Here is a 241,783-nt window from a genome sequence, read left to right on the forward strand (position 1 = left end):
CCCTGCTCTTCCCAGGGCAGTTAGCATCTAAGGTTTGCCCCTCACACGGCCGGGGCACGGGGCAGGCGGCAGCGGCTGCCCACGCGCCGGCCTCGCCGCGGGCTTTGCCGTCCGCAGCCTCCCGCAGCACGGCTGAGCCCAGCCCAGGCTGCTGCACCGGGGCACCCGTGGGTGCTGGCTCCTTGGGTGGCACCGCCGCGCTGCAGGGACCTGCTGGGAGCCCAGGAGCCAGGTGGGCCCAGCACCACGGCCGGGGGGGGGGGGGGGGGGGGGGCGCAAGCCTCCCCATGCCTGCAGCGGGTTTATTTATTTAGTGCCTTTATTTATACACCGTCACCTTCCTCCCCTGCCAAGATGCCTGCGGAGGGGCCGCCAAAGCAATTAAGAGACAATTGCGGTGATAAATAAGTAATGGGAATTAAAGCGTCAGCACCAGCGTGCGATGGCAGCGCAGCGGCAAGGCAGCCGGGGGGGGGGGGGGGGGGCGCTGGATTTAACCCCAGCTGGATGGATGGCTAAAGGGACGGATGGATGGACAGATGGGGATTTTTTTTTTTTTTTTTGGTCCCCCCCGCCATGCGTTGCCAGGCCCTTGCAGTGCTGTGCGGCGGTCCCCTCCCCAGCTGGTGGAGCAGCACGAACGGGGAGGACCCCAGGGTGGATAGGGCCGGGGGGGGGTTTGTGCACGAAGGCACCCCAAAAAGGCTGCTTTTAAATTGGGGGGGGGGGGGGGGAATAGGTGCTTTGGAACAGCTCCTTGGCGAGACACTGAGCCGTGCCAGCCCCGGCCCCGGCCCCGGCCCCGGTCACGGCCCCGGTCACGGCCTCGCCAGCCCCACAGCTGCCCCTGTTCCTGCAGCCGTCCCCTTTCCCCAGCGGGCGCCGCGGCGGGGGGCACCCAGACCGGCGCCGGGAGGAATCGCTCCGCCACCTCGGCTTGTTTCTTGTCACAGGTCGCTAGCATCCAAGGCGTTATCCCCGAGCGGCTTAATTAGGTGCCATTTGCATTTCCTCCGGAGTCAGGAAAGACGCGGACTGCCCGGTAACGAGATGAAGCAAACGGGGCTGGAACGGGCAGCTTGGAAGCAAATTAAATCATTTTTCCCCAAATGGTGTGAGCTGGCTGCACCCCGCCGCCCCCCCCCCATCGTGTCGGGGTCCGGGGCAGCCTCGGGCTCGTCAGGCGGGCGGCTCGACGCCACGACCGAGGGCACCGAGCCCAGGGCAGACGGAAGCAGGGCCCCCGAACCGCTTCAAACGTCTCTTTAATGAGCCGGACGCGGCCTCTCGAGTCCCTCGGAAACGCGGCGGCGGCGAGCGCGCCGGCCCCGGCGGCCCCCGCGCTGGGCCGAGAGCGCGGCCAGGCGCACCCCCCCCGGCCCCCCGGCCCCCAACGGGCCCCGGCCGCCCCGCGCCCGGCCAAAGGGCACTTGTTCACTTGGGTTTTTTTTTTTTTCCTCTTTTTTCCCCCCTCTCCCGCGCCGGGGGCGGACGCGCCCTCACACCTCCGACTCGAGGCTGGAGAGCCGCCGCCAGGGCCGGCCGCCGTAGGCCCCCGCCGCCGCTCGGCCCCCGCAGTCCCGGTAGCCGCTGTCGGCCCGCCCGGCGCTCCGGCCGCCCTCCCGGCCCGGCGGGGAGCCGCGCCGAAGGCGGCCCAGGTGGAGGGGCGGGGGGCCGCCGGCGGCGCTCTGCCGGCACGCCTCCCCGTACGAGGGCAGCCTGGTCCCCGGCGAGCGCGGCGGCGCCGGGCTGGCCGGCCCCTGGGCCGGGGGGCGGCAGCCGGCGGCGCCCGCGGGGAAGAGGTCGGGCACGTCGGCACGAGCGGGCGAGGAGCCGCCGCCACAGCGCCGCAGCCCCGGCCCGCGCCGCCTCTCGCCCCGCTGCTCCCGGGCCGAGGCGGTGCGCCGGTTGGGCCTGTGCCGCTCCGCCGCCGCCCCGGCCCCCGGCCCCCAGGCTCCGCAAGTCCTCTCGCCTCGGGGGAAGGAGCCGTGGGTGCAGGAGGGCGGCCGGAAAGGGCTTCCCCCCTCCTGCTCGGAAGCGGAGAGCAGCCGGGGCAGCGGCGCCGAGCCCCCGTCTCCGCCGTCCCCGTAGAGCAGGGCCGTGCCTTGCAGCCCATCGCCCCGCGCCGGCGGCCGCTTGTGCTCCCGGTAGATGTCCGGCAGGGGAAGCTCCCTCGGCGGCGGCGGCGGCCGGGGCGAGAGGGCAGCGCCGACGTGGTTCCCCGTCAGCGCGTGCTCTCGGCCGTCCCCCTCCGGCGTGGTCTTCACCAAGAGGTGGGGGAAACCGCCCGCCGCAGAGCCCGGCAGCGATTTATCCCCCAAACAGTCGCCCCGAAACTTCAGCGGGTGAAGGACGTGGGGCTGCCCGTTGGCCCCTCTCCACTTCTCGTCCCCGGGCAGCCTGGAGTCCACCAGGACGGGCTGGGGCAGGCCCGGGGGAGCACCCTTAGGTGCGTAGACCCTGCCGAATCTGTCCGGCGGGCCGGCGGCAGGGGGCCGGTGGGTGCCGGTGCTGTTCTGCACCACGAGCTGGGGTGTCCTCAGCGAGAAGGTGGTCTGGAGGCGCTCGCTGCGGCTGCTCCAGTCCTCGATGGTGCGCGTGGCGGTCTCCAGCGAGCCGCCGACGCTGGCCGTCGATACCATGTCCTTGGCGGCCTGCAGCATCTTCAGCACGTTGGCTTGGGCTGAACCAGCCGTGACGTCAGGGGTGGGTGCCCGCACGGGGCTCGCCAGGGTCTGGACCCCACTGAAGCAGCTGTAGATGCCCTGCGGAGAGAGGGGGACGCCCCCCAGCCCCATCAGCAGAGCAACTGGAGCGCCATGTCCTGTACCCACCAGCCCGGCCCGTCCTTCTGCACGTGATCCACAGATGCCACCAGCACTGATGGCTGGTTCAGATGGGCTGAGAAAGCTGGCCTGAGATCACACCACTCAAGGCAAGATCTCCAGCTATTAGGAAAGTCAAGCCAAGATCTCTGCACGTGCCACAGCCTCCATCTTAATGGCTCTACACACCAGGGACCCTACGAACACCAGCTACATGGCCTGGCCAGGGAAAAACCCATACCCCTGCTCCCATCGCGGAGCAACTCCTGTCCTGCTGCCCTCCCCCATCCCACAGACCAGCCTCCTCATACGAACAAAGGAAGACCAAGGCTCTGTCCCAGCACCTGCTTGCTGGCAGCCCCAGCAACGCCATCCCCTGATCAAACATCTGCACCAGCAAGCCCTGCGCTGGTCCAAGAGGTGTACATAAAGCCTTGCCCAACTCCACGGCCCAGCGGGAGGAAATTTGGGCACCCCAAGAGTCCCTGGTGGCCACACACTCACCCTGCTGATGGCCAGGAGGAAGTCAAGCTTGTGGGACTTGGGGACGGAGTGCCGCAGCTTCCAGTAGACGAGATGCTCCCAGGCGAAGACCAGCAGGCTCAGCCCCATGGCCACCAGCAGCATGTAGAAAACCCCGGCCATGTTGTCAATGTCAAGCTTGCTGCTCATCACCTCGTTCTTCTCGTTCTGGCAGATGCCCGAAAGCCACACTGTCTCCAGCTTTTGCGTCTCACCTGGGACCGCACACGCACAGAAGCATGGGGTGAAAGAGTCCCACCCAGGCCCTGTCTCACCGAGTACAGTCCCTGCCCATCACCATTGCTGGAGGAGGAGGACAAAATCACCCCCTGGAACTGGTGTCAACTCAGCCCTTGCCATTGTCCAGGGCCTGAGCATCCCACGAGAAGCTCATCCTTCTCCTGGGCCCTCTCCCTTCTCTTTTCTCCCCTTTGCTCCTTCGTCTCCCTCCTCCCTCGTGCCGGCTGGCCATACTCCCTGTCCCATGCTGTTCCTTCTCCTTCCCCAGCTATATTTTGTGCATGGCAGTCTCCAAGCCAACAGCAGGGTCTGAGCCCCTCCAAGGGTGCCAGAGACCAAAATGGCCCGTGCCAGGGGCAGACAGATGGCAAAGCCTCATCCTCTGCTGTCCCTGGGTTAATTTGCTGTGCCAGAATGGGTTTCCATGGGCTGGAAGACCCTCACGTTGTCCTTTACAAGACTGAAATAAATACACTTTAAAATAAAACCATCAGCTTCTCTCTGCCAGCCAGAGCGCTGGGGAGGGGATGAGCAAACAGCTCACTGGAAGAGGCTAACGAGAAGCTGGTCGGGCTCGGCTCGGCGCGCGCACCCACCGTCTCCCAGGAACTGCAGCAGGGCCAGGTCGATGGCCCGCTTCCAGCGGGAGTCCTTCTGCAGGGCGATGCCGTAGCCCGTGGTGGCAAAGACCTTCCCGCTGCCAATGGTCACCAGCTTGCAGCCCTCGTCCTTGCCGGCCATGTAGTTGAGCACCGCTGCGTCGTAGATGAAGGCGTCCAGCTTCCTGCGGCACCCGGAGAGGGCAGGGTGAGGAGGGGGCCTCCACGAGGCTGTACGCCCATTGGGGACCGTAGCCCATCTGAGGGGGCTGCATCCCATTTGGGGGGGGGGGCCATGACCTATCTGGGGGGGACCATACAGAGCTGTCCCATCTGGGAGAGCTGTACTGCATTTGGGTGCACTGTACCCCATCTCATCTGGGAGAGCCATACAGGGCCATCCCTCATGGTGGGGGGGGGTGCCCCATTTGGAGGAGACATTCCCCATTTGGGGGAGCCATACCCATCTCGGGGGGCCATTCGAAGCCGCACCTCATACAGGGCAGCCTGGGAGCTGCACCCCATTTGGGAGAGCCTTACCCCGTGGTGGTGGTGGGGGGGGGGAGCCGTACCCCATTTTGAGGCTGGTGAGCGCGTCCTCCACCGAGCGCTGGTTGTACTTCACCATGTGGGTGTGCATGTCGGGGTAGTTGCTGCGGATGTTCCTCTCGGTGCTGCCGTTGGGGACGGTGCCGAAGCGGAAGGGGGGGTACTGCTCCTGCGGCCTCTGAAACTGCGGGGGGAGCCCCGGGCAGAGGCGTCACGCGGGGCCTGAGGCCACCCCCGCGCTCCTCGCGGGGTCCCTCCGTCTGGCTGCCCGTGCGCGGCCAGACTGGGCACAACGCGCACCCTCCGGGGAGCTCCCACCCCCCCATAACCTTTTGAGGGAGAACAGTCTAATTTGCAAATTGTGCCACAGCCCTGCACCCAAACACCCTTCTCCATCCCCACCTGTGCCCACAAGTGAAGCTCCTTGGGCTTCTCTCTGCTCTGGCCCTGCACCTCCCCGGCCTCCCTGCTCTCGTCCCTCGTGGAGGGGAAACCGAGGCACGGGGCACAACAAAGACTCAGGGCACAGCGGAGCTGGAGCCCTGCCGCGTCCCGCCTGCCCGCACCTTCCTGTCGCTCAGCCCCGACACCGTGTCGATGTACTGCTCCTGGATCATGAAGGCAGCCAGGTTGGCCGTGTAGCTGGCGAGGAAGATGACGGCGAAGAAGGCCCAGACGAGCACCATGATCTTGCTGGTGGTGCCCTTGGGGTTCTCGATGGGCACCGAGTTGTTGAAGACCAGGGCCCAGAGCAGCCACACGGACTTGCCGATGGTGAAGGAGGGACCGCCGGGCCCTGGCGGGGAGAGGGGACGGGAGCGGGGAGCCGTCAGCCCGGCCAGGGCGGCCCCCGCGCCCGCCGCCCCGCGCTCACTCACTTTTGCCGCTGCTCAGGTTCTGGTTGTAGCCCACGGGGCTGAAATACTCGAAGACGAAGACGGTGACGGCCACCACCGTGAGGCACATCACGAACATCATCACCCACACGGCCGGGCTGTAGGGCTCTGCAAGGCATCGGGGAGCCGCTGGGACCCACGTCGCCGTCCGTCCCCCCCCCGGCAGCAGGGACCCCGCGGTGGCCACCGCCGCCGCCCCCGCCGTCGCGCAGCCCCCTGCCACGAAGCCGAGGCGGGTTTCTTTGCAAAATTATTCAGCCAATAATCCCAGGCAATAACTCTGCTCCGGAGGAATTACAGCCTTGCCGCAGAGACGTTATTAAGAGGAAGCGAGGCAAAATGTACTTATGAAATCGAAATTACTCAGCAGGCAAGCCGGGCTCCCGTGGGAGGGGGGCCGGCCCCGGCCGGGAACGTGAACCCAGGTATTTCTGGGACAGCCGAGCCGCGGCCGGGATAAGCCCCGGCAGAGCCGTTTGGAGCCGGCGAGGACAGGGCAGAGGCGAGACGCCGAGCGGGAGCTGCGGGGCGGCACCGCGGACGCGGGGGGCTCCGGCGTCCGGGCAGCCTGAAGGACGGGATTAATCCAGGCCCTCCGCGTGCAGCCGCCAACGCCCCTCTCAGACGCGTCTCGACGCAGGAGCCCGACTCCGCGCGTGCAAACCCTTGCCCAGCCGATGCTGGGGTTTTGCTGTTTTACTCTTGCTGGAAAGCCCCAAGAAATTGCCTAACTTTTAATTCCGATTTTACAAGGACCTTGGCCAGGCTCCTTGTCTCCCCAGGCTTTTTGCCCAGTAGTTTTTTAAAACTCATTCAAACGCTGAGCACCCACAATCTCCCGCACCAGGAAGTTCCCCTGCTTAACCACAGGATTTTGGTGAAGGCTTCAGCAAAGACAACAGATCCCCTCGAGCAGGTTTCAGCACCAGCAAATCTCCAGCTTCCCTCTAAACCTCCGGCACCTCCATCCTTCCTCCTCTACGCAAGGAGCGGAGAGGAAGAACCACGCTGGTCCCAGCCTCGGTTTCCATAATAAAAGGATTACTTATGGCAGGGGGAGGAGAAAGCCCCAAAGCTGCCGGCCCAATCTCACTCCCTCCTGACCTACAGACAGGCTCTTGTTTTTTAAACGATGACAACTGAACGATATTTCTAACTCCCATTTGTCAAAAGCCCGGGAGGAAGCTGCACGCGGCCGCCCCGGGCAGCCCTGCTCACCGAGGAAGGCGGAGGGGGAGACGGTGCCGTTGCTCCTGGCCACCATGACGCTGATGCCCGTCTCCACGAAGGGCACGGAGAAGTCCACGATCTCGGAGCGCTCCTCGTTGATGGTGAGCGACCCGATGGCCATGTCCGCTCGCTTGTAGTACACCTGGGAAGGGGCAGCTCACCCTCAGGGCGGGCGGCTCGGCAGCGCCCGCCGCCCGCGCGCGGCGGGGCCGTGCCGCCGGAGGAAGAGGAGGCAGGCTGAAGGCACCCAGAGCGGGGTTTCAGGAGCGGCAGGATTTGCGATCGGCTGGGGCAGCACCCGTGCAAACCGCCTGCGCTTGCAGCACCAGCCCTGCACCCCTCGGGCAGCAATCCCGGCGCTGGCGGTTCAAGGGAAAAACGACATTTTGTTGCATACCGCGGCAGAGCATCGGACCGGAGCGAACGGAGCCTGGGGTCCCGCGCGGACAAGGACGTGTCTGAAGGGCTCCCTGGACCGCGCAGGGATCCCAGGGAGGAAGCGGGGCATGAGCTGGCCCTTAAAAACCCCGCAGGAACGCAAACACACAGCAGGCAGGGCTAAGGGACCCAGACGACCTTCTCCAGGCATTTCCTCATCTCCCAAGCGCTTCATTTTGCAACCTTAACTTTTTTTTAATATTGACTGATTAAGTTAGCAGTGAGACAAACACAGCCAGCCGTGGGATGATAAACTTTCAGCTCTCCGACTAGCCCATACATTTTCCTCTGCCTCCACCATAACCCCTGGGATTTACAATTACGCCTTCACTCTTCTCATGCTGAATTATCCCCTATGCAGGGGCCAGCTAACACCAAACAAGAGTCCAAATGCAGAAACTCTAACCCGTCTCAAGAGGAAAATCCCAGGCCTGGACAGGCCCCCAAGCAAGGCTGGAGAATGACATCCTGGGACACCCCGGGGGGGGGGGGTGAATTTTGGGGACGAGCCCTGCCCACCCCTACCTCACCAATCATCCCGTTCCAGACCCCGCGGACGATCTTGCCGTGTTTGCCGTTGGTCACCAGGTAGAGGTCATAGGAGAACTTCACCGTCTTGGCCAGCTTCTTCAGGATGTCGATGCAGAAACCCTTGCAGCACAGCTTGGTGTAGGGGTCCGCGGGACCATCGCCACTGAAACTGTGCCAGGAAAAGCAGGTCAGGCCATCCCCAGGCCCTCCTGGAGGTGCCCTGAGCACCCCAGGGGTCACACAGCACCCTGACCGGCCCCATCCCTCCTTCCCTTGGTGTCTCCAGGGTACCAGCTGCCCCAGGGAGCTGGGCCAAAGGTGCTGAGCTTCACCCCTGCTGCTGAACAGCGAATGGGGTTTGGGGGCTTTACCCAAAACGAGGAAGGAAGAGAAGCCATCAATTAGCTCCCAAAATCCTCGGGGAAGCGGTGAGCTGGAGCCCTGGAGCGCTGCCCCGGGCAGGGGGGGGCTTCAAGCCATATCATGGCTACAGCCCCAGATTGCAAGAAAGGAGCAGCTTGAAGCTCGGTTCAGTGCAGCATCTCTTCATGAGGACAGCCAGAAACCCGTAAAAACTTCACCCAGGCTCAGCCAGACAGGGTCGGTCTGTGCCAGCCGTGTCCCTCTTTGCCAGCATGGGACGGTCCCGTGCGGCACAGGGGGGTCCATCCGAGGCCCCGGGACCCTGCGCCGCCCCGTCCCCGCGCACCTCTGGGAGGAGTTGGTCTGCTTGCGGCAGGGCACGGTGTTGCGCACGCAGACCCCCGTGCTGGGGTCCGTGTTCTCCACGATCACGAAGGGCCTCTCCTCCAGCGTGGCCACCGTCAGGTGCCGGTTGTCGGCCACGGGTTGCAGGAAGGAGCCGTAGCGGGGCCACACCGGGTACTTCATGTGGATGATGCCTTTCTCCCACCTGCCCACCTGCGGAGAGCGGGGACAGCCCCGTCACCGCCGGGCGAGGCGGTGGCGGCGCTCGGGCACGGGGAGCCGAGGAGGCACGCCGCGTCCTGCGTTTCGCCCAGCAGGTCTTCGAGGCCTCGTTTCCACCCCCGTATGTCGCTAGGCTGGAGCTTGTGTGAGCCAGCTTTCCGCACTGCCGCGGGCACACGCGCGCTCCGCGCCAGAGACTTTCCACCTGGGCCCTGAAGAGCGGGGTTTGCGCCAGCACCGTGAGCAAAAACATGGCCGAATTTCAATGGAAATGCTTTTAAAGGGCAAAAAGAGCTCCACGTGGCTCGCTGCAGATCTAAACGCTTGCTCTTCCCCGGAGGTGGACACCTGGCCCAGCTTCGGTGCCCGTCAGAGCCGTGCAAACTCGCGGCCCGGCTGCGGGAGCTCGGCGCCGTGCCCCAGCCGAGCAGGCACGCTGCAGCCTGCAAGGCGAGCCAGGACGCGGACGTCGCGGCGAGGCCCCGCCGCAGCCCGTGGGCGAGAACCCACCCGACCCCCTTCCCCGCCGCCAGCGCGTGGCCAGACACGCCAGGCGCTGCCTGGAGTGGGGCATGGAAACTCCACCACGAAGCTGCAGGAGGAAAGTGCTGCAGGCAAATACCCGCCCAGGCTGCTCTGTGCACCCAGGCTGGGGCAGTTTGCACCGTCCCAAATCAGCAGGGGCACCACCAAAGCAGCCTTCGATATTTGCAATGGGTTTTGCAAGGGGTAACCTGCCCCGGGGCAAGATCGCAGCCCACGCACGGCTCTACCCAGCCCAAGCACCCTCCCGCAGCCCGGCCCCCCGGGTCCCGCGGGTCCCTACCATCTCCCAGAGCCGGTGCTGGTTGAGCGAGATCACCACCATGGTGGGCCGCACCAGGTAGCCGCCCTCGTTGAAGGAGAAGTCCCTGTGCTCCCACGTCACGTTGAGGAGGTGCCTGGCGGGGTGACAGCAGCGCCGTGAGCCTGCGGCCGCGTGGCCCCCGCTCACCCCCCGGCACGTCTCCGTCCTCCCCCGGCACCAGCCAGGGCGTCACGGCCACCGGTCCCGGAGGTGGACATGGTGAGACGTGCAGGTGGGAGCAATGGGGTCAAAGAAAGGAAAAGCCTTGGTGGCACCAGGCTCGGCCGCGAGCAGACCAGCACCACCCCGCTCCCAGCCAGCGCCGCGGCCCTGCCGCCGACTCTCCCCTCCCCTCTTCCCTTCGCCCGTCGCAAGCGAGGAGCGACGATGCTCCAGGGTGCCCCAGCGTCCCGCGCGGTGACTTTGCTCCCCAGGACTCACCGGTAGAAGCTGCTGTTGGTGGTGGCGCTGGCGGGCGCCCGGCAGTCGCGCCCCACGTCCGGGAGGTAGCCGTGGGCCCGGAAGAAGCCGGCCGCCCCCATGGCCACAATGGCCACGCCGTCCCGCACCTTCTGGCGCAGGCTCAGCTTCCAGCTCTCCGTCACCACGCTGATGAGGCCCACGGGGAAGGAGGTGGGCGGCCGCTCCATGTTGCCCACCGTCAGGCTGGGCACGATCCACACGTAGCCTGGCCCCACCAGGCCGGCCTGCTCCGCCATCTCAAAGAGGTACTCGGCCTCCTGGCGCGAGCAGTATACGAGGAGCACCTGGGCGTCCAGCTGCCGCAGGAGCCGCTGCGTCCTCGAGCTGCTCTGCTCCTGGCTCATCTCAAAGGTCAGCACGTCCTGCAGCTCCCAGCCGAAGTAGCTGGCGTCCGTGAAGGAGCGGATGACGTCCAGGAAGATGTTGTAGCCCGGGTACAGGCTGGTGATGACGGCGAAGGAGCCCCAGTCGTATTCCTCCAAGACCTTGAAGATCACCTGGATTTGCTGCTCGATGGAGACACCCAGCTGAAGGAAAGCCGAGCCGGGCTCCTGTAGGACATGATGAGCCCGGTGGGAAGAAGAAGGGGTGAGGGACTGGTTTGGCACTCAGGGCCCTGTGGCCCTTCATATCCCTGCAAACCTTGAATTCACCACTGAGAGGAGTTTGGGGGGCTGAGAGCCGGTGCAGCCCAAGGGCTGGAAACACCAAAAAATGAGACCAATGCGTCCCTGTGCTCTGTCACCTCTTCTCTACCCCTTTCCAGGATTACTTCTCCCTTCGACCAAAATTCATCCAGCAGTTTCCAAAGCAGACCAATAATTTCCCTTTAAACCATGAGAGCAAGGGGGGGCAAATACTCTGCCGGCTGAGTAAACCCCGTTCCAGCCTCCGGACCGCGACCTGCTCCCGGAGCCCCTCGGCTGCGCCTTCCCTCCCACCCCACCTCCCCAGCCATCTGGCCTCTCATTAGCAAATCTTAATTGATCTGATTCCGTCTTAAATGATTCAGTGAACGGCATTTGCAGAAGGTCGCGAAAAGGCAGCAGCGTTTTGCCGTGCAGACCGCCTCCATCGCCAGCAAAGTGTTGTTCCTCCGGAGGTGTTGGTCCGCGGGTGAATCCCCGGGGGAATTCATCGCAGGGGAAGGGGATCTGAGATGCGGGTGAGGAAGAGGAAGGTAGGCCTTCGAAAGGGTCCCCCCCCCACCACCCCCGGAAACATGCACCCTAGAGCAGGCTGCAGAAAACCACCTAGCCTGCAGCAAAGTGACGGCTCTCTTACAGCCCCTTGGGGCTAGGTCTGAGCCCGCTGCACCCGCCGCCATCCACCCACGGCTGAGCGCAGGCTCGGGCGCTCGGGGCGCTTGCCTGGGGCAGGTCTGGCTGCCAGCCGGGCAGCCGGTCCCCTTCCAGCCTCCCCGATCAGCCTGGGCAGACCTGCAGAGCTGAGATCCAGGGGTTATACCCCCCCAAAAAGCTCTGGGAAACCAAAATATTTTAAAAACCCCACCCAAACAGCAGGGGCGATGGGCCGGATATTTGCACGCTGCCTAGCCAAAATGCAAACTCCCCGAGCAGAGAGTCACTGCTGACGCCAGGGGAAGGCCGGCGGGCGCAGGACTCCTCCGGGCACCAAAGCTGGGCAGAGGCGGAGGAGCAACCGTGGAGGAGATGAGACAAAATCTCCCGCAGGAGGGAAGCCCGTCGGCGATGGCCCGCCAAGCTCGCTCGGTGCCCCGGAGCAGCTCTCCCTGCCCGCCCACCGCCAGCACGCCGATAACAGTGCCGGGGCTGGATCCGGCCCCCGGCTGAGCCCCGCGGGGCTGGGAGGGAGCAGAGGGCTGCCGTCCTTGCGGACCCCGAGGCTAAGCCTGTGCCGACGGCGGGCCATTGATGGCGGCAGCAGCAGGTAGAAACCCCCAGGCACATCTGAGGGCAGAAACCAGCAGCCGCTCTGATGTCCAGCTCTACATCCCTTAAATGGCCCCAGTAAGCCCCTTTCCCTCCATCCCCCTGGCAGGAGCCACCAAGGAGAAGTCTCACCTTCGGGGTCAGGACCACAGCAGAGCCCCCGCTGATGCTGATGACGGGGACCTGCGTCTGGGAGGAGATGAAGTCCAGGATCTGGGCCACGGCCTCCGTCCCCACGTTGTCCTCGAAGATGATGCCGTGGATCTTGTGGCTGGCGAGGATGTTGCAGATCTGGGTGAGCAGGGTGCTGGGGTTGGTGTTGTTCACCACGACTGTGATGGGCTGGATCTCCAGGGGCATGTCCAGGAAGCTCTGGGGACTCAGGCGGGAGCGGATGTGCAGCGGGTAGGACGTGCCCCCAAACACCACGGCCACGTTGACCACCGGCTCCTCCGGGCCGGGCAGCAGGATATCGGTGAAGACGGCCGAGCAGCCCAGCACCATCGACAGTAGCAGGGCGTGCGCCGGCGCTCTGCCCATGTCCGCCGCCGCGTCCCTGCGAGGAGGGCACAGAGCCCATCGCACCCGGCCGCCCAGCTCCGCGCCTCGGCCGCGCGGTCCCCAGCGCCCTCGCACCAGCCCCAAAACCCACTGCCCCTTCCCAGCCGGAGCCCCCCGAGGAGCATCCCAGGAAGGACGAGCGCCCCGGGAAGGAGACTGCGTCGGCTCCCTGGCCCCGGTGCCTCCCCGAGCCCCTGCCGGCACCCGGGCTGATAAAGCCATATATAAAACGTGGGGAAGGGAGGAAAAACCCTCACGTCTAACTGCTCCCAGGTGGCCACGGGTCAGCCCGTAAGCCGGGCCGAAGCACCGGCGCGGCAGAGCCCAGGGAAGGGTCGGTCCTCGACCGCGAAGCCCCGAGCGGCGGAGACGCGCGGCCCCCTCCAGCCCCGCCGGCGGGCCGCGGCTCTCGCCGGACCTTCCTTAAGGGAACAACTCGTTCTCGGCTTCCGGGGCGGGTGGCCCGTTCGCGCCGGCCCGTAGCCACGTCTCCAACAGCCGCTGGCACCACTGCTTTTTTTTGGGGGGGGGACCCTCCTCCGCCAGCTGTGGTTTATTCTGGCTGAACGTTGCCTTTTTACCGCCTTTGCCTCAGGCTGGCCGAGCCGCCGGTTTTTGGGCAAGGAGAGGTGCCGATGACGCTGCCAGAAGGCAGGTTTAAAGCTGAGTAAAAGGTGCCCTTGAGCTGGGTACAGTTAAGCTGTGCAACTCCCTGCCCGGGGATTTTGCACGTCACGCCGCCGCCGGAGCGGCGGCGTCCCCCCGCCGCGGCGCCCCTGCGTGCGCCCCGCTTCGCCCGGCCCCTTCGTCTCCCCCAGTTTCTCTGCCAGGAGCCATCCTCCAGCTCCAGCAGCTTCAGCCCCTTCTCCTCTTCGCTCCGCGGCGGCGGCACCGGCCGCACGCGGTTACAAGTCGTCTCTGCTCGGTGCATCCTCGCAGCTGCCCTCCCGGCCGCCGGCAGGGCTGAGTCCCGGCCCGCTCAGTGCACCCCACAGCCCCGCTCCCCCGGAGGCAGCCGGGCTCGGGGCGCGCCGAGCCCCCCTCCCCGGCCCCGCACGCTCCCACGGACCCGCGCGCAAGCCGCGCCGGCACCACCGGCGTTTCCAGCCGGCGGGGTAGGACACGAAGGCCGCGGCCGCGTCTCGGGGCAGGCGGCAGCCCGGGCTGAGCGGCGCGTGGCGCCTACTCGAGCCGCCCAGCGCCCCGGGCCGCAGCGCCCCGCGGACACGGCAGACGCCAGCCGCCGCGTCCACCCCCTGCCCTGCGTTCGGCTCACGTGCCCGACGACGGCATCCGACGCTCGCTCGGCTTTCCGCAGGGCGTAACCCATCCCCGGGCTCCCTTTCAAATGGCCGCGCAAAAGGAGGGGCACCGCGCCGGACCGGGCTGCCTGCCTCCCGCGGCCCCGGCGAGATGCCGCCGCGGGGCGGCCGGGCCGCCGGGGCGAGCGCGAAGCCGCCGCCGGGGCTCCTTGGCCGGAGAGGGCGGCCGGTGAGTCATGCTGGCAGCGTCCCACGCTACGGCACGGCAAAGCCAGCGTCAGGCCGGCTCGAGCCGCTCGCTCCTCGCTGCGAATTTCCAAGTATTTTTAGGCCCATGATAAATAATTCATCGGGAACCCGGCATCAACTACCCGAGCAGAGAGGAAGGGGAACAACGCGCCACCCAAAACAAACGCAGCGCCTCTCTCCGAGCCCCGTGCCGCCTCAAGGACGTTTAAATATACTCCGGGCAGCGCTGAGCCCTCGCGGCCGCTCATCGGGATTCGCTCGCGCCAGCCCGGATACGTCACCCGCCCGCTCGGGCCCCGCGGCCGCCCACGGGACGGACGGACAGACGGACACCCTTCCTCCCGAGCGGCCTCTTCCCCAGGGCTCACAAGCCTCCCGGCCCGAAAAACCCTCCGGCAAAGCTAGCTGCTGGCCCGTGCCTTCGGCGCCAGTCCAGGCTACGCGCCAGGTTAAATTCGGGCAAATTCGTTGCTCGCTGGCCTGAGCCTCGACCAAGCCCTCTTCCTCGCATGCGGAGCCGTGGTGGTAACTGCAGGGCCAAGAGATGGGCACGGGCACAACAAACGCCTCCGTTACCCAACTAAGCGCGGGAGCGAGCTGCCGAGGAGGCTCCCAGCGCCCCGAGGAAAGCTCGGCCGGAAATCGGCACCGGGAGCCCGGCCGCCCCGGCGGCGCCGTGCCCCCGGCTGCCGCGACGGAGGAGCACGCGGGGCGCTCGGGTCCTGTCGAGCCGGGCGAAGCCGGGCTCCCCCCCGCCGCCCGCCTTCGCAAGGGAATAAAGATCGCGGGAAGGGGGGGAATAGGGAGAGCCAGGAAAGAGGAGAGACGGGCGCAGGCTCCGACCGCCCTTGGCCCCCGGTGCCTCCGTTTCCCCCTTGGCCGGCAGCAAACGCGAACGGCGGGCTGGACGCCGGCGTCCGGGCGGCTGCTCCCCGACGCGCGGAGCCACACGGACGCGGGTCGGAGCCAGCCCCGCTGCCACGCGCCGGCACGGCTGGCCCCAGGAGGCCCAGCGCAACAAGAGCCTCCGACGGAGCTAATCAAATGCAACTCATGGCCCTTTTTTCCTTATACAGGAGCGAGCCAGACATCTATTGGGTGTGGGAAAATGTGATTTTTTGGGAAAGGGGAGAGGAAAGGCAAACTGCAGAAAGAGCAATGGAGACAGAGGAGGAAAAATAGCCACCAAAGGCATCCCCTGCGTTCCCGCACCAGCCAGGCTGCGGCACAGCTACGCAGGGCCCCGGGCAGCCGTAGGCAACGTGCAGGGTCTGCTCCCAGCCCAGGCGCTTGCCGGGACGTTTGCGTTTACCCCACGGAGGGGGAGCGGGAGCCTGGCGCTTCCCCACGCCGGCTTGGCCCTGGGCTGCTCTACGGCCCATCCGCAGCTCGGCAAAGGGCCACCTTTGCCCGCCAGCCAGTCTGTGCCCAGGGCACAGCTTGCTAGAGCAAGCTGGCATATCTATAGGGGCTGAAAAAAACAAAATAAAATCCCTCTCGGCTTTTTAATCCACATTTTCCAACCCCTTTAAGCAAGCACCGCAGAAGTACTTCCTGGGAAAATTATCGAAAAGGCAGATCGATCTTCAGCTCTGGACGCTGCTGCGGGAAGGGACGGCTGCTCCGGCAGGAGCAGGGGTTTATGCACAGGGCCTCGTTGGGGCCGGGGGCTAACGAGTACGTCCCCGGCCAGGAGCCAGGGCTCAGCCATGCCTCCTCCCCAGGCTGGCACGGAGCTGCCCTGTTGCTTTGGCACTCTTTTTTATTTGTTGCTTTGGGATATTTTTAAGCAGGTTCAACCCTTTTCTAAACGCAGTTCCACCTGATAAACAAACACCCAGAGACACCAGCTTTTAAAGGCACCAGTTGAGTCCTTACGTTCCTACACCCCCCAAAACACTATTTTAAGGCGACAGGGAAAGTTTGCTCCCGATTTTAAGCTTCCTTTTTGTCCTCCATCCCTCCCTCCCTGGATCGGAGACCGAGCGCAGCTCGGGGAGAGATCATGCAGATATTTTGACCTTAGGGACGGAAGAAACGAAATCCTGAAACGCAAAATATCTCTCGAGAAAGGGAAACCTTATCTCAAAAACCCTCCAAGCCTGAAGCCACAGGGAACACTCGGCACGCGGGGAGGGGACGGGGACGGCGCCGCCAAGGGATGCAGAGGACAAACGGAACCCGAACCTCCCGGGAAGCGCGACAGGAGCCCTGCCGGGGGCACCAGGCAGGGCACAGGTTTGCGCGACGGTTCCTCATCGCCCGGATGAGCGACACCCCCGCAGCGCAAGGACACCCCGGCAGAGCCCCCCCCCCCCCAAAGGCAGGAAAGCGGCGAAATCTCCCCAAAGCGCCCCTCGGCCGACAACTCGGCAGCCCCTTCCCGCTCTCCTTGTCCCCGCGTGGAGGGGGGGAGGCTCCGGCTGGCCAAGCGCTGGCAGCCCCCGGGCCCCTCCGGCGAGCGCCGTCTCCTTTCAACCTTCATCTGCCACCAGCCGCCGTCACCCCGCAGCCCTCCTCTTCCTCGCCGGCGCCTCCGGCAGCAACAGTTGCGGGGCGCCCGGCCGCCGCCACGCGCGGAGCGGACACGCGCGCACCGCGGCCGCCTTCGGAAGGTCGAATGTGCATTAACCCCCAAAAAACGCCCCGGCTCCCGCCGCCGCCTGCTGCGTTACGCAAGGCGGCGGGGGGACGGCGGGGCTGGCGGGTGTCTCCTCTCCTTTTGCCCCCCCGCCGGAAAAGAGAGACGAAAGCCCTGAATTTAGAGCTAATCCCCCCCCCCACCCCCGGCCTTCGCCGCTCCTCCGCGGGGACGAGCCGGCCGCCCCCCCGAGCCGAGCCCCCGGCGGCACTTGGGGGCCGCCCGCGGCGCTCGCTGCCTACCTGCCCCGCTCGGCCGGCGGCCCGGCGCCGCGCAGCCCCCGCCGCGCACCCCCCGGGCCGGGCCGGGCCGGGCCGGGCCCCGCCGCCGCCGGGGAAGTTGGCGGAGCCGGCGGTCCGGCAGGCGCCGTCGGTCCGGACTCGTCCTTGGAGGAGGAGGAGGAGGAAGAGGAGGAGGAGGCGGCTCTGCAGCTGCGGCGGGAGGCAGGGACGGGAGGGGAGGAAGGAGGGAGAGGAGCGGGTGTGCACCGGGGGGCCCCCCCCGAGCGCGCCCGGTGCCGGCAGGTGTCTCGGCGGCCGCCGGTGCCCGCTTCAGGGTGGCCCAGCGCCGGCGGCCATCCCCGTGCCGCGCGGCGGGAGCCGGCCAGGGCGCTGGGAAGGCGGGCTCGCCACGGGGACGCGACAGAGGCGCCGGCCGCCCCGTCGGCGCTGGCCGCCAGCCGCGGGGAGCGCGGGGGCGAGGGCCCTTCTCCTTCCCCAAGAGGCAAAAACCAAAATAACCGCGAACTGGCACAGCCTGCCTAAAGCGATCCCCCCCCCGCGCCAGGCATCGCCTCCCCTTACAGCCCACCCCAGGGACGGGCAGAGGGGTGTGAAAGGCTCTGGTGGCACTCACAGCCCCCCCCCCCCCCCCAATCCTCTCCAGTCCTTTGCTGGCTTTGCAGAAGGCCGCTGACCCCCAGGTCCCCCTCGAGCCGGCCCAGGGCAGCCCCGGCCCTGCGCTTCGGGGGGGGCAATACAGAGAGCAAAGCCCTTGCGGGCAGCAGCATCCTCCAGCTGTCGCCAGGCCCAGTATTAAAGCGTCAGCTGATCCCGCAGCACTGGTTTAGAGCAATGCGGACTGGGGGAGCCGGGGGGGGCAGTGAAGGAAGGAGGGAGAGGGGCTGGGGGCCCCAGAGGGGTATGCCCACACCGAGTCTGGGGCCGAGCAGGCCCTTGCAGGGTCCTACAGCAAGGGGCTGTACCCCAGCCGGGCAGAGGCAATGCCGAGGCCGTCACCAGCCACCCTGCTGGCTCCAGGGCCAGAGGGAGTCACACTTGGGCTCACGGCCCCAAAAACAGCCCATGCCCTGCTGCAGCTGAGACCTGGCAGGGTGAGCACAGCTCCCTGCACAGCCTGGCCAGGGCAAGATCCTAATGCAGGTGCCTCCAGCAAGGCCAGCTGCTCCAAAATTGCAATGCGCCCAAACTCAGAGCCACCAAAACGCCCCGCTTCACCTCGAGTGTGCCTGCCCAGCCAGCGTCCCGTGCCCCGGCGCTCCCTGCCACCATTGCCTCCCCAAGACAGGCGGCAAAAGCACAGAAGCGCTCGCTCGAAGCTGTGGTGTCCGGAGCAGCCACCCAAGAGCAAGGTGCTTGGAGCGTTTCGGCAGCTGCCAGACCGAGCCAGCATCGCAGCCACCTGTGACAGCATCGACGATGCTTTTAAGGGCTCCACTGCTGCTCGCTTGCAGGCACGAGGACCAGAGAGGCAGCATGAGCGCATCCGCAATCTCAGCGCCCCACTTGCGTTTCTCACCATCGCACCCCAGTACTACCATCGCCCTCCTGGTCTGGCTAAACACAGCGCTGCTGGGGCCTGGAAAGACCATTTCCAGATAGGTTTTTACCCTACATAAAAACCTGCTGCTCTCAGTTAATCATGAGCTGCCCAACTGTGCAGCCTTCTCCCTGCCTTTCCCCAAGGTGGCTGCACCCTTGCAAGCTCCCCGCGGCCCCGGAGGGGCTGCAAAAGCCCTCAAGACTCCTCTGGGTTGCGGGACTTATCACAAGAGGAGAAAGAGGGGGACTTGCATTTCACTGGACTGAGGCAGAGCCCCCAGAGTGCTGGCAAACGCCTGGCTGGCTTGCTTTGCTCAAATGCTTGGGCTTTCCCCAGCCGGATCCCGGCGGGGCGAGTAGGAGAGGGATGAGAGCGGGTCCTGAGCACCCCTGTGCTGAGCTGCCTTTTGGGCACTGAGGGGTTGAAGATGCTCCCCCAGCTCAACAGGCGGCCAGGAGGACTGGCCCAGGCGCGGTGCTTATAAGAAATGCTGACACCTATGTTGGAGGGCACCAAAAAAACCCACATTTTCCTCATGGACGTCCTTAGAATTGCTTTACAGGCAACACCTCCTCCCTCTCCGGCAGAGCTCGGACAAACTGCCGCCGTGTAAGGGCTTTGCAAGCAGCACCCCGCACCTCGGAGGGGCCTGGGCCAGCAGTGCGGGGCCTTGCAGCCCCTCGCTCGACTACCTGCCACCTCGTCCCGCTCGCCCGGATTTCGGGCAGCCCCTGCCACCCTGGCTGCCTGGTACTCGGGATGCTTCTCTCCTGCCTGGGGAATGAGAGGTAAGGGCTAGCAACAGGTCCTTGCTGCCTCAGGCCTTTTTCCCCTTAAAAACAAAAGGGTCATTCCTGGTTTAACACTGAAAAGGAGAAAGCTGGCTTCTCGGCTGCGTTTAACCCTTTCTGCTCCCTTCATGTTCTCGATTGAAACCAGAACCTCTGGGAAGAGCTTTTTGGAGACTCGGTCCTTTAGGCATAGCAGAGCAAGGGCTGCAAATCCGCCCATCTCTCCCTTTGTCCTTCCGGCCTCCCTCTGCCAAGTCAGAGCCCCGACATACCAGTGCCAGGACGGCTGCCCCCGAGCTGGACCCCTCGGACCATCTCAGATCAGAGCTATCGTGTCCCGGCGATGCCCGTCGGGAAAAAACGCCTCCCAGCAGCACTGCCCCGCTGCCAGGCAGGGTGAGGGGGGCGACAGCCAGAGCCTGGGGCAATGCCCACCTCCGCCGGGGCAATACCCCTCTCCCCGGCTCTCACCCGGCAGCCCCATCCCGCGGGACGTTTAACCCGCTTGGGCGCTGCAGCAGCCCGCGCGTGGGACAGATGTGGGAAGCGGGGTCTGGCGCACAGCTGGACGCACAGCTGGAAGGTGCCTGGAGTGGGGAGAAGCAGCACGGCGCGGGGGCCGGGGCTGACACGCGCCGGCCCCCGACCGCCGCGTTTCCTTTCCCTTGGGAGTCAAGCACAGCTAAAAGAAGAGCCAAATTATCTACTTTAGCTGAGAGGAAATAAAGCACTTGTTAGGAGGAGGCAGACAGCGCGGCTTGGGTTGGCTGCAGCTCGAGTTTCTGCAGGGACCGGTGCTAAAAGCTCCCTTGCTTGTTTTCGGTTCTCTTGTCGAGGTCCCTCAGGGTCTTAAGGAAAAAAAAACACCAAAGTTTTTTCTATGGGAAAACGCAGAGATTGCCTGAACCCAGCCTGCTGCCAGGGGGTCCATGCCACCAGGTTTTTAACTCAGAACCAGCTTTTGGAAGCTGTTTCGCAATTGTCAAAATACTAAGGTATTTGGGCATTTTCTAAATGGGGGGAAAAAAGGCCTTTTTATGTTAAAAAAACAATCGTTGTGAGTGCGATGGTTAAAAAGGTCAGTGCAGCAACAAAAACATGGATTGAAACCCAGAATAAACCCACAGCTCAGAGACTGAGATTGACTTTTCCTCCCATTCGAAAAATCCTCTGATTTTCCCAGGACGGCAGAGCCCGGCTCTCCCAGCCCCTCGGGACCGCCGTCTCCAGGGACGTCGCACCGCCTGTTCCTGCTCTCCCTTTTGCACAGCCCTCCGGGCGGCGTGGGAGACAACATGAGCCCGAAGCTGCCTCATCCCCCAGCCTGCTGCCTGTGCCCGGCGTGCCTTCCTCCCCGCTTCATCCTCCTCTCTCGCACCACCCAGAGCAGCACCCTGAGCATCGCGGGAGGAAGCCCCCGGCACCCCAGCGGGTCTCCCAGCACCCTGACGGGACCCCTCAGACGTCAGCTTTTGGAGAGATTGAGCTGAAGCCCTTGCGGTCAATGAGCCAAGCCGACCCGAGCAGAGAGCAGCAGCCAGTGTTTCCATCGCTCCCGTTATCCTTCCCCGGCCTCTTTCATGCAGGAGGCGCTGAAAGCAGCTTGATAAATGCGCGGCAACGCGCTCTGACAGCTCCTGGTGCACAGCCACGTCCTGCAGGGAAAATCCTGCTGCCGGCCAGGCCTGGAGACAGCGAGCCGGGACGCCATCGCTCACGGCAAACGCGGGAGGCGGACACGATTCCAGCTTTGCCTTAACCCAGCTCAGTTAACGCTGGGGTCCAAAATGTGCTTTGGGATCCCCGCAGGCTCCTCGTACCCCGGTGCAAACCCACGTTTCTGCCAGCCCTGGGGTCGCCCAGCCCCGGCTGGGTGAGCACCTCGGCACGGCACCTCCCATCCCAGCCCTGTCCTTCCCGGTCCCCCCGGAGAACCAGCGCCTCGTCGTTATCGGGGGCTGATTAACTCCCAGCACAGCCGCCGCGACCGCCAGCATCTGCCCGCCGCGCACCTACGCCCAGGCCTTAGCGGCGTCGCACGGATCAAACCAGCGATTGCTTTACACCCTGCATAAAGTTTACAGCTGTGCACGAAGCGGGCAAGCCCCCGCTGAAAGCCACACACCTTGCGGCAGGGCGATTGCGTTATCTCCTCGCTGCACGGCCCCCGAAGCAGGAAACCTTGACAGGGGAGAGGCTGCAAAAGCGCGCTGGGCTCAGGCACGCTGCCCGCGCCGGCCGGGCCTGCGGCAGCTGCGGCGACGGCACGCTGCCTTCCTCCTCCTGCGAGGGACACGCTCGCATTTTAAGTCGAGGGGGGGGCCGAGATGCTCAGCTCAGCTCCAGAGATGCAACTCTTCAGCTCAGCTGATCGTGTATCTATAGGAGGGAACGAGCCCTCAGAAACGTGGCCAAAGATCTTTCAACCTAAGCGCGTCCTAAAAAAGGAATTTGGGAAGACGAGGACGCGGGGCTCCATCCAGGGCAGACCCTAACCCGTCCCAGTAAGGGCAGAGCGGCCACCACGGCCGCCCGCGTCCCGCGTCGCTGCCGACACCACCCCACGTTTGACAGCGCGAACGCATCAGCGAGCTCACCAACCTTTCCAGGCCTAGTTTAACACCTCATCGCCGACGTGACCTGCTCGAGCCTCGCGGGAGGCCACGCGCTCAGCTGAACCCGCCAGGCAGCACCGTCCAGGTCCCAGCTGCCAGGGCCAGCCCCGCACACAGAAGGTTGGCCAAGATGTAAGAAGGTTTGGTTGCAAACCAAACGGGTTGCAACCACCCGTTCCTAAACCTGGGGACCCACCACATCCCATCCATCTGCTTTTCCTTCAACACGTGAGCACGAGGGAAGCACGAGGATCACCTTCCCCCACGCTGGCTTCCCAGCGGAGGCTCCCAGAGCCAAAGTTGCCCTGGCCCTGGCAAGCTCCCCATCGCCCATGGGATCGCTGGTAGCCCTGGCACTTTGCTGGCTCCCATAAAGGTATTGAGGGCTTGGCCAGCTAAATACCTTCACAGCTGGCTGGTATCTTGGATCCCAGCAGCCACGGAAGCAATCGAGGCAGAAAGCAGAGCAAAGCACGGAGGAAAGCGTGAGCAAGGGCCGCGCTGATCGCCGCTGGGCACGCGCGGCACGGCTCCGCTTGCGCTGGCAGCGTGTCCTACCCTTACGGTAATTAAAGGAGCTAAAATAAATAGGGAACGTTTCATCCCTGTGGGGATAATTCCTCCTCCCGGGGTGGTGCTTGCCTGCAGGGTCGCCCCGGCGGTGGGAGATGAGGCAGCTGGAAATGGAAATTTCCCAGGAAGGGAGGAAATCGCTTCTTTCTGGGGCGTAACCAGCCGCCCCCCCTCCAACTTTAGCTGCCGCTTTATCGCATCCCTAAATAGCTCCTTGAAGCAGCTGCTGCAAGTTTACTTAGGCGCTGCTGCCCCCCCCCCCCCTTTTGCAGCCTCAGGAAACCTGCTCACAAAACCCCGTTTTCCAAAGCAACTAACATGAGATGGAGAAAAAAAAACCCTCCCGGCCTGCTCAGGCAGCCTGCAGCAGCACGGGGCACCCTCCGACTCGGGCTCGGGTGCACGCAACAGCCCGACACCCGCGGGAGCCAGGCATCTCAGCGTCTTTACGGCTTTGGGCCCCCAAATGCTTTGGGGAGCGCAGAGCACTGGAAAGCTCGTGTCTTTAAGACCACGGACAGAAACCCTGAGCTGCCGAAGGGTCTGCAGGCGAGGACGTCCTCGGGGTCCTGGCAGAGAGGGGATGGGGAAGAAGTGCCGGCAAGTTCCTTCTGCGCTGTCGGGAAAGGTTGGAAACCCGCTAGCCTGAGCCGCCGGCCCCGTCCCGGGCTGGTCGCCGTCTCTGCCCGGGCTGGGACGGGTGCGAGGAGCAGCGGAGCGGAGCGAGGCGCGAGGAGACGTGCGCGGGCAGAGCGAGCGGCGAGCGCTCCCAGGCGCGCAGGGGATGAGTGGCGGGTGCGCGGCGTCCGCGGCCTTCGCTCAGCCAAAGCGCTGAAGTCAGCGCTCTGCAGAGCCATCTGTTCGCCAGCGAGGCCCCGTTACAGACAGGCTCGCCGCGGCTCCCGGCAGCGGATGCCGCAGCTCGGTGATTCATGCAGCGAGAGGCTGGGGAGCGTGGAAAGCCGGACACCGCCTCTGCAGAGGTGCTAACTCTGGAAACGGGTCTGGAAAATTATATGTTAGCCATGCTGCTGTGATAAGCTTTTTCAACTATTTTTCTGGTCGCGTGAGCTGGCTTTTAAATGGCAACATACTTCTTCCCTGCTGGACCGGAAACCTGGCTCAAGCTGGCTTTTCCCTTGTACCAGAACACAGGTAACCTGGTAGCTCACTCGCTTTAAATACTCATTTTAGAAGGCCAGCTTCAGCAAGTAGCTTATCACCAAGGCCAGCAAGAGACTCTGCGTGCATCTCTCTCGGGTGTATTTGCAAAGCTCCGCAACAACGGGAGCTTTCGGGGATGTCTTAGACCTGTTTATTCCCTGGATCACTACGAGCTGCCCAGGAGCCCATGCAAGGCAAGAGCCCTGTTTTAGCTACACCCTGCCTGAGGGTAGAGGAAAGTTAGACCGTGCCGCTTTGCACACTGGGGAAACTGAGGCAGAACAAGGTTAAAGCAGCAGCTGGAGTTTGCAAACATTCAACATTTATTCTATCTGCTCACCCCACGCTGCGACAACCCTCCCTGCTTCGTACCCTGCCTGGCTGCCTTCGGGAACGGTGCCACGAAACACGCGGCACAGGAACCGCGCAGGGCGCTGGGAGCAGGAGGCGCCGACGGGCTCCGGCGGGCGCAGAGCTGCATTTGGGGCCCCAGGGTGCCGCACGGCCTTGCCCAGCCCAGCCGGCCTTGAGGCCCTCCCTCACCAGATGCTAACCTCCACCGGCCTCCACGGCTTTGCACAGTTTCATTAAAGCTAAGCTGCGACGTAACTCAGTGGAGCAGGGAAGCCCACATGAAGAGTTGGCAGCGACGACTCTAGCTTTTCAGGCCTCCTTCCAAGAGCAGACAGGTGTCACTCACAGCATCGCCTTCCCGGCTCCTTAACCACCGCGCAAAATTGCTTGATAGTTGCTTCTCCTCCCCTCCGGCTGCTCAAGAAAGCAGCGGCTAGCTGGGCAGCTGCCCAACGCCAGCAGATCGCTGGATGCCTTGCTGCTGGGACGAAGCACGTGCAGGCGTTGCAGGGGGAAGATACCTGGAGCAAACACCCACAAGGTTAATTCTGCCTAAAAGCAGCACCCCAAGGGGAACAGGAACCAGCAAGGGCTTCCAGTCTGCTCAGAGCAGCAGACAGACAGCTGTAGCTTTGCAAACAGCAAGACAGCGGGGTCACTCTCCGTCCCTGGGGGGCCCCGGCCACCCCTCCGTCCTCACTCAGCCCCTCTGCTCCCTGTCATCGGCCTCCCAGCGCCACCTAACGACACGCTGACCGGCAATAAGGACCTTCACGGGGAAGCTGGATACATCCCAGTCCCAGGAGAGAGGGACGGAGAGTGCCAGATAGAGAAGGGGAGACAAGAGGGAGCAGGACACAGAGCTGGCGCTTGGCATGCAGGCAGCGGAGGAAGGGGGAGCTGAAGGTATCCGAAAAGGATTTACATAATCATAATGATCCTTCTCCTTTGCCCATGAGGCTTAGTCCTCCATACTTGCCTTTTCATGACCTTGATGGTCCTATGGCTTTCCCAGAGCAGGACGTTAACCCCAGGGCTTCAGCCAAGCTCTAGGCTGAGCAAGGATATTGGACTCAGCAAAGAAAAATGCTCCCTTCCATCTGTTGTCACATCCCAAAAACTACCCTGAAGCACCACCGGTTCGGGAACAGCTACTTGCCATCCTTGGAGCAAGCGCCGTGACCTGTATCACAGCTACAAAAGCACCTCGACACCGACGTTCAAGGCGGTGCGGAAGAAAACCCTGCGGAAGAGCTGGCCCATCACTTCCCGTTACCTGCAGATTTGAGGCCGCCTCAACAAACCCTTTGGCAGGCATCACGTTTCTGGCTGAGCTATCCACCAAAACACCTGCTCCCTGCCCTGCACCGACCACAACCCCCTCACCTCCACACCCTGTTTCCCCAGTGCTTATTTGCCTCCAAATCCAGAGCTGATGTAATCTCCTGCTCGAGAGTTCAGCATTAGGGCTGCATCAGCCCTGAGACGTAATGAGAGCCACATCACACAAGCAGCTGTTCGACAAAAGCTTTATTGCTCGTTTGCGTATGAGTTCCCAGTATCACATTTCCTGAGTTTCTTAATGAGCTTGCAAATGAGATTTAAATAGAAAAGGAAGGGTGGGGGGGAGGAAAAAAAAATGAGAGAGGGAGAAGCCACTGATCTCCCCTGCCCAAGCTTGGACTAGAGACAGCGTGTAATCCAGTCTGGAAGTGCCTGGCAGCCTGCGCCCCATGGGTGAGCACTCCACTGCAGGAAGGGGCTGGGCAGAGATCACAGGTTAGCAGGGAATCAGAGACAACCCCCCTCCAGTCCCTTGGCTTGGTTTACCCTCAGCCTCCATCACCAGGCCTAAACACAGCCACAAGCAACACCCATCATCACCATTTACACAGGTCAGAGACGGGAGCCATTCCACGGAGCCGTTCCAATCCTGCGGTGCTCGCTGAGCTCCCGAAGCGATTGCTGCGGGTCTGGGAGAACGCGGGTGGCAGGACTGCAAGGGGAGGGTCCATGCCCATGGATAAAGAGGAGATTACAGCTCATGGTTTGTAATCTGGCTTAAAACCTGACACCGTCACCACGGTCAATTTGGGCTAAGAGGAGTATTTAATAAGCTTCAAAACAAACAGACCAAAAAAAAGTGAAGGAAGTGAAAGGAACTGAGGCATTACGTGCACGAGTCAGGGCTGGCAGGTAGCAGCATACACAGGATCCTTCATGATCCAGAATAAGGCAATTACATGCTTTTTATCCCAGGGCACCCTGCCAGCTAGGACCCAAGCTCTCCTTGGGTTTTGACTGTGGGAGGCAGAAAGCAAATTAATGCCCTTGTCTGTTTGTTTGGAGCTCGCAACGGGCAGAAAGCAAACACTCCCTCCCTGCACAAGAGGAGCTGGCTTGCCTTGGGACACACTACACAAGACACACAGCACTCAGCTGGCTGCTTCAAAGATTAAGACAGTCACGACAAAGAAGCCAAACTCAAGTGGCAGCTCCAGTTGAGCTTTTCTGGAAGGGTTTATTTAAAAACAATTATTATTTTAAAACGTTTGCTCAGAGCCCAGGCACGAACAACAAGGCAAGGAAGCCACTTGGCTTGAGGCTTAAAGGGGAGGTAGCACAAGACACAAGAACGTTTTGCTATGCTGCTTGTCATGGGGAATGTCTCCGGCCAAGACTCCTGTGACGTGTGAATCTCCCTTCACCTGCTCCAGCTAATAAGCTAATGCCCAAAGGGCTCAAATGACAACAAGAATCACCTCCAGGAGCTGGCTGCAGAGGCATGGGGCCAGCCAGCAGCCTCAGATGTTTTTACACGCTCACTTTGGGAATCCAGAGTCCATTACAGCTTGTTACTAGAGAGCCTCAAACGTCATGCACCTTCCCGAACTGGCCATCAGTTCCAGGTGCCGGCCCCGCTCTCCCGAGCCCTGCCCGTACCTGCTGATGTTGCCCCAGGAGGGTACCGGGTGGATCAGTGCCACATTCACATCACTGGTGCTTTAGTGACCGATGAGCTGCAGCATCTCCTCAGGATCCACTATCTTCTCCCGGGGTTTGCCAGCAGCTTTTCCTCTCGTCACTTCAGCAGCATCTATCTTCTCCCAGTCCGAGAAGGAAACAGGACGGACTCCTGGGGTGACGGTGAGAGATGGAAGGGAGACGTTAACCAAGTAAGAACGAGTTCAGCCTCACCTTCCCGTTAGCAGGGACCTCGTGTGCAAAGCAAACCCTGGCCTTTTCCGACACAGTGTCAGATTTCAGCATCACATAGGAATAATCATTTCTACCACCGCGAGGAGAGAGATTGCGGGTTCCAGTCAAATCTGATTAGTCAGACCTTTGCAAGCCATAACAACAGCGAGTATAGCACCACCTTAGGGGACAAAACGCTTCCAGTTCACTGTTAAATCTCGGACAGTTAAGAGGCAAACACACACTTTAATTGAATATCTTTAAGCACAGCAACAGCAAATGACTCTCTTGGGCATTTTAATCTTTCCCTAAATTTGCCTGGAAGGATTGCTAAGAAAACTATTCAAGAGCAATAGCTTGCTGTCTACACAGCTGACAGTGACATTTTATCCAAGGTTTGCGCTGCTTTTAACAGCCTTTCCCAGAAAGTGGTCATTAACCTTAGCAATGACACCGATTTTGAGCAAATTCAAGTCCCATTGCTCCCTGTGCTTTGGAGCGGTGACACAGCTGCACAACACACCTTCTTGGTTCAGACTGCACTCCCAAAAGCAGCGCACGGGACTTGCTGCTCCACGATACCAAGATCCACGAGGAGTTTGGCTGCATCATACCTTTACGCTGGCTGCTATGGAGGCTCACACACACCCACACTGACCTCGGCTGCGTAGGATGCTCCCCACGGTCCCAAAGCCATCTCTGGAGGCAGACACATCCAGCACGCCTGCCTGGAGATCCTCTAGCACAGACTGGGCAGTGTCAAAGCTGTCATTCATGGTGGTGATAATGACTCCTGTGGGTCCTCTCTTCACCCACCCGCTGCAGTATAGACCTGCACGGGCACATTGAACAGCCAGGCTCAGCCCAACATGGGGCCACAAACCCTCCTGGCTCCAGGCTCCTGCCCTCTCCTAACCCTGGGTGTCACATGAAGCCATGGGCGGTAGAATCCACCCCTGTGATGGGGCAGAGCGTGGTCCTCTGACAGTGCTGACACAGGAATTTGTGTAACTTCAGACTGCATTACACAGCTGCTCGGGCTGTATCGTTTTAGTTACAGACTTCAAGGCCTAGTAAAACAACCATGTCCTTCAGCGCTGTCTGCTGCAAAAACAGAAGTCACTGATGTGAGCTGGGAACGGGACAGGTCTTATGAAGTCTGACAGATGCAGCTCAGTTCCTCAGTTTCCACTGCCTGACACACACGACTGCCCTGTATCTGTGTCCTTGGTGAACATGGTTTTCTACCTCAAACCTCCCAAACCGCCAGCTGTGCTCGACATCCACCCCACGCACACTCCTGTGGATACAAACCTGGGACACCCTCCACTCTGCCTGAGCTGTTGGGGATAACGCCGTGCTGAGAGTCAAAGGGTACGGCCGGATCCAGGGGCAGGCTGCGGTAGCCAATGCTGCTGAGGACCAGGCCACACTCAAGCTCCTCCACCTCTCCAGTGGGGACGGCTTTGGCAGAGTCACCCAAGCCCTGAAAGAGGGAAGAAGAGGCTGCCGATCACCAGACAGCCACTGGATGTAGAGCAGCACATCCTCTGCTCCTCTTTGGCAGCCTTTATTAAAGGTCTTTCTGCAGCAGCAATGCAGAAGGGCTTCCTTTAGAAAGGGAAAGGCTCTTGCAGGTGGTACCAGCTTCCCCAGGAGCCTGCAATCGGCCCTTCCAATCACCCACGCAACATAAACCTGCTTTTGGATCAGTGCAGAGACTCCCAAAGGCTGCAGGGATGCAACAGTTTCCTGCCCAATCCCCTAGCTCTGCTTGGGCCAGGCCAGCGCTGCAGAAGGGTCCCCCCCCTCAAGCTCATACCTGCAGCCGGGTCAGGGCCATGCGGATGCCCCTCGCCCGCATCCCGTCAGCGGTGGCCAGCACCTCCTGGGGGCTGCGCTGAAACCTCAAGCCCCACTCCCGGGGGGCTGCTGCCACCATCTTCTCCCCTGGTTTCTCCAAGGCTGTTTTGATCATCAGCTCAGTCAGCCGCTTCCTGGGCCTGGGAGCATCTAGGAGCAAAGAGAGACTTTTCAGAACAGGAACCCCAGCAAAAGTCCCATGGGGAACAGTGCGGAGCTGAGGCCATGTCAAGACAGTTTTCACTCCTATGTGAGGGTCCATCTAGAGTTTGTCACACAGGCGGCAGTCCAATGCCTTTGAGATGACAAACAGTAAGTCAAAGTGATCAGGTGAGCTCCTGAGACTTGAGGCCAGTGGGACACACAAATCAAAGCCTACAACTTTGCTGTCTCACTAGTGCTCAGAGGCAGCAGCTCGTGGAGGAGAGCAAGTCTCCGGACACCCCTGAATTCAGCCTTCTCTTTTCAGCTCTGCAGAGCATTCTTAAATCAACAGCCCTGGGATGTCCCCTGATAGGTTCCCCCATCCTTCCCCAGTCTCCTGCCCTCATCACTCAGAGAGCAATTACAATCCCAAACAGCAAGGCAGAGCACAAACAGGGAAAAAGGGGCTGTCCTCTCGCCTTGCTGGTCTCCCTCCTATCGTCCTGAGGACGAGCCACACCATGGATAGCTGGCTCTCATGTGTCACACATTAAGGCCACACAAGGCAAGAGTCTCTCTGATCTAGGAAATAAGCACTTAGGAATCAAAACCTCAGTTCATGGAGGAAAGGGAAGTCATGCACTGGGTCTGTTGTTCTTCAGGGACTGGGTGGGGAAGGAAAGAAAGTCTCCAGGTTCATCCTGCACTTTCCAAGCATCTCCAGAACTCTCCTGGGTGCCTGTCTGTCAAGGTGAGTCCCTGTTCGGAGGAACACGGCATGTTTCCCTCACCTTTAACAGCATTTCCAAGGCCTGTGAAATCAGCAGGGTCCAAGATAGGTCTGGTACCAGGCAAGTTTATCATCTCCCGCAGCTCCTGGGAATCATGGGCAGGAAGACATTACCTCCAGCACAGAGAGCCCATCCAACAGCACCGGGCTCCCTTCCCCTGGCAGTCCAGGCTAGGAGCCTGCAAATGGGTACAGGAACTAGGACACCCAGGTTCACCCACCCATTGACAGACCTCCTCTCCCCACAGCAGAAGGGAAGCCTGGGGTTCAACGTCAGGAATAGCTGCCTCCAGCACCCCCAGCTCAAACACCAGCCTTACCTTGATGGTGAAAGCAACTTGGAGAGGTCCCCTCCTCCCGACCAGCCACACGCGCTTCACCTTGCTGCAGGCAAGAGCTGCCAAGGAGCTGTCAGTGATGTCAGTCTTCTGCAAGACACAGACGCGCGACAGGAGAGTGGGACCAGGGCAGATCTGAAGGAAGCTGGGGAAAGGTGCAGCCTCTGAAGGAGAAAATCAGCAGAAAAGCAGGCTGTACATGCAGAGAGACTGGGTAGGGGGGAAAGCAAGTCATCTTGCTTTGCGCAGAGCTATTTGCGCAGCTACGCCATCAACACTGAAAGTACTTTCTGAAGCCATAACACGGAAGAGGAAACAAGCCAACACCCCACAAGATTGCCTCAAGGGGATCTTCCCCAGGCGGGTTTAACCTTGGGGCTAAAAGAGCAAAGACTTCCCCAGTGACCTGGGTTATGGGGTGCCTGCAGTGGCTCTTGGGTGACTTCCAGTCTCAGGATACACATGCACTCGGGTGAAACCCACTACAGACCTCAGCTCAAATCACTGTCTGTCCACCCCAGACAGCTCCAAGCACAAACACAAGCATCACCAGCACTCGACTGATGGTTCATATCTTGCATCAACCCCACATTCCATTTCAATCGTGTGCCTGTATCTAGATCGTCTGAGGATCTTTCCCAGCCAAGATAGGATGGGAGGGACACCAGGTAACCAGGATAAACCATCCCAGACCAAAATCTTTAGCAGGAAACTACCCTCATGCTTTGACACTCATTTCCAGCACTACATCCTTCACAGCACTGCTCCCCAGCTGGGTTTAACCATTTACACCTCTAAGAGGTTGACAAAGTTGCCCTGCTACAGCAGAAAAAAATCCCAACAGGAGAAGCTCTTAGTCTGGTGATAGAAGAGGCTTCTTCTCCTTTGTTTCTCACAGGTAAGGAAGGGATAAAGCTCAGTTGCAACCCATTTGGGATACCAGAACCCCAGTTTGGGTACCAGCACCCTAGAAGCCAGTGATTCACAGCGCTCTGCAGTGTTAACACTGGCCGGTCAGGCCACACACAGCCTCAGTTCATACCCTAAAGACTGGGGGGCATTGTCTTTCCCTAGTGAGGGAGCTCAAAGACAAGGAAGGTCCAGAAAGTCCATGCTCAGTAGAGGTAGCTCTCTCAGAGACTTCGCTGAGATCAGGGAAAAGCAGGACCCACCTGGCGGGGAGCAAATCTGGGCCACACTATGCCTTCACAGCCTGGAATATCCCCCCGTGACTCACCCTGAGGAGATCCACCGGGGACAGGAGAATCCGGGCAACATCCAGTGCCACATTGCCATGGCCCAGAATCAGCGCTGTCTCACAGCTCAGGTCAGGCTTCAGCTGTGGGGAGAAAAAGGCCCAGTCATGAGCGAATTCACCAGCCTTCCACGATGTCTGTGCCCTCAGACATGCTCCCACCACCCAAATTCCCTTCTGCCTCCCTTTTCACCAAATGGAGGTGAGGCAGACAGGGTAACTCCACGCTGGCCTCCTCCCAGCACGGACACAGCAGCACAGCTGCACACGGGCACCCCCTGCCATTCCCTTGTCCCCCTCCCTCCGAGATGACGTCTCTGGGAGCAGCGGCTATCTTGGCAGGGCCAGCCAAAAAACCTCTTCGGGCAAAGCAGAACATCCCCCTGGGTTCCCATCTGGCCTGGCCAAAAGGTGCTGGCAACCTACAGAGCGAGCTAATCCGCTCTCACTGATGTGCAAATTGTTCACATTTCTATCATATAAGAAGGATTTAACGTGGTGCCTGCTAATCTTTTCCAATTGCAGGCCTTTCAGGCAGGACTTAATCTGGAGCTGGATATCTGCATCTGGATGCAGGTCGGGAGGAAAAGGCAGGGAAACAAACTGCTGTACTCACATCTCGGTTCTCAGGCAGCCCGTTGTACCAGCCCACAAACGCTCGAGCTGAATAAACCCCAGAGAGATTTTCCCCTGGGATCCCCAGGATCCGGTTATCTTCAGCACCATAACTCTGAGGAGAAAGCAGGCACAGTCAGAGGGGTCACTGTGTGCAGGGTTTCACCCCACAGCACAAATGTCTCCCTCCACAGCTGCCAATCCTTGCCCAATGGCCTGGATGCTCAACTGAGTGTATAAACACAGCCTGAGCACAGGGGCTTCACCCATGCCCTCAGACACTGCTCCAGGTACTGAGCCCAGTGCCAAACCCAGCCTCCCAAAGCCTAGGCAGAACATGACAAGCCCAGGACAGCATTCAGGACTCAAGAGATGGCAACAAACTCACGTCAGGCAGATATCGGCCATCACAGGGAACAGGTTCCTCAACAACTGCCCCTTACTCCGGGATTTGATAGACCCACATTTGCGCTAATATGTGCTCCCTGAGAGGCTTTGGATATGTCTCCTAGCACTTCAGGGCTGCGAAGCTGTCCCAAAGCTGGGGAGAGGCCAAGTTTACCACAGTAACAGGGCACCCAGAAACACCTCATTCTGTTGGGGAATAACCCAACAGATCTTGCCCTCAACTTCTGCGAAACCAGGGCAGCCCCGCTTCAACACCTCCCAGCGAGGCGTCGCTACCCACCAGTACCACGGCGTGATAGGCCTGCCGCAGCTCTCCCACCGTGACGTCCCTGCCCACTGCGACATTCCCGTAGTAGGCACAGCGGTCCGAGCGTGCCGTGTGCGTGAACGTGTTGATTACATTCTGCCAAGATCAAACAAGCACCAGAAGGTTACATTCAAACGCAGCCAGGAGCCAAGGTCTGCTAGTGACAGGAAGTCCCCATTCCCTTTCCTCCCCAGCCTTGAAACTGTTTCTCCCCCTCTCTCAGTTATTCTGAGACTCTTATCTAACAGTGGCCACAGATAATTCACTGTGAGATAAACACAGCTGTGACTTGGCACACTTTTCCCCACCCTTGTGGAAAGGAGGATCCATTTTTTGCACCCCCTTGGAGAGGATGGGAAGCTTTAATATTTTCAGCCCTTCCGGGCAAACACTGCTGTGGGAGAAAATTCCTTCCCAAAGGTGAAGCTTGCAACACAGCCCTGCCAAACAACCCTTTCCATCAAGGCTGCTGCCTGCCAGAATCCCCCACCAGCCTCTTGTGCCAAGCCTTCCTAGAAACCCTCTTCATCAAGAGAAGACATGAGGCAGGACAGCATCCAAAACCTTTTCTTCTGAGCAAATGAGGCTATTCAGCAAAACCCCCACTTCTTCCCCTGAAGGTCCAATGATGCTCTGTCTGGTAACAGGACAGGTATCATCATATTGCGGGAAATTGCCCAAAAGCCACATATCTCCCATATGTCCACACCACTACTCCTTGCCTTTCAGATCTGGATGCAGGCATTTTGCTCTGATTATCTCAGGAGATTATATGAGGAAATTGTCACAGAATATTGCCGTTTCTGGGTCTCCTGTATCCTCCCACTGCGACCACCACCACCCCAGCTCAGATACAGCAGCTTCTGCTGTGCACAACTCATGCCCACTGCAATGCAAAGGAAAACGAGTTGACTTCAATATCTCTTTGGTTTAACTTCTCCTTGCCCAGGCATGCACACACAGCCCAGCTGCATCACCCCTAAGAGCAGATCTGCATATTCCCAAACCAGATCTGGACTGAGCTCTGGCAGACAACTGCACTGCCGGACTAGGGCACAGCACAAGATGCAGAGTCTGTCCCGGTGCCAGGACAGCAGGAGAGCAGACAACATCCTGTCAGCTTAAAGTTTCCTGGTACAAAGAAAACCCATCAGCGTTTCTTGTTCTAAACCAGTCTGAACAGTGCAGCGGGTTTATCCCAGAGCAGCATTCCCCATCACACAGCCCCTGTGTTTTGACCTGGTGTTCAGAGCCCTAAAGCCAGATGTCCCATATCACCAAGCCACGGCCTTGCTGGGTCTCAGCAGGTAGCAAGGAGGAGACTGGAACATCGTAGCACCACTCCTGTGTGATAGCCTCAGACCAAAACTAGCTGTGAGGCACCATGAAGGACACTGACTGCCTGGCCTGCACCTTCAGCCATCATTATGGTAAATGCCATGGGTGAGGGAAGGAAGCCAGCACTAACCTTCACTTCGGGGTGGTCTGGTGCCACGCCAAAACGGACGAGCCCAAAGGGAACAGGCAGCTTCTCGTAAATGTCCACTCGCGCCAGGTCATGGTGCTAAAGAAGAAAGAAGTCACAGGTAAGGAACAAGGACAGAAAGGCCACACAAGCCCAGCAGCTTTCCGGAGGGACAAGCATCGCCCGCCTGCTGCCGGGGCAGGAGGGAAGGAAGCACCAAGAGCCTCTAGCCAGAAACAGGGGAAGGCAAGGCAAAACACAGCCTGTTCCAGACTCTTCACAGCTCTTTGATGCATGAGATGATGCTGTACCCACTTCTGCCACTTCAGATCCATCGCTTCACAAGGTGTGACAGAACAGACGTGATCCCAACCGCTGCCAAGGATGCCTTGTGGGGGGCTCTATCCTCTTAGCAGTCCCACGGCCCCTCTTCCAAACTAACCCTCTTCAACACTACCCTCCGGGCTAGATACAGCCAGCAGCAAATTGCCAGTCTGCCCAGCTGGCTGCATCTGGTCCCGGGGTCATGGGAGGCCCCTTGCGCTGGATGTCAAGTACCAGACGAAGCACCCTCGGTGCTGGGAGGACCCACCGGGCTGTTTGCCAGCCCCCGGCAGCTGTTTCTCCAGCCCAGAGCCTGAGGTCCCCTTGAGTTGAGTCACCTCAGGGTTGGAGCCAGTGGGGATTTTAGACAGATGTTTTGCTGCAAGGGTTTTGTTATCTTGTATTTTGAGTCAGCCTCATCCCAGAGATTAAGTAGCCCTGAAATTTGTCCCTGAGGCTTAGTAACAGCTATTTTCCAACACATTCCAGAGACAATACAGCACAGTTTAATAACTGGTTTAAGCTGCTGCATCTCTGGTCAGCACCAGTAGCTCAGTTCTTTGATCCAGTCTCATTTTCAGTCAGAGCTCTGATCACCCAAAGCACCAACATGTACAGTAACTAGGCAGAGGATCACCCATGTGCCCTAGTGCAACTGGAGAAGGAGTTAGGAAAGCAATTCCTCCCATTCCCTCTAACAAGCAGGTAATGTCACCTGCGCTAGGGAACAACAGGCCCAAGCAACACAGACTTCTGCAGTTTTATTTGACTCCAGAAAAACAAGTCTTAACTCACAGCCACGCAGCCAGGTCAGGTTCTGGCCTGGATGACCCAGAAGCAGGGCAGGGTAGGGGAAAGGAGGGTACCTCCCCCAGGCCCTACAGCTGAAGTGGCCAGACAACTCTGCAGGGGCCAGGGTTGTTCCAAGCAGCCTCCCCAGCAACACAGACCTAGCTGGAGCAGGGACAGGAGCACACAAAACCACTCCCCAAACTGGTGCCGCTTATAGCCACGCAGCATCAGGATGCCTCCCTCATCCCACAGCAGGAAGGTCCCAGCCCGCACCCAAAGCCTCCCGTGCATCAAGTCAAAGCCCCAGTACCTTGAGGATGTGCTGAGCCGTGTAAAACCCTGCAGGTCCGCTGCCCACCACGCAGACACGAGGAGCCAGGCCCTGTGAGGACAGCCACCGCTTCAAACCTGGACATGCAAAGGACAGAGACGACGTGATGCTGCACAAACTGCTAACTCCCACATCAGGCTGTCCCAGCAACAGCGCTTCCCTTAGACCCCTGTGGGAATACCGACCCGGACTGGCACGTCCTCCCACACCAGCCATCGTACGCTCAGTCACGCTGCAGCCGCTCGGGATGGAGACGACGGCCTGTTTGTCCGTTCAGACTAGGCACAGTCCAGCCCATCAATGCAGCACCACTTTTCCTCGAAATATATCTGAGGCAAAACACCTCGAGGTCAAAGCCGACAACTCCAGCTCTCTGCCAAGCCCACGGCCTTGGCATTTACAGCTTAAAGGAGCAGACACCTCCCCGCTCTGCTTCTTTTGGCAAGAACAAGGCTTTTCTACCAGAACACGCCTAGGGCGAAGCCCCCGATGGCTTCCTAGGCTCTCCCAGGCTCTGCCTCCTCAGGCTGGATCCAGGCAGCCTGGGACACAGCCATTCGCCTACCTGTAGAGGCTGTGCTTAAAGGGCTTTTAAGCTCATTAACTCTATGGCAAGGAGGGGTGCAAAAAAACATCCCTTGAGAAAGGGATTAAGGGAATATCCCTTAAAGAGAGGGTGGGTTTTGTTCAGGGCGGTTCTCACACAGCCAGCTTTCCAGAGGGGCTTCAGACAGATGCCTGTGAAGGCTGAGTCTCTTCCTGCGAAACAAACATCCCCACGCCAACCTAAGAAGCAGATTCACCCCTCTGCTCGTGGAGGAATGTGGGTGGGAGGGTCCTTCAGGCCACAGACGTGCCACCTCGATAGCTGAGCAGCAGCACCTTGAGCTACCTACCACCCGTCAGCTGCTCTGCAGTAACCTGCCACCTGCACCTTCCTAATCCACACAAACACACAGAAATAGCGAGAAACCCCGTTATTTGCATCAGACCGGGATTCCCACGCGGCCCATTGCTGAGTCCCAGGGCAGGTGGCAGTTTCTTGCGCTGAGCCTGCTCTGGTCTCCCAGCTCCCGGCAGGCCACAGGGGCAAAGGCAGGGCTGTGGCAGCAGCCCCCGGCCCCCAGCCACAACGGCAGCCCACGCGCGGACACCACGTGCTTCCCAGCCTCGAAAGCGCTCCTCTCTCCCCACGCCACACCAGCCCCTCGCATTCATCCCAGGCCCCACAGCTTAGCCCCCCCATGCCCTGTCCTGAAGCCTTGACCCACAGCTCCCAGAGCTGGGCTGCCAGGGGTGCCCAGGGCCACCGTCCCCCCATGGGGCTAGTGCTGGGCAGTGCCTGGCACCCCACACAAGGCCAGCCCCACATCCCATGCAGGGCCAGCCCACTCACGCAGGGCCAGCCCCACATCCCCCGAGGAGTAAACCCCCATCCCCCGTGGGGCCAGCCCTCCCACGCAGGGCCTGCCCTCTCATGCAGCTCCAGGCCCCCTGTGAAGTCAGCCCCTCATCCCCTGTGGGATGCCCCTGTGGGGCAAACTCCTCATCCTCCATGGGGCCAGCCCTCCCACGCAGGGCCAGCCCCACGTCCCCCGTGGAGCAAGCCCCCATCCCCCGTGGGGCCAGCCCTCCCACGCAGAGCTAGCCCCGCGTCCCCGTGGGGCCAGCCCTCCCCGCCCCGAACCGCCAGGGAGCCCCAGACATCCCCCAGCCCTTCTCCCCCCCGAACCCCGGGTCCCCTCCGCTGCCCGAGCGCCCCCCCGAGCCCTGTCCCCACAGCACGGGCGGCTCCCGGGCCCGGGCCGGGGGCAGCGGGACCCCCAGCGCCCGGCCCACGACGCAGGGCACCGCGCTCCCCCCCGGCCCGGAGCACGGTCCCCTCCAGGCCTGGCTCCGGCTCCGGCTCCGGCTCCCTCCGTCCCCAGCCCCCGAACACGCCTCCCGCCGCCGCGCTCCCCGCGCCCGGCTCCGCCGCCCCTCACCGCCCGGCCCCATCCCGGCCGCCGCCGCCGCCGCACTCGCCCCGCCCCCGTCCCGCCAGCCAATCGCGGAGCCGGAGAGAGCGGTCTTTTAGTGGAACCCCGCCCACGCCGCGCCACGCTGCCCCACCCTCGGGCCGGCAGCCAATGGCAGCGTGCGACGTCCTTCGCGGTCACACGGAAGTCGGCCGTATCATAGAGAGAGAGGGAGGGAGAGCTTGTCTTGCGGCCGCTCGCGCTGACCATCTCTATGGTGAGGCCTCCGTGGTACCCTACTCGGCGCCAGGGCTCTACCTCAGCCGGGCGGGACATGGGGTGGGGGGGGATGTGGGGTGCGGGATGGGGGTGGCGGAGTGTGGGGATGCGCGATGCAGAGATGCGGGCTGCGGAGATGTTTGGTTCAGGGATGCAGGGCGCAGACATGCAAGGTGCAGGGTGTGGAGATGCGGGATGCAGGGAGCAGGGATGCTGGGACACTTGGTACAGGGATGTGAGTGGCAGGGTGTAGGGGTGCAGGGATATTTGGATCAGAGATGCATGGTGTGTAGATGTGCGATGCAGGGATGGGAGGATTTGAGGAGTGGGAGTTCGGGTGCTGAGTGTGGGTGCTGGGTGTGAGGGGACCAGGCCTGCTGGCCCCACCTGGCCCACATGGGCAGGGCCAGTGACCTCCTACTGCTCCAGGGTGAGGTTTCAGCCTTGAAACAAGTGCAGTGCCAGAGGCAGGAGAAAAGGCCCCAGCCAGGGTTTGGCCACCCGCACAGTCCCTGGAGCTGGCCCAAAACTGGCCAAAGGTCTGGGAGAGATCAGCCTTGTCCCGGCCAGCACCCTCCTCCCCCAGTGTCAACCTCCTGCCTTCCCTGATGCCTCTCCTTCCAGCATCCCCCTTCCAGCATGCGCAGGGTGGGTTTGCATCTCGTACCCCGCAGATGCACAAGTCCGTCCTCAGGCTCAGCTCATGACAAGTGCCTTAAGGGTGGCCTGAAGGTACCATAGATGAGGGCTCCCTCCTCCAGACAGGAGAGACCTCAGGGCAAGACACACAGCTGGACTACGGGGGTATCGGCTGCAGCTGGGGACTGCATTTGGAATTTAAACATTTCACTGCAGGGAAATGCCAGAGAAATGTGGCTGTTTTAAGGGTCTTGCACGAATACCAAGGAGCCCCTGATCCCCCCTCTCACTGCCCGGAGTCCAGGAGGCATCACTGGGCTGGGCTGGTCCTGGTGCACTGCACGAGGGGTGCAGGAGCAGTCTGCCCTCCACTGCTCCCATTCAGCAGGGAGAGGGTCACCAAAGCAGCACACTTGCTTCAGCTTTTAGTTGCATTTGCTTATTTAACTGCAAAGGTCTTCCAGAGGTAACAGAAAGCAGTTCAGCACAAATCTGAAGCTCAGATGCCCCCGAGAGGAGAGAAGGAGATGCTGACTTTAACCATCCTCCTGTGCAGTGAGGCCCTTCACCCCCACCGTGAGCCAGCTACAACAAACCTGCAGCTTCCTCCCAATAAAGGATAAAACATTAGTGCTGCAGAATAAATTCCCCTGCCAAGCTCCTGCTCCAGCCTCTGTGATGGTTCCATGCAACATAAAGTTTTGCCTTCTACTATTTTATTTTTTTTATTCCCCCATCACTTGGCTCATTTAAAATTCAACTACACAAACTCCCAAGCGTGTGCGGTAGGAGCAGCCCATCCTATTTTAGCCCCTGTGCAACACACCAGGCAGGGAAATCGTCTGACAGGGCCCAAGAGACATTTAAAGATTGTACGGATGCCAAAACATGCAGACGAGCACTAAAGGGGCTTTTTAAAAGCAATTAAGGCCGAGAGGAGTTTACAGCTAGAAGCTGATTTTAATAAGGGTCATAAAACCCACACGCTTTCGCTCGTGGTCTTAAAAATTGGTTCACGGCTTTCTGCAGAGGCGTGCTGAGAACATTAGCTGGCCATATGCCTCCGTCTGCTCAGCTCCTTTCGGGTGTTTGCAGCAAGGGCCAGGATTTCCGAGGGCTCTACCGTCCGTGTTCCTGCTCTGAACCCCCAGCCCGGGTGCAACACAGGGATTTCCAACCCATTGCCCAGAGACGCCAGACTGGAACGGTCATTTCAACATATCTGCATTAATATCACCCACAAAAGGAGCCTGGTTTGGATTTGGGGTGGTAGAAATTGCTCAAGGCAGAAATTTGGGAGTTTCTGACCATGAGTTGGTGGAAGTCCTCTTTTACTGGGGAAAACCCATTGCCTCCACTTAACCTCTGCTGCAACTGCCATTTCCAACAGTGAATAATGCAGATGTGTCCCAGATCACAAGTCATCTCCCACTGACCAAACTGGCTGCAAATATTTGCCTTTAGATGGCACTACATGAAACGGTATCTGCTGAACTGCAGCCGTGGAGAGGGCTGTTGCTGCCACCAGCGCTTAGAAACACTTTGGGGCTGATCTCCTTGCGACACAAGAGGAGAAATAGCATTTTGGGCTCCTTTCGGAGCAGGGCTAGAAAAACTGGAGTGACACGTGCTGCCGAGATTACCCCCGCTGAGCTGAGCCCGCTGCTAATGTGCACTTAAAACCCCTCTTGCTGGAGCCAGGAGCACCATTAATTTGGTGCGTTTAGCGTAATTCGCTTCTGACGCTCAATTAGGAGCGCAATTACGGCATCCGCACCGCCCCTCGCGCCCCGGCTCACCTCTCGGTGAGCATTTGGGCTGTTCGGCCCCGATACTGCCCCTAAATTTCCTTGCCACCTACGGAGCTGGCGTAACCCAAGCGCAAAGGGTGAGAATTTGCCCTTTGGATATTTCTCAACATCCCGGGTCAATAAACCCGCACGTGGGGCCAGCGGGAGCGCAAACACCGCAGGCTCCCCGGCATGACCCTCTCCCTGTCAGCCGTCCCGGGGTAACTGCTGCTTTGTGCCCGGGAGGCAAATCCCAGCAAATCCCTGCTGCCGAAGCACCCTCCTGGAGCTGGGCAGAGCTCGGCCGAGGCGGTGGGGGTACCTTAGCAGCTCCTCCTACCTGGCGACCTTTCCTCCACGCAAAATGTTAATCCGCCAACACCAATGAATGCCCAGAGATTGCTCACTGAGAAAAGGGCTTAAAAAAAAAAGGCACTTTGCTTCCTGTCCCTCTGAGGCCGGTGCTGGGGTCCTGCATCCCCAGGGTGCCTTTGCGCCACAGAGTCCGGCTGGCCTCCGGGGCATCCCAGCAGCAACGTATTGCCCAGAGCCTTCCTCCTCCTCCTCCTCACCAGCAGGACCTCTGGGAAAAGCCCAGCTTGCTTTGGGAGGAGGCTCGAGCGATGGGCTGGGGGGACAGTGGAGCCCCAGAGGGGACAGCACAGAGCGGGAGGTTAAGCAAAGCCTTGCAAGCACCAGACCTGGTGCTGACTCCCTCGCGAGTCCCACCTGGGCCCATGAACTTCTCTGCCTTCATTTCCCCACACTGGACTTCGCTATTGGCCTTGCAGGTCCATGATAACGAACCACCTGGGGGAAAACCTGGGCACATCATCCCAGAGGGGTGTTTGAAACACAGCAGCATCGGGCACCCTGGCCCCTGCCAGCACCGGGAGCCTTGTCCATTGGTCCAGCAGACCCAGACTTCATCCCCTCTCTCTCTAGGAAAAGTCTCCCACACGCATGCAGACAGCGAACCTGCCTGCCTCCCGCTAGACTCTCGCGATAGCGATTACAAGGCGCCGCGGGATCCCGGCCACAGCCGGGGCTGGGTAGCACCCGCCGCCGCAGCGGGGATGTCCCAAGGGACCGGGCTGGCCACCGAGCCCTGCCATGGGCACCGCGGGGTGTCAGCACAGCCTGCTGCCGCAGCAAAAACCATAGTAAGGAAGATCCACTTTTACATGTTGAGGCTGAATTTGCCAAATTGGTGTTGTCAGAAGAGACTCGCTTACCCAAAAATCAGGAAACATGCAGGCAGCAGTGACACGGCCACCCTTCCCGCCATGGGCCTCTCCACCGAGCCCCCGGCCCCGGGGCTGCATCACGCTTTCCCGCAGCCCCTGGCCTGGCCACCCGGCGCCTCGGGGCTCCCCGTGGCGGCTGCTGGCCGGGAACGGGCTCCGGGAGCCCGGCAGCGCCTACGACAGGGACATCGCGCACTGCCTGGCACGCGCCCGCTGTCCCCTCCTGCCGCAGGGACGCGGCAGGCGGAGAACAGCCGCCGGGAGGGATTTCCCTCTCCGCAAGCTTCCGCCAGTGGATAAAACCAAGTCCTGGCTGTGAATAACCGCGGCGATGCCCTTCGGGTTGAGGGCACCGGTGCTGCGCAGCTCCTCTCCCGCAGTGCCCCTGCGAGGCCCTGGCGTCACCCGCGCGAGTCTCTAGCTGTGCAAAAGCAAGACATTCGGGAGAAACGTGTTTCCTATGCGATTGCTTTATGGAGGCAAGCGTCTGTGCTGTCCCGATGCTGCCGAAACCACCATCCCAGCCGTAACACCCCATGGAAAACGGCCCCCCGATAGTCCGGGGGCGCCTGTGCTCACTGGATGCCCACCAGCTCCGTTATGGGGGGAGCGTGGACCATCAGCTCCTCATATTTCTGCAGGAAGAGCCGGAACCGGGAGGCATAGGAGTCCTCGTTGTACGGCAGCTGCTTCTTCCTCAGGTACTGGGAGACGATGGGTTTGATCTGCAAAGGCAGAATTACCCCGGGGCGGGATGTCCTGGCGGCAGCGCTGGGTCTCCAGCCGGCAGCATCGCCGAGCACCCTGCAAAGCCGCCCCGAAGCCCCCGGCACGCGTGGCTGGACCGGGGCTGAGCACGGCGGCGTCAGCCACAACTGCTTGGATGTGCAAATTAGGAGGAAGGCGGTGTGCAGTTGCAACACAGGGAGCTGACACCGGCAAAACACCCCGGCAGGGCTTGGAAGGAGAGCAGACGCCGGCTTTTAATGCGGGCCATGCCTGCTCCCCGCTTCGGGCCTGCGTTTATCTCTCTGCGTCCTGGCGTCTGCGCGCTCCCCGCCACGGCCGGGATGGACGGACGCCGCCGGCTGAGTCACCTCTGCCTCGCAGGGCGCTTTGCGAAAGGCACCTCTTACGCCACCCGCCTCCTCGGCTGGAGCGCCGGGCGCAACCTGAAAAGCAGCTCTGCTCGCGCGCTCTTTCTGCTGCTACTCAGTTTGGGGGAAGGGAAAACCAGTGACAGGCGTTACAGGAACCGAGCCCCCCGTGCTGAGCAGGGCAGCGCTTGGATCCGAGGTTTTCGATGCGTCCCGCACCCCAGAGCGGCAAGCAGAGGCACGAACAAGATCGCAGGGGAGGGCTGCAGTTAAAGCCAGACGGCACGGCGCTCGGGACGCTTGGCCAAGCGGGGAGGCAGGAGGAGCCCGGCGGCTGCGCCGGGGATGCAGGTGGGAGCGGGGAAGCCGCGGGAGGAAGCCGCGCGGAGCGGGGAGCGGAAAGCCAGGCGGCAGCGGGTCTGGCACTCCGGCAAGGCGGTGAGAGGTCCCTGGCGCAGGGGACGGCAGCGCCGGGCCGGGTCCGCAGGGCGAGGAGGGAGCGAGCCGCGGCGGGTGCCGGTTGCACGGGTGTGCGCACACCTCTGCCCTCACCTTCAGGCACATGTTGTCGGAGAGGCCGGGGAAGAGGTGGTGCTCCACGTGGCAGCTGATGAGCGAGTGGCCGAAGGACCAGTCGAGCAGAGCGTTGCGGGGCAGGTTCAGCACGCCGAGGCTCATGAGCTGAATCCGCTTGGGCTTCCTGTCGGCCGCGAACATGGGGAGGCCGATGTGCTGCAGGGGAGGCCAGGCAAGGGTCGGGTCCCCGCAGCAGTCGGGGCGAGGGATCGCGCCCGCCTGCCCTGTCCCTCGTCCTCCTCTGCCGGCGACGTGGCAGCTCCCTCCTTGCTGGCTGTGCCCTCACCTCCATCGCCACCCAGGCCTTGCCACCCCTCCACGGCACGCGGAGAAGCAGCCAGGCGAACACGAGCGCACTGGCCAGGCCGACCTGGAGCATTTCAGAGCGTGGTTGCCCACCCAAGAGCTGGATCTGCCCCAGTGCCGCTCCACCGCAGACCCCCAGACCCTTCTGTCTGCGAGCGTGCAACAGGCGTGGAGCATCCCTTGGCTCTGTCCCCACAAATACACTAGCACTTTACACAAACACCCTCTCTCCAATTCAGGAATTTCAACACCAGCTTCTCCTACAACAGTGTAAATGCAATAACTCCCTCCAAACCTGTAAGCCGCCACAGTTCCCTCCAGCAGGGAGGAGATCCCAGTCCAGCCCTTTTGCATTCACTCTCCCTTGACTTTCTCCCAACAGCTCCAGGAGCCAACAATTTACTCCTCAACATTTCAGGCCTGAACCTCCTCTGCTCCAAAATCAACACAAGGGAGATAAAAACAAAGGCTGCCTGTCTTAAGCTCACCATCCAGCAATGTCAGGACCATTTTAGGGGGCGGTGGTTGACCTATTTCCAAGCCCATTAAGACATCTCGGAGCTTTAAGTTTCTACCTGGAAGATATTCACGTGGATATAGGGATGTGCCAGGAGGGAACGGGTGACCAGCATGCAGAGCAGAGCAGACCAGACAGACTGGAAGCCCGAGACGTGGAGCAGAATCCAGTAATGGGAATAAAGACCCAGAAGCATGAAGCAAATGGTCCGGAGAGCTGTTTTCAACTTGACGTTCCTCAGCAAATCTGTGAAAGGAAGAGATGGCACATGGGAGAGAGGTCCAGGCTTATGCACAGACACAAACAGCCCCGCACTCTTCCTCCCCCTTTTCCTGGCCTCTGGGCTGGCTTGAAAGCCCCAAGCCCTGCTGAGCTGCTCGAGGGCTCACTTAATGGGCTGGGGCACGGAGATGTCTCCAGCCCTGTCCCTCAGAGGCACCTGGAGCATGTCTGGGCAAGGACAGAGCAAGGACAGCACAAAATCCAGCTTCATTTTTCCTGCCCTGCCCCCACTGTAGAGGAGTTGGCAGGATCAGTCAAGGATGTGGATGTATCTTCATTTCTTTTAATTTGCCCAGTCATTCTCTGTTTTTTTTGGCATTGCCCAGAGCTGTACATTCAGCCCCCAAAGCCCAGAAGGGCTGTGCTTCCTTATATTAGCATTTTCTGGGCTTTTCTCCCATGATCATCTCTTGGCACAGTTATTTCCTCCAAGTCGCCATTTGGTCTGCCCGAGTTTCTGTCAAGCACCAGCCGGGCATATCCCCCACAAACCCTGTCCCTGCACAGTCATCGATACCACTGCAACGCTCTGAACGGCTAGAGACCTGCACGCAAACCTGAACCCTGCTAAAGCCAAAGGTCTGAATTACAGGAGAGCAAGTCTGAGGCACTTGGGGCTCCTGAAGGCTTTTGCCAGGACCTTCAATGCTTGACCAGCGTAGGGAGGTCTGAAGCATTTCTGAGCATCAGCAGAAAGGAGAGATGGAGCAAACGCCTTCACTGGAGCAGATCCTGATGAATGAACAAGTGGCGTCGCCTCCTTTCTCTGCATCACACCACGGCCCACCTTAACTACTCTGACACGTCCAGATGCGGCAGGACTCTTTGGCAGGGTGAAACCTGGCTAACAACAAGCTCAGCAGACCCAGGGCCCCTTCCCAGCATGGTTCAGGCACATACCCAGTGCAACAAGAGGGGTTATGACAGGCACTGCAAGAGGCGCGATGAACATGTAGACGTAGCGGTTCAAGAAAGGAAGCTTCCAGGTGCTGGAGTCTCCCAGGCCAATGACGTTGGTGTAGCCGTGGTGGATCTTCACGTGGTTGTAGGTAGCCTGCTCGGCCGTGAAAGCTGAACAGAGCTGGGAGGAAAGAGAAGAGAGAGGCAATGCCCCATGGCCACGGCACGAGGGTTGCACTGGCCCAGGGGTGCACCACTGGGACACCCTGCTCGGCACCCACATGCTCCAAAGCGGCCTGGAAATGGACTTCTTGGAGATAAGCATTGGACACCCCAAATGCAGCTGACCCTTACATCACAGGGAGGAAAACCACAGGCAGACACCAAATTTGGCCACGGGGAACAGGCGACCACGTGCTGTGTCTCCATGCTCTCCAGAGCTTTCCCAAGCCACAGTGGGTTTGCTGGCTACTTCCCAGCTGCTCCTACATCATGCGTCATTGCACCGCCACATCAGCGTTCACAACATCCTGCTCCATGGCACCGCGGCCAAGGGGACCTAAACGCACACCCTGTCACAGTACCGTCTCTGACTGCGCGTTCGCGTCGGGTGCCCGGCGGCAACGGCTAGCCCTGGCGCAGCGCCTGCTCACCTCGATGAAGAAGATGGCCCACACTTTGCCCCAGGACTTGGACTCCGTCAAGGCATTGTGGCTGGCCAGGTGGCTGCCCTTCACGGTCAGCGTGTGGTGCACCACGCCGAGGATGACGACGCCGGCCAGGAAGGGGACGGCGCGGACTGACCGCAGGCACAGGAACCCTGCGGAGCGAATGCCGAAGGGAGGGGATCAGCCTCCAGCGTGCCAGGAAACGCAAGGAAAACCTCAATTCCTGCGTTCCCTCCCATTTTGCCATGCAGGCTCCCCACCGCTCTGTCACCCTCACTGCCCAACACCAGGGTTACAGCCTCTTCCGCCCGCACGGACACCGATTGCTGCTTCCCGCTCGCCAGCCCTGAGCATCCCTGAACCTCTCCTCCTCTCCCTTCTTCTTGTTCCCTCTTCTCCCCTTCCCTTTTTCCCCTGCCCCTTCCCCGCATCCCCTTCGCTCCAGCCCAGTCTCTCTCCTCCTCCTCCTCTCCCCAGCTGCCAAGCTGGCGCCTGTGCTCGGACAGAGACCAGGGCTCAGCAGTCCCCTCTCACCAGAGCACAATAATGGTTGCCCTCAGCCTGGTTTTTGGACAGTTGCACGTGTTCAGAGCTCCCAGGTAAGCGGACACCCAAGCCTCCCCGTGTCCCCCGTCGTCTTCTTTTTGTCTCCAGGGGTCAAACACACTCCTGCCCTTCAGCGCCCGCAGCAGCTGCGCACGCCGGGGCTCAGCTAGACGCGCCAGCGTTGCCACATTTCCACCCAGCGCAAGCCCGGGCGCAGACGCGCTGCCCCGCCAGGAGCCGGCCGCTTGCACACAGCCACGAAAAAGCGCCACGAGTTGAGCAAGCCTCTCCCCGCAGGTGATCTCCTCCTCCTCCTCCGCCACAACCCTCCCTCGCTCCGAGGGCACCCCGCGGCGCCCCGGGGGACCCGCCGCCTCCGCCCCGCGCTTCTCCCCAAATGCCACCCCGCGCCAGGCTCGCGGGCACGCTGAAGGCTCGGCCGTTTCCGGAGCCTGCTGCGCCAGCGCTCGACCTCGGCCGGGTCCCGTCCGGGCCGGTTCCAGGTGGGAATTTGCATCGCTCCGTGTCGGCCCGGCTGCTGGAGGAAAGCAGGCCAAACCCCAGGACGGGCGCACGAGGAAAATCGAGCACCTCGGGAGAGCCGCAGGGCTTCGGCAAGAGCCTGGCCCTGGCCCAGCGGCGGTTTCGCCGCCGGAAGAATTTCCAGACTCAGCCAGGAGAGGAAGGACAGGGACGTCTGTCCTGCGAGTCTGGCAGCCCCGGGGTGTTTAAAAGCAAAAGTAGGTGTGAAAGCTGGTGAGAGCATGGGGCTGGCCGGGAGCATGCGGTCTCATCCATCGCCGCGCGTCCCCGCGAGCCCCCTTCCCCGGCGCCGGATCCCAGCAGGGCGAGGGCACCCCGCAGCCCGGCACGCGGCAGCGCCAGCGGGTTAACAGGCTGCCGCGCTCCCCAGGGCACAGACGTCCCTGTCCCTCGGCGCAGCCCGCGCCAAGGCCGCGAGGTGGCACAGGGAGCCCGGCCGCGCTCACCTGCAGGGAGCAGGAGGAAGCTGAGGGCGAGGATGCAGACGTCCACGCCGTGCCTCTCCCACCAGCTGCTGCTCTTCACCACCTCCCGCACCAGCTCCGAGAGCTCGGCCATGAGGGCTTCCTCGTGCCGCCCCTGTCCCGACTCCTCCGAGGACTCGTCCTCATCCTTCCGGGCTGGCTCGGGCTCCTGGTCCTTCACCGTCGCCTCCGTCCTGCTGCCGCCGCCGGGCAGGGGCTGCCCCGGGGCCGGGGTGCCCCGCTGCGCCACGCTCCTCGGAGGCTGCTGCAGCCCGTTGGGGGCATTGGGCCGCTTGTCCTCCCGCTGGGCCCCGTCCTCCGCCAGCATCGCCCTGCTGATCGCAGGCGATGCCAAACGGCGCCCAGGCAGAGCCCGGCCCCAGGCAGCGGTCGTCGCACGACGCCGTCGGCGCTGCTGGCCTCAGCCCCGCATGGCCCCCGGCCCGCCACCTCGGCCCCCTCCGAGCGCTGCCCCCGGCCAACGGGCTCTGCCGCGCTCACCACCGCCACCGAAGGACACAGCAAGGGCAGCGAGGTTTAAAAAAAAATAGAAGCCGGAGGAGCAGTGCTGCAAGGGGGACCGAGAGCCGGCAGGGATGCAGAGACAGGCAGGAGAGCCGCCGGGGACCCAGAGCTCCCGGACCCCAGAAACCCGGCAGCCCCCAGCCACGACTCACCCCAGTCCTGGGCCGCCGGCCACCCCCGGGGCTCTTGCCGCGCTATCCATTTCGAGACAGCCCGCCGGCCTCCGGCTCCGCACCGCGCCGCGCGCGAGTCCCCAGCGGGAGCGATTTGGAGAAGGGAGGAGCAGGGCAGGCCGGGGAGGAGAGCGAATGCAGATTAGCAATTGCACTAATCCACCTTCGCAGCCCGTTTCTAAAAGCAGCCTTCATCCTCGGCGCCGAGCGGAGTCACGCCAGCGCGCTCGGCTGCAGGACCGGCCAAGGGCAAGGACACAGGGAGGAGAGAGAAATGAAGGAGGGGGGAAAAAAAGAGATGGAAAGAGGCAGCAAAAATGCTTAGGGAGATGGAGCCCCGTGCCAGAAACAGCCCCTAGAAACACAAGCAGAGTATCTAGGGCAGAGGATAGGATTTCATTTCTTCCGGAGAGGAGAGCAAGAGCAAACACAGCCTGTCCTGCGAGGGACCGTCTCCTTGGCCCCAGTAGCTTTTTTAATGCAGAGCTTAAAAGTAATCAAGCCGTGGGGAAAGAGCGGGGCTAGCGCGGGGCCGCGGGGCTGTCCGTGCACTGACTGCATTGATTTTCCTGCCAAATTAGCTCCCTGCCACCCCCACAAGCACAAACATGCAGCAGACATGCAGCATCCTGTCCCGCGTTGGGGGGGCTGCAGCAAGGCGCCTGCAGCACCCGCGGGAACCAGCTCCCCCAAACCTGCGGCTCCTCCCCGTGGCCGGGGCTCTCAGCTGGGCGAGGGTTGTGCATTTTGTAGGAATTTCCTCTCTTTCCCATCTCTGCCTCCTGATGGATCTCCCCGAAACTGCAGAGGGAGTCCGAAAGCTGTGGGGACACACACGCCCCGACGGGGAAGCGCCTGAGCCTCCTTTCTTTGCAGCAGCAGGCTAAAGAGCCAGTGACGGCTAGCAGGGAGACAGGGCACTGGATTTGTTACTTCTATTTTCTAAAAGAAACTCAACCAAGAAGTAGTGATGGCTGCAGTGCAGAAGAAAGCGCTGCTGGATGCACGAGGTGCTCCGGCAGGTCCTTTGGCAGCAGAGGACCTTTCCTTGGCTGGAGAAGCAGCATCCACCTGCCCCTCGGTCCGGGCCACCCAGGCTGGGACCGGGCAGAGGGGTCGGGATGGAGGCGTGGGAGCCCTCTGCTTCGCCCCACCGCCCCAAAGCAGTCCTCATGCAGGACCACGTTGCCTCTCCCACTTTCCCCACTTGGGCATTTTCATCAGCAAAGCTGGGAGGAGAAACACTACGCCGTGCCTTTCTATCCCCCTCTCTAAGTTAGTCTCTATCAGATGCAAACACGCTACTTGGGGTAATCAGCAGGCTGAAAATGATCCACCAAAACCTGACTGAGCACTGACATCTAGCAAATACACGAACAAGGCTGGTTTGCTCCATCCACCGCTGCCCCTGCTGCGGTACCCCAGCCCCAAACCTCGCCAGGAGCGGAGCCTTCGAGGCCACGGTGACAACAAATCACTGCAGCGGCTCCCGGGAAAGCTAACCTCACGCTGAAGGTTCACCGCTCTCCCCAAGCTCCACGTTTTCTGCCATCAAGCTCTGAGAAAAAAACAGTCACACCTGCTGCAACAGGGGCAGAGCTGAGGGCGCACTGGGGAGCAGCCAGGCTTTTGCTTAAGTTACAGAGGCTCGGATTAGGAAAGGTCGCTTGCAGCGCCACGGGCCACAGCAAAGAAAAGCAGCGTCTGGAGCTGCAGCGAGTCGAGAGCCGGCTGCAGCGGGGAAGCTGGCTGGGTCGTTTTAATACGCAGCTCGTTTGTCATCACCCTCTCATTAGGCAGTGGGGAAGCACGGGGCTGAGGAAACCACCGCGGGGTGGTGCCGAGCGGGCGCCGAGCTCGGCCGGGGAGGAGGCGGCAGCAGAGCCGCATGGCGCCGACGGCTGCGCTGGACGGGACGGCGGGGTCTGCTCCAGCTCCGTCCCCTCATTACTGGGATGGAGATCAGGCTCGTCCCACCTCCGAGGTGCCCCCCGGGTAGGCGGGGGACGGTCGGCAGGGCCAGAGGGGAGGCACGGCGGGTGCCGGCGTTGCCCAAGCGCCCAGTGGGGCGGAGCGGGTTGTGCGGTGACGGCAGCGAGGAGGAGGTGGGGATGAGCCCGACTTCCAACATCAACGTGAGTCAACGGGATCATGCGGCGGCAGGAGGCAGCCGGGCTGGACGGACAAGCAGGGGCGCGCACGCAAGGCGCATCGCTTAATCCTGCCGCTCGGCAGCGCAGCTGGGACCGGAGGCCACCTTCATGTGGGAGCAGAGAAGAAATAATGGGCTGAAAGATGTGCAGGAAAGGCTAAGTTGATGCTTTTGGGAAAACTTTCTAAGTCATAAAGAGCACCTGGCTTTGAGCTGCAGCAGAGACGCCTGGCGGAGAGCAGGACCGGCAGGGAGAGCCTCTGTGGTCAAGCAGGACCAGGGAGATGATTTTCCCAGTGTAAACATGGGGCAAACAAGAAGAGCAGCTTCTCTCATCCTGCCCCCTCCTGGACCTCCCAGAGAAGGGGAAGGAGCCATATGATGCTCTGGTGCCTAAGCTTTTAGATGGCCAAATAAAGAATCAGGAGACCAACAAGAAAAATATCAAGAGCTGAGACACAGCCGGACCCAGCAGTCCCCTCCTTGCCGGGGCTGCCCGCCTTCCCCTTCCTCCTGCCCAGGGTGCACAGAAGGAGCCCGTTCTGCTTTCTCTCATTTTCGCAGGGTCTCCCAGTCCATCCCTCACGGTAGCAAGTTTTAAGCATGGCCCCAGGGCGTCCCCACCACTGCGGGGCTGGTAGCCGAGTGGAGCAGCTCCGTCCCGACCACACTGCACCGAGGAGCTGAGCTTCCCGGGTGCTGCTCGGGCGCCCATCGAGGGCTGCAGCCGTGGCCCTACCACCCAGCCGGGAGCTCGTCGGCCCCAAACGAAGGTGCTGGTTTTTGGCTAAGGGCCCGCAGACTTCGGGGTTGCGGCCCCAACTCTGCCCCCTTGCTGCCGCCCCCTGTTTTTACCCACCGACTCGGGTAAGACTTACTGGGTGAAAGGAAAAGCTGATTTTGCCCCTTCTTCTCAGCATCAAACACCTCCAGTTTTGGAGGAAAAACATAGCAAAAGCTCACAAATCCGTGCGCTTGCCAGGCAGGGATCAGCATAACCCCCAGCGCAGATGCGAGCCGGGCTGCAGAAAAGCCAAGCCGGGCTCACAGGGATGACACCTGGCTTTGGGTGGGTTCCTTGTCCCTTTCAGGTTCAACACATGTTTGAGTAATTCATTTAATGAGGAATTAATTACTGCCATCCCCTTCCTAGCAAGGAGAGATTAAACTTGCGACTTGCCCTTTCGTGGGGCAAAGGAGTAATTAATTACCCGTGAGATTAAGGAGCTGGTGGGAGAGGCCTGGGAAAGCTGGAGCGAGGTGCACTTCGGGGTCAGCAGCGTGTGACCATCCCATCCCATCCCATCCCGAGCATCCCTCGTATCCCTCGCGGCCCGGCCATCCCCGCGGGGGGCACAGGAGGCGACGGGGGCTCCGCTGGCTCTCGCGGCAGGTTTCACCGGCCGCCCGGGGCTCACGCGGGGGCTTAAAGAAGAGAAAGTTGCCCAGTTCACTATCTCACCCCCAAACCTCTGCATCGACCGAAATCCAGCGCGAGGAAGCAAAGCCGAGCCAGGAGCTCCATCTGCAGGTGGAGCCCAGCCCTGCCGCCGTGACCCCCGAGGGGCACCGGCCCCCCAAATTCAGGCCCGGGGGCACGGGCCCAAGGGGCGTTTGCAAGCCGCGGGCTCGACGGCCGCGCGGCTCCCGAGCTCGCTGCCAAGCTGGCGGCTGGCGCCCCTCGGCACCCGCGGGGGGCCGGCCGGGACCCCCAAACCCTCCAAGGCCGGAGCCCCGCAGGGCAGGAGGGTCGTGGAGGGCGAAGAAACAGCTCCAAAGCGCCGAGCCCGGCGCAAGAGGGAGTCGCTGCTCCGTGCTCGCTCGCTCGCGCGGGCGGCAGGGTGCCCAAAGCTCGGGGACGCGCTCCCAAAAAGGGGATCCGGCTGGCCCGAGCCCCGTGTGCGAGGGAAAGGACCCCTCCGAGCACCGCGGGCTGCCCGGGGTGGCGCCCCCAGCCCTCGGGCACCGCGTCCCCCCCACAGAGCCGAGCCCCGGGTGCAGGAGGACGTCCCCGGTGCCCGGGAGCCACCGGACAGGGGCGAGACGCCGCGGCTGGGGGTGGCCCGGCAGGAGGAGGCAGAACGGCCGGAGCCGGCCGCCGGCCAGCGCCGCTCGATAACCCCCGGCAGAGGCGTGACGGGGCTCCGTGACTAACCCGAACAAACACCCCCGACGCCCCAGTTCCAGGGAACCCTCTCCCTTCGCAAAGAGTCCCCGGGGCAGCGCTGGGCGCTAACGGCCGTCGCAGGTGACGATAAAGAAGAAACCGGATCCCGCCGCCTGCTGAGCTCCCGCGTGGGTTTTTGCGCCAGCCGGCGCAGCACAAACCGGTCGGCATCGGCAGGAAAAATTAAAGCATGCCCTGGCCCCTCCCAGGCATTGCGCAGCCTGAACCGCTGCCGCGCCGGGCCGGCCCGCTCCCGGCTGAGCCGGCCGCTCTCGCCGGCCTGCGGCTGCTCGCCGGGCGCCAAGCGGGGCCGGTTCCCCGCGCTGAGCGGCACGGCCAGGCGCCGGCGCACGCAGCCACCGCCTGCGCCCCGAGACGCTGCCAGCGAAGCGGAGGCCGAGGGCGGCGCTGGCGCGGGTCCCCGGTGGCCCTGGGCTGCTGCACGTCGCCTTGGGGAAGGGCGGTCGGGATCCCCGGGGGGACGAGCGGGCGACGCTGCATGCACCGTGGCGGCTTCGGCAGAGCTGGGCAGCGTCCCCGGCTCAGCAAAGCGCCCCGGGGAGGCGGCCAACGCCTGTGCCTGCAGCAGGGGCCCGGGGTGCGTTTCAGCTGCGTTTGCAGGAAGACATCGGCCAACGGAGAAGTCCAGCGTCCGAGGCCTCTACAGCTTACGGCGAAGCCGGTTTGCTCCCGCCGCCTCGGCCAGGCTCCCGCCCCAGGGTGCCCAGCCCGTCCTTGTCCCCTGTCGGCAGCTGGACGCGATTCCTGGTGCAATGGGGCAGAAACATCTCCGGGAAGCACCGCTGGGCAACAGGGGCCCCATCCCGAGAGCTCCCCCGGCCACATCCCGCGCCCCTGCTCACGTCACCAGCTTGCCACCACCTTGTGCTGCCCCAGCAGCCTGCGAGGAAACCAGGCGAATGACGAAGCCCCGTGAACCACGTTACCTGGCCGGAAATACAGCGCCAGCTCCAATTTATGCCTCAAGCATCATTTACACCGTCCTTTGCATCACTGCTAGATTTTCCTCATCGCTATTTGACCCCAGGACAGATGCTGATGCAGGTGCCAATGGGGAACTGCGCTGCTAAACCGCAATGAAATTCACCCCGAGGCAGGGGGGGAGTAGAGCTGGGGATTTACCTGCCAGCAGCAGCCTGTCGCAGAGATTTTGGCTTCAATCCTCCAAAACACGCGGGGCGGCCGGCTCGGGACGTGGTCCCCCAGGTCCCGGCCAGGCCGGTGCTTCGCCGCGCTGCAGGGACGGACCGGGAGCCTCCACGGCTTGCAGAGCATCGCCGGCGGCACATCTGCACCACAGGGCGACGGGGGCTGGCGGCTGTTCCCCGCGCCGGCTCGGACACGGCCTGGTGTCAGCTATGCCACAGAGGAGAATAAAACCCACTTTGTTCTCTCTTTTGCAGCAGCCATCCCCAAACACAGGGACTGTCGAAAGTTGGGAGGCAAACGGTGGGTGTAAATCACTGCCACTTCCAAGGGTGAGATCAGTGGAGGCAGCTGATCCGCAAGGTTTATTGAAAGCCAAGTGCGAGCTGGAGCCCAACCCCACGGCCCTGCCCCGAGCCTCCTCCTCTGCAAAAATCACAGCAAAAGTGTAATTCAGCCCTCTCTACCAGGTACCAAAAGCCGTCCCTGTCCCACGTGCACCCCTTGCTCCATCCTGCCACCCCAAATCCCTCGGGGCGGCCTCCCACGTGTTTGCTGCCAGCCCTGTTGGCCACCACTGCCAAAATATCCCGATACCCTATCTGGAGCCTGTTTTCGATTTTATATATCAGCCATGAATAAAGCAGGTGTCATCCACCCTCTGCTCCATCCCGGCTTAATTTCAAAAGCCTGGCTGGAGGTGTCAACTAATCACAGACTTCCTCCACTTAGCAGCTCAGGGCCAAGGTAATCATTAATTTGTGTGCATCTGCTCTAGCCCCGACCGAAACTGCTTGCCCCCACCCGTCGGGTGCCTGGCGTCACCGCCTGGCGAGCGTTACCCAACGCCGGGCGCTGCGCGGGGACGGAGGGATTGGGGGGGGGGGGTGCACCCCGCTCTGCTGCCGGCAACCGCTCCCGAACAGCGGAGAGGCCGCGCTTCCTAGGCGTGAGCCCGGCGGCGGGCCGGCCTCGCCGCTCGCCCGCCCGGGCAGGGTTGCTCCGTAACGGGCTGGGGGGAGCAGGGCTGCCGCGGGGGCCGGCGCACCCACCGGCTGGCCATCTCGCCCCGTGGCCTCTGCTCCGCCGCCCCGTCTGACCCTCCACCGCGGCTCAGCAAGGAGTTTTCCTGATAAATACGGTCCTGCTCAACCCCGGCCCCCGCGTCCGTCCCCCCCACCACCACCACTGCCCCCGGCAGGAGGACGCGGCCGGCGCCCCGCGGCCCCGCGCTGCCGCCCACGCGAAGCCTTTCCCGCTCGGCGCCCGCCGGGGCGCCCCAGGCTTTCACCCCCTCTCTAGGAAAGAGAGGTGCGGGGGCCCGGGGGGTGCGCGGAGCCTCCCGACGCGGCGCCGTCCCTCCCGGCTGGTTTTCGAGGCCGGCCGGCCCTGTCGGCTCCCCGCCGCCCGCCCCGCGGAGGCTAAGAGGGCCCGTGCCAGGATCCCGGCGCCTTTTCCCCCCTTCGCCCGGGCTCCCGCGTTTGCCCCGCGGGCAGCTCTGCTCTGAGTCCGTCGCTGCTCTTTGCGGGTAAGTGCCACGTTGAAGGCGATGCCCGTAAAACACCAGAAGTGCCGGCGAGAGGAAAGGAAAAAGCTCCCGCCTCACTGAAAAGGAGCCTATCGCGCAGCTTTTAGCCGCGGGACGAGGCCAGGAGCAGCCACGTCGCCCGCGTCCCCCCGAGCCGTGGCATCGCCCCCCGGGACGGCGCCCGCGGCCCTGGCGCCTCTGTCCCTGCCCTGGCCGTGGGAGCGCCGGCCACGGGCCCCCTCTCTGCCGCGGCAGTCCGGCGGCGGGTGCGAGCGGCGCCCGGCTGAAGGGCCGCGCCGAAAAGCCATCTTTCCGTCTTAGGCGACGGGCGGGCTGCGATGCACCTCGCCCGCCGCGGGGATAACGCGCGCGCCGCCTGGCAGCTGTTTCGTCAGCGTGGCCAGACCCATACAACCTGTCAGCTTGGAAAAACAGGCACGCCTCTAATGACACCTTTGGAGCCGAGGCGCTCCGCATCCCCGTCCCCAGGATTCGTCCCGACCGGCCCCGGCGAGCTGCTGCTTTGCAGGTTCCCGGGAAGATTCAAATGCCTTCAACCTGCTGCGGCCGCGCGAGGGTTTGCCGCTAGCAAAGCTCCGCCGCCAAGTCTTCCCAGCCCCGTTTCTGCAGCTTTCTCCCTCTCCCGTCCCAGGTGAACCTGGGTCCCGCTCCGCAGCCCCGGCCCGAGGCGGCGGGAGCCGCCGTGGCCCACGCCACGTGGCCGGCCGGTGGGTTTTTTTGTTTTTGTTCTTGAACCACCTTCGGCCGGGCCCGGAGGAGGCCTCGGCCGCACAGATCGGGGTCAGCGGCAGGCGGCCGCGCGCCGCAGCTCGCCTGCGGGAGGGAAAGTGGGGCAAAGTCAAGGAGGGAGGAGGCCAGCTGGAAAAAATGGGGCTTATAATAGAAACCAAGTTACGGCAAAACTGTGGGTGGTAGGAGCTGTCACGGTAGGTTGGGCTGGCTGCCGCCAGGCGCTTTTCAAGCCATCTTTACCAGCCCAGCAGGCGCTGCCTGGCTGGGGCTTGGCGGGCAAGGCCAACGCAGCGGGCGTGCGGCGGTGCACCGAGTTTGCGGGGCTGCCGGTCCTCCCCGGCCGGGAGCCCTGGGCACAGGCGGAGGGGGAGGCAGGCACCTGGGCGCAAAGACGTGCAAAAGCACAACCTCAAACAGGCCCTTCGTTCGTCACGGCCCGTTTCGGCCCTCCGGCCGGCGCGGGGACAGGGCTGCCCGGCCGGGGGTCTGGGCCGAGGGGCAACGTCTGTCACCGAGCCAAAGCCGCCAGGACGCGGTGTGCAGCCCGGCAGCCGTGCAGCGCGGCAAGCGCGGGCCGGCGAGGGCAGAGCGCGGCCCCTCGGGCAGCCGGCCGGAGGTTCGGAGGAAACCGAGAGCGAAACAGCAGCTCGGCAGAAAAAAGCAAGTTTCCCCCCCCCTTCCTTCCCGAATGGGAAAAGAACAATCGACAATGAGCCGAGGCTGGCGCGACGCGAGATAAGCCGGACCTCCCCGGGCTCAGCGACGGGACGAGCGTCACCGGCCCATTTGCCCGAAGCGGATAACTCGTCCAAACTGCGCAGAGGGCTCACGAGGAGCTGAGCCGGCCCGGGGGCCCCGCGGGTGGCCGGGGCTGCTCCTTGCGCCGGAGCTGCTGGCGAGTGAAGGAGCCGTCCCGTGGCCACATCCCCAGCTGGGCCGAGGCCAGCTGGAGCCGGGCAGGGCCATGCCAGCGAGCTGATATTGGGGATTTACTGCGCCAGGCAGGAGCTGGTTCTCAGAAGAGCCCGCTGCCCCTTGCCAGTCCTGTTCCTGAGCAGGATGTGGCCTTACGGTGCAGGCGATGCCCCCGGAAATCAGGGCATCGGGGCTCTTTGTTGGCAGAGGAGTGACTGAGACGCGTGTTTTGTTGGCACAAAAGGCTGAAACGGAAAAGCTCCTTCCAGCATCCTGGATCCAGCCTGCGCGAGGACGGCCGCCTCCGCTGAGCCCGCGGGCCGCGCTGGGCACCTCCGCGTGGGACTTAACTCTGTCTGCTCCAGGCTGGGTGAAAACTCGCCAAGGAAAACCCCAAAGGTTCAATGCCACCTACGATGTCAAAAAATATCCCTTCACAACCCAGATACTAAGCCTTGCTGTCTAGCAAATTCAGCACGGCCCGGCGGAGCCGCGCACGGGGCAGCATCCCGCGGGCTCGGCGGGGAAAGGCCGGTTGAGCACGCTGCCTTCCCGCCCGGTGGGGCCGAGCCGGGCTCCGTGCCAGCTGAGTAATGCCCTCGGACGGCCGCGTCGAATACCAGGCGATGGTTATATCACCTGCACGTGGTCGCCAAGACCTTCTCGCCCCTCTGTGGCTCAGCCGTCGCCCGCATAGGGGTGCTGCAAAATGCACCCCGCTTCTGCCCCTCCAAAACCTCCGCGTCCCTCCATGGGTGCTGCCTTGCCTTGTCCCAACTCGGCAAACCTCGAGCTCGTCCCGTGTCCCCAGCACCGCTTGGGCAGGTGCCCGGCTTTCCCGGGGATGCCGGCGCGGGGCTCTGGGCTGTACCCCCTTTCCAGCGTGATGCCAGAGCGGGAGCCGGGCTCGGGGCGAGAAGCAGATGCCGCCGCCGGCACCCTGCCCGCGCGGGCTCCTACGACCCTCTTGCGTCAGACAGCACCGGGCTGCAGCCGAGCGCCCAGCTCCCTCCCGCGCTTCCCTCCCGGCCGCTTCGCTCCGGAGCTCGGCAACCTGCCCGTGGCAGAAAGCACCACGCTGCCCGGGGAGACGTGGCCCAGCAGCAAGGAGGGAGGGTGGGCAGATGCTGGCACGGGCAGGGGACGAGGGGCGCCGGGCCACCAGCCCTTCGCCGGGGTTGCCTGCACCCCCCGATCCCGCTGGCTGCCCCTGGGCCCCTTTGCTCAGCGGGGCCAGGAGCCGGCCTTGCAGCAGGGATGCTGGCACGTGCGGTCACTGGGGGCCGCACTGCGCTGCGAGGATGCTCGTGCATGGGACATGGGCGCCGTGCTGCTTTGCACGCGTTGGCCTTGCTGACAGCAATCGAAGGGGCTGGTTTGGGGGCCCGGCTGAGCGCGGCGCTGAGCGGAGGGAGAGCTGGAAGGGGAACGCGAGGGCAGCGAGGCAGGACACGGCTGGGGCTGCTCCCCAAGGTCAGGGCAGGCGAGCTCGGCAGAGCCCGGCGGGAGGCAGAGCAGCCGCCGCCACCATCCCTGCCCTCCTTCCCCAACTCGCCCCGGCGGGTTTCGGGGTGCCGCAGGCGGCCGGGCAGCAGGGTGAAGGCTTTCGCTGTGCAACCCATGGCCAGGTGCGCTCACCTGCGGGCACCGGCCGCTGCAAAGCGCCGCCGGCCTTGCTCCAGCACCCGGCCACCTTATGCAACAGCGAGGAGTAACCTTGTTTTATAGGTCAGAAAACGGAGGCACGGGGCAGTTTGGGGATTGGGCTAGGTCAGCCGATGAGTCAGTGGCAAAGGAGGGCCGGGAGCGCGGCGAAGGCTTTATTAGCTGGGGAGGGGTGGAGCGAGGCTGTGGAGGCAGGTGCAGAGTGGAGCCGGGTGGCAGCCTCTGCCCCGCGGTGCCCGCTCACCCCAGCGCCCGGCCCGCCGGCGATGACGGCCTCCTTGCGGCTACCGCGCCACCCCTGAAGGCCGCCGCAGCGCAGCCGTCCCCGCAGCAGCCCCGTGCGCTCGCAAGCCCGGCCGCAGCGCAGCTGGCCAGGCGGCGATGGAGCAAGGTCAGTGGAACAGGTTTCTCCTCCTCGGTGCCTTGATCGCGGTGCTTTGATTCGTCCTCGCCTAGCCCCGGCTGGGAAGTGGCAGACGTGTTGACAGCGGCTCTCGTTTGCTCGGTTATTGAAGCAGGTTTGGGGAGAGGGTTGGACTCGGCTCTGGACGTAGCGGCTCGGAGCGGAGCGGGCAGAGGGTGACCGGCCGCTGCGTCGGTTCATCAGCGCTGGAGGAGATTTCTCCAAGGAAATCGTTCCAGCATCAGGGCTTAAGTCCTCCTACAGGGCTTGCTGCAGGGGTTCAGGTGGTTTCCTGGCTGCGTCCCCCCCTCGCAGCCCTGTTCTGGCCCCTGGTGCCCCCCTGCCCGTTGCATCACTGCAGCGGGGTCCGGTCGCTGAGCCTTCGCCCACCTGCCAGCTTGCGTGGGGGTCTCCGTGGGGGGACAACGCTCCGGCCCCCACCGGGACCTCCTGGGCTGAGGCCGGCTCCGTCCGCCGCCGCAGAGAGCTGCGGCTGGGAGCTCCGGGTCCTGCAGCAGGAAAACTTGTCCTCGGTATGTAGCAGGATGCTGAAGCACCTCTAAAAAAGGCACAAACATCAGAGGAGCAGCGGGAAGGCTCTCGCCCTCCCTCCAAAAAAAGCTGGAGGTTGGAAGACCACAAGCGAAGCCGGGATGGCGGCCCTGGGGCCGTGCCAGCGTTTCGGGGCTGCGCGGCGGCCCGGCGGCCCTCGCCGCTGCAGGCGGCCGGCTCGGCGGGGCAGGCAGCGCCGCGGTGAGTCAGGCGGCACGTGCGCCGGTCCCCGCGACCCGTCGCCCCTCGGGGAGGGACAGCCCCGATTTTGGCACCGGCAGCAGGAACGCGGCGGGGATGGCCGGCCCGGCGGCGGGCTGGTCCCCCCGCGCCGAAGCGCTGGCGGCAGGAGCCGGGAGCCGTCGCGGGTGCCAGGGCTGCAGCGCCGGCGGTGGCCCCGCCGGCCCGGCTGCAGGGCCCCGAGGAAGCGGGCTCGGCGGCGCGCCGGGCTGGGGCTCGAGGTTTCTCACCGCCGCCGCCACCCCGGGGCCCGGGCGCGCCGCCGCGGAGCCGCCGCGCCCCTTCGTGCAGCCCCTGCCCTCTTGCCGGGGGTTGGGGGGGGGGGGGCGTGCGAGGGTGCTCGGGTACCCTCGCCCTGCCGCGAGCCCCCGAATCCCAGCCCAGGGCAGCCAGCCGGCGCCAGGACCACCGCTCCGGGTGGGTCTGAGTCGCCCTGAACCGCGGGGTCCCCCCGCGGCAGCCGGCACGACCCCATCCGCGCCGCCACCTGCAGCCGGCGCAGAGCGGCGGGCGGGCGAGCGCCCCCCGCGCCCCCCCCCCCCCCGAGGCTGCAAGCCGGGCACGGCCGCCTCCGACCGGCGCTGCCGCTGCCGCCTGCGGGAGGGGGGAAGCCGTAGCAAAGAGTTGGGATTTCGGCTTTCTGACCTCGTAGCTCCTGTCCGTGGGGCGCTGGAGGGGAGGGGGGGTGCTGTGCCGGGGCTCTCGGCGCTGGCTCGGCCGGGCGCCCCCGCCGCTCCTCACCCGCCTTCACAGCGCTTGCAGGCGTTTTTAGCCTAATGCCCCAGGGGCGAGTCTCTGCCCCATCCCCACACCCTGGACGAAACCGCTCCGTGCTGGCGGGGGCGATGCCCCAGCGCCTCGCTCTGCCCGGCCCCGCCGCGCCGCGGGGGATGCTCGGCGCCGCCTCCGCGTTTCTGCCGTTCTGGCCAGTTTTGGGACTAAGCCGCGGAGGGGCTCAAAAGCTGGTGCCAAAGCTCCCTGCAAGGTGCTGCACCCGGTCGGACCCTCCGCTGATGCCGTCAGCTCTGTGCCCCCCGCCAGCTCGGAGCCCAAACCCAGCGCTACCGGCCGCGGCCAGGCTGGCACTCCGGGCAGGGGGGCGGCTGCCGCCCATGGTCCCCGGGGCGCAGTGGGAAGGCAAAGCCTCCGGGCGAGACGGGCGCCCAGCATCCCTCCTTTCCGCTGCCCCGCGCTCGCTGCCGTCCCCCTCGGTGGGCACCGCCGGACAGCACCCGGCTCCACGCAACGCAGGAGGAGAGGAGCAGCAGGCAGGGCCGAGCAGCGGGGGCGCTTCACCCCCCGCGTGCTCCCCCAGCCACGGGAACCGCCTCGGCACCCCTCGCCTCTCCCCCGAAACCTCATCTGCCTCTCCCTCTCCAAGGCCGCAGCCCCCCGCCGTCCCCACTGAAGATAGGGGTAGGGAAAGCACGGGAGCGACAGCACACGCCAGCACATCAGCTGGGCAAGGACGTGGCTCGCTGCCCTCACGCGAGCAATGCTGCTGCAGCTTGGGAGGGTCAGCGCCAGGCCAGAGACAGCTGCCACTTGGCACAGTTTCTGTTTGGGAGGGTATTTTGGGGTGTGCCAGGCCCAGCCTCCACCCCACTTTCACAAGAGCCCGCTCCAGTGGGAGCGTGTTGCTCTCGGCCACAGCCGAGGCGCGACCGGCACCAGCGAGATGCCCGGGCAGAGCGCGCCAGGAGGCTGCGCTGCCTCGGGGCCGGAGCAGGGTGGGTGTCACGATGCGGGGGCCAGCCCCGTCGGCCGCCCCCTCCACTGCAAACCCCCTGGCATGCAGCCGGGGGGACTGGTGCCCGCGGGGCGTCGAGCAGCCTGCTCCCCTCCGCAGGGCTCCCGGGAGATGCCCCGGTTGAAAGCTGGGAGACGTGGTGCCTCTGGAGCCGGGCGCTGGTGGGGAGCACCAGCTCACCTTCCTCGCCCTGCCTGTGGGCAGTTCTTGGCCCCAGCCCTCGGGTTGGGCTCTGCAACGCCGTGGCGGCCCCATGGCTTGCTTGTGGTCTCTCCCGGCGGTGGTGGAGATGATGGTGGTGGTCCCCAGGAGCCTGGGGCTTTGGCAAGAAGCGTTTTGGGCTCATTCTTAGCTTTGCGGGGACTTGTCCCGTGGCTCTCGGGTATCATCGCATCCCTTTTCAAGCAAACCTTTTCACCAGCTCTTTAGAGGAAAGATAGCTTGGAAGAAGAGGTGTTTCTGTCTCCCTCAGCATCAGCCAGACATCATTGGCTTGGATGATCCTAAGCAGAAAGTTACCGAGTTTGCAACCGCCACCTGCCCCACAGCCCCTAGGTGGGAAACCTTTCCCTGCTCGTGGCCTGCAAAGGCCCCTGTGGGCACCAAGCTGATAGCTCTGCTTCTCCTTTTCCATCGCTGGGGTAAACCGGTGCCTGTCGCGCTGGAGCAACGGCAATGCAAACCAGGGCCAATCGCTCCCCTCCCACGTCCATCACCAGCCCCAAGGGCCCAATTGACTCCTGCCCGTGAATTAAAGCCGGGCTGGCAGCGTTCAGCAAGGGTTTGTTTAAGCATCAGCAAACGCCCTCGCAAGCAGACACACGTGGGCTTAGCATGAGCATGAGCATGACCTGAGGCAGAGCTTGGCCCAAGGCCCCTGCAGCCCCTCTCCGGCCTCTGAAGAGGTTGGTGTTGTACCAGCAGCCACCGTCCGAGCCAGGCACCCAAATCACCCGGTCTGGGCCCGAGCCAGACATGTGGGCGGCTGAGCTCATGCAGGGTCGGGACGCGGTGGCAACAAAGAGGGCAGTCAAGGACTGTGCCCCAGCAAAGTCACGGGGGAGCATGGCAAGCTCAGGAGCGTTTTGGTCACCCGAGGCTGCCCTGGGTCCCCGGCGGTGAAGAACAGACTCCCCGCAGCCGGTCCCAGGGTGGGCTCGGCCCAGAGGTAAAAGGCAGAGGACTTGAATGCGATCGCACAAGCAAGCGGGGAAGGGGATGGATTCAGCCACCACCATCTCACCTGCAAACCGGCCTTCGGTCACGCGTCCTGCTCGCAGCCGGCAGCTGGCGGCCGTCCCTGTGCCTCGCCATGTCCCTGCACCTCACGCCTCAGCCAGGCAGCAGGTCCAATCCTGCTCCCAGGGGCCAGGTCCCAGCAGAGGGAGCTGTGACATTAGGACACCGAGTGGCCAGCCTTGGCTTTGGAGCGGGGCCAAAGAAAACAGGGCTTTGAAGTCGGCGCTTGGCCGGCTTTTCCTGAGAACTGACCAACTCGGCGTGTTCAATTTCTAGCACTTTTGTCTGGATATCAAGCCCAGAGTTAGGCAAATCAAGCCAAAAGTCATTCCAAATACGAAAGCATTTTTATCTCCAAAAGTTACTTTAAAAAGCTAGGAGCAGCTTTTGTCTGAGGTGCTTTTACAAAACTGCCTGATCAAAGCTCCGCTCTGCGCTGCTCCTGCGGTACAAACGGGGCAAGGCCGAGTTTTCCAGGCAAGCCCCTGGTTGCAAGGCAGTTCGGTAGCACCGTGGCCCCAACCCTGGGGTCCTGAGCTGTGAGCATTTGCGCTCCCTCCTGCGTTTCTGGCTAACTGGGATCCTCGGGAGGCCCCAGCAGCCCTCCGCGTGCAGTTGCACACCCGCTGCCAGGGCTGGATGTGTCAATGTGTGCAGCCAGCACTGCTTCTCGGAGCCAGGAGCAACCAGGAGCAGCAATATTTTCAGGTGCCCTGAGAAAGGAGGCAAAAGGCACTTTGGTACAAGCCATTTCCAAATGCCAAAATGTGCAGAAAGATCTTAAACCTTCAGTGCAGCGTTGGTAGCCAGCTGATGCTGCAGCATCTCTCCGTGCAGTGGTGTGAGGCTGTAAAACCAGTGGGGACTCGAGGACCCATGCTGCCGGGTCCCACGCATCGGGAGATGGGGCTCCATCCGCTCGGAGGGTAGCTGGACAGAGAGCCACTGGTCCCCTGTTTCTCATAGGCACCAAGCCCAACTGCTTGCCAAGAGCACAGCTTCACACCAAGCTAATACACATTCTGCAACCAGAGAAAACAGAACCTGCACCACTAAAGCCTTTCTACTGTAAAATACTCTGCATATGTTCATATGCCCTTGTGCTTCTCTGAACAACCGTCAGGAAAGCTGGTCCAGAGCTTGCTGGATCATTCCCACCACGCGTCGCCTCGATGAGCTGAACGCTAGGCGAGATGTCACGTCTGGCTGTGCGGGTGCTCAGAGGCAGGGTTCAAGCTCAACTGCTTAAAGACATATTTGTGCAACCGTGGCTACGCTGCCTTGCAGGGGGCCTCTTGGGAGCGGATATGCAGGCTGTAGGCTTGACTCGAGAGCTGGGCTTTGGCTCATCTCAGGATGGGGACCTGTTTCAGCCGCTCTCATAACAAATGGATGAAGAAGCCAGAGACGGTGCAGGAGACATCCAGTGCAAGGACGAAACAGCTGGCCTAACTTAAACCTTCTCCAATTAGTCTCAAGAGAGGTGCTGGGGCAGAGACAGCCCAGCACAGAGAAAGTAAATTGGAGGCCGTGCATGGAGGAAAGTGTCTTCATGTCTCAAGGACAAGCGTGGTCCAGATTCCAGGCAGACCTGGAATAACATGCACATCTGCCAGAAGTCGCCACGCTCAGGTTATTCCTTATAGTTTGCACTATTGAGATGAGGCTAGATAAACAGCTAGATAAACCCAGGCATAACTGAGCGTGTTCCTCCAGCTCCATGTGAAATGACAAAGCAACCTTCCGCTTACAGTCAGGATTTACACCCATGGAAGCTCCCGTGCCTCACTAGAGAGGCCAGCATTTCTTGAAAGGCTAGGCCTGACTTACCTCCCTCTGCTAGAGCCAGGGCTCAAACCTGCCTGCAAGGAACCAGCAGGAGCCCAGGTCCCACTCTGCAAACACAAGCATGCTGTGAGACTAGTGCTCTCAGCTGCAGCCGCCGTAACGAGAAAGCCAGGACAGGATGCAAGTTGCACCAGAGCAAAATTAAACCTCACCCTGGATTTGTTAAGATTCAAAAGACCTTTCAGTGCTAAGATTGGATCCCCTGCTCTATGGGGTCATTTGAGCCGTTGTTGCATTCCTGCTCTGGTCCAGTTTTTCAGCTACCTCCACTGCAGTCTCGGTACCCCTGTAAGTAACCTATGGGCTGTCTAGTGGCAGTCACCCTGTTTGTGGCTTTACGAGCTCACCTGAAGCAGCCCCAGCAACAGGGTAATCCAGGTGGCACTTCTCTAAACCGGTAGTTTGCATCACAGCCTAAAGAGGCACGTTGCCAGCACAGGGCTGTCAACTCTCTCCCATTAGGCTATGTCACTGCCAAACTGTGGGATCAGGCGAGGATGCAGGTCCACAGCCCTCCGCTGCACCCAGGAACGCGCCTTCCACCCGTGACCCGTCCATGCACCATGCGTGTATTACGCTACGGCAGGGGGGCTGGGAGCTGAGGGCCTGGAAAATGAGTGTAACAGTCGGTGAGAGAGCTGATGGGTCTGTGTGAAACACCTAACCTCTACGGTTCAGAGCTGGGCTGCATTTTGAGCATCAATGTATCGGGGCTACCTAGAATAGCCTCTTTGCTGCCGCCCAGCCGTGTTATCCTCTGGTGCTGTGCTCTGTCGCGGGAAACTCCCGGAGGGGAACGTCCAGGCCCTTTACACATAAATTGCTTACACAGCTTAGTGCTCTGGAGAGACAGGACAGAAATATTACCTCTGCAGGACAGCCTATTTGACTGGGGCACTGAAAGGCTTTTACCGACACATTCAAAACACCATCTTCATTTCAGATCATCTCATTCAAGATAGCATAGACCTGACTCACAGATGTGCTGAGAACCTGCTGGGAAAAATCAGAGCTGGGCTATCTCAAGCCAAACACCCCAAAACCAAGCGAATCAAAGCTCACCCCCAACAACACAGTACCAAACAACCTTCCCAAAGCAACCAAGAACCAGGAGAGGGGCCAGAATGCCCCGTTCCCCTGCTCCTCCATCCCAAACCCCAAATCAAACACTTTGCCCAGGAAAGTCTGAGTGTAATTATTTATTTTGGGTCCCTTTGAAACTATCATCATGTAACTCCTTCCTCTCATGGCTTTGCATGGTTTCTCAACCTGTGACTACACAGTTTCCTAGCCAGCTGCATAGTACATTCATGTTCCTCCAGCGAGCAGGCGACTGTTGTCCCATCAGGCAGGCAGGATGAAGCTGCCTGGTCTGAGCTCAGCAACTGCCCCTCAGTATCAGGTACTGCCTGGGAGCATTGCACAGCCAGGGAGCAGAGTGAGGGAGCAGGAGGGCAGTTCAGAGGGACTGAAGGGGACGGCTGTAGCATCCAGCTGCCCCAGGAAGAGAGTCTCTGGCTTGTGTTTTCTGGCAAATTAGAACTGGTTTTGTTTCTTGTTCATGGGAAAACAAAGGCTGCTGCTATCTGCAAAGGGAAGGAGAAAAATCTATCAACACCCTGGGGATCCAGGAGTGATCAGTCCTGAAAACCAGTAAAACCAGACATTTAGAGGCTGGGAAGCCCAAATAACACAGTGGATTGGGGTGTCAGCAGATGTGACAGTGGGGAGACCCAAATTAATGCCTTCCATTCACCTCAACGGCAGGCACGTGGTCCTTTCAGACCAAACCAACCAAACCCTGGAAATGCCAAAACACAGCAAGAACAGCTCCAACCCAGATATGCAGTCTCCAAAGGTTTGAGTAAGAACTCGAGCATTTGGGGAAGGATTCTGAAAGCCACTGGACTCTGGCCTCAGTCTGCTCCCACTGGGGAACTGTGGTTGATTTCCTAACACCTTCAACAGGTGAAGAGTCAAGACAAATGAGAGTGTGGTTGAAAATCCCAGCTAAAAGGACTTAGAAGAATCAGACCACAGAGCAGTCTGCATTCACGTAGGTTATGAAACAAAACTTTGCATCCTGCTCAGCCGCATTAGGGCGATTGAGTAATGACCTAACACTAATGCCACCTTTCCAAACTCTCATCGTTTCCACACAAGAAGGAATTTTCCCACACACAGAAGCCCTGCAGTTACCTGGGCTCCCACTCTTCCAAGTGGGTTGAAAACAAGCCCATACGTTAACCACATCTCCACCTGCTGAAGAGTTTAATTGCTCAGTAGCCCCATCTCCTACTTACAGTTCAGTGTCTACAATGACATCTGGCCTCTCCAAAGTCTGACGTCTCCTCTGGATGGCATCCACAATCTTTTTCCTGGGGCCCAAGGGGATATTGATGCTCTTCAGGTCATTGTCTGAACATAGCATGAGGGCCTCCAAGTCGATCTTTTCCTTCTTCAAGATGGAGATGAACTCAAACATGTGCAGGGAAGCCAGGAAAGTCTCCAAGGGGCTGGTGTCTGGTTCATCGTCATCATCTAAGCCCAGCTCCACCTCATCCCAGGGTAGCTCCTCTGCGTTCCTCTCCTGCAGGCTGTTGGCACTGCCAATGCTATCGTTGAGACTTGGCGAGCGCTGCAGGCGGCTCCGCAGTTTGACACCTACCCCATCAGCATTGCCTTCTCCCAGTGTGCCAGTGTCCTCCCGGCCGATCCCAAAGAGCCCGCTGCTGACGTAGTTGCGCCGGAACACCATAGTGCCCAGCCCGGGGCGGTTGAACAAGGAGTCGTGGCCAGAGTCGGTGCTGACTTCCGAGTGGGCTGAGTCCATGTGCAAACCCGGATCACTTATGGCACGGGAGACAGTATCTTCGTCTGTGAGGAACATGTCTCTGATATTACGTCGAGTCCACTCCTTGGGGCTGGCGTATGTGCCCTGTTTCACAAACATGACATCATTCCCTAGCTGCAGGCCGGACAGAGACCGTACGCTTTTCCTCCCATCCTCATATATTTTGAACGTCCCATCCACCTGCTTCTTCTTCTCTAGCTTCTTCTGTATTTTTGTCTTTCCCTTGGCTGTACCATGCAGAGTGGCTTGTGAATATGGCAGGGAAGTCACCATAGACATGTGTTGGAACTTCTTGCTTAAAGTGCTACTCGAATAGCTAGAGAAGCTCATGGTGTCTGAATTATCTGACATTTCCTTTTTGTACCGTTTCTCCATCCTTTCGTGGTGCTTCTTCTGCAGCTTCACACAGTCCTTAATCCTCCGCTCTGCGTCCCGGAAGGCTTTGTCCTTCAGTTTGCTCACCAGCTTGGGGTTGAGGCTGCTCTGCTTGGCAGCAATGGAGTCCAGGTAACGCACGCACTCCATGTGTCCTTTCATGGCTGCCATGTCTAGCGGGGTGTGGTAGTCGTTGTCCAGGCACCAGATGTTGGCCCCAAAAGAGATGAGGAAGGAAAGGCAGTTCAGGTGACCATTGGCTGCTGCCAGGTGGAGAGGGGTGTTTCCCCAGATGTCACATTTGTCTGGATCCCCCCTAGACAACAAGGAAAAGAACTGGTTAGCACACAGGCCTGGTTGACAGACTCCGCTGAGATATTTCCTAAGGAACAAGCTATTACAGTTGTGCAGGGGCAAATCAATAGTATCGAATCATTTTCTCTTCAAAATACAAAACCATATGCCTCCAGCCCCCACAACTTCACTTTTAAGTCTTCTGGAGGGGTGTACCAATGACATGGAATCATGTGCCTGACATGCAAGCCTGTGGCAATTCCCATAATTGAATTTAAATCTCAAGAGACATGTTCCGGCATCCAACTAGTCTTTGGAGAGAGACAGGCCAGATTCTGAATAGCCCAAAATTGAGATGTGGGGCAGATTCCAGCTCAGGTTTTTAACTTATTATAAAATTTTAAATCTCAAACATCCCATTACATGCTATGCAGGTTCCAGCTTCAAATCTTGGTTTCATTCCCATTCTGTGGAGAGAGATATCCCAAAATCCCCCTGCATGCACCAGGTCCTCATGGAGGGTCCCACCATGATGGTAACACCACCAAGAAATGGCCATCCTAAGCGCTGGTTCTGAAAACCACCATCTGCTGCACTTTTCTAACTTCACGTGAGCTAAATCTTCCACTCTTCTTTCATGTGTGGGGAAGTTCAGGACACAAGGGGACATGATTTCAACAGAGAATAAGAGCAGAGTTGTTGGCATAGGCCTAGGGCTTGGGTTTTTGTGGGGGTTCTTTGCCGTACCATGCTTGGTTTCGATTGCATGCCTCGAAGTGAGTTGGTATTAGCACATCCTGAGAATCCAGTTTCAGAGAAAGTGGAGATTAGGTTTCTGCGCTCCTCCAGGGCTGGACACTCGACTAATGCAATTAGCAGCTCTTCTCACTTTGTGTCAGCCCCTACCCTAGCAATCTGCTGATGGGACACAACCGCTTGTCCACATCTCCCGTCTCCTGTGATGTGGTGGGTCCATGGAGCAGGATAGACATGAACTCAGGGCTCAAGGGAACTCTGCACTCCTGACATTCCTCTGTATTTATGATCTGCTGAAACGAGAGATAGTTCACACCCCTGCAGGCACCAGGCTTTCGCTTGAGTGTGCGTGCTAATGATATGCAGCCAGCAGCAGTAACTGTCAACAGTGCTCTCTCCCTTCACGTACATGCATAAGGCAGAGCCTTTTATTAAGGCTGTGCAGCTCCACCATTCTCAAGAGCAATTGCCCACGGTGGAGCGCAGCTCTTCCAGAGTTGCAACTCAGAACAGCTCCTGCTCTTTTCCTTGCCACCTTTTCTCATGAGCTCTAGTGGAGCCAAGCGCTGTGCCTCAGCCATGAGGACCCCAAATACAAACCCTAGCTTCCAGGAAAGCGTCTGGAAGAGGGTTCAGCCAGCTCAGGCATCAGGATGCTCACTCTAGGCCTTCAAAAGAAAGAGAGTAAACGCACTGGTAGAACCAGGAGTCTGGAAGGGGAAACACACCCTTGAGACAGTCACCCTGTGCTGTTTTATTCCTCACTGCTTTAGGCCTGTGTTGGTAAGAGATGGGATCAGCAGAGCCCAGAAGCCTCTCCCATACCCCACGCATCCTCTGTGCTACAGCCCATCTCACTTGAAAGAGGTTAACAGACAGTTCAGTGAAGGAGAACCAAAACTGCTAGAGCTAGGGACTTCTTCCCCCTGCCAGCTACGTTGCTTTACACCTTCATCACCAGCGTTCATACGTGAGACCCTGTAACACCCCCTTCGAGCACATTAACATTAGCCCTCACATACTTACAAGCACACTCCAAGCTCCCTATATCCCATTCCAAACACTGGTGTTCAGGGAACAACAGAGCCTGAGCAGAGCTCTCCAGCCTCTGTAATAACTAGTTCCCCATTTTCAGGCTTCACCAAAACATCTTAACTATTTAATATGGAAAGGAAATGATTCTGCAAAAGGTAGAAGGAATAAAGCCAGCGTCCAGAGGTTAAACTGGAGACTACTTGCCTCTGGAGCATGAGTTTCCTACCAGGAGTCCCCAATAGCCACTGCGAGGTGCATTCAGCTTTTCCCTTACCGGGAGCATCAGCAGTTGCTCTGCAGCAGCCACATATTTTCACAAAACCTGTAGAAACTTGGTAACTCTATGATCTTGAGCCTTCTAGCAAATTCAGCAAGGGCTGGTCAAAAGGTTCAAATATATGTAAGGGAACTAAGTCAAAAAGAAAAAAAAAGCCCACAAAGCTCTGCAGGACTTCCATATCCAGAGCCTTTGATATCTTTCACTGAAGCTGAGAAAGGCTTCAAAGATGAGGCCTGGAAGAGCACTAGGGAGAAGAGGGGCAGGGAGACCGCAGGAATTAAGGAGCTGTGAAGCCAGCTGAAGGAGAGGAGGGGAGCTGCCAGTACTGTGGCAATGCCAAGTTGCCAGAAGAGGTAACTCCCTGTCCATCCCCCTACCCTCATAGTGACATGTCCCGGCCGGGAAATTCATGGATAAATATTTTATGAATTGCAAGAGAGGAGTAAATTATTGATGGAGCTGGATTAAAGAGCCAGTGAAACTAGAATTGCTGGGGCTGGCAGTGGGACTCCAGCACGTGAATGGTCATTTGTTTACGTGCACTCTGAATCGGCACATGCGTGTCAGCTCAGACATGTACGGGCAGACGAGCCAGGGCACCATGAGGGACCCAACACCTATATGGACTTCCTACTCGGATAGTGATTTAGCAATGGACGCACTGGAAATAACCTCACTCCCCAAACCAATCGCTTCTCTTGCGGGATGCTTGATCCACACACTGCATCTCAGAGGCCATCCTCACGTTCGTCTGGTTTGGGTGGCAAAGAGCAAAGCCAGAAGGATCTTTGGGGATTCATATGTGAAACTCTACTCTTTTCTCATGCTTTTTATTGCCTCAGAGAACAAGTAAGGGGAAAGAACATCAAAACTAGCTTTCCCTGGATATTTCCACTGTCTAGAATCCAAGATATTAGAGCAAAATTAGATCTCTGGGTCCCTTTGCCCCATGAATATCTGACAGAGGCACTAAAAATGCATCAGAAGGGAAAAAGAATGGCGACTTGCAAAGCAGATGCATTTGGTCTGACGCTGATAATAAACATGAGGCCATCCCTCCGGCAGGTCTCAGACCAAGCAAAACTTCACCTCGAGGCAAGGAGATGTTGACTGCAGGGTCCACTAAGTGGCAACGTATTTTAATAACAAGTATGAAGCACAGTACTTCTCAACTTCAAAGCGTTTTCAAGATCTGAGTCAACATCTGTAATAATTATTAAAAACACTGTTAATTGAGCCCCTTGGGTGGATGTGTGCATCTCCTGAGTCATTGTGTTCTCACTGTGACGCGCACGCTCACTCCCTTCCTGCCGTTTTCCCCCCCCACTTCTCCCATGGGATCTCAATTAGCCTGGGAATCCACTGACACTTCCACATCTCCTTCCACGGATGCATGTGTGAAGTTCCTCTGATAGCAATGGGCTGGCTCACCCCCTGGCAGGCATGCTCATGTGCGTGCAGGAAGGATCAGGCCCTCACACTGTGAGCTGGCCGGGCGTAAAATAGCTCTGGCTCCTGTAAAACACTCAGAATGTTTTTGGCTATAGGAAGAGGAAAAGTCATTTATGGCCTTGAGAGAAACAACCAGTTTCAGCATAGCCATTTGGGGCAATGACTCAAGCAAAGCCTAGAGATGAGCAGAAAAAGATGAGTTTGGGACCCAGAACAGAGTTTCAGGTCTTATATCCCAAGCTTTGTCCAAGATAGAGCTGGTGGTAAGTCAAGGATTAAGCTCTTTCCAGCAAGAGAAGAGCTCAAAATCTAGCTCCAGATGCTGTAGGTTAGGCTCATCTCAGGGCTTTCCACTTCTATTCCAGCAACAAGCTGGGTTAGCAGATATTGTGGGAACTGATGTTACTAGTGATTATTAATGCTATTTGTATGGCAGCAGTGCCTAGGGGTATGTCTACTGGCCCAGTACGTCACCATGACCAGATCTCACACTGTCTTGAAGCCAGCTCAGGTACCGGAAGTAACCAAGCCATGATAGCACTCCACCCAGCTCCTTCACCTCCCCGGCAGGTCATCACTCTGGGGAAGCTCCCCATCAACATGGCCACGCTGCTGCTTCTGGCACCCAGGTGACTGTTTGCCAGGAAGGAGATCCATCACCTTCACATGTCCTACCCACTGCCTTATTCCACCCTGCTCCACAACCCTTCCCTCAAGCGGCCTGGTTGACATCAGGAGCTTTCTTCTCTTCCAACCCACTGCTTCGGCATGGGTGCACGATCTGCACTGCCTTGCATCCCTCTGCCCTTAAAATCCAAAGTGCTTCTTAAAAGGAGGTATCCATGACCTCTGTTTTGTAGCGTGGGAAACCGAGGCACACCTCAGAGAAGGAACGCTAGGTCAAAAAGCTGACCGTGGCCCTGTCTAGCAGGAAGACGCATCCCAATCCCTCTCATGGTCCACTCCAGGGCAAGAAAGCCCTGGCTCTTCTCAGCTAAAACCCTCAGATCTGTGGTTAACAGGACCTGAGCTGATGCCTGTCACTGCCACTGCACTTCATAACGAACCGCGCTGAAGAATTACTGCCTCTGAAAAGCTCCAATACCAAATGCCAATTAGCCTGTCTTTTCCCAGCCATCACGTTAATTGAGTTTGTTTCCCTCAGTGGAGCCCAGCCAGGAGGAAGAAAAGGCTTTCTGTGTTGCTAACAAGAAGGATGAGCCACCACTGACCCCTTCATCCTGTCCCCTCTCTCTGTCCCCATCCAAAGACGGCACCGAGGCACAGACAAATCACTGGCTATTATGAAGCCTCTCCCGCTCCGACCTGGACATAGCAATAAATCAGCTTCATTACCCCATCTGTGTGGGCTGAGATGATGAACTTTCCTCACACATCTGCCAAAAGCAGGGTCGTACCTTATTCCCCCTCCCCATTTCAGCCCTCCACCAGAACTTGCCGAACGTGTAGACGTGTGAACAAGGCTCCTTCGCTCACGACAGCTGGACAGAGCTCTGCTAACCCTAAATATCCATCAGCCAGGCCTGCAACAGGGTGTGAAAATCAGCAGCATTGATTTTCTCCCCCTCTCCGTCCACTCCTGGTCTCCCTCGCACAGCCCTGCTTTCCCAGGGCCTCTCCCGGCCGGCCTCCCTCGCTGTGCCAGGATGTTTCGTAACAGCCTGGCCCCAGTGCCTGCTTTGCAGGGCACAGAGACCAAAGGAACCATCTCCCAGCTTGTCCAGGCACAAGACCTCCGCAAACTGCTGGCAAATAGGAATTGGCGTTTTAAGAGCCCATCTGCCCCCAAGACCTACCCCAACACCGCTCACCCAGGCGCTGCTACGCGCACCCATCATGCACGCTCTCGCCTCGAGGTGCGGGTCTTTCCTTGCCTAAGAGGAATATTTTGACAGCCGAGACCAGAGATAACCACATTGCCGTTTTGGCACAGCGACGAGTCCTCCACCTTGCCTGCTGATGGTTAGATCCCAGGCGTAATAGTAACACTGCCAAAAGCCCTTGAGCAGCACAGAGCAAGCTTCGTTTCTGAACGAGACTTGGGTGCCTTTGCATATGTCATCCGAGGCATTAACAGAAAACTAAGGGTCTGCCTGGAGCAGGGCCGGGGCGACTTCCCCTCTCTGACACCAACAGCCCCTATCCTCTGGCTCAGAGGCTTTTCTGTGTTTCACATACTTTGGCTGGCCAACGCTGACCCAAAGGTGGCTCCCAGGAGCAGAGCACCCTGCACCAACCCGACTGGAGCGGTGAGGAAGCTTTGCTGATCTCTGCACAGTCCTGGATGAGGATCTGACAACGGGAGATGAATGCTCAGATGCAAATTCATCCTGCAGCCCCCAGCTGAACGCTTTGCTCCACCATTCATCACTTAAAGGGCACCAGGCCTCTGCCAGGCTATTTTCCCTGTCAGTAGCAACCATATATTAGCCCATTAATTAAACGGTAGCCAAGATGCACCCGGACACGTCCACTAGAACCTTTTTATAATGAATTTATAAAAGGGGCCCCTCTGCTAAAAAGCAGCCCTTGGGCTTTCTGGAGAGGCGGTGACTCAGCTGTGGGGCCTGAGCAGGGTGGCAGCCATGCGTGGAGGGGAGCGCAAGCTACTGAGGATGCTGCAGGGAGGAGCGTGACAGCGGCACGCGACTATCCAAGGCTGCGAGCACGAGAGCTATGCGAGGAGTATGCCCCGGAGGATGAGCCCAATGTATACAGCCAGTCTGAAAGGCCTGTGCTTTGGATGAAAGCTGTGTTTTGCCCTCTCCTTGCTGGACTCCAAAAAATATACCTCCCTGAGTATGCTTGTATTGCACCAGACGCTCAAGGGCTTCTCAAAGTGACGCTACACACAGCCTTTCCGAACCCAGGATCTGAAAGCACCTTACAACAGGCGGACAGCAACGTGCAACAGAGCTTTGCCTAAAAATACAGCTGGTCAGGGCCAGGCGAGCCAGCTGGAGGCTTTACCCAAGCAGATGGGAGTATAACCGTCTCCCATAAGGATACGCTGTGATCCTGGGAACAGGCACCGTGGACACATGGCTGATTGGGCATGAGAGCTGCCAACGCAGCCCCAGGTGCCTGAAGGCAGGGAAATCTCTGCTCAGGAGCTGAGGGCCCAGCTGAGCCCCGACCCAAAGCAGAGCAGCAAAGCCCTCCCAGGGAGGCGGGATGTGCATCCGGGCTTCTAACCCCAGGGCTATTCCTTGATATTGGGGGGGGGGGGAGGGGAGAGATAAAATCTGTGCCATTGCCAATCTCTCAGCACAAGGCTGAAAACATCCTTTGGATGAGGTGTTCAGAGAAGCTACCTGGACTGGGAAAGAAGTGCTGGCATGTGCTCCTTAGGGAGGCTGGTAGGAACAGGCGAGCCAAGAACTGCTCAGGAAGGAATTAGGAACAGCAGATCTCACCTTAGCACAGACCTTCCCACTAGTTTCCCCACCACCACCAAAATTTAAAGCCCTCCACTCTGACAAGCCCTCTCAGTCTCACTCCCTTCTCCCCACCACATCCATGTTTATGGCCCCAGAGACCTTCAGATTTGACACTTTCAGCCCAGATGAGGGACCAAGAGAGACCTGGCCACATCAAGCAACCCCCAGTGGGAGACTGGCCTTAAAACAAATCTGCTCTCAGGAGGCACAGGCTCCTGAATTTCCTGGGCTGAAGGTGCATGACAGGCTGCCCTTGGGTCACATATTCAGATCTCACTTTAGATAAAACAGACAAGTATCACCTACCACCAGCTGGCACTGCCCCCATTTCTCCTCTCTGTGAGCATTTCTTGCAACAGAAGGAGCTCTTATTCTCTCTGTCCCCTTATTTAAAAGGACAATGTTAGGGTCTGGCAGTGACCTGACATGCTAGCATTTTGGACCTGCCTGTCTACAGGACCTGAGTCAGGACTGCAAAGCACTTGCAGAGGGTGCAGTGGGTGCAGGCAGGGTGTGGGGCAAGGACAGACCCACAGGGCAGCTACAAGATCAGAGTTGCTGGGATAACCCTGAGTGATCAACAGATGCATCAGGGACTTTGGATCGAACTTGAAGCATGAGGAGAGAAAATAACAGAGGGGAGGACAGGAGAGGGACCCGTCAGGGACAGGAGGCATCAGCTCCTGGAGCACCTGCATCCACACTGACCTGTGAGCGCCGAAGGGGAGAAACGGGGTCCCAGCTACTCTACCCCACAGGGAACAGCACCACGCAGATGCCAATGCTCACCCTCTGCTGACAATCAGGCGCAGGGCGTCCAGGTTGCCGTGGTAAGCGGCCCATAGGGTTGGGGTCATGCCATCCTCATCCGGTGAGTTCAGGTCCTTCTTGGTGGCTTCCTTCAGGAGATCCAGGTAGCCATCCCGGGCTGCTCGGTGGTACTGGTCGTTCATGGTGCAAAGCTGTCCCCGGGCGAGCGCATGGGGGAGTGGGTGCCCAGGGGGGCTCAGAGGATGGGCATGGACATGGGGCAGGGGGAGCTGCCAGGAGGGCTGAGCTTACCTCGCAACAGCACCGCCCCGCACCAGGACACCTGAGAAGTCCTGCGGGAGGCAGAAACTCCTTCAAGCCCAGCCAGCCAAGCTCTCTGATGCTTCCCCTGGGTCCTAAGTGTCCTCCGGCCCTGCCTGGTCCTCACAATGAACCCCTTCACACACCAGCTCTGCAGCACGTTAAAAGCTCCAATTAAGCAGCCTCGCTGCATCAGACCAGCAGTGTCTCAGTCAAGCGATACAGACACGGTGTCAGTCAGCAACAGCTCATCAGGGCTAAAACATCTCCTAAATGGCGCATGCTGCCAGTAAGCCTCATGGGCTGAATCCTTCCCAATACCTCAGGCATCCTTCGCTGTAGCTACCCCATCACAAGTGATGATTAGCAGGGTCCCGCGGCAGAGCTGCAACAACCACAGGAAAAAACGTGGGTTGATGGAGCACAAGCCTCCACGTCCCTTGCCTGCAGCCCCATCAAAGCGGGGCAACATCAAGGACATGGAGGGACCCTCCTCCTTCTGCAGAGACAGCTGAGAGCAGTTTGGTGACTGTCCCTAATTTCAGAGCAGCTCAGAGGGGGTTCATTGCCCAGTTTTTTGTAGAAAAAAACTGCAATGTGTAGATACCCCTAGGTCTCTACACAGCAGCAAACCCAGCAGCCTCCTCTGCCCCTACACTACCCTGGCTGTGCCCACTGGACTCTGCTCTCCAGAGAATCACAACAAACCATGCAACAGGAACCTGCTATAACCCAGGGTAACTCTTACAGGCTGGGAAACCCCCTTCCTTGCCCCCCACCCCCACCCCGCTGCAGATTCTTGTCCATGTCTCAGGATCTCTGCTGCGACATATAAGAGTGCGTGGCGTCCAGTTTCTTTTACGTCGGTACAAAATTTCTGGTGGTGATGCCTTCGGCCAGTCCCTCATGGACTGCCAGGAGAGCTGGATGCTCCCAGGGCCAGCTCTCACGAGATTCCTGAGCCCGGGGCACCCTCTACTGTCGGGATAGGCCAAGCCAAGCCCAGACATTGACCAAAGCACGTGGCTGTCACAGCACAGTGAACCACAACCCCTGGGACAGGCTGTCACAAAGGAGGAATTTCCTGTTCCTCGCTGCGCACAGTCTCAGCCATGCCCTGTAGGACCTGCATGTTTTACCTCGTGTGCCTGGCTCCGGGAAAGGGATCTCTAGGGCTGAACCCTGCATCTTCCACCAAGGCCCTGTGACAGCACACAGCTCACTGTACAATTTGGGTTTGGAGAGGGAAAAGACAGACTGAGCAGATAGGTGAAAAAGGGAGGAAAGAAAGGGTGGCAAAAAAGGGAAAAGACTGAAAGGTGGCAGCAGAGAGAAGCTGAAAGGTGATGGGACAGAAAGGAAGGAGAGAGAGTCAAAAACAGAGCCAGAGGAAAAAGGGGGGGGGGGTGGAACACCACTTATGTTTCAAGCAAGTAAATGCCCTAAGATAGCAGAGGGGTGGCCCAAAAGCAGTCCCAGGTGCAACCATACAAGCTGCCATAATTAACCCCTGGGTGACTGACACCGACTGAGTCACCATCCTGACTGCCTGGGGACACCCATAAGCACACCAGAAGGAAAGCCCGTGCCCCACACAGGGATGCTCACAGCAACAGACTTGTGCTCATCTGCTCAGCCTCCCTGGGTGAGTTCTGATGGGATGTACTAGATGGAGTTATTTGCCCTTGGGATCCTTCCAGATAAATAGCAGCGTAGTAATGCTTGCAATTCATTATTGTGGTTATTTAATTATTCTTGTATTCTTGCTAATTAAGCTTGTTATTGTTACCATGCCCATATAGTGGCTCCCAGGGGGATTGGGAGTGTTGCCCAAGGCAGTAAATGTTGTTTCCCCTATTGCTGTTAAGGACAAAGGAAGATAAATGAGTGCATTTTAGCCCAGGGATCTCTGGCTTCTGCAGACTGTTCCTAAGAGGATCTGCAAAAAGATAACCATTATCAGCTCAGATTCACTGCTCCGGACTCTGGGGTTCCCTTGGGAAAGGCCGAGATAGCTACAGACTGAGAAAAGATAAACCACTCACCCGAAAGAATAACCCATAAGGATTACCAGAGCCCAGGCAGAGCAGTCCCAGCAGCACTTGTGGCAGCCAGCTGGTGGCAGCACAGGAAAGACGCACAAAAGTCTCCCTGGACCGTATGGTAGATCCAGGCGCTCCATGCCCCAGTCCCACGCTGGCTGGTTTGACGCTGGGTCATCCGAGTCTCTGCTGAGCAGGTCCTGCAGCGCTGCAAGAAGAAGTACTGGGGTTAACAGGCAGGAACAGGACAGAGAAAACACACAGCAAGCAGCCCTCCCTCTGTAACTTGCCGCAGAAGAGACAAAGAGCAGGAAAATCTCCAAAAAAGGCATGCTCATAAAATAACAATACTTATTCTCATCCACTCTGAACTGCCCTGGCCCCGGCCCCCCCCCCCATGCCTCCCACTATAATATAACAGCTAGGATAAAAGAGATTTTGAGCAAAAGCCTGCCCCCAGCCTGGCAAACATTTGAATCCCACATGCTTTGTGTTTTGTAACATCACTAGCTTCCCCTTGAAATAAGGGCACAGGGCAATCTGCTCCAGGTGACCCTGCTTGAGCATTGAGACTAGCTTGAGACTAGACGATCTCCAGAGGTCCCTGCCAGCCTCAACCATTCTGAGATTATGTCAGGGCCAGGGAAACATCATCTCAGCCCAAAAGGTCAAAGGCAATGCGTCAGCAAAGGGGAACAGGCCCCAAATCCTGCTTGGTTCTAGTACTATACCTCCCTTTTTTCTGGCAGCGTGGGAAAAGACTGAGCCGCTCTTGGTGCTGAATACGGACAGAAGCAAATTTCTTCCTCTTCATCATAAACGTTCTTATATGGGGAAGGCTCAGAGCATACTGATGAAATAGTACAGGGTGAGGCTTAATATTTACCATACTCAGTTAACCAGAAAGTCAAGCCCTAAAACAACAGAAAAAGAAAAAAAAAAAAAGAAAAAAAAAAGAATGAATCACCTAAACAATCTTCTCTCAGGAGAGGAGACCTTGTCCCTGCAGGGAGATGGATTGGTCAGGGGTGGGTTTACTCTATTTGTGAAGACTGCGACCCTGCAGCAGGGTGGTCCAGGCTGTGCTTAGCTCACATTAGACGTGCTTAGCTCACCTCATGCTCGTCCTGGGTAAATAACCCTGATTTCCTCTTCTCTCTTCTGTTTCACTAAAATCAGCTGTTGCACAAAATGGATCATGTGAGTTTCTCTGAGAAGCCCATGAAGCGCCAATGTCAGCTCCAGAGATGGTATAAATCACGGAGACATCCCAAAGGGTATAAATTCTTTGGCTGACCAAGGTGCAGCAAAGGGAAACTTCTCAGACAGCCTGGCAAGAGCAGAGATTTGGATTCCAGGCAGCAAAACAGGTAGGTGGAATGACTTGGTTCAAACAGTTACTTTGCTTTTTTTCAGGCTTTTGCACTTCATAGTGCACCAATGAAGTATCAACTTTGGCACAGACAATAGGCTTTAGAGGAAGCAGAGGTAGCTCATGTCCTTCTTGCAGGAACTGGTATGACGTGCTGTTCCAAACGTTCCCAGGGCTTTCTTACCTTTCAGCTGCCTGCTCCTTAGCAAGGAAGCATGATGTTTGCTCTGAATGTTTTGTGTTTGACATTTGGAAATCAAACCACATTGGCCATTTGCCCCAAGATATTTGATCATGTGAGTATTTTTCTGGTGCTTTTCCAACATCTTACATCAATAAAACACCTAAACGTTGTGTGACAAATTAGACACGCATTGTTAAACTGACCTGGGGTCTCCCCAGATGAGAACATCATAAGCAAGAAAAATAGCCTTCAGGGAAATGGAAAGAGAAAGGCTGAAAGTGAGCTCATACCTCTTACTGCACTTGCTGTCTCAGCCTTCCCCGTTCTTCTGACATACCCTCTCTTTCTCATCCCATGTCCTGCTTTGGTCCAGCCCTGGGCTATTTAAAATGAAGTGACTCCTTTCATTCATGGGGTTTTCCTCCCAACAGTGCTAACCCGCAGCTACAGCATTAGCTGGACCATGACCGAAGAGCCTGTGCAGAAGGATAGCGAGATCAGATGCCCAAACTCCAGCATGGGCTGCGGACACAAGGATGACAAAGCCAGCCTGGCTTCGAGCCAGATAGCCGCTTTCAGCCACCGGCCTCATCAACCCCCTTCCCCCCCTGCCTCCAAGGAAGTATGGAAAAAGGGTGGCCGCATGTTCTCCATCCTGCTAGCTGTGCACCTAGCCCTGCTGGCCTGCACACTGGTGAGCAGTGGGGCTTTCGAGAAGATTGCCGTGCATGACTACGACGTGTTCTTCCTGCTGACTGTCATGATGCTGATAGTCATCATATGGATCATCTTCTATCTCGTGAGCACTTCCCGGTGCCCAGATGCCATCCTCTGCAAAGACTCCCACGCAGGGCCTGTCTGGCTGAGAGGTAGGAGCCCTCAGTGGGGCTGGGGCTGGAGATGAGATGCAGGATGAACAGTTCACATGCACATTAGTTGTTATAAAATGGAAAATGGCATCTATCTAGGGCCCACATAACGTCCTTCCTTCCCTAAACATCACGCACTACCTCAGAAGGTTTGTTCCTAGTCCCTCCACTGGCATCACTGCAAGATCCATAAAGGCTCTTAGTTCTTTACAACACCAGGTTCCTCCCCTACCTTGCCATTTTCCCTTCCAAAAAACCATTAGCCCTGTTCAGAGCAGACAGTTGAGCTAGACGACTTTCAAAAGTTCCTTCCAGCCTAAATTATAGTACGATTCTACTAGAACCAAGAAAATTTGGGTGTTGGGAGAGGAAGAACTAGCGTAGAAACAAAGCCTCTCTATGGCAATAGTTCTTTTTCCTGTCATCTGTCTGTACTAGCCTACATGTGCATACCTCTAACTGCAGATATTTTGTTTCCTCAACAGGAGGCCTAATTCTATTTGCCGTTTTCAGCCTTGTCATGGATGTGTTCAAAATAGGATATTACTCCAGCTTCTACAGCTGCCTGTCTGCTATCAAAATCATCTACCCCATTGTGCAAGCAATATTCGTGATCGTTCAGGTGAGATGGCTGCGCTCTGTCTTGGGGAGGGGCAGAGAGACAGGGGAAGAAGCTCTGGTCTCATGGACCACTCAACTCACCCTGCAACAAATGCAAGTGGAAAAAACATTCCTCCGGCTGATCACAACGTCCAGCTGTGCAAACCTGCCTTAAGACATGAGTTCAAACTTGTTCCCATCCTACGACATTTTAATTTATACCAGAATGGCCTGCCCCAAACTCTGATCCAGCCAGCCAGGTCTCCTTTCCCATGAGAAAAGGAGCCAGGGAAGGGGACAGGCAGGGCAAGGCAGGTGACCTTCTGTGTAGGCAGTCCCTATACAGGGAGCCACCAGCTCTGGGCCGCTATCAAAGAGGTCAGATAGGGACAGGTTAAATAGGAACAAGGACCTGGCATGGGTGGAGCAATGCCAGCAGGACTGGGCAGAAGGAGCACAGAACAGAACACGCCTGGCAGACCAAATGGCCAGGGTTATGGGCTAACAGGCTAGACCCTAGTGAAAGACTCCAGCTTGCTCTCTGCTGAGCAAGGAGATCCCTGCCTCAGAGTGGCGGGCTTTGCTTTCTTCTTTGCTTGAAATAACAATTTCTTATCTTGTTCCTGCCAGACGTACTTCCTGTGGGTCTCTGCCAAAGATTGCATCCACGTACACCTGAACATTACCAGGTGAGTACTGCACTTTGAATCCCACTGGCCTGGAAGGACTGGGCCACTGCAAACCTGCTGCACTCTTTCAGACAACTGAGATGCAATAGGGGCATAATCTCATCTCTCTTAGTACCGGCCAAAACTGAAGACTGCTGAGTCTCCAGCTAGTCTTAGATCTCAGCTCAAGCACCTGAGGATCTAGCAAGGCTGGGATCCAACTCAAGAACACAAACGTTGTTCAAGTAGGCTTGTATTAAATAAAATGATTCATAGATGACCTCCTTTCATGGGAAAGACAGGGATGCAGCAGGCAAGTATCAGGCTAAATGAACAAGAAATAAGATCTCAGCCACTTTTGCGAGACTGGATCCACCGGAGACTGACTGGGACCTATTACTCTATTCCCTTTGAGAGACTCGTTGAAAAACAACAAGAGGGTTCAGGCCTAATTCTCATTATGTAATGTAATGTAATTCTCTTAAGGTGGACAAAGAGTAGGAAGAGAGTAAGAGAGGCCAGAGAGAGCAGCAAAACCAGAGTCAGGATTTCTAGCCTTAACCACTACACAGTCCTCACACCACTTCAGGCAGCTCCGACAGTCTCTCTGAATACGTGCACATCTATAACATGGATGGAAGCAACATGGCTGAGAGCCATTGCCTTGATCTTACGACCTTCCCCTTTTTCTGCAGGTGCGGCTTGATGCTGACACTGACCACAAACTTAGCAGTGTGGATGTCGGCAGTGACGGACGAGTCTGTTCACAAAGCGCATTCAAAGCTGAAGAAAAATGTGACAGAAGAAATCTTTAAATGGCTCATGAAAGGTAATCTGTCCATTTGCGAAGCCATCTGATCCTGGAATGGAGACCACGGGGTAAAAGTTTTTCTGCAAGACAGGTTTTATCCCTTTTCAGAAGGCTTATCTAGAATAGAAGGGCCTTTTAACACAGCTGATACATTAAAAGCCAGATTTTAATGCTCACTTCCTAACCTGCATCACAGAGGAGTCAGGAAGGGGAACGGACCTATTAAAAGGGGACAAGAATGAAGAAAGGAAAGGAAAAGAGAGCTTCACCTGCCATCTATCTAACAGAGACAAGCCTTCTTTAGAAGGAACATGAGCGCCAGAAAGCTGAGGTTGAAGTGTCCTGGTTCTCAAAGTGCTCCTGTATCCTTCCTACTGAGTCTTGTTTTTCATTGATCTTAACTATCTAGTTCTTCAGGGCTGCTAACAAATGCTGATTCCTTGCTTTAATACTACTGCAAATATATTTTTCCCCTGTTCCAGCGGGAATGAGAAGTGGCTCAACTGAAGAATGTAACTGCAACAGCCAGATCTGCCAGATCTTCAAGAACGGCTATTTTTGGCTGTACCCCTTTAATATTGAGTACAGTCTCTTTGCCTCTGCCATGGTTTATGTCATGTGGAAGAATGTTGGACGCTTTATAGACCACCACTCTCACCACATTCACCACCTGAAGTTCAAGCTCTTTCGAAGGACCTTCTTTGTAGGCATCGTGTTGGGCCTCATCATCTTGGTGAGTGGTTTGGGAGTCCTTATTGTTTATGAGGTGTGGGTAAATTCCAGCAATGAATCCAGCAAGAAGAATGAAGCACTTACCATGTATTACATCTTCAACATTGTTTGTCTGGGCCTCATGTCTCTTGTCTGCGTTGGTGGCTCTGTCATCTACCGCTTTGATAAGAGAGACATGGATCGCCACAAGAACCCAACCAGGACCCTGGACGTGGCCCTGCTGATGGGTGCTGCCTTGGGGCAGTATGCTATTTCTTACTACTCCATTGTGGCCATTGTGGCCAGCACACCGAGGGACGCTATCAGTGCGCTCAACCTCACCTACGCCCTCCTGATGATTGCCCAGCACACCTTCCAAAATATTTTCATTATTGAAGGCCTTCATCGGCAGCCCCCCAAGGAAGGCCACAAACATGATCCGCACCAAAAGGATCCCTATGGACTCACCTTTGTTAACATCAATGCAGTGTCCCTCCGCGTACCTGACAGTGGCAGCACCTTGGCACCCAACACTGTCTCCAGCATTGAAGGCATCCACCCTTCTGAGCTTGTGCAGTCCCTCACAGGCCCCAAGAAGATGAACTGGAGGAGGAAGTTCTTAAGGGAGATCTCCATGTTCCTCCTGCTGAGCAATATCATAGTGAGTAGATGTGGAGAGAAAAGTTTCTTAGGGTGGGGGCAGAAGGAAGCAAACTCAAGGGAGAAGTATCTGTGAAGGAAAGGATGTGGCCCATGCAAAAACAGTCCTTTTTCTGGCTCTGCTATACAGGGTGCAGACTTATTTATACTGTATGTGCAGACAGGCCCGATTCCCTTATCACTTACAAGCAAGAGAGACTGCCCTGGAGCTAAAGATATTTTAGGCTGTGCTCACAGGGGCTGTCAGTTATCACTGGAATATCAGACAATAAAATTGGCAGGTAAAAAATAGAATCAGTTTCAGCATTTTTATTGGGTATTACCAGAAACGTAGAATAGCTTATTAAAAGGAATAAAATACATAAAGTCCTCCTCTTACATTCCCAAAAAAGGCTGTCAAGCGACAGACAAATACCTAGAGTGAAATCTGTGTTTTCTTGAAAAACGACAGCACGATTCCTCTCAAGTCCCACAGCCTAGGAGCCCAAAACCAGGTTGCAGAGTCTCCCCTCTTCTCAGTTGCTGCAAGGAGAAACTGGTCACTGCCAGCTTCAGTGGGAGTTTCTATTTCATGAGCAGCCAGGGGACCACCAGAGGGAGGATGCAGTTCCCTACCCTACGCGTCTCTCGGTAGCTGTGATTACAGGTGCTCACTAAGCCACACACACCTTTCTCATTGCAATGTTATTTTCACTTATCCTAAAACAGCTCTGGATCATGCCAGCTTTTGGTGCCCGGCCCCAGTTCGACAACGATAAAGAACTAAACTTCTATGGTGATTCCATGTGGCCGGCCATTGTGGACATATGCCTGCCCTTTGGGATCTTCTACCGAATGCATGCAGTGGCCAGCTTGCTGGAGGTCTACATCATGTCCTAAAGAACTCTACCGCAAGGAAGACGGAATCCTCCTCAGCCAACCCACCTCCTTCCTACCCCCGGGCTGGGAGACTGCCCAGATCTCCCCAGGGGTCTCTAGTACTGCTTGAATCACGTCCCCTTGCAGTGTTGGGACATTTCTCCACTGTTAGTGAAGATCATCCAAACATAGTCCAGATTTTATTTTTGTTACTTGTGCGTGGATGTGCATGTGTGTGTTTCAAGTTCTTAAAGCTTAAAAGAAAAAAGGGAAAAAGAGGAAGGTTTCCAGAGCAGAATCATGGTAATTACCCATAGTTCATGCCAAGAGACTCTTCCTTCCTTCCTGCAACCCTGATCCAGCCTGTCCACTCCATGCCACTGATTTACTCTCCAGTGGGTGCTCAGCACCTTTGGAGGGTCAATGCCTGCCTGCAAACAGGCCCAATCCTGCCTGCACTCAGAGACCCAATAGGTACAATGGGCTAACTCAGGCGTGGAAGGCAAAGAAAGGGAAACCACTCCAACTTCCGCTATGGCCAGTCAGAAACCAGTCCCCTGTAGAGATGTGAAAAATAAACTGGTGAGTACCAAAGGCTTTGGGAAACGTTTTATACCTGTTCACTGTACTGCCCATTTATGTTGGCCCTCCTGACCCTTCCCTGTATCAGCCCCTGCTGTTTTTCTTCCTCTTCAGTGAGGCATTACTGCTGATGAGCAGGTTTGTGTGCTGCAGCCTCCTCTCTCAGAAGGACACATAGTCCCTAGGGAAGGGCTGTCCATGCGGTCATGGGCTGGCCCTGACAAGGGATCATTTTAAGCACACTTTTTCCCCAATTTTCCTGAATCAAGGCTCAAGAGCCATAAAGACCATATAGGCAATACGGTCTGGGGAACGATCAGGAGATCTGTTTTTCTTTTTTTAATAGATTGTGATTTTTTTTTTAATATATGAACATTTTTGTACACAAAATTATTTATTGATTTTTCACTGTAACACTGAACGCATGCAGGGGCCTTCAGTGCCATATGATACAGACATCAGTACAATGCTACAACCTCTCATTTGATCTCCCATGCCCTTAAAGTACATTTGCACTGCACCCTCAAGACCGTGCAAGCTTCAAGGCTGTGAGTACAGCCTCAGCATCCAGGCAGTCACGACACATATAGCGCAGAAGAGGGTCCCAGCACAAGTTTCTGGGTGCTTGCAACTCTCCATAAACTGCTATATGGCTATAAGGGCTTTCAGAGCAGGACTCCTGGGCTGCCGGTGGCAGAAACGGGCCCTCTGCTGTATTCAGAGTCAAATCGGAGCCTCAGAAAGCCCATGCTGCCTAATGACACTAGGCCGGGAGGGTGCGTGCCAAAATGGCACAACTCGCCTTCGTCTGTACCCCGAGACATCAATGGTTATTGTTCAAATAAAGAACACTGCAGATGTGTCAAAAATCAACAAGCCTTTTTGCATGGACGTGTGTGTATCTGCCTAAGAAAAGAATAAACGGAAATCACAATACTTGCAATTGAGTGAGATGATTTTTCTTTCAAGAGCCCAGATTATACACACTGCGCTTGGTCTGCCAACCCAGGCTCACACATTTCAAACCACTTTCCCCTTCAAACCTAGCGCTCTAATCCAGAAAGGAATGGTATCTCTGGCTTGTGTGACACCAGCCTGACAACTTCACCCGTTACACCTGCCTGCCTGCAGCCTTTCTCTGAGGCTGGTAGATGGGGCACACCCTGGTTTCCCCTGCTCCTGGGCAAGGCACTGATCCAGCACCTCTGAGGTGGTCAGTCCTTCCCTTTGCGAGCCTGGGAACAGCCAGGCAGCCTCTCCCAGCCTCATCAACCTGCCAAAGGCCTGCCTCTTTTTTTTTTTTTTAATGTATTAATCTAATAGAGATACAATCTTTCTCTAGGAACTTCACCTTTCAGAAAACAAAAGTGTTATTATTTTAACTGCAGGAACCACAGGTTATGTCAGAGAAGAGACGTAAATGGTGCACAGACGTCAGTCTTGCGTACATCCCTACATTCTTTTACTCCAAGCCATTGAGCTCTGAGGGGGGAGCAGAAAATATTTCATCACCTGCTTTATTCCAGGGGGGCACACTGGGTTTCCCCCTTTACACCCTTTCCAGTGCCTGGACCTAGGTTCCCAGGCCTGGACACACCAAGCTAGCCGGGGCTGAGTTGGAACTGCTCTCATGTTCTACCCCAGAGACCAGGAAGGGTAGGGGCGTTTCTGGGGTTAAATGCACTCAGGACAGATGTGAGGACAACCCCAAGCTGCTCCGATGCCAATCATAATCCCAAAACAACCACTCCAGGCTGCTCATTCAGCAGGAACTCAAACATCCCACCATGAGTCATCACATTTGGTATAAAACAAGACTGTCTAGGGTCACCGTGATCTCTGCAATCGCCCCTTGCTGACCTGAGATGTCTCCCAGCTGCAACCGCAGGGAGCGCAGGGGTTTACAAGCGAGGCCCTGTCTCATTCTGCCTCCCAGCCATCTACTAGTGTCTTGGGAGAGGCGGCAAATAAGGAGATGGCCAATGAACCCTATTTATATACCCAAGAAGGCAGATAGAGGGAAAGTCAGTCCATGCAAGTCCAATCAGCAAAAAAACAAACCCTAAGAAAACCCCCCTGGAAGCATGGGCCCTGCTGTGTGCTTGAGGATTGTCTTCCCAGAATGTATTGGCTCACGGTCAGCTAGCACGTGAAGGGATTATCTCTGAGGCTGATGGAGATCAGCCAGACCTCCCTGCGCAACTCCTCGGGCCCAGCCAACTTCCCAGGCTTGTTACTCAAAGCCACATGCACCCCAGAAGCAGGTGCTGCCACGTCTCCGTTGCACCAAGGCGGGCCCTTCCCTGGGAGCCAGCAGTGCAAGGTGACGCAGCCAACCTGCTGCTGGCTCCTCTATCGTTACCTCCTCAACTACTGACTTGCAGTACACCTCCTTGCAGCGCAATTAAAGAGGTGATGTCTTTCTCTGATGGAGGGTTTTATAGGAGGAGAAAATACAGCCCAAATGCAGAGTACCTGAGTAAAATGAAGGGGTCCTGTTACCCCTAAGGGCCGCTCTGCTCTTCGTACACAGGTCTTTGTAGCAGATGTCTGCGGAATAGTACTGCTGTTATCGCCATCTTCCACATTTGGAAGCAGGGAAACTGAGGCACAGGAGTCAGGAGAACAGAAAGCCTATGTCAGAGCAGAGAACAAGGTGAGCCCCAAGGCCTTAGACAGCATCTGACTGACTGGTCCTGCTGCGACTACATCAGTTCTAGAGCCGAGCTCAGACCTGCATTAGGGGACGGGGGCACAAATGTGTCTTGCAGCGACTGAGCGGCAGCAGCTGCTGCAAACGAAGAGCTATGAGAAACCACAGGACCACTGGGGCTCCAGTGTCTTCTGAGGGACTCCCAGACTTGCTCACTTTGGTGTAAAAGCCACCTTGGCCTTCCGAGCTGAGCACCTGCTGCGTGGCAGGGGTTTGCTGGGAGTGCTAAACCCATGAGGGAGCCTGGAGTTAGGGATCCAGCTCTGGCCAAGCCCCCAGGTGCCACAGTCACCATAGGAGCATGGAAAAGGTCCCAGTCCAGGCCTCGACCCAAGCCACGTGGTGCCGGCGCCAAGGCCTTCGCAGAGAGAGCAGCGAGGAGGGCGTGAGTCAAAGAGTAGATCAGAAATCACCGCTCAGAAAAGAAGCGGGGAAGACCATATCCAAGGCCAGAACTGAGTCACCATCCCATCCCTGCCAGGGTTTTGCATCCCTTCCTCTGCTTCTTAATCATGTTATTTGAGGGTGAGTTTTGTTTTATTAAAGAAAAAAGTAATAATAATAAGCCTTTTATCTGAGTGATTTGCTCTGAGGTGTGTCAGAGACAGGGGAGGGATCGGAGTTAATTATTACCTGTCAATGCAGCAGCTGGAAAGTGGATGTGTCGAGAAGGTCATGGGGCTGGGGAGAGGGCAGGCTTCACCGCACGAGGCAAAGGGCAGTCCATGACGCTCTTCAGTTTGCTGGGAGCCTGGGCAGAAGTTGATGGAGGGGCACTTCCCAGGGAACAATGGCAGGCCCAGATGGTGAGGAGCAACTCAACGCCACCAAGAGGTCGAAGCGACCTCCACAGAGGGCCAACGGGGAGAACGCAGAGCCGTGCTTCGCACGGGGAGCTACCACACGCTGGCTGCCTGCGCTCGGCCCCACTGAGCCCATCCGCTCCCCTCCGTGTGTGGACGGAGACAGGGCGGTAGGAACAGCTCACATCGGATGAGGCTGCCCTTCACCATCACCGTGCAGCCCCCACAGGGCGCCCGCTCCCTGGCCCCGCGGGAGACGTCATCAGCTGGTTATCGGCAGCAGGGAAGGAAGGGCGTGGGCTGGCCGGGGAGCCTCGTGGCAGACAGCATTCCTCAGAAGGCCTTTGGGCAAACACGGCAGCTGGGCACAAACCACCTTCCGCCTCAGCTCCTGTTTACAGATCCGCTTAGCCCAGCCTGGGTGTTATTACTGCTAAGTGCACAGATAATGCCATTAATGAGCACACTGCCGATAGCGGAGGGGCAAACAGCCTTCCTGCCATGGAGCAGCTTTCCATCAGCCTCAGAGCAAAGGCAGCTTCTCCAGACCAGAACAGGGCAGTGATTTGCACTACCTGGATTGACGTAGTTGATCTAGTTAGTTCAACCCATCCTCTCCTTTTCTGCCCCTCTCCTGGGGCTTGCTGTGTGTCTTTTGCTTAACGATTACTTCTCTTGGATAAACTTATGTCAATATGTTCCAAGTTAAGCAGCGCACTTCTCCAACGTGAAGGCCACGCGGGAGCCTTCACGTGCGGGAGTAGCTAGCGTCCTGGGGCTTTACAGCTCCTCTGGGTTAATCTCAGCTTCAAAATCAGAAGACAGCAAGTCAGGCTAAGAAGGATGCCTAGACTTTGCAGCCAATATGCACAGGGCCACTGGCAAAACCACTGAGGCACACAGTTTTATTTCAGGCCCGTCTTTAAAGGAAGGACCTCAGATTTCACCCAAACTTCTTTCCCCCAGGATATATTCAGACTCCTGGCCTCCCTTTCCCAGCTTTACACAGTCATCTCAATTTTGGGCCAAGTACCCTGAAAACAGCCAGTTTTGTTAACATCTCACATGTAAATCGTTGGTTTTGTTCAACAAAGAGGCCACTAAATAGCACCTGAGGATCCCAGTTCCCTGCTAAGCTCTAAAACTGGGTCATGAGAAGAGCCAGGCACCCAAAGAAGAGCCCAACTGCACACAGAAGATCCCAGAGCGGTAAAGCAAGGCACAAGGACACGAGTCTCCGAGCAGGCTACTGGGCAGCTGCTGATGCTTTAGGGAAGGCAGAACAAATCTAACTGTGGGTAGTCATGAAACAACCTGCCCAGACCAAAATAGCTTGGCTTCACCATGTCGGTGCAAGGCCTCAGTCAGACATTAAGTGTGACGGGTTTGCTGATTAGACATTAAACGTGACGGCTGCACCAGCACGCACCGGGAGCTCGCACCCCAGGAGCAAAGGGCTTCCTGCTCTTTGTTGTCCGTCCCTTTCGTCACATCCCGCCGCATGATAACCTCTGACCCCCGCCTTCGCACTCCTCCAGTCCTTCCTCTCCCTATCAGTTTCTTGTGAAGTGTTTCGTGGCTCTGAACTCCTAACTCACATCTTTGCCAGCTACAAGAAGCCCAGAGCCCAGGGCTTCATCCCAGGGAACGCAAACAGCTTCTCCCCAGCACCTTCTGGGCTTACCAGCTCAGCTAAAACTGTCAAACTCTTGATTCCCAGCCACAAAACGAGAGATCAGCTCACCACACTGTCCCAGGCAGAAGTCAGCTCACCCTGCAGCAGGAACAGGGACAGCACAGCTCAGCCCCAGAGCGCCCCAGACCCCATGCAGCCACAAGGTTTGCACATCAGTATCTGGCTCCAAAAAGTCATCATTAACAGGTCATAGCTCCCAACCTCAAGAGGAGCAGCCTCTCTCCAAGACGACTGATGTGGTCCCTGTGCCCAAGGCTGGACTGGGAGTCTGGGCTTTCACATCAGTTTGGGCATCTCTCACTAGCGCCTGCGGGGATCCACGTTTCCACCTTCTCCTTCACTCAGTGCCGGGCACTTTGGGGACCCGATTTCTGGCTGTCTCATTGCCCAGAAACCTTCAGCACGGGAGCTCCCACCACACTGCCCTGTCCCCAAGACCAAACACAAATGGGACTGCTCTTCCCCGTTTCCAGGTCACAATCCCACTGCCAACAGCTAGCAGCCCCCCTGGCCTTAACGTGGGGACAAAGGGTGATCACAATCATCCTGCAACCCATCCCATTTCACTGGCACAGAAAAACTGGCTCTGAATGCAGACGCTCATTTCAGGCTCCAGATAAGACGTCTCCTCCAGGCCAGGCCAGGCCAGGCAAAAGAAAATCAAAAACGCACGATGTAGGGGCTCATATTGAGAAAAACATCGTAGGGAACTACCTAAAATCAGGGCAGTGGCAAACTCAAGTGGATTGTAGCCAAAGTAGCTGGGCTGAGCACCCCCAGCTCTGCTCCCCAGAACAAGCCCACACCAGATTAGTCTTCAACTTGCTCGAGCCACGGCACAAATTAGTCACCAAGGCTTGTGGTTTTACCAGTTGGCACATCCTGTGCCAAGGCCATTGACATGGGGCAACCCAGCAGGTGTATAAAGGAGTCATTTCCCATTGGCTGTCCTTAGTGGAGCTAAGAGCGTCTCACTGACTAATTAATATAATGACAATAATAGACCCAAAGTAAACAGGGTGGGAAAAAAAAAAATCAATGGACTCAGAGCAGAGGCCACATTCAGGAGGGAGCAGTCCTTCTGCCAGCGCCCCGGTCCTGCAGAGAGACTCGCACACATCCCAGTGGCCTCTGAGCAGGTAATTTTAGCCCTGGCTGCAAACGAGGCTGCACCGGCAGCTGCTCCCACTTGGCAGGCAGCGGCACAGAGGTAAGGGCTGGGACTTGGCTGCTCTCAGCAGCTCCCGACTCCGGGGTCGAGGGGTTGGGTCCAAAGCAGGTGGCTGCTGCACGCGACTTTGTCTGGGCATTTGGGGGACCTCCTGCTGCAGCTCGGACGCGATTCAGTCTGGTCCTTCTGATTTCATGGCCTCTCTCTTCCCAGGGCAGGGTGGTTACAGCCCTAAGAGAGGGGTGGGCATTTGCTCCTGTCCTGCCACAGCAGGAGAGTTTTGGAGCTGAAAGAGGAAGAGTTTAGGATCACCTCTACTGATAAAAGCGCAGTTTGAATCTCCACAGATCAAAGGGAAGAGGAAAGCGCTGAGATTTGACCCCTCTCAGATAGTCTGTTTCACCCCCAAATCCTTAAGACAACTACATACCATTCCCCCCCCACCAACGCATCTCTCCTGCAAAGGGGTCTGCTTTCACTCCAGCTACTCCCCGCCACAGCCAGACTCACGTTGCTCCCTGGAGAGAAACAGCCTTTACCATATACTGAACCTGTAGCAAAGCCAGTCTTGCCTAATCACTATATGCAAGCAAGGAGATGTCCCTGTCCTGGGGAACATGGTCCTACCATGATTTTTCAAAAAGTTGGAATAGAAAAGTTCCCAGGATCTGTATGTTTTATCCGCGCCAAACTCTAAACTTCTGTGCCAGGACACTCATGGCTCTGTGCTTTTCTGAACACCATACTACAAGTAGAAAAAGAAAGCAAGCCAGGCATAAACTCTGCCCCGTTCTCAGCCCTCATGGGTGGGAAGCTGGGCCTTTTCCTATAATCTTGGATCAACATTTACAGACCTTTTTTTTCCTCTCCCCAGCTCTGTCACAATCTGTGTGACCGTACCCAGGAGAGCAGCATAAAATCACACAGCCTAGAAACACAAGGAAGAAGTCAGATCCATCTCCCAAAACCAAACAGCTCTGAGTTTTAGTGCAGGTCTGAGCTTGTTCTGCTTTTCCAGCTAATCCTTACAGCAACAAAAGAAAAGGGCAAAATCTGAATCTAGGGCTGTAAGCAGAGGAGGCACGAAAGGTTCAAATGGGAACAGTTTGGGTACCTCTGCTGCCAACAGCTCCGAGTACTGACAGGGCAAGGCAGAGAGATCAAATATCCATTTTCATGTAGGCTTCTCAGGACAGATTTAGGCAAAAGGGTTTTTCCTCAGCGCCCTGCAGTGACCCTGTCCAGAGGGACATTTTTAATACCTAACCTGGGCCCAACACCAACCTCTTTTCCCCCTCATCCAGCTTCTGGAGAGGGAAGAAGCTGCACAGCAGCCAAGAGAGGCTCTAAACAAGCAAAGCCTTCAAAGGACCATTTTTGTCTTGTGCTCAAGGCAAGCCCTGAAAAAGTCCAAGATGCAGGAGGCCAAGGCCTCCAAACTCACCACACAAGTGGCTTTTATAACAGAGCACAAAACTTCCCAGCATGTTCCCCACCATCCTCATACATATTAACCCCCTCTTTGTTCAATGTGGCAGGTGAGCCCCAGGCAGACGAGCCATGTTGGCCAACAAAGTCTCAAGGCAAAAGCCCTGCCATCACTGCAACCACAGGCCAGCCTCAGCTGCACCAGACAACTCCACAATCCACTATGAAAAGTCCTGGCTGTACCGTCACTGCTCTTCACTGGTGCAGAGGGACAGGCAGGCTCAGAAAGCTGGGCAGCTCTTCTCGGGGTTGCTGGCCATGAACGTGGTGTTTCTGGGCAGCGCCTTCCTCAGCAGCATGATTTTCAACCACGTGGCCATCACGCTGGCAGATGTCTGGATCCTACTCTCCATCCTCAAGGTCTTGTGCCTGTGCTGGATTATCTACTACTTGCTGGGCACCAGCCGGCAACCACATGCAGTGCTGCAACGGGACTCCCACGCCGGGTCGATCTGGCTTAGGGGTAAGTCCTGCTTTTGATATATCATTTCATGCCTTCTCCCTTTCTCCCAGTGCTTGGAAGATAAGGAAATCCTTCCCCCACTACTGAAAGAGCTAGTACTCATGGAAGATGTAAGTAGGGCACTGGGAATCTCCCAGGGTCCCTGCAAGCTTGTGGTATGAGGTTGGGGGGAAGACAGGGGCATAGCTGATGCTACAGAGAGGGACCAGAGCAGCCAGCAAGGCCTCGAGCTTGGTTTCCCTTCAGGCTCCTGGGCAAATCTTTCCCTGTGATCTCTCCCCAAAGCACAATGGAGACATCTCCCACCTGCAGCACAGCAACTGAGCGTGGTGGGAGAGATGTAGGGAAGGTTTTACGAATGACCCACTCCACACCTCAGTCAGTCAGTTGGAGAGCTGGGGCAGTACCAGGAGTGTTGTTTTGCTAAGGTTCCCCAATACTTAAACCCACGGGGGAAATAAAAAGGGAGAAAAACAAGAGCTATGATGTGCCGGTGAGAAGCCCTGGACTCCTGCATCCCGCAAGAGCAGAGGGTGGATTCAAGGCAGCCAGAGTGACCCCAAATCCCACATTCAGCCCACCACTTTGCAAAGCAAGCAGAGAACCACCTCATTTACCCTCCCATTATGTCAGCAGCCCTGTGCTGCCCTCGCCCTTGTTTAATATCACAGCAGTCCCATTTCTAGGGGAAGATCCCTGCCCAGTCCAGTGACAGCCAGGCTTTCCTTGGAGATCTTCCATCAGGTGTTCACCACAGCTGCCCCGCTTTGTGAAATGATGTTTCTCTAAACTGCCCGGCCTCTGGTCTATTAGGGAGTTTCTAATTAGCACCTAGTCTTATTACAGTCTCCATTAAGCATAGAGAACTAAGGGGAAGACAACTGCAAGATACTTCACTACCTAAGCTGCAGAATGGTGTCAAAACAGAAACAAAGAAACAGCAAGAAGGGCCTCATCTTCCCCAGAGTGGTGCTGCTGAGACCTTCAGCCAGGCCTGCATACATTTCTGACCTCCTCCAGTAAGGCAGAAACCACCATCTGCTGTTAGCTTTCCTGCATCACCCCAGACTGTGCAGAAAGGACTGAAAACCATCTTCCAACGTTGTATCCGAGCACAGGAAAATGCCTTGCATTGTCTCAACACCTTAAACAAACCAGTCAAAGTATCTAACCAAATTCAGGAATCAGGCTCTCCTTTCTCCCCTTCTCTCAAAATTGTGAGACTTCCAAACTGGAAGGCCTTCAGCTCCACCCAAATCTAAGAGGCACAAGGTCTCAAAACCCAAGCTAGGATCAGATGCTCCACAGACATGTCTTATTTACTGGCGCTTTTGTTGTTGTCCAGGATCACTACTGCTGTTCGGTGCTTTCAGCGTCCTCCTGAACGTCTTTGAGATTGGCTACAGCGTAGTTCACATCCAGTGCAAATCCCAGGTGCAGCTTGTGTTTCCCTGCATCGAAATCATTTTTGTTAGCACCCAGGTACTGCACGTTACTCTTCTGGGAATCCGCTTGTTCCTTCTGTCCCATCACTGGGAGGCCACGGGGTGGGAGCAAGTGGGGAAGTGCGTACACATAAGGCAGTCTCACAAAGACATATCATGCACCATTTCAAGTATCAAAGAAATAAGATTTTGAAATAAACAGCTCTAGCGATACAAGACGTACTGTTGGCTCTAGAGGAGTTTGTTCTGCAACACTGAAGTAGGGGGAGAGAGAGAGAGGAGAGGACGTTCATAAATTTGGCCAAAGAGATATCTTTGCACTAGTCTCCCTACATAGATCCAGCCTTTCTCTACCTGTAATTACACCCCTGCACAAAACCATGACATAAATATCTCACACACTTTGCAACTTGTTACTCTCTGACAGTAACGCTCTTCCTCCTTCCTGCCCTGGCCCAAAGCCTTATTTGAAAAGCAAGCTAGCTCGCATCTCAGCGGTAAATGCTCATGTATAACAAGACAGAGAAAAGCAGGTCCCCTAGACCTCCTTTGGCATCAGGTACAGGCATACACATGCTAGAGTCACCTAGGGATGCCAGCACGTGTGCCAGAACTGAAATGCAGGTACACACGTGTCTCTGCACAGCTCACAGAGGCAGGTTTGCTCCCACTCAGACACGTGCCTTCTTGCTGCCAGTCCCTTTCAGGCAGGGAGCACGGAAGGCTGCCAGCTTCGCCCTGCTCACGTCATTATTGCTACTGATTTGCAGGCTCTTTTCCTGTGGTATCACTCTAAGGACTGCATTCAAGTCCAGCACAACCTCACCAGGTATGAGGAGCAAAGAAAAACTTTCTACTCTTCTCTAAAGAGAAACTTTTCCTTTCTTCTTATTTATGAACCTCTTGCTAGACCTGTCTTCACCTGATCTTACGCAAGCTCTTTATATTCTGCATCACAAAAGAGTAGACTATGACTTGACCAGACCTGTCCTCCTTCCATCTACCTGGGCTCACCAGCTCCTCCTGGTCTTCACTTGCACCTTCAACAGCTATAAAGCCTGTTACTTCCTCCCAACCCCAAATACCTTCAGATTGCATGGTTCAGAGATTGATTCACTGACTGGGGAAAAGGCAGGGGGGGGGGGGGGGGGGGGGAGTTCCCGATTCCTGATTCCCATTCCTATTGCTGAGACCCACCATCAGGCACTGGAAGATATCTCAAGCCTTCCCTGCTGTAAGTGCACCCAGGCTTAGGCCAGTTTTGCAATAGCTAGCAAGCCGGGCATTTCCTGCCCTGCTCCTTTGCAAACGGCCACATGGGAACATACACAGCTGAATTGGCGTGTGCAAAGCTGTGCACCAATGCCCATATGCTGAATGGGCTCAAAGCACTGTGTTTGCATGCATCTGTGCACGTACAAGCAAGAAGCAGAGGGAAGCACTACATGGCAAGTGAACACAGGGTCAGGTCGTAAGCAATCTCCGCAGTGAAAGTGCTCTTCTCTCCTCCCAGATGCGGGCTGATGCTGACTATAGCCACTAACCTCCTTCTCTGGCTCTTGGCGGTGACCAATGACTCCATTCACGAGGAGATTGAGTCTCAGCTGCGTGATGTGGAGCAGCGATTTGCAGGCAAGGCTCCTCTTTCACATATCCCTATTCATGCTAGGCTGAAACAGATGACCTCTGGGGAGGCAACAGTTTGGGGTCTCAGTGATGATCTCAACCAGCTCCCCCAATGTCGCAACTTCCCTGTTGATAGAGGTTGTCCTCAAGAGATGGGCTGCAGGGGGAGGACTTGCTACAGAACCATAGAACTAGGGGCTAGGAAAGGAAAAGCCTTTTTTGCTTGCATAATGGCAATTCCATTCACCTATCAACTGCAAGCGAAAGACTGCCAGATTTAGGAGAAACTCATATAGCTGCTGTGCTCTATTTTTAAGAGCAAGGGAAAAGATAAAGGGAAACTAATATTCCAAGCACAGAGGAGGCTTTGCTGGGAAAGAAGCGATATCTCTCTCATCCACTATCTATGGTGTTGACCAGGAGGAGTACTTAGTATTTTGGGCAAGCCATGTGCTAAACCCTGTTAGTTTGAATCCTTACAGCCTCAAAAGACTGAGGGCTGATCACTTAACTTCCTACCAGTCACTGTTTCTAAGATACATAAAGACAGATGCCATTTCTGCACACAGAACTCCTGAAGACAGCCATGATTCAGGCCATCTCCCTTCTAATTGTTGCTTTCCTCTTCTCTCATTCCAGGCAACAAGACCATCTCATGCACGTGCCCAAACACAACTGCCTGCGAGGTCTTCCAGAAGGGCTACATCCTGCTCTACCCCTTCAACACCGAGTTCTGCCTCGTCTGCTGCTCCATGCTGTATGTCATGTGGAAGAACGTGGGGAGACGCATCAGCCACCACCACGCCTCCCACATTAAGCCCAAATTCAAGCTCCAGGGTGTGGTCTTTGGACCACTGCTGGGTGCTGCTGCTGTGATCATTGGGATCTGTGTCTTCATGATGTACCAGATCCAGGCCACTGGCTCAGCACCCAACCGCCAGATCTTTGTGATGTATTACTCCTACTACATTGTGCTCCTGCCGCTGATGAGTGTTGCCGCAGTAATTGGGACACTCATCCATGCCATGGAAAAAAGGGACTTGGACACGCTGAAGAACCCAACCCGTAGCCTGGACGTGATCTTGCTGATGGGGGCAGCCCTTGGCCAAATTGGCATGTCCTACTTCTCCATTGTCGCCATTGTGGCCACCGACCCCAGGGACCTGTTGAACAGCTTCATCCTGTCCTATTCGGTCCTCCTCATCTTTCAGCACATCACCCAAAACGTCTTCATTATTGACGGGCTCCACAGGCAACCCTTCTTAGAGGCAATTGAGGCCAGACACGCTGGACAGCATGTAGTGAGTTCACAGCCCCCCTGTGAAGAGACAGCCATGTCAAACAGCAAACAGGAGCTCACACACCCCCCTCTCAGCAAAGAGGAAGAGTTGAAAGAAGAACAGAATCATGAAGCCCACGACCAGAGACGAGTGAGCGTGCTGGAGCTGGGACAGGAGATCCGGAGAGTTTCTCTGTCCTACATCCATACCTACTCTCACCTGAGCTGGAAGAGGAAAGCATTAAGGGAGATCTCATTCTTCTTGGTTTTGTGCAACATCATAGTAAGTATTGTTCTCTCTGCCACATCAAAGTCTGACTGAGCTCTATACAGAGGTGTTCTCTTCTTTTCTTTGGGTCATCATTCCAGAGAAGCAATCTTTTCCCACCAAGTTTTAACCTACTAGTGAGGCCACCATTAAAAGTCAAGAACAGTTTTTCTGTTAACGCCCCACTCCCGTGATTCTAAATGCTCTCTTTTAAACTAAGAGTCAAACATGGCTAGGCTTTCTGGGTGCAGGAAAGGAGACAGCTCACAAATTCTTACGTGCCATGATTTTAACCTCTGAAGAAATTATCGCACCTATTAAGTGTTTCAGTAAAAATGTTTCATGAGGTAACTGAGAAACACGGGGAACTAGTAGTGAGTCTTTGTAATCAATAGTCTCCAGGATCAAAACTCACCCATAAACACACTGGGACCTTAAAGCTACACAGATCTTCATCATGGCCTTAAACCAGTGAAAGCAAATTGGCCAAGGCAACAGTGAAAATCTGGACAACTCCAGTCTGCAAAAGAAAGAGGAAGCTGGCTGGGGCAGAATGAGGCTGTCATGAGGTTTTCTGGAGTTCAGACAGAATTTGACTTCTCAAGGAGCAAGCAGTATAACTAGCGGACTTGCATTTTCTCCTCTAGCAGAGACCCCTCTGATACTCCTGAAACATTCCTACAACCACTTGAGCCCACAATGAGATTGGAGTGCAGGTAAGAGACAGTTTGCCAACCTCTGACTTCTGCTCTTTTTTCTTATACCTCTTCAGCTGTGGATCATGCCCACGTTTGGGGCCCACCCAGCGTTCGAGAATGGACTGGAGAAGTCATTTTACGGCTATTCTACCTGGTTTGCCATCGTGAACTTCGGCCTCCCACTGGGCGTGTTCTACCGGATGCACTCCATTGGGGGACTCCTGGAGGTCTACATCTCAGCCTGAAATGGGTTGACGGCTCACTCCGGATACTGGGGTGCAAGGACGAGGCTGAACAAAGATGTGGCAAGCAACAGACACGCACACAGAAGTTTTTCAGCTTTTTCCCTCCGGCTTCTGCTTTGACTTCTTCTTACACAACATCACAATGAGTTTCAGAAGAAAAGGAGGTTGTTTTATAGTATTATTTTTCTCCACAGACAACAGAATCGAAACCTATACACAAACTGTCTTACTGAGCTACAGAACCACACTAGTATTTTGTGGTGGTCCGCCAGTGCATGCTGTATGGTAGCAAGTAAGACTTTACCAGCTCCTATTGACAAAAGGATGCAAGAGCAGCCTTCAGCAAGAGCAGGAGAGACTGACCTACACTCCACTGAACCTCCAGATCCACAGTCACAGACATCTGCCCCTCCACCGCTCACCAACTCGCCATCCTGCAGCACAGGAGAGACTTATCAGTACCAGGCACACTAGAATCACATACACCCACAGTCATTCAGAAATGAACCAAACATACACCTTTTTACATGCAATTTCCAAAAAGATCAGTATATTGGGTAGCGTGCAGCGACGGTCAGAACAAGGTTTATTTCTGCTTGTTCCTGGGGCTAACACTTGGGGTACCAACTTGGATGAGTCTCAGGACCCAAGACCACTGAAGTGTCAAAAGCTTGCAGCTCTCAATGTCAAGAAGCAGAACAGGCCTTCAGACTTTCACTAGTTCAGTGCACCTTTTCCTGTTCTCTAAAATGGAAGCAATACCTTTACTTCACCTTAAGGGGACTAAACAGTATTTCTCCTTACAGGCACTCAGAAAGCCTCAAGTAAGAAGCCCTAGAGAAGTATTGTGGCTGATCTTCACTTCATGCTACTCGTGCATGATGTTATCACCAGCGTGTATCAGCAAAGGTCCTACCATCACACATAGCAAGCTAGCTCAAGAAGGAGCTACTGCCAAATCTACTGTGAATCCCTCCCACACCGACACGTCTCCCCACCGCTGCTTTGCACACAATGTAGCACATCCACAAACACTTCCCAAGGCACGCTGCACATAAAGAAATAAAAATGCACAGCATAGTGCCTGATCAAAGATCCATTACTACTTGTTCCATTGGAGATGCTTGCTTTGGAAACACAGGGGAGAGCAAGGGGGCTTGTGACTATGGGTCTCAAATACAGAGCATGATGAACGGAAATAAAGACAGATTGAACGCTCACATGTATCTGGTGAAATCTCTGGGTCTGGTCTGCACTCAAAGACCAGACTCAATGTCTGCTGACTTTGACTCGCACCACTCACACTTTATGAGAGATCTAAGGGCAGGCCTTGTTTTACAATCAATCCATTTCTTGCTATCAAAACCCTTCACGACTCTTAACCAAGGCCAGAGGAGTAAGGTACAAAGAGCATCTATGTTACTGCTTCTGTTCCTCCATAAATCAATCCCAGGAGGGGTGTGGATCAGAGCCTACCAGTGGCTTCTCCCCGCTCTAATCTTATATAGAGAAGCAAACTCCCCCAAACAGGAACAGTGATGAGAGCTGGAAACTTCTGACCACGCACATCCCACTGTCCTTGCGATTCTGCATTCAGGTTAGGACACCCTCCTCTGAGGCTGAAAGGGAGAACGATAGCATGAGTATGAACTTTGCCCAATAAATGCTTTCACTTAGGCCTGTGTCAACAGACATATGTCATGAGAAATAATAGCTGGATAAATTAGGCTCCAATAAAGTTAATTATTATTCTCATTTTACAGTTTGTACCAAGGGATCCACAGCAGATACATGCCAAGGTCTGGCCCTTTCAAATGATAAATAGGAACTCAAACCTTTTCCCTAGTTTTTGACAGCCTGGGGACAAGGAATGACGTACTTCATGGTCGAACCCATGACCCGGCTTTTATCTGTGGTATAAACCTGCTTAAAGCTACTGAGCCTCCACTGAACAGATGATTGTGGAGGTCTCCCATTGAGGTATAAATACAAAGTCCCATAAGTACTACACACAAGTATGTTTCGAGAGAAACTGGCTTGTGATCTCTGTAGGAACAGGATGCACTACCTGAATATCTGACTAGCATGAACAGGAATGACGCCCACTAGCTCCAACTCTCACAAATAGCCACTGAAAATCAAATAAGCGGTCACAACCCTCTATGCCCTTTCCCAACAATGCCCAGTTTAACACTGCAGGTGAAGGTAAGAAATCCCACAGTGGGAAACAAGAGACGCGCTCCTCCACCCCAAAGAGGAACATGGGGTCCTGATGCAGCAGGGTTTCAGCTCTTTCCCTGAGCAGGGTGCCAGGGCTACATGAGTCAAGCTCTGGGCTGGGTCTGCTTTCTGTGAACACCCAGCAGGGGTAAAACTATCAACATACAGTTGGCATGCAATTAAAATTGCCCTGCCACAGCTATTCCATGTAATCAACAGCAGGGCTGAGCATGGGTATTCGAATGCCCAGAGAAAAGTGAGCTAGTAGATACAGCCATGTCACCCCAAGGGCCCACTTGTTCTCAATATTTTTTGCCATCTGCGAACCACTCTCAGAGCTCACCCCAGGCCAGGGTGCCTATCTTATGGGTCTCAGCTGCACAGAGTTTTTAGCACGCAGCTCATAAGGTCAGGAGATTTGCTCCTGTTTCACCTCGTTTATCTTCCGTTTCCTTTGAGGCATGCGGTTTTGATGATGCCTCGTATCCACATCACAGAAACAGCCAAAAACACATAGTTCAGACTCAGAGTTCAGTGTTCATTTTTGGTAAAGAAAAAAGAAAAGAAAATCCCACACACTGCAAAGGAAGTCAGCACGTGTTCCCCTAGTAGCACAAATCACCCAGGCACAACACAAACAAGATTATAAACCTCTCTGGGTGGGGGAAAAAAAAGCAACCAACTGCATGTGTCAGATAACTTTTATCTTTCTCTCTGTAAATAAGCAAATAGTTTACAGTGCAAGTTGATTTCCACAGAACAAAGATCAGACTCCAAATACCAAGAAACAAAAAGAAAATTCCAGAGAAACTCGCAAAGAAACAAAGCAGAAAAGTGAGGACAGAAGATCATGAAAACCAGCAGATCCATGGGAGGGAAGAGGTAAGCACATGGGACACAGCATGCCCCTTTCCAGCTGCAAGGCGTGAGTGCCATACAATCAGAGGCTGGCCCCACTAAATCACATTCTTAAATACAAGAGTGATTCCAAGCAAAACAGAGACCTCGCCCTGTCCACATCTGAGCAGAGAGGGAGTCAGGGTGGAAGTAGTGGTAGACGGCAAAGTGAACCGGAGATTGGGGAGGGGGGTGGGAAATAACCTCTGTCTACTTCACATTTCATGTCCTTCAGAAAAACAATTCAAGCTATATTTCAGCTGTCAACTGGCTTGGGAACTCCAGTCTACTCTCAGCGCCAAAAGGAGGAAACCACTTGACTACAAGCTATCAGGAGCCACCAGTACACTACAGTAGCATTCTCTCTAGGAGAGGAAAGACAGCCGTGTCACTATAGCTCTAGCTCCAAAACTTAGGCAAAGGTCAGAAGACACAAAAGGGTGTGCCACACCTGTCCCCTTACTTAAGGGCGTGAGAACAGTTCCCATGGAGTGATCTCACTGCTTCTAAGCTATGGAAAACATCCCATGACCAGTGAGCCTCCTGAGAGCCTGAAGCCCAGAGCACCAAGCACTAAGCTTTGGCAGAGAGGGAAAGGTCTCAGTGCACGACAGGACCCCTCACACTTTATTGCCCATAGACCACGCAGGTCTAAGACAGTAGCCCTCCCAGGAGAATATAAAATTTGACTCAAACCCCAGGTTATCTCCACCTACCAATGTGCAATCCTGTGCTGCTGAACCAAGCCAGGAACAGCCAGTCTCCCACCAGCCCTCGCTCTGGCTTCTCAGACTTTGCATGCTTGGGATCCAATACGTTCAGGATCTGATAGCTTGGGCGCTAGCAAAATGTCCTGAAGAATCCAATGTCGCCTCAGCAGTCTCCACTCCCTAGTGACGTGGAGATGCTTTTCCCCCTGCAACTTTCAAATTCCTCCTACAACTTCCCTGAGTGCTTCCTTCACTGCCTTAGACAGTAGTGTGCAAAAAGACCCTCCCACTCCCCACACTGCACCAACCTGCCAGGCAAAGATGGCAGATTATTGCTCCTCCCAAACCCAAATGCCATTGTCCTTTCAGTGAACTGGAGAAGCCTAATAGAGTTTAGCAGACTTGTCCTTCCTTCTTGCTCCCACCAAGCCAGCCCATTCCTCTCTGCATGCTCACATGGATCAGAGAGCGCTTTCCCGAGTGACACATGCTCTACTGGAATAGCCCACCACAAAGGACAGGCTGGTGGGCGGTCTGGAAGCCAAGGAAGAGCTTCTCATACCATATCAAAGCACTGGTTACTGCAAAACCCCTTAAGCAGCTTTCCAAGAAAGGAGTAGAGGGATTCAGAACCGAGACAAGAACAAAAAGATAACTCCTCCTTTCATTTGACTGGGAAAGATTTCACTACCAACGTGCAACTGAGACACCAGGGAGACACCTGCAGGCAGAAGGGATGCCCCGGAAACTGTATGGAGCTACACGGAAGTAACAACAGGTTTCCAAAATCCCATCTCCTGCAGGAATAGCAGCTTCTCCCTTGCACTCAATTTACAGCCAGTCTTTTTCAATTAAATGTTGACTCTGATCATAGCAAGGACAGGGTCAGATTGGTTTCCAAACCAAACCGAGGAGCAAAAGAGTAACAGAAGAGCTAAGAACAGTCTGATTTCTAGTGCAACCATAAAAGTGGACGATCCCTTAGACATCTTTCACTCAAGGTTCATGGTGAAGGGCAAGGGAAGAGAAGTGAGCTGGGGGGAGGGATGTCCAAGCAGATCCCAATTAAAGCTTAAAATGACAGGGAGGTAATGAAGCGATTGTCCTTTTGGTCTCTCAGCTGGACGTAAAATGCAGGAATAGCTGTGATGAAGCAGCACACAGCAAAGTCCTTAGATCCAGTGTATTTCTCTTAGCAGAGGTAAGTGCTCTCTTAGACCCGCTGAATTTCAAACAGCTTCACATCTGTGTCATACCAGATAGGGGGATCCACATTCCTGGGAGAGAAAGACAAGACCCACTTTACTCTGTGGCCAGGTACATGGAATTCAAATCTCACCACCAGGGTTGCAGGATTGGCTACAATGAATGCCTTCACCTTTGCAAAAGAGGACATCACCGGTTGAGACACAATGGGCTTTAAAGGGATGACAATTTCTACAGCATCCCACAAAGCCAAAGCTTTGCATCAAATCTCTGCACCATCCCCTTTAGGTAACAACAGGCAAGAGAAGAGCTGCCAGTTCCCAAACAAGCAGTGCTCCCAAGACCAGCTCCCTTCATATCTCCAGCTCAAACAAAGTTTCAGAGCAACTGATTCACCCTAGTCTTTTCCAACGGAAGCATGTCTTTCTGTCCTCTAAACATGAGGCAGCCTAGAGCTGGCCAAGTGCATGCAACTCTCTGTGTGCCCTCAAATGGTTGTAAAAAGATTAGATTAGACTGCACCCAGCTGGTTTACCTCAAATAAATAACTCCCCACATGTAGGTCCGGAACCACATGGCAGTGCCTGAGTTAGCCTGGTACTTGCGAATGAGGATGGGGTGAGGGACAGGTAACAGCCCCACCAGTGTACCATGCTGCAAGAACTTGAGGATCTCAGATTCATCTGTGAGACCCCTGCAAAGAGACAGAACAGGAGCATCCTTGGCATGTCCCACAGACACCCCCTATTGCAACAAAAGGTATCTGTTTAAGCAAATTCACACATGCGCACAGACAGAGCCAATGACCTTGACCACCAGGAACACACATTCCCTCCACTGAAAGAGGAGTTGAGAAAGGACCACGCAAACAGCCAGCGTGGCAAGTAATATAACATCTCTTCTGCTGAAGTTGTAAAATATAATTGAAAGCATCACAAGAAAACAGAAACAAATAAGTCAGACTTGCTGGCCTGATTTCCCCTTGAGGCCCTCCAAACCCATCAAACTACCAACCTTACAGAGCTCTTTACACTGCACAGCCCTTCCTCTCCCAAAACGTACTTACTTGTCAATGCAGATCTTCTCCACCTGAGGGACCAGCACCTGTAAGAGCCGCATGATTGTCTGCAAGGGCAGCTTTGACTTCCAAGACATCACCTGTGAGTGGAGAAGCCCACAGGGAAATCAACACGCAGGCTGCAATAGTAGTTTTTCTGCGTTTATCACCACTATCTCACATCAAATGAGGTCGGCAAAAATCACAACAGTGGTGGATAAGCTAAATGCACCACAGCTATTCACCAAATCAGGCAGCACTAGAATTACGAGACACTCAATGCGGGCCATTGGCTTAAAACAGAAACAAAATACTTCTTTACAGGTAGTAGCGAACTTCTAGAGTTTTGACCACAAGTCAAAGGTATTCCCATGACAAAATCTGCATCTGGGGAAGCCTCTGCTTTGGAAAAAAGCGTTTCTGCCACAACTCTTTTCCTTGTTATTTACTTCCTTTGTCCAGCTTCCCTTACCCAGTCAGGAGTTGGGGTCCACTGCCCACTGGAGGATGCACTAGAGAGACGCCTTCGATCCCGTCGGGGCTGTGATGCCTCCTAGCAATACCAAAAAAAAAAACAAAAAATCACAGTTAAGATCAAGAAATACAACCCATTCTTTGCTCAAGCTCAGCCTGTACCTAGAACACATCAGACCCACCAGCCTATCACTCCCCAAAGCCACCTGCCTTGACCCAGTGAGTGGCAATCTTTGATGGGGTTAAGTTGTGTAACCTTGCAGCAAGGTTACAACTCCAGCAACCACTGCTGACACTTCTGCTGGAACAATCTGCAGTGGGAAAGTTAAACGGGACTGATAAAAAGAGGGTGCAGGCATGATTCTTTCTTCCAGTGCAGAGATTAAGCTACTTCTGTAGATAAAGACCACAGCTTTTGAGACCTACAGAGATACTGAGTACTCTGGGGTTCTTGGTGCTCATCTTAAAAACAACAACAACAACAAAAAAAAAAACAAAAAAACAAACCTTCTGTTAATTCCATTTTTTTTCAAAGCCTAAATTAACAATACCATTTTGCAACATTTGCAGTTACAACCTTATCATTCAGCCAGTTCAGCTTCAGTAACATGTCCCCATCAAGCTTCTAAAAATAAAATTCATAAAAACATAAAAAAAAGAAACTTCCTTCAGGTGACCCCACCCTCTTCCTCTTTACTTCTCTCTCTCCCACAGCCTGCACCCCTTCCCAGCTGCCATCCAAATGCTGGCAGCCAGCTGACACCTTTAGGAGACATGAGATAGAATTATGCTGAAATGTGAGGGCTGTTGAGCATTTCACGATGCTTTTGAAATGGTTATGACTGATAAGTGGAGAACGTTGCAACAGATAAAGGAAGGAACTTAAATCAGTCATAAGGGTGGGGGTCCTCAAATATACACAGCAAGTTCTTAACTCAGTAGGTTGGAGATAGGATGGAGCACGGAAAGCTCACGTTCAGAACGTCTAAAACACCACGATCCGGGAGATAGGGGTGCGCTACCTGAAGCGCCATGCCATTGCAGTGATGAGTTTCCCCAGAACCTATCCCACAGCCAGTGCTTTGCTACTCTTCCCGTCCTGTCTGCTTTTTGACCCCAGTCCCACAAACATTCAGACATGTAAAAAGTACTGCTAGAGCCAGGTGGGGCAACTGTCTGTCTGCCTGACAGGGACCAAAGACTTATGTGCAGACATGCAGACGCATACACACACACACACACAAGCAGAACCAACAAAAAGCATCAGAACATAAGGGTAGAACATAAGAGTCTTCAGCTTGCTCTACTAGCTGATGATGCCTTTGCTAACATCCCCAAGTAGCTCATGTGTAGGCAGGCAGCTGGCAAGCATAAGGAAGACTACAGCAGGCTATGTGCAGCCTCACTGACAGTGCCAGTCCCCAGCCAGAGAGCCACTAGGGCAAGGGCTATGACCAGCCCACAAACTTCACAGGAAAGCAATGAGGAGACTGGCAAGCCAGACAGTTTGTCTTTCCAGAACCATCTGCAAAAAGGGAAAAAAGGAGGAAGAAACTTTTAAAGAAGAGCTGAGATCGTTTTATACACTTCCCAAACAACATGCTCCACAGCCTCATCAGTGTTCCAGGATATTTGCATTTCCACCCCAGTTCTGCAGTGCTGGCTCAGCCAAAAACATTTCCAGAGCAAAACAGATTGAAATGTTCTTGTAGCACCACCACAGTCCATAGGAGCTGTGGTAAAACCCATCCCAACCCGTTATCTCCTGCTCAGTTTGCTCCACACTTGACAAAGAGCAGGTGTGTCAATGTGGCCATTCCACAGAAAACTAAGAAAGGAGAAGCTAGGGAAAAGATGTGTCTTTTACCATAGGGCAATCATGGCTTCTTGTGGGAAGGGATGCAATGTTTTCCATCCAATGAAACAGCTCAGCAGACTGCAAATGCTTAGGTAGAACCATGAGGCAGCATTGTGTGCATAAATGTGGCCCCACTGAAGGAGGAGAGCACACACAGAACAGCCCTCAGGAGAGCTTCCTAGGAGACAGCCTGGGGGTTTGTGATACCGGACAGGAAAAGACACCGACTGAGGAGTTAACAGAGAGCAATAAAAGACAACTGCTCCTCTGAAATTGGAAGATAGCTGTTTTATGGCTCATGCCAGGAGGCTAACACCACTGCCACAGTGTGGGAGACCAGTGCAGCCTCGACGCACAGAGGCTCTGTCTCATCTAGATGGCCAAGCAGCAGCCACTCTGAGGGCAGCACCTCAGCAAAGCCCTCGTGGCAACTTGTTCCTCACAACACCAGCAAACCAAAGACGCTGGCCAAGTTCTCCATCCCAGAAGGCAGGAGAGGGGGGGAAAAAAAGGAAGCAGTCAGGAGCTGAGTTGTGAACCTCCGGATCAGGAACACAAACCTTTGCACCTGTGCACCTACTGCTCCATCAGTGACTTCAAGGCAGAGAAAGGCCATCTTGTGTCCTAGCTCTTGTGTCACTAGCACAGGCATGACATACCCCTAATGATGCAACACTACTCCCAAACTACAGTGTTTTCCAACACAGCTTGGGTGCGCACATTGCCTCTAATATGGTGCCTTCCTCCGTGGACCCACCAGACCTCTCCTTCCAGAGTCTTCCATTTTAGTCCATTTTACACCAACCCCAGATGTTCCCTACATGCTAGTGTTTAGCCTTACCCCACTCCAGAGCTCCCCATCATTCACAGCTGAGGGTGGGTTACCCTCTGGTAGAGGCTGCAAAGACTCAGGCTCCAGAGAACGCATGGTCCCATCCTCGGATACCTGTGACTTCTCCGTGAGCTTGTCAATTCCTGTGTTCAAGGGGGAAAAAGCTCAGAAGCACAAGTGAATTAAATATGCTTAAAAGCGGGGTATTCTTCTCTGCCCTACAATACACACACACACGGTGCATCTGCTGACACCTGAAACACTCTCCTGTCACCAGGAGAAGCAAGGACTAGCCTTGCTCCCACCACCCCAAAGGAGCTGGTTTGTCTCTGGGAAAACACTCCCTAATGTAACAGGAACACAAGTTCACATGGATATACTTAAACTGAGGCAACAGGTCAAAACTGGGACAAAAGGCCACGTGAACACTCTTAGTCTGAAAGGAGAGAAACTCACTGCGCTTTACTTAGACCTGATTGTGATCAGCTTGGGCAAGCTCCATCTGAAACTGAGACTGAAGAGTAATAAGTCATCCACAGTTGAAAGCCCTTAATCTCTCCCACACCCAATGAAAGGGCGAGTCCCTGCTGTATATCACAAACAACCCTCTCTCATGTTAAAAAGATGAGCCAAGACCGACCTGGAGTAGCCACCAAACTTGTCTTCAATGTCCCTGGTTCAGCAGGGGCAGCAGGCCGTGACCCCTCCATGGAGACCCCATCCTGGGAGTTGGTGCGAGAAATAGGCTCAGGAGTTTTCTTCTTGCGCTGCAGACCTTTCTGGATGGACTGCGAGTCCGTGGGCAAGTTGGCCAGCTGGTGAAATACATTCCGCTTGCGGATAACAGCATAGACCAAATTTGAGTTCCCTGGGGATCATAGCAACAAAATGAGCAAAGAAGGAAGACTCAAAGAGCCTTGCCAATGCAATCTAGGTCAGTGGGAACATGGTAACGCTAAGCATGATGGTGCAGACTCTGCAAGCTCACAGAAACATGCTTCCACCCATAAAGGTAACGGCGCAAGGAAGAAAGAGCGGAGTTGTGTATCCTCTTATCCACTACAAAGCAGTACAGGAAATTCTGTGAAATCCTTCCTAGGCTGGAAGGTTTATGACCGGAGAAAAGGCTGAGAGTGACATTCAAACTTCCGAGAAGAAAAAGTACAGTTTAAGCTGCACTAGCACACATTTTGGAGGAAGGGCTGCCAGTCAAGACTCAACATTCCTCCATCTTCAAAAGAGCTCAAAAAAAATATATCAGGGCATTCCCTTTGGGGAGAAACAGGCCTCAAAAGGCCAACATTCTTACTGTCTGTAAGGTGGCAGGGAACAGAACGAAACCGTACTCTAAAATAAAACACGAGACACAGCCACAAAGGCTCTCTTAGGATCTGACAATCACCACTTGCTAGTTTCCTTTACGGAAACAGAACGCCCACTCCTCACTTGCAGTTTTAAAGCACAACATTAAATTTTGAGCAAAGAGAAATCAGAGCTTCCAGCAGGCTAAGGGACCTCACTCTCTATTTCAAGAGGTCCAAGGCTGTCATGCTTTGAAGGGAGAAAGGGTAAGGCGTTTCCAGGAAAGGTGACAGGTGCTGATACTTTGTTTGGATAGGGCTGTTCAATCTTCATCTCCAGAGACCACTACAGCAGAGCTGAGAGGCACTTTTAAATGTTTAACGAGATGGAAGTTGTTTTGTTCCCTAACCTGCAAAGCCTAGCAATGTGCCTGCAAGTTTTACAGCAGCATCCAGACAGGTACAACTCCAGCACTAGAAAGCAGTCACCTTCCCCACCACTTCCCCTCTACCCACCTCAAGTCTCATTTTCAGGTCTGCAGGAGGCAGAGGCTATGCTGATAACTAGCTGCCATTTCACTTTGCTCTAATCCAGCCTGTCTGGGACAGAACCCAATACCAATTTCTTCTTAACCAACTTCTCAATGCTAGACAAGTCTCCATACAGCTGGTTTCTGCACTTCTCCCTCTCTTCCATCACTTTGGATTTTTGCTGAACTTCAGTTTCACGCTCGGTTGGACGAAACTAGTGCAAAGCCACTAAATACAACAGTCAGTCTCTTACCATCAAACTGGTACTGGATGATGTTGTTGAAAACTTCTAGCAAGAAGAAAACAAGATGGTGGTTCTGGACAGCAGAGAACAGGAACCACGTGGTGGAAAAAGCCTCCAAGAGGTGCAGCAACTTGTTAGCAGCCACCATGGAGAGAGACTTCAGGTATGGGGACACTAATGAAGACAAAGAAAAGAAAATCAGGGAAAGAACCGAAGGACAACATAAATACATCACTAAAAACACCCCTCTTACTGCCTGCCCACCCTCTACTTTCAGGAAAACCTCATGGAATAGCTGAGCTCGATGGGGTTCCACAGAAACCTTTTCCAATATACGAGAGCTTAAACAGGGATACCACCTAGCAAAAGCAGGCTTTTCTGTTTTTCAAGTCTTACTGTGCAATTTTAGACTAGGAACATTATGTCTGATGCATTCCCTGAAAAGCCTGCACAACCTGAGTCACCTAGACACTCACTAAACCCAGGGGAGGCCACTGGCACTGCAGGGAGGTGGCACTCCCTGCTGGAGAGGGACAGCACTGCTGCTGCCCTCATCAGGCTGCCTGGGTGATGGCCACCCTAGAGGGGCTCCAGTGATCCCTCTGTCCCCCTCACTGTCCCATCTATCTGAGCCCAGGCACCACTCCTGCAGGCAGAGCTGATCTTCAGCAGGCTCCTCCAGCCCCGAGGGACAAGGGTCACCATTTCCAGCAGCAGTCACTGCCACTGGTAAATGCTAAGGGGCAGAGGTAGGAGCGTGCATGGGGAGGGGAGTGAAAGCAGCCAGAGCTGTCCCCTCTACAGGTTGTTTCATACTGCACAGCCAGGCACTTACCATTCACAACGATGGTGAGCAGGCAGTCGAAGAGAGGCTGCAGCCGCTGGTGCCCGCTGGTTATGATCTTGTGAAAGACCTACAGCAAGGAAGAAATTCTTGAGAAAGAGGAGTGCCAGTACCTTGCTGAAAGCACCCTCTCGACCAAAACTGGTGCCACCCTCATGCTAATCGCTTCCTGACACCATTCCTTCCTAGGCAGGGCCATGCATACTGCACAATTACACAGGTGGAGGAGGGTGCTCTCGCTGCAGACTTGCACTCCAGGAGCACAAGCTTGCATTTCCCAGGAATTCTTTGGGGACGTGATTAGGACTCTAACATCACAAACAGAAACCAACTGTGAGCTGTTCTAGAGCGCAAAGACAATCTGAGAAAAAAAAAAAATCATCAGGAAGTAAGAACCATCCTCTTCATCGCCAGTGGGTGTTGACTCTGAACCCTAATGACAGCTGCTTGAAATACCAAGGAGCTAATGATTTCGTATTTGATTTTAATGCAAACATCCAACTCAAATACTTGTCCCACATTTCTGAACTATACCCTCAGACAAGGAAAGACTCAACTGCCCCACAACCAGTTCAGACACTTCCCATCTTGCCCTTCCCACCTCTGGCAGGCATTCCCATAGAGGAAGCCTGCGGCATAATGAGAACACAGGGATGATCTACAATTATTGGAAAGTAATAGCAAAACAGATAGCACCAAGAACAGTCCTCGTGGGTGGATTTCTTCCTACTCCTTCTAATGGGAAATCTCCTTTTGGAGAGGTTTATCAGAAGCTGCTGAAAAGTTCTACTCTGACAAACAAGCACTGACGTGCCAGGAAGGTTATTACCTGTAGCAGGTATTGCCAAATGCGGGGGTCCCTTTGCTGACAGTGCTGTGACGCTCAGCACTACAGACCAAGAACGAATGAAATCTTGCAGCAACTCAAAGCTGTGGGGCAGAGCTTAGCATCACTGCTAAGAGACACACTCCACACAACTCTGCTTGCTTGGGACAGAGCCAGCAACGCAGCCAGATCTCTTGCCTTCCCCACCTGCAATCAGGTCCAGCAGACACCAGCCACCCATGCCAGACCCTCCTTTAGATATCAGTCCAGCTCCATCTCAAATCCTGTTCTTTGGGATCATTTGTGTGACATATCTCCTGCCAGACGCATCATCTCAGGTTAACAGGGGGCAAAGGTCCCACTGGTACTTAGATGTATCCCACATACTTCCGAGCTACTCAGTGGACTGGCAATCTAGGCAGGACCAGTATACTGAAGGAAGAAGCAAAACAGTTGTTGTGGGGGTATGAAAGAGGAGCTACAAAGGACAGAAAAAGACTGCTAGTGCTGTACTCACTATGATGAGCAGATCCGCATGTGTCCCTGTGAAGACAGGGATGTCCATAGGCACTCGCACAGAATACGGCTTGTTCAGTCGAACCCCAAAGTTACGCTCCCCACTGAGAAGCAGGAGGATAAAGACCCCGATATGCATTAAGCCCACTCGTGCTGCAGAAACAAAGACACCATGGTGAGGTCTGTGGGCTCCTGGAAATAGGAGAATGGTGCAGAGGAGAGAAGAGAAATAAGAAACAAGAGGACTGAAAGAGGAAATTGCATAGAGCAGAACGTCCCTAAAAATGGACACTCCCACACAGAACTCTCCATCTCCAGCACCAGCACCTGTCCCGAGCACTGTCTCAAGCCAGTACAACATAAGTCTCACACGGATCATGCATTTCTTCATTAACTTCTGGATGTAAAAGCAATATCCTAACAGGAAAGATTTGACTTCTCCTTCCTACCACCCAGCAACGGAGTTATGCCTGATTCACACCTAAGTGAGAGCAGGTCACTCATTTCTCCCTCTTCACAGGATCAGAGACACTGTTTTAGAAGTAAGGACTCAAATGGATTAGTATATGCTAAGGATCTTCCTTTCCCTCTGCTGTAGTACACATCATGTCCTGCTTCCAGCCTATTACAAAAATTAACACCTAGCTTATTGAAACACTCCACTTCATGCCTACAGATGAGTAGGAACACGCATTCAAACCACAATTACAACTCAGCAGTAGAGAGGAAGCATCTTAAAAACATCCTACCTCAACTACTAAGCACAGACAGCCTCAGCTTTTGAGATTAACCAACTTACACTGGTCTGCTCTGGCATCGTTGAGGAAATACAAGATTGGGACAAGGATGTCAAGAACATCACTGCTCTTCAGCACAAAGAAGAGGAATTTCTGGAAGAAAAGGAAGGATTTCAGACAACAACAAGCATATTTGGTTTTCTCCACCATCCACAGGCCTCAAGGCAAGGAAGCCTCAAGCTAATTAGTCTCTTAAGGTTGTTAGAAAGGCTAGTACAGATACCAGCCCTTTATTTCCATGTTGCTTGAAGAGTCATTTTAATACCTACTCCTGCATCTGCCTCAGGCACTGACCTTTGGGAGCTACAGCCCCTGTCACAAGCTCTCCCTGGGGCCAGATCCCACAGCCCACCCAGGAAAGAATAGCGCAGCTGACCCAAATACCACTGATCTACTGCTGACTACCTGCCTTGGATCCCACAAACCTTTACCAGGGCTCGGTCTAGCTAGAGCCACACCAGGAGAGGAGAGCAAGGAGAGGCAAACCTCGACAATAAGCAGATCCTCACCTTATTGAAGTCACAGAGTTTCCAGAAGAGGACGAGGAGCTCCTGATGGAATTGGATCTTCTTGGCAGAGTTTGGCAGGTAAGTCTGGACCAGCGGGTTTGATAACAAGCGGGCCACTCCTTTCAGGATGAACTGGAAATCCTGTCGACAGATCAGGAAAAACCCTGTGGTGGGCCCAAGGCTAGTGCAATCGGTATGAAATCAGACGGGAAGTAGTTCATGACACAAGCACTTTACCTCCTCTCGGTGTATTCTTGAGAGATAATTCACAAATAGATTGTCTGGTCCTGGAGGCTGCATTCAAAGAAAATGAATAAAGTGCTTATTGGCAACAGGATTTACTCAGGGAGTCAAGTGTAACCACTGGCTTTGGGGGCTAACATCTCTCACTTCCACTTTCCTCTCTGAATAATCCTGTTTTAAACTGGAAATAATCCAGGAAACAGGGTACCTCGGGGGAACAGTAAAGTCAGAGGCTTTTCCCTTGCACGCTACTGATTCAAATCAGTGATCGAGACCTAGTGGTTTGGTCACCTGTGGCTGTTTAGCATCCTACAGAAAAGGAGAAGGACTGGGCCACAGCACTCGCCAGCAGAGAAGCACACATAAGGGTAGGTTCTGCCACCAAGCAGGCAAGAGACTTCAGACTCCAAGGAGAGGAGTGTGGCTGGGCCCTACAGGTCAACGTTCAATGCAAGATAACCTAAGAGGGCCACAGAGAGAGGGCGTTCAGAGAGCTGCACAGAAAGGTTCTGGTGTCACTCACATCCACATCATCCATGGCCGTGCCAGTGGTGGTGCCATCCACAGTGGGACTTGAATTGGTGGAGCTGTCATAGTCCAAGGTGACAATCAGCACCTGAGCCGCCTCCTCCACTAGGGGCTCACGGTAGTCGGAGAAGAGCAGATGATTGTAAGGAATCCCATACCCCACCGGGTCATAGGCGCAGACGATGTTCAGGAGCGAGGTGAAGAGCGGGAGCGCATGCCTGGGGAGGAGGAAATGTTCTCAGGAGGCAGGAGCAGTGAGAAAAAGGCACTGCCTTGGGGAGGGAGAGGAAGGGCCAAGCTCTCATTTCAAATACAGCAGGATGGAGGGAGAGAGGCAGACCACAGTCACAGCTACACAGCAGGTTCAGACAGACCCCAGCTGGCTCAAGTCTTCAGAGAGCCCAGCACATAACACACGGACAGCAAAGCTGCTGAGCTGAGTGGAAGCAAAGTCTGTGCAGCACCCTACCAGAAATGCAGCGGTACAGACTGCCTCTCCACTGCTCCAGCCCTGCAGACTTCCCAGCTCAGCTCACCTCCCCACTCCACATTGCCTGCTTGGCAATTGCAACAGTTTGGCCCTGCTCTATTATGCCTTCACCTGCGCAGCAGGTCTTACATTCGAACATGGGTCAAGTCTGTAAGGATTACTTGCTGTTTGGGGTTGTGAGCTAACCCTTCTAGCAACAACCATCTTCATGGCAAAACACCAGTATCTTCTCTAATCCTATGACAGAAGCCCACAACTGATCAGCCCAGAGACAAGAGCTGACACCGCAGCTCCTCGCTGCACTCCTGGCCTGAAACTGAGAAAGAAGGGGAGGTGAAAAAGGTGGTGCTGCCTCTCCCTGAGGGATCCTGTCCAGCAATCTGAAAAAGGGGACAGGACCTCAGAGCTCTCCAGTCTCCAAAAAGACTAAATTGCGTGCCTCTAGCCAGGACCATGTTGCCCTAGATGGATGAATGTCACTTGAGGAGCTGACAGTCCCAGAGAGGACAGTGTCACTAGAGGGCAGCATTCGCCTGCTACCGAGAACCACAAGACTACCTACTCTGCAGTATTACACTAGCGTCTGCACCAGAGACTACAACAAGGGAAAGGATTTGCCGTTTCCTGCAGGACAGGGACCAGTTCTGCATCAGACTCCACTGAGCACCGCGCTCACATCCCTCCCTTTGCTGCAGAGGAATAGTTTTTAACTAAGCAGAGATGCTAATGGCGATGTAGGTAAACCAGGGCCAAAGAAAAAGTGCAAGAAAAGCCAACGTGCATTGACAAGGGCCCCTGGATGTTGGAGGGAGCGAGTCGTAAGGTCCCCAATTGCCAACACTCTTCTTGAGAGGCATCTGGAGATACTTCTCCCTCTGGCACTCAGCCCCTCACCCTCTACTCTCACCTGTTTTCAGTAGAGCAGAAGAACTGCACCCAGGGGTTGGCACTGCTGCTGTCCGAGGAGGGAGGCAAATACATGGCCTCAGAGAAACAGGTCAACAGGAGCTTAAGCAGCTCCGTCCTGAAAGAGGGGAAGAAAAGGCCAAGTCTTGGAGTCATCCAGGAGCAGGGATAGGGCACAGGCGGCACAGTCATTTACCACAACAACCCTTAAGGAAGGCTCAGTCCCAGCTATGCAGTCCTTCCCATAGGCACCTGGGCACCCAGTTTTCTTTCTTAAGCAATGCTGCAGTCTCTGGCCCAAAGCACTCAGTAGAACTGCTGCTTTATGAAAGAGAAATAGAGCGTAGAGCTCCTGGCCCATTTTAAAGCAGCAACGTTTTACTAGCTCCCACTGCAGAGACTCCAGCTCCCAGATCCCACTGCAAGAAGCAATCCAAAAGGAGGATTGCGGTTTCTGTGCTGCCAGCCCTGCTAGCTCAGAAAGGAGCAAATAGAAGGACCCTCGGAAATCACAGATATCCTGAGAAGCAAAGGGAGCCCATTTCCCTCAGATCCCCCTCTTCTAAACCCAGCTTATTTCCACTCTGCCCTTGCAGACCCTCTTACCTGTTCAAGTCATGAATGTAGTTGGGCTGTGGAGAGTGCGCAAAGCCCACACCTGCCTCCCAAATGTACTCACAGCTGTCAATGGAGTGGATATCCTCTGCTGTGTCCTGTGGGGAGAAGGAGGAGGTCAGAGCCCAGGAGGCAGGAGCCCTAGTGGTAACCAGGGTAGCTCAGCCCCTTTCTTTAACAACAGCACAGAAACCAGCAAGGAGCATCCAGACATCAGGCTGTACACATCAGGGCCAGCCAGCGAGCAGCACTGAGAGAGAGGGCCTCTCTCATTTTCAATGTACGCTGAGCACCTTTGCAGGATGAAGCCCTTTCTCTAGCATGCCAAGGAGCAACGCTAGGCATCTCGGCTGGGAAGGGTCACCTGACACCAACAGGTCCAGCTCCTGCCATGAGCTACTCCCAACTGCTTCTTAGCCTGAGGAGATGAAGCCCAGCAGCCTGCCCTTCTCCTTTGTCATGGCCAGTCAGGTCAGGGTTGAAGCAGCTTAGGTGATACAAGCAGGCATTGAAAACTACCTGTTTCCCCTCCAGGAAAAGCTGGGAGCAAGGGCCTACATGAATGTACTCACATCAAGGACACTTGGCACACGTTGGCCATCTTTTTTCAGAGGTTTAATTAAGTGAATTTTTTTTCCCCTCCCTGCACTCAGGGAGAGCAGCTCAGAGGGACTGTGTTCCTAATTGCTTTGGCTTCCCATTGCATAACCTTTTTCCCTCCCACAAAGGTGCTGACCTCAAGACAGTGGGGCTCAAGAGCAGCCAAAACACCCTTAGCGCCCCAATCATGACTCCCATAACACCAGCATGTTGACAGCAGCTACTGCTGAGACAGGAGCAACTGCAACTTCCTCCACAGTCCAGGCTTTTCCTGCCTTCCAACTCACCTCCTACAGATAGGTCAGTGCTTGCCTGCTATGAGGTTTCTCACCCAGCCCCTCCTAACAACTCTCTCTGAGATCAGAGTGCCCGAGATCTCCCTCACAATTAAGTCTTGAACATCTCCCTTCAGGCACAGATTTCATGGAAAGAAATGCAATTACAGCCACATACCTGTTTCTACCATGTGCAACGGAGCACAAACACTAGGAGGAGATAGCATGTTACTAGCCATCATTATAGCTCCTATTCAGGCCTAAAGAAGCAGGTGTTGATGCCTTCAAAGAGCTTGGTCTTTGCAGGTAAACGATACAATACACAGGCACAGACTTCCCATGACAGAGGGATACCCAATTTCTAGCCACAATTCCAGAGCTGACTTCAGGAGGAGAACAAACAGCAAAAGAGTACCAGCCACTGCCAGGTGTCTCTTCTGTGCATTCGTCCCAGCACTCACTCTTCCTCCTTCCTCAGTTGCTGAGGCAGAGCTATCAACCACGGTCTGTGGCTCTGGGGCTATACACAGTTCTGCCATGAGCATGAGGTGGTTCTACCCATCTCTCTCCTCTTAACCAGGAGTCAAACCCAAGAGCACAGGTCAGACCAGGAGAGGGAAGACATCTAGACGCAGGCCACAGATGCCACAGGCAGCAGACAGCAAGGATCACAGAGCACCCACCATCCCACTGCAAAATTCAACTTGCCCAAAGCCCCAGAAAGTCAGGCTGGTTGCTGCCAAGAAAGAAATCACAGGTGCAGTGGGGAGACTTTCCCATCTGTTTCAGCCACACTCCCACCTACCCCTAGCACATGCGTAGCTCTGATCCCACCTTGCTCCTTCATCCCCAGGTGACGGATTTCAACTCTGTTTCCACCATCCAGAAAATTAGAGCCAGCTATTTAATGCTCAGGTGTGTCAATAAATTTTGCAGTCAAAGTACACAGTGGTTTAGCCTCTCTCTCTCTCTTTTTTTAATCTTTACCTCACAGCTATATCAAATAGAAGGGCTGCCCACTTTTGTTTATAGACTGGACCTACAATAAATACCCACAGCAGGAGGTCACAAGGTGGGGGGAGAGAAAGCGAGAGATGGGGAGATACCCCAGAATCAGTCCTCAGCACATCTGATATCCCTGCTTCAGAGAACTCCTCTGAAGTAAAGACACAGGCCATGGAGATCCGGACACATTTGTCTTTGCTGCAGTAACATGAAGAAGGAGAGAAGACACAGCAGAGACTGTTTACTCATTTATGTCACAGCACCTGCAATCAGGCAAACAGAACTACTTCCATCCCCAGGCTGCGCCAGATGCCAGTGAAAACAGCAAGGCGTTAAAGGTCTCTGCTCTCCAGGGAACAAAAAAAGAGTGGTGGTTTGCCAGCACGATCACGTTTTCCCCAAGAGGTGCACTGTAATGCCAGGTTAAGTGACAGCCACTCCAGTTAGGACTCACTTAGCTGTCCCAGAACTCCCTGCTCCTGTGGCTCTCCCCAGCCTGTACCACGCTCACAGCAATATCACGAGCCAGGCAAGGCACAGAGAAGCTTCCTGTATCAACACACACTTGTGTCTTTGCTCACTTTGCCCCAGGCTCCCTTTGTTTCCCCAAGAGAGACGTTTCTAAGAGTGGTTTCTTTGCTCTAGGAATCCCCTAGACCGACCTCCGAAGAACTCAAGAGCTTACTTCTGATAGTCCCCAACCAGACAAGACAAAAGCTCTGAACACAAAGCATAAAGACATAATAATGCTTTCATTTCCACAGCTTTTTCCTTTTGCAGGTTCTCAATAGATTTTACAAGCAGAGGTTATCCTGCTGCTTTGATGTCCTATCCTATCACTCACCTTTAGCACAAGGGCCCTGGCTTTAGTCATAGATTTGGTTAAAAAGATGATGGATTGCTTCAAATCAAAAATCTGTTTTAGAAGGCACAAACGCCACAAAGTCAACCCAAAATGTCCAAGAGCGTTAGTCACTGTGTGTTCAAGCTCAGTGACACAGTATTTTCCTGCCTTCCGTTTTGCAGGAAGCTGCTTGGATAATCTTGTGATCCGACTTACCACTGTGCTCTTCCGATGGCTCTGCACAGTGAAGTCAGGACAGAAGAGCAGATCTGCGACAGCAAGAAGCAACGATTCAGCCAGTGGTCGGGCATTTTCATCGTCTTCATCCCCCTAAAAGTGAGAAATTTGGAAGAGTATTGTCAATCCAGGATTAGAGAAGAACATACAGTAGCAGTAGTATAACACAGCAAGAGAAGGCACATCGCCCATGAACACAAAGGGAGGCCAGAGCTCTCAAAGGAACAGGCAGGAGAAACACACAAAATCCACCCAGTAGAGGCAAGAAACGCCCCTGGGAGGTGATGACTACGTGGGGAACAAGCTCTTTAATGAGATCAGTCAAACTGAGTAGGTGAAGGATTCCAGGCCTAGAGACGCTGGGAAGACAGAAGAGTTGCACTGGACCTTGCCACATGGAGATGCTTGGTTATTGAGGACAAAAGGAAAGGAAGCCATTTACAGAGAGGAGGGCGTGGAAGGTGATTGAAATAGTGCACAGGAGCTGGGGATAGGAACAAGCCAGCCAGCAGTGGGAAGAAGCGTAAAACCTCTCCAAGGCCAGTGTGGGCTGCCTAGAACTGGAGGGGACAGAACAGGAGAGGCAGCGGGCGCCCTGCTCAGCAAAGGCCGCCTCAGCCTGCCACGGCAGCGCCAGCATGGCAGCAGAGGGGATCTTGCTCTCTCCAGCATTCAAAGTCGTACCGCACGATCGTGCTCGGATCATGCACGGTGTTACTCCTCTGCAGCTGTTGCCAAGGGAAACCTCTTCTGGCCCTGCCTGTCAAAGAGCAGCCTGGATGCGCGGCCTTCCCCAGCACACGCTGCTGTGGGAGGGAAAGGCAGGGACCAGAATGGCAGGGGCTTATCTATCTCAGCCAGGCCTCTGTCAGCCGGCCCATGACACACGGCTCTTAAACCACAGCAGGCAGCTAAGGAGATAATAGCCTGTGTGGCTCTGACATCTGTTGGGAAAAGCACCGTCAAACAGATCCTGGATGTAAAGGAGAGGCCCCAGAGAGGATGGATGGAGCCGGCAGGTAGCAAGGATGCTTCTACTTGGGCTGGCAATCAGAGATGAAAGAAAAAGCATTAGGGTCCCAGGGAACTTCTTTTTTTAAGAACAGTCTATGCTAACATAGCCTCAGCTTCCAGGAAAAGTCCCTGCAGGCTCTGGGTATCAATACATCCAAGATGGGTGGCACACAAGAAGCCAACAGATCTGTACAAAACAGGGAGGGCACCCCATTCCCCAGAGATCTCTTGAAGGGTTTTTCTGTCTTTCAAGAACTGTCATCCTTTCTCTTCCTAAAAACAGCAACACGTGTACAAATACAGTCCCTGTCTAAGCCCAGTATCCCTGCTTCAGGGCCAGCATCCAGCCACACTCATGCTCCCTTCAGCCCTTACAGGGGGGAGCAACCAGCCTTGCAGCTGCTTCTGCACCTTGAACCGCAACAGCCCCGCTAACATCCAGGAGGCACAACGCACTGGGAGAGCTCCCACCCCAGCACGATGCTGCTGAGCTGGATCGCCTCGGGGTGACCCCACCACCCTAAGGCTAAGAAACTCTCTCCTCCAGCTGCTGCACAAAGTAGAAACACTGGTAACAGAGCCTGGCTGGCTCTGAAAACCAAGCACCCTGCTGTCATCCTCCCCAAAACAAGCTGGATTCAGCTCCTCCACTGTTTAGCCTCTGAGGCACTCCCCAGCCCCTGTGGGGATGAAAGGGTGGCCAAACACCCTCCCCATTGCAAAGGTCACATAACAGAGAGAGCAGCCAGCAAAGACTTCCTTTTCCACCACTCAGAACTTCCCCTTGAAGCAGCCTCAGGCAAAACAGATTAGAGGTGACAGGCAGAGACAGCGCAAGGTTCATGCTGTACCTGCCACTGTCGATCCCTGTTAGCCCTCCTCCAAAACAGTGCTGTCCACGTAACACCCAGGCAAAACCACTCCTTCAGCACAGAGCTCAGCCACGCTGGCCTGCACGCTCAAACTCATAGCACAGTGCTCTCCATGTAGGACGAGCCAGCTGCTGGGGGAACAAGCAGACAAACGCGTATTTCTGGCCTAACTCAACTACGCTTGCAACACACGCTCCCATTTGCAGAAGATCCCAAAGCACTTTTACCACGACACACTGCGACTCAGCAAAGCACTATTGTGCCCACTCTCCAGATAGAGAAAAGCAGGGAGGTTTAGAGATTCCTCTGAGGTTATACACGTCAGTGACAGAGCCAGAAATAGCCCCCACTTCTTTAATTCTTTAATCACTCTTGGTCTTCACCTACCAGGCTAGGCCCGTAGTTAAAACTGTATCACTCTGCTCATAAACAGGGCACTGGGTCACGATGTGATGCCGACAGCCTCTCCAGCACTATTTGCACTGTTCACTGCTAGCTCTCTCTTATGGTTGCATCCACGTGAAAACTTCAGGAGATGCAGCAGCCTGAGCTAGACAAGGTAGCTGAGGCAGAGGAGAACAGCAGCCAGAATCAAAGGGAAGAAATCAGCTTAGAAGGTGCCACCTAGTTTCTGACTACATAGATACTATTGGAATAAGGTGCCCCCAGAAGCATATGGAGTCTCCCTCCACAACCTCCCCCCCCACACACACACTCTCCAGAAGGAAGAATAAGTGCCAAGAGACAGACCCCTCCTCGGCCAGCCCCAGGGACAGTTGACCAGAAGAAACCTCTCCAGTCTGGGTCCTCAAAGATGTAGGGCAGGATACGTGTGAGGAGCCGGCAGCAGTTCAAGACAATTTGCCTCTCCTTCTCCGTGTGGCAGCCGCTCTCTGCTCCCTGCACCAGCTTCTCCACGGCCTGAGGGAAACAAAACCAGAGCAGGTAGCTTTAGCCTGGAGACACATGAGCAAGAGCTGGGCAAGCCTGCTCTACTGGTGACACCCTGACATAGAGTTATAAGCGGCGTTAGAGCCTGTTTTCCTTGAGTTCAACAGTAAAGTGTCTGTGTTGCTGTTTGGAAAAATGTAGAAATAGGGTTAATAATCTTAAACGGACCCTCATGAATTTCTACTCTCCCACTGCAAGAGAGCTCGCATGCCACGGTATGCCATGTGGCACAGGTGTTAGGTCACGGGAGACAAAGGGCCACGGGGCATATCCTTTCTCATGGATGCCCTGCTCCACAACACCACATACCACAAAGAATAGATCAGGTTAAGCAGCCGCATGTCATGCATGAAATGGGCCAGGACTGAGGCAGCAGCCTTGCGCTGCGTGATGCGAGGCATGAGCAGGGGACAATTACATGGAAACACAAAGCTTGACGCATCTGTATGTACCACTGTGATTATAGCAGGCACCTCTCCTGACTCGGGAGGTGGGAGCAAAGATGCTGCCTATGCTTATGGATAAGGGCTCCAGAAGAGTCTGTCAAGGCCCAGCTCCCTGCTGCACCGCAGCACAGGAGGGTGGCGGCCCAAGTTTCCCCAGCTTATCCTGTGACTAGGACTGTTGCCCTGGAAAGAGCTTCTGGGTTGAGTCTCTACAGTCCATTTGATCCCTGTTGAAACTGCCAAAGGAGGCAATCGCACTGTGTTTTTCATAACAGTGATGGAAGTCTCACCAGATGGCAACCACAGCCCCAGGAGGCAGGGGCAGAAGCGTTTAACCAGACAGGAAAACAACTCCTTTCCCCCTGTACCTGCACCGCTTCCTCTCAATCCCTGATCCTGAGGGAATAGGGAGGGGGGGGAATGAAAGCTGAAACATTTACCAAGGATTTACCTTGCAGATTTTTAATTCATGAGGCCATGTGTCCCTGCTTATTTTCATAGCAGACTGTCTGGGTCACTGACTCTGCTAGTTTACGTCACTGCCTAATGGGTATTTAAGTGCTGTTTGTGTATTCTCAGCCTGTCCACGCACTGCTCTGTGACTGAGCTTTAATATTTTTTTGGGCATGCTTATGACTGTACAGTGGAGGTCGAGTCTCCAGACATGACTGCAAACAACATTTTAGCCATGTTGTTAGGCTTTTCACAAACATGCAGCGCTGCTAAGTCCAGCGCCACGCTGCACCTGGCGCGAGTCAGCGCCCTCAGCCTGGCAACAGCGCTGCAGGAACCCACGCACTTTTCTGCCCCGATATACCTAGACCTAGGGCTCCTGGATGAACAACCCTGCCATGACAAGTTTCCCAACACATCTGTTTCCAACAGGGAGAACAGTCCAGATTTTAGTCTTGTTTTTTGGGAAAAGAGGACACAGGGGTTTTTTTTGTTTGTTTGTTTTTTTTAAAAAACACTCGATACAGGTCTCCAAGCCCTTCTCAGTTCCCAAGCTGCTGATTGCCAGAACCCAGCACCAGGAAATGACCGCTTCATATTTCTTCATTTTTGTATTCTCCTTGAGGCATCCACTACAGGCATCTGTCTGAGGCAAAGATACCTAGTTAGAGCAACCTACAGTATGATTCAGCAGGGCTCTTTTGCATTTTGTAGAGCAGGAAAGAAAAACACTAAAGCAACAGCCATTTGAAAATTGCCAAATACCATTCTGCATATTTCCAACACTCCAAATTCAAGGTTGATCTTTGTATGATTCAAATCAAGAGTGTTATTAACACCTGCACTTTCCCAGGCAGAGTAAATCTCACCAGACTGTCCCCTCAGCAGCCTCAGCCGTTGCACACCAGCTTGACAGTTTGCCAGTTCTGGCAGAGCAGGAAACGCGAGTCAGCGTCCCTTGTGCTCCATGAGGACGTGGCAATACCAGAAGCAGCTGATGTAACAGCAGAAGGAAGACAAGGCTTAGGACTTCCCCCAGTTTCATCCAGGGACTTTTACAGTGACAAAATCCACATCCCTCTGGGGTTTATGAGCTTGGAGGCAAACTTATACACAGTGAGGAGCAGTTAGATACAGACAGGGAAACAGATGCACCAGTCACACCACATATATGCAGCCTTGCTATAAAGTTCCCTAAGCTGGAAGCAATCAACATTTCAGGCACGATTTGGGGCTGGGGGGGGCCGCACATGAGGAAAAAGGCTCTGAACTGAGCAAATGCCAGCTGCGGTCTGTGGTAAACCAAGAGAGGAAGGGCTGAGAGTTAGCATGAGGAGGAGACAGGGACAAGCCCGCACAGCACGGGGTGAAAGGAAATAAGTTGGTACCTGCCACCATACTCAGCACCAATGTGCCGCTATCACCTGGTGGGCATGACTGGTAGCCAAGCAAGCAGCCAGAGCTTGGCAAATGCCGGGAGTGCCAGTAGCCACCACAACACCTCTAGCCTAACTTTGCTTAGCTGAACATCTTAAAATTTCCAGTCCTCACATAAGAGGGCCTTGGGAGCCACAGGACTCTTAGTCCAGGGAGTCCAGGGACAGCCCCCCTCCTCGAGCACAGTACCAGGGAAGAAGAGGATGCCCTCCTTACCTTGTAACACAGAGTAGCCAAATTTGAAGGCGATTCTTCTCTCACTGCTCGGATCTCCGCAGCTGGTACAAGGGCAAATACATCCTGCACTGAAGTGGCTGTGTCTGCCCAGAACTGGTCCCAAAAGGCATCATCCGTTGCCTCCACAGGCTGCGGAAAGACAAACAGCAGTTACAGATGCAGAGCTGCTGTTCTGTGAGATCCCAACATCAGTGATTATGACTGGCTCAGGGCCTGGGTCACCCCAGCACTGGCAGTACCTAAAGGAAGGTAAATGAGAACACATACTGGCACTGGTTTTATAGTTCGACCTCTTTGTTACCGGAGCCTTGGCTGATTCGACCTCCCAAATCAAGCGATCCCTCCACAATAGGGGTGATCAGAAAGACATTTACGTGACGAATTGCATCAGATTGGAACCCTCCGCGTCTTTCACAAAGTCAGGACATACACAAGGCCTCCTGCTTGTCTGCAACCTAGGACATGCACAACAAGGTATTTTTGAATGAGCATGGGCCAGGCTCCTGTCATGCATCCTGTGACCTTCAAAGCATGCCAAGGATGGCCTGAGCAGGAGCTGGAGTTGCATCTGTTGTAACCAAAGCCTCAGGGAAGCAATCAGGAATATCTCACATTTGGGCACAAACAGACACCCGGAACTGACAGACCCACCCCAGAGCACTTACAGCTGCAAGAGAATTGATCTTCCTGAATCAAATATTTATAGGGAACTGGATTCAGTGCAGCTGGTCCCTGCCAACACTTTGCTCTTAAAAAATAAAAAAATAAAAAAAAAAAAAAATCACTAAGCGTGCAAGCCAAAGGGAGAGATGGAAAGAGAAGGCTGCGATACCAAAAAAGCAATCTAACTCCTTTCAGGCCCACTGCCCAAGAAGCCCATCCCCCTGTGACTGGGAACGCACCTCTCTGCTACTCTTGCTGGCTCTGCAGGTGCAGACATCTTCCTCCTACCTGCACTACTGTCTCCTTCCCACAGTGTGAGAATAAGTATTCTGTCACTCCCCCAGAAGTAAAAAAAAAGCCAGTTCTGTTTCTTTTAGCATCTCTGGAAGGCATCTCTATTACACAACATCTCAGGCATCCAAAGCCAGGGAGCTCTGAACTGTCAGAAACAACTCAACTTTTCAGCCAGCCTATAACTGAGCATGGTTCTTCCCATCTAAAAACTGATACTTGCCAAGAAATAGGCAGTGCCCAAACACAGGCTGGGAGTGCTCATCCAGCCCAAGGATCCTCCTATAAGGAGGACATGAGCCTTCCCATGTATTTATACGATGCAGTGTGAAAAAGGTGGGTCCACAAGTTCACTCAGAAGAGGAAAACAGAAGTGGTTTCAAAGGGATTTCCCTGGCCCTGCTGAGGCATGCTCAGCGGGACAAAACACCAGCCCGGCTGAACACCCCCAACTGCCAGGTCGAGACAAGAGGGAACCTCCTGCCGCTGATGTGCAGCGGCTCGAAAGCAAACAGCAGCTCTTGCTAACCGCGATAATCAGCACTGCGGGCAGGTCTATCACGTCAGATGGGAAGGGAGCAAAAAAATGAACATATGTTTAATTTAAACTGTTCCTGCCCACTCCCAGCTCTGCTGTGGCAGGCAAGAAGCTCGTCCAGCTCTGCGATACGTCCCTAAGTGCAGCCAAGACTCGGCTCCAGAGAGAAGAGCTCACTCAAAGCTGGATTTCCCCCTCAGGAAGAGGAAACACCTGCTGAATTAACAGCCATAAGCAGCAAGCAGGTGATGTGTCACTATCACCCCAAAGGCCAGAAAGTGAGAGGAGCAGGCAGGCTGCCCCCAAACTGGTAGAGCTGGTTATTGTCCTACAGCTCTGTTCCTTAACGCTCCAATGCCATAGGACTGCGTGTCACTTGTCCTCTTCCTTCCTGCCATGCAATTAATCAGCCTAAGCTACTCCCCAGTTCTTAAAGGGAGGGGAAAAAAAAAATAGAAAACACAGTGTTTAAGTATCTCCTCAAACACTGCTCTAGTGCCAAAACACTCTTCATTTTAGCACCCAGCCTAGGAAGCAAGCTCACACCAGACCCCTTTCAAGGGAAGAGAAACTTTTTCCAAAGGATCCAAGAGCACAGCTCCACAGAGGGGATCCGTAGGAACAGCCAGGCACTTAGAGCCTGATTTTCAGGGGAATTTAGCTCCCGACACACGAGAGAGCTGCGCTCTTCCAGAACCTGAGCCAGAAGCAAAACTTTCTTGCAAATCTAATCTTCAATTACACTCCTCCAAAAGATCCAAGTATTTGGAAAGCCAATCTATGTAATGCACTAAACATCCTACACTTCCTATACCACCTTTCAAATCGTATACCACAACCGCATGGATAATTGCCACATGTACCTCCCGGCTACCTTCCACAGCCGCTCCCACTGACAACAGTGAGCAGCAATTGCTGCTAATTGGAGATCATACATAAATAATGGTTTGCCCTCATCTGGAGGGGAAGGAGAAAACCAGTTCCCTCCAGCATACACAGATCCCTTTGCCTACCATTACCATGTAGCCTCTTTAGAGGTTGAACACTATTTTACACGAGGTAACACAGCAGTTAAAGATGGAGTGAAGAGCACTGTGTCCAACTAAAATTACATGGAGAGAGAGAGAGAGAGAGAGAGACACGCAACAGCAATTACCCAAGCTGCAGCATTGGATCCTGCAGTTACATTAACATCGTAGCTGCCATCTTAGCAAGCAGATTACACTGAAACGCCATTTCTTCCATTTCTAAAAGCTGCAGCAAGTCAGTTCCTCATCCAACAGACGGTAGGTATCCCTCATACAATCCCCGGACATGGATTCAGCACTGACTGATTCACTCACACCCCTGCAGCCCCTGGGCTTTAATTAATAATCTGTCATCATGACGCTACTTGAGCTACATAATATTCATCTCCTTGATAGAACACTACTGGATTTTTTTATGCTGATCCTACTTTGCACACCAAGTCTTTGGGGAATCTAAATATCCATTTGCTCATGCTGAGCTCACCAACACCCTGTACCTAGCTCACAGAGAAGGGAAGTGATCTAGAACAGTTTTGTTCACCTGTCATAGATCTCTTCACTATGAAACTTTACCAAGTGTTATCTACAAGCGCTGGTACTGTACATGCTGCAGTAACAAATCCCACAGCACCGCAGCTAACCTCAGCCACGCGCACAGTGCTTTAGCAATAAGTGTTTCACAAGGAGCTGAATCCTCATCAGCAATACTGTGAGCTAGAGCCACTTCAGATCCTCTGGGTTAGCACAGATGTGCTAGCACACAGACAAGAGCAAGCCAGATGCACCTCCAAAACACTGCACAAGAGCAGATCTGCACCAGGAATGCAATGAGAACAAAGACTTCACTGTTGCAGCAAGAAGTGAGGGACCAGTAGCTCAGTTCTCCTCTGGAGACACAACTGGGACATCTGGAGAGCAATGGGAAGCTCCTGAGCCCCCATATACCCAGCTGGGGAAGCTGCTGAAGTTAGACACTAACTGGCAGAGACAGACATGCTACTGCCCAAACCAATGTCTCCACACAGAAGGGAGGAGACGACTAGCACAGCACGATTGCTGAGACCACAGCGGACAGACTTGTGATGTGACACCTCAGAGTGGGCAACGAAGCTGATTGTTTCTTGCCCACAGTTCACCTGGGCAAGGTGTAAAGACCTCTGATTGTATGCTGACCACACAGAGGCAAGACTGGACCGTTGAGCACCTGCAGTCATTATGTCTCCAAGGTTGCAAACTCCAGGTTTGGGGTTCTTTGAAACGCACCATACACACACGCTGCAGGAATCAGAAAAGGAAGCCAGTTAGATTTCAAGCATCTCGCCAGTTACTGAACGGAGAATCACAGCCCTGAACACGCAAACTCTAGACAGGATACGTCAAAGGAAACGGGAAAAGAGTTGAGCTGACAATGTCCTGTAAACAGGAAAAGGTCGCAAGGCACAGCCTGCCCGCCCCCCCCCCCCCCCGATTTTTTACTTTCCTCAGCCAGAAGCTAGTATCACCTTTGCTTTCTCCTTCAGACACAGTCCCTCACAAACTTGGGCAGGGTGCATATTTGCACCGTCCTTCCAACCAAGGACTCTCTGCACTTGCACTGAATGCCTATTCCCAACAATCCCTCTAACGGGTCCTTACCCCAGGGCTGATCTTAAACCACCCCTAAGGTGGTTGCAAAGCGTCCACAAAGAACCAAGGATGCAAGCAGTTACTAGTCTTGCTCACTGCGTTCACCCTTGGCTTCCAGCTAACACCCCAAACAAGCATCCTGTCAGTCCAGATTGCATTTCGGGGCAAGGACTCTCCTTGTTCTGTCACCAGACAGCAGAGCAGTGCCTTAGTCTCCAACCTCGGTTTACTGGCCACACTACCATAGAAATTCAGATAATATGTAACAGCAGCGCGCTCCTTTCTACCCAAATGAGGCAGAACTACGGAGTGTAATGACCACGGAGTCATTCATGCAGCACTTAATTGAGTTCTAAGAAATCTGGCAACCCTGTCCGGCCAGCTGATTAGTTTGAGGCAATTCATGCACCTTTAACAACCTGTTTTGGAGTCACTGCGCACAAGGAAAGTCTGAGGACAGATTTATTCAAAATGTTAATAAGTAACAACATTTGATCCTCTCTGCCAAGGCCAGCAGCTCCACATGACTTTCAGAGTAGAAGTGGGCTTTTCTGTAGGATCCTTGCAGTCAGCAAAGGAGAACCAAGGCAAGACTCCAAATAAGCCTTTCACCAGTTTTCTGCTCCCACAGCAGGGGGTAGCATCGCATAGCGTTGAAAGGAGAACTGGAAAACGGGTTTTGTTGAAGTCCGGCAGGAAAAGGCTAGGATAAAAGTCAGCTGTGTAAAGCGTTGTCTTAAAAGCAAAGCTGTAACGAACAAGTTTGCTTTTGACCAAGCCAACAGACTTAAATCAAGTTTGAATACTTCCAAGAATAGGCTACTAAGAAATTGGTCTCTGTCTAGTCATAAGATACACTTTCAGCACGCTCAAATTAACAACCTGTTGTGATACTGCAGCCGCATACCAGGGAGTAAGCAAGGGCTGGAGTTTATATCCCTACTGTTTGATCCTCTCCGCCTCTTTAAAAACAGAGGCGCAGCTAGCACTGAAATGTAACAAGCTGGTTCACAAGATCAGGTATTTCATATCTTCCAATCAGTTGCTTGCTGAAATTGTTTAATCGCCAACTGCCTGCGAAAAGAAAGCATATGTTTCCCTAGCAATTAATAGGCTCCCAGCTTCAGTTTCCTGCTCTGCTGCTGACTTGGTGCCATACTCACAGCCCATGTTTCCCTTCACCCTTTAGATAGGCAGCATTTTCGTGGGTACTTTGGGTGGGTGAACGCATTCACAGCGGAAAAGCACACAAGGATCCTCAGAAAAAAAAGGATGAGATTATTAAAAGGCCTTATAAATTTGTGTAAAGTAATATACATATCATATAAAAATCTTCAACTCCATTTCTCCAAGTGTGGAGGTACAGTGGTATTCACTATACCTCTGTAGCATAAGCAAATACCTTCTGTCAGCTCCTACCACCATCTTTTATCACTGAAGTCATTTTGAAGTGATTTCCCATTTGTAATGCTGTTACATCTTCAGAGTTTCTCTCTTGCAACTAAAAATCAGTGAAGCCAGTTTCATTCTTGTCCACACTTGGTTTGACTTTGCAGTTCTGGGCTCCACATATGCTGCAACTACTAAAGCGCTATGTTCCTTACACATCTTTTTTTAATGTTCACATGGGAAAACTTGTACTTTTTAAATTGAAAGAAGTCTAGAGAGTTAAGATCATATTTTTAAGAAAACCTATCAGTGCTAACTCTGGACTTTCATCCGTGAGTGAACACTGCTTTCTGCTAGACCACTTCCTTCCATCAAAGCCTTTGGAAACACTGCACAGCACATTACTAAGCTCAGGGTTTCATGTTACCAATGATTTGATGAAAATCTATTTGTCCTGCAAGCTGATGTCAGAGGAGAAGGCTGTAAAAAAAGGAGATATGCTGCTGAGAAAGCAATGTATATTTTGAGCACATCGCTTTGGAGCGGTGATCTGACTCTGCCCATTATTTCAGCTTGGTGCAAATCCAGGGACTCGTGGGCTGGGAGGTTACGTGGAGGGGGCTGCTGGTAGGAGCTCAGAAGGTTTCAGGGGAGTCCAGTCACACATCCTGCACAAGCAAACACCGGTGCCCTTCTAAGGTATGTAAATATGGGAGCGCCAACACCCCACCCTTTTTCCACGTGGCGGTTAGTCTCACCTGGACCACAAAGACCAGTCAAGAACAACGATTTTTCTCCTTCCTTTACTCAGGGCCCCAGCACGTTCCCTCACTGCATATGTCAATAAACCAGTTGCGGACAGGAGGGGGGCACTCTCTTTTCCTGCCTGGCAGTATGAAGGACTGCCCCATACTGAATTTGCTTTATGACCAGCAAACTTGAAGGATCCCATTAGCTAACAGAGGACCCGAGAAATAGAGGCATGATTCCCCCTTCCCATCTCATTTTTTTTTTTAAATGATATTTGCTAGTGGAGGAAGGAGAGTCCAAAGTTGAAGGCACTCTGAACTATTCCAGCATCCAAAAGAGACTTTGGAAAAATCCCCTCTAACGCTAATTTGTCTACTTCTCTTCTCGTCTAGGGACGCTGAGGAACATCCATAAACAGAAGGTTTTTAAGAAGTTCACAAAAGACATTTCTGAGGGATGCAGATAGAATTGATACTGCTTTATAAAGTATAAACATGATTTCTCAAAGGCTCTTCCAGCCCTACTTTCTACGATCCATTTCTCAGTCCAAGTCTTTGCCTCATGAGATTTCACAGATTTTTCTCATCATCCCTTACCCCTTTGCATTCATCCCTTTTCCTTCTGACCTCATTCGCCTGCCATTACATCGCCTTCTGTCGTCATCCCTAGGTTGTCGTAGTTGCCGTTGCTCCCACACCACCGGAGGTGGCTCCGAACACAAGGTCTCCATTGCAGCTCTGAAGAACTTGAGACCTGGTTTCTCAGCAGAGCACAGCCCCTCAGACAAACAGCAGTCCACACCACTTTGCTGCCAGCATGCTGCTCTTACTGGGCTCCCAGCTTCAGGGAAGAACTGGGCTGGCTCCCAGTATAAGAGCAAAACCTGTTAGACCTCCAGGCAAACACTCTCGCTGTCCAAAACCCTGCCTTCCTCTCGTTTAACTCCTTCTGTTCAGCCTGCAGAAATACAGCAACCCTTTTGCAGGTCACAGACGGGAACTGCTTCTGCTGCACAAAGCTCTCTCCGCAGCACGGTTGGCCAACAGCCCTTTCAGGCAACCCTCACCCAAGCACAGGGCAAGACCCTGCCCCAAGTTATTTAAAAAAAAAAAAAATACAGAAAGGAGGGGAGACATTCCCAAACTTGGCACCGATTTAAACCTCCGCGTGAACACATCAGGAGCCGAGGACCTCCCCTCGCCGAAGCCGGGCCTCGGTCTGCGAAACGCGGCCCCCCGCAGCAGCCAGCGGCGGGCTACGGACCAGCCGTCCTCACACCGCGGCCGGCATCGCGGGCAGCCGGCGGGCGCCCCCGGCCTCGTCCGGCCAGCGCCGCCTTCGCGCCCCCGTCCCTCAACGGGGATGCCGGGGCCTCCGGGGACGAGGCGCAGGTGGCCTGAGCGCCGCGGGGAAAGCCAGACCGCCACCGGCCGCGGCCGAGCCCCGGAGCGCGCACGGCGCCCGCTGCTCCCGCTCGTCGCCGGGGCGAGGCGGCCGCCCCACGCGCCCACGGCCTCCGCGCTCACCTGTGCCCACGGCGCCGCGGAGGGTGGGGTGGGAGAGCAGGGAAACAACAAAGATAAGATAAAAATACAGCCAAGGCGTCGCGGCCAGGGGTCGGGCAGCCGCGGGCTGAGGGGAGGCCGCGCCTCAGGGCGGCTCCCGACATGGCGGGTCCCCCCGCACCACCACCGCCACCACCACCAACCCCCCCCGACATGGCGGCCCTCACCTGGGTCTTGGTGGTGAGCTGGATCACGGCCTTTCGGAAGTTGAGCTTGGAGTCGGCGCTGCCCATGGTGCGGCCCGGCCCCTGGCGGCGCTTTATGCCGCCGCCGCCATCGCCCCTTCCCCGCGCCGGCGGCGCTCCCTCCCCCGCCGCCTGTCAAACCCGGCCTCGCAGATGCCGCCCCGGCCCTCCCTCATCCCTTCCCTCCTCCTCCTCCTCCTCCGCCGGCTCCTCCTCTCGCAGCCCGGCTGCCAGCCCTCCTTCCCCGGCCACCGCCCGCTCCGCTCCCCCCCCTCCTCCTCCTCCCTCCGTCCCCGCCTGCCCGCAGCCTCCCTCCATCGCGCCCTTCCACCTTGGCCTCCTGCCCCTTCGCCTTTGCCCCGGGGTCCCCCCGGCCCACGCTCCCCACTCCCGCCAGGGCCCGCGGCGGACGGCGGATTTCACCCCTTGGCCCTCTTGCTCCAGCCCTTCCTCCCCGGCCGGCGGCGGCCTCAGGCCTCTTCTCCCCCCCGCCGCCAGCCCCTTTTCTTCCCCCTTGTCCCCCCGCCGCCAGCCTTTGTCTGGCGTCTCCTCAGACCCCCTCGGTTAGCTGGTCTCGGGCACAGGCCCCCCGACAGCACCACCTCGGCGGCCTCGCGCCGAGCCCCGCCGGAGAGGAGGGCCGGCGCCGACCTCGGCCCCGTGCTGCTCTCGGAGGGTCCGTCAGCCAGGCGGCTTCCATCGAGCACCCTCCACGAGCACCCCGTAACGAGCTCGTTGCACGCGGCAGCCCGTTAACCCTAGTGCAATTCCTCCCACCTGGGTTGCACAGCCCCAGGGACCACGGACGCAGAGCTTGGCCCATCCTAAACCCCTCAAAGCAGCGGTTTGAGGCGGCTGGGTGTTGCCTTGAAAGAGCTCCTGTCCGTGTTTCCTGCGCTGAGCAGCTCTGTGAGCTACAGACCGGTCTCTTCGCTGGCTCTGAACTACGTCTCACACGCTCAGTTCTCCAAACTGCGTTTCTTGGGCGGAAACGAGGCAATTCCAGTCATTCTGCAAAGAAATCAATGTGTTGGCTCCCCAGCTGGGGCACGTTGTGGGAATCCTCATCTGACAGCACATAGCCTGTACAGTAATCACCGGTGTTTGACTGTCTCAAGGTGACAGGTCAGATCTGAGACATTCTTGTAGAACCTACAGGAAAAGTTATTTTTGCAAAGTCCTCTATCATTTGACCTTTGCTGCCAAACAGCTAGGACTTTGCACCTGAGACTTCACGCATTTGGTAATGGCTATGCTGTACAGATGAATGATGATAACCTATAGCTAGGAAGAGAGCACTTTTTGCAGACAGCTATATTTCACAGTTAAGATTTTCCCATTTCTATATTAAAAATGCTCAGAAAAAGACCTTAGAGTCATATAGAGATGGCTCTCTCCCAGACATGCTAAAAGTGCTTCATTAACTCTGCCGAGTTACAAATGCAAGATTAAAAGAGACTTCTCGATGCTGGTCTGCAGCTCCATCAAGGCAGAAGACTTCCAAGGTGGTCACTGAATTTTGGGAGTACATGGATACGGATAGAGAGGTCTAAGAGGACACCAGAGGAATGACCGAAAATTCCTCTGTTTTTCCCTGCGTTATTTCCCTCCTGTGTCACTGTACACAAGGGCTGACTCCTAGCATTTGCTTTAATCATTCATGGGCTCTTTGCTGCCTGTCGTTGCCGGATTGGCCAGAGTTTTCTGACACAGATCACTTCTTTTCTGGATGTACAGTCTGCTGCTCTTGCGTAAACATCTTATATTGCCTTTTCTGTAGGCACCAATACAGGGTAATGCAATCAAATATAGATCTAGGGAGTTTCATCACTCAGCCAGCAAAAAATGTTCTAAATCCACTTTCGCATGAGTTACTTTGTACCTTAGAGTCTCTCATGGATTCCAGGGTTATCAAGGACAAATATACTCCTTTGAACAAAATTCTGCACTAGCAAACAGGAGCAAATCCACTTTCACTAATCCTTATTCCCTTAGACTGAGAAGCAACTACCAAAATTCCAAGCCTTTTCTGAACCTACCTGTATAACTGACATAACTCCTCCAATTCCTCCTCCAAACTCTACAAATTGTCCTTTCTCTTAGTTTTAAGCTCCTTCAGGAAAAAAAAAAAAAAAAAAAAAAAGCTTGTATTCAAGGCTAAGAGAGAAGCTAGTATCAGAAGCTGTGATTTCTCATTAGGGTGCAAAGAGACAAAGACCACGTTACGGTGATGCCGTGGGGTGGTTTATATGGGGTTCCACTTTTACACTTATACCCAGACAGGTTAGGAGAAAACTCAACTTGAAGAGCAATGCATCCAAACAGGCCAAGGCAGGGAAGCAACAACCTCCCCACTGAAGGATCCCAAGAAGAGGAGGCTGGTGGTTGCCCAAAGTCACCGAGAAGGCCACAGCAAGGCCAGGACACCCTCTGTGTCCCAGTGGGCGCTGGCACGAGCCCCTTTCCCGGCTGCCTTCCCTGGGGGGCAGAAATGCAGCCAGACCCCTGGGACAGCAAGGGATTATAAGGGCGGGGGGGGGGGGGTTGCAAAGCAGCTCCCCTTCTCCTCGCAGCCCAGAGGCAGGGTCGCCCCTGCCGCCCCTCCCCTGCGGCAGCCCAAACCCCCGGCCCCATCGCCCGCAGCCGGGGGGAGCCGGTGCCGGCCCCGGGCGGCCCCTGCCCGCCCTGCTGGCAGCGGCGGGGCTGGGCGGAGAGGAGCAGGAGGCCGGTCTCGCCTCCCCCTTCCCTCTCGCCGGGTTTCCTTGCAGCATTTCCATGCTAGAGGTCTCCACCGAGCTGCGGAGAGAGGATCTGCCTGGCTGCGCCGGGCCCTCTTCCTTTGTGCATCCCGCCGGCCCCGGGCGAGCCGTGGCCCGCGCCGCCGCCGCCCCGCTCCGTCCCCCGCGGAGCCCGCCCGGCCCGGCAGGCAGCCGGCCGCCACGTCCCGCACCGGCCCGGCCCGGCCCGGGCAGCGGGGGGGCGGCGGGGCCCGGCGGGGCCGCCCCGCCCGCAGCGCCGCTCCGCTCCGCTCCGCGCCCGCCCGGCACTCGCGGATGCTGCGCGTCTCCCCCGGCCGCTGCTGCTAAATGCTGAGCGCCGGCAGGATGGAGGAGTTTCAGAGCGAGGAAGAGGAGCCCTGGTACGACCAGCAGGACCTGGAGCAGGGTAAGGACTGAGGGGCTGGGGCGGGGAGGGGGGGCAGCACCGCGCAGGGGGGCCGGCCCCAGGCAAGGGGCAAATCCCGGCGGCAGGATGCCCCCTGCCCAGCCGCCCCTTCGGCTTGCAAGCCCCGCGCCTCGTCCTGCGCTGGCACCGCCGCAAAAAACCCCGGCTGCTCCCAACCGCTGCCCCTGGCCATGCGAAGTTTAAACCTGGCAGGTCCAGGGTCTGGCCTGAGCTCCAGGTTGGGGGGATTTGGGTGCGTGACATGCACAAGGAAGCTGGTTCCCCAGAAAACTTGCTGCGGGCGGAATCGCACCCGGAGAGTTATGATAGACTGCTTTAATCTCCGAGCAGTTGCAGGTGGAGTTATCAGACACACTGGTTAGCAATGAATACCTCAGAAATGATTTATCGCGAAGCTGAGGATGCTGAAAGTGTTTCCCAAAAGCTCCTGGTGTACAAGCCTAAATCCAAAAGGATATTAAGCTTCTAAATCACAGAGTTACTTTTGGAGATTCTACCAGGCAGCCATAAAAGCAGGAAAAATGGGGAAGGAGAGAAAAATCAATGTCATTTCAAACAGCAAAAATAGGTTGGCTGGAGAAAGATAAATATTCACTTGTGTAGTTTGCTTTAAAGTAAATGTACTTACATTTGCATTAGTTCTGTACAGTCTTTATCTTAAGGCTGGACAGTTGGTGTCTGTGTGTATTTGTTTTGTTTTGGTTTTTTTTTTGCTTATCTTAACATTTTGAGTCAACACACAGTAAGTAAACAACTGGAAAAAGTCCTGTTTCAGATGAGCGGCCCTCCAAGGAACCAGACTTGTCAATGTATAGGGAAAATCATTTGTACCTAAATAGTTGCCCCTCTAAGACATTGCACTATAGGTACGTTACAGTTACATATTTATTTTAGCTGGCTGACTGTCAGTAAGGATGTGCAGTCCCGCTGCAGCTGTAGTGCCTCGGCCCACCATCGCTCCGGTACATTATGTCATGATTTAAAGTTTACACAACTTCAGCTGCAGGGCAGAGGCTCAGGAGGGAATGATAACCAGCCCTCAGTGATTTTACCGCTCGTTTTTAACCCCAACTTCTCAGTTAACAACAGTACCCATAGCTGGATATCAGGCCCTGTTCTGCAAAACACAACGCTTGAATTAAACCAGGGCAGAGAACAGAGCTGGAGCTATCAGCTGAAGAAACAGTGCAGCCTTTGAATGCTCAGAAATTCACATTTCTGGGTGACGTCTTTGCATGGCTCACAAGGGGACCAGGCGCTGGGCCAAGGGCAGGATGCAGGCTGAGGAACAGCGGGACTAAGAATGAATACAGGGAGAGTCAAACGACGCGGGACCGATTGATTTTTAGCCTAACGCTGTCACTGGTCTCAAGTTCATGAGTCAGCACTCACTCAGGTGCCACTAAGAGCACCTTACCGCTGCGGGCCACCTTCCCAGCTCTGTCCCAGCGGCGTAAATGCAGAATAACTGACTTCAAATGCTGGATTGACGCTGCAGATAGACGCCACCTTCAAGTATATATAGAAAACAGACCCGAAACAAAGCCCAGCTGTGGGGTTTGCAACCTCCTGTAAGAGCGAGGGCGGTATAGACTTAGGCAAACCCAGAAGGAGAGCTGGGGAAGGCTTTAACTGAAATCAGTGAACTGGAAAGGTCCTACGGGGTAATTACAACTACCATTAATTCGCGTGATGCACAAAGCGCCAGTAAGGCCAGCGCTAGTCTCTTCGCAGGGTCGCGAAGCCGCTGGTTGGGAAACGGGGGGCGGGCGGGCGGGCGGGCGGCGCGAGACGTTGGCTCGGCGCAGCGTGATTACGGGGCGGGCGGCGCGGCCGCGAGGACGGGAACGCCAGCGGCCCGGGGTCGCGCACCAGCGGCACGCTTGGCAGCAGCGCGGGAAGACGGATGACAAAAGCATAGGCTGAAAGACTCGCCGTTAGGAGCAAGGGGTGGGAGAAACAAAAGCAGCCTAAGCTGGGAGCGAGGAGAAGGTTTTACGTGAATCGCGTGGTTGCTGGGCCTTTTTTCATGATTTCACAGTATCATCAAATATTTATTACATTTACACCCCAAACTGTTTGCTAAGCAACGGACGGCTTAACTGGGAGCTCTGTGATGATTATGTTGATTAACCATTTTAGCAGCACAGAGTAAGTCATGCCTCCAGCTCCGCTCCAAGCACCTGTTACTTCCCTCCCCCATCCTCCATCTCCGGCTTCCTGAAATGAGACTTTTTTTTGGAGGAAACAACCCCCAATCCCTCTGCTTTTCTGAAGCACCCGCAGTGACTGATTGCAGCCGCCACGAGCCTCCGAGGTGGCGAGATCTGGTCTCCAGCCTCAAGCCCTTACAGCCTCGCTCGAACGAAGCCAACGCCGCTCCGCTCCCTGTACCGGTTTCCCAGTGGTCGCCTGCCCGGTCGAAGGGGTTGTACTGAGATGCTTCAGCACTTAAAATCCCAGGAGACTGGAGAGCAACGAGGGGACAAAGCGCTGGTGCCCTCTGAGGTGTTTCGTTCCCGTGGTGTTCCTTCGAGGCAGGCTCTCCGATTTACAGCGAGCCATAAAAAAAAAACGGAGGCGCCGATTGCTTGCTAGCCTGGCTTTGCTCGTTTGCCAGGCTTCCCGCAGGCATCAGCGCTGCTTTGGTTCGGCTGCAGCCCCACCTCGCGCGGGCTGGCGAAAAGGCCTGCGGGATCGGCGGCTGTAAGCGCTCAAAGAGGAGCACGCCAGCGGTCGGCACTCGCCGAGGACAGCTCCAGGGAGCCGTTCTCCAGCTGCTGGGAGCTGATGATGTGGCTACGGTTGCATCATGCTCTGAGCACAGGGCGTACGTGCAGCCAGGCCCCGAGTGAACGAATATGAGCTAAAATTAGAGAAGCTGAGCTGGGGAAGAGCGGGGACACCTTTCCCAGGCATTAGACGCGTTTGTGTTCACAATGGCTGCGTGCCAAGTCAATCATGTGGATCCAAATAGAGCGGAAACCGGGACCCAGCAGCTACCTGCCACCGCTTCTAGCCTCCCCGTCCCTCATTCCAGGCTCCTAAAGCAAGCCCTTCTCTCATTCACCCTGCTGAACGCCCTGATCTCCCCAGCCTCCCCATCCCCGTGCCAGAGTTCAGGTCTAAACCAAAAAGCACAAGAGCGAGGCCTAAGAGAAGGTCCCCAAAAGCCACCCCTGCTGCCCCAGAGCCTGGACCCAGTGCAAGCGTTGAGGCAATTCCTCCTGCGTAAATTGAACCGCCTAGCACTGCTCCGAGTTAGCCAGCAGGACCGGAGGTACTCCAGGAGCCAGCACATCATCTCACTGCCGCTGCGAGACTGATAGTCCTCTCCTCCCGGGAAGCCACACAAACTTCTGGGCCAACCTGTCTGCAATGCAGAATTAGGACTTTATGGCTGTAACCTCTAAAGGTCTCTAGATCTAAGCATCTTATTTTAATTCCTCCCCCTGACAAGTATGCGACTGCTTGCATGCTAAGAAGGAAAATGATACAAGGTGCTGAGCTTGCACCACTCCCAACTCATCCGTGTAAAGACGTGGGGTCACGAGTGCTCCGGTGATCAGCTCCGCTGTCGCTGGGGAGCGCAGGGGATCGGTGCTAACATGCGGCTGGCAGCCGCAACTGCCCGTTTTCTGCCACCACCCAACCTCGACGGGGTGGTCCATAAAGCCACAACACACAGCCAGCTTGCCCAAACCATTCACTGCGTTGGGGAGCAGGCGGTACCCCAAGTTGTCCCTCGCGATGCAGTTTTCCCAGCTGCCCAGCTTTGGGAATAAACTACACAGTTTTGGGAATAAGCCAGGAGCGCAGCAGTTAACCTGCTGTCATTCCTCCCCAGCTGCCAGTCGGAGGGACCGAGCTGTCTCTGCGGTGGCTGAGCCACTTATTTAGCAGTGCGGTACTGCAGGTAGCTAGCTCTCGGTAGTGGGAAGTTTTCGGTGGCTCATTGCTGAGCTGCTGAGGAATCTTAGGCTTGGAAATAAGAGGGACTAGAAAGCCCCAGCAGACAAGGAAATAAAATGACATTTAGGTCAGTCTTTCAGATGAGGAAGCAGTGAGAGCCTCCAGATCTGGAAAAATATATATTCCTAGAACACAGATTCCCCTGGTACATGAGGAAGGCAAAAAAACAGGGCATAAGAGAGCCCCGCACAGAGCGGCTCTCAGGACCTCCCTGCCAGACTCACAGAAACTCCTTTCTCCAGCTGCTGAAACCAGGCACATACTTCCAGCTGTGGGAGGGAGCGGAATTAGAGGAACTACTGGAAAGAGGGAGAGGAGAAGAGAAGGAAGAAACCAGAGGATTTTTCTCCATCTCTCTGCTAAGCAGAGGCGTTGCTCCTTGGCAAGGCTGCGTGCGAAGGATTTATGGCGCATCCACAGCTCCATCCGCAGCAACCCCGAGCCGCAGGAGCTTGGAGCCTAGGAACAGCCCACCGCTGTCGCCCTGCAAGCGGAGCCTGTCCCCACCATGGATGCATTTTCCAATCCTCATTCATTTCTTCAGTACCAGCCAGCGCCGGCTCGTGACAGGGAGGGTGCGCTGGGTCCATGTGACAGGTGGAGCAATGACAACATAAGGGCCCGATCCTGCTGCTCCAAAAAGCAGCGCCAGTGCCCAGGCTAATGCACAACTTCTCACTTTCAGACAGTTATCGCCTCTGCTAAAAGGCCTTTTGCAAAGACGCAGAGTGATATATCCCAGCCCCATCTGACTCTAAAAGATCTCCACATCCTCTGACCAGATGCATCTTTAAGATCTCCAAAGCTACTACTTAACATGCTCAAAAGCACATACGCAGGCCAAGAATTTAGGAAAATATGCCTCTCAGAAAATATCTTGGAGGAATGAGACCAGATGTTCCACAACTGCTGGTCTTCATGCAGCTGGGAATTTTAAATTGATTTTCTGTCTGTTTTAGTTTGTTTTTTTCCACAAGTACAAGACAGACAGTTATAAACCTTCTCTCCAAAAGGTGACTGTTTGCAGGTTTATACAGCGGTTCTTTTGCACTCTTTTGGCAAGTTACTCTAGTTTATCTTGGTCCAGTATGTGGTACAGCCGCCTTGGTACTTCTCAGTTAACTTGTCTCCTCCCTGCAAATGTCAGTAGTTAGAGCATGCAGTATCTGGGTCAGCTCTGACCTCTTCCAGTTACGGAGCTGCAGCAGTGGCCGTCGTAACTAGGATGTTATCATGCTGTCTTCCAAGTTTTCTTGGCACGCAAGCAAGGGCTCAGTCCTGGGAAGACGCACAGGATCGCGAGCCGGTGGCTGAGCACCGCTCTCTGTTGTGGGAGGCAGAGCAAGGAGAAGTGAGCATACCCCCTTAGCATCCGTCCTGGAGGCTGAGCTGCCTCCTGGAAACCAGTCCTGGCGCTGGGGCTGAACACCTAAAGAAGCATCGCCCTGCAGTAGGTCCACTAAATGCAGTCAAAACTAGTGCTGCGTGTAAATAAACCAGCAAGAGAATTCACCAAGTGTGGGATGACCCCTTTTCCTTGCAAGCTCAAACGGGAAGGCTGCAGCGCTATGCTCCCACCCAGCAAACGGCACCGGTAACACCTGAGGCCAGGGCCTCCTTCCGCAGGGGCCAGAGCTGGCTGGCACCAGCTGGCAGGAGTTAAGCGGAGGGGCCGTTTGAGCTGGGCACTTAGACAAATGAGACTTCAAAGCCTTTCCTCGTGCAGGTGGAAGGGAGCAGCAGCAGGCTAGATCACGCGAGATGAGCACGCTGTTCTTTAAAGCCAAGCTAGAGAAGCCAGGCAGGTTTCCAGAGTTACTGCCCAGGGTCAGGCCGTTTTCTATATTTGACTGTAACATGCCCGTGACAGAAGGATCCTCTCCGTCCCTGCACAGCCCCGATACACGAGAAGCAGTGCACGGGCGTAAGCAGCAGCCTCAGCCCTGGCAGGCGGCCCTGGGGGCCGCTCCAGCTGCAGGACAGCTGTGGGGCCGGAGCGGACACCGCTGGGGGTGCCCAGCGACCGACCAAACTGCTGGGGACCCGCGGTGCCACCTGCACCGCAAGGGCGGCCGCGTCGGCCTGCGAGAGCCGGGAGCGGGAGAGCGGGCGGCGGGAGCGCGGCTGGGACTGCAGAGCTGACGTGGTGGTGGCAGCCCGTCGCTGGGGGGGCCGATCCCTTCTGCACGGACCGGCCGCCCTGGCCTCTGCCGGCTGCCGCCTTTGCTGGGAGCTCCACGCGTGCACGAGCATGCAAATTCTCCCTTGCGCTAATCCTCATCGTCCGTCCCAGGTCAGTCACAACCTCCTGCCCCCCCCCCAACCGCTGGGGAGATTCCCACGTGGCATCAATCCATGCATCTCTGTGTCTTTAGCTTTAACAGAGCACAAGCCTCTATTCACGTGGTTCTCTGCATCCCACCATAATTAATTAGCTGGCGCTCTCTCCGCTGCCTGGAGGAGGGATGTGTGCAGGAAAGCGCTGGCTTCCTTTCTCCCTCCATCTCTTTCCACTCTTCTCCTCCCCAGCAACTCCACCTGTATTTATTTAGGATGCTTTCTGATCCAGGTGCAGCATCGGAGCCTCTGAGCCGCCACTCACCGAGCACTTTGAAACCACTTTAGCCGACAAGGCAAACACAGCCTCGGAGGCTGTTTAGATAAGAGAGCATCAGGGAAAGGTGCAGACAGGGCCCAACTGTGCTTTAATAACATACTCTGTGTTATCATGCTCCGACAACATGGCAAAACGCATGTTGACTGCTACAGGCCCGGGGATGGGGCTGCTGTATACATGTTTGTATAGACACCTACATCTTATAAGCAGGGGAAACCATCCTAGGTCTCAACCTGATATCCACCCATCTAGAGAGACCTGGGGGCACAGAATGGTAGAGAGCAGAAGAAAAGAATGGGAGCATAAAACTAAACAACAGAGAAGCCGGAAGTTCATCTGAGAGGGAAAAGGATTTAAAAAAAAAAAAAAAGAGCTGATAGAAAGTAAATACTGAATAGGACTGAAAAATACAGAAGGCAAAGTAGTGAGCCAGCAGGGTCCAAGGAGGCTGGAGGGCCTGTGTCCAGCCCAGCATGGTATAGCCGGTCCATCCCTGAACCCCTGTCACCTGCCAGGGAAGGGGGTTCGCGCGGAGAGAGCGGGCACGCTTGCTGCCCTCATCCCTGTTGGCGTTTCCCACTCCCTGGTGGGGACGCTTTTGCTCAAGGACTTAGCTTCTGCAAGGCATCTCAGAGGGACCTACTCTCGGTACGTCATGCTCATCTCAACTCCTCGCAAACCAGCCCCGAGCTTCTCCCATGACCAGGGAAGCTGGCATAGGCGTAGGCAGCCCAGGGGTACGGGATGGATTACACAAAAGAAAGAAAAGGGAAGGAAAAGGAAGAACAAAAGCAAGCAGGAAATCCAGCAAATCTCATTAGGCTACTGGAGTACCAGCAACGTCCGTGTGCCCAACACCAGCTCAGTCTAGACAGAGCCACAGGCTGAAACGAAGAAGGGGAGAAGGAGGATGCGTCTGTGCCGCTGGGGATTTCCCCACACGTGCCCACCTCTGCCGGCGGCATCTCTCCCCCTTGCTGCATTGGGCTGCTCTGCAAAGCAAACGCTGCCTTTGCGGTGCACCAGATTGCACCAAAATGGCAGATTCCCACTGAACACACACACAACATCCAGTGCAAAGCTGATTTTGGTAGGACCGTCTGATTTATACCAACACAAAGAGAGATGGAGAATCCATCCCTTGGCAGAAACACTGGTGGTCCTCTCCAAAAGCTCTGCCTGGCCATGGGAAATCCTATCAGCCGTGGAGTGGGCATGACGACAAGGCTTTTGCACATCCACACGTGCCTGTAGGCTGTTTGTGAGATGCTGTCAGATGGCACTTGCTTTCTCAGTACCCAGTAAGTTCCACTGCAAAGTTTATAAGCACTAAATACGCAGAGTCCCTCCATCACCTGCCGTGGAGCGGCAGGCAGTAAGAGTGATATGCAAAGGCTGATCTTCACTCTAATGGACCCAGACTGCACAATCCCTTGCAACTAAAAAAATAAATAAATGAGCTGCAAGTACACCCTACCCTGGGGTAAATCAGCATAGCATCATTTATTTAGATTTTGAAAGGAATAATTGTACCTACCCTTGACTCTAAGTACCCACGTGTAACGGCGCAGACAACAAACGCAATTAAATTCAACATCAACAGCATTAAACATCAGCTCTTAACTCTCAGCCTCATCCATCAGCTACCAAGCACCCTGAACCGCCTGTGGAGACCCCCCGCACCAGGGCTCTGCCAGCTGTTCCCAAGCTGTGGGTCACACTTGGCCCATCCCAGCCACCAGCTAAAGCTCAGCGGTGTGGGCAATTATTTAAAGATAAGGGGCAAAGTGCAGCAGCCTTTGCCTTCTTTTGGCACCACAGATGTTGAGCCCCTCCGAGCAGCGGGCATGTTTCCTCGCAGCCTAAATGGTTGAGTTGTTCAAGGTAAGAGAGACGAGGCAGGGAAGCCAGAAGTGCCTGCTCCAGGTGGCACCTTCCTCTGGACAGCTGTATTTGTGAGGCTGGTTTGAACAGCAAATGGACACAGTTCTGCCAGGAGCAGCCACAACATCCCCCACCAGGCTTGCAAACCCCCGGAGCAACAACCAACAGACACAGGCCAGCACCAGGAGCGCAGAAATGCCTCCAAATCCTCTTTGGGCTGCATTGCAAGCTGCTGGGAAGCCCGGGGCAGCCGGGAAGCGCTCGGCTCCACGGCAGACCCTTGCAGCGCACACCCGGCACTCCCACGAGATGCTGCAGCGTGTGAATACCTGGCAGCGTGCTCCTCAGCCCATTTCAGTCAAACGTGACCGTCAGCAGGTTTTGGGTCAGGATCTTCTGAAGTTTGTCCAGAGATGCAGACCCAGCAGATTTCCCACGGGACTCCCCGGACAGAGGCGCTCCGGGCCAGCAGCCGCCCCGCTGGAAAGGAAGGAGCCTCCAAGGCAGCAGCACCCAGCACCATGCTCCACTTGGACCCAAAGCCCTTCTCTCTTCCCCTTCTCTTTTCGCCCTCTCTTTTCTCTTCCCCTCCCTCCTTGCCAAGGCGCCTTCCCCACCGAAGCTCGTGGGGGAATACGGCCTCGCTGCCCTGTTGAGCTCCCGGCCTGGCTCCCTGTTTGGAGACGCAGGACGTCTCGTTGGCTGGTGTCCATCAGCAGGGTCACAGCAGCACTCGCGGCAGTACCGAGGACCAGAGGGCAAAGAGCTGGTTATGCCCAGGACACTTTGCAGCCACGCTCTGCGGTCCTTATTGCCCCAAAAGGATTCGGGCGACATCGGGGCCCCCAGTACGGTGATGTTTAAGTTGAACATTGGCCGTTTCACCAGCGATGCTTTCAGCACAGGCAGGCTGCCGCGAGCGTTCCCGGGCGGTGGGTCGGGCGCACCGACCGGACACGCAGCACAGCCGTGCCCTGCCTCCTTATTTCTTCTTCTTCCGAGCTGAGCAAGGAGCGGGGAAGGGAGGCATCAGCATAACTGCTAAATTAGGGCAAGTCAGACGGTATCGGCTCTCTGATCTGACTGTGGAGAAGCGATGAGCAATACGAAAAATTACGGGGAAACCACAGCGCTCTGCAGAGAGGCTCCCTAAATAGTTCTCCCTCCATCCAAACAACTTGTGCATAAATTCACCTTCGGCCTAGGGTCTCCGAGGTCTCTAAGGAAGAGAGGAGCTGTGTCCTACCCAAGCCCCGTAGGCACCGTGGTTAGCACTAGGAGCAACAGGGATCTGGTCTAAAGAAGACATTAAAGCACTTCCCTGCACCATCCCCACAGGCCAGGGGGACCCCCAGGGGCCCATCAGGTGGGGAGAGAGGGCTCGGCTGCGAGGGATCGATGGAGACAGGATTACAGGGGATGTTTTGGCTGGCAGGCAGTGTGCACATGTTGACAGCTACGGCTGTTTAGAGACATTAAAGGAACCAATTCCCCCGTATCCTTCGAGCCTGGAGTCTCCCAGGCCCTTACACTCAAAATGGAAAAGAAGAACGAATTTCCCACTCAGAGCTCTCTTCTTTCCCACTTCTCCCCAAACGCTGCCCATTTCCCCCATTAAATTATTGCTGACAGAGCCCTTTAAATTACGATGCGGGATCTTGCACTGCCTAATCCACTTAACTCAACCCCAGCTGATTAAATTGGATGCCATATGGTGGGCGAGCACTGATGTAATCCGCAGGGACGGGGACACTCTCGACTCATTCCCCGGAGCCCAGCACGGAGCCCCCTCTCCGCACGCCGCTGCGCCGGGACCCTCCTCGCTGCCTCGGTCCGGCAGGACAGGACACGATTTGCAACGTGCTGGTCACCGGCAGCGATACAGGCTCTGGCAAGGCACCCGTGCAGTTCGATACAGCCCCAGGCAGCTTAAAGGCACAAACGCTCACCCATCTCTGCTGACTGTTCCCCAGCCAGTTTAGCAGACACTCCGTTTCCCCAGGGCACTTTGGAAATTGGAGAAATTTTGTGGCTGTAGAATAGGCAAAGGACGTCTGTCCACAGGGACACATGCCAACATCTTGATTACGCTCATAGCTGAGATGGCAGCCCTCAGACCAAGTCACTGCAATTACGGTTATTATAATTAAAAAGGTCGCATCCTAGAATAACTCCCTGCAATACAGGCCACAGCTGGAGAGCTAATTCCCATGGTCGAGGGAAGATTTGAGGATGCACTGAACAGCTGTTGGCTTGGGCTAGATCTCGGCAGCCAACCCTCTGGCACCATCATCGCCACACAAAAAGAAAAGCAGACATCGTGCAAACTAATACCGTAACGGTACATCCAGCACTGAAGCATTATCCATCAGGATCCCTCAGCAAGCACTAACAACAGTTCTTCCCCTGCAAGCGCTCATGGCCGAGAGGTTGGTACCTGCCTCACTTTATGGCTGTGACGCTTGAAGTGCGAGAGATTCATGATTTTCCCAGGCTCAGAAGCCATCCCAGGTGTCCTGGCCCCCCATCCTCTTGCCCTGGTGGCCAGGTATCACTGCTTCCCAATCAACAGCGTGCCCAAATTAACCGCTGGAGGAAATTACAGCCGCTCCCAGCTCCAGCAGGGCCTTCGCAAAACACGCCACGAGCTGTGCAGTAGAGACGAGAGCGTTAGGATGGGCCGAGGAAACGCCAGGGAGGAGACCCCGCTCCCCAGGCGTGCCGCAGCGTTGCAGCGCTCGCCTAGTCAAAAGCTGAGCGACGACCACGTTGCAAACAGAAAGAGTGGTAATACGCATTAGCATCGGTTGCTTACCTTTTGGGTTCGAAGGCTTGAGGTCAGATTTTCAGTCTGCCACTGTTAAGAGCTGGAAATTCGCTTTTTAAAGCATCAGGAAAGCTGGGAACCCACATGATCCCAGGAGACGGGGCTTTAAGAAAACAACTAACTGCTGTGAAAGTGGAGGGATATTGCAAGAGCCAGCTGTGCCATCACAGGGCCAAGAACAGCATCCCCTGCGGCACTCAAGCCTCGGCCAGTACAGGACTCGCAGGGCTCTGGGTATGTTTTTCATGCAGGAGGTGACAAACCCAGCGCTTCAGCTGACCACACCGTTAACAACCGTTTTCCCTGCCCTTCAGCAGCTTCTTAAAGGCTTTTAGGGACGGAAAAGAGAGAAAACGATGTGGTTCTTCCTCACCGACCTTTGCATCACCAGGCTTCACTCAATCAGCAGCAAAAGTTTGGGTACACGAGGGAAAGAGCCGGGAGAGCGCGGGCCCTCTCCCCTGCCGCCGGGCTAACAGCTCCCACCCCGCAACGACGGCTCTCCCCGGCCGGGGACAACCCCGCGCGCGGCCGCCGCGGCGGAGGCAGGCGCTGGCCCAGGGAAAGAGCGGCGAAGCCGGGAGAAGGACGAGGCTGAGCGCCCGGCGCCCTCAGGGCGCACGCCGTCTTATTACTCACGTCAGTCTATCAGCAAGTGATGGAGGGAGGCCGATGCGGGAGGCAGGACGCTCCCTTCGTTAGAGATGATAACGTAACGTACAGAACATCCCCGGGGGGCCTCACAAGGCTTTAGCAACCCTCGCGCTAATCCTGACGGATGCTGAGCCCCTCTCAGCCATCGCCCGCCCCAGGCCTCGGCGCGGGAGGCGCCGGCCGGCCGCAGCCAGGCCTCGGGGGCCTGATTGCGGCGCCGCCGCGTGCCCCGCGGCACAGCCCGGCTAGGACGAGTCCTCGGCCCGCCGCTGCGCCTCCCCTCGCTCCCGCGGCCCAGCGGGGCGCGAGGGCCAGATCCTGCACGGGCCGTGAGCTCCTCTCCTTTCCTTTCCAGACTTGCATTTGGCAGCCGAGCTGGGGAAGACCCTGCTGGAGCGCAACAAGGAGCTGGAGGACTCGCTGCAGCAGATGTACGCGACCAACGAGGAGCAAGTGCAGGAAATAGAGGTAGAGACGCAGCCGGGACCGCTCGGGGCTGTCACCGCCGTCACCGGAGGGAGGTGGCCGGGAAGGGGTGCCTCCACCGGCGCAAACAGCTCGCAGAAATGACAGGATGTACCAAGGCGGGTGGGAGGTGAAGTCCATTCCATTTGTGGCCAAATCAGGGTGGATTAAGCCTGGATGAGGTTCCCCTTCCCCGACTAATGGGTATTTTCCCCCCGTCCCGCATTTCCCCCCCCCCCCCCCCCAAGATGCACACACCAGATTTCCGAACCAGCACTGGTTGCATCTGGGGCACATCTGGCCTCGCCCTGCCCGCACGCCAGCCTCCGCACCCGTTCCTCTTCACGACTTTGCTCTGCTGCTGCTTTTTCTTGATTCCAGTCATTCATAATCGCACTTGTTCTCAGCGGCCCCTCGGCAGCGCTGTAACAGAGCCCTATTTTATGCCTCTAACAAAGGGGGCTTTCTCAAAGGGCTGCAAGCTGACCTACTGTTTCACGCATCCGTTGGGGTCAGGGGACTGTTTCTAAGAGCCCACGGAACTAAGCTTAGAGGCTTAAACCTACTGCACGCAGAGGGTTTCCTCCACTGGAAAACTTCCAGGCATCTGTGAATCAAAAAAAAAAAGGTTGAAAACCCACTGATTTAGACAGATGCTGGGCAGAGAAGGGAGGAGAGTGCACGAGAAGAGCAAACGAGGGCTGAAGTCTGTTCGCTGAGGAAATTGGTGAGCAGATTTAGCTGTCCCCCGCATCAGCCCTTCAGGAGTACGTTTGGGATCTGATACCAGCTGAGGGTGAACACTTGAGTAGATGCCCCCTTTTTAAAGGGCTGGCTTCTAAAAATCACTTTTCTTCAGCCAGCAGAGTGAGCCACAGAGATCTGGCTCCTTATGCAGTTGCAGCCCCCGAGCCCTCGCTCTCCCAAGCCCCTGGTGCTGTGGAGAGGAGGCCCAGTGCTTCGCAGGACATCTTTCAATAGCAGACTCAGAAAGGCAGCGCGCAGGAAGGGGTCTGTGAACCAGCAAAACCCAGGGGTCTCCTCACATTTCACAAACTCAGATTTTTAGTCTGAATTCCAAAGAAAACGCAGCTTCTGCAGCTGACGTGTCAACTGATCCAGTAACCCACCAGCCAGTTTCAGTCCGCTTTGGCGAAGGGGTACGGTCTCAGGGATATCGGCTTTCTTTGGGTGTTGTGAATAAAAGGGCACCTGAGTAGAGAGATGTCCTGCACAGAGGGCAAGGGAAGTTCAGCTGTCTTTTAGACACAAAGGCATCCACAGTGGGCAGGGGGTAGTATGAATACTTCAACTGTGGAAGCAGCTCCAGGCAGGTAGAGGATAACAGACACCGTATCAAGGAAGCAAAGGCGGTGGGAATTCTGCTTGTGAAATGCTCTAGACCTTGGACGTGAAGTGTTCTTGTTTCGGGTTTTCTTGCAGTACCTGACAAAGCAACTAGAGATGTTGCGGCAGATGAACGAACAGCACGCGAAAGTCTACGAGCAGCTGGACCTGACAGCACGCGACCTGGAGCTAGCTAACCAGAAGCTCGTGCTAGAAAGCAAGACATCCCAACAGAAGATACAGTGGTAAGGCTTCCCTCCTCCCACCAGAGCGATGCTGGTTAACGTAGGTCAGGCACAGCATAGGCACCCTTGGGACGAGGGCTGGATAAAGGACTTGGAAGCTGCCAGGAGAGAGGCACAGCAGCCTCTCCTCCTTGGAGCGTGTGTTTCCTTGGAGAAGAGGCACATAATCATATCAGGAAGGTCCCGAGTGGACAGCCTGTTGGGAACAACAGGCACAGAGCCGGTATCTAGAGAAACCTTGGCCAGTCCGTGCTGAAACACTAGCTTTTCAATAACTTCATAAAACAGGCCCACAACCAAGGTCATCCCTGGAAACAACAGAATGTTAAGCCATGTCCTTGCAATGCTGCATCTTTTGCAAATGACTGTACAGAGAGGGACATTTTAGAGCAGAGAGTTTCACCAACTGCATTCACAGACAGGATAAAACCAAATCTCTGGCCGGTCTCTCCCTGATTATTTCTACAGCGGAAACAAGAGGGGAATAAACTGCTCGCTTGCTTGCCTGAGCCCTTTAGCGCAGAGATATTCCAAGGTAGTGCCTATGCCCCGGAGGTGATTGGTTTAGCCAACTGATTTGAGAACAGAAGGTCACAAATTAACACGATCCCCCGCTTCGATCCCTCACCCTTCTCTATAAACACTCCCATTCAAGAGGGACCGTGCAGAGAGGGACCAACCACTGCCATGAAAAGCAAGGGCTCAGCTGTCACACTCGCAGGGCACACAGGAGAAACCTGAGCTCTGTCGGGAAGTACCTTCCACAGATCCACTCTCTCTTTATGGGAAGAAACATGTTGCAAAGACCCGTGGCTGCCGTGCCTGCCTCCTCACCTGTACTCTCTCTCTCTGTGCCTCGCTGCAGCTTGACAGAAACGATTGAGGGGCTGCAGAACCAAGTGGAGGAGCTGCAGAAACAGGTGGAAGAAATGCGGAGCTTGGAGCAGCTCCGCATTCGGCGGGAGAAGAGGGAGCGGCGCCGAACCATCCACACCTTCCCCTGCCTTAAGGAGCTGTGCTCCAGCCCCAGGTACAGAGGAGCAGGGAGGGCTCAGCCTTACCTCTAACAGCGCCTCCAACCTTCTCCCCCAGCTCCTGTGCCCATGAGCAGGGGATGGGGTGGGCCAGCCTCTCTAAGGGCATACATAAACCATATAGATCCAGGCTCTGCATCTGAGCCTAAAACTTGATGCTGGAGATGAAGGGAGGACCTCCTCTCCTACATGACCACCTGAGCAGGTGGAGTTGGCAAGGCAGAGCCTTCCCAATCCAGCATCAGCGACGCCTTCACTGGGGAGATGTAACAACCTCTTTTTCAGGGGCAGGAACAGCTATGAAGGAGGACTCAGTCACCTTACGCAGCTGCACTGGGACTGGCCAAGGGGACAGGCAGCATCTGGAGAGGTTGCGGTTCTCCTGGCATGGTGGCAGGAAGCTGTGAGGGAACACGCACCAGCCAGGACACAGTGCTTGATCTCTCCATAGATCAAACCAGCCTCTTCCAGTACGGTCCACCCAGTAACGGTCATCGCGTAAAGAGAATCATCAGCTTGACCTGCCCAGGCAGACTCGCCTCCCTGTCAACACAACTCAACTTTGCAGCCGCCTCCCAACAAAGGACCAGCACCTCTTGCGCACTGTACCCAGCTCAGCCAGTGCATTTTTGCTCCATACGACTCCGGTAGCCCCTAAGAGCACCAGTCACAGACCAAGATAGGCTACATGGTACCAGATGATCTACACAAACCTTCATCATTAGCACACACTTGGTCCTCCTGAAAACCCAGCCACTGTGTTAATTCATTGACCTCGTGAGGGCATTTCTTGCTCAGCTTTGTCCGTAATAGAGTCTTCTTTAAATAGATAAGCAATCAATAAACTTTCACTGAAAGCATCCACTGCCAGAGGATACGAACAGCCAACATTTTTACTGCAGCAGCAACAGGGATGTTATAAGGGCATAATCTAACCCCCAGCAAAATCCACTTAATGTCTATGTGGTTCTTTTCCCCACTGTCCCCCCAGCACCACTCTGCCCTCAATGCTGAGGGACTGCACAGTTTGGCTTTCAGCTCTGCAGTTGGTTTGAAGGTCATTCTGCCCTCTAGTAACTCAGAAATCTGTTCAATACCCTCCGCCACCATTCATGCCCCCTCGCCCAGGGGAAGCAGTGGTGCTTTCTTTTTTCCAATCTGTTCTAAAAAGATAGGATGCCATGAGCACTTTATTGAGAAGGAGGCAAAACACATTTCCTAAGAGCAACCTGAGGGACGGGGGAGCGTATTCTACATCACTACATCAGTTTTCTTGTAGTGAGCAATGAAGAGGGGATAACTCTGTCAAAAATCTTTTTCTGCCTCCCGTGTTTTGTAGATCTTCTCCCACTCTTTCTGGAGCACTTCCCAGACACAGGAAAGCACAGCCAGTACTTCCATTTTTTGACTGGGTGGGCTTTTTTATTGTTTTTGTTTGTTTGTTTTAAGTCTAGAGGCAGCAATGTAAAAACCTTAGTTCTACTTCTTTGGTTCTGGGCTAGGCAGTTTTTCTTCACAAAAAATTTTCTGCATTTACACCTTCCCTTTGCAAGCAAAGATGAGCATCTGAACACACGTCCTTTCACAAGTCCAGTAGGCACGGGGGAAAAGCAGCTTGCAGCTTCCTTAGGTGCTTTTCCATCCCATTATACCAATTCCTCTTTCCCTTCCAGTCCTGCAGTACCGTTGGGGCTCTGCCTGCACAAGGGCTCTTCCCTCTACATTCTGCCAGTGTTATTTGGGCCTGAAGGAGAAGGGAAGGTGAGCAAATAACCCCAAAACAAGACAGCTCCTTTCCCCATCTTGCTCTAGGGTCAGGAGGCAGATGCAGCAAGTACTGAATGAACTCCAGAAGGAAAAACCTAAAGCCCCCTACTTTCAACTCAAACTGGTAGCACTTGAACATTCTTCACTGCTTCGCAGCAATGCTGGTGGTTTGTCTGTTGATGGGATGAGTCTCTCACCTTTTAGGGTTTCATTTCCCTCCTGTCTTTCATCAGCATTGTCAAATCAGACAGTAGGATTGGTCTCCGTGTCCAGCAGGGCCTCAGCCACCCATTGTGGTTCTGGGCACACAGGAAGGAGAAATATCTTGCTCCATGATCTCAGATAGTCAGTTGGCTATTTCTTCTCTGAGCATCTGTGGAGTTACTTACATGACAGTAAGCCACAATCCGAGCCCATCATAGACTGTCATTTGGTTCATCTCTCTCAAGAGTCTTTTTTCTCTTTCAGGTACGAGGACGCATTCCAGGTCCACAGCTCTTCAATGGAGTTTAACCAGAAGCCACTGGAGCGGGAGAATGAGCGTCTTCAAGCCATGGTGAACTCCTTGAGGTCCCAAGTCAACCAGGAGAAGCAGCGGAAGGAGAGGGTTGAGCGAGAGTACACCTCTGTTATTCAGGAGTACTCGGACCTCGAGCAACGAGTGTGCGAGATGGAGAACTGCAAACTGCGCATCAAGGAACTGGAAGCAGAGCTCCTAGAGCTACAACAGATGAAACAAGTCAAGAAGTATCTGCTCAGCAGAGAAGACAACTTGTCTGAGGCCCTCCTTGAGCCACTGAATAACGCCCCAGAAGCAGACTACATTGACCTCTCCGAAGAGGAGGGAGGCAAAAATCACGGGCCGTCAATGACACCTTCCCCAAACCATCCTGTCCGGAAAAGCTGCAGTGATACAGCCCTCAATGCCATCGTGACCAAGGATGCTGTGAGCAGGCATGAGGGTAATTACACGCTGCACGCTAACAACGTGCGCAAACGGGGCATGTCCATCCTGAGAGAAGTGGACGAGCAGTATCACGCTCTGCTAGAGAAGTACGAAGAGCTCCTGAGCAAGTGCCGGCAGCACAAGGACAGCGTGCGCCACACAGGGGTCCAAACTTCCCGCCCCATCTCTCGCGACAGCTCCTTCAGAGACTTCCGGGGAGAGGGACACGAACTGGAAGAGCGGAAAACCATGGAGAAGACCATCACCAAACACGTGGAAGCTGTGGACAAGCGGCTGGAGCAAAGCCAGCCTGAGTACAAAGCTCTTTTTAAGGAGATCTTCTCCCGCATCCAGAAAACAAAAGCAGACATCAATGCCACAAAAGTGAAAAACAAGAGCAGCAAATGAGTCCTGACTCTTTGCAGTTCCCGCATACAATCTCAACAGCCAAGTCTTCTCTTTAGGCCCAGGAAAGGTTTTGTGGCCCCACTGCTTTGAAGGTTCAAGAAGCCTCATGTTATATTCTTGTATGTAAAGGGGACTCTCAAAACAAGAAAACGTCACGGAGATTCAAGTCACTTTTTTAAGCTAGGGCTCTGGGCAACTTGTTGGAAAAATTGTACATTGTAGTTAGTGGATTTGAGAAACTGTATGATGAATCTCTGCATGAGTTGCTGCCACAGCCAGAAATCACAACAGCAACAAAAACCACATCACAAAAAAGAAAACTGATCACTTCCCCCACCCTTTTCAGCTTGTCTTACAGTCACTCTGATTATCTGCAAGCAAAAGCCTGGATGTCCTCCAGCATTCTGCACCAGCTGGAGCGCAATGTTACAAAATAAAACAGGAAAAGCCATCAGAACTTCAGGGGCTGCTTGGGAACATCAGCCCAACCCCTCCACTTTGGTTTTATGGCTAAGAACCTGCACTTGTACCTGAGAGACTTTCATCTTTCCCCTTCCCTAAAGGGCAGTATGTTCTTGCTGTCTAAGCCATTCTCTTATTAGTCAGGTTTTTCAGCTATTTACAATGCAAGCTCATTGCAACTGGACAAACTTGAAGAGAAACATAAAACTGATTGTCCTGTCTTCATCAGCATCACTTAGTAATTCAGCCCATGCTCTCCAGACTTTGTAGGCATATGAGATTTCCTCGCTTTAAATCTGCCCCGGTACTTCAGCCCAGGTGAATCGCTGTGCCTGGCAGGAACTTGATGACCAGGGCTTTCACATAAGCTAGACAAGAAGTGCTATTACAGTATCAGAGGCATGCCTTCACGTCCATGGTCTGCGCATCAGCCCTCTGTGCTGTGCTGTTCAAGAGGTTGTCATTGCCCCGTTGTAGCAAGCTCCTCAAATATAACCTGCATGGGCTTGCAAAAACTGACTAGTAGTGACTCACACGTAGTAGAAGGATAACAACAAAGCAGCATAGTCTTACAGCATCAAGAGCACTGGCCCTAGCAGTAGTGCTGATCACATACCGTCCCGCACTTTTGCTCTGAATATATTACCAGATGAGAGGACAGATTTCAGTTTTCTGCTGAAAATAATCAAACTTGCCTGAGTTACTGTCTCCAAAGGTTGCACCTCTCATATTCCAGTTCACTTTCCAGCACTGAAATCTCCTCACTGTTGCTTCCACAGACACGCAAACACAGCCAAAAGGCCACTGCAGTCTCAGGAGTCACCAGTTTCCCTTTTTCATCAACTAGATGTTGACCTTTTTAGGTCAGATGTGCATTTTAAGCAGAGAAGCAGTATTCCATTACAGCTTAGGCGACATCCAGAGCATTGAGCCACAAGAAATGAGCGGTTCAGTATAAGCTACCTATTCTGTACCTGCCTGGAGAAAATTTAGGCCAGATTTGGATCCTATATTCACCAGTTTATATCCCAAAATCTCAAAATTGGTTGGGATTTTTGCTGTATTGACAAAAATAAATCTGGCTTTGGAGGAGGAAGGCTGTTAAAACATAATTATGCTCCAAATCTAAAGGCCTTGATGTTATGAGGAGCTACCTTGTTTCACTCACAATGAAATTAATATTGCAAAAATACCCCCTCAGTCCTCTCTCTTGTTCACATGGCTACCACTGAGGCAAGCTGGCAGGAATGTGATGACCAAATCACAGCACAGCCTCTCACATTGGCTATCCCATAGGTTCCCGTTCTGGAAGTGTCCTCCTCGAACTACACACCACCAAATGCTCCTCTCTTCCATGCTCTGCATTTTCAGGTGCCCGATGGCCCCATATACAAGAAACGTTAGGAGCCGCGTGCACTATTGTGGCTACCAGCTCTGTAACAGTATGGAGAACCTTCATGCCTTATTTATTTATAATGGAAAGCAGTTGTATTAAAAAAAATAAATAAAAACGAACAACAGTAACAAAAGCAGCATCAAGTTGATTTTCTCAGAGCGTTCACCAGCGCAGCTGCTGTCAGTAGCTGGCGCAACAAACATCAACACCCTATACTTAAACATTTGTACTAGGGGATAGCTGAAGTAATATTGTTTTAAGTCACCCAATGTTTGTTCTGCCGTCATTTGGTTGTTGCACAGGTGTGGGAAGAGAATCACTTCCACTTTCTCTTTTAACACTAGTGTGTGAATCAGCATCACAGTTAAGCGCACATCCGATTAAATATATTTTAAAATGTTTTATTCTCTTCTTAAATAAAAAGGAACACCAATATTCCCAAAGCTGAGGTTTTCTTTACAGTTCCTTTTACTTTTGGGAACAGCAGGAGAGTTATGGCTTTGATTTTCATGTATGATTTGGGTCAAGAAAATGCCTCAGGCTCCTTTGTAGAAAGCACAGAGAATATACCAAACTATACTGCTTCATTATTTATATAATATACGTTTTATGCAATTGGACTACTAACATTTGCCACATGAAAAGTGTTCTTTTGTCAGCTCTGAAGTGTCTATAAAACTGCACAATTTCTAAGCTTGCAATTCAAATGCCATTTTTGTTTTGGTCTTTCTTGAAAGCCACACATCAAAAAAATGACTGATGCAAGTAACAGTACTTGGTTTAACAAAAGCACAGCTGCAATATATCAGCAGTTCGTTCAGCAAAGTGCTGAAGGCATTTTCTCTGCATCCAAAAATATTAGTGGCCACATATATATATATATGTGCCAATGACTGTGTGATTCATAGCCCCCTGATTTTTCTTAAGTGAGGATTTCAGTGATTAAAGGAGGAGAAAATAAGCACCTTCTGTCCTTTTATCCCACCTTCTATCTGAATTTTTCAATGTGCTTTGAAAATACCAAGTAAAACTGCACTCTATTCAGAGGTAAGAAGAGAGTACTAAACAACCACTTTGCTTGCCACAGGAACTGATCTACTAGAAAGCAACACCTGCTTAGTAGCACACACCAATGATTCAGGACAAAAAGAGAATAATGTTGTATCAAATTCAAACAGATGAGAAAAAACACTATATCACAGGAAACAATGCCTAATTTCAGAATCTGGAAAAACCAGCGTTCCCTATTCAGATCACGCGATTTGGACTGATAAGGCACACAGTTTGTCAAGAATTCAGTTGTATGCTGAATTTGAAGAAATAGGGATGGACCATTTGAACCATGAACTCAAAGGCTTTGCAGAGCCTTTATTCTGGCAGAGAGGAATACCCATTTACTGGTTCAGCACTCTTCCCTCATCTTACAGGAGCGAGGACCTCGAAGGAGGTCCCTCAAAGTCCAAACTTGCTCCTACCTTCCCAGCTTGCGCCCTTACTCACACACAGAAGTGAACAGGTCCTTGGACACGTCAGCCTTTGCACCATGTTTTAGGGACAGCTTATTACTCCTCCTGCTCACCAGTGACTAACATCACCAAATGGGATGAAGTTGCTTTCTAAGCCAGCATCAATATTGGGGCAGCTCATTCCTCAAATCGAAAAGCTCGGCTCTCTTTGGGCCATATCAAAGGAAGACCTTGCCATCCCAAGCCCTGTCTTCCCAGGGAAAGTTCTGTTTTCAATGTGATCCAAGCAGAGATCATTTCACTTTTTACAAACGCTCTTTGGACACCTGCATCAGCCTATACAGTGTGGGAATGGATCAAAACCAGCAGCGTCCTTTTACATGGGTCTGTCTTTGTGTCACCTTCAAGCTCCTTTCCCAGCCTCACGATGCACTGCAAAACGACACCTTCCTTGGCAGGTGTCACCAGCACAACAGTAATACCAACATGTTTAACAACAGTTGGTAAAATGAGTCATCCTGATTCGGATATTTTACCCATCCCTCTGGCTAAAAACCACAAACGTTTACCTGCTCACTGATGGAAATTAAGGTCACCAGATGGCATGACTTGCCTCTGACAAATTTAGCTTCTGCCTCAAAGCGCTCAGTTTTCAGCTGAGCTTGGATGGAGGAAGTAAAGCAGAAGAACCCCAGGATCTTCTCTTCCCTAAAGGCCTGCGGTGCAAAACCACAGAGGTTAGATTAAAGCAAAGCACTGCTCAGCGTCAGCCAGGGCAGACTGACCTCCAACGTTCACCACGTGCTCTTTTCCTGGGGACTAAGTTTCCTGATTTTACCCCGATTATCCAGACGGGACCCAGCTCGGATCCTCATCACGTCCCGTACATCTCTTTATACCAGCTTGGAAACACCCGCTTTGACTTCACCCACAGCTTTCAACAAAAGCTCGTCAGCTCCTGTCAATCACCAGAGCTAATGACAGCCCCATCCCTACTCTGCGCGTTTTCCGGGTGCCAGAAATAGCAATTCCTGCCCATCTCAACCGCGAAGCCGCCCAACACGACAGCTGCAGCGGCAGCTAAGAGCTGAAGGATTTCCACCAGCCCTTTACTCCCCCGCACCCCCCAGCGCCACCCTGACACCCTGGAGTTGGGACCGCAAGAGCGGCCTTCGCTTCAAAAGTAGTAAAAACCGGCTCTCTCGAGCAGAGGAAAAGCTGAAACACCGCAGGCACGGGGGCTAGAAAATGAGGGAAAAAACGCCCGCGGCGGCCCGGCTGCTACCTCCGCTGGCAGCCACGCGGCTGGCCAAGGCCTGCAGGGGTGCGAGAGCCGCGCCAGGCCTCGCACCCCCGGCCCCGCCGCCCCCGGAACGCAGCGCGCGCGGCTGCCGTTGCCCAGGGGACGCCGCCGCCGCCGCCGCCGCCGCCGTGCACCCTGGGAGCCAAGATGGCGGCGCGCGTGGTGCGGGGCCTGTGCCGGCCGCGGCCGCTCGCCGCGGGGTTCTCGCAGCGGGCCGCCGCCGGCACCGAGTTCCGGAGCGCCTACAGCCTGGACAAGCTGTACCCGCCGCGGCAGGGCGGCGACGCAGGGGTGAGGGGCGGCGGGGGGGAGGGGGGCGGGAGAGGGAAGAGGGAAGAGCGAGGGGCGGGGCTTAACACGAGGGTGTGGGGGCTGGGGGCGTGGCTTAGCGCAGGGGGCGGGGTCCGCTTGGGTGGGCGGGGGCGTAGCGCGGCGCTGGCAGCTTGGCGCTGAGCGGAGGGGGCGGGGCCAGCCCGGGCGGGCTGAGTGGGAGGGCGGGGGCAGGGCGCGGGGTGGGGCAGCGTGGGTGGGCGGGGCTTAGCAAGAGGGCGGGGGCTGGGGATTAATGCAGGGGGGCGTGGCCCGCGGGGGTGGGCGGGGATAGGTTCGCGTGGTGGTTCGGTGCAGGGGCGGGGCTTAGCACGGGTAGCTCAAGGTGAGGGCGGGGCTTGAGTGGGGTGGGCGGGGCTTATCCGATGGGGCGGGGTCGGCGCGGGCAGGGCAGGGAGGCCGGGGGCAGCGATGCCCCCCAAGGCCTCACCGCTGCTCCCAGCCAACCCCCCAGCGCAGCTCCAGCCGCGTCCCCCCGCCCTGCGCAGGCCTCCCTCCGGGCCTGACGCGGTCCCGTGCCCCGTCTGCCTTTCCTAGGACGAGCCCGAGCCCGAGCCCGAGCCCGAGCCGGCCGCCCTTGACATTCCTGTGGGTGAGTCTCACGTCTGAAACGGGTCCTGCCGCAGGCGCTCGCGGCTGGGATTTGTCCCAGGTCACCTGCCCGGAGGTGGGTGAGGCTGCGCCGTACCCGAAGAGCGTGGTCACCTCCGGGAAACTGCCACACGCTTCACGTTGCCCGTTACAAGGAGCTTCCCTAAACATTGGGAACTTACTGAAAGAATTAATCCAAAGTGTTTGTTGCGCATGAAGGAGGCATGTAGGAGGACGGTGCCAAGAGCCATGACTGTGCTGTGTGCTCTGGCACAAGCTTTAAGAGCCACCGAGTAACGTTGTGAGGACAGACAAAAATGGGCTTGATAAAGGAAACACAGCAAAAGGGCAACCAAAATGGACAGGCTTGGGCAAACAGGCTTCTTTAGTCTTGCATTCAGCATTTAGGATCACCCCTTATCTCTGCTTCTCACTGCAAAAACATCCATAGGGTTGTTTCTCCAGGTCATGGAGTCACATGGCTATTCTTGTTTTTCAGATCGACTGACTATATCTTATTGCCGGAGCAGTGGTCCTGGTGGCCAGAATGTTAATAAAGGTAGGAAAGATGTTCTCTGACATTTAAGGAGAAGTCCCAATCTTTCTCCAAGACAAATCATGATTCTTCAGGAAACTGCTGTTGGAATCCTAAGATGTTCAAAGCCAGCTGTGAACAGATTCAATTAGCTCATAAAACTTAGCAATATGGGCAAATATGTTGAAATAAGAAAGTCTTTCCCCCCCCCCCCACCCAGTGAATACGAAGGCAGAAGTTAGGTTCCACCTGGCCTCAGCAGACTGGATTCCAGAAGACGTGAGACAAAAAATGGCATTGATGGTAACTACCCTCTCTCTTCCAGCCATTAAGTGTCACGCTTTTAGCCAGAACGTGACAAGTATAACTAGGTTTCGGTGATCGCCTCACGTTTTTCCCTTTTTAGCACAGAAATAAGATAAACCGAGCTGGTGAGCTGATTGTGAACTCTGAAGAGAGTCGCTACCAAATGAAGAATCTGGCGATTTGTTTAGAAAAAGTCAGAGTCATGGTTAAGGAGGCGACCGAGAAACCCAAGGTGGTGTCTAAGGAGACTGCCCAACAACTTATAGCCAGGTATCTTTAACTGAAATGGCCTTTGATTTCAGAGGGATTTGAATTATCGTGTTACATGAGTTAGTTTGCAGCCTGCCTAAACGATCATCACGTTCATCGGTGGGAAAAGGCTTGCTGTCGTTCTAGAAGCAGCTCTGCAAATGCAGCAATAGCGTCTTTTGGTTAAAATAGTGCACCATGGACAAAAACTGTTCATTCCATCAGGAAGCATTTTAATGTGATTTAGTAGTAGATATTAATCTATTTGGTTCCTTCCCTCCCCACAAACCAACAACAAAAGCTGCACACGCACAAATCCATTGAATCTTTTATCCATCTTCCACAGAGCATTCCTTGATGCTCTTATAAAAAGTGAAAAATCTCAGTGGGAGATGATGTCATTTCATTTTTGACTGAGGAAGGCTGACATTTTTGACTTCAGGATCTGTTTACATCCATTTGACTATGTAGATCTATATTGGCTGTGTTCTTAGAATAACGCAGTCCCTGCTCTTGGGATGTTATCTGTCTGTGGACATTTTTCAGCCTATTGCATCTATGTTATAGCTGTGTTAACAAACAGTAGGACACTTAAAGGTTTTCTATGCACGCTAAAGAATCTTTTCATTTTGTTTTAGGGTGGAAAAAATGAACCGTGAACGACTGCGACAGAAAAAGATACACTCAAATATAAAACAGAGCAGGAGAGCAGACTTTGACTGAGAATTGCAGAGACAGAAGTCCTTGGCCTACCATCACTTGAAAGATACACTGTTGGCAACAACAGATGATACTCAACGCACGAGTTGCATTAAATAAAGCTAGTCTAAAAACGTAAATAAAAATATATTCAACCTCTTTTTTGAACCTTATGATACACTAGCAGCCTGTTCAATATTTATTTTGCAGAAAAAATGTTGTTCATGTTTGAGAGAAACCAAATATTCAAGCTTCTATCAGCCAGCTGGTTTTAAATTGTGTCCTTCATCTAACTTATTTCTTATGAGAGCACCCTCTGCTGGCTGAACAGACACAAGGCATTAGATTCACAGGGAAAAGGGGACGAGTAAAAAGTTTAACCACATATCCAAGCAGCAAATTTACTATTCACTATTTCAAGCAGTTGTCTTACATTTTAGTAAGTCAGCTTTTCCTAGCAAAAATAATACCTGTCATTTCATTAATGTAAAGCCTTGGCAGGAATGTTGCTGGAGGCAATTACTTACCTAGCCAGATCTGTTAGACAGCTTAAAGACAGAGATGATTCGGTAAGTATAGGAGGTTTCCAACCCTTGAGATGGAGCACCACAAAACCTCTGGGCTAAGTCTTACGAGCTTCAAGAGTCCCTCATTTAGTGACCCCTATTTAAATGGAACGAAGTAGTAGTATACAGTGTCCCACTGACACTGCACAAGATTTCACCGCTACCAGACCATTATCATTGGGGAAGTCTCATACAAAGTTTCTGAAATTTGATGTTTTTTTCATTTTATTGAAGTGCCCCAGTGGCCTAATGGATAAGGCACTGGCCTTCTAAGCCAGGGATTGTGGGTTCGAGTCCCACCTGGGGTGAAGGCAATATGATCATGGCTGCTCTAAGTAAGAACAAATAAGGGCTGCTTGCACTGATTCCTTCAGTTTAATTAGCTTTCTCAGGGTGTAATCAGGTGCCTGGTCCCCTTTGGAAGAGGGGAGTTTGTGTTTTCCCCCTCACATTCAGGGTCAGCATTTACACCTACGAGAAGTAGTGGTCTCAGTCCCACATCACCCCCCTGCCCCCCAAAACGGGCTGCTGCAGGGGGTGGGGGCAGGAGTGCACATCTCCTGAGCCTGCTACTCACAATGCAGCCTAATATCCCTCCAAGAAAACCCTGCTTCCAGCCAGTGAAGGACACCAGAGTTTGTACCCAAAAAAAGAAGAGGGGGGGAAAAAAAAAAAAGGAAGGGGGAGAGAGTGAAAAAATGTGAAATCAGACGAGACTTGAAATGTTTTAGTGAAAGCAAGAAAGGTCACCAGTTTTTTTTTTTTTTAGAGGTTGAAAAATCCAGCCTACATTTGGAGGAACAACGTTTCAGATTCAGAAAACTTCTTCCAAGACCAGATCATGCCAGTTCACACACCTAGAAAACCCTTCTCATTCCTCCTCTGGGCTGGGGCTGGGGGCTGCTGGGCCGAGGGCCCCAGCAGGCTTGCGGCTCCCGCGCTGCAGTGACTGAGGACGCACGCCGAGCCCTTCCCTCCTTCCCTGCCAGCAACCCGGAAAAGGAAACCCAGGCAGGAACAGCAAGTATTTTCTGCACATCAGGGAAAGCGATGCTGTGCTCCAGCATGGGCCTCCCAGCCTGACGAAGGCTTGGAAAGAGGCAAGTTTCCCATAGTCTCAGCAGCTCACACCACAAACCAGGCAACCGGCGGGGGGTCAGGCGCTGGGGATGAAACCCCAGGGGCTGCATGTGGGATCTGAGTCCCCCGAAGAAAAGAGTCACCCCAGATGGGACTCGAACCCACAATCCCTGGCTTAGGAGGCCAGTGCCTTATCCATTAGGCCACTGGGGCTCCGTAAACAAGTATTTCTGGCACCGTCACTTAACTCTCTGAGAGCCAAACAGAAAGTTGGCTAAAGCATGCAAGGAAGGTGATTTCCCATCTCATCCATCCAGGACCTGCTGGGGCTGGACGCCAGCCGCGCACATCTCCCTCCTGCTCCCAGCACAATGCAAGAGTCAGCGCCTCCCCCCCTCCCAAGGCAGCGCTCCTTTTCTCACCGGATTGCCTAGCAGAAGTGCCCGAGGGAGCCGGCTCCTGCTCCGCGCACCTCGCGGGGCCGGGGGGCCCCGGGGCCGGCACAGCCCGGCGGCCCCCGGGGCAGCGGCCGCGTGGCGCAGCGGGCAGGGCGCCAGCCCGCGGCGACGGACTCCGCCGGTTCGCGTCCCCAGAGAACCAGGGTTTGTTTGTTTGTTTGTTTTTTTGATGCTAGAAACCACCCTGGTCGCCTCCGCCGTTTGCGCCGCGCTGCCCCGGGCGCGGCGGCGTTCTCCCGTCGGGGTCCCCCCCCCCCACGCGCGGGTGAAAATGCCTGCGGGGACGCCGGGGTGGCGTGCGAGGAACCTGGGGTGAGAGCCCTTTGTGTGCGGCCCCAGTGGCCTAATGGATAAGGCACTGGCCTCCTAAGCCAGGGATTGTGGGTTCGAGTCCCACCTGGGGTGAGAGCCATTTTCTGCCACCTCCGGAACTGCTTTTTCCGCCCCCGCGGCTCGTTGCGCGGCCGCGTATCCCGCAGCGCTTCCCCGGCGCCTCGCAGCTCACCTGCCCTCCCGGGCCGCCGCGGCCGGCGGAGACGCTCCGGCCCCCGCTACCGCGCTGCTCTCCGCCCGCGGGGCCGCCGCCGAGCCCCGCCCCCGGCCGCGCGCCGCGTGGCGCAGCGGGCAGGGCGCCCGCCCGCGGGGCCTGAGACCCCGGTTCGCCTCCCCCCTCCGGCAGCTTTTGACCTGCAAAATTGTGCGGGCTGCTGCCCCTGCCCTGGGCGGTGAAGAGGGGACACAAATTGCCCTCCCGGTTGGGGGGGGGACCCCAACCCAGTTCCCTGCAGGGGGAAGGTCAGCTGGCATGTTTCCCCATGTTTTTGCCCGACTTGGCTGGGGGGTATATTGTCACCCCTTGCAGTGATGTGGTCACCTGCCAGCGGGTGGAAACGAACTAACTCCTGGGAGTCCACTGGGGTTTAAAACAACCACGAAGGGACTCGAACCCTCAATCTTCTGATCCGAAGTCAGACGCCTTATCCATTAGGCCACGTGGTCCCCGTGCCCCCGCTGAGGGCACAGCGGTCCCCAGGATGAGGGTCCCGGCGCATCCCCACGCGCCGAGTCCTCCGGGATCGCCAGCACGGGCGGCGCGGGCGAAGGGTCCCGCTCCCCCAGGGACCTGCCGCCGCAGAGATCCCCCCGCCTCGGTTTCCCCTGCGCTGCCGGCGGCGGCCGCGCGGTGCAGGCCCGCGTGCGCCGATCCCCCGGGCGCAGCGCCGCGATGGCACGAAGCAGCCGGACGCATGCGCCCCGGGGCCGGCTGCCCGGCCGTGTCTTGCCTGCTCGCTGTTGACAGCGCCTCTTCCGCCAGCTTCGTGCTACCTACCCGAAATCTGTGTCTCTCATCTAACCTCAGAAAAACAACTTGTTTCCCCAGAGCCAGCGCCGGCGCCGGCCACGAGAGCCTTTGGGGACACGTCGACTCCTGGGCCACCTCAGCTTCCCCCTGCGTGTCTGTCCCTTGTGCTTGGCAGCTACTTTATCGCCGGAGCATCCTTGCTCGTGGCGGCTGGCCCACCGGCCGCGACCCCCTTGTCGGACGAAAACTGAGCAGGGAAGGGTTGAGGAGAAACCAGTGCATGACGGCAGCTCTCGGGCCCGTGTTAAGCTTTCCTGTCCCTGCTTTACATTAAGAGGCGTAAATGCGTTTAAGTAACCGGGCGAGGGCATCGGCTGGCTGCGGTGCTGAGTCAGCAGCACGGGGCGACCGCGTGGCCTAATGGATAAGGCGTCTGACTTCGGATCAGAAGATTGAGGGTTCGAGTCCCTTCGTGGTTGGGTGGCTTGTTTTAACGCCGTGGGGGGCACAAGACCCCCAGCGCCGCGCTGCGCTGCCTGCTCACACCCGTCCCCAGGGACGTGGCAGCCCCCAGAAAGCCTCGCCGCACGCCCGAGTTAGGGCTTCTCTTCCCCGAGGCTGTTTTCTTCCCTCTGGTAACCAGCGCAAGAAGCCTGGCGGCCCCTCGCCAGCCTGCCGAGCAGCTCCCGACCGCGCGTGAGGGGTTGCGCCCGCGATGCCCTGCTGCCAACCAGCCCCAGCCCCTCGTGGGGGCTGCCGGAGCGGGGACATCCCGGCGGCTGCAACAGCTTCTCCTGGACATGCAGAGAACGTGCTGCCCAGGGGAAGCCAAGAGATCTGCTCCAAAAAAAAAAAAAAAGGTCCCCAAAAGTCATCCAAACTCATGAGGAATACCAAAAAAAAAAAAAAGTTATTTTGCAAAAAAAAAAAAAAATCCCACCCTCTCTTTTTACCCTAGCTGGGGCTTAACCCGCCCACCCCTGGTCCGCCTCCCTCCAGCTGGTTGCCCAAAGAGGCAGAAACCAGCCGGCCCCGGGTAGCACTGACCTGCGGGCGCTTCTCAGTGCCTTCCCGGCTCCGGCCCGCGGCGAACCCTGCGGCAGAGCCGCGCGAGCAGGATGGACCGCGCGCGGCCGCTGGCTGCCGGAGCCCGCGCCGGAGCATCATCTCCTCCCGCACCTACCAGAGGGGAGAAAAAAAAAAAAACTACTTAGAAAGAAACTTTGCTTTAGGCTTCGCTAGTCTAACATCACGCTGACCGCAACTGCCTTTTAAAATCCATTAGCAGCGGAGGCCGAGACCCTCCGAGCTGCTAATGAACGCGGGGGGTGAGCGCGCAGACCTTGCCCCGAAGGCGCTTGGGGCCGCGCGGAGCAAAGCCTGCCTTACCGTCAGCGCCCGGCCTGCTTCCCAGCCTCCAGCGTGGAAGCCGTCCACAGGATGCATCGCTTTGTTTTTTTTTTTCTTTTCGCTGAGGGTCAGCTGCGAGTGAGCAGCGTTACGGCTTTAGTCGCTCCTCTCTGCTTTTCTTCCGAGCAGGAGCCGCCGGGCCCTGCCTCACCTTCGCCTGCTCGCCTCGACCCTCCGCAAACTTTATTCTGGCTTCAAGGAGCGTTTTATTAACATCCGTCGTTAGGGATTAGAAATTCCTTCCCATTGAGCAGCTGAACCCGGCAAGAGGAACGCTCCAGGGAGCACTAAAATGGGGAGTGCGGGGAGGAAAGGGGGCCAGCGCGAACAAAAGGCACCTTCCACCCCAGATGGGACTCGAACCCACAATCCCTGGCTTAGGAGGCCAGTGCCTTATCCATTAGGCCACTGGGGCTGCATAGGATGGGTATTTGCACTGATGGGAAACGGCCCCAAATCCGGAGTCCCTTTGAGCAGCAGCAGTGTGAGAGCACCATGCTGCAGGGGCCCCAAAATGCACAAAAACACACAAAAACGCAGCGTGTCCTACCTCCTGCCTTCTCCTCCCCAGTGCCCGCTCCGCACGCCAGCCCTCCTCCCGTCCTCGTCCCCAGCCCCAGGCACAGTGACACTATTTCGCCTGCAGGAACAAAGACTTGGAAACAGTCTTTAATCACTCCGGGCTCCCTGAAGAGGGAAACCATGGGGAAACCTGGCTGCGCTGTTTTACCAGGAGAGCTAGAGGAGCCAGGAGGAATCAAATCCATGTTTGTTTTCTTCTCTTCCTGCCCTCAAAGGGGAAGATGTACAAAGTGTGAAGGGGGTGGGGAGGGTTAAAAAAAAAAAAAAAAAACCACAACCGACCACGAAGGGACTCGAACCCTCAATCTTCTGATCCGAAGTCAGACGCCTTATCCATTAGGCCACGCGGTCATTTGTGCTGCATCTCTTGCGGATGCTGCTGAATCACAGCATCACTTGCACCTGGCTGGATTTCCCCCCCCCAGTCAGAGACTCCAGCCTCATCCCAGTTCCCCAGCCCCGTCCTCGCTCCTCCAGACACTGGCTATTCTGCTGAGGCACCAGCGCTGCAGCACCTGGCTTGCTGGGGCCCCAGTGAGATGCATGGTGGGAATCCAGGAAGATCTGGCCAGGAAAGGACCATCCATTGCTGCAGCCAGGCTGGGGGAAAATCAAGCGTGAGCCTTGCCAGCTGCCATCGCTGGACCCAAGGGACCAGGGCTCGGGTGCTTTGCAGAGGGAGAGGCAGAAGGAGGGTGCTCTGCGGGGGGGGGGGGGGGGGAAGGCTCCCTCTAAGCGTCCAGGTCACTCCATCTCCTCACCCAGCCCTGCAAGCACCACCCGAATCTAGTCACTCTTCTCCCAAAGCCACAGCCACGGAGCAGGGGCTGCCTAGCTGGGTTTATATTTTCGAGGTGAACCCATGGCTACCAGAGAGCCTCGACTCCTGGGCAGCGGTGTGTGCATAGCAGCATGAAGCCAGGAGGGATCTGCAAGTCAGATTGTGGAAGCTGGGGAGGGTTCGGGGTCCCCCGCAGAGACAGGTGACAGACAAGACCAGCGTAACATTGAAAAGGCAAACAGGGAATGCCTGTCCCCCATTTCTCATCGCATGGGGGCTGGGGGATTGAAACCCACTGAAAGCACCACGGAGCATGCTGCGATGGGAGGGACACACGTGCGCGGTGCAGCCGAGGTACCCAACATTTATGGAGGTTCAAAGAGCAATGGGGCAAATCGGCAGAATTGCAGCCCAGTCCACACACATATCACCAGCTGCTGGCAAACATAAGGGATTTCTGGAGACCAAGTCACCTCTAGCACCACTTTGTGGGGTCACCGTTGTCCCACCTCCAGTAACACTGTCACCAGCTCCTACAACCAGCACAGCTCTCTAGCCCCATCACACAGGCCATCCCCTCCTTTTCCCGTGCCTGTTTGTGTCCCCTAAGTGTCCCACTATCCTTTCACCTCTTCTTGCAGACACAACACTCAGGTACCAGCTACAGTCTCCCATCAGGATGAGACTTTCCAAGTACACACGAGTTGGAGTCATTCTCTCCTAGGGGAACCATCGCTTTAAGCACCTGGAAGGAAACCAGACTGTCGTCCGCCTCCCCAGGAACCCAGCATGCCGCTGCAGCACGCTCTCAGCCCTATAAACGAGACAGGATTTGGTCTTGAGCAGCTCTGCCTCCTGGCCTTTTCTTTGTGGCTGAGCACTTTCTTTTCCTCCCCCTCAAATTGCTGGAAGTTCTTTCAAGACATTATTTTTACCTTAGCACAACAAAAGGCTGCTCCCAAGAGCCAGCTGAGTGCATCAAACCATTAGCAAATTCTTCTTCCAATGCAAATAAATACATAAAGAGTCTAGCTTTTGTTTACAAAATTTCCGTCCCTCATTAATAAATATCAAATAACCATCTACATAACAAATGACGTATCTTAGAAACTGTTTATAAGATGCACAGTACCACTTGCACCCTTATTCGGAAGCAGGAGAAGATGCAGCGAGCTTTTATTGCTATCCTCATCCTTTCTCTTGGGACAGGTAAGTTCAAGAGCATTAGAAAAACTTTGACGAATTCTGTTCTTGCCTATGCGAAATGGGATTTTCCTGTGCTAGCGATGGTTTTCATATCCACAGCACCATACTCTTTCTCTGTTAATACATGTCTCTCCCACAGGCTGATCCTTGTCTGATTAGGTGCATTTTATTCTAGCAGGGGCTCCTCCCGAGTATGTTTGTACGTACTATGATGTTATTAAGCACCTGAACGTTTCCTCTTCCGACAAGTTGATTAAACACGTGCTGCCAAAGAGAAACTCGAAGGAGCCTCTGGAAGTGAAGATGGATTTTATGCTGATAGCTATTCTCTCCGTGGTAAGGAAGCAAAACCGCTGTCAAGTCTTTATAAGAGAAAGCTCTGGATTGGAGCTGCTGCTAGATTGGAGCTGCTGCTAGATTGGAGCTGCTGGTTTTCCTAGAGGGTCCAAGTCACGCAAGGCCATGGGTGTGAGAATCAGCCCCTACCCTTTCCTCGTCAGCCTTCTGGTGTTTGCAAGCATTTTTTGGAGGGTCTAGAGTATTTCCCCCCACCTATTTCTAGAAAAGAGCTCAGAAGCAGACCCAGACAAGCAGCCCGTTTTATACCGGGCTCTAGGAACAACCGCACTGAGTCCCTCTGGGTCCCAGAAGTAGCCATAAACCAAGCCTTAACTGAACAATTCAGGCAGGATCACAGGGCACTGGCATGTAAATGTTAATGACTATTATTTTTTTCAAACTCTTGGTTCTTATGCTCCTATTTTCCTGCTCAGTCGTAGCATCAAGATTCCCAGCTCTCCTCCTGAGCCGTTTCTCCAACCTGTGCCGCCCACTGAACAGTGACGGCTTCTGAGCTCTGCATCGCATTTACCTAAGGAAATCAGCTAAATATCTTCCATTTTGTTTCTTTAGATCGAAAAGCTCCAGACTGTCACTTTGTACTTCGTGTTGGACTTGGTAGGTTCCTTGAAACCGTTTCCGTCCTGCGGCAGCCAGCACGATTGCTGATGCTGAGCCCAGCGCTCATTTCTCTCCTGCAATTTTTTCCCCCAGGAGTGGACAAACACTTTAGTGACCTGGGACCCGCAGGATTTCTGTAACATTTCCAGAGTTGTTCTGCCACTGGATATGTATTGGTCTCCCCCAGTCTTCATTATAGAAGAGTAGGTTCACATTTCATTTTTATCCACTGGCTTAAGAGAAATGCAACGGATGCAAACTGTTGGTGCTATGGCAGGAAATGGGACAAATTCATTTGATTAAAGGTTATTCCCATGAGCTAACTGCAACTAACAGGGACCGCAGTTTAGACAAAGCACTTTGCGGCTCTGTAATGTTGTAACATCTCCAGAAATGCCACATCTGGGCTACAGTGAAAGCTGAGGAGACGGGCAATGTAGTGGAATGAAATTACCTCTGGCATTTTTTATAAGGTTTTTTCATAAGGTGTAGGATAGACTGTTCTGGATCTAACAGAGGGCTGGGAGCAGCCACGGGCTCTTTGGGTGCGGGAGGGAAGGAAGGGGAGGCCTGCAGCACAGCGGAGAGCCTAGCAATGAGCCTTTGCCATAGGCAAGAGCGGGGAGGAAAGGGGAGAGCAAGGAGTTTCCATAGGAGGTGCAGGGGGAGCAAAGCAGCTGCCCTGCGTGTGAGCTGTGCAGATTCAGGTACTGCAAACCTCGGTCCAGAGGCACTTACCAGCCCTTCTCCAAGCCTCACATCTCCTTCCCGCTACACCCTGCAGCTGGGTAGACCGTGCAGAGCCACCCCAATGGGATGTTTACAGCCCAAGCTTTTGCCGATTGAGGAGCATTGCAGCATCTTGGAGCTGTGATGCTCTTGACCCCTTGATTCCTCCAGAGTCAACGAACAGAAGTCGAACAAACTGGAGTACTCAATTGTCAAGCACAATGGCGGCTTCAACGCAACCCTGCCCTTCCAGGTTACCATCACGTGCAGCTTGAAGATCCTCAAGTTTCCATTTGACACCCAGACGTGCAACTTGAGCGTGGCTTCATTTCTCTACCAAGGTACAGTGGCAAGCTAGATTTTATCACAACAGGGCTGTATTTGCAAGGGGAGGCATAGATGAGATGAACCCTGGTTACCACCTGGGTTCCTTCAGCAGCATCACATGCTTGTATTTGCCTGGGGAGGGTGAGGTCATGTAGCACCAGGAAAAATGAGCTAGAGCAGAGTCATGCCATTTTGGCACGTCTCCCAGCAATGTCTCGGGAAGCATCAGGGCTATTCTCCAGCAAGCCTTCCTCCTGGTAGTGGTCCGCCTTAGCCAAGTGACTAGATAGGCTTATTGCAACAAAAGTGCATGTTCACCTATGATTTAGCAGGACTGATCTTTAAACATACTTGAAAATCATGAAAACTAGAGGGAATTAAGGACAGAATTTCAGGGAGCCAAATCTGCTCGTCAGAGTTACTCCCAACAAGAAGGGCTGAAAAATAAGCAGAGGTGACATGAAAACATCCAGCTCCCATTCCCAAAGACAATTGTCCTAATTCAGCAGGGAATCCCTCTGATCCACAGCCCTAGAGGTCCCAGTCAAGGCTCTTCACCGCAGTCCTTTTAAATTTCTCTCCAGTGAGCTGTGAAACGAACCCCAGCAGCGCAAGAACCATTGCCTTTCCCCATCTGCATGCACCCTGGGTTGGGAGGGAAAAGGGAGAGGAAGTAACTGACCTCCAATGAAACTCTGAATTGCTGCAACTTCTCTCCTTCTCTCCTCTCTGCCCAAGCAGTAACAGACCTTGTCATGAAGCTGAGGCGGACACCAGCTGAGATGAAAAAAATCAGCCAGACTTTTTTCCTAACTGATGGAGAATGGAAGTTTACCAACTTGAGCGTCATCGAATATACAGAAGAGATGGATGATGCACACTTTTCTGTGATGACCTATATGGTATAGCAGTACTTTCATGTTATATTGCATTGATTTAAAAGAAGGCCTTATTAGAGAACATTGCCTGAAGATGAAAGCAGTCAATTTTTTTAAACATAAGGGACATTTTGTCTATTGTGTCCTCACAAAACTAATTAACATCCCCAAAGTTTTTTGTGAGTCTGAAACATCTGAATTGTTTTGCCACTGCAAAAAATTAGATTTTTTCCTCTGTCTGGACCTCAAAGCCATCCTAGCACTGCTCCTGGCTGCCACCATGGAGGCCAAGCTAACAAACCCAGCTAGACCGATCTGAGTCCCACTGGATGCACACGGCTGAATCTGTTCCTCATTCCCATCCCAGCAGAGCTTATTGGACTAGGCTCCTAATTGCCTTTCCCTGAATGAGACCCACCACCAAGGCTTGCTGCACTATGTTGCCATGCCCAGATCTCACCAGCAGGTACTTGAGAAGGGATCAGACAGTTCAGAGCACAGGTACTTTAGAGCCATGCTTAGAAATAATGCCTAGAGAACTCAGGGCTCTGCCACACAGTAAATCCAACACATTACTGCCAGCAGTAAAGCCAGGGTGCGTCTGGCTTGCTGCCCCCATGCTGTGAAGCTGAGCTGTCCAGAACCTCGCAGGACCGCTGGCTGCTCTACGCTCCGTTTGTGCCCAGATGGTCAGCTCTCTCAAACCTTTAATTCTTGCTCAAAACACCTAGACAAAAAAAAAGGAGGGGAGGGGGAGGGGCTAGCAGGCAGCAGAATCTGTTGTCCTACCTAGCCAAGGGAGGAAGAGGAGGGAGCCAACAACCCGGATATATTTCTTTCAGGCTGCAACAAGGAAACAGAGCAGCTTTTGAAGCAACTCCAAGGGCCTTTCTAGAGGCCAGGGGGGGAGAAGGGTTATTTCAGTGCACTGAGCTGATAGAGATATCCCAGGCCTTATGCCACGAAGATCAGCATTCACCAAACCTACTACATTATCTTTTACTTACCTAAATTCTGCCCATCTTCTTTCACAGATTTCCATGGAGAGACGACCCATTCTGTATGTTCTGAACCTGATCCTCCCGACGTGCGCCCTGTATCTGCTGGATATGGCCGTGTTGTTTGGACCCAGCTCTCTTGAGGAAAAAATCAATTTCCAGATTGCCATCATCCTTGGCAGTTCCATGTTAGCTGTGATTCTTAACAACATCTTTCCAACTTCTTCCAACGAACCACCCATAATAGGTATCCATCTTTACTGAATAAAAACTAACTGATTTTTACTCAGGTACCAACTTTAAGCAAGGTAGTAAAGTGTTTACGGACACAGCCATGAACACTGAAGTCACGAAGAGCTAAGTTTTATCAGCTTGCTGGAGACAGCAATTTCCCCCTCCCACATCAGGCAACAGAGTACAGACAACATTATAGATTAACAGAAAATTATGCCAATTATCAAGTGCTTTCTTTGTTTTCATATTGTTTTGCAGTGGTATTTTTCCTAGGCACCTTCCTGTTAATGATCATGGCTGTATTAGACACCCTTCTCCTGTTGTACCATCGGCACAACTTAGGCAAGGCTCCCAGAAGCTTCCAGAAAGGTAAAGCAACTAATATTATCTTAAACAAGCAGATTAGGTTACCTGCACTTTATAGCAGGTTCCTTTGAGCAAGGGTGGGTTTCCTCAGGGCAACCAGTGCCCCAAACGGTATCAGTCTTGCTACTACTCATCCCCTAATGCCCCTCTATTGACATTTGCCCTTTGCAGATGCGTGCACCGAGATAGCAATGAAAGACACGAGCAACCAGACCACAAAATACCTTGAAAAGGAATGCACAGAACTGCTTAACCTTCCCAAGACCCAGGAAAAAGGGCAGCAAACCAAGCCCTGCTGTGCACCACAGGAGCGGGACCCGGTTCTGCCAGTTCTGGAGAAGGTGCTTCTCTACGGTCACTTCATCTTGTCAGTGTTGTTTTTTATTATTGTTTCTATAAAATGGAGCAGTTAGAGACCAGCTCTCTGCCCAGTTTGCCTCCATCGTATTGCTTCTACTCCCTCCCCCGCAATTTTTTTCCTGCTTGATTCATAGAGCTGCAGCTGTCGTAGTCACCGAAATTAAGAAAAACAAGCCCTAGGACCTGCAGGGTAAGCGCTTTGCACTCTAGTTCAGTAAAACTATACATACTCTTAAAGCATTTGTGGGCTAGCAAGGTAGTTGAATAAAAGAATGATGGAATTGGAGGAAAATACTTTCGTTCCATCTGAGAGGAATTCTTACCACAAACGTGACTATGTGCCCCTTATGACAATCAGAAAAGGGAGTTAAGGTGGTTCTTCTCTTGTGGAAATGTTTCAGTTTTGGGGAAAGGTGTTTAAGAATTCCACCTATTTGAGAGAAATAAATACGTTGATCCAACTCTGAAGTGTTTGTCCTATTGCTTCTATGCGTTTCAGTGAGATCTATATCATTCAAAGTTCAGGACAGAGTAAGAAGATCACCAGGATTCAAGGGGTAATACTTGGGATATTTTAAAAATCAGACTTCAGAACCTACATGTCTCAAGACCTCTCCGTGCCTTCAACCTATGTTCATAACGTTTATACAGCGATCTTTCAGATGAAGAACTCATTTTGCAATTGGTTGCCCTTAATCTATCACAAGCTACCTAGAAAACAGCCCTACACCATTGCCTGTAAAACTTCCATGACTTTATCTCCCACTGAGTAGTAGATCACTACTAAATACACCCCAGCACCATGACAGCCAGTGCAAGTCCATCTTCTGAACAACTTATTCACCTGCAGAAGCAGAGTAACTACATTCTCTGCACTGTGTGGTTACAGAGGTGAACAGATGGTTTATCTGCATTACAGTAGATGCAGATTGTCAAGTCTAGCTAGGATCTTGGTACTTGCTACAAAGCAAGGTCAAGAAAAAAAAAAGAGAGACAGAGACAGACAGACAAAGACCAAGAAAACTAGACTCTGCATATCTGTAAGTATATATATTGTTCCATGTTTCTCAAAACCTTGCAAACCCATGATTAAGCTCTAATCCATCAGACAGGAGGGAAAGCACTTTATTTAAAAGATTCTAGAATCTGGCAGTCATTGGATAAACTACTTCCAGACAACTTTACAGATCAGCAATTGGTTTGTGTGGCCAGTATGGATACTTCTCCTTGTCCAGTTTCGTTTCGGGGAAGGCTTCATTCAAGTCTTCAAATGTCATCTGTTCAAAGGGAATCATGCTTCTGAGCTTCTGAAGCTTGAAAAGGCAGCAGAGACAAACATATTATAAATCAGTTGTTGGCAAGAAAGAGTAAAACACACACAAGCAAGAACAAAGTCTTTGCCAGGCTGAAGAGAATGTTCACTGAGCAAAGTCCAGACTTACCTCTTGCTCATACTGGGCAATACGCGCTTTGGATGCCTGCACATATTCAGCAGCGCTCTTTGCCTGCAGGAAAGCAGGGACCATGGTGAATATGCTTATAGAAAAGACAGTGAGCTGCAGTGAACCTGCCTCCCCATGTTTTAAGTTTGCATCAATTCAGTATCATTACCCTAGAAAATTGGGCAGAATCTTGATCAAATCTCAAAGAGCCAAACCTTTCCAAGTGCACAGATGCTGTTGCTTAGCCAAAAGTTAGAGACACGTACAAAGATCAGAGCCATGCTCTATCTCTGACTGTCCTGCCTTCCAAAAAGCAGATGCACATACAGAACATACCTCCCCTCTCACCCCTTCCCATCTTCACAGAAGTCAAGGACAACCCCAACATTAGGGAACAGTTTAAACACTTACAGCTTCCTGTTCTTGGGCATTAATTTTGGCAGTTTGTGTATCCGCTGGCTCAGGAACCTTTAGTGCATTGAACTGTAAATTGAAAGAGAAATTTCCAAATAGTCTGCTTTATTGAAATAATCCTTCATATCAAAGTCATCTTCCCTAGCAGTAGAGCAGCATTCCTTCCTTCCTAGGATATGCTCACAACCAGGCAAGTTACCAGCAACCTGATCAGCAAACCTGATCACTGCAGCTCAAATATGTACTTTATAAGCAGCATTGCTTTTAAGTTTACAGGTGAGCAATCTATTCCATACTGCATACCATCACCAGACATTTTTTACAACACACATTCACTGTAGCACTTAGAGAGCAAAGCACAGTATCACAAGGAAGCAAGAAGTCTGACATCAACAGTTTATCATATCACAGACTTATTTCCCCCGAGACAAGTTCCCAGACCCATCTGAGGTCAGTGGCTCCTTCTACTCTTGCAGCAGCCATTCTCATCCTGCAGCAATTCTCATCCTGCTGATAGCACCGCGTGACCTTCAGCAAAAGCCTTGCTCGTTCTTTTCAACTCCTGTTTATACAGAGGATGGCAACCCCTGTGGGCATCGGAGTTACGTTTACACACTTCCACACTTCATGGTGTGCAGAGCTATATTTGTGATCTTCTCCCATTCAGTGGGTTAGACAAATACTTTAAAATTTTGCTTCGAGAGAGGCACTCCCTGAATTCACCCTCATAGCCAACAGAATTTATGAAGTTTTGCTTCATCAGCTTTCTTGCTGTACAGGGCCACAGGATTCACCCTGAAAGCTGGTACTGAAATGACCTTCTCAAGGTTAGCTACATAGATCTGCAGGATATAAAGCAGGGGCAGCTGCTAGCCAAAAACAAACAAACAAGCAAAACATTGTGATGTTGTCTGCTCGACACCAAATACATTCCCCGTTAGCAAGAGCAATGCATAACAGAGAAAGATACTCACCTTCTTCTGAAACTCATCTACCATGCCAGCTTTAGCAATAGTAGCTTTGTAATAAGCCCAGTCAATAGTCGGGGGTTTCTCTGGCAGGGAGGCCAGCCTTTGAAGACAAAGGACAGCAGTCACCATCAACTCTAGAAGTAACCTTATAGAGCTATCTTTCACTCTTTGCCACAGTTACTCTCCAGAACATCAACAGAACCTGGTAAGTTTAACTGTAAATCTCTTCAGACCCCTCAATAACAAGCTGCGATGAACCGATTCTGCAAATTCCTCTGTCCTTGAAACAGATTTTCTATATGGACCAGAAGAATTCAGCCTACAGCCCTGCTCCACTTCCACTATCTCTCAATATAGCCTTGTAAGAAGGGATTAGGCAGTTTTTAGAGTACTGAACTAGGGATAATCAGCAACATTAACTGTAACACCCAACAGCATTGGATCAAGCATTCCAGAAGACTCATCAATTTGCACACCATTCCACAGAACAGTAAAGTTTTCTAAGAGCTTTCTCTGACAGATCAAAGCAACCCAATTTTGTAGAACCGCTTTTTCACATTGCAGTGATTGCTCTACCCTACAGAAGATCAAGTAAAGAAGATCTGCCAGGAAAACATCCATCTCTGTCTTGGAAGTGACTTGCTTTAATGTTTCTCAGAACACTTTCACAGCACTACAATTACTGTCACTGGTTCAAGCTAGTAGCACAAAAGCTGAACAGTTCAAGTAAGGGCTGAACCACTGCACGCATGTGAGCTGGGCAGACGCTCACCGAGCCGAGAGCGTGTCGCTGCGGGTTTTCAAGGCGTTGAACGTGGCTCTCTGGTTTGAGGGGATCCTCTCTGAGAAGGCCGCCCAGTCAATGGCCTTGATTGCAGCTCTGCGGCCTGCCATGATGTCAGGGCTACACCAAGGAGAGATCACACCAGTTGGGTTACGCCTGGCAGAACCACACACAGGCCGGTAACCACAGGGCTGCAGAGAGCGGCTCCTGCTGCTTCCCGCCTCGCTGCACGGGGAGACATGTAGCCATACGGCACAGGCCCTGCCGGGCCACTGGGGGAACAGACTGGAGCTGGGGCAGTGGGACACGGGGACACCGTTCCCAAGAACCAGGATGCACCAAGACCCCAGCCCGGCCAACCCGGGGGTCTCAGATCCTCCTTCCCCACCTCAGCCCCTCCCAGGGCTCCGGATCCTGCTCCCCGGGCACCCCCGGGGCTCCGGGATCCCGCTCCCAGGGCACCCCCGGATCCCACTCCCCGGGCACCCCCGGCACCCCCGGATCCCACTCCCTGGATCCCGCTCCCCGGGCACCCCCGGGGCTCCCGGATCCCGCTCCCAGGGCACCCCCGGATCCCGCTCCCCGGGCACCCCCGGATCCTGCTCCCCGGGCACCCCTGGGGCTCCCGGATCCTGTTCCCCGGGCACCCCCAGGGCCCCCGGATCCCGCTCCCAGGGCACCCCCGGATCCCGCTCCCCGGGCACCCCCGGGGCTCCCGGATCCTGTTCCCTGGGCACCCCCGGATCCCGCTCCCCGGGCACCCCCGGGGCCTCGACCCCCCCCGGCCCCACGACCCACCCCCCTCTCCAGGCCCTCACCAGCCCTTAGGCCCATCCGTCCCCCCCCAGCCCGACAGCCCGTATCCCCCCGCAGCTCCCCCGATCCAAAGGCCTGTTCCCCCCCCCGCCGCGCCCCCGGCCCGGCCCGGCCCGGCCCGGCCGCCCCTCTCCTCTCACCTTCACTGACCGCCACAACCGCCGCCCTGGGGCTGACGCGAGGGCCGCCGGAAGTCCCGCCCACACGGACCAATCAGAGGGCGGCCTCCCCCGGGAAGGCTTCTCTTCCCCTCTTCCGCCCTCTCCGCCCCGCCCCCGGAAGTGCCGCCCGCCGCCGCCGCCTCCCCGCCCGTTGCCGGTTCTATCCCGCCGGCCGCGGCCCGGCATCGCGGGGCCGGCGGTTGTTGCAGCGCAGCGCAGCCCCGGAGGCTGCCGGCTGCCCGCTCCGCCCGGCGCGCTGTCACGGCTGCCGGTGGTCGCAGCCTGTTGCTGCCCCGGAAGCGCTCGGCGCGCCGGAAGCGCCGCGGGGCGGGGGCGGGGCTGGGCCCGGGGCGGTGATGGCGGCCGGGGGGCGCTGCCCGCGCCGCTGAGCGAGGCCGCCGGGGCCACCATGGCGGAGCTGGCGGCGGCGGCGGCGGACGGGCCGCCGCGGGGCCGCACGCCCAGCCCGGGGCCGGGGGGGGGGCCAGGGCCGCCGCCCAGCCCCCGCTCGGCCGCCGCGGCCGGTTCCGGCGGGGGGCTGTCACCGCCCGGCGCGGCCCGGCCGCCCGCCGCCTCCAAGTGGGTGCGCCTCAACGTGGGCGGCACGTACTTCGTGAGCACCCGGCAGACGCTGTGCCGCGAGCCCAAGTCCTTCCTGTGCCGCCTCTGCTGCCAGGACGGGCCCGAGCTCGGCTCCGACAAGGTGAGGCCGCGCCGGGGCTCCGGCCCCCCCCCCCCCGCCCCCGCCCCGGGCCGGCCTGGCCTCGGGCTCGCCCCTGCCGGCGCCGGCTGAGCCGCCGGGGGCAGCACCCCGCCTTGCTGCCAGCCCTGCAGGGCGGCCTCGGGGTCCGGTGTCCCCCTGGCCCCGGTGCGTGGCCGGGCAGCCCCTGGCCCTGCTGTGGGGCTGGAATGGGAGCCCCGGGGCCCCGTGTCCTCGGGCCAGCACCCTCTGACCCCACTGCGTGGTCGGGCTGGCCCCCACGACAGCCCCTGACCCTGCTGTGGGGCTGGAATGGGAGCCCCGGGGCCCCGTGTCCTCGGGTCAGCACCCCCTGACCCCACTGCATGGTCGGGCTGGCCCCCACGACAGCCCCTGACCCTGCTGTGGGGCTGGAATGGGAGCCCCGGCGCCCTGTGTCCTCGGGCCAGCACCCCCTGACCCCACTGCATGGTCGGGATGGTCCCCATGACTGCCCATGACCCTGCTGTGGGGCTGGAATGGGAGCCCCGGGGCCCCGTGTCCTCGGGCCAGCACCCCCTGACCCCATTGCATGGTCGAGCTGGTCCCCATGACAGCCTCTGACTCTGCTGTGGGGCTGGAATGGGAGCCCCGGGGCCCCGTGTCCTCGGGCCAGCACCCCCTGACCCCATTGCATGGTCGGGCTGGCCCCCACGACAGCCCCTGACCCTGCTGTGGGGCTGGAATGGGAGCCCCGGGGCCCCGTGTCCTCGGGCCAGCACCCCCTGACCCCATTGCATGGTCAAGCTGGTCCCCATGACAGCCTCTGACTCTGCTGTGGGGCTGGAATGGGAGCCCCGGGGCCGCGTGTCCTCAGGCCAGCACCCCCTGACTCTGTTGCATGTCCGGGACAGTGGCCTCAGTTGCTGGTGTCCCCAAGCCAGCACCCCCTGACCCCGCTGTATGGCTGGGGGCAGCCCGGTCCCGATGTGCTTGGGACCATCATTCCCTGACCCTGTTGCATGGTCAGGATGACCCCCCCGCAGCAACTCCTGACCCTGTTGCATGGTCAGGATGGCCCCCCTATGGCATCCCCTGACCCTATTGCATGGTCAGGATGGTGGCCCTAGTTCTTAGGCCAGCACCTCTTGCCCCTGCTGTATGGCCAGGATGGATCCCACGGCAGCCCCTGACCCCACTGCATGGGTAGACTGGTCCCCGCAGCAGTCCCTGCTGTCCCCAGGGCCAGTGCCCCTGACCCCCTCCGTGGGCAGGACAGGGGCTGCACTGCTTCTGCCCAGGGCAGGCTTCGCTCCCCCGGGACAGGGTCTCAGGTCACTCTGACGCATCCCATCTCCTCATCCTTCACATCCTATCACGCGGCCACAGCCCTGGCAGCATCCCTAAGAATAGGAGTTAGAGACTTTCATCATCTCCATCTTTTGCCATTGTAGCTGTAACGCCCTGATGTTGCAGACACCAGTTTTGCCCTCCACCTCCCTCTCTGGCACGACTTTCCTCTAGCAGCAAACTGACACCTTCCCACAGTGATTACTTATAGCAGAAAGTGAATTAAAAAGAAACTTTCCTAGAAACAAGATTGCAATGATTTCTCATTCTGGGGCTGTTCTTATGTTTTCTTTACACTTTGTTTTGTTCTCTCATGAAAGATAGCAGTGCATGTTCTTTACTTTGGATGATAGTTTTAGAGTCACTGCAATTTATCATCAGGATTTTGCAAACACAGTTAGGCATGTAGTTGCAGGTTTTCTATAGGAGCCACTGTTCAGGGTTTTGTAAACAGTTTGTAGATAGGTTAGACTGAGAATTATTTAGGTCTCTTCTCACTCAGTTAAGAGTTTAATCAGAAGTTAAATCCTACCTGTAATCAAAATAACGTTCCTTGAATCAGTCAGTGAATAGAGGAGACAACATTTCAGAAGAGACTGTAAGGTTTTTTATTGTTTTAAAACAAACTGCTTTGGCAGGACATACATTGCTTTAAAATAACAGGAAGTGACGTGAAAGACTTCGGTACCGTCTTCGTCAGCACTTCAAAGCTGATTCGAGAGATGCTTTTGGTTGCGAATTGTTGATAATTCAATGACAATAACTGTTGTATGCCAGCCTGTCAGAGATCCTTCAGAGAGATGCCTGTGTGTTGCAATGTGCGTTTTTGGTAGTGGAAAAATAAAAAGCTGCTTTAACTGTCAGCAGCTGTAAGCCTGGCCTGGAAATCCAAATGCTGTCCTGAGAAAATGTAAACTTTTCTACCTTTTGTAGTAAGATTTTATTTAATCTCTCTCCTCAGAGATTGAGGAATTGAACTAGTCTGGAAAACAAATACAGACAGAACAAGACTGCTGGCTTTTGTTTTTTTTATTATTGCAGTGAAGAAAAGCTGCTAAGTCCTGCTTTTCTCTGAATATATATATATAAACTGCATCTGTAAGTGCTTAATTTGAGGCTTCTGCTGGCATTAGTGAGCTGCAACATTTGTAGTTTAGGTCACATACTGGATGGGGGGGGAAAAAAAGCTTGGTTTAAGCATGGTGTCACTAAGGCACCCTTTTTCTTACCCTACAGGCAAAAGGAATTCAGGTTCTCGCAGAGAAACTCTTCAGTTTATCATTTTCAACTGATTTTTTTTTCTTGCACTATTTAACCAGGATGAGACAGGGGCATATCTCATCGATAGAGATCCCACATATTTTGGTCCGATACTGAACTACCTCCGACATGGGAAACTTATCATAAACAAGGAGCTTGCAGAAGAAGGTAAGGAAAAAAATAAAGAGGAAGAGCTGCTAGTACTGTTTAATAGAGGCATCTGACAGCCATTATCAGAAACTCATCTGAGTGCATAGGGTTCCTGATGTGGCAGTATGCAGCTGTATGCGCAAGTAGTGCTATTTACTGTTAGTTTCCCAGAAGGATGCTTGCTAATGGGGACTAAATCATTAGATTCTGTACAGTCCTGGAAGTAGAGACCTCCAGCTTGTAACACAAGCCATCGCTGTTCTGCTTAGCTCCAGGGATTCTGTCAGCAGAGCTAAAGATCTGCTAGGACAATGTCTCTTCTCCCTTCCGCAGCCTGCAGTCCTCCATAGCAAGACACTTTGGTGACTTCCCCCTATTGGGGCTGAGAGAACAACGTAGAGAGTGTACCATGAGGTTTCAGATAATCCCATGGAAAGGGAAATAATCTTTCTGAAGCGTCCCATAGGTTACAAAAGGAAGTCAGTTAGTTGCGTACAGGTCATTTTCTCCCAGCCCAGGTGGGTGAGATCAGTGGCACAGTCTATTCGGTATCCAGGGACTGTCTCACATCTCAGCTAGATTTGGAGTCAGTAGCAAGTATTTATCACATGTAGCAGAATCATCTTCATTCAGCATTGTATAAACTAACAACTTCTGTCTGTTTTTGGTTCCTTTCTTAGGGGTACTGGAAGAAGCTGAGTTTTACAATATCGCATCTCTTGTGCGGCTGGTGAAGGAGCGGATACGGGATAACGAGAACAGAACCTCTCAAGTAATACAAACATTTCAGTTATGAAGTCCTTCATTTTAAGCAGTATAATAGAAGGACACATTGCTGAAGGAGGCATTTACTTCTAGTAGCAGTTCTTAGTTTAGAAGTACTGATTCCCATTGTTTAAAACTACGTGGATCCAAGGCACAGCTAAGAAAGAGGATCTACTGTAGTTTTACAAGCACAGGCCCTTGAGTTGTCTTTTCAGCATTGCAGGGAAGGGCAATGAACAGTTAAATAAAAGGGTCCAAAGATAGGTAATTAAGGGAGCAAAGATAGGTAATTATAAAGAAAAACATGCTGCTTTGGGAGGTAAAGAATAGTTCAACAATCTGGCTGATGTGAGATATCATGGGAGGGGGGGGGGGTCACTCCTACTCAGAGAACTGGGTTTCCTCACAGGGCTTTTCATTTGCTTTGTGACTGACAGGGAAGTGAACAGGTGCTGGAATGGCAGGAAACAGTTGCATTCATAAACTCTGAATTCCTGCTGTGTAAGATTTGTCTTGTTATGGCACGTGCCATATCCTCAGGCAACATTTTTCCCTAAAGCTAAGTCTATAGTAAAAAAGTAACCAAGAAAATAAGGGTTACCCAAGCAATCTGCAGATGTCGCGTTCAGTTTTCCTATTATGATTAGACATAACTTCCTTCTCTAGAAGACTTTCTTCACTTCATATCTTTGTGGCAATTTTTCCCATTGCTGCTAAGCTGATATTAACAAATGCACAGTAGATTGAATTTCAGAAGAGAAACGTTTTCAGAAAACAGTAAAGGGCTTTGAAAGCCCAAGGGGTTTTGGTTTCACTGGCACTTAAACTTTTTGGAGCTTTTTAGAGATGCATACCCACCTTACGTACCTGTTTCAGAATCAGCTGGATGGTTGGAAGGAAGAAAACCTCGGAAAGTCTGCAGTATTCAAGATTTCCTCAGATAATGACAAAAGAGAACAAAAGACCCATGAGAGGCTAATTAATTTCCTATCTTGATATTGGTACAGCAATCATTAAATTCCTTTTTATTCTCCATGCTTTAGGGACCCGTGAAGCATGTGTACAGAGTCCTGCAGTGCCAAGAGGAAGAGCTCACACAGATGGTGTCCACAATGTCTGATGGGTGGAAATTTGAACAGGTACTGTTACCAAAGAGCATGTCTCTGACCAACAGCAGAATCCCTTTGAAAGCAGCCTATGGAATAAGCTGAGATTGCTATTTCATTGCACTTCAGACTGCTGTTTTTTGAATAAGCAGTCTGAATTGAGCAGCAGTCCATTTATGTGGAAAAACTGGCAGGGAAACACAGAAGCCACTCAAACCCCTTCAAGAGAGATTTAGTTTTCTCTCAGGACTTTTTGTATTCTTGTCAAATCCCAGAGTAGTTCTTCCCTTCTCTCACATTTCATCACATGCTCCAGGCCCAAGTGCAACAGTTTTATTTAAGAGAATTAAGGGAGCCATGAAGAAACACAACACAACTTTTCAGAGCTCAAAGGCATGACTCCTGCATCTACTAAAGAAGTGTTGAGTAACATGAGAAATACCCTTCCTGCAGATGCCTTTGTAATGCTGCCCGTTTCAAGGTTAGGTGTCAGTGAAGTTGCACATGGAATTAGTTCCAGATTTGGTTTCTGGAATCAAATACAGTCCTCTTATTTAGGAGGACAGAGAACTGGAAAAGATATTTTTTGTATGTTCACTAAAACTGTGGTATGAAGCGTAGCATTGAAACATCTCAGGCAGTCAAGGGAAAACAAAAAATGTTGTTCCTATCTTGAGTTTGTCTTTTGCCCTCAGCACGAACATCAAAGCCTATTAACAGTACTAGAAGGCAGTGTGACAGCTCCCCATTCTTGCTGCAGCTGCAGTGTAACCATACAGATAACCATCTGTCTAGGAAGACCGTAGACTGTCTGAGATGTATCTTTCTCATATAAATACAAAGCTGTCTCTTAAAATCCATTAGGACATGGAAATTGGGGTGCATGCTGCATATTGAAGTTCCCTAAATATACACAGTTGGTAAGGTTCACATGACTTCCTTCAAATTACTTAGATTTGCTATTTGGAAAGCAGAAATGCATTGTAAATGACAAATTAGCTCTGCACTCCAGGACGTCCTTTTAATGTGATAATGATAAATATGGGACAGCTGGGATTTCTTGGGTCTAGTCCAGACCCCTCATCACAACAGTAATGTAATATAATCCCATTTATACAGATATCAAGATGCTCCATCTTGACAGCATCTATATAAAAAATGGTGCCAGTTTGCTGCATGTCCCTTAGTTAATCTGACATCTGTCTGCAGGAAAGACTTGTCTCTCCAGTTTTTATACAAAGTCAGAAGGCAAGTTCAAAGCTGAGTTCAACATAGGCATACAGTCTGAACCAAGAAGTTCCTAATGCACAGAGGCTGTGTTGCCTGGTCCTTATGTAAGTTGTATATTATGTATTGCAAAACTTGATGTGGTTTTCCCTTCTTCTGCCCTCAGTAATTGGAAAATGCTTTGTGTTTAGCACTGTATTTTCAGGCTGGGATTTCTTCTTGGGGCTCCAGGTGCCACTAGAGGGCTCTGGAGCTTGCATGGTCTCTGCCTTACAAACACACTGGAAAGCCTGTAACACAGGAGAATACCCCGTAGAAAGTTGGCCTATTGGCACTTCAGATCAGAATAGGTCTCACCAGATAGTCATATCTCACAAAGCAATTATAAGAATAAAGCAAAATTCGAGATTTGTTGATAGAATCTTCCTTACCTTGGCTATCTCTTGTCACAGCTGATCAGCATTGGATCTTCCTATAACTACGGAAACGAAGACCAGGCAGAATTCCTCTGCGTTGTGTCCAGGGAGCTCAACAACTCTACCAATGGCATTGTCATAGAGCCCAGCGAGAAGGCAAAGGTAGGAGATTTGCACAGGTATATTGACTTCAATTCACCTATGCAACAACAAAAAAAAACCCCACCAACCTCACCCCTTCCTATGCTAGCAGAGCCATAGTTTACAATAACAGTTCTCTGTTCCAGCTTTCTTATTTCCTACTTTTGCATGACCTTCCCCTTAGATTTTCTATTTTACTGTAGGACAAGTCTACTAGAGGAAAGGCTCTTTGGACATTTCAAATTAAGACAAAGAGGAAAGAGGTAGACTTAAGAAGAAAGGAGGAGGACAGTAATAGCAAGGGCCATTGAGGTTGGTCACACTGTAGTTGATGGATGCTGCAGGGAGAGACCAACACTCTTCCTTCAGTCAGCTCTTCTTCCACAGGCTGACAACAAAAGAGAACATTCTTAACTCCTTGCAGGCAACTAAGCAGGATTTCTAGAGAAGAAGCTTTATCAGCTTCAGCCAACCTGTCATTCATTATGGTAGCATCAAAGCCAGCAACTCGCTCACTCCTCTCGTTAGTCTGTCTTTCCTTCCTCTGCAAAAAGTAGCAAGGACTCTGAACATCAACTTTTGCACCTAAACTTGTCCAACTTCTTTATAGTGGCTCTCTTCTTTTTCAGATTCTTCAAGAGCGAGGATCCCGGATGTAATTCAAGCATCCACTCGGTTAAAACTCCCAGATGTCAAAAGGGCAATCTTGGTGGGCAGAGCATTTCTCCGCAGTTCAACCTTGCCCTTGTACAGTAACCAAGCTAACGCAAAGCAAAGCCGAGCCTGTCCTGCCAACGGCAAATAATTTGGGTCATAACCAAAGGCTTCCCTCTTACCCTGGAAACCAAGGAAGGAAAAGACTTCCAGTTGGATAGTCCTTTCCCTAAGTATTTGTTTCATTTTCTTGGCCAGCGCTGTATTGAATTTTTTCCAACAATGGCTGGGCCGGATTCCCGGTCGGAGCCTTTGCGAAAGTTGCTCAAGTCTGCAGGCCCTTGTAATCAGTCCCACCTTCCACAGGCTGGTGTAGGTGGGAAGATGATCTGTATTTGAGCTGTGCCATTTCTTGCACCTGAATCTACTGCCAGAAAGGTGCAAGGATCCTTGCAATGCTCCCCCTCCTGATCAGCCAATCCCCCCTCAAAAAAAATTAGAACAACAGGGCTTTAAAAAGAGGAGCAAAACAACCACTCGTTTAAAAAAAAAACCACAAGAACTTTTTCCATTCTTGCTTTGTATTTGTTCCTTGTCCAATTCCTTAGAGCTGAGTTTAGATACTAACCAAGGGGAAGGGAGTTGCATGTATGTCTAACATGGGTCTTGCTGTTAACACTATTACATATGGGCTCTTGGCATTTTCCAAAGCCCATCCCTTCTCACACATAAACAAAAAGAGACCTGTGTTCATCCAGAATGGCTACAGACTAGTAGTTCTGTCCTTTACACGTCTCAAAGGAAGAGTGGTGACATCCTCCCCTCCGATATCTTGCCACGGCCGTATCTTAGCCTGGTGCAAAGTCACAAGGTTAGGGACTTGTTGCTGCCAAGTTCAGCTTTGCCTTGTTTGTCTCCAGCAGCATGGGCTGTCTCCTTCCTCCTCACCAAGGGAGGACTTCAGACAGGATTTCTTTCGTACTGTAGCAAGCAGGTAGGTTTGTTTTAGGCCATATGATTCTTTGCGGAGGAGATTCCCCTATTTACATGCAGTGATTTATCTGCATCCCCCTCATGTCCCCCCCTTTTAAGAGTTCACTTCAAAGTACAAAGGGGCTTCACAGAGTTGGGGGAGGGGGGATTGGTGAAAAGTTGCCAAACTGTTGTAATGTTTCTTGTCCAGAGTGACGTGTCAACTTCTGTGACTTTTCTTTCCTTTTTTTGGAATGCCTTGGATGGATGTGCAAAATGTTCGTTTGTGCCTCTCTTGAATTCTTATCTTAGCCAAACTGCAGTCACTGGTCCCCTCTGTTAATCTGTGCCATCCCTAACCAGGGGCATGTTCCTCCTAGTCTGGTGAATGGAATTTCTTAGGAGTTTGCTGCATGTTTTTCCCCTTTCATCCTGGCTTTGTTCTTTGTAGCCCAAGTGTCCTGGCACCTGGGTCTTTTGAGTCAAATCCCAAACTGACATTAAACACAAAGCTTCAGAGATGTTGACATTCAGATATTGACAGGTTCAGAGCAGTTGTGTCTTAATAAAGTATTAAGAAATTCCTCACCTGGACTGAGGAGTTTGGCTTTCTGGAGGAATTCAGCTGCCTGTGGTGGTCTTAGAGTTTTGAGATAGAAGCAGGCAGCTTTCCCAGCTCATCACTTACTTTGTTGCTGACAGGGCCACAGAGTAGCAGGATGTTATCAAAGGTCTGACAGCTAGTCCAGCAAACAAGATGTGCAGCAAAGGCACTGAGTGACACTGCTATGCTCTCTCTGCCTCTTTTCAGTCCTTCTGTACTTACTCCTGCCTGTTCTTTCCCATGCTGCTTTGCCAACATACCTCCTCCAGTGGAGGCTTTGCCTCGTTCTTCAGAAAGGGCGGTCAATTACCTGTGCTAGTTCAGTCCTGGTAGCAACAGACCATGCCAAATGTCTTTGAATTCACATTGTGTCAGTCACAGGCTGTTGAAACACAGCTGGCTTGCCATCCTGCTGAATAACCCAGCTCTCCTCCTGCCTTCCATCTTTCCTGTTTATAATGTGGTGAGATGGTATTGGTGTGATTAGACCGTACGCCTTGGCTGGGCCTAAATAACACTGTGATATGTATAGATCTCTCCTCTGTCAGTATCTTGTAGCCTCAGTCATTGTCTGTCTGTGCTCACAGTTGACAAGTAAGTGCATGTATGCAAGTTAGCAGCCTAAAAGCCCTCTAACACATTCATCTCTTCTCTCCTTTCCTCAGAGAAGGGAGTTTCTGGGAACTGGTCAAGAAATATCAGCCTAAAGGCAACAGGAACAGGTTGAGTTGTTTGTCACATCAATGCCAGCCAAGCGCCTAGCTGCTCAAACCACAGAGCTCATAGCAACACTAGTGGTCATGTAAAGGGAGACAGTCAATTCAGTACAATTCAAGCAGATAAAAATGATACCTCATTGCTTTTCTCTATCACCAAAAATCCCATATACAGTGAAGCCCACTGGAGGAACACCTGATGCAAGAGCGATACCATCACTCTCCCTTGTGAGAGAGAGAGCCTAACGATTACCATTACCAGTTAGGTGGAACAGTTATTTTTAGCTCAGAGGACACAAGAAAGACTATCCAAGTTACATCTTGTTTTTCCCCTCCATGCTGCTCTCTGCAGTAAGGACATAACAGGGGATTTAAGTCTCCTTGGGTTCAGTTGCCTTGTCTTTAAATTCAACTGAACAAGTTACATGTTAGAAAACTGATCTGATAGTTACTGGACACTCAAGTTCTTGCGAGATATTTAGGACCAGGCACGAAGTCCATCCAGAGCAGGTACATTCCCAGTTGAGGATTTCTCCTCTTTCCTGACTCTGCTAGATCACCTTTACGCTGAGACCATAGACTGATCTCAGCATTATGCACCGGTTGCATCTCCTCTGTGCTCAAGACAGGGCTTTTCCTTCCATTGCCTTTCACTCAGTCACAACTCTTTATCAACTAAAGCTGAACTAAGATAAAATTTGTCCCATTCACTCTAAAGAAGGTAGCGTGTTTTGGCAAGTAGGGTGGATGAGCAGGGATAGGAGATCTGCTGGATATCTAAGGGCACTTGCATCTCTTGGAAAGGTTCGCTGTAAAGCATTAGTCCTGGGAACGGAGAGTATGACTTTGTTTCCCAGTAGCCTAAATTGTTCCATTACAGCAAGACTGGAAATAACCTCTTAAAGTGTCTTCGTTTCTGCACATTTTTAAAATCGATCTTCTCAGGGGTGACTGAGTGGGCTGAGGCAAAGGGGGGCATGGTTAGCTGCAGGGCGACAGGATGGAGCAGCTCCCCAGACCTGCAGCTGGGCCGTGGGCTCCTCCCCTCAGGTTTGCCTGCAAACCTGGAGGTTTTGTACAGTTTGTCACGTGTCAGTGCCCTTTGCTACTGTTTCTCTTTGTTTATTAAATGTGTTTGAATAACAGTTGAGATGCTGTGATTAATTTTTTTCAATAAAGATTCTGAAATAGGTTTGAAGTTTGAACTAAGCCTGCAGCCTGCTGCTTTCTTTGCATCCTTTTGCTACCTTACCACACAAATGCTACGTTCTGGAGAAGGAAACTTAGAAGTTATGTGCCTCTTCCTGGTTCCAAGTTGTTCATAACAAAGACTGATTTTCTATCATACAAGAAAAATCTAAACTGCATACATTTTTACCAGTAGCTATTTCTAATGACAACCACAAACAAGCAAAATGTTAAGACAAGCATTAAATGCAAGTAGCTGAGAAAGGAAGAGGATTTTTTAATCAACTTTTAAGTCCCTACTTGACCACAGCCCAGCACACATGGAAGAAAGGAGTTTTGACACTTGTTTCACAGCTCTGCCCCTTCCTCTGTACCAGAAGGAGCCCACACCAAACGTCCACAGCAGCTTGCAAACTGGTCTGGTTTCCCCCACAAGGCCAAAGATAGAATATTCTTGCTATTGCCAAGCTAAAAAGAACAAACATGAAAAATAAATGCAGTGTCTTACATAAAGTCTCCCCTGCATTCTCAGCCTGTGACTGCTGGGAGAAAGATTGCCCTGGGCATATAGAGTTAACTCAGAAACCCTGGAGGGTATTTTAAACATTGCTCTATTACTTCTGCCCAGAAAGCTGCCACCTTCTACCTATGTGTCTTTAAAAGACCGGTGGATTAACAGGGATTTAGTTTCTTTCCTGTTTACAGAGCACCACAACCCAGAAGTGCTTGACACACAGAGGTACCAGCAGATGGACAAGCAGCAGGGAAGAGAGGCAAAACAGATACTCGAGCTTTGGTGACAAGTTGGAGAGCGTTGACAATTCAGGCTCAAAGCAGAGGGAACGAGGAGGAGCAGAGTGATAACAAGTGAAAAAGGGGAAATCCTGAATTAATCTAGTCTTATTTTTGACTACAGGCAGCTGCTGCCACCTCCGGCAGCCGCACCGATGGCCGTCCAGCAGGCACGCGCCCAGCCGGCCGTGCGCCCCACAGCAGGGAATGGGTCAGCATGGCCCTACACCAGGGCTCTGCAGCAGTGGAAAGAGGAGACTCTCTCCCAGCAGGGCCACACGAGGGAAATTTGTGGACACGGGGAAGCAGAAACTATGGCAGATCCAAATCACCACATAGCCCAGGCTGAGTGAAGAGGGCATCTTAAAACCTCATGGACCTCTCTCCTTACAAGACCTGCCTGCAGGTAGCAACTGCCAGTGAACTCACCCCAAAACACGAGCCGGAGCAGAGCCACGCTCACCGAGCCAGAGGCTCTCGGGCAGAGAAGGGCACCCACGTTCACAGGGTAGGGCTCGTCAGCAGCAATCCAAATCACAGCAGGCCTGCAGCCCTAGCCTCCCTGCTCTCCCACTTTCACATTATCCTATCAGAGCAAGCAGGCTGGAAGAGCCCTCGTACCAGACCCGTCGCCAGCTCCAGGCTGCCAGCCAGGCTGTTTCTCACAATACTTAATGCAACGCTACATCACCGTGCAGGAGATGCAATCGTCGCCTGACGGTTTCTGTGGAAACCATGAGCTCTGCAGGGCTCTGCACCATTGCCTGCCTTCCCAAAGCCGGGCAACCCGTTTAGCATCTTGTTTTAAAAAAAAAAAATCATTTCTTTATTTCCTGCTGCAGAAGACAAGTGCTATCCTGGCATTACTGAGAGCCAGAGGTTATGCTTGATGAGCAGCAGCACTGCATGTGTTATAGTACTAAAAATAAAAATTAACCCAATATTCCATCTTTTCATAGGTGATCCTGCTGTTTCCAGAGGCCAGACCACACAGCTCCACTCTTGTGCTTCCCAAATTTCAGGCTGGTTTAAGCCTGGGGCAGAAGAAGGGAAAAGGGAGCCAGTTTGCAGCAGAACAGGCCTCAGTAGGCAGCTTTTGGGCAAAGCTCAGGGCTGCAAGGGGTTTGCCAGAGCACCCGGGCTGCGGAGCACAGGGCTGTCTCCCCATGGCCACGGGGCCCTGTGGCATCACAACCAGCGCCGCTGTGATGTCGCCCGCCAGCCCCAGCCACCCGCGTGCAGAACCCAGCTGGGTGTGCTGCCACAAGCCCCGAGAGCCTCCCCCGTACACCCCCAGCAGCGCTCACTGCCATGGGCAGCCCCACAGATCAGGTAGGTGCCCAGGTGACCCACAGGGCCAGGAAGGCATCAGCTCCCAGCCTCTGCTCTGCCAGAAGATCTGCCTGGGACAAACAGCAGCCCTGTTGTCCAACCCCAACACAGGGCAAAAGTCTCTTCAGTGGGGACCATGGACCTGCCCTGTGACCTGTGCTCCTCCCAGCAGGAGAAGTCACCCCGGTCCTGCCTGCAGTGCATGGCACATCTGTGCAGGGACCTCATCCAGCCCCAGCATGCACACACAGCCTTCGGGAACCCCTGGCTGCAGGAGCTCCTCAAAGACTGGGAAGCTGTGCCATGCTCTGAGGACCTCAAGCCACGGGACCTCAAGCCGCAGGGCCGCAACAGCAAGGTGCACGGACACAGGATGTCTAAGCCCAGCACCTGCCTGGAGGAGCGATCCAAGCAGAGGGTGAGCAAGAGCTGGCCTAAACAGGGCTGGGATGCAGCTGGAAGGAAAGGAGACTCCATCAGCAGCTCTGCAGGAGCAGCTCCTTTGCCACACAGCCAATGCTGGGCTATGCCAGTCACCCTGTATGCCCATAACCCCTCCATGGGTCCTGGCAAGCAGTGCCTCAGCACCTTCTCTATGGCTAAACCACAAGATGGGTCTTCTTTTCTAGGCAGAGATCAAGCAAGTACAGGCCAACCTGGAGAACCAGATCTTGATGGTGGCCTCCGACAGTCTCAAGCACAAAGCAAGGGTGCTCCACCTCACAGTAAGGCCCCTGCTTCCCCACTGCAAAGAAATCTGCCCCCATAGAGCCAAACTTGCTCTCAAGGGGCCATTTAAGAGCACTTTTAAAGTAAGCCCTCCTCAGTCACATGAAGAATCTGCTAAGTCAACATGGACTTGGTGCCTTTCCAAAACAGAGCCAATGCTCAGCTAGCAGCTGTGCTGGCTTTGCCATCCTGTTACAGACACTCAAGGCTCCATCCCCTTCTGTGGTTAATAGCAAATCGTTCAGGATTAGCCTGAAGAACCATTCTGGGGAAAAGAGGCTGAGCGAGACCACCACAGTTGGAGGGTTTGGTGCCCACAGCACATGTCTCCTTCCCCCAGAAAGTGGTGGAGCAGGCACGAGAGGAGGTGAACCGGGGCTTCGCCGAGATCCTGCAGGAACTCAGGCAGCTCCATGGAACCTTGCTGGGCTTCCTCGACCATGAGGAGCACACAGCCCTGCTCCAGCTGGGCGACTCCATCCAGGAGAAGCAGGAGAAGCTTGAGCACTTCCGGGAGCAGGATGCCTGGCTGAGGCACCTCCTTGAGGACACCAGCGATGAGCAGCTCTGGCAGGTGAGGGCCTATGTCCCAAGATGGGAGGGGGGTGGCAGCACACATCGGTGTCACATAGCCACCTCCAAACACTTGAAGCCTGCCCATAGTGAGACTGGGTCCCTGCACTTCCAGGTGATAGGAGTTAATAGACCTCCACATGGCTTTGCCAGGTGCCTAGGAGGAAGGCAAGTGAGAGAAGGCATTGCTGAGATTTCCTAATAGCCACAGAGCAAAGTCAGCAAGTAGCACACACACCTGAACCTTGGCAGAAGGATTTTAAAATCCCTTTATCTGCCTTTTTTGCATCGGAAAAGGCAGGAAAGGGGTGCTCCTGCATCACTGCTCCAAAGGAAGGGCTCCTTCTCCTACCAGGACCGAGCCCTGCCTCAGCCACCATGCAGCATCACAGCCAGGGGCTGCAGCTCACCTCACACAGCACCACCACAAAACTCACATTAGTCACCCCAAGCTCAAGCTGGTAGCTCGGCTTTCCCATACAGTGCCAGTTTTGCCTGGAGCACAGCAATTCATTTGTTTTTGACCTGCCTGCTCATGTCTGCAGAGCCAAAAGAAAACTGAATTGCCATGAGATGCAAAATGGTTTTAGCAGAGCCCATAAAACCATCTGAGTCCAATTTCTCAGGCTGAGGCTCTGGCAAAAAGGAGGGGAAGCCACTGCCGGGTCCCTCCTCTCCACACCCATCACAGCAGGTGAAACCTGGCAGCACAGAGGTCCAGGCCCAGCTGTAAATGCATCTTGCATAACATGTACACTCTGCCCCAGGCACTCTGCATAAAGATGAAGGTCAGTTAGTCACCTACCTTCAGTCTGTGGGAAGTCACTAGATCTACTTGCAGACAACCTGTAGATATTTCCAAGTCCGGTTTACTAACTTGTTTGGGAAACAGACCTTAGCTAGGGAGCCATGTCCTTCCACCTAGATCTGGCGGGAGGCAGCTGCTGAATGTTTAACCCAACTTATCTGGACAAGTAATCCACACACACACCCTATCCCTTCCAGGGCTGGAGAAGCACACTGGTTTCTCCAAACCCCAAAGAGTTTGCAATCCTCAAGTGATTGCCATCAGGTTGTGGTGTAGCAGAGGTGAGCAAAGGATCCAACATCTGACCCTACGGCAATGTTTCCTAGCAAAAGCCTCTGTCGCTCCTAGGAACTCCCCAAAGCTAAGGGGATAGGAGTGTGCCGCGAGCCCGTCCTCAGTCCCAAGTGTGAGGGATCCTCGAGTTTCATGGGCCTCAAGCAGACCCTCAGTGAGCTGAGGACTCAGCTGGCAACACTTGGTCTCTGCTTCGTCAAGAAAATCCTTGGGAAAGGTAAGCACCTTCCACCCAGTGATCTAGCTTTAGATTTTGTCATGGCAGCACATCTATGGCAACAGCAGGAAAAACACACTGATGATCTTGATGAACTCAAATGGCAGTCACTAAAAATTAGGAAAGCTAGAACAGTCCCAAAGTCAACCCTATTCCCTAGCTGTCACTTAGTTCCATTAGTTTTCTTGCTCCTTGGGGTTATCTCTTATCTTTCAGTGCTGCCCATGGGCCATCAGGACTCCAGTGTCACCAGCTTCACTATCTCTTGAGCTGCCCTGTGTCCCCCAGTCTTGAGCAGATTAATTGCCTGCAGGTGACACATGCTTGGAGCTGCTCTTCACAAGGCTGCAGAGCCCTGCAGACCTCTGAATCCTGGGGAACCTTGCACAAGTACCTTGGAGATAATGCTGAGACAAATATCTTTGCAATGCTGCAGAAATTTCCCCATCTCCCGATGTCCCACCTTTGTTTTCCTCAGTTTGCTAATTCAAATGCAGAGAAATATGTGAAAAGTAAGGAGAATGGGATTCTTAGATTTGCCAAGCAGAAGAATTTTGCTCATATCAAGGGTTCAATGCCAGATTTTATGCTTGTAAAACAAGGGCTTGGTGGCCCATTTTACTGTCCCCCTGCTCTCTCTCCCCCCACCCCAGTGGCCCTAAGCCTGCATTGACCTGCATGTCCTAGCAGGATGAACAGCTCTCCTCTTCTTTCCCAGGAATCACAATGCTGAACAACGAAGTTGTCCCTCCGGATGTGGACAGGAAGAGCCTCCTAAAATGTAGGTGTCAGCACTATGTTATCATGTCTTCCCTGTCCTGTTGTGGCTCCTGGGCATTGCCTGCACCTTCCTTGGTGTAACCATCCTTGGACAAGAGGCCAAGCAGGATCCAGCCAGTGCAGCAGCCAAGCAGCATGGCCAAACCCTCTTCTCTTGGCTAGCTGGAGCCCAGAAATCTGCCAGCTCCCTAAAACCAGGCTCCATGAGTTTTGGCTGCACACCTTCAATACCCCATGAGCCCTTCTCTGCCTGCCCCAAACAGGGTGCTGTGCCTTAACAAGAACTTATCAACAGGAAGAAAGACAAAAAGTAGTTTGCTTTAAAGGTTCAAGTCTCCCTAGCATAAGAGCTACCGCTGGGGAAGGAGCTGCCAATCCCAAGCTGTGTCAAACCAAACACCAAGGGAAAGAGGGTGGGAAGGCTGTGCTGTGCCACCAGGCACCCAAGGCAAGCAGGTTTCCCAAAAGGAGCACACCACCTCCCAAAGCACTCAGGCTGCTTTGCCTGCCAGCAGCCACCCCACAGCCAGCAGGATCTACACCTATTGCAACAGCCAGCCACAGGGCAACACTCACTGCGATCCCTTCCCCATCCAGAAAAGCCAAGAGGAATGCGAACTGGGCAGTTGAGCGTTTGATAGATTAGATCAGCTGGCAGGGAAGTTATATTATAATATATTATATATCCCATGAGCAGAACAGGGTCTCTGCAGAGCCTAAGTGGGACTCTCCCCACCTTGCCCCTCTTGCAATGCAGATTACTGCGAGCTGAACTGGGACATGAGCACAGCCAGTGAGGAGCTGCTGCTGCTGCAGGAGACACGGTCGGTGCTCAACGTGTGCGTCCTGCTGGACACCTTCGCCACCTCCTGCCCAGGCTTCAGCTGCTGGCCCCAAGTGGCATGCTCGCGGAGCCTGTGCGAGGGCCGCCACTACTGGGAGGCCGAGGTGTCCGACTCGTGGCTCTGCCTGGGCGCCACGTACAGCTGCCAGCGCCAGGCGGGCAAGAGCCACGTCTTCTACCTCATGGGCAGGAACAGTGCCTCGTGGTGCCTCGAGTGGGACTCGCTCCAGCTCTCTGCCTGGCACGACAATGTCCAGACTGCCCTGAAGGGCGGCTACTACCGCACCATCGGCGTCTTCCTGGACTACGCCGCCGGCTCCTTGACCTTCTACGGCATCACCAACACCACCAACCTCATCTACCGTTTCCTGGCCACCTTCACAGAGCCCCTCTACCCAGCCTTCATGGTGAGCAGCGGTGGCTCCATCACCTTGAAGCGACACCCTGAATAGAGGAGTTTTCTGACACCTTTTTGGGCACTTTTAAAACTTCCATCCATCACACAGTGGGGTGTGATTCCTGGGGGCTGGTGTGGTTTTTGGGCTGGTCCTGCAGCTGCTCTGCAGTTCGTGATTTAGGGCAACCCCATCTCCTCAAAAGACCCAGTTTTCAGGGAACACCATCCTCCTCCCCATTGCAAATGCAGGAAGTTTCCTTTGCAAAGGCAGGGAATTCCCTTCACAAACACACCAGCAGCTTCCCCAGACCCCCAGTAACCTCAGCCAGGCCCCAGCAAAGCCCTCAGGGCTGTTTGCACAGCAGACATCCCTGCACTGTCCCATCACCACTCCCAGGAGGCAACACTGGGACACAAACCCACAGAGCAGCACAAGGCAATGCAGCAGGTTGGGGGCAGCAGTCAGGAGAGAGGGGCCAGCCCACATGCAAACCCCATACAGGCACCCACCACCCCAGGCACTCCCCACAGAGGTCTGCTCTCAGGGAAGAGAGATGCCTCTGACCCAACAGAAGCTGTCAGCACACACTGGTGCCAGCTGCCCTCCTACTCCTCATTTCCCATCTCCATGCCAAGCACTGTAACTCCCAATATTGCCTAATGGGCATTAAGCTGGGTCCAGTAAGTGCCAAGAGTAGGATTTCTCACCTGATTAGTACTAATCACCCACATTATTGGTGATTAACAAGTGCAAAGCAACAAGGAAGATTGAAGGTCCACCAGGGAAAGCACCAAAGCAGGTCAACCTAAAGCATGGACTGGGCCAAGGACCTGAGCTTAAATGCAGCTTGAGAGCAACACAGGTGGAGGGTGTGTGGGAGGAGACCCCAGATGAGGCTGCTCAGACTAATTAAGACTAATTAGGGCATGCAGGGCCCTGGTACCCCTTGCAGGGGAGGACATGGGAGCGCTGCTATGGGAAGCGCTTAGGAAACTCTCCTGATGAAGTGGCCCTTGGGGGCAGCCCCATTGTCCCAGCTGGCTGCTTAGGGTGGTTTAGACCCTCTCCTTGCTCCAGCTGCAGGCTGCTTGGCTCAGGAACCTGCTTTGAGGTGCTCAGAGAGCTCAGGTTTTGCAGGGCTGGTTTTGCTGGAGAGGGCTCCAGACATCAGACTGCAGCTGGGTGCAGGGGCAGGTCCCTGCCCCAAGCCGCTCTGCAGTCCCACATCCACCATGTCACCAAGAAAAACCCCAAAAAACAAAAAAAGAACAAACAAACAAAAAACCCCACGCGCTTCCTCTGCGAGATTCAGTCTGTCAGACGAGTCTTTGCTAATCTGGCTCGCTGGAACGGCTTCAAACAGTCGGTGTCTCAAGCCGGTTGCAAGCTCTGGAGCGTTCACGCTTCGGTTTCCGCGCACGTCGTCTGCCCCGAAACGGCTGCCCAGGCCGTGGCGGGGTTGGGCCGTGCAGCCGGGCGTCCCGCTGCCGCTCGCGGCGGGGGCTGCGCAGCAAGCCCGCGGGAAAAGGCGCTTAAAGAGTCACTTCCAAAGGTGTTTGCCCGCAGGAGCGCTTGGCTTTGCTACCCCCAGCAGCTGCTGAGTGACCCCCCCCCCCATAAAACCAGCTTGCCGCCCCGCTCGGTTTACAGTAAACGTCCCACTCCAGCAGCCCAGCTCCTAAAACCCGGGCCCGGGGGGTGCCGGGGCCTGAGGAGCTGCTGCCGGGGCCAAGGAGCTGCCACCGGGGCCGAGGAGCTGCCATCGGGGCCAAGGGGCTGCTGTCGGGGCTGAGGAGCTGCCGTCGGGGCCGAGGGGTTGCCATTGGGGCCGAGGAGCTGCCGCCGGGGCCAAGGGGCTGCTGTCGGGGCTGAGGAGCTGCTGTCGGGGCCGAGGGGTTGCCATTGGGGCCGAGGAGCTGCCGCCGGGGCCAAGGGGCTGCCACGGGGCCAAGGGGCTGCAGTCGGGGCCGAGGAGCTGCCGCTGGGGCCGAGGGGCTGCAGTCGGGGCCAAGGAGCTGCCGCCGGGGCCGAGGAGCTGCCATCGGGGCCAAGGAGCTGTCATCGGGGCCAAGGGGCTGTCATCGGGGCCAAGGGGCTGCCGTCGGGGCCGAGGAGCTGCCGTCGGGGCCGAGGGGTTGCCATTGGGGCCGAGGGGCTGCCACGGGGCCAAGGGGCTGCAGTCGGGGCCGAGGGGCTGCCATTGGGGCCGAGGGGCTGCTGTCAGGACCGAGGAGCTGCCACCGGGGCCGAGGGGCTGCCGCCGGGGCCTGAGGAGCCGCTGCCGGGACCGAGGGACTGGCCCCGGGGCCGAGGGGCCGCCGCTGGGGCCGAGGGGCCGCCGCCGGGGCCGAGGGGCCGCTGGGACCGAGGGGCTGCTGGGACCGAGGGGCTGCTGGGACCGAGGGGCCGCCGCCGGGGCCAAGGGGCCACCGCCGGGGCCGCTGGGGCCGGGGGTGGCAAACGCGCCTCCCGCTTCCCCTCCCCGCTCCTGAGCCGCAGGCCTCTTCCGGTCTCCGAGCGCCTTCCTCCTTTTTTCATTTTGCTCTTTTCCCCCCCCTTCCCCACTCTGTTTTCAACCCACCGCTCCCTTCCTCCCCGGAGGAAGGAGCGGGCCGGCCCAGGCGCCCCCCTGCCGAGAGGCCGCCGGTGAGGAGGGGGCCGCTCTTCCCCCCCCGCCGAGGAGAGGAGGCAGGGAGATGGCCGGCAGCAGCGTGTATGGGCTCAACATAAAGCCCGTGCTCGGAGGTGAGCGACCCCAGGGACGCGCAGGCCTTGCGTTCCTCGGCGTAAAGGACCGGCTGCCCCGGGCGGGGGGAGCGGCCGCTGGCCCCCATCGCAGCCGAGGGAAACCGAGGCCCGGCTGGGCCGAGCGCCGCCGGCGGGCTGCCCCCCGCCCGCCCCGGCAGCCGCGCATGCTGAGGGACTCCAGCAGGGCCTGAATCCCCCGGTTTTTGGAAGAAGAATAAACAGCGCTAGGAGGTGAAGGAGAGCTGAGCTGCAGGCGGCGACGGCGGAGAGCGGCCGGGCAGCAAGGCCGTGCGGGGCAGCCCCGCGTCCCCCAGGCGCCGCGGGCCGGGTAGGGGGACCCCCCCCCACCCCTGGGCTGTTGGCCGTGTTGGCCGCGGTCACTCGTGTATGGCCCTTTCGGGGCACCTCGCTCCAACAGCACGAGACGGCCACACGCTCGCTAAAAGCCGACCTCCGCGGAGCCGCTCGTGGTCGTCCCGGCTTCACGGCTCGCCTCCCGGGGAAGGTCGGCTGAGCGCGCCGAGCCCGCGCCGGCACTAAAGCACGTGCCGGCCCGACGCCTTTGCGCCGCGCAGCCTGTCCCGTGGCCCTGGGAAGGGCTAACGCGAGATCTCTGCGGCGCTGCTGCTGTTGCGGGTGGAACGAACTCGCTCCCTTTACCTTTCGGGGCGCAGGCAGCGAGGGGCCCGGACGGCTGCCCGAGTCGGTCCGCCGGGGGGAGAGGCGTCCTGCAGCCCCAGGCGGGCGGCGGAGGAGAGCCGGGACGGCGCGCGTCCCCGCGGCTGTCAGCCCGGCCAGCGGGCGCAGGGAAAGGGCGCGGGAGCCAGGGCTGGTGCTGGACACAACCAAGCGTTGCACAGGAACGGAGAGGAGCTGGGCTTCTGCCTTTTTTTCAGGTCTGCCGTTGCCAGGGAGAGGTTTTGGGCTGGGATTCAACTAATTCACACCAGCAAGACAAGCGCTTGAATCAGCCGCATTATCTTTGCCCGGCTAAAGTGGACAAAGGATGGAAGCGGGCTGAGCACCGCCACCGTGCTTTGCATGTGAGAGCCCCTTCCCACAGCCCCCCGCTGCCCACGGCCCTTTCTTTTTGGCCACGAGCCGGCGGGCACGAGAGCCCTGTTTGCAGAAGCGATGCCTCAGTTAATATTGCAAAAGCCTTCATCAAAGCTTTCAGTTGCTGCTGAAGTAGAAGTGTCTAAGCGCGGGCAATGAGCTGGCCGTGCCGAGCGCCCAGGGGACGAGCTGGCGGCGCCGCGCACGCATACAACACACACACTCTTTCTACCCTTCGCTTTCCCGATTCGGCTCTCAGCCTGAGGTACGGGACGAACTCCGTGAGTACGCCAGCTTGAAATACTGAGCAAGCTCAAACTCTTAGTCACTTTCAAAGCTGCACGCCAAACTCAGTTGTTGCTATTGTTTTAGAGGAAAAGCGCTATTTAGATGCTAAATAAATATTGCGCTGTGCAGAGTAGCGACCTTAGGGCCATTGCGGTTGAGCTCATCCAGCTGCCAAAGCAGATTTTTTTTTCTTTATGTGTGTTTATTCACGTGGAGAGGACGAGGGATGCCTCTGCTATGAGTTTCACACAGCTGGGCTCAAAGAAATCAGACGTGGGATCTCAGAAGAGGCTCTAGCTCTAAACAGAGGTAAAGCCAAGAGCATAACTGAGATCACTAGATCCTAAGTGATTAATGGTTTTAAAAATGGTTTTTAGCACTTTAAACTCTGCAGAGGAGCAGTTTTCCTGAACGGTTCGCAAAGAGCCTGGCTACAAGCTTTATATGTTGCTATTTTTCTTGGCATTTGCACAGTTTTCCTTATCCTCTCGCTATGAGGTCTTGGTGACCTTAGCAATTGCCAGCAAGAGGACTCCATATGATGAAAGCAGGTGAAAGGGAAAATAAGGGCGGGAACTAGGTAAGGCCAATTCATAGCTCAGAGGAGGTGTGGTCCGGTTATGTACCTGGCCGCGCTCGCAGTTTTGTGAAATATAAAAGGGGAAGTTTCTCAAGTAATTCACTGCCAGGATCCTGCAGCGAGAAGGAAGGGAGGCGCTGGGAGAAATGCAGAGTGAGAAGGCTGAAGGATCAGCTGCGAAAGCTTCAGAAGGCGTCAGTGGGGCTGAGCGTGGGGCCACGGCCGGCCCTGCTCTGTAGGGCCGGTCCCAGGCGGTAGCCCCGCTCCCTTGCCCAGCAGGCTGGCTTGGAAGGAGAAAGGAGCCATCATGTCCCACAGAGGGGCAGCAGCACGTGAAGCCAGCAAGCCCCAGGACCGGGGCTGGGCCTGGATGGTCCTGCTTGCCGCGGTGCTGCTGCAAGGACTGACTCTGGGCTTCCCCTCCTGCATTGGTGTCTTCTTCACGGACCTTCAGCATGAATTCCAGGCCACCAACAGCGAGACGTCATGGTTCCCCTCCATCATGGTGGCTGTGCTGCACGCTGGCGGTAAGTAAACGCCTCCTGCGGTTCTGCCGCTAACGAGGGGTCGTTAATGAGTGCACTTTTAATATTTCATTGGAGGGGAAGGGGGACGGGACTGGGAAGTTGATGTGGACTGGCAGTAGCTAGCAGGTCAGCAGCATGCAGGCATCTCCCAGCCACTCTGATCAATGCCCAAAGCCCAGAGCTAGATGTCCACAGGTACCAAGCTGCCCCTCTAAGAGAGAGTAGAGACCTTTGGTCAAAGAGGGAGAATCCCTCTCTCAGCCCAGCTCCTCCAGACCAGTGAAAACTCACTTCTCTTCCCCAGCAGCAATTTGAACAAGCTGGACGGTGGAGGTACAAGCTTAGGTGCTTTCTTCTCTCTTCTGCCCACAAGACCGCATCCCTTTCCATGTGCCACATGACAAGCGTGCTCTCCATGGCTGACAAGGTGCCAGAAGGCTTTGGCAGGCTCCTCCAGGGTTGGCTGGGACACGGGGTTAAGAGCAGCTCTTGGGGCAGTGGCAGCGAGTGCATGCCCAGGCAGGGATGGGGGCACAGGTGACCCGGCCGCATTAAGGCAGGATGTGGGTCAGGTGGCACCTGCCAGGAGAAGGGGCACGGAGGAAGGGTGGTGCTCTGCCGAGAGGGGAGCGAGTCACTCCTGGAAAGCAAGCTCTGGTTCTCCCATACAAAATGTGGGAGCTGCACAGGGCAGGACCCCCAACACCCATCGAGTCTGGCATTTCTGCACAGAAGAGAAAAACAAACTGTCCAGGCAGCTTGAGGATTTCCCGATGAGCAGCCTGTGTTGCCACTGACCCCTCCACGTGCAACCCCTATGCTTATTCGACTAACAGGCTACTCGAACCCACCTAGGCAAAAGGAGCAAAGCATCCAGCAAGGCCCTCAGTTCATGCATGCCCCTTTCCAGAAATGGTGAAAGGTGACATATTATAGCAAGGAAAAACAAAAAACAAAAGCCCTGAGTCATGCTGATGAAAAGGCCATACAGGTTCACTCTCTCCTGTGCAGGACTTGGCTGACAGCCACCTGACATGGGAGCAAGAGGCTGTACCTTACCAGAAGCCATTGCAGAAATGCAAGGCGCAGATAGAAAGCGACCTCAGGGAAAGCGACTGTGGGAGGAACGATCACCGAAAGTTGGCAGCAGCAGAGCCGTATCTGTGGGGCTGCAAAGGCGGAAACCATGGGGCATTCCCTGTGCTTCCTCCCACCCCCGCAGCCCTGCTGCTGCTGCTGGGAGGGGGTCCAAAGGGACCCGCTCGCTCTGGGAAACGGCCTTAGAAGCCGCACAGCACCCACATCACGCTCAGCCCTGACGCATGCAGGCAGGACAAGTGTGGCAGTGTTTGCAAGAAAATATCAGCTATCGAACTTTCTCTAATGAAATAATTGTGAGGCTGGAGCCACAGCAAAAGATAATACAAACCAATGAATAGATATGAAAGTTATAAACTAGACAAGAATAGCCTTATGCTAATCATATTCACTAATAGAGTTTGGCAAGGCATAACCAGTAAAATTACAAGCTAGCCGTTACTTCGCTTGCCAGTTATTGGCTCCTGTTGCAGGCTGTTACAGCAGAAGAGTACTTGTTCTTGTCCCTGAGCAGCATAAAGCAGGAGTAACCCAACTGGCAGCCAGGGAGTAAAACCAATGAAAAAAATCAGAGATAAAAGACTCCCCCCTCCCAGGCCAAACATGTATGACTTTTGCTGTGACTTTTGACTGTCTTCACAGTGGCCCAGGCTCTATTTGATTCCAGTTCATAAGTTGCATCCATCAGATTGGCCTTTAAACCCTTTCCAAAATTGCTTTCATGGCACCAGCATCTCTTACAGGTTCTTCTCCCTTTTCTTCTCCTTTAGTCTTTTTAATTGAGAGTAACTGAAGGAAAAGAAATTGTTGCAAAATCAGTAAACAGTGAGGGAAATGGACAGAAAACTCCTTTTTCAGACTCATCAGTTGAGTGAGAAGCTCGCGTGCAGGAGAGCCAACCTCAGGCCAGCAGAGCTATGGAGGGAAACAGGGAAAGGCACAGCGCAAACAGCAGTTCATAACTTATTAAGCCAAACATAGCTTATTACCCATGCAACGTTCCTAGGTAAAAGCGATGGATAATTATGTTGTTAGAAGAATCATTCGAGAGACCTCAGGATCCTATGACTGTCCTCAGTGGGGAAAAGGCCAGAGTTCAAGCCCTTACAGGTTCCTGTCTCCTGATATTTAAGCAAACATAACACTCTGGACTCGCATTAGTACAAAAGCAGCAGTTTTGCTGGAATTATTTTTGCAGAGCAAAGCACAAAAGCCCCAGGCAGGTGAAAAATAATGTTTGAAGCCTAGAAAGCCAGTTAACAGGAACAAATAAGGAAACACCCTTATGATTTTTAAAGCCAAACTCATGATTTCTGAGGGTTCAGTTTATGATTTCTGGCAACTTGGGATGGGTTAAGCAGGAGTACCAATCTTAACGTCTTCAGCAGGAGGAAAAATAATCCAGCCACCAGTTTGCTGAACCTGCTAATTACTTTTTCAAAGGCCAGTTGAAGTCTGAGGTGAAAAATGGCTAAAGCAGACCAACATACAAACTGCTGCAGTCCTAATTTTAATAACGCTCCATTGTTCGCTTGACTATGGGGATTTTATTTCAACCAGACATTGTTTTAGGTCACAAATATACCACAGGTAATTTTCCCACACCGACTGAGGACTAATTCGGAAGGTTACAGCCATGCTGAATTTGCTTCTATAACCTTAAGAGTTACAGAGAAAAAAGATAACAAAATCTGGAAATCCTCGTGGATCCTCATAGGAACAGAAACTCTCTCTTCAGATCCTCTTGTCCCAGAGCACGCAGAGAGAAGCATGTTTCCTACTGACATCCTGCGAGTCTGAGCTAAAATTCTACCCCAACATGAAGCACCCTAAATTTGCAACATTAACATATCGGCAATTTGCCACAATCTCACGGACTTCACCCTAAGTCCATGAAAATTAAAGAATTAACTGACCTTAAACACACACTTCCGTGCCTATTTGTTCATTGTTTTTTTCCGATGAAGTAACTTAGCTGCTTCTTAGTAAAGCCTGCCAGTAATGTCAGCCCACAACAAAACTTAGGTTTCTGTTCAAGACAGGCCGAGCTGCGCTCTGGCCCTCCGGAAGATCTCACCTGCACTGAGCGCTTGCTTGCGCCTCTGCGTTATTTGTGCCGGAGGCGTGGGAGTGGGAACCGGCATGTGTGCGGGCTGCTCCTAGGCTTGTGTCCTCTTGGAGGTGGACACAGTTAGACTGACCCACCCTTGCCAGGTATGCCAGGATGGGCATGTGGGAAGAGCTGTGCTGAGAATAACACCTTATTATTTTCCTGGGGAGATGACTTGCAGGACAGCTGCAAGACTCCACAAGCTGTAGCTTGGATGCCATGGCCTGAAGCATAGATTGATTCCAACACACACAAACATGCCGCCTCTCTGTGCATTTTTAAATAATCCTCCCCAAGGACTATATTTTTCTCCCATCCATGATCTGTTTCAGAGTCGATCTGCCTCCTCTTGCAGGGAATTTCATCTAGGTAGAGGGGAGCCAAGGGCAATTCAGGAGACTTTGTGGCAGAATATTTGAAAAATATAATGAAATGAGAGTGAAAGTATGCAAGCAGAAATAGCACCCTGCTTACAATCTCTTGCTCAGTAGCACAGAAGTCCAGGTCCTAACCATTTTCAAATCATTCCTAGAATATCATATGAGCACTGAATCACACTTGAAGGTCCCTCTTCCATTTCCAAGAGGTTTACCTAGACTCTGTCACAAGGAAGCTTAGAAATCCTATCTAATGTCCAAGAACCAAGCAGATGACAGGGGCCTTCCCTTCAGCTGACAAGTTGACCAATCATTTGGGAGGATGAAAGACTGTATTTTCTATTTCTGGCTTCTCTGTTACATGACGCTGCTAGGACAACCCTCAGGGTCTCTAGCCTAAATCACACAATGCAGCTTTGACCGTTACAGCAGTCCAGCAGCTACTAGAGGGCAATCTCAAGTACAAGATAATTCCTTTCTCTATAACTGCTTTCCTTTTGCTTCTTTGACTGCTTCCAGGGCCCCTCTGCAGCCTCTTGGTTAAGCGATTTGGCTGCAGGTTTGCTGTGATGCTGGGAGGCCTGCTCAGCGGAGTGGGCATGGTGTCCAGCTCCTTCTGCAAGTCCCTCAGCCAGCTTTACTTAACAGCCGGCTTCATCACTGGTGAGTACCAAAGCACAGCAGGCAAATCCAGCTGCTGCGCTTGATTTGGGGGTGTTGAGAGACAGGAAGTGGTGAGAACGAGAAGAGTCCAGACTGAGTGCTCATGGTTTTCATTCATCTGACAAATAGGATGAAAAGCCCCACAGCTCAGCAGGAATTGTATACTGGATAGACTTCCCCTTGGCACTCCTTTACATACCTTTAATGCACACCTTGCCCAGCCAAGCTCCTTGGAAAGTGCTTCTCCTCCGAGTCACACAGAGCTACAGGTTTCTAAAGGGTGAGATGGAAAGCAGAGATGTCTGCTCTTCTTTGTAGATTCACAGACTTTTGCTTTTGAGAAAGCAAATTTTTTCAGTCTTGCAATGCAATGTGTTGGGACAACGTTCTTCACAAGCTCCCTGCGCGTCTGTGTCGCCGCTCCCAGTCTGGGGAAACGCGGAGCTGTGCTTTCCGAACGGAAGCACGTGTTGGTTTGGAACAGAAGTCACAAACGGGGACTTTTCCTCTCCAGATATTTCCTTGACCTCAAACAGATACCATCAGTTGGTATAAGCGCACTTTGAATTGTGGAGAGCGTCAGGTGACTGAAGGTTCAAAGGGACAAACTCCCCATCTTGTAGACAATGAATAAAGCATGTTGGTTTCTGAACAGACAGCCGAGTTCCCAAAAGCATGTTGGTTTCTGAACAGACAGCCGAGTTCCCAGCTCTCCAACGTCACTGCTCGTGCCAAGCGTGCAGGGTTGGCGGAGGCAGTAATTCTTTTCCTCTGCACCTAGTTCCCTGTTTCTTGACTGAGTGTCCCAAGAGAGACTCAGATGTGCAAGGGCCGGGGCCGAGCGGCGGCTCGTCGCCGGTCTGGCTGCCACGGAGGACGGTCCCCTCGGGCTGCCGCCCGGAGCCCAGGGCAGGAGCCGCTCCCGCCACCCCGTTGCCGGGCCGGGCCGGGCCGGGCCGAGCCGAGCGGCAGCCGCCGTCGCCGGGGGCGCGATCCCCGCCAGAGCGGCTGCCCCCCGCCACCCCCGCTACAGGGCTCCCCGGGCAGGCGGCGAAGCGGCACTGCCCGCCCCGGCGGCAGCCGCTGGAGCCCTGCGGTGTTGAACCCAGGCAAGCGCAGGGTCCGGCCCCGGGGCAGCAATAACCCCTTCCCACCCCCAGCAGCAGGACCGGCTGCGGGTTGACCTGCTGGACAGCGGCTCTGCCGGAAGGGGGCCTGGGGGACAGCACGCTCAGCGGGATCCAGCCGTGGGCCCTGTGGCCCAGAAGGCCGGTGGCGTCCTGGGCTGCCTTAGGAAGAGTGGAGCCAGCCGGGCCAGGGAGGCGAGCCTCCCCCTCGCCTCAGCCCTGGCGAGGCCGCACCTGCAGTCCTGGGGCCGGTGCCGGGCTCCCCAGCTCAAGAGAGACCTGGCACGACTGGAGAGAGTCCAGCGGAGGGCTACGGAGATGATGAGGGGACTGGAGCAGCTCTCCATCGAAGAAAGGCTGAGAGAGCGGAGACTGTTTAGCCTGGAGAAGAGAAGACTGAGAGGCGATCTCAGCCAGGGGTACGAGTACCTGAAGGGAGGGTGCCGAGAGGATGGGCCAGACTCTTCTCAGAGGTACCCAGTAACAGGACAAGAGGCAACGGGCACAAACTCAAACACAGCCCCGCACAACATTTTAGCCCCCCCCCCAACACCTATTAGGCTCCCCAGCCACATATATATCTCACCAGCCACTTTTTACACCCCCCCAGACACTTATTAGGATCCCCCAACATTAATTATGCACCTCTACCACTTTTTATACCCCTGCACCAGTTACTGCCCCCACACCACTTATCACGTCCCCCTACAGATCACGTCCCCTTGCGACATACCACACTGCTGCCCTCCGCCACGTATCAACCCCCAGCAGGCACCTATCGCGCCCCTCTGCCCCGGATCCCGCCTCGCACCACTTCTCACGCCCCATTTCTGCCATCGCACCCCCAGCCCATGGCACCCTGCAGCCACGTCTCAACTCCCGCTGCTTATTACCCTCCCCCGGGCACAGATCGCGCCCCGCCAGCCCACCTTACGCCTTCTGCTATTCATTCTGCCGCTCTCCCGACGTATCGCCGCCCGCCACGTCTCACCCCCTGCCGCATCACCTCCCCACCACTTATCCCCCCTCCCCGCTACAGGACAGGCCCCCTGCTGACAAATCACCCCCCCACACCACCACCACTCATGATGCCCCCTGCAACTTATAACCACCTCGCCTTATACCATTCACCCGGGCTGCTTATTACATGCCCCTCCTGCAGCCATGTATTACACCCCCCCACCCCCTTCTAACACCCATCAACCACTTTTTACACCCCTCCACACATGTCTTTTTACACCACCAGGAAACTTAGTACACCCTGGCCACTCCTTAACCCCCCCCTCGCTGCTTATCACGGCCCCCTACAACCTACTATGCCCTCACTTCCACTTATTATGCCACCACACCACTTATTAAGCACCCCCACCACTTATTAGGACCCCCCAAAATTATTACCCTACCTTGCTACTTATTACAGCCACTTAAGGCCCCCCGCCACTTATTACACACCTCAGCCAAATGTTACACCCAACCAAACAGCTTTTCACCCCCTGCCACTTAGCACACCCCACTACAGATCACGTCCTCTTCCGACATGTCGTGCCCCCCCCCCCGCCACATCCCATCCCCCGGTGGGCATGTGTCAGGCGCCATGCTGCACATCAGGCGTCCTGCCACTTATCGCGCCCCCGCTTCTGACATCTCCCCTGCAGCCACGCGTCACCCTCTGCTGGGCACATAGCGCGCCCCCCCCCACCGCACATTACCCCCCTATCAGTGGGTCTGCTCTTGCTTTTTTCTAGCGCAGAGAAATGAGTTGCTGAAGCCAGGTCACTTCGGCACTGAACCTTGTGGGATCTTGCAAGCCAGGTGGCCTGCACTGCAGAGAGAGAAAACCAACAAGTAACTCCCTGAGCCCTGAAAGCGTCAGAAAAGCAGCACTGTCTGCTGCGTGCAGGAGAAAAAACAGGTCCTCGGCATTTGTCTAATGCACAGTTTCGGAATGATTTTAGGAACAGCGGTGCGCCCCAGACAAACGCCAGCTTAGATCAGTGTATTTAGTATCCCTGGGAACGCAAAGAGTTTCGTTTACCCAAAACATCCTTCTTCACCCCTGGGGCAGGGCTAGTGAGTGTTCATCAGTGGGGCTCGAGCTGCTTGGCAGGTGAGGAAATGCTCCAGTGGTAAAAATGGTCATCTCTGGGTGCGGCCTGAATCTTTTCCCCTTGCAAGGCACCACAGAAGCATCAGGTGCTGTCCTTTTCTGTTTCCCTCTTACCTTAGGTCTGGGATCGTGCTTCAGCTTCCAGGCAGGAGTGACTGTGTTGGGCTACTACTTTGTGCGGTGGCGAACCTTGGCCAATGCCATGGCGTCCACTGGCGTCTCCCTCGGTTTCACGCTGTGGCCGCTGCTTTCTCAGTACTTGCTGGATGAGATGGGCTGGAGAAACACTTTTCTCCTCTTTGGAGGAATACTACTCAACTGCTGCGTTTGTGGAGCCATTATGAGACCTGTCCAGCTTGCGTCCCGACCAGTACTACAGCCAGCCAGGCCTGGAGAGGAGCCAGGGAGAGAAGCAGAAGAGGCACAGCTAGCCAATGGAGCATCTTCTCCCCACCCCGAGGTCCCGCAGCAAGCCAGGAGGCCTGCATGCCTCCAGATGTTGCACAAGTACCTGGCTTTTGACATCTTCTGCCAAAACAAAGGTTACCAGATTTATACTATTGGAGTGACCTGGATGATGATGGGGTTTGCATTACCCCACATCTACCTCGTGCCTTATGCCATCCACAGTGGGCTGGAGGAACGCAGGGCAGCTCTCCTCATCTCCGTTATCGGGTTCATCAACATCTTCATACGCCCTTTCACAGGGCTGCTCTCGGGACTCAGCGTCTTCACAGGGAGACGTATCTATCTGTTCAGCCTGGCTGTACTCCTCTGCGGGCTGAGCAATTTCATCTGTGTCCTTTCAGCCAAGTTCAGCGCACTCATCATCTACTGCGTCATCCTCAGCATAGCCATGAGCGGCATCGGGGCACTCACCTTCCAGGTGCTGATGGACGTGGTGGAGATGGACAGGTTCTCAAGCGCGTTGGGGCTCTTCACTGTCCTGGAAAGTATCACTCTCCTCATTGGACCGCCTCTCACAGGTGAGAGAAGCTACTGAAGCAGGCTGGGGAAGAACAGGGTATTTAGACCCCCTAGGGACAAGCATTTGGGAGCATGAACAAGAGGAAGGAGGGAGTTCCCAAGGCCACGCAAGCAGGTCAGTTATGCAGAGGCAGCAAGGGAAAAGGCAGAGTCGGAAAGGAACGACCAGCCCCTTCTCAACGAGGGCCATTTCTGCAGCTGACCAAGAATCACTGAAGCAATAGCAGAGAGTGAAAACATGACCCACTTGGTATGCAGCTCTGATAGGCATGGAAGTGATGAGAGCTTTTTTCCAGTGAGTGGCCAGGGGACAGAGAGAGAGATTTCCGTGGTAGGATCCTGCTGTCTTAAGAGCTCTTTCACTGCTTTGCTAGTCTGCATCATTTTACCTATGAAGTCTCAAGGAGCTGCAAACATCCCGTTAAACACATTTACTGTGATCAGAAGTGTTACTGGTTAGTCAAGAGCCTGCTAGTAAACTAAGCTTCTATGCACTCTTCTTTCCGAGCCCTAGAGTTTATTCTTCCTTCTCCGGAGACAGCGAGTTAGTCGTGGCCCCCAGCCCAATACAGGACTCACAACATCACAGGTTCACTCCAAACACTGCTCCAGTGACCTGTCCAAGACACAGCTGCTCCTGCCGTATAGCAGCACATTCAAAACACTGACAAGCAAGAAACATGAATCTGAGCATGAATCCAGTCTGGCTTTTAGTTCTCTTCGCCAGACAATGGATTGCCCGTCATTCAGCAGTAAACTATCTGCCTAGTCTAGGAAGGGGATGATAATCTGCACTATACTTCACAGTATCCCCAGGCATTCAAGTGCCAGTCGCTTTTCTCAAAGTGAAGAAAAAGTGTTTTCTTGGACATCTCTGGGAGAAAAGGCAGATGAACAGCTCCATTCTCATGTAGACTCCTAAAGTCTGCTAAAGAAAACCCGCTATGAAAGGGAGCATCGCCAACCCTCACCAAAGAACGCATGCAGAACACACACGTTACTCCAGTATTCCACATATATGTATGCAGCCTGTAGAGAAGGCATCCCATGTGTTACTTGAATATCGCCTTCCCACCTCTAGAGTTAATGTTGAAATGCTCACTTAATATACCACTCTAAGTGTTTTTTATTGAGACACTTAATATTAGTTATAATACCTGCTGGGCTGTGCATTTCCTCATCCTGATTACGTCCTATTAAAGGAAGGCAAGTTTTCAGTTTAGAGACCAAAACATACTGATTGTTGAGACAGTTCTCAATGCCCTGGGGCGCAACAGGGTCACTCATCCCAAAAGCCAGTGAGTGGCAGGGGCGCAGGGATGATCTGCTGAGCAGACGCAATGAATTAGCAGGTGGGTGAAAAAATGAGTTTCCTTTCTTTCGTGATTTCTCAGTTCATTGAGAAATACTTTATACAGAAGCAGAAACACCGCCTGAGCAGCGACTACGAACAGAGAAGCTCTTGAATCTACAGAAGAGAACTCAACTCATCTGTGGAAGCTTGGGTTTTGTAGATGGCAGTCTGATGAGCGATTGAGGCTTAACATTTACATGAACAGTTCCCTTTAGTCCGCATCTTATCTTTGACTAAACTGTGATTCCCGTTTCAGGTCTCCTGGTGGACATAACCAATGATTTCCACTGTGTCTTCTACACCTCCAGTTTTTTCCTGATATCGGCTTCGTTATTCATGGTGCTCAGCTTCTGTGCCCTGGAAAGAAAAAGCAAACTGAAAGAGGCCTCCAAAGTACCTTCTTTGGATCATCCCTCCAGATATCAATACAGTGAAATACTAACTGAATCACAGTCTGAAAGACAACCTCTTCCGGCAGTCATCTACATCACGAGCATATGAAAAGAAAAAAAAAAACAAAACCAAAAAAAACAAAAAGAGAGAGGAACCCAAACAATTATGTGGCCAGTACAAAGCTACACAAGGCCCAGCACTGATGGTAGATGAGAAGACTGACTGCTTTCCACGATTACCATCTCCCTTCTGTCCTGCACTTCCACTCAGCGGGGCCACATTGGACTCCATGGGAGCAATCCACATCAAAGGCTGAGCCCCATAGGCAGCATCAGCCAAGGAACAGACAGAATTATGCCTTCCTAAAGCAAACCATGGGATAGTGACCATGGGAGCTGGTTCAGAGACACAAAAGCTAAGCCCATTCCAGTGGTTTAAGTCAGTGTCTTTAAGAGGCCCCTGGAATTTCCTCTACACATCTCAGTTGCTAACACTGGCAAATACATATTAATGGCTATGCACAAGGCTGATCTTTTCACAAACAGGTATCACTTGGGCCTGGAAAAGGTCATCATTACTGGCTGGCCTAGTCAGAACGTGTCATTTTGGGGCAGGGGAAGGAAAAGACAAACGCTTCCCACAGGAAGGCTGTTGTTATTCCCTGTACCTCTAAAATAGCACACGAAGGCTGCTGTATGGGTTGCCGAACTCAGGCAAGCCTCTAGCCAGATCAAATATTCTTTCCTACAAGGTATGCTTGATTTCTTCATTTCGCGGACACTTCCAAAGACCCAAAGGTTCAACTCCAAAGCATCAACACCAAAAAACCCCCAATCCTAGAGTGTCTGTTTTTTATAACTAGTGATACCTCAGCTATCCCGATGTGTCACAACATGGCATTCCTGGTGCATAGCTTGTGTAAATCCACTTCCTTCCAGCATCCACTGGCGGGCAGGGGAGGGAGGGAGGGAGGCCCTAGGCCTGAGAATAATTGTCTGTATCCCTAGAGAGGGCCACATTCAAAGCCACTCTAGCACTCACGTTTCCCCCTTGCGTAAACAAACTTAGCTCTTTAGGTCAGGCCTTAGACTCTCTGCCTTAGTTACACCAGCATTCTCATTTGAGAGAAGTTGGTACAAGCATAACTATTCTGCCCAAAAAAAGACATGGGGGGGGGGGAGAATACACCAAGAGAAGTCAGCATTACCTTTCACATCCAGTCTCTTGCCTTTAGGCAGCATTTCTGGTGACGCTCCCCAGAGGTACACATGTAAGTACTAATGCGCGAGTTGCGTCAGCTTCTAGCCTCTCTCAGGATCAGCTCCAGTTGCCAAACCATTGCTATTCTAGACCATTTTTGAGCTGACAGAAGCAGAGAGCTCACAAAGCACTGGAGCTGAAGACCACTAAACACATGAGAACCATCGGAAAAAGCGGAAGCATAAGATGGGAGTGAGATGGAAGAAGCAACAGCCTTCAACTCAGCTCTAATGCTTATCTTGAGAACCGTTATGTCAAACTCGTAGCAACAAAACCACAGTTTCCATTACAACTGTGGGCTTCCCAGCCAAAAATTAAAAGCAAAAACCAAAAACCACAGGAAAAAAACCTCTGGAAAACTGACTCCAAGGCTTCCCAAGACAATAACAGCCCCACAGTTAGCCATTACAGTAAGAGGTGTCAGTCCCTCAGAGCAGTTTCTGTCCGCACAACTCAGTAGTAGCTATTTCAGCAGTGGTCTAGCATTCCTGAACCAGGAAGGCTTCGCTTTTCCTCTTCAAACATGTGCTTAAAGAAGATGAGGGGTGGGAGACACATAGCCCTAATCTCTAGTCACATGTGTTTATCAACTTCTGTAAAGAAAGCTTGAATGGTCCATAACCACAAAAGAAACAGGGACTGGTGCCTCTCAGCTTCCCAAAACAATGCCTGTTGTACTCTCCCAGGAGGAATTGGAGCTTTCCTCCTCTCATGAAAACAAACCAACGAGAAGAGATCAGGTCTCAAACCTGTCCCAGCTATTACAAATAGCAACTCTCAAATTTTATATTCTGTTCACCCGTTCACATACCCTTTACACTTCCTTCCAGATATTGGGGGGGGAGGGGGGGCACATTGCCCCACATCTGCCCTTTCCTACAACTGTCCTGAGCACAACAAGCAAGATATGGCTTGAATTGCAACCCATCACAACGTATCGCGGAAGAATAAAGCTTCGTGGAAGAAGCACTAGAACGCACCCCCCATCCGGAGCCAACGGCTGCGTCTGCAGGGCTGACCCGTTGCTGCAGATCAGTTCCTCCTATACCACGGCAACAGCATCGCCGGTTTGACTGTTTCTCAGCTGGCACAATAGTGCCAAGTAACTTAGGAGGGAAAGTGAGGCGAGCGCTTTCTAGAACAGGTTTTTGATACCCCCAGACTCAGAGCCAGGGTCTCTGGGACTTATGTTCATAGGCAGAGAGATGTTTCTGGGAGGAGAAACACCTAGTTTACAAATCCGCAGTTTTCACTTTTTTCCCCTCTGGCGGCCTAAAAAACGTCTAGCAGCCTTCCAGAACGTAAGCTGACTGAAACCAGGGTTGTCTCCCCTAGCTACTTTTCAGGGACCGTTTAGAAGTAATCCACATACCATGGCTTGAACACAACTCTCGGAGACGTAACAGGTACCGTTTCAGGCGGTGTTTCCACAGGTAAATAAGGCGACTGAACAGCTTGCTGCTGCCAAAAGGGGGAAAGCTACCTCCCTGCTCTCCTGGGCTACAGCTCTCCTCTCCTACCTCTGTCTTTAGCCTGAATTGCAAGCCGCCTCGAGCAGCAGCTTTGAAGGGGCCGTGCATACTGAGCGTGCTACGGTATAATAAGCATTCCCTCTCAGAGCTATAGCACAGAAATATTAACACCCCATGCTTAAGAATCATGAGGCCCACAGGAAACAAAAAGGAATAAAAGTTCCTTGCCATAGTTTAAGGTACTCCCATTATGCAAGGCAACCACACCTTAATTACTGCCACCCCCCTAAAGCAGTTTTCCCCAACACTTACAGACAGTAAAATAATATGGGCTTTTGCTAGGGACAAACACCAAAACCTCAGCCAGGTTAGAAACCTCTGAGAACGGGCAGAGCAAGAAGAATAGCCCAGAAATAAACATCCCTCTCCCAGTCCCCACCGACCCCTCCCTGCTGCCTTTGCTCATAAAAGCAGTCTCCTTCACTTTACAAGCTAAGCATTTTTGCAACAGGCACCTTTCCTTATCGCAAGGAAACGTTCACCAGCAAGTTCACGCTGAAATAGTTCAAGACTGGGATCTTTATACATCTCAGATACTTAGCCAGCATCAGTCTTAGGGAAGCGTGATGAAAACAAGGAAGAGTCCTGGTCAGCTTACGCACTGCAATGCGCCTCAGAGCACAAAACTGCTTAGCTGAAGAGCTTGTCACACTGCTGGAAGACTTTGCTAGTAATGGCTAAATAACTGCTAGAAATGAAAACTTACTGTGTTCTAGCTTTGTCATGCCATCAGGTGGGAGCTGCCGTCCCTGGAAAGAAGGGCCCGGGAGGCTGCGAACACCTCACTTTCATTAGTTCATTCACTGCTAAGTCTCCCGGCAAACAGCAGGGGCTGGAAGCATTCAGACCATTTAGCGTTATAGCCGATAGTGCCTGAGCAAACAGCCAGAGGAAGAGCATTACACACTCACCTCAGCCCCTTCTGCCAGCTGCCAAGTGATCTTTTCGGAGCATCCGGACAAACTCTCGGCAGCGAAGCAGCACCAAGACAACAAGCACGCAGCCCATAACGAAGCACGCCACCTTAACAGTACTAGCGTGCTCTGCAACCCGGCAGTAACGCCTACAGAAAAGCTCTGAGGACTGCAAAGCCAGGCAACTTGATCCAACTCTCCTCCAGGAGGCAGCTCCACCACATCAACTTAAATGCAGCCTGTTCCGCCCAGCTCTTAATCAGCTGTGATTAAACTCAAAGAGAGACAAAGGCTCCAGGGAGCAGAGCTAGTCATTCTCAGAAAGACAGCCAGAGGTGCGCCTCTGCTCCCGATGACGTCTTGCCACACACCAAAGAGCGTGCCCTGGAGAGTACCTTTTTCAGGGATGCCTCACCTGAAAACTCAGCCAGCATAGACAAAAGCCTGCTCTAAACACTACTCTCTCTCTGAAACCACGCTGGGCGACCGAGGTCCTCCTGCTTCTAGGCGTGCAAAATCGAACTGACTGACCACATCCACAGGGCTGGTGAATATAAGGCATTTCATCCTTCCTCTGGAAAAACTCCATTTTGCACTCCCCCCCCCCCAGTCAATCCCAGAGTCCTCAAGCCCTTGTCTTTACGCTAGCTAGTTCCCCTCTACTTGCTTTCTCTTCTCCTCCTGCTTGCCCACAGCAGTCATTCGCCTCGTATGTAATGACACGTGTGGCTTTAAAGGATGGCAACACTGAGGCACTTGCAAAAGCCTCCGCTAGAAAAGATTGGCTATGACATGAGCAAACCACGCTAGCCTAGCAATAGGTTGTAGTACTGAACGCTTGCCTGAGCATTTGCAGACATGCATAGACATACACACACGCTCCAACTGACACCGCGTAGAACAGCTGAAGTTGCCAGCACAGGACAGGCCTAAACATTCACATCAGGTAGAAATACCGTCGCTGGGCCGGGGGGGGGGGGGCAGCCGCACCTCGCCGAGGGCAGCAGACAGGGCCGGGGCACCGAGCAGAATGGGAGTGATGAGGGGCAGCGAGAGGAGAAGGTGCTGGGGGGGGGCAGGTGCGTGTGGCACAGCATGCTGCAGGTTTTATCACACAGTGGCCCAAAAACATTTGGCTGCAAAATAATTCTTAACTCAGGAAGCCATAGACAGTCTTTTCCCACATCACGCTTTTTCTGAATACCAATAAGCATACAGAAAAGGAGTGAGGTCCCTGCTGTTGTAAAACTTCATGGTTCTCCAGCCCTTCTACACTTTGCAACAGCTGCTCGCTGTTGCGCCTTTCAGTAGCACGTGTTAGAGCTCCTAAAAGCTTGTCCAGCCCACAGAGAAGCGGTCAAAAAGCTTACCCTAGGCCATGGTCCCCTCTGGAGGACACTTAGCCCCTTGTTTACAGAGCTCCGGTGTTTCGTGCGCTGATAGATCATCTCAATGCATTCATCTATGCTTATTAGGTTAAGCTGAAAACCAATCAAGGAACAAATGTTAAAAGATCTATGCATTTAACCGAGGGGAGGAAGTCTCTCTTGGGACACTCAGTCAAGAAACAGGGAACTAGGTGCAGAGGAAAAGAATTACCGCCTCCGCCAACCCTGCACGCTTGGCACGAGCAGTGACGTTGGAGAGCTGGGAACTCAGCTGTCTGTTCAGAAACCAACATGCTTTATTCATTGTCTACAAGATGGGGAGTTTGTCCCTTTGAACCTTCAGTCACCTGACGCTCTCCACAATTCAAAGTGCGCTTATACCAACTGATGGTATCTGTTTGAGGTCAAGGAAATATCTGGAGAGGAAAAGTCCCCGTTTGTGACTTCTGTTCCAAACCAACACGTGCTTCCGTTCGGAAAGCACAGCTCCGCGTTTCCCCAGACTGGGAGCGGCGACACAGACGCGCAGGGAGCTTGTGAAGAACGTTGTCTCAACACATTGCATTGCAAGAGGGATCAGCATGTGCTCCGCACCTGCCTGGCACGCGGGCCGCCCGGGATCGGCCCAGGAGCCACCCGCAGCAGCACCCATCGTGCCCCTCTGCCCCGGATCCTGCCTCGCGCCACTTCTCACGCCCCACTTCTGCCATCGCACCCCCAGCCCCATGGCACCCTGCAGCCACGTCTCAACTCCCGCTGCTTATTACCATAAGGCAATGAACCGAGACCTTTATCTCCTCCTGCTCTTCTCCCTGCTGCAGCAGTCGGCCCCGTGTTCTTGCCCGCCTGTATTCCCCGTATGGCCCGTGGTGGACACACGTCCCCGGGGGATGCTGAGATGGAGTCGGAAGCGGATCGCTCTAACTGGTTCATCATTTGCTGCGCTCGCTTGCCAAGAAGCCGGTCGGCATCGTCACGGCCTGGGGGAACGGTCCAGCGTTTAACACTCAACAGCACTTATTACAGCTAACTGTGGAGAACCTGGAAGGACACGGAAACGAGCAGGGCGGAAAACCGTAAGTCTGGGAGCAGACAGCGAGCAGCTGAGGGAAGCGCGGGTCCCTTCCAGGACGCAGAAAGGAGCTTCCAAGACTGAGCGTCGCGGGCGGGAGGGCCGGGGCCGGGGCCGAGCGGCGGCTCGTCGCCGGTCTGGCTGCCATGGAGGACGGTCCCCTCGGGCTGCCGCCCGGAGCCCAGGGCAGGAGCCGCTCCCGCCACCCCGCCGTCGGGCCGGGCCGGGCCGGGCCGAGCCGAGCCGAGCGGCAGCCGCCGCCGCCGCCGAGGGCGCGATCCCCGCCAGAGCGGCTGCCCCCCGCCGCCGCCGCAGCCGCCGCTCGGCCCCGGGCACCGCTCCCGCCGCCGCCGCCGCCGCCGGAGGGCGCCAACGGCCGCCGGGGGGGCGCCAACGGCCGCCGCGCCTCGCGCCCGAGCTCGCCGCCGCCGCCGCCGCCGGGGCGCGCGCAGGGGCGGGGGGGAGGCGGGGCGCGTCGCTTCCTGTCGCCGCCGCCGCCCGCTCCCTCCCGTCGCCCCTCCCGGTCAGGCGGCGAAGCAGCGCGGCTCGGCGCAACCCGGCCCAGCCCGCGGCCCCCTCCGGCCCCTCTGTCCCTGCAGTGGCGCCAGGCAGAGGCGACCCCTTCGCCCCGCCCGGGGAGCGGCGCGGCGCGGCGCGGCGGCCATGTTGCGGCGGGCCGGGGCTGCGGGCGGCCGGTTGCGCTGAGGCGCGGGCGCCGCCGCCGCCGCTCTCCCCGCGCTGAGGGCTCCCGGCGGCGGCGGCCGCCCGGGCGGCATGGAGCTGGGCCGGCTGGAGTACCTGCAGGCCCTGGTCACCGAGTTCCAGGCCACCGACAGCCCAGGTGACGCCCCGGCGGCAGCGGGCGGCGGACAGCTCGCTCGGGACCGCCGAGCGCCGCCGCTCCGCCTTCACCTGCCGCTTCTCCCCCCTTGCAGACGCCAAGGAGCAGGTGCTGGCCAACCTGGCCAACTTCGCCTACGACCCCCACAACTACGAGCACCTCCGGCAGCTGCAGGTGCTGGATCTGTTCCTTGACGCGCTGGCCGAGGACAGCGAGAGCCTGGTGGAGTTCGCGATCGGTAAGGACGGCGGCGGGGCCAGGGCTGCCGGCTCGGCCCGGCCCGGCCCGGCCCCTCGGAAGCTCAAGCAACATGTGGCTGCTTGTGCTGCTTGGGGTGCTGCAAGGGACCGGGCTGCAGCCCTAAAGCCTTGTTTAGAGGGGAGCGAACGGCAGCTTCCCCCCCCCCCCACCACCCCACCCCGAAGTTCAGTATAGTTGCAGCACTTAAAAAAAAGATTGTTTTCTGTAAAGCAGGTTTTTTTATGCTAGAAGAAAACACTGGCTGAATGACTTCTTACCCAAATCTCTCCTATACGGAGACGGTCACTGAGAGGGAATTTGTGCCCTGCGTAAGGCACAGATGCAGTGTTTCCACCCTAGTGCTGACAGCCAGTCTGCCAGAACGCTTGTCGGGAGTAATCCGGCGAGCCCTCCGAGGAGTCCCTGACACCGAGTCATCGTGCCCTGCATACAGGGAACGGGGCCGGATCCTCACTGGGAGTGACTCCGTGAGACGTTAAATACGCTCTGTTTTTAAGGTTTGTTGACTGAGCTACACCAGGATATGCCTGCACCTTAAAGTCTCAAGTACTAATATTGTAGGCCTCTCGACTAATATTAGTCTCTCTGTTCTCTGGTTTTGTAAAACATCTGCCATATACTGCTGGATTGTAGCCACGTCTAGGGTCAAGTGATAAAGGTATTTTTCATTCTGTGGAAGACGTTATGTCCAGAGGCACAGTGCCCTCTAATGACATACTGGAGAAGGAGTGTTCTAGTGGAAAATCTCCAGGAAGAATCAAGAAAACTTAGCGCAGGAGCACTTAGCACTTTTCCATCCAGATCTCACAGCCAATCTGGCTGCTTATTTCCGTACTGGAAAACGGGGATCAGCAAAATTGGCATCACTGCGCAATTGCATTTAGGTAAATAATTTCCATTACGACACTGAGTTAGAAAAAAGAGGTTATTTAAGATGATTAAAATCCCATTTTGTAATTCTCAACATCTTTAAGATTTAGCACGTTTACCTCTTATTGCTCAGGAGAAATATTTTTCTGTGTCAGTTTATAAAAAGAAGGAAAGATGAAGTTGGCACAATTGTTTAAACAAAAATAAGGAGAGGAAACGTGAAATGTGTACCAAGTTATGTGCATTACAGAGATTTAATTGTGGTAGTTTCAACTGTAAGAAAGAGTAAAGGTTCCTAGTTGTAGCAGTGGACTTAAATCTTCGAAAAAGGTGAGGGAGTAGAGAAGAGCGTCTTGCGTGCATCAGAACGTTCTCTTCTGCTGTGTTTCAGGTGGTCTTTGTAACCTCTGTCTGGATAAAACTAACAAAGACTACATCTTGGAGGCGAATGGGGTAGAGCCCATAATAAACTGCCTGTCCAGCTCCAATGAGGAGACAGTGATGTCGGCAGTCACAACGCTGATGTACCTGACAACGCCGCAGTCGCGCCAGCAGACCACAGCTCTCCCAGTGGTGGAGTGCATGCTTCGCTTCTCTCTCTCGGCCAGCAGAAGGCTAAGCAATCTGGCAACTGTCTTCCTTGAGGATTACTGCACACCTCTCCAAGTGGAAGAGGCCAGGAATCTAAGCAAACACACAGCAGTGGGGATTCCTCTCCCTAAGGACTGAAACTGCCCAGAGCAGCTTGGCGCTCTTACGAGGGAGGTTTCCCTCTTAACATCCCAGCCTTCCAATTTCTGCTCAGCAGGTCAAGAGTGTGCCGAGAGCAACTTTAAACAGGGAAGATGGTCAGACCAGCGCTGGATTTTAGTATTAATACAAAGGAAGGCACAGTGCTACAATGTGAATCAGTCTAGACATGAAACTTAAAAAAATAAAATAAAAAAATAAAACAGGTCATGGCTGTTGGAGAGCGGGCTGCCAAGTGCAGGCCAGCACCCAGCTTGCGCAAATAACCCTTCCCAGCAATTAGCCTTTTCTGCGCAGGTTATTGGGCAGCTTACATCCCCTTTGGTTCCTCACTATACAGAACAGATCATAACTGTGCTACATAACAGGAAGTGGAAAGTTCTATTTCTTTCATTGTCACTGGTGAAAAAGGTGAAGATTTAAAAAAAAAAAATAAGGCTCATGGCAGTCTGGCTCACAAGAACAGCTGTCTTGTAAAACCTACTCTTAATAAAACATTAGCTTAAATGCTGTGTAAACAGTTTTGTATAAGAACATAAATGTTTTTCTGCAGCGCTTGCAACCCAGCCTTCACCTACACTCATTAATGCACGTGGGCCAGAAACTGAAGCCAGCTTGGTCTCCTTTCATTATCAGCCAATGACGCAAAAAGCAACCCAAAAGCCAGGGTGACTAAATACATAAAATTTAAAACGTTTGGCTGTTGGACGCCGTGCTCCCTAAGCAGACACGCTGTGTCTGCTCAAGTTTCACAGCCTTAGTACTTTTTTTTCCCTCCTTTCTGCCCTCCCCCATATGCCCATTCAGCTCAAGATGTGGGAGTGAGCTTAAAAAACACCAAAACAATGTCTTTGGCAGTTTCTACTCATCTACACCAATCAAACACCAGTAACAACTCTACAGAGATTAACTAGTTTAATACAGAGCAACTTTCTAGAAACCTGGAGAGGAGTCAACCCTGCAGTATGTCTTACAACAAGTGTGGGTCACTTCTCATAGTCTAATTGATAACCAGTAGGGCCCCTGCCCAGGTCAGAGCGCTCTCTGCTTCCTGGGGATGGATTTGCCTGCCACTTGATGACCTGGTTCTTCCCGTGGCAAAGGGAAGAGCACGGCACCCCATTTTTGCATTACTTCCTGCGTTTGCTTTCCAAGATTGCCTTCCAGTCATCGGCCCATGACAGCAACCGCCTGCAGGGTGGCTTCACCTGGATGTGTTTGTTGTGGCAGCAGGTAAACAGGATGTGCTCCCAGCTTGGGTTCAGCTCTGCACCTGAGGAGAGCAAGGGAGGAACGCGGGAGTTAGCTGGCTTTTTCCTCCCCAACTAACATAAAGTGATGCAAAAGCTTTTCAAACCTCTGATGGTGTCCTTGTCATCAAAGAGCAAGTCAGCAGATACGATGGTCTTATCCCGGGTTAGAATAATCCGCTCCACAAACTCGGGACCCAAATGTTTTTCTACCCACTTATACTGTGGAGGCAAGAAGACAGAAAATGCTACCGGACCACTTTCATATCGCACGTTGCAAAAGTCAGATCAGCCATAGCATAGCAATTTTCTCCCCGCAAACCTGAGTCTGTGTCTAGACCTCCCTGCCCTGCAGTCTGGCTATAGCCCAGGACACCGATTTGACCTGTAGTTGTAATGGTCTTCCATCAGCATTGCATCTGCCATGCCTAATCACTGTCCAGTTTGAGAGCTGCAGTTGCTGCTTGCCAAGAGCACATGGATTGGGCTCATCTATTTAGAAGTCATTCAAGTGCTTAACGTCCCCTTCTTTCTTCTTGCACCAGCGGAAGGCAAGAATAATTCCAATACTAGCCTCTTCTTACTCAGTACTGGCATCTATCAGGATAGCTTTCATCTCACTCTCCAGATTTAGACAGAGTAAGGTTTTCCAAATTGAGAATTCTCCAATGTGAAATTCCCTGGGAATTTCCCATTGCCTTTAGGACATGCTGATAGTTAAGCTCACCTTACCTGACCACGTTGCAACAGTTCTTCTACTATCACCTGCTGATGCAGGCAGCTGGAGGAGAAGTGTTATGCTCCAGCTCCAGTACCACAGGGCTCGGATGCCTTGCAATGGGGCTGGCATCACGTGGTTGGGATGGGCTCTGGGATTCCAAGTCCCACACTTTTGCACTGTATTTGAGCAGCTGCCTTTCAGAGAAAACCAGCCTAGCAGTCTTAGCAGGCTACTACTGTCTTCCTAAATGAATGGTTTTGACTGGGGTGGTAGGAAATAGCAAGGCCTTGCAAAAGCAGCATTAAACAAGCAAAATAAAGTCTCTCCCACCTTTTCCAGGATGCAGTGCTCATATTTCCGGAGAGGACTTGTGCAAATAAAGACTTCAATGCTGAAAAGAAATAGCCCTCATTAGCAGTCAGGGGAAAGTGCATGCGATAACAGCAAAAGGCTGCATAATGCAAAGTGTCCTTACTCCTGCATATGGATCATCTCCTGCATAGCTTCAATGGCTCCTGGAATTGGATCCAAGCCTAGAAAGAAGCCAGGTGACTCATATATACTGGCTACTTTAGCCTGCAAGAGACATAAGGAGAATTAACCATGCACATGCTTTTATTGGAGCTCTGTGCCCAACAATTGTCCAGTTACCCAGGGTGTAAGACAGCCTTCAAATGCCAGCATTTTAGAGAGGCAGACAGACAGAGATGACAGATGCTTGCTATCAATAAAGGATTATAATATTTCTCACCTTTAGGATTCTGGGATAAATCCAGCTGAGGCACATAATAATGACAAGTTACTATCTGATGGGATCCTAACCCTAGCTATATATCTACAAGCAGTCCACGAGCAGCATCACAATGCAGCCTCATTTCATAGTTCAACTTGCTGGTGTCTAATACAGATAGAGCTCGTGCCATACTCTTTTCCAGTGGGTCCCTCTCTACTAACTCTCATGAAAATCCTAGGAACAAATAAGGTTGAAGCTTCTGCTCCTCTGTCACATTTGACTGAAACTTGCTTATGGTTTAGGAATTTATCAGGGATGAGTGGATAGACATATGCACTGATATGTTATAACCCTCTTTTTCTTCAGGACAAAAAGCGCAATATGCTAACTATCATCCTCAGCAGAGGGTCCAGGACAGGACATCCATGCATTTGGGGTTAATCCCTTTAAACCAAAAAGGCTCAGTGAGAGCAAAAGAAGAGGATGTAAGAGTTAGGGAAGTTAGGCTGCTTTGCTGCTCTCTATGATTTTCCATCAAACACTACAATAAAAGTTATTAAGGTACCAGATCTCTTGACTTCAGTGTCAAAAGCTGCTCCTCTGCAGCAATGTATCAGCACAAAGTCTACTTGAAAGAGTTTAACTTGTGGCAGGAAATGCAAAGGCAGATCCCTCTGCTTCCCCAAGAACCTTTGTCCTCATGAACTGAACTAGTACCACCGTGAGCCTAAGCAGGGCTGGGTTCAGCTGTGATACTGGTGGGTGAGGCTAGAGCAGGGGCATCCCACCTACCACGCCCATCATTTGACCCAGAGCAAACAGCGGACTTCGCAGTGCGGTTATAGGGACTACAGCTTGATCCCTTTTCTCCCTCTACACCTGCCCTCAATGGTAATCCCACTTTTGATGCATGCATGCGGGGTGCAACATAAATCAGACAAGTCACTGATGACAAACAAGTGGGAAGGGTTATTTCTAAAGCTATAATCATTTTTCAGTGACCAGAAGCAGAAGGGAAACAAGATCACTGGAGAAGCAATATTTTCCTAGGCTAAAGTGGCCAAAAATGGAGCAAGAAGATAAACAAAGCAAATTTAATATTATACAATAGAGGCATCTTTGAACTCTAAAATGAAAGTATTTCCAGGAAATTCCCGTGCTTCTAGACAGGACTGTGCTTCTAGTCCTCTTTTTTTTTATATATATACTGAAAAGACATTCTTGCACCTTTTATTATTAGGAGGTTCACTGGTTTGAATCCAACTCCGGTTAGTTCATTTAAAAAATCGCTAACCAGTGACTGTTCAGTGGCCTGTGTTAAATCACAGCATTTTAATGCAGGTCATAGCAGACAGCTCTTTTTATCACACAGTCCATCACAACAATGCACCCTCAGCAGCAGCAGCCATCCCAGCAGCACGAAGGGCTGACTGCACTTCCAGGACTAAGCTTCAGTCTCAGACAGAAAGATTAAGCTTCCAATATCCCTTCTATCCTAAGACATTTGAATCTTACCTTTCCTGGGGTCATACAGTGAACTTCAGAGATGTCAAGCTAGCATTTTTCCACATGCGTTAAAGACTTACGTTCCCATGCCACGAAACAGTTTGGAAAATTTAGTTCTTGGTAAGCATTCTTCAAAGGCAGGCTGGTGGCCTTCGCTTAGAAATTGTACAAGACTGCTTTTATAATCCAGCTGATGCTCTCCTTGCTCTATACCACCAGTGGAACGTGAACATAAAAAAGATTTCAAATAAGCAGCGGAGAGAAGTGCTCAGCATTTAATGGTCCAGACCATGGAGCCCAGTCACTCAGCTATCAAAAGCCACAGCTACTCATAAATCATCAGACAGAAATTTGGAAGCATTGTCTGATTCCACATGCAGATCGGAAGAGGTTAAGGAGTCTAGGTGAAGACACAACAGTCAGATCTATCAAGATCTCCATTTCCATGCAAAGCCTCACTGATCTCAGCCACAGTTCCCTGGAGCTCTTTCCGAGGAGATTCAATTACAGAATCAGAGCTTATGTCTGAAAGCTCTTTTATCCTAGAGCAAGACAACAGAAACTGGCAACTTTCTACCATGTTACACAAAAGTCTGGCTTTGCTGGAAAAAGAAATTTGATTTGACAGACACAAAACCAGAAGCCATTTCTCCAAAACAATTATATAGAGAAAGGAAGTAAAACAATTCTCTTCCTCATTCTCATGAGGAAGCTCTGCTTGCTCTGCTCTCTCTTACCTCAGTGATACTTTGGAGGAACCAGCTGCTAATTCTCCGTGGCCTAGTCAAGCCATTATCCATTTGCTGAGGTTGCCTCAGGAAGGCAGCTGTATAAACACAAAGGCTACCAGATCAAATCAGCCCTTGGTTCATTTCGCCTAATTTTCCGACTTCAGAGGAAGCTACAAAAAAACCTTACTAGAACATCTGCCCAGGAGAACGTTCCTTAGTACTTCCATCAGTGAGATAACTTAGATGTGAAGCTGGAGAACTTGCATCCTTACCTAAGCTTTCCTGTTTTCAGTACTTAACGATGATTCTAGAAATTCTTGCCATTGCTAGAGATGTTGAGTCCTTTTTCATAACTTGACTGCAGCCCAGGTATTACATTATAAATATGCGTTAGGAAAGGCAAGAATCCCTGTCAACAAAACTGCTAGACACACAGGAGATGAGCTAGGCAAGCACAGTAGAGAAAGTCTTAAATACCAACCTTTCTAAATAAAATGTCTAAGGTTTTACAATGTGAAATTAGTAACAAACAACTGAAGTTATGTTCATAAATAAAAAAAAAAAACAGCAAGCAATTAATAGTTAAAGTTTCAAGAGGTAGCTGCCAAGGACTAACAAAGTATAATTAGTAAGATATAGTAAGCGACACTTGCAGAACCATCGTACCTAGCTATGGGACAGGAGAGAAACGGATGTGAATAGTCACTTCTTAGCAATAAAAAAATTATAGACTCAGGGCAGGATCTTAAAATTAGCAATGAGCTTCTCAGGAAAGTGTATGACAGTCTGGATCAGCATCCGTTCAGTTAGTTCTAACAGACTGCTGATTGGCTCGTGGTAACAGGAAGGAAGTGTGAAGTCTAGATCGCTGCTGTTTTTAATTTTGCCTTAAAACCGACTCTGATATCTATTCAGTCATTATCAAACTTTACGGTGGTTAAAAAAACAGCAACAATCTGCCCAGATGTGGGGCATGCCACAAGTTTTTTATAATATTTTTCCAGTTCACTTCCCTACAGTGCACCTTGCTTCTCAGTGCACGCAGAGGGAATGACATAGATACGGATTTCTATTAGTTGTATAAAACCTATATAAAGTATCTGTATTTCTTGCCCTGCTAGGGAGACATATTAACATTTGCAGAGTGCTCAGAGCTTTAGGTAAGTTATTACTACTTCTGCGTAGCAAGAACAGTTTATGAGCAGGTAATGAACAAGCTAAGCATGGTTCTGTGAACAGTTTCATCCGGTTACGTCTGTGACAGAACCACTCATTCCCACACCCGTCCCTGTAAAGGGTTTGCAGTCCTCCTGGAAGAAGTCACTAATTATTACTCTACGAATTAAGACTGTCAGCATGAAACAACTCTTTGTAACGCGCCTTAAAAAAAAAAAAAAAAAAAAAAGGTCGCCCCCGATTTGCATTACCACCACCAGGAAGAAGAGGTTCCCTCTGCACACCCACACCCACACCCAGGAGGGAGAGCTTTTTCAACAGGGAGCAACCCCTCCGTTTTCCGGCCACGCCGCGCTCCTTTCCCGCTCGGGCTAAACCTCCCCGCGGAAAGCCGACTGTCCCTCTCGCAGCGCCGCGCTCGCCAAGCGCCTCTGCGGGGCGCCCCCGGCCGCCCCCCGCCGCCGCCGCCGCGCTCACCCCCAGGTCCTCCCGCAGGCAGCGGTACTGCTCCCGCACCGAGAAGCCCTTCCGCTCCGCCAGCTCCACGCGAGGCTCCCCGGGGAAGCGGGAGAGGAAGCCCCGCAGCACCGCGCCCTCGAAGTCGGCCAGGACCCCGTCCATGTCCACCAGGACGCGCAGGGGGCCGGCCGCGCTGCCCATGCCGCGGGCCGGGCCGGGCCTAGAGCCGAGCCGAGCCGAGCCGAGCCGCCCGCCGGCTCCCGAGCACCCGCGGGCGGAGGGCGGGCCCCAGCCACCTGAATATGCATTAGAGCGGGGCTCCCAGGCCCGGCCCAGGCAGGGGGCGCGCCCAGGAACCACCCCCTCCCCAACATCCTCAGGGGAAGGCGGGATCAGGGCTTATTCTTCAGGGAGTTTGGGTTTATTCCTTAGGGAGCAAACGCCTCTTTATCTTTCTCAGGCTTCTTTGTAATGACTCTTATTTGTGGTGGCAAGGTGACTTGGAGCACCAATCAAGACAACAGTTGATGGAAAGACAGCTTAGCTCATCCAAAGCCTCAGTAACCGCAAAGGAGCATTAACAAGTTCCACTGGTTGTGGGACTTGCTAAGGAAACACAATTACCTCCCTCCTAGGCCAAGAAACAAGTAGGCATTATTTACGTACACCCAGTAGCCATAGAGCATTAAATATCTTCTGAGGGAAGAACAGCCCCAGAGGTAGGAGAGGAAGGGCACACTAGAGCAAATCCAGTTTTATAGGTTAAGCACCTAGAGATAGGGCTTCTCCAAAACTTACTTGGAAAGCCAGAGTATTTTTAGGTCCTGGGGAAGGGTGAAGACAGCACAATCGCTCTGGCGCACACACAAGTTCTGGACAAATGCAAGTGCTTTGGTTTGACATGCAGCAGATCCCCCTCTATGGAAATGGAAGTTTCTTGTCACAAAAATAAATTAAGACCCTAGCAGAATGGAGACCAAGCCAACTTCCATTTCCTCTGTTTTCTTGAGGGGGAAAAAATTTTTAGGTAAAACACTTAAGTCACATTCTATGCATCTCTGTTCTAGAAGATAAAAACGAAGAGGTAAGTCAGACGCTTTCTTCTTCAAAGGAAGACAGCATGTGATGCTGCCCTCAAGTCAGGTGTAAGAACTCCCACTTTTTGCTACATTCCACCTATAGTAGGCTAAGGCGGTTAGGGTGAGACAGGGACAAATGAGAACAAAGCAAAACCAAAGCCATGAAATAAAACCCACACAGGAAACGCTGCTTCAAAATTTCTATATTATTTACTTTTAAGCAACAGTCCAGCTTTGTGAAGTTACAACACACATTTTAAAGGATGAGATTTTCACCTCATGGTCAAGCACCAGCATGATCATGCACAGCATTGAGTCAGTTGTAAAAAAAAATGCCCTGTAATTTTTATTTATTAATATGATCCACTCCACCTTTACTGAATAAAGTCTGTTGTATACCCAAATCCCTTCCTAGCATTAGGACAGGCGGCTCTGGTCATCAGCCCTCTATTTGGCACATACCCTGCTTCATAGTAGTCCAGTATCAAGATATTTCTTGTTAAAGGCAGCATGGTGTACACTAATCACTTTATACTTTATATGGCACAGCAGGGCTCAAGGCATTTACCACATGCAGTCAATGAAGTCTTTTGGATCACCAATTCTCCCATGTGGGGGAAGGGACTGCTCTTGCTGATTGTTTGCTGGCCTGTTTAACCAGGATTCTAGACCCTTGTAAAGCTAAGGGGTTCTAAAAATCTCAGTACAAAAACCCTCTAAGCACACTTAGAACCAATCTACTCTCCTTTGAAATACATTACTATACCTCATAAAGCTTTCCCTCAAGTCTATCACTAGAAAACACTCATGTCACTTCCAGTAGATCTGGGGGAACACAGGACAGAAGTGGAAAAAACCTTGATCTTAAAAAATGATGGAGTACATAAAGTGCTTCTTTTTAATGAAAGAAATTCGAGATGTACAGTCAGGCTCAAGTTGTGCAGTTCACAAGCATGGGGGAAAAGAAACAGACACGAGTTCAAAACAGTCAGGAAGGGAAAGGTTTAACCGAGGATTAGGCTGGACTTGCCACCGGGTGGATTTCTCCTGGATGGTGCAGGTGCTGGTGCTACTGGGCTAGGAACAGGTGCAGCAGGCAGGGATTTTTCTTCATTCTGACCTGGGGCAGCTTCTACATCAGCCTCAGTGTTTTCTAGAAGAAAAGAAGCTTTTCAGGTGTTTGATGTGTATGATGAAAGCCAGGGGTTTCTCCGGCTTAGACAGTACACCTTTACATTGTTCTCCAGGCTTACAGACACATTCAGTGCTGTTGTAATCTGCTAGTATGACAGACTTCCAGCTGTCTGAAGTATTTTTCAGATGGACTGTCATGCCTTACAGTTGGGTTTCAGGCATTCAAGAGTCACATTCACTCAGCTACTATTAGGGGACACCAGCAAATTATTTTTGACACGCAGCTACCATTAAGTCTTGTACCTGTTATGAGTCAGCATACGACCACCCTAACAACTTTTACTCGAGGCTAAACAAGTGCTGGAAACCAAGTCACAGAAGCATCAGTACTTGTAAAGCAAGAGCTCAAATTCAAACTACCTTCCCAATTTAATATTTGGAGTCTAAAGGGAAGAGTATCTGACACGTTTCTGAGGCTTCAGATGGAATATGGACTAGGAAACATATTAATCCATGCATATTAACATGCATGGGTAGGCTCAAACATTGCATTTTTTGATAAGCACATGACAGTTTCATCTATTTTAAATACTTCTAAAAGACCGCAAGTGAAGACAGGACACAGAAGGAATTATTCACAGGAAGCACTTTAGATACGTTAGTAGTTTGCTGTAGTATCTGCTTCACTGACAAATAGATAATTAATTAGTGAGCACAGTGAGTACATCAGCACCTCACATTTTTTTTTTTTTAAGAGATCATCTCAATCAGTTACGAGCCAAAGGCCTAAATCAGCACTAAATTTCCTCCTGATAATTAGGGATTGGGGGGGGGGGAGGGGGAAGAGTGATCTCTTTACTAGTTGAAGGAAGCTCCCTCCTGCCTACCTTTTATGGATTTTTTTCTCTATCCCTTTTCGTACCTGCTGATGCTGTCTACCTCCAGTCTCCTGTGACCACAAGCTTCAGAAATTTACTACTAGCTCTATGAAGAAGTACTTCATCTATTTTTAACAGATCTCTTAGTTTCATTAAATGATCACTAGTTCTTGATTTGGGGAACAGTTCCACATTCACCTTTACCACAACCTTCATGATTTTGTAAATCATGACCCCCTCAGCTTTCTCTTCAAACTGAAGAGGCCTAGCCATTTTAGTCTCTCCTCCTAAGGCAACTGCTTCACCCCCTTGATCATTTCCATTTCCTTCCTCTGCCTCTTCTTTACCTCCACTACAGCCTTCTGGTCTTTCCATTTCAAGAACTGCATGCACAACTCAAGATGTGGGCTTATCATTATTTACAGAGGCAAAAATTATGCCTTGTATTCAGTTCTTTTCCTGATGACATCCAACATTTTACTGGCTGCACCCAAAGACTGACCCAATGACTTTAGGAGAAGGAGAGTCTTAGCAGTAAGACTCAGGAAAGACCTTTGAGTGAACCGTTACACAAGGCTGAACAAAAAACTGATGTGATTTAGATTATTTTTTTCCTGGAAGAACCGCTTTACATTTATCTACATCAAAGACTATCCTGCCACCTTTTTGCCTGCCTACCTTTAGCAGAGTCCCAGCAGTGAGATTTTGCCACCATCAGCACATTTGGCTACTCAAACGAGTTTAGTATCACTAACAAAATTGGAGATTTCACTGTTCATTACCTTTTCCAGGTCACAGACGAAGGCACTGAATAAAACTGGTCCCAGCACCACTCCCTTGGCCCATTTTTCCAAGCTGAAAAGCAATCACTAATCCCCTACCCTTTGGCCTCCTACTTTTTGTCAGCTTCCTATTCACAGAAGCACTTTTCTTCCAATCTCATAGCAACTCAGTTTCTTTAATAACCTTGGACGTAGTTTATCAGAAACTCTGAAAATCCACACACACATTACGTCCGCTGACTCCCCTGCATCCATATGTTTACAATAATCTCATAGCAGTCCAGCAGCTTATTATAGTCTCCATGCAATCAGAGATAATCTACAATCTAGACTCTTTCTTGGAATCGTTAACCCAAAGGAGCACCAAGCGAGACAGCGTTCATACAGGTCTTAAGGTCTGTAAGCTTGAAGCTTCTGTTACTCATGCATGCCACTGCCTGCGTACTCAGCAAACACAGAACAACTGTGGCCAAGCTCCCTGCTCGCAGGGCTGAATGCTCTATTGTCTTATGTTTCAAGCAGTTTATGAGAACTATGAAGTACTCATGGTGATGATCTGTCCACTGAATGCCAGACATCACCTTCTTGTCTATCGTGTAAATGCAGTCATTGGTAACAGTCCATCAAGTGCTGTCTAGCTCTCCTTAGCTAGTCACATTCATTAAGTAGACAGAACTCACTGAATCACCGAAGAAGCAAGAATTACTATCACAGGAGACTCCTTAAGTAGTTTCTACAGAATTTCAGAAACTCATTTAGCCAGCTGACATACACATTAGCACTTCCCACTTAATCAAGGTATGGCAGCTTGCTAAACTAAAATGATATAGGCAGTAGGAACAGATCAAAAGTTAAAAGTTCTTCCCTTATCAGAAAGAATATAATTTCTGAATCAATTTGCTAGTGAGTATGAAGCAAGCAATTGGCAATCTTGATGCATAGCTTCCAAATAGGAAGAAAGAACATTTCTGCAAGAGAAACAGGTTGTCTTGCCCTAGACAGACATGATTAACACAAGACTTCACCCACCTGACACTTTGGGGGTTTTATAATCATTTCCAAATTCAGAAGAACAAACAATTTTTAGTAAAGGAGACTTATTAAAAGTCTAGTTATGCCGTGAACTTGTAAGTGGATAGCTTTTATTTGAAGGTATATTCAGTCCCTTTTTCAGGGAAAAAATTCAAAATCCAGGTGACAGCTATCAAGTACAAGAATAACATGTGCAACAAGTGGAACGTTCACCAACTCATATCTGCCACTTCCCACAGCAGGAATATCAAGCGGTGGAATGACACAGCTAGCTCAAAAGGACTCTGTGCTCCATTAAGCAAAGATAGAGCTATCAAAAGGAACAATAAATTTACCAGTTCAGCAAGATTTGCAGATATCTGTTACAAACACCATTTCAAGGAATTATTAACTTTCTATTCCTTCCTATGTATCATCAGTGGAAGTACACAAGTCAAACATCTGCCTGCCATTTTCATCTCATTTTGATCATCTTCAGAAATGTGATTTTCAGTCACGGCCACAGCAGTACACAACTCCAGTTAACCTCCCAGCATACATTTACTTGCTACTTGACAAGAACTTCCTCCACTGTCATCTACCAGAAACAAACAAAAGGCCAATGAATACTATACCTGTGGAATTCAGAACTTGTTCCAAGAGTCAGGAACATCATTTTGTACTCAAAGCGTCAGTCAATAGCTACTGCTAAACCAGGCAGCCCAATTTCCATTTCCTCCAATCCCGTCTCTTCTTGCCACACCACACTGCCTGCAGGCTGTCATCTGACCCCACGGTGAGCTGGCTTAAACAAGTACCAAGAGCAGAGCCCTTAGATCAGTTTATTTCTATTGTCAAACCACATCCTCCTACTTGAGGTGCAGGCTCTAAAAGCCCACATTACAGTGCTGATCAAGGTCAGACAGACACAACTTGCTATAAAGAAGCAAGACTTGTTTTGGCCAGATACCACTTAGAGGCAGTTAAAAAGCCTTCTGGAAAAATTCTCACTCTCCCAGCAGAAGTCCTTTCAGGATATGGAACTGCTAATAGCTTCAGTCATCTGCCACAACTCATAGGTGTTGAAAGCAGCACTACAGACAGTTCTCAGTCAACAAACACATTCCTTGCATCGGGAAGTAAGCTATTCTTATGTGAATCTTACAAAGGAGAGTTTTCCAGCCTCAGAGCTAGAAGAAAAACTTCAAGGTAACATGCATGCTGCTAAGGGGAAGTTCCTCTGATTACGAAATTTGCAGTATGCACATGCACTTACTTGCCTAAAATAAGCAATAAAAAAAAAGTGTCAGGAACTTAAAAGCTTGTTAATGCAGATGTTTTCAGATGTAGTAGCTGTTTTTGATTATTTCCCTACTGCAAGACAGCAGCAAAGAGGTAACTTGCTATACTAAAAGCTATGAAGTTGACTGTTGTACTTAATTATAAGCTACTATAATAGCACAGTGATCTTTCAGTCACTGAAGACTTTGCAAGATGGTATCCACCTTGCCTTTTAGTACTTTAAAAAAAAAAAAAGCTTGACACCAACTGCTGCTAGCAAAAAAAAGAAAAGAGAAAAAAAAAATGAACAGGACCATTCTTGTTTTTAACCCGATGACTGACAGAGGCATTCTGCCATTTCATTCCATGTCCACATTCCAACACTTCCACTAAAGTAGGCAGGTCACTTTATTGATTTGAAGGATTCAAGGGACAGCCCCCAAGCCATCTCCCTCTTAATACGTGATCATTTCTATTATCCTAGATCCTCTTCTATTTCAAAAAAAACACAACAGTAAAAGGCTTTTAGATAATACAGAGTAGTTACTCACCACAAGTTTCAACACCACCATCTCCTCCCTAGGAGAGAGAGAGAAACATTTTATCTTAAACTTCATAATGTATTTTCCCCTGCATTGAGAGGGTACTCAATAGTCCACACTATGACCAAGCAAGCAATGGTGACACAGATAGAGCTGGTTGGACACACTGCTCTATTTAGCAGGGCTTTCTGAGCAACAGACCAAATGAAGCAGTTATAGAACAACAGACTCTTAGGGTCAGATATCAGAGTAGCACGGTGGATTCTACACACCCATTTCTGCAGATTAATATTGTAGATTTGGAAGCACTAATTCTCAGAGAATGACTAATTAATTTCATCAACCACTTATTTACCTAGAGTAAAGTAGAAGAACACGCTTTTCTTTTAACATTTTAATCAGAAAGGCACTACTAAGTAATCCCAACATGAGATCACCCATAACATTTGGTTTGCTTCTTATTCCAACATTGTGAAGGATGTGAGCAGTCAAGGGCACTTTATTATATTCAGCATCCTTCATTAGGCAGTACTGACAAGTAACCAAAAGGTTGCAACCACCAAGAAGTAGTGACAATAAAGTTATAGTATAAGTTACTGCAAATATTTCAGTTTCCCTTCCTGTCTACTAAGCGGCTCTTTCCAACATCAAACATTCATCTGTAAGCAAGGGCAAGGACATTTGCTCTATCCAGGGTATTTTAATTCATTTGTGAAATAAGTCAGTCTTCAGCAATATTACTGATAAAGTTTCCTTCACTATAGAAGCAGCTAAACGTTTTTCTCCTAAATTTGCTCAAACACACACTGCTACCTGACACACAGGCCCAAAGCCCTCCAGCAGCACCCAAGGCTGCTCATTGTCACGGAGGTTGTATCAACTTTCATAGGCTTAACATTAGTTAACTATATTACAGAACATTAGTTAACTATATTACAGAACATTAGTTAACTATATTACAGAACATTAGTTAACTATATTACAGAACATTAGTTAACTATATTACAGAACTGCAGCAGTCAGAAATCTCATGTAAATGTATTCCCTTAAATCTCAGACCGGACTATAGTACTTTAGTTCCAGCTTCTGCTGTTTGTAGCTATAACTACTGTGCGATAAAATTAAAGTATTCTGTATTACAAGAATCATGTTTGCAAAGCTGAGAACCACAGGCCACTGAGTATTTAATACAATTAAGTAGATAATAAAATTAGACTAAACAGTTTATTATTATATGGTAGCAACTATAAGTTTAATCTCACTGCTATGCTTGCTAAACTGGTACAAGACATTTCACGCAACATCAAAAAAAAAAATTTTGCAGATCAAAGAGCCCATTACTACCAAAATAGACTAAAATGATGATTGGTGCAAATTTTCAAAACAAAACTTATTATTTATCATCTATGAGGCAAAAAGCACCTGTCACAAGATTTGAGACTAACAATTTACCTTCCCAGTTCTTTTCAGAAAAGCTAAAGCTCGACAGCTTTAAGGCACTAGGATTTCATTTTTATCTCTACAATTTGTTTACACAAACGCAGCCTGCTTTAGGTTCCCTTTGGTTTTATGTTCAGAGGAATTATCACTCTTCATCTTGTTTTTTCCCCATGAAATGTCATCATACATCAGGCATAACCCATGCTAACAGTACAAATCACGCTCCATATTGGCACCAAGTAAATAGCTTACATAATAATACCATCAGATGTATTAATTACTAAGGGCAGTGACAGAACTAAAAGAATCATTCATGCTACTGAGGTAAAGATTTGTTGGGATGTGAAACCAATAGTAGTCTGCAAATTAACACATCCATACGCAGTTAATTGTAGGTAACCACTGTTTGCAAATCCTATTTAAAAAAAAAAGACAAACAAACCCACATACTTATGACTAAAGCTAGATTTCGTGCCATTTCATTATTACCCCATCAGTAAGAATAGTCAAGAACTCTAGAAAGCACTCATTTAAAAAAAAACAACAACAACAACAACATTTCACTAACACGCTATGGGACTATCAGATGGAAAAGGGAACCTTCAGGAACAGCACAGATTTGAGAGTAAGGCACAATAAAGCTTCAAATGCTACAACATGTTTCCAACTGTGCAAACATCAGTGATTAAGCAATTGCACATAGACAAGAAAGTGACACATCCTCAGGCTTATCATAGTTAATGTACTGACCTTTGGATCTACAAAGTCTCCGCAGTTTGCATCAGTTGAGTTTCTTCTTTGTGGTCCAGATGATTCACAGTCTTCTCTGACTTCACCTGGCTTAGCCCCTACAAGCAGAGATGGATTCTAATCAAGTTGCAAGATAAACTTACTGGGAAAGCAGCTCATAAGTAGCCAGGGTCTCATTTCTGTTGCACTAAAGCCTTACCACACCAAGATCCTGTTCTGGGCCTTTAGATAATGTCTCATAAACTACTCTTTTACAATAGCTTCTCATCTAGTTGAGGGTATCACTTAGAGAGAGAGAGAGAGAGAGAGAGAGAAGATAGGGTCCCAAGGCCATACTGGAAGTGCTTGGCAGAAATGGAAGCAGAATCCCAGCTGCAAGTACAGCACACAGCTATACTTCCTCTGATTAAACAGGACCCATCAGCCTTACTCCACATACTACAAGACAAGTTCACCTTACTGTAACTTGATAACCTTGGCACAATTGCAGCCAAAACACAACTCTGCTGGCAATTTTTTTGCCTCATCTGTGTCTAAGATTTGGACTAAAAAAAAAAAAACCCTTCTGGAAGTAATTTGAAACAAGAAAAGAAAACCCTTGCAAGTAGACATCATTTATAGCACTAGACTTCCAAGAAGGAACCAAACTCCAGTTTCCATGCTCAGCCTCCAGCAGCTTCAGGCCAATACCCCAAATGAATTAATGCATGCCAGCAGATACAGAAATGAAATAGTACATCCTTACCTGATGATTTAGCCCAAGAAGGTGGGTTTTCCTCAGGAGGTCCAAAGATGCTGGATGCCATTTTGTTCCTTCGCACAGGTTGTTCTTTTGGCTCATCAAAACCCAATGAAAAGTTGGACCCACCACCAGGAGGGCGCAGTACTCTAGAGAAAGATTCTGCTTTACAACTTTGTATTTCAAGGGTTATATCATTGCCATTAACAAGTAGCATATAAACAACATATAAAACAAGGTTAAAAAGCAAAGAGAACGTTGTTGGCTCTTGTAATGGATAGACTACAGTCATACGGGCTAAATTCTGCCCAAATAGAAACAATGTGAGACTACTATTATGCACTGGCTTTTAACAAATGACACCAGTTACATCATGTCCTCAGTGCATAATTTGAGCTATGAAGGTAAAATGCTTGCCAATATCTGAATCAGACACTACATCACCACTGCTCTTCATGCTCTTTGATGAATACAAAAATAAAATACTTCCATGCTCCACTTGCACCCTTCCTTCACTCAGTGTCAACAAGAATTGCTACTAATCTTCAGATTCTGATTAAAAAAAAAAAAAGTGTGTGGGCATGTTAGAACCCAGCTCCCCACCTATGAACAGCCTTTTTTTTTTTTTTTTTTTAAAAAAAGGAGAACCCTGGGAAAGCTAATGTTAAGCTTCAAATTGGTAGTGCAGTGAAGACTGACGTTTGGCTTATGAGCCAAACTACTGTTTGCGCTACTGACGTCTGGGCTCCAGCCTCTTATCTAGATCTGTTTCGTCTGAAAAACCCTTAGGTCTGCAGCATGTTACTGGACTGAATTTAAAAAGTGCAATTAAACAGCTTTAAGCTGTTTTAGACCTCATAAGGAGAAGCATGTGTACAAAGCTCCAGAAATAAAACATAAATCTAATAGTGATTATCTACTAGATAGCCACAAAAGAAGCTTATCTCCTACTTAACGAATTATATTGTAGTTTACGTTTCAACTTATAGAAATCAACCAAAACAAGTTCTTGAAAGGTAAATTCCTTCAGAACTTGTTTTCTTAAGCATGAAATCTTTTTAAGGCTGATGTGTTAGCTGGTGAAGCCAGAGAATAGCCATGAGAAGAATAATTAATAAGACTGTATGAGTACTGTCACAACTCTCAGAGATATGAGTGCACCAATAGGACCATGCATTCAAGGCATCCAATGCTTTCAAATAAGTCCAAAACAAGCTAGGAAAGGGGTATAGTTCCTCTTCTTTCTAAAAAAATTCAATAGAACGTTACAACTTCACAGTAGAAAATGGTAGGTAGTTCATTTAGATGTCAAACCCACTAGTTCAACACAAAGAACAAGTCCGAGTTTACAATTTTAATACCATCAGTAATGGTATTCTGTTTTTTTGAGGCTTTGTGCCCACTGAACTTGAGGCAAAAAAAAAAAGGGGGGGGGAGAAGAAAGAAAAAAAATCCACTTTTTTAACCTGTCAAACTCAAAAAATACAGCAGTAAGCCAAACCCACAAGGTTGTTTGACATAGATGTTCAATGTTATTTAACTATCAAAATATTTTTCCTTACAAAATTCCTCTCCAGAGCTCCAATTTGTAACGTTCAGAAGCTAGTGGGAGGATCGCAGTAGCCCGCGTAGTATTTTTTTAAGAACCCTAGAACATTTTTGCTGACTTGTTTCTCCTCCTTTCTGAAATAAGGGATGTGGTACAACGGGGTTGAATTATCCCACTATATTTTTCCCCAGAGGAAGGGTCCTTCTATAGAAGGCTTATTTTCTCAGTCATATCTGTTGCACTTGTTCGTTTGAAGAGTAGTGGGCTTGAAAGAGGGCACGCTCCCAAAATTTATATTACCTTTATTTCACCAGAGCAGTGAAATCAGTACTTTGACATCACAACTGTTTCCATATATAGTCTTAATGAAATTAAGAGAAAAGGTAACTGAAGCAAATAAACTTATCACTCACATACTGATAAACACCAATAATCATTCTTGCCAACCCCAGCTAAAGGTTGACAGATTTTATTAGGAGCCTCTCCCTAGCTTGAGGTGTTGTATCATGTTTCCATCAAAGCAACAGTTAACACTTCAGGCAAAGAACTGCTCTTAAAATTACACCTGATACCCAGCGACATACACTGAAAACCCCATCCACAGCTCCATCCAGGAAGCACTCCTCTTGCAAAGGGTTTTTTTTTTTTTTTAAACCCTAAGAAAGCTAAAAGCAGACAAGAAGCACCTGCTTTGTCAGGGCAAAAACCTCCCTGAAAAAAAAGACACGAGGGCTTGAGGCGGAGCACAAGCTCCTCCGAGCCAGCTACTCCTACCGCAGCGTTCACCAGAACCGTGCATGACAGAAGAAACGCTATGCATCGCTTCCAGACGTACTTGTCGAGTTCTCTTTGTTTCTAGATAGGCGACGGCTCCCTTCAGGGTAGCGCCCTCGTGCTCTCGCACCTCCCACCCCGCCCCCCGAGCTGCAGCTCTCGCCAGCCCCCCCCTCCCCATGGCTCCCGCGGAGCCCCCCGAGTCCCGCCGCTTCGAGACGGCAGGGTCTGGGCGCCGGGCAGGGCGCCCCAGGCCCCGAGCATGCTCGCTGCGAGCCCACGGTAATCCACTTAAAGCAGCAGTACACAATGAGCTTAACAAAACCGACACCTCCGACTACAGCGAGAGCCAGCCGCCCTCCAAGTTACAGGAACGTGCGGCTAATTGTCTTTTAGGTCAAGCTCCGACACGACGGCCGAGCGCCTTGCGAGTGGATCCGCCGCCTCTCGTTCAAGTTAACAGGTACAGAGGCCACAGAGAAGAGACAATAGAGCCTGCTCCAGCCCCACCCAGCACGCGAAAGCTCCGGGGACCGCTCCGCCGAGCCAAGGGATAAAGTCTTCATAGCCGGACACGGGGGCAGGGGCCAGACAGAAGGGGAGAGCGGGGCAACGGGGGTGCAGAGGCCCCCCGGGTGCGATCTGGCTGCGTGGCTGCGCAGCGAGGGAGGGAGTCGCCTGTCTCCTTTGTTAGGAAGAGGCAGAGACACACACAAACCCGAGCAACCCGGGGTGGGTCTAGCGAGCTCCCACCCCCGCAGCTCGCCGCCACCACCCCCCCCCCCCGCCGGCAGCTGCGGCAGGACACGGCCTGTCCCCCCGCCCGCCCGCCCCTCCCCCGGCAGCGCAGCTGACTCTCGCCGAGCCCAAAGGCAGCCCGCTGCCCCCGGGTGGGTGCGGCCCTCCTCCGCCTCCTGCCAGCCCGCCCCGCGCTGCCGGGAAACGGCGAGGAAAGAGCCCCAAAACCCGGCCGGCGCCCCAAGCCCGCCGGGGTCCGTGAGGAAGCCGGGCTCCCCCAGCACCGCCCCGCGCCCGGGGGGTCCCTCCGCCACGCCAAGAGCCGCGCCGGGTAACCCTCTCCGCGTCCCCGTTAGACCCTTGGGCCCTGAGGCGAGGGGAAGTGACAGCCCCGCCGCGCGCCACCCTAACGGTCCCAACGGCCGCCGAGCGCATCCCCCCCCCCCCCGCCGCACCTGGAGCTGTTCCTGCCACTGGGGTCCATGCCCGAGAAGGTGGTCGTGGTGGTCATGGCGGCAGGGATGGAGGAGACGGAGGAAGGGGAAAGGGCTGCGTTAAAGGCCGGCGGGGAGTGACGGTCCCGGGACCAAAGCACCCTCCCCCCTCTAGCCCTGCCTCTGCCGCTGCCGGTGACAACTGCAGCCGCCGCCCGCACCGGCCACGCCTTTTATACACATCTTAGGGCCCGCCCCCTTGAGAGCAACTCATTGGACGGTTCAAACCCGACCCCATCTTCCCATTGGTCCGAGGCCCGCCACTCTGTTCTTTAGCCCGCCTCCCTCGCTATTTCGTGTCGCCTTGACCGAACCATGAAGTCTCATTGGTGAAGAAATACGTCTGCTCGGCGGCGATTGGCTGCGCCGGGGCGCTGGCGCCCTTTGTTGATGATTGGCGGGAGGAGCTGTCGCTCATCTAGGACGCGTTGCGATTGGCTTAGACGCACATGAGGCGAGACAAAAGTCCCGGTGGCGTCTCCCTTGCGAGGGGGCTGAGGGTCCCTCTGGAGCGGAGGTGCGACCAGGAGGGGCGGGCGGGCGGGCGGCTGCTTCCCCCCCCCCCCCGCCTCGCCCCTGCCTTCCCGGGCAGCCCCTTCCTCCCCCCGGAGCCACACTGTGCCACTCCTCACCCCAACGCCATCCCCTG

General features: G+C 53.7%; 17 protein-coding genes and 7 non-coding genes across 43 annotated transcripts; 12 read left to right on the plus strand and 12 right to left on the minus strand.

Moving 5' to 3' along the window:
• Positions 1–1,499: 1,499 nt before the first annotated feature.
• On the minus strand, positions 1,500–16,984 carry GRIN2C (glutamate ionotropic receptor NMDA type subunit 2C). The gene is made up of 13 exons (XM_068914198.1): positions 16,959–16,984; positions 12,136–12,559; positions 10,049–10,641; positions 9,587–9,701; positions 8,540–8,751; positions 7,825–7,999; positions 6,850–7,003; positions 5,614–5,739; positions 5,302–5,531; positions 4,759–4,919; positions 4,184–4,371; positions 3,330–3,562; positions 1,500–2,765 (listed from the first exon to the last, which is right to left on the minus strand). The coding sequence occupies exons 2-13, from the start codon at positions 12,541–12,543 to the stop codon at positions 1,500–1,502; spliced, it is 3,861 nt and encodes a 1,286-aa protein (XP_068770299.1). The 5' UTR covers positions 12,544–12,559; positions 16,959–16,984.
• Positions 16,985–25,508: 8,524 nt separating this feature from the next.
• On the minus strand, positions 25,509–37,884 carry FDXR (ferredoxin reductase). 5 transcript variants are annotated; one of them, XR_011135443.1, is made up of 14 exons: positions 37,811–37,860; positions 36,011–36,154; positions 35,805–35,902; positions 34,382–34,477; positions 32,887–33,009; positions 32,200–32,313; positions 31,566–31,667; positions 30,311–30,418; positions 29,992–30,076; positions 29,016–29,206; positions 28,508–28,679; positions 27,852–28,025; positions 26,939–27,131; positions 25,509–25,991 (listed from the first exon to the last, which is right to left on the minus strand). XR_011135443.1 is itself a non-coding variant. In XM_068913420.1 (13 exons), the coding sequence occupies exons 2-13, from the start codon at positions 36,039–36,041 to the stop codon at positions 27,001–27,003; spliced, it is 1,425 nt and encodes a 474-aa protein (XP_068769521.1). In that variant the 5' UTR covers positions 36,042–36,154; positions 37,811–37,877; the 3' UTR covers positions 25,509–27,000. The 5 variants fall into 5 exon arrangements, 3 of the variants coding, with proteins under 3 accessions (XP_068769521.1, XP_068769522.1, XP_068769524.1); XR_011135444.1 differs by lacking the exon at positions 36,011–36,154 and having other exon boundaries at positions 37,811–37,876; XM_068913420.1 differs by having other exon boundaries at positions 25,509–27,131; positions 37,811–37,877.
• Positions 37,885–42,190: 4,306 nt separating this feature from the next.
• Positions 42,191–49,071, minus strand: FADS6 (fatty acid desaturase 6). 5 transcript variants are annotated; one of them, XM_068913928.1, is made up of 8 exons: positions 48,315–49,065; positions 47,620–47,972; positions 46,619–46,874; positions 46,070–46,236; positions 45,417–45,597; positions 44,293–44,480; positions 43,388–43,567; positions 42,191–42,463 (listed from the first exon to the last, which is right to left on the minus strand). In XM_068913928.1, the coding sequence occupies exons 1-8, from the start codon at positions 48,362–48,364 to the stop codon at positions 42,366–42,368; spliced, it is 1,473 nt and encodes a 490-aa protein (XP_068770029.1). In that variant the 5' UTR covers positions 48,365–49,065; the 3' UTR covers positions 42,191–42,365. The 5 variants fall into 5 exon arrangements, with proteins under 5 accessions (XP_068770029.1, XP_068770031.1, XP_068770026.1 ...); XM_068913925.1 differs by lacking the exon at positions 42,191–42,463 and adding an exon at positions 42,475–42,910 and having other exon boundaries at positions 48,315–49,071; XM_068913926.1 differs by lacking the exon at positions 42,191–42,463 and adding an exon at positions 42,475–42,910 and having other exon boundaries at positions 47,620–47,969; positions 48,315–49,070.
• A 16,829-nt stretch (positions 49,072–65,900) lies between these two features.
• Positions 65,901–84,192, minus strand: USH1G (USH1 protein network component sans). 3 transcript variants are annotated; one of them, XM_068913262.1, is made up of 5 exons: positions 84,018–84,192; positions 78,338–78,542; positions 76,011–78,231; positions 67,018–68,259; positions 65,901–66,300 (listed from the first exon to the last, which is right to left on the minus strand). In XM_068913262.1, exons 3-5 carry the CDS (start codon positions 76,172–76,174, stop codon positions 66,297–66,299), a joined length of 1,410 nt encoding a protein of 469 aa, XP_068769363.1. In that variant the 5' UTR covers positions 76,175–78,231; positions 78,338–78,542; positions 84,018–84,192; the 3' UTR covers positions 65,901–66,296. The 3 variants fall into 3 exon arrangements, with proteins under 3 accessions (XP_068769363.1, XP_009677140.1, XP_009677141.1); XM_009678845.2 differs by lacking the exon at positions 84,018–84,192 and adding an exon at positions 79,066–79,189; XM_009678846.2 differs by lacking the exons at positions 65,901–66,300; positions 84,018–84,192 and adding an exon at positions 79,066–79,189 and having other exon boundaries at positions 67,014–68,259; positions 76,011–78,542.
• OTOP2 (otopetrin 2) lies at positions 79,244–85,093 on the plus strand. The gene is made up of 6 exons (XM_068913263.1): positions 79,244–80,759; positions 81,245–81,381; positions 81,990–82,048; positions 82,723–82,856; positions 83,321–84,210; positions 84,918–85,093. The coding sequence occupies exons 1-6, from the start codon at positions 80,354–80,356 to the stop codon at positions 85,086–85,088; spliced, it is 1,797 nt and encodes a 598-aa protein (XP_068769364.1). The 5' UTR covers positions 79,244–80,353; the 3' UTR covers positions 85,089–85,093.
• A 6,801-nt stretch (positions 85,094–91,894) lies between these two features.
• OTOP3 (otopetrin 3) lies at positions 91,895–102,290 on the plus strand. Of its 2 annotated transcripts, none has more exons than XM_068913261.1 (7): positions 91,895–92,000; positions 93,571–93,983; positions 95,329–95,465; positions 96,199–96,257; positions 96,942–97,060; positions 97,694–98,616; positions 99,374–102,290. In XM_068913261.1, exons 2-7 carry the CDS (start codon positions 93,593–93,595, stop codon positions 99,542–99,544), a joined length of 1,800 nt encoding a protein of 599 aa, XP_068769362.1. In that variant the 5' UTR covers positions 91,895–92,000; positions 93,571–93,592; the 3' UTR covers positions 99,545–102,290. The 2 variants fall into 2 exon arrangements, with proteins under 2 accessions (XP_068769362.1, XP_068769361.1); XM_068913260.1 differs by having other exon boundaries at positions 91,936–92,071.
• Positions 102,291–102,447: 157 nt separating this feature from the next.
• On the minus strand, positions 102,448–133,756 carry HID1 (HID1 domain containing). Its single transcript, XM_068913259.1, has 19 exons — positions 133,537–133,756; positions 125,499–125,648; positions 122,746–122,916; positions 120,089–120,202; positions 117,140–117,246; positions 116,535–116,651; positions 115,133–115,355; positions 114,604–114,660; positions 114,367–114,507; positions 113,860–113,950; positions 113,062–113,213; positions 111,710–111,788; positions 110,884–111,048; positions 109,439–109,666; positions 108,808–108,941; positions 106,107–106,187; positions 105,644–105,735; positions 105,113–105,271; positions 102,448–104,648 (listed from the first exon to the last, which is right to left on the minus strand). Exons 1-19 carry the CDS (start codon positions 133,600–133,602, stop codon positions 104,585–104,587), a joined length of 2,391 nt encoding a protein of 796 aa, XP_068769360.1. The 5' UTR covers positions 133,603–133,756; the 3' UTR covers positions 102,448–104,584.
• Positions 133,757–136,528: 2,772 nt separating this feature from the next.
• Positions 136,529–157,197, plus strand: CDR2L (cerebellar degeneration related protein 2 like). Its single transcript, XM_068914071.1, has 5 exons — positions 136,529–136,719; positions 149,050–149,162; positions 150,603–150,751; positions 151,617–151,781; positions 154,021–157,197. The coding sequence occupies exons 1-5, from the start codon at positions 136,641–136,643 to the stop codon at positions 154,904–154,906; spliced, it is 1,392 nt and encodes a 463-aa protein (XP_068770172.1). The 5' UTR covers positions 136,529–136,640; the 3' UTR covers positions 154,907–157,197.
• Positions 157,198–159,636: 2,439 nt separating this feature from the next.
• MRPL58 (mitochondrial ribosomal protein L58) lies at positions 159,637–162,402 on the plus strand. The gene is made up of 6 exons (XM_068914073.1): positions 159,637–159,824; positions 160,401–160,455; positions 160,954–161,013; positions 161,210–161,292; positions 161,396–161,565; positions 162,183–162,402. The coding sequence occupies exons 1-6, from the start codon at positions 159,681–159,683 to the stop codon at positions 162,265–162,267; spliced, it is 597 nt and encodes a 198-aa protein (XP_068770174.1). The 5' UTR covers positions 159,637–159,680; the 3' UTR covers positions 162,268–162,402.
• Positions 162,403–163,044: 642 nt separating this feature from the next.
• Positions 163,045–163,117, plus strand: TRNAR-UCU (transfer RNA arginine (anticodon UCU)). The gene has a single exon. It is a non-coding gene; the product is annotated as a tRNA-Arg (tRNA).
• A 912-nt stretch (positions 163,118–164,029) lies between these two features.
• Positions 164,030–164,102, minus strand: TRNAR-CCU (transfer RNA arginine (anticodon CCU)). Its single transcript has one exon. It is a non-coding gene; the product is annotated as a tRNA-Arg (tRNA).
• A 577-nt stretch (positions 164,103–164,679) lies between these two features.
• TRNAR-CCU (transfer RNA arginine (anticodon CCU)) lies at positions 164,680–164,752 on the plus strand. Its single transcript has one exon. It is a non-coding gene; the product is annotated as a tRNA-Arg (tRNA).
• Positions 164,753–165,273: 521 nt separating this feature from the next.
• On the minus strand, positions 165,274–165,346 carry TRNAR-UCG (transfer RNA arginine (anticodon UCG)). The gene has a single exon. It is a non-coding gene; the product is annotated as a tRNA-Arg (tRNA).
• A 710-nt stretch (positions 165,347–166,056) lies between these two features.
• Positions 166,057–166,129, plus strand: TRNAR-UCG (transfer RNA arginine (anticodon UCG)). The gene has a single exon. It is a non-coding gene; the product is annotated as a tRNA-Arg (tRNA).
• Positions 166,130–167,402: 1,273 nt separating this feature from the next.
• On the minus strand, positions 167,403–167,475 carry TRNAR-CCU (transfer RNA arginine (anticodon CCU)). The gene has a single exon. It is a non-coding gene; the product is annotated as a tRNA-Arg (tRNA).
• A 445-nt stretch (positions 167,476–167,920) lies between these two features.
• TRNAR-UCG (transfer RNA arginine (anticodon UCG)) lies at positions 167,921–167,993 on the minus strand. Its single transcript has one exon. It is a non-coding gene; the product is annotated as a tRNA-Arg (tRNA).
• A 2,098-nt stretch (positions 167,994–170,091) lies between these two features.
• Positions 170,092–174,827, plus strand: LOC138061655 (5-hydroxytryptamine receptor 3A-like). The gene is made up of 8 exons (XM_068914199.1): positions 170,092–170,097; positions 170,542–170,586; positions 170,683–170,792; positions 171,490–171,659; positions 172,387–172,547; positions 173,558–173,768; positions 174,014–174,124; positions 174,293–174,827. The coding sequence occupies exons 1-8, from the start codon at positions 170,092–170,094 to the stop codon at positions 174,532–174,534; spliced, it is 1,056 nt and encodes a 351-aa protein (XP_068770300.1). The 3' UTR covers positions 174,535–174,827.
• A 761-nt stretch (positions 174,828–175,588) lies between these two features.
• On the minus strand, positions 175,589–179,362 carry ATP5PD (ATP synthase peripheral stalk subunit d). Of its 2 annotated transcripts, none has more exons than XM_068914060.1 (6): positions 179,049–179,362; positions 178,081–178,212; positions 177,312–177,408; positions 176,335–176,406; positions 175,924–175,986; positions 175,589–175,794 (listed from the first exon to the last, which is right to left on the minus strand). In XM_068914060.1, exons 2-6 carry the CDS (start codon positions 178,200–178,202, stop codon positions 175,663–175,665), a joined length of 486 nt encoding a protein of 161 aa, XP_068770161.1. In that variant the 5' UTR covers positions 178,203–178,212; positions 179,049–179,362; the 3' UTR covers positions 175,589–175,662. The 2 variants fall into 2 exon arrangements, with proteins under 2 accessions (XP_068770161.1, XP_068770162.1); XM_068914061.1 differs by having other exon boundaries at positions 178,081–178,248; positions 179,049–179,172.
• Positions 179,363–179,478: 116 nt separating this feature from the next.
• Positions 179,479–190,314, plus strand: KCTD2 (potassium channel tetramerization domain containing 2). The gene is made up of 6 exons (XM_068914031.1): positions 179,479–179,772; positions 182,418–182,526; positions 183,189–183,280; positions 184,317–184,412; positions 186,059–186,184; positions 186,793–190,314. Exons 1-6 carry the CDS (start codon positions 179,479–179,481, stop codon positions 186,820–186,822), a joined length of 747 nt encoding a protein of 248 aa, XP_068770132.1. The 3' UTR covers positions 186,823–190,314.
• A 2,450-nt stretch (positions 190,315–192,764) lies between these two features.
• Positions 192,765–198,316, plus strand: LOC104146793 (tripartite motif-containing protein 16-like protein). Of its 3 annotated transcripts, XM_068914032.1 has the most exons (4): positions 193,299–193,724; positions 194,880–195,042; positions 195,761–195,823; positions 196,580–198,316. In XM_068914032.1, the coding sequence occupies exons 2-4, from the start codon at positions 194,958–194,960 to the stop codon at positions 197,116–197,118; spliced, it is 687 nt and encodes a 228-aa protein (XP_068770133.1). In that variant the 5' UTR covers positions 193,299–193,724; positions 194,880–194,957; the 3' UTR covers positions 197,119–198,316. The 3 variants fall into 3 exon arrangements, with proteins under 3 accessions (XP_068770135.1, XP_068770133.1, XP_068770134.1); XM_068914034.1 differs by lacking the exons at positions 193,299–193,724; positions 194,880–195,042 and adding an exon at positions 192,765–192,839 and having other exon boundaries at positions 196,580–198,304; XM_068914033.1 differs by lacking the exon at positions 194,880–195,042 and having other exon boundaries at positions 193,408–193,724.
• A 1,193-nt stretch (positions 198,317–199,509) lies between these two features.
• SLC16A5 (solute carrier family 16 member 5) lies at positions 199,510–215,971 on the plus strand. Of its 5 annotated transcripts, none has more exons than XM_068914035.1 (6): positions 199,510–199,809; positions 200,709–201,133; positions 202,016–202,263; positions 206,368–206,511; positions 209,865–210,731; positions 212,343–215,971. In XM_068914035.1, exons 2-6 carry the CDS (start codon positions 201,024–201,026, stop codon positions 212,585–212,587), a joined length of 1,614 nt encoding a protein of 537 aa, XP_068770136.1. In that variant the 5' UTR covers positions 199,510–199,809; positions 200,709–201,023; the 3' UTR covers positions 212,588–215,971. The 5 variants fall into 5 exon arrangements, with proteins under 5 accessions (XP_068770136.1, XP_068770137.1, XP_068770141.1 ...); XM_068914036.1 differs by having other exon boundaries at positions 199,551–199,809; positions 200,709–201,465; positions 212,343–213,661; XM_068914040.1 differs by having other exon boundaries at positions 199,551–199,809; positions 200,709–201,149; positions 212,343–213,661.
• A 3,326-nt stretch (positions 215,972–219,297) lies between these two features.
• ARMC7 (armadillo repeat containing 7) lies at positions 219,298–221,874 on the plus strand. Its single transcript, XM_068914041.1, has 3 exons — positions 219,298–219,486; positions 219,581–219,724; positions 221,009–221,874. Exons 1-3 carry the CDS (start codon positions 219,420–219,422, stop codon positions 221,344–221,346), a joined length of 549 nt encoding a protein of 182 aa, XP_068770142.1. The 5' UTR covers positions 219,298–219,419; the 3' UTR covers positions 221,347–221,874.
• Positions 221,875–222,267: 393 nt separating this feature from the next.
• NT5C (5', 3'-nucleotidase, cytosolic) lies at positions 222,268–228,313 on the minus strand. 2 transcript variants are annotated; one of them, XM_068914042.1, is made up of 6 exons: positions 227,962–228,281; positions 226,315–226,403; positions 223,814–223,914; positions 223,669–223,729; positions 222,725–222,839; positions 222,268–222,640 (listed from the first exon to the last, which is right to left on the minus strand). In XM_068914042.1, exons 2-6 carry the CDS (start codon positions 226,375–226,377, stop codon positions 222,498–222,500), a joined length of 483 nt encoding a protein of 160 aa, XP_068770143.1. In that variant the 5' UTR covers positions 226,378–226,403; positions 227,962–228,281; the 3' UTR covers positions 222,268–222,497. The 2 variants fall into 2 exon arrangements, with proteins under 2 accessions (XP_068770143.1, XP_068770144.1); XM_068914043.1 differs by lacking the exon at positions 226,315–226,403 and having other exon boundaries at positions 227,962–228,313.
• Positions 228,314–229,213: 900 nt separating this feature from the next.
• On the minus strand, positions 229,214–241,341 carry JPT1 (Jupiter microtubule associated homolog 1). The gene is made up of 5 exons (XM_068914044.1): positions 241,096–241,341; positions 237,586–237,728; positions 236,841–236,938; positions 234,660–234,687; positions 229,214–230,175 (listed from the first exon to the last, which is right to left on the minus strand). Exons 1-5 carry the CDS (start codon positions 241,149–241,151, stop codon positions 230,027–230,029), a joined length of 474 nt encoding a protein of 157 aa, XP_068770145.1. The 5' UTR covers positions 241,152–241,341; the 3' UTR covers positions 229,214–230,026.
• Between the last annotated feature and the right edge of the window lie 442 nt (positions 241,342–241,783).

Source organism: Struthio camelus, chromosome 19, assembly GCF_040807025.1.
Source record: "Struthio camelus isolate bStrCam1 chromosome 19, bStrCam1.hap1, whole genome shotgun sequence".
NCBI classification, from domain to species: Eukaryota; Metazoa; Chordata; class Aves; order Struthioniformes; family Struthionidae; genus Struthio; species Struthio camelus.

Coding starts and splice junctions, on each gene's coding strand:
- FDXR (XM_068913420.1), bottom strand. CDS start 36,041: ATGGCTGGTGTGGGAGGACGTGCCAGTCCGG. Junction 28,026..28,507: donor CAGAGTGGAGGGTGTCCCAG/GTTTGTATCCAC, acceptor GTGCCCGTGCAG/GTCTATACTGCAGCGGGTGG. Junction 27,132..27,851: donor GAGCATCCTACGCAGCCGAG/GTCAGTGTGGGT, acceptor CCGTCACCCCAG/GAGTCCGTCCTGTTTCCTTC.
- HID1 (XM_068913259.1), bottom strand. CDS start 133,602: ATGGGCAGCGCCGACTCCAAGCTCAACTTCCGAAAGGCCGTGATCCAG. Junction 115,356..116,534: donor TTCTGCTCTACTGAAAACAG/GTGAGAGTAGAG, acceptor CCTCCTCCCCAG/GCATGCGCTCCCGCTCTTCA. Junction 104,649..105,112: donor TGGGGAGTTATTTATTTGAG/GTAAACCAGCTG, acceptor TTTCTCTCCCAG/GAATGTGGATCCCCCTATCT.
- JPT1 (XM_068914044.1), bottom strand. CDS start 241,151: ATGACCACCACGACCACCTTCTCGGGCATGGACCCCAGTGGCAGGAAC. Junction 237,729..241,095: donor AGTGGCAGGAACAGCTCCAG/GTGCGGCGGGGG, acceptor ATCTTTCTCTAG/AGTACTGCGCCCTCCTGGTG. Junction 230,176..234,659: donor TGGTGGTGTTGAAACTTGTG/GTGAGTAACTAC, acceptor CTTTTCTTCTAG/AAAACACTGAGGCTGATGTA.
- KCTD2 (XM_068914031.1), top strand. CDS start 179,479: ATGGCGGAGCTGGCGGCGGCGGCGGCGGACGGGCCGCCGCGGGGCCGC. Junction 183,281..184,316: donor ACGAGAACAGAACCTCTCAA/GTAATACAAACA, acceptor TCCATGCTTTAG/GGACCCGTGAAGCATGTGTA. Junction 186,185..186,792: donor AGCCCAGCGAGAAGGCAAAG/GTAGGAGATTTG, acceptor CTTCTTTTTCAG/ATTCTTCAAGAGCGAGGATC.
- NT5C (XM_068914043.1), bottom strand. CDS start 228,144: ATGGGCAGCGCGGCCGGCCCCCTGCGCGTCCTGGTGGACATGGACGGG. Junction 223,915..227,961: donor GCCTGCGGGAGGACCTGGGG/GTGAGCGCGGCG, acceptor TGTCTCTTGCAG/GCTAAAGTAGCCAGTATATA. Junction 222,840..223,668: donor AGCACTGCATCCTGGAAAAG/GTGGGAGAGACT, acceptor TTGCCTCCACAG/TATAAGTGGGTAGAAAAACA.
- LOC138061655 (XM_068914199.1), top strand. Junction 170,587..170,682: donor TGTACTTCGTGTTGGACTTG/GTAGGTTCCTTG, acceptor TTTTTCCCCCAG/GAGTGGACAAACACTTTAGT. Junction 173,769..174,013: donor CAACGAACCACCCATAATAG/GTATCCATCTTT, acceptor ATTGTTTTGCAG/TGGTATTTTTCCTAGGCACC.
- MRPL58 (XM_068914073.1), top strand. CDS start 159,681: ATGGCGGCGCGCGTGGTGCGGGGCCTGTGCCGGCCGCGGCCGCTCGCC. Junction 159,825..160,400: donor GGCAGGGCGGCGACGCAGGG/GTGAGGGGCGGC, acceptor TGCCTTTCCTAG/GACGAGCCCGAGCCCGAGCC. Junction 160,456..160,953: donor CGCCCTTGACATTCCTGTGG/GTGAGTCTCACG, acceptor CTTGTTTTTCAG/ATCGACTGACTATATCTTAT.
- SLC16A5 (XM_068914035.1), top strand. CDS start 201,024: ATGAGCTGGCCGTGCCGAGCGCCCAGGGGACGAGCTGGCGGCGCCGCG. Junction 206,512..209,864: donor AACAGCCGGCTTCATCACTG/GTGAGTACCAAA, acceptor CTCTTACCTTAG/GTCTGGGATCGTGCTTCAGC. Junction 210,732..212,342: donor CATTGGACCGCCTCTCACAG/GTGAGAGAAGCT, acceptor TTCCCGTTTCAG/GTCTCCTGGTGGACATAACC.
- GRIN2C (XM_068914198.1), bottom strand. CDS start 12,543: ATGGGCAGAGCGCCGGCGCACGCCCTGCTACTGTCGATGGTGCTGGGC. Junction 10,642..12,135: donor CTGTGGTCCTGACCCCGAAG/GTGAGACTTCTC, acceptor CATGTCCTACAG/GAGCCCGGCTCGGCTTTCCT. Junction 4,920..5,301: donor CGGGGCTGAGCGACAGGAAG/GTGCGGGCAGGC, acceptor CTCCCCCCGCAG/TTTCAGAGGCCGCAGGAGCA.
- USH1G (XM_068913262.1), bottom strand. CDS start 76,174: ATGAACGACCAGTACCACCGAGCAGCCCGGGATGGCTACCTGGATCTC. Junction 68,260..76,010: donor CGCCTGATTGTCAGCAGAGG/GTGAGCATTGGC, acceptor CTTGTTGTCTAG/GGGGGATCCAGACAAATGTG.
- FADS6 (XM_068913925.1), bottom strand. CDS start 48,364: ATGGATAGCGCGGCAAGAGCCCCGGGGGTGGCCGGCGGCCCAGGACTG. Junction 47,973..48,314: donor GCCGGCGGCCCAGGACTGGG/GTGAGTCGTGGC, acceptor GCCTGCGATCAG/CAGGGCGATGCTGGCGGAGG. Junction 46,875..47,619: donor CTTCCTCCTGCTCCCTGCAG/GTGAGCGCGGCC, acceptor GCTGTGTGCAAG/CGGCCGGCTCCTGGCGGGGC.
- ATP5PD (XM_068914060.1), bottom strand. CDS start 178,202: ATGGCAGGCCGCAGAGCTGCAATCAAGGCCATTGACTGGGCGGCCTTC. Junction 177,409..178,080: donor AGCGACACGCTCTCGGCTCG/GTGAGCGTCTGC, acceptor TTGTCTTCAAAG/GCTGGCCTCCCTGCCAGAGA. Junction 175,987..176,334: donor ATGCCCAAGAACAGGAAGCT/GTAAGTGTTTAA, acceptor GCTTTCCTGCAG/GCAAAGAGCGCTGCTGAATA.
- OTOP2 (XM_068913263.1), top strand. CDS start 80,354: ATGACCGAAGAGCCTGTGCAGAAGGATAGCGAGATCAGATGCCCAAAC. Junction 80,760..81,244: donor AGGGCCTGTCTGGCTGAGAG/GTAGGAGCCCTC, acceptor TTTCCTCAACAG/GAGGCCTAATTCTATTTGCC. Junction 81,382..81,989: donor CAATATTCGTGATCGTTCAG/GTGAGATGGCTG, acceptor TGTTCCTGCCAG/ACGTACTTCCTGTGGGTCTC.
- LOC104146793 (XM_068914032.1), top strand. CDS start 194,958: ATGGGCCTCAAGCAGACCCTCAGTGAGCTGAGGACTCAGCTGGCAACA. Junction 195,043..195,760: donor CAAGAAAATCCTTGGGAAAG/GTAAGCACCTTC, acceptor CTTCTTTCCCAG/GAATCACAATGCTGAACAAC. Junction 195,824..196,579: donor CAGGAAGAGCCTCCTAAAAT/GTAGGTGTCAGC, acceptor CTTGCAATGCAG/ATTACTGCGAGCTGAACTGG.
- OTOP3 (XM_068913261.1), top strand. CDS start 93,593: ATGTTGGCCAACAAAGTCTCAAGGCAAAAGCCCTGCCATCACTGCAAC. Junction 96,258..96,941: donor GTCCAGCACAACCTCACCAG/GTATGAGGAGCA, acceptor CTCTCCTCCCAG/ATGCGGGCTGATGCTGACTA. Junction 97,061..97,693: donor TGTGGAGCAGCGATTTGCAG/GCAAGGCTCCTC, acceptor CTCTCATTCCAG/GCAACAAGACCATCTCATGC.
- CDR2L (XM_068914071.1), top strand. CDS start 136,641: ATGCTGAGCGCCGGCAGGATGGAGGAGTTTCAGAGCGAGGAAGAGGAG. Junction 149,163..150,602: donor AGCAAGTGCAGGAAATAGAG/GTAGAGACGCAG, acceptor GTTTTCTTGCAG/TACCTGACAAAGCAACTAGA. Junction 150,752..151,616: donor TCCCAACAGAAGATACAGTG/GTAAGGCTTCCC, acceptor GCCTCGCTGCAG/CTTGACAGAAACGATTGAGG.
- ARMC7 (XM_068914041.1), top strand. CDS start 219,420: ATGGAGCTGGGCCGGCTGGAGTACCTGCAGGCCCTGGTCACCGAGTTC. Junction 219,487..219,580: donor CCAGGCCACCGACAGCCCAG/GTGACGCCCCGG, acceptor CCCCCCTTGCAG/ACGCCAAGGAGCAGGTGCTG. Junction 219,725..221,008: donor CCTGGTGGAGTTCGCGATCG/GTAAGGACGGCG, acceptor GCTGTGTTTCAG/GTGGTCTTTGTAACCTCTGT.